Source organism: Anopheles coustani, chromosome 2, assembly GCF_943734705.1.
Source record: "Anopheles coustani chromosome 2, idAnoCousDA_361_x.2, whole genome shotgun sequence".
Lineage (NCBI taxonomy): Eukaryota > Metazoa > Arthropoda > Insecta > Diptera > Culicidae > Anopheles > Anopheles coustani.
The window spans coordinates 439289-683427 of NC_071289.1; the positions used below are offsets into that span (position 1 = coordinate 439289).

Below are 244139 nucleotides of genomic sequence, written 5' to 3' on the forward strand. Positions count from 1 at the left end.
GGCACCCGCATATGTAACTTTGTCATTGTTTCCGACTCTAGGCAGAAAACATACTTGTTCGCATACGTCGTGGTGCACGAAAACAATTATGGTGCTATGAAAGAAGCATCGAATTAGTTCCGCCACATGCTAAATGCTGAAAATTACTCGACAGCACAACGAAACTCCACGGTCGTAAACTTTCAACACATCAATGCCTGGCACGGTCTGGTTACCCATCGATAAATCTTGCCCAGCGAGATCTTCGATCATTGTGTCGTATCGGATTTACCGAATCTGAGTGCGCGCCGTATTTTGCGATCAATTTATGGTACGACTTACGATAATTCGCATTCCGTTCCGGCGCACTTTATGTTCCGAAGGTTAAGTAAATACATCTCACGAGCTCGCAGCGGCACCTGCAGATGCACTCGCACCGGTCAATTTCGGTTCCATTCGCCATTTCGCCAATCAATCGGCCTGACATTCGCCGCCGCCACTGAAGACAAATGCGACATCATTCTCGAGACAATCGGTTCGGTTTATCTTCTTCAACCAGGAGCTTCCAGAACGAGCGGAAAAGTGTGGAAAGCCGCAGCACTGACGCAAATAAATTGCTTCTTGCATTGCAATTTACCGATACCGATCAGAGCAACCCAAGCATTTCGCTCGTGGCTCGGCAAAAACAGTCACCATATAAGATCCAACGGCCTACTGTAAACGACTTCGTTTCGTAAGTCCTGTTTCGGTGGAAAAAGACGGTTCACCCGAAATTTGCATTCATTCAATAATGCACAACGATACGATAGTGTTCTCCCGACGAGTTGGACACGAAATCTGTCCCGGTGCTGAAAGTTATCCTACCCCACACCAATCACACCAATCACACACTGATAAGAAAGCGGCCAAGGATTGGAACAAGTGTACTGCAGCCCTTTTCGGAGCAGCGTCTGTTTTGATGACGGGCTCTTCAGGCCGGACAAGTGACAAATGATTACTATGAGGAAAATTTCTGCTGAATGCATAATCCGTTCAACATGACTGAGCTGCTCCACTTACACGACTGTTTTGCCTCGTCGTAGTACAATTTAATACATGTCATGCATACACAATAAAAAGCCGACGACGACGAAGACCCCTAAAAATGGCTGCACTGCAGCAACGCAATCGGTACCCGTGATTTCCATTCTCGAAATTCCTGACCGCCCAGAGGAACCGCCGGGGCGGACTCGGACCGGAGTGAGATCACGACGTGGAGTGACGTTATTTTCGGGGAAATATACGGCGTTGTCCGCAGTGGAGCAGTCGAGAGCGTTTATTAAATCTTCCCTCTAAGCTCTTGTCGCCGTTTTTACACTATCGCATGTCGCATATTTCACTTCACACCATGCGGAAGCCCTAAGTGATGACTTCCGAGCGCTCCCGTCCCGCTGCTCCTCGTCGCCTTGCCGCGGCAAGTGTCAAGCGGGCAAAGCGGCAGGGCATCGGGGTCGCTTTACAATGCACTCGAGCTCGAGCTGGACGAGAACGCGACGAGACTTGGATGCAACTTAACACGACTCGACTCGCCCAGACAAACAATGTTGCCGCACATGCTAATGCGATGAGTGGATGAAAATGTATAGCCGACGGCCAACGTCCCCGGGACGGTCCGGATTGCAGCTGGAAAAACGCTTCACACATCCCGCTCTCCCCCATCTGTTTGCAACCTGTCAGTCCGCATTTACTTAGCCGTCCGAAGCTCCGTCGCCGAAATCGGGTAGTCGGTTTTAAGTCCACAGCTTCCACTGGCTGCCCCAGCTGTGGCAGGTTATCCCCGACATCTTCGGGCGTGACATTTCGATGCGTTTCCCTGGTTTCCACCACGGTTCGCACAAATCTCAGCCGACCAAGATGGTAAGGAAAACATTCTTGGGATGGAATTTTCGATATTCAGACAGGGCAGATGACGTTGTGTCTTCCTCGGTAGGAGCGGCTGCGGTCCAATAAAACGTACTTTTTCCTTACCTTCCCTCCCGGGAGGTTCGGTATATTTAATCGAATCATTCAATGTACCAAACGGGAACGGGGGTCTTGCTAAATAATGCAATAGATAATCACTTCATTTCCAAAGCCAAACTCCGGGTACTAAACTCGGCCAAGTCACCTCGGCCAACCTGTCCGAAATACCCGGTGTGCAGAAGGTTTAGCATGTGTGTATCAAGATCTGGGCCGGGCTGGGTTGGACTGGACTCGGCCCGGCTCCTAGTGATGCTGTCGTCCAGCTCGGCTCAGTGTCGCCCGGTCCACAAAAGGAGACACCGAAAGCGTCCCTGACAGATTGTTTGATCAGCATGATATTCGATTCCTCGAGGGAGTTACCGGAAGGCAAACCTACGGACCAAACCAACACCCAAACACACAAACACATAGATCGGACCAAAAGTGGAGGAATATCTACATCTGCTCGTTGCCCCACAAGCAATCATTACGCCGCCTACGGTTCCTTGCCTGGGCTCCATCCCTGCCCGTGTGCTTCCGGTCGAACGAACCCAAAACAGCAAACAGGATACTACAAACCGCACACGTACTACGGCTATTTACCGGTGTGCAGTGCAAACGTCATTGAAGTGGCAGTCTTAAGCTGCAGCGGCAGAAATCATATCTACACAGTGGACAAATAAATGGAAGCATGTGTACATATTTGCTTTATCCGAGCGAAAAACGTGCCTCCGACACTTGCATGTAGAAGTTGCCATGTTATGCTGGGGGTTTCGGGGGATGGGTGATGTGTCTTTTTTCCCTTTCTTTGCTCCGTTATTCTTCGGCTTCTTCTCATCTCTCGTCCCATGTCCTCGTGCTTTTCTTGCCGCTTTATAGGGCAAGGTCTGCCCGGGCTGCCCCGGCTTCTTGCAGAGTTCGTTTTTTGTCCTCGCCTCGCTCGCCTTTCAAACACTATTCCCAAGTGGCAAATGAAAAAAGGAAGATTATTTGCTTGAAGATAGATGACATTTTATGTTTCCTTCATTGAGCCGTACCATGGGAATATGAGCTTGAATATTTATGGGGGAAACGTGTGGGCCATGCATGACCAACAAGTAACGAGGACACACACACACACATGTCATACGGTATCCGCTTGTGTTTTTGGTGGTGGTAGTGGCGCCGGTGGTGCAGATATTCGCATTCAGCGTCAGCATTCAAACACACAACCCTCCCATTCGGAAGAAAGACACAAGCCACTCCACCCTCGGGCAACCAGCCCTTCGCTACCCTTTCCCTGCCCTCCGTTGCGTCGTGAACGGATGTGAATTTGCCAGCAGAAGAACGTGATCTCTTCAAATATTAGCCCTATGCTGCTGCTCCTGTTTCTTTTTGCTGCTATCGAGCCAACCCCCTCGGGGAGCGTGCGGCGGAAAAGCCCGGGCCGAGGCGAAAAAGTCAAGCTTCAAAAATGCAATATGTGCCGGTGTGAGGTAAACGTACCCTGAATACTCAATCTACCACAGATGCCCTCGATTCGTGCGCGCTCTCTGTCTCTCTCTCTCTCTCCCCACGGATCATTCGAAGCAACATTTTGCAGAAAATACCAAAGGAAATCGTGCATCACCATCTGCTGCCGCCGCCGTCGCCAGTGCGCTGTCTCTGCGGTAAAGATGTTTTCTTAAAATTTTACTTCCGGTCGGTGTCGGTAGGCAAGTAGGATCTCCCCTGTGAGCTTACAAAAAGACGGAAATAACCCTACGCGTTGGGAAGGCGGAGCATGCTGAGGTTGGGTAACGTTTTTCCCTCATTTTATAATTAAGCTTCCTTATTATGTCACCCGAAAAGCCCAAATGCGACAAAGCCTCCCGGCAAATACGGAAAACTCACACTAAGCGCTAGAAACGCGTGGAAATCCGAGGGCACGAGTTGTCGGTCATTGCAGGAAAAAAGCGTGCGTACTTCGCGCCCTGAAGGAAATGAAACGGCCCATTAATCAGCAAATCGCTAACGCTCCACCAGACGAGCCGTAAAGTAAAGCGCCCGTTAAGTGCCGCTCTCATATTCGTGTCACACCGCGCTGCCAGTCCAAGCCTGTCAACTACCGGGCGCCTCCATCGATACGTTACCAAAGGAAATCTTTTCTCTCAAGAAAGTAGCATCTTAGCTTCCGCCCGTTCACCCAGCTGTCTGTTCCGCTCGTCCGTCTGACTGTCTGACTGTCTGCACTGCACTGCCTGCCAATTGTGCTCGCTTCCATCTCCACCCCCCCGCACCAGCACACGCCATTTAGCTACAGCCTCTCCGTAAGGTGATTAGCTAACTAGCAACATGGTTTTCGATTCCTTCGCCACAAAACGAAAACGAGTACCGCAAGAGTGCCACAACCGGTGCCGGGGATCGGTCTCGGTATCGGTATGCCTGTCACGTCCAGGTGGTAACCTTCGTTTGTTTCGTTTCAGAAATCATTGGTTTTTCCGAAATCGCTCCCCAGATTTTTCGCCCTGTTCAACCGCTCTGATTGGTTCGAGTGCATTCTCCATGAAATACGACGAAGCATAGGTTCAACGGTACAGGAGGAGAGAAGACGGGGGAAAGAGAGAGGAGAAGGCGGAATTGACCTCAAGATGCAACTCGTTCGGACGAGGGGTGGAGGAGTGGGATCCATTTTCCCATCATGTGCCACTGGCCACCTGGATTAGGGCTCATAACCCCGTGTTGGTGGAGGATGCGAATGGAAGATTCGTTCGTTATCGATTTCGCTGTACTGATTGCATCGACTGCGCTCATTGCATGTCACTGCTTCGGTGCGGAATGTCCCAGCGCTCGCTAAAAGCGTCTGGAACCCACATTCGAGCTATTCGCGTGTGACTGTAAACAGCTGAACGGCGGAAATAAAAACCCTCCTTCCGGGATGGAGTTGAATTCTTTTAGATCATTCAAATTATCGTTAGCAGAACATTTTCGCAAACGCTCCCCAACAACCGCAGCACTCTACGTAACTCTGGTGGAGCACACAATATTAAATTTGTAATGCAATAACTCAACTGCGCCGTAGCTTCCCAGTACGACCGTGCATGTGTGCACGCTGTATTAAATTCAATGGCATGGTACAATTTTTACTCGCTTTTGCCGAAGTCATAACGGAAAAATTAAACCACACTCCTGAATGCAGCAGCAAAGGCCGAGGGAATGCTTTTGATTTCCTGCGCTGCATTCGGGGCCAGCAGAAGCGCGCTCGAGAAAACGAGATTATGTGCTCCCGAGTGCCGTAACCATACCGAAAGCGTTGTAATGGGTTTCTTCTTACACCAAATGCAGCGCACGCTACGCTGGAGAACGAAACCGAACCCGGCGAGACGTCCGGGATCGTCCGAGCATCCCAATATCGCCCCGACCGTCGGTGGAAGGCACCGGCTAGAACCCGTGGATTGCATTTCGGGAGTCGAGATTTTCGGGGCTAACTTTGGCCAACCCCGAACGGCGAACCGGGACCATTTCCCGTGGCGTGCGTGTCTTCCCGTGTTACACCCGCCTCGGCTTCCACTATTTAGGGTTTTCATAATTCAGGGGCAACGGGCTGGCGTTGGGCGGGGGGAAATACCTTTACAGATTGCGCAATAAGCGTGTATAAATTATAGCGCAAAAAGTCTGCATTTGAATTTCGTGCACGGAACAAGTTTCCTGATTTATGCACCCAGAAGTGGCACTGACAATATATTAAATTCATAAATAAGTTTCGCCCGGGAATCAAAACGCCACCGCCACCACCACATGGGCAAGGGAGGGAGCAAAGCGGGCTGGGTGGGACCGTGATTTCTGACATTGCAATTTAAAACTCCCGGCTCCGAACGACGAGCGGCCCGAAGGAAGGATTAAGTTGGCACACAAGTCGCAAACGCCGTACGAGTGCAGTCAACCGGAGAAGACTTTCCCGAAGGGAGTTTCTTTCGGGGCCGCCTTTTTGACCAGAGTTTTACCTACGCCGCTCCTACTTTCCCCACCACCCATCGGTATCGGGCGCGGGGGAATGTGTATTATAAATTCACCACGACCTGCATAAACAATACCACCAATACACCGTCGGTTGCGCGGGCTCGAGATGCGGTGGCCGGTTTTGTCTAGCGGGATTCTGCTTTGATTCAAATATTCATTCCTCACCCACCTCCTCGTTTTGCTATTTTCCCACTTTCCCTGCGCCAGGCTCCAGCGAGGCTCGTGGTCCTTTCGAATCGTCGGAATTGAATCATCCGGATCCTGTGGAGTATGACTGTCTTACTTGCATTCCAAAAACAATTCGGAGCAGAGGCACCACACGCGATGCTTTTCCCACTTTCCCGGCTCGTTGTTGTTGGTGTTTGTCTGCAGCAGCTGCAAACTGCAAACGTCGGAAAACGTCCGCATCCGTTTTGTTCAACACGCCGTGACACGAATTTCGGCGTTTGCATTTCGTGCCGGATCCGAACACGAATCGGCGATAAACGATCGATTAATGAATTTTAAATATTCAATAATAACGACATGGAGTTCCACAAGTGCATCGCCTCGCCTTCTTCGCGTGCAAACCGAGGATCATTATTAAAAATGTCGATTCATCGGTCGCCGGCCATAGTCGGTGTCTATGGATACGCTGGACCTTCTCCCCCTCGGAAAATACCTCCCCTCGACAAGACACGTCGGAAGCGCGAGCGAACGAAAAAGAAGAAGCGATAAAACAATGCTTTGACACACATTTTACACATGTCGCGCAGCGCAATTTCCGCCCCCAAGACCCAACCTCCCTTTCCGGTTAGCCCAACTTTCCTTCGAAGTGCGTGCGGGTGTGTGCGCCATAATATGCGGTTCAATGTGTTATTCATCATAAATTAATTTGCTCCAGAGCCTGTTATGTCGTTGCACGTCGGAGCATGCGGACCATATTGAAATGAGATAAATGAACATTCCACATCCATTTTCGGCATCCCTTGCCACCCCGGGATAAGCGGAAAGAGATGAATAAAAGCTCGTCGCTTTTCCTTTCCTCGAAAACACCGAACAAGCCCCCGCTGTCCGACCTTCCCATTCGAGCGATGTCAATATGATGCACTGATATTTTATGTTTGATCGTATTTTTATCTCACTTTCACTCCCCGTCCATGATTCACACACGGTTTTGTTCTCTTTTTGCCGGGAGTTTTTGTTCTTATCCTCCTCGATCGCCGTACTTGTTTTATTGCTTGGTGAAGTGGCGGTTTTTCGGCCAAATTATTTACTGCTCGACCGCCAGATGGTGAGGCAAGGGCCCTGAAAAATTGTCACGACATGCCGGCTGCCCTCACGAACAACGGACGGTTCCGTGGCCTTTTTCATAAGCCCAAGAATGATGCCAAATGTCAGAAGTAAAAACCATTCAAACCATATCGTCGTCATTGGCTTCTGGTTGATTTATTGCTAATCCACCCTGCGTACAATGCGCCGAAGGGCCAGCGACGGTGGCGACCACTTCCGCGCCGCACTCGATGTTTGTTGTTTCTACTGATAATGATGATGCTGCGTGTGACGCTCTTTACCGGCTCTCTGTTGGCTCATGTTGTTATTTTGGCCCCGTCCGCGCTCGAGACGCCGGACGTTCGGGAGGTGCCCGTGGTGTCAGCGTTTTAAAACAAAATACCACTTCCCCACTCCGGCCGGCGGGGAAGAGGCACTGAGGGGGGACGTTTCGGCCGTGGGTGTGAGCGCGTGCACGTACATATATCAAGGTAGGTTTAACGCAAAACCAAACAACCGGGCGAACCGATACGACCGAGGTCCATAAATTCAGCGTGCAACTCTGTGTTCGCCGAGCGATTGCGACGGAAACGCACGGAAAATGCCGCAGACGATGACGACGATGGCGAGTCGACGACACCCGCTTGTGGAAGCCCCACCGGAATGGGTGCGATGTTTCCTGGCTTAGTGCCGGATCATTGGAACCGTTCGCTCGAATCAGAGGGTGCAACCGAGCTCCTTTCAGCCGGAGGAAAACCGGGGTATTTGCGGGGATGCCGGAGCAGGCGACAATGCGCCACTGATTTTTGTGTAATACCACGCCGAACGAAGCATGAACCAAAATATGCCCTCGCTGCTGGCATTTCCATCGACCCAAGAGAGGTGGTACTTCAGCAGGTTCAGTCGGATTGTTGTTTAGAATGTTTATCCGATTTCACGCGTACGCTACAACGGGGCTAACGGCATGTAAGGGATCCACAATATGAGTGCGATTTTTCCAGCCCCACGCCATGGTTTCCGATGGGATTGGACAATCAATTGGAATCCTGGTGCAACTAATTCCACACCTAGAGGACAGAAGGAGCGAACTAATCCTTTGAAACCAGAGCCTGTGAGAAATACAGTTGTTCCAGTCGCAACAAACATCTGCATTCTTCGCAATTCGGTACGCGCAGGTTTGGTATTTCAAGGTGGATGAACTAATTGTTTCTAGGACACTTGCTAAACGTGCGCTATTCTCATTGGTAAATTCATTTAAAGCCATGATTTAAACAGAACAGTTTTTCCCCAAACAGGCTTAAATTGTCCAACAAACAAGGGTTTATGTAATGAACTTTTACAAATTGAAACATCACCTTCTACATTAACGAACCTCGCAAACGAGTTAACAAAACTAATACACATATCAACAGCAACCCCCAGTTGCTGTCAAACAACGTTTTCGATAAAAATATGGTTCGAACCCGTGGGCTCTCTTTTCCCGTGCACGGAGTTTTCCGACTGCCGTGATAACGATCAACTCCCACGGAGGCGCGTTTCCAATAAAACCGCTCAATTCATTCTCGCGAGAAAACCCCTTTCCTAAATGATGATGATCACGAGAGCGATGATGATGATGATGATAAGACCTCTAAGACACGAGGCATCATTTATCATTTTGAATCATCTCTTTACCGCATTCTCATCCTACTGCTCCCACACACACGAGTTTCTCTTTATCCCCGGCACAATACTTTTCCTCTAAGCTACTCATTTTCCGCTCGAAGAACGAAACAAACACCGTATATGATTCCGTGACTGTACGCCAAATTTTCAAGCGAAAAGCATGATCCCTCTCATGACAACTACGATGATGATGATGATGATGATGATGATGAAATTTACCCGTCGCGTTTACAGCATCTAACCTGCGAGTAACTTTAGTCGCTATGTGGGTTGCCTATTCGCTGCTCACTCGAACAAGTTGTCTGGTTCTATTAAAGTTTATAAGCTTGCCTCCGCGTGGCCTTTCGGGAAAAAGATGTAAAATTTTTCGCTCTGTGCCGCCAGGGGGTAGCCAACGAACGTGGACTCATAGGAACTCCTCGGATGTAATATTCCACCCTAAATTGAAAATCAATCGTTTCATTCATCGTGTTCTTGTTTTTATTCTTTTTTTCAACACACACACATATTATTTTTTCTTTGCACGTACCACAACGTTATGCTGTTCAAATAAAAACCCTTCCGTTTTTCATTCGTTGCAATAACCACAAAATCGAAATATTTATACCTTACACATTATTAAACCTTGCCTGCGATGCCGTCGTTTTTTTCCCAAACGAAGTGTTTGCGATCAAAATTGCCTTTAGAAACCTGTAGCCTTTTCCCTCGTCAACGGATGCATAAAAATGCTGTAAAAATAAAAAACGCAACCCGCGGCGAATGTGGCTGGATGGTTCGGTTTCTTTTTTCCTCGTGCGGAAGAGTGCGTAAACTATCGATTTCCGATTTAGCAACGCGGCCAGTAATCACACTGCCTTTGAGTAAGCTCTCTCATGTTGTTTGGCCCGAAGGAAATGGGCATAAACACCGACATGAAACATTTACACATTCCATCCCGTGCGCGGCCGGGATTTAAAAGACAGGAAATGTCAAAAATGTCTGTGTTGCTCACCCTCTAAATCAACTCACGAGACATTTATAACTGTTTCAAGTATTTTACAAACTGACATGTCGAAAACAACACACATCAAATAGAAACCATGACGTACCGATTGTACCAGAGAAAACTGTTTTCTTTGAGAAAGTAGCAAAACAGCACCAATAGACGAATTCTGCACTTTTCTTACTACTTTTTTATTTTTGGGGACACATGAATTGCGAAACTTATTCAAAATTTTGTATTAATAATTGATGAATCATACACTTCAAAAATCTTTCAAGAGTTAGATTTGAAATCTCGAATGAAAGATTGATAAACTACTTGACACAAGTACCACTCTACTACAAAACACTATTTCCGTCCGGCCTGAAGTGAAGCTTCTTACGTTCGTTTTTTCAACATTTTGAATAGATCCATCAATCACGCAACGGAGTAAACTCTACAGAACATTCCTATCCGACGTGGCCCTGAAATGTGTTCGTTCCACCCGACACTGGATTGTATCGCGAAAGATGACTCTGACGCTATGTGTGTGCGTATCTAATACATTCGTCATGCTCGTTTAAAATGGAAATAATATTTACTCTTTTTATGCTTCGAATATCCACTTTGATCATTCCCTTTTCGTTGCCACCATTTTGTGGTGGTTTCTTCGAACGCCATCGCACAACGACGGTGCTGTTTGCTGCTTTCTGCACTTGTCGTCGTTGCCAGTCAATACTCGACCGGATTGAGAAAGTGAGGCGAGTCCAAGGCTATCGCAGCACAACATTAAGAAACATTTCACAAGAAATGCTGCAGCTTGCTCTTTCTAATTATGTTCCCCTTTCGCTATGTATCCGTTTCACTTGTTCATTTCTCGCTCGAGACGACAGTCCGCAGCATCTTCATCCTCATACATGACGGTTCGATCAGCGTCTGCTGAAGCATAAACTGCTCAAGCACTGAACACCCTACCCAAACACCCCCCCCCCCTTTGCCGTCGTGGATGTAATCGAAAAAAGTAGCGAAGAAAGAGCGAGTTTTATTTAACCACCTAAACGATAGCCAAACATGAGCCACGACAGCGATATGTACATAATCAGCGAGTTGATTGAAGGAAATCAAAGCACAAAACCAACCCATCAGCTTCCCTGGAGCCTCCGGAGTTTGCCGGTTACCCGAGACTAAGAATGTACCAAATCAATTCCAACGCGATTGCAACGAAAACGAACGAGCGACGGATTGAAAGCAGCGAACTACTTTGCAAAGAGAAGGAAAATAGTTTCGAAGGAATCCACCTCAGAAAATTGCCGCGAATAAATGATTCCATTGAGCCGTGGTGCTCTTTAAGCCGTTTGTGTCGAAGTCGAAAAGAAATGATGAAAGAATCAAGCATGCAAAGATTACTTCCGATTCCCAAAACTCTTTGACGTTAAACAGTATTTAAACAAGTTTTTGGAATATTGTTCGAACAATGTTATGAATCGGCTTGTGGAGAATCTTCCGTTGAATTTCCAAATGCTTAGAGTGAGATGCTTTCCTTGGCTGTGGAAAAATTTATCTTTTTCTTACAACACGGTGGGGTAGGAAGGGTGAGAAGAAAAATGCCCAATTCTTTACGATGAAGGCAGCACGATTAAATTTATGCTCAACCCAGTCGATGGCGTGTCTTCATCAGCGATGAACCTTCATCAACTCGCCCAGCAAAGCGGGCTCCCATTTGCTTGTATGTCTTTCGGTTGGGGTGGTTTTCCCATGCTTTATTCTTCTCCTCCCCAGCCGGCTTGTCCTTCACTCCCGCAAAGTGTTTGAACATGGGAGAAAAAATTAATATACTATGCAAAACCATCCGCAACCACCGGCCGGGTGGCCACAAGCCAGCAGCGGAAACCGACCGAACCGCGCGTCCTTTTTATTCCAACAAAAGTCTACCTATTAATTTTTAATTTTACTTCATCTGCCAATGCACGCAGGGCCGGGTAGCCGGTACAACGTACCCGAGTACGAAAACAAGGTGGGTAATTCTATCTTTGGCTTGTTAATAAATTAACCATTTTGTCGACTCGCACCCATCCCTCGACCCAGTCCCGGCCAAGCGACCACAGTAAGCAAGAAAAACGGCGACCAAACATAATAAGAAACCCCAAAGGCCGTCGTCTCAAGAGTTGGAGCCCCGCAGCTGTTTTAGGACCTTTGCGAATTACTTGGAAAGTGGAAAGACAAATATTTAAACAGGAGAAAGCTTGCGACCGAGGGTCGGCTGGCTTTTTCCCGAGCTTATACACTTTTTTTCCGCTTGCCACTCCTGGCACTCCTGCCACTCCGGTATCCTTCAGTAAAGTGAGTGTAAAACATTGTTTTTGCTAATCCCTCCCAGTTCCACCGGGCGAACACTCCGAAGAAACTTTTTTCATAATGATGCCTTCTTCGCCGTGGGAAAGCACAACCACGCTCGGATAATTCACCTCGACCGGTTTGTGGCCAACCTACCGTGAATCAATCAAAGCCTCGCCGGAGCAAAACTTTGACCCGAATGTGCTCCAAATTCATCTGCATTACCGCCTAATCCTTTCTAATGGCCCTTTCTTCGCCCAGCGCCCGGCGGCCAAAGTCAGCCCTCGGCGAAGGTCATACGTGAGTGGGAAAAATCCGGCAGCATTAATTAAAGAACCCCGGGGCGAAGCGAGAACGCCTCGAAGGACGGGCAAGGCCCAGTACGAATTTCATTTTTGTACCACGCCAACCTATGCCCCGGTTGCCATTGCTAAGCCCATTACTGCTAATCGACTTACAGCAAACTGTTTTATTTCCATAACTATACCCCATACACTTACCAAACTAATTCGGTTTCGCCTGGACCAAGCCACCTTCTTGCCCTAATCCAAGCAGCCATTGCCACCAGTCTTCATTTAGCGCAACGAGAAGAAATTGGACTGTATTGACATTATTAACCAAATGAACAGTGAACAACTCGCAACCCGTCCATGCAGCTCGTTGCGAACCGAACCGTGTACAAATTTATACGCATCTCGTGACCACCAGCGTCCACCTCACGTGGAAAGCCAGTGGAAATGCCACTGGAAACACACAAAAGAGCACGAGTTTACGTGAACATTTTTCCCACCCAAAGCAAACTACTATAATCACTCAGCTTTCTGCCGTTCTACCGTTGCACACTGTTTTCGTCGATCTTTATCATCGTCACCGCGAAAAACAGCAACATTCCTTCCAAACGAAAAGTTCGTCGTTTTAACCTCAAGCACCTTTTTTTCGTATTTGTTTCACTCAAGAAAAACGACGCAGCAGCAGCAGCAGCAGCAAAATGGCGAGCGCTATTCACTTAACTTTAGATTAAGCAATTACGAGGTAAAATTTTACCGCAAATGTGCTGCTTTTTGCGAATTAAAATACAACTTCGGTGAACTTCTTGTGCTCGAAATCGGTTCGAATCGGTACGGAGCCGCACAGCACCACATACACACACACACACCCAAACGCTCCTTTTGTCCAAGCGTGGTTCCCTCGTCCTCGTTCTCGGCGTCGTCGTCCTCGTCGTCGTTGTCGTCTGCGTAATAAACCACCGGAGATCGGTGAAGCCTTTCTGTGTCATTAGCAGCGCCGAGGCACGCGGGCACGGGTGGGAAAACTAGTTGCAGTAAACTAAAGTTAAATTTATGCTCGTTTCATCGCCACTCGGGGGCGCCACCGTACACCCAACACTGCACCGCTCGGTGCAGCAAACCGCGTTTCTTCAGACCTTCCGATCCCCCGCCCTCTTCCCCTCACACGGTGGCCACCGAAAGCCACTGTCATTCGTGACTGCTGCAGAAAGTATGAAAATTAAATTATGCTTGCCCTTTGCCGGGCTTTTTGTACAATTTTTCTCTCACCCACGCCCCCCCACCTTTCCACACCGACGACCGGTCCAGTGCGCCATTTTCCTCCCGCAGGCTCCTGAGCCCCTTGTCGATGTGTTGGGCCGGTGTGGAGCTGCCACCTCGTTTTTATGACCGAAACTTTTTCTCCGGAATTTTTCCTGGATGTCGTGGCCTCGCGCGGGCCGGAGCCGAGGAAATGGAGGTTATTTTTCTGTGCAAGACCGTCATCATTTTTCCGACCCCGCGAGAGGAAGAACTAGGGCGCTGTGCTGTGCACTCGTGGTGTGCACTCATCTGGACGTATTCTTTCGCTGTGTTTCAACCATCATCTCCTCTCCTCCTTCACTCGCCGGCCGATAGATGTCACGACTTGGGTTGGGTTTAGTAGCGCGCACAAAATACTTATAAATATATATATTTTGACAACAGCTTTCGTCTGGTTTGCAGCACGGTTTTCAAAAAGGCACCCACAAAATATCGTTTCATTTTAATCGAGGGCCATCTGTTCCATTTCCTGTGTGTCGGTGTCATTGTTGTGTGCGCGCCAAGAAGGAAAGGCACACCATAAGAAAAGGCCATCGCTGGCCATGTTTTAGAAGGACGCTTTTCTCGAGCCAAGAAAATTCTCATTCACACTCTGCACCCGTATTTCTGGCGCTTATGGGCAACATGGGAGGTGGAAACGGGCAGGTTTAAAAAAATCGAAACCGATAAACCCGGGGTAAACACATACACACCCACATTCAGTGGGCTATCGCAGCACAACAAGCCAAATAGAAAGAAGGCACGGCCAACCGGAATCTCTTTCAATGAAACGCAAACTGCACCTAATAGTGCAACCCGCGCGGCTCCGGAACCGTTCCATCCAAAGCCCTCTCTCCTATCCCACCTATTGCCCTCGAGGATGGTTCCGCTCAAGCTGACGCGTAAAAACTTGGGTCAGACTTGGTGAAGGTTGAAAAATTATATCTTTCCACTTTGCGTGAGACCTAGACCTCTCTTTCTCACTCGTGATGCAAGTCCTAAAGTCGCTAGCATGCATTTCGCGAGTATGTGCGTCGGCACTCATCTACATCTGCGCTCGGGGAAGCTAGACGACACCTATCGAATAGTGCGCAGGGTAAATTAGATCTTGGCTCGCAACATCCGGACCCACTCGGAGCTATCCAAACACTTTTTTGCACACACCAACTGCACGGACCAGCATGCAAGGAATGCACTCTGAAGAGTTGCAAAGTCGGTGAAACCAACCAAATTGCATTCAACAGAGCATCTCGCAACATTTTCTCAGCGGCTAATGGATGCCATTAGGAAAATTAACTTTCACAATTGTAAGCAACTTCTGGCATAAGTGGTCACAAGTTTATGTGAAAACTTCACAACCACTTCATTTATCTAATTCGATGACTAGCTGTATAGTTGCACGAGTTCTTCCAGATCTCACAATGTGGCGCAAGAGTCAGACGAACGATGAGCGCACAATATTTTGCATGGTCAGCCAACAGGTTATTGATCGGCTTTCTGATAGGCCAGAGGAACGAATTCCCAATTCAATGGTCGCCGGAAGTAATTGATCGCATCGTGCCATCTCTTCACTGCTCGTTGATTTAATGAGTGATAACCCTTTTTCGAAGGACCATTTCCAATAGCGCATCATGAAGCAATAGTCCTTAGACTCGACAAAAACACATTTTCCGACGCGTCTCATGCTACCCCCATCGGTACATTGCCACCCGAAATTCGGCATAATAATGCCGGAAAAAGATCACCAACACCACAGCCACATCCACAAAGGAAACCCAATCCCATTTCCCAACGAGGAAGCTGCCAAGGGAGGCTGCCACAAACAACAACATGACATTTATGGTGCCAAACAATATTGTTATCTCCGCTCTAGTGTCTCCCCCCTTTGGCTGCACTAAAATTTATCCTTTTTGTTTTGACCGAAGTTTTCCAACGATGGCCATCAACCTTCACCCCGCACCGCCCCGCTATGCGGTTCTCTGCCGTCGTGTGTGGCGTCCGTTGTAACTCAGATTTTGCTCCCTCCGCACGATGCCGGCACGCTCCGTTGCGTTCCCATCCTTTGCTAAACTGTTGGCTCCACTCTTCGTTCCGGGGTATCCATTGGTGAGCAAAATACATAAATGATTAATTCCAAACGCTGTTCGCAGGTATGCCAACGTCCACTGAATAATAGATGTGTAAATTGACTTTGAATCACTTCAGGGACAAAAAGGATTTTGTTTACCTGAAAGCAAGCTCCTCGCCGGTCGCCGGTGCCGAGGAATGATAAACCCGGGCGAGTGGCCCCCGGAGTACAGCCGGGAAACAATACTCCTGCCGGTGCACCCCGGAGCTCCAGCTCGGGTGAGTCCTTCGGTGCCCTGAGCGGGTCCCATCTTCGACCGACCGGCTTCCGTTCAATAGCATTAGAGCGGCACGACGTCCCTCCCCGCACGAGAAGCTGTGGGATATGTATACGGCAATTTATCCTGCCCTGTGGCTATAATCTTCAAAGGCTACAGGGATGCCGAGACCTCAATCGAAAATCGAGCCGTTCTCCGGCGGAGGACGAGAAGGAGAAGTATAGCCGGAATTGGACGGCTCTTCCTGCTTCGTGGCTGATGAGTAAAAGACGCCCCGAGGCAAATGGCGGCCAGGATGCGCTCGGCGATCGTCGTAGTGGTCGTTTCTCGGCTGCATACAGGTGGGACCCGACCCCGAACACACATAGGAGCATCGAGCCATTGGCTATTGTTTTCCCAGCGTCCGGTTGTTGATTCATGCAGAAAACACAGTTTAAAACGTATCCGAGTCAAACAACAGCAACAAACAACAGAGAGCATATCAAATAATTGGATGCAATTAGATATTTATGAGAATTCAACGGCTAATCTACTTTTGCTCACGATTGTACCGAATGTGAACTATACCAACGCTTGAACACCCATTCTCTTTTCCGACGCTGACTTCACCTTTGAAAGCTGCGTTGAAACCAAGAAGGAAGTTAACTCTTCTGTCGACTCTCCATTGCAAAGGGAATTGTGAATTCAGTTGCATATTAAAGACATTGCAGCTGTGCGATATTCTAAAGGGTTAGTGTGAGAGCATATTTAAAATCTCCTTCCCTATTTTCTACAAAGAAATCCCCAAGACAATCTTCTTCACACATTTCCCTGAGGTGAAAATCAATCCCATAGATTGTGGTTTCCACTCCGGAGTTCACTGATACCCGCACACACACACTTGCTGCCAATCAAAACAACCGCACGAATGATTAGCCAAGCGTTAAATTAATTCGTTCAACATATTACAGTCAGCAGTTTCTGCAGCATCCAAGCCCACGAAGCGGCCGTTCGATGACTGTTTGCATTCTAATCTCTCATAAGCTCCGTCTGGTAGGCGTCCAACGAGGAGCCCACGAAGGCGACGACTACGGCGTAGTTTTTAAGGAAGTTCGTTCGCCAGTTCCGTCCAGTCATCATATAAGTTGATTTTCTTGCGAAAGTTACGATTTCTTACTCCTCCCAGCCCCACCCCGACGACCCGTGTCGGCGTGACTGGACAGTTTTCCGTGGGAGGGAATTAAGACATCTTAATAACGCCCGACGACAATGGTTCTGGGCTGCCTCCTTCGGATGCATGTCGTTAGCCAGAAAGGATACTCACATAAAGAGGGAACATCCATGCGAGGAAGATGTAAGTCGCCGACAGCAAGGCAAGGCAGAATGTTTTCGGATTATAGACACGTCAAACGTCCGGCATCCGGGTGAACTCGATAATTTGCCCTGTCCGAGCATAACCACGGGGTGGGCATTGGAGTCAAGGTTGAATGGACGAACGAACGAAATAGGTGCTGAAAACGGCTGTTTATGAATATTAACGACCCTTATCCTCCATCAGCTCCAAGGAAAAGGGACAAGGTGGTGGCACAATATTAAAAATTATAACCGCAAATGCTTGCGAGAAAAATTGCGGAAACGTACCCTTCCCTCCTCTCTCTCTCCTCTCTCTCCACACTCATACACACACGCACACGTGCTTTTGGCGAGCTTCTTTTCTTGCGTGTCCTTAATGGCCGTAAGTGAGACAAACATGGAAGTCGTTAAACTGTCGCATAGTTTTCCTACAACTAAGACCAACGAGGTTTTGTCGACCATATTATCAAGGGCTGGCTGGGAATGGAAATACCTCCACACACACACACGCATATCCGAACAACACAACGAAAGCTTAAGCAATTCACGAGAGTGAAATTAGCTTAAACCTGGTTCGCAGAACTAGTTACATTATTTATAAATATATTTCGCTCGCCAGCAGTTCATGTTTTCTACATCAGCAATTATTCTCCAATCCAGCCCCGAAACAAACCAGGAATGGCCATGGCGCACCTGAAGGTACAAAACATCATATTTCATTCCGTTGAATTGCTAATTCTAAATCATGCCCTCGTGAGTGCCCCACGCGAAACCATGTCGAACGGATGTAACATGCTGCGAATCATCTACGAATGTTGGCAAAATTATTCCATCCGTTGCTTATCACAACGCAAGCCCCGGAAGTGGTTCGACCGGGTAGTGGCCACGTTACTGCGCACTCGATAAATTCCGTTAATTAGAACTTCACTAGCGCAAGGCCATGGTTTCCAGCCACAACGCAAAACTCTTGGAACCGGCAGCTGCTGGAGCTTCTCAGGTTGACGTTTTCTTTGAATCCCCAGGGGCCCGTCACGAAAACCCGGATCGATTGAGGCACGCCGTGCGTCTGTGGGGGAGAGGAGGGTATTGGTGGAAGGCCGTGATCAAACGAAAAAGCGACGTTTTTTGTTGGTGTTGTTCCTTCAACGCCTACTCCACCGGCTTGACTTGGCTTTTCTAACCAATCAACAATGTCACGTTACGTTTTTATGACATTAGCACACAAGTCCATCACAGAGGGCCTCCGAATAGGCGCGCGACCTGCCGGCAATCGATCGATCCCGGTTTCCGTCCCCGGTGAAAGGATTTGTCCATGTGCGAAGCTTTTTTTTCTCTTTTTTCTCTAGCTTGCGTTTGGAGGTTGGGTTCTTTGTGAACGGCAGAGCGGACCGCTACGGATGCCTAGAGCTACATCCGTGGGTCATGTGATTGAGAAACGTGGCATGCCACTGCGGAAAAGCTTATGAAAGGCTAGCGCAGGAGGAAGGGAGGAGGGCACGAGAACGGGTGAAAACGAAATGAAAAATCATCCGGAAGTGATGCTTTTCTTTCCAGAAGAATGATTTTCATCAAAGCTTGTCCGTGTCAACGTGATTTCTGCCTCCTTTTTTCTGTGTTTCCTCCGCATGGCTTTGCCTTCGCGTTCAGCATTGCCTGCACTGACATTCGGCTTGAGTGATTTTTTCTCCCTCCTCACATTCTTCGCTCCTTGGTTTGGCTGCATTCCCTTTGAAATTTGATGGCTGATGGCGCACGAGCAGCCAACGGGACCAAATGGTGTAAACAGCAGATCAATGCGATCCGAAGCTGACCGAAGAGCCCTAGATTTCCACCGTGGACCGGCTGAATGGTGTGGAGACCCGGTCCACTTACAAAACAGGCAAACCCTTCAGGTCCTCAGTTCACTCTCATAAACGTTCGAAATCCGTTGGACCTGTGCCTATCCGATAATCAATGGAATCGAAGGTTAACCTGATCCACATGTTGGTGATAGAAATTTAATTGGAGACAAACGCACTGCGAGCGGCCGATGGGACTTCAGGTGAAAGAACCATAGGATCCGGACGTACTTTGAAGCTGCTTGAATGCGTGGAATGCAATTTAATATCGTAAGTATCATGAGGAAAAAAATATTTTATAGCAAACGGCTCGTGAGAAGAAACACCACCTGCAGCGACTTTCCATCGCTTCACACCTTGAAACGAGGAGAGAATGAAGCAGAAGAAGCCTCCAGCAGGACAAACCACCTCAAGCGCAACCTAATGGCGTACCTATAGGGTTCCAAATTAAATGCAAATTAAATAATAATCTAAATTCCAACCAAGACACATCCGCCGACGTACCATGACCGTAAATTTCGCAACAAAACCATTCGGGCTTGTTGCGATGCCCCAAGCACTACGATCACCTTCACGATTTGCCTTCATCGACGCGCTTAGTTGAGTTTTTGAGTGAAACAAGTTAACCAAACAGGGAAAATTGGGCGACCCCGGCCACCGAACCGACTGATACAATGTCGCATCCGATATTTGCCGCAGACAACACTTTCGAAACACTGATTAATTTTAACGGACTGGAAAGTTTTCATTACGCAACACCCTGTTCCGTGGCGGACACCGTCGGTTAAACTGGGTGGCTACGTCCCGATTTGCTAGGGGCCTTCCTTCCCGCCCCCGTCCCACGTCGCAGTATTTGGCGACAAATACCGTGACACCTACAATTAGAATCAACGGCCAACAGCGCCGAACCACCTTCGACGACTCCAGTGGGGAACGACTTTGGAAATTAAATCCACCACGATATTTAAATTTGTTCAAGATATTTACCTTTGTACTTGAAAATCTCATTTCCTCAACGGATCCTCCCGGTTCTCTACTCTTTTTGCTTCACTCACACACACACATACTCTTGTTGCGAGATTTTGTGCTAATGCTAATGCTGCTGGTCCCGATCCTTCCGTGGACTTGGATCGCATTTTACTCTCCGATGCCTCCCCGGTAACCCACCCGCCCCGCAGAACGCATATTGTTCGGGTGACCCTTTTTGCCATCCCTCCCTCCACCCTTCACCATCCATGCACACCCAGCCCTACTTCCCGTTTGCTAGCCTCCATCAATTAGTCGAGGGGATTAGGAAAAGAGATTATCTTTTAGGTTCAATTTGTACTATTTCTTCGAAGGCAGAACTTGCGAACGTCGAGATTAGCCGTTGGGTTTACTCTCCAAGGTGATATTAATGGATGGTAGAGTTGAAAGGAGGACGGTGTTGTGGGGGAGACACCCGCAGCAAGTGAAAGCGAGTCGGGGGAGGTGGAGGAAAGGCGCATGGAGGGCAAAGTTCGGGATTATCGGGGTCGAGGCCAAATATTCTCCAAAGCGTAGCATAATTTTAAAGTTTCTAACCATGGGAGCCTTTTTCGCCTTTTCGTTCGCCCCCCTCCCTCCCTCCCCGTGGAATGCGCTGGACCTGGGGAGGGGATGGAAGGAAGATCGCAACGAGGCATCGGAAAACTCGCCCCAAAACAGCAGGGTTATAATTATCTCCAGCAAATACTCAGCCACGGCGTGAGACCCGAAGATTTGAAGGCATACCATGTTGTTTTTCCTCCATTTTTCCGACTGCAATTAGTTGTCCTTTTCCATTATGCAGGCAGTTTTGTCGATGCTAACTCGATTTATTCCGACATAAAGTTCTTAACACGAGTGTGAAACTTCTAAAAGCTTCCCAAAAAGTGGTATTTTAAAACGTTCGATTACTAGCGAAGGATGTGTTCTTGGAGCAAACCCTCTCGGAAGCGACTAGGCATAGCCTAGTGTCTTGATATTTTTTCACGAATTCAACACCCAAGTTCACAAAATATGCTCACAATCTGTTAGTCATATGAAAAGTCCAGAGGTTAAAACATAATAATTTTCTCATTGAGGGTTATTATAACCTGTATTTTAAACGGTGTTGATAAAGAGTGATCACATGCGGTCATTGTTGGGTCATGAGTTCGAATCCAGACCGGATCAGAGGTTCTCTGAACATTTTCATTGGAACTGGTTTTATCGGATTGCACGTTTGTCAACTTTAAAATAGGAAAGTTTTCTAAAACATTTCCTCTCCTTCCCTCCCCTACGCAAACGGAACGAGTCGCCTTGATCTCAAACCGTCTCTGGGAGAGCTTTTTAATTTTGGATTTTATCGTCGCTGACAGTCGCCAAGAAAATGTTAGCACTGATAACAGCATATCCATTGTCGGAGAAAACGGGACAAATTAAAAAAAAACACAGTTGGAATGTGCAGCACAATGGTATGTGTTGACGCCAGATATGTTGGATGGGAGGAAAAGTTTGAATTACATTACAACTGCCATCCCGGCGTGATTTAATCTTATTCGTTCGTTCCCTCCACCATTTCCGCCGAATGCATACCATTCGCATTCCGTCACGCGCGCGGTACAGTGTTGACATGGGTTATCCTCGGCTTCCCCACCGCCGCCCGGGTTCGATTGTCGGAATTTTACTGATAAATATCTTTACTCTGCCGACCAACACACACACACACACACGCTCACATGTCGGAAAGAAAATTCCCGGCGTGAAACCAGGGGACCAACGTTGGTAACTGCACAATGCAATGGTGGTGAGGAGGAGTGGGGAGCGAGCTTCCTGATGACTTAATCGCATGAACCCGATACCGAAGCGCCGATGCGGTCGACGAGGATGTGAGTAATAACCCCCCGCTCTGATGAAACAGCATAAATTATGATGATTTTTCTCTTCCGACCGGCTCTCCAGGCTTGGGCTTGGGCTTCGGCTTGGTTGGAAGTTCGAGCCTTGGCCTTAGAAGGGGATAGTGTACAGGCTCAAACACACACACACATTAGCACACATACGCAATTACATACACACTCACCGGAGACGAGCGGTGGCCGCTTGATGAACGTAAATAACACGTTTGAAGGATGAGCCGCACACTAAACCGTCGGAAGCCGTAGGTTGCACACCCTTTAGCTGGGGTGGTTCCGGCAAGACACCTCCTTCGCCAGGGCCAGAGAGTCGGAGAGCGTGTGGTAATCTAAGCGCACATCGGGATCGTATATTATGCAAATCAAATTTTTATATTAGAGACTGCCTGCTGGCTGAAGTGCGGAGCGGCTGGCGGCTCTTCTCTGGTGGAAAATTCCGCCGCTGCGGTTTACCGCAACTCCAACGGCCGGCGTCCATTGACGTGCGTCGTGAAGCGGCCACCAGCAAATTTCCCGGCTCACCTCAGCGCGAACCCGCACGGTTCCGTTAGTCCCGCTCCGATGAGAAATGGAATGCGGTACAATTTGAATATTTTGCCCACTTCAGTTCAGGGCGTGCGGCCATCGAGGCGCACCGGAGAAGACCCCATATGGCGGTGGTGCATTAGCGTGGCCAGAGCCCAGAGGCCACACACCAGAAGACAGACTGAGGCTCGGGCGTCGAGATAAAAACCGGTGCTCATGGTGGAGCTCTCGGTGTCGAGAGTATGGGAGGTATTAACAATTTATGAACGATGGCTCGGCATAAACCCCTTTCCCCCGGGCGTCCTCTGAGGGTGGGAAGGCACCCTACGAATGGCGGAAAAGCGAAATCCATGTAGCGGAAGCGAGTTCGCTCGTCATTCATTCATTCGTCCGTTTGTTCGTTCGTTTGCCTTCCGTCAGGCTGCTCCCGTCGTTGTTGGCCAGCCGTCGGAAGCCGGATTGCGCTGAATGAAGCGAAGCTTTGCACCAAAGGCATCCTCTCGTATCACCTCGAAAGTGCAAAGTTTTTCCTTTGAAAGGGAGGCGAAAAAAGTGGCCCAACGACCGCCCGGCGAGACGACTCGCAGCCACTGGCGTGAACTTTGTTCCGGAAAATTTCAAGATGAGTGCTGCATCTTAATAGCACCGGAGCAAAGCAGGACTCACATTTCAGTCGAGCTGGCTGCTATTTTTCACGCTTCCTGCCGACCGTCGCCTCCTCATCGCCCGTCTGCCCTTCGCTTCCCATGCACCATTCGGCCAGTGCGAAAAGACCTGCACCTTCCAACACACAACCGGATTGGGTTCGCGAAGTCGCAATCGTCGAGTGTACACTTGTGTGCTCGGGTGCATCGTAGCGCACTTCATGGTCCCTTTTCGGACTCCCGCACACACTCTCCACCGGACCGCTATCCCTTCCTACACCGGACCGCTGTCGGGAGTTTTTATTTCACTTCGTGTATTATTTACGAACCATAAATCCGGATTTTGTAGCAATTAAAAAGTTTCATCAAGCGAAAGTTGATGCATCCGATGGGTCGATTTTTCTTCGCCCCGAGCTTCTACCTTCCGGCTGGCTCTCGTTTCCTCCCCCTTTCACGGCCTTATCCACGGACGATCCAAGATATAAGCTGCTCTTCTTCTCCTTTCCTGAGCCCGTGTCGCCGCACGGGTAATTTCGTATTCGACCGCCCCCTGCTACCCACCTCAGGGGACTCGTTGGATGGGAATTGAAAATTAACCTCCACCACTAATGCAGTTGCACTTTTCTTCTCCCGGGGCTGCAAATTTATGTGAGCCACCCCCTCACATTTTACCACCATCTCAACAAGCGAACGCCACATAATGCGTACTCAGATGCGGGGGAATTTATGATTTGAAAGTTTCATTTTCAAAAGCTTTGTATGGTTTCTTCACATAAAGATACGTTAGTTTTGCTTAATATCCTTTTTGTTTGAAGCGCGAAGTACAACCTCGTTTCGCGCGATATTTTATTGCTGCGCTACTTTGGCGATGAATTGAAAACTTTTGACAACGATTTGTCAATCATGTCAATAAAAACCCCTGGGATTCAAAATGAACTACATTTCTGTTATAATGGCATGAACATCGGTTAGAATGAGAGAACAAAGTCATGCTTCAAATCAAACTGATCACATGATACATTTATTTAACCAGATTGCAAGTGAAATACAACTGATGAACGAACATAAAACGTTCGTAACTGATGTCCGCTGGTTCGTGTTCTAAAACGATCAGTGTAATAAGATTTCCTTAATAAGTCCCACAAATCCTTCCGAGGGCTATCGCATGCCAGTCTGATAAAAAAAATAGCTGGAAGCCGGAAAAACAACCTCCATCCCTCTGAGGCCCACGTTCAAAAGGTATGGTACCTTCACCCGCAAGTGCGATCGATATACCAGAGAGAAAAAAGGAAACGAAAACCTAAACAACGGTTCTTTATATGCAAATAAAATCGATAAAAATTCCAGCTGCGCGTTACGATGAGCACCTGAAAGCCACCCCGGGATTACGGAAATAAAATGTAAGAAGATAATATACCGCAAAATTGAAAGTTATAGGTGTAAAGGTGTGCAAGGGTGGCCTCGGACTCGGAGGCTGGCCACCAGCACACGATCGCAATACTAAATAACCACCTACTTTACGCGCCACAGGTTACGGGGGCACGTAATCCCCTAACAAGTGAGTTGTGTCGTGGCGAAATTGGAAGGAAATCCCTTCCGAAAACTTTCCATGTCGTTTCAATACGTACAATCACAATGTTCCCCTCGATCGACCCCGGGTCCGTCCCACCCTGCCCTGTCATTATTTCCAGTTTTTTTTTTACTTTCGCTCTCTCCCACGAATTCCATGGGCTCTTCAAGCCCGACAAACACGGAGGCCTCCGGATCCGGCCCGATAACTACCTCCGGTGAGGCAGTTCCGTTTGCGATCTCTCGGCTCAGGTCCTCGGGTCGTGTGGCAGCTTCCGAGCACCTGCTGAAAGATACCCTGTTACCCGAAATCAATTGACTTTAACACACACACGCTCTGCCTACTCTGCCAATCTGTCCCTCACGTCGCGCTCGTTCTTGGAGCTCAGCCCCGGATTGCTTGGCTCTTCAGGCTGTTTCATGTTTTTCGACGCAAAACCGTTAACAGTTTCGCCCCATTTTTCACCCTCGGTTGTCGATGTGTCGGTGTATTTTTCACGGCAGCAAAAAAGCGTAGGCCATGATTGGAGATGCTCGCAAACGACCAAAGGACACCGAGAAGAGAAGACTCATCAATCGTACCAAAACCACTCTTCACCGAGAAGAGAAGTACCTGGACCGGTGGAAGTGGGATGGTGGCGGTGGGCAAAGCTATCCTGGTAACTAAATGATGACTCAGACAAGGTCTCGTTCAATAAGATCTGTCAGATTTCCATACCCTCGGCTCAGCGTGCGCTCTTGCTTGGCCTCTGCCTTGGCCGAGAAACAAAATCTATAATCAATTGAACCAACACACAAACTGAAAACTTTATCCGGGTCGGGCCCGAAAAGGACTCAACCGCCACGTTGTCGTTGTCCTGCTGCGACATTCTTGCCGGCTCCATCACCCCACTGAAGTTTGCGCTTGCACTCATCCATGCCAATGTTGTCGAAATTCTTTCTACGAACTTCTCTACCATCTGGCCGTCGGTCGGTGGCATGGCGTTGGGCGTTGGGGAAGGGAGAGAGAGATGGGGAAACGGTGGCGGCAGGCAAACAGTTTTGGCAAGCATTAATGGGAGTAGGATGCCCGAACAATCCGGGGCAGCAATTCACTCTGGGGCAGGGTAAAAGCTAGGAGCACACCAGCGACACGGAAGTGGACCGGACGGGGGAGGCATGGGAGGGAGAAAAAACAAAAACTCCTCGATGCCACAAGAGTTTTGACGTCGCCGGGGTCGGACGGGATGTAGATGGCTGTACCCACAAACCCATGAATAAATTGATACCGTCTCCGGTTGTTGTTGCCATGGCGAAGGCATGGAATGCTGTTTAATTGATTTTCTCCCACACTTCTGTTTTGCAAATCGAAAAGTTGCCATCGCCGCTGCCTTCCTCGTGTGGTGATGTTTGTGTGCGTGTTTTCCGAATTGCGTTTGTGAAGGCAAGGAGGGAGGGATGGAGCGGGAACTTCCGGCCGTTGGTACCAAACCGAACTCCAACGTTCCAGCGACAGGCAGCGCTGCGGGCTGGAAGGGAGGGTAGAGTTCGATAGTCAAATGGAGAGAATTAATCAGAGAGATACAAACTGAATTAATCACGACTTTTGTAGAGTTCCAGTGCCCGGCCGAGCATTCTGGTTTCGGTTTGGCCTGGCGCCGTGAAAGTTCTCCAGCGTTACGGGGGGTTGAGTTTTCGAAGTATTTTAAACGACGAACGAGAAGGAAGCGGACACATGGGAAGCGGAGCACCATGATGGGCACACAGCAAAGATTGCTCGGTGGACATGGGCGGTAATCTTAATTGGGTGCTGTTTGAAGTAGAAGCAGAAATTTTAATTACATAATCCTTGGTGCGCTTCCATTAGCTGGATTTCATCACAATCCTCCATGGAGTAGGAAGGTGACCTGGGGAGCAGGGACGTGAAGCCCATTTACCGCTCAGGCTTTCGATTGCGGTTCAACGGTGAGCTGAAAAAATAAAAAACAAGCCATGTGTGATCACAATACCCTCTGGCGAAGGCCTCAGTATTAATGTGTTGATGTAAAATCTGTTTGATAGAAGCATGAGTTAAAAACCAAAGTATGAATCGTGTTATTTTGGCATTATTTTTTCTCTAATTTGATTTTCTAAATCATTCATTTCACCTTGACTTCTCGTGTTCCGGTTTACCAAAGTGTTTTTTTTATTTTCCCAGTTACTCCAGTATTATGCAGATAAATAATAACAAACCTTCTTTGTCGCTTTGTAGACGGGTACACAATTCCAATTCAATTCTCGAAATAAATATTTCGGTCTGATTCAATTGAATATTTCCTATAAAAAGAGCACAATTTGAGAGGTTCGGGTTGTAAAATTCAAATTACCCCAATCTCGGCACAACCGACTACGTACGAACGAATGGCGAAAATAACGTTCATCATCATCATCATCATCACCGGTCCCCACCCACCTTCCGGGAGCAAACGCCATTCCTTCGCAATTGTCACCATTAAGCTTCTTTGTTAATGGACCACCCATCATCCCCTCCAAAGCCCACTCACAAAGCCAGCCCCCGGCACTGACGGACTGCGAAGTGCGTTCTCGCATGGGGGCGCCTGGTTAAAACTCCATCAGTAAATTAAATTGCTTGCCAACTTACGGTTGACCTCCTGCAGGAAAACCGCACAGAATTACACGAGCTTTAGGCACCCTCGGTCCACACTCTTCCACACCTGGGTGGAAACCTAAAACCATTTTTAACACTCACAAAATCACACGGACAAACAGTGTGTAAGTGTGTGTATGTGTGCATGTGGTGAAGGTGTTTGTATGTGAAATGCTCTCCGGTGAAGGCCGGTTCGGTTTTCAGCATTTCATATACTTTATTCTTCGTCGAGTGCTGTGTCGCACATGTGCGCTAGCACATGAGTCGTCGTTCCCGACAGTGGCTACCATTTTGTGGTTTTCGTTTCAATTAATTATTTCGCAACCACCTCGCCCAAACTCCCTGAACTCCCTCACCAAATCCTTCGGCATTCGGATCGCATTACCGATGCACAATAGTGAACATGTTTGCGCAGTTGGCATTGGCTAAAGGTTTTCTTTTACACAGTGCAGCTCCACGTAAGGATGAAAAGATGGAGCTGTGAAGAAAGTAACAGCTCCGTTTCCGAGAAAAACAGTCGTCTGTTTCATAAACTCATCAAGGAATCGGCTGGTTCGATGGTACCCGACTGTGCAGCATCACGTTAAGAGGGATGCAGAATCAGACGTTTTGTTTGCCTTATTAATTACTATAACGATTCCGCAGAATCCTCACCGGAACGTATGCTGCTGCAGTACATGCAGTATTTTGTGCTGTTTTCGGAAACACCTACGAACCACCCCGAGGGAGAAAAAAAGGAAGGATGGTGCGGGAAAGTATCTCCCGTCCTTCTGTGCAATGATAACTTTTACCCCACCTGGGTGGTGAATTTCCCGGCACTCTTTCACACATTCGGATTTGTACGCCCACTCCCATGGTCCGCCTCGTGGAAGCCTCGAGCACGACGTGACACACTGTGAAGGTACGGTTCCCATTTTGCCCTACCTTTCTGGTGGAGGAGTTTGGCTGTTATCTTATCTGGGGAAACATTACAATTCGAACTTTCCCATCCGGTGGCGCAGGGCAGGCCCATTCCGCCCCTATTCCACGTCTCCGAAGGGAATACAGGCGAAAAGCGACCGACGGAAAGATGTCTATCGCGGCTGCCTCTGCTAGGAGTCATTTATATTTGAATCTGTTTTCACTTCACCTCCTCCTTTGCCGATTCTTTTTCGCATACAACGGTTTCCTCCCCGTTTCAACAGAGCCACGTGGTTATTCAATCAATCTACTGAATTTCTACGATACACACAGACACACACACACCGTTCCCTAAAGGGCCCTTTCCCGCGATGGACCTGATCGGTTGATGCTGAACAAACAATGCTCTAGTGAATAATTGGAGAGTCGTGAACACGTTGAATTTTTGGTCACCATTATGCCACCAGCTGCATCGATGCATCGGAAAATCGGCATAAAATCACCGGAACCGGCACCAACGAGCAGGTACCTTTTCATTTCGCCAATTTTCCGTAATCGTCCTGTGTAAACAATTCGCGTTCGTTCGTTTCCCCCGAACCCCGCTGAAAGTGGCACCATTATTTATGCGCCTAATTCCAATTGTAAGTGTCAATAAACACGTGCGGAATCGGATCGAAATAAGGCGCATCCATTAGCGCGCCACGCTCGCCATCTGGCCATCGCCGGGTGCGCCGTGAAGCGTGAATCGTGATCATGAATTTTGATCAAAATCCCACGTCATTCAAATCAAACCTCATGCTACGGTATGCGAGTCCGACGCCGGGCTGAGAATCGCGCCATGTGCAATCCATCCCATCCCGAAGATGGGTGGCGAAAGGAATTTCTTTCTGTGCGTGTGTTCGCGCTGAGTTGATCGGCGGTTAAAAGGATCCAATTTTCCCCCCGGCTTTGTATCGCCACACCGTGATGGATGGGCCATTTTTCTCATTTCAATGGCTGCTTTCGAAAACCTCTTTCACAGAGTGGGAGTGAGGGAAACAGGTTGACCAATGTCTCCAGGGCATGTCACTGCATAAAATTCATCAAATGAGCTAGAATCACTTCCGGTCCCGTACCTGTGAAAAACAAGTGTGATTTGTAACATTTCTGAAGTGGGCAATTCCGCTTCGCCAGCTTCAAATGTTTAGTCGATTATGCCTCCTTATTGGCATTTTATTTTCTAAAAGTATCACATAGCAAACATATTTACAGAAACTGTTAGTCAGCAGAAAAAAAGCAATTCAAACATTTTGTAACTAGTTTTATCTCTTCCTTTCATTACACTACTCTTTCCGCCAGGAAATAAGACCAACAAAATCCTGGCGAAGAACTGAAAATGTCCTTTCCCAAGACACGAACCACCCTTCGTGCTATAAACAACGATGGTTCTAATTAAGCTCTACGAAAAGCTGTTGTGTTGTCATACCGTTCTAATAATTTAAACAAATATAAATTAGACTGTTTTTAAGTTAAACTATTTCGGAATGATAATAAATGGAGCAAGAAAGTACTTTTTGCAAATTATCGTGCTTTGAAATACAGTAACTGCCTATCGAATTTATTTTTCTCGGAAGATTCCAATAACAAATCGAATCCCTTCTCTTTGATGTAGTTTTTGATAAATCCCTCGAGTTTACCTTCACCACCTTTCCATTCCAGTCCATCAAACAGAGGGTAACTTTCATCTCCATCCCTTTTCAAACGCCTTGCCTGGTCACGATACTTCTTCCATGACTGTAGTTCCAAAATAAGCAGCTTCCCCTTTGAACAAAGGTAATCCAGCACCGCTCGTAGTCCCTCGTCGCCTCCGTTTAAATGAATGTACATTAGCACGGAAAAGCAACAGACTACATCAAATTTTATGATGTCTAATTTTTGCATGTGTTCTTCGATCACATCCTTTGTACCTCTGCTCTTAGCGATTTCCAGAACATCGCCAGTGATGAACTCTATTGCGGCATAGTTAATCCTAGCTCTGTCGCAAAGTACATCGTCTATATCAATGCCTATCGTTCGACATGTCCGTCTGGTAACTTTCTGCAGTATGCGGTGCACTTCATTAGTGAAATATCCTTCGTTGCAGCCGATATCTAGCATGTGCATCGTCACACTCTCGTCATCTGTGAATTCCTTCTGCACTTTAGTCCACAACGAGAGTAATCCGTTTTCTAGACTTTGCGATCGAACTTCGTCTTCCCGAAACTTATAATAACTATGGTAATTTCCATTTTTTACTTGATTATTCACTTTCTTTGCCATGTGAATGGAATGGCTAAAATACTTTTCTGCGAATCTTGTGTTTTGTTATTGTTTGGCAAAGGCATGTTTACCATGTCAAGGGCTCTTTATTCGGAAGACCCAAAGATTCGAGCCCTACACAGATTCCAAAGATTCGAATCTCAACTTGACAGATTCTATTGGGATTCGAATTCTATTTATTCTATTGGGACTTAATTTGATTCGATTGTGACTTCATCCAAAACTATTTGAATTTGATATGAGTTTTTTGCACGATTTGTAACTTGCATCATAACACGGATTGGGATTCGGGTTCGGAGATCCGGATCTCTAGTGGGTTTGAATCGAATTTCCCACCACTTGCCATGCTTCAAAAGCTTGTAGTTCCAAAACTTGTCATGCTTCAAAAGCTTGTAGTTCCGGAAGCATGTTCTGTGATTTGAATATACGGTACAAGGATTGTACTTTCGAGACAAAATGAAAATAATCTTAAACCAACATTCAACGAAGAATGCCTATCATTCTGCCAGAATGCTCATCTAGTAACTTGGACACACATGCCTGCACTCGAAAAATATTCGGATTACAAAATGGTTTGAATACTTACGTAACGTCTACGAGCAGCGTGGAGAAATGAAAACCGATCGATTTAGTTTTAGATTTATTTATTTTTCGTTAGAAATCATACAATCTATTGTGTTCGAGTAAGTAGGATTACACTTACTTTCAATTTATAAATAAATAAGTGCATCGCGATCATAAATAAACTCTATCGAACCTGGAATCGTTCTTTTACGAAGGGATAAAATAAGATTTAAAAATATTTAAGACAACCTATTTGAACTGATTTGCACTGTCTCTGTTGCTGCTGCTTAATTAGCGTCCGTTAAAAACTAGTAAAAATAATCTCATTCGGCGCCCGGAGCCAAGAGTAGAGCGTTCGAAAGGCAAAAGGATACCAATTTGAAAGTATTCCGCATCACAGGAAATACAAAATTAAAGCTGCTTTAGGTGAAACATTCTGCTTTTTTTTGGTTTCATATTTTTTTAAATTTCGTTATATATTCAATAGCTTCCATTTTCTAATCCGATAATTGTTATTACTTCAAGTGTTTGTTTTTTTTTCTAATCCTTATTCGATATAAACTAGAAGCTAATGGAATGTATGTATGTCGGTTCTGTTTCTCTATACTTGTTATAGAAATCATACGAGAACAAGGAATATGTACAAGTTACGGGTCGATAAGTCGATCTGTGTGCTATGTGTGTTGTGTGTTGCTGTGTTTCTTGTGTACTTCCCGTCGGCCAAGGCCTTAACTTTTCTTATGCTCATTGATCGATTCATCGTTTTGGTTCATCGTAAGCCAACCTGAAATTTGTTTGCATCAATTGCTCTTCATCGCTTGAAAGGGGCCATATCAATAAACTGGATTACCGTGTGTTATACTAACTCTGTCATTGTATTTTTTGTTAGTTTTTTTCCTTCATTTAAAAACGACCTTCATGTGTGACCACTGAAACCAGTTCAACACGTCCTCGTACTGTTCACAATAGTTCAAAAGTTATTTTTCGTTTACTTTTTCAATCAAACTTGTGAGGGGGTGATGATGATAATCTAGTCCCATGGCACGCAATCGAGTAGTATGGTCAATCACTGTCTTGCCGACGCTTAGCCACAAGATGGAACAGATAAAAAATCCAAAACGTACCGGCATACAAAAAAGTGCCTATTATTCTCTGGGATACGCTCTGCGCATCGTTGTGCTCTGTTACAATCCGTAACTTCTGTTGTCCGGTATGCACTAGAACATTGCATACCCAATCTCGCTTTCCCACATTCGTTTTGTACCATTCATAGGCAACTTGAAAATAAAGAAACCGACATATTAATAACTTATGCGTTAAGAAAAGACTATAAATGTAAATGTATAAATGTATGTCTAATGAAACAAAGCCATTTCAACAGTGAAAACAACATGGATTAGTCCGTTATAATCTTCAACTCATGTAATAACTTAAATGCAACTGTTTCTACGACGGATATCGATCATATAAAAACAGGGAGAAAGGGAGGGAGGGAGGGAGGGAGGGTGGGGGGGGGGGTGGCCGGGTTGTGCCTGATGGAAGTCGTAAATCAAAGTTATATTCCATTTGTGTGGCTAACCCGTTTTCAGCAAGCGTGTGAGACTCATGGATCCGCGTTACTTCGTAATTACATTGACGTCGCCCAACACGACGAATGGGTCATGTATTGCCTAGTGCTATTCTTGTGTATGCTATATATCGCACAATGCATTCAAACATAAATATATCACTATGTATCGCATTCAAACTATAATTAATCTCAACTCATATGTGCTATCCTATGGCAAACCAGCATAGAGTTAGTTTACTCTGCCAGTACGTTGTTTTTTCCTCATTCGTGCTGAAGTAACACAACTTGTTTGCAATCGGCTACACTAACTCCACTACCAAAACGTGCAATAGGTAGTGGAGTCTTGGTTGAGTGGATCATTCGATTCGTTTATACCATTGACTCTATTAATCTCAATTTTGAATTTGTTATTTCTTGTTTCGCTAGTTTAGAATGAATGGTTTCGCTTGCCGTACTCACTGGTCTGACTGACTGACTGATGCTAGATTTTAACGCCACCAGTAAGCCATGAATAATTATATTCTGTGAGCTGTTTGTGTTTTTATTTTTCCTGCTTGAGTATTCCCCATGTTAATGTAACGCGATCCGATACTCGCCTCGTGTTACCTGCTCAACGACGACATCGATACGCCTGTTGCTGCTGTGACTACCAAACTACTAGATTATCTTATTATGTAATCTCTTACGAACTACTACTTGTTGCTTTGTTACCTCGATTCGTTTACTATTTCATTTCATATGTTTTGAGAGTTTCCTTTTTGCTTTGTTTCTTGCGTCAGAGATTCAGAATATTGTTCGGTTGTAAGAACATTAAATATTAGTTATGTGGATACCTATTTGTCATGTTCTCATTTTCATCTTTTTTTTTCCTTTAATTCTCTTCTGAAACTGAAAATGTCCTTTCCCAAGACACGAACCACCCTTCGTGCTATAAACAACGATGGTTCTAATTAAGCTCTACGAAAAGCTGTTGTGTTGTCATACCGTTCTAATAATTTAAACAAATATAAATTAGACTGTTTTTAAGTTAAACTATTTCGGAATGATAATAAATGGAGCAAGAAAGTACTTTTTGCAAATTATCGTGCTTTGAAATACAGTAACTGCCTATCGAATTTATTTTTCTCGGAAGATTCCAATAACAAATCGAATCCCTTCTCTTTGATGTAGTTTTTGATAAATCCCTCGAGTTTACCTTCACCACCTTTCCATTCCAGTCCATCAAACAGAGGGTAACTTTCATCTCCATCCCTTTTCAAACGCCTTGCCTGGTCACGATACTTCTTCCATGACTGTAGTTCCAAAATAAGCAGCTTCCCCTTTGAACAAAGGTAATCCAGCACCGCTCGTAGTCCCTCGTCGCCTCCGTTTAAATGAATGTACATTAGCACGGAAAAGCAACAGACTACATCAAATTTTATGATGTCTAATTTTTGCATGTGTTCTTCGATCACATCCTTTGTACCTCTGCTCTTAGCGATTTCCAGAACATCGCCAGTGATGAACTCTATTGCGGCATAGTTAATCCTAGCTCTGTCGCAAAGTACATCGTCTATATCAATGCCTATCGTTCGACATGTCCGTCTGGTAACTTTCTGCAGTATGCGGTGCACTTCATTAGTGAAATATCCTTCGTTGCAGCCGATATCTAGCATGTGCATCGTCACACTCTCGTCATCTGTGAATTCCTTCTGCACTTTAGTCCACAACGAGAGTAATCCGTTTTCTAGACTTTGCGATCGAACTTCGTCTTCCCGAAACTTATAATAACTATGGTAATTTCCATTTTTTACTTGATTATTCACTTTCTTTGCCATGTGAATGGAATGGCTAAAATACTTTTCTGCGAATCTTGTGTTTTGTTATTGTTTGGCAAAGGCATGTTTACCATGTCAAGGGCTCTTTATTCGGAAGACCCAAAGATTCGAGCCCTACACAGATTCCAAAGATTCGAATCTCAACTTGACAGATTCTATTGGGATTCGAATTCTATTTATTCTATTGGGACTTAATTTGATTCGATTGTGACTTCATCCAAAACTATTTGAATTTGATATGAGTTTTTTGCACGATTTGTAACTTGCATCATAACACGGATTGGGATTCGGGTTCGGAGATCCGGATCTCTAGTGGGTTTGAATCGAATTTCCCACCACTTGCCATGCTTCAAAAGCTTGTAGTTCCAAAACTTGTCATGCTTCAAAAGCTTGTAGTTCCGGAAGCATGTTCTGTGATTTGAATATACGGTACAAGGATTGTACTTTCGAGACAAAATGAAAATAATCTTAAACCAACATTCAACGAAGAATGCCTATCATTCTGCCAGAATGCTCATCTAGTAACTTGGACACACATGCCTGCACTCGAAAAATATTCGGATTACAAAATGGTTTGAATACTTACGTAACGTCTACGAGCAGCGTGGAGAAATGAAAACCGATCGATTTAGTTTTAGATTTATTTATTTTTCGTTAGAAATCATACAATCTATTGTGTTCGAGTAAGTAGGATTACACTTACTTTCAATTTATAAATAAATAAGTGCATCGCGATCATAAATAAACTCTATCGAACCTGGAATCGTTCTTTTACGAAGGGATAAAATAAGATTTAAAAATATTTAAGACAACCTATTTGAACTGATTTGCACTGTCTCTGTTGCTGCTGCTTAATTAGCGTCCGTTAAAAACTAGTAAAAATAATCTCATTCGGCGCCCGGAGCCAAGAGTAGAGCGTTCGAAAGGCAAAAGGATACCAATTTGAAAGTATTCCGCATCACAGGAAATACAAAATTAAAGCTGCTTTAGGTGAAACATTCTGCTTTTTTTTGGTTTCATATTTTTTTAAATTTCGTTATATATTCAATAGCTTCCATTTTCTAATCCGATAATTGTTATTACTTCAAGTGTTTGTTTTTTTTTCTAATCCTTATTCGATATAAACTAGAAGCTAATGGAATGTATGTATGTCGGTTCTGTTTCTCTATACTTGTTATAGAAATCATACGAGAACAAGGAATATGTACAAGTTACGGGTCGATAAGTCGATCTGTGTGCTATGTGTGTTGTGTGTTGCTGTGTTTCTTGTGTACTTCCCGTCGGCCAAGGCCTTAACTTTTCTTATGCTCATTGATCGATTCATCGTTTTGGTTCATCGTAAGCCAACCTGAAATTTGTTTGCATCAATTGCTCTTCATCGCTTGAAAGGGGCCATATCAATAAACTGGATTACCGTGTGTTATACTAACTCTGTCATTGTATTTTTTGTTAGTTTTTTTCCTTCATTTAAAAACGACCTTCATGTGTGACCACTGAAACCAGTTCAACACGTCCTCGTACTGTTCACAATAGTTCAAAAGTTATTTTTCGTTTACTTTTTCAATCAAACTTGTGAGGGGGTGATGATGATAATCTAGTCCCATGGCACGCAATCGAGTAGTATGGTCAATCACTGTCTTGCCGACGCTTAGCCACAAGATGGAACAGATAAAAAATCCAAAACGTACCGGCATACAAAAAAGTGCCTATTATTCTCTGGGATACGCTCTGCGCATCGTTGTGCTCTGTTACAATCCGTAACTTCTGTTGTCCGGTATGCACTAGAACATTGCATACCCAATCTCGCTTTCCCACATTCGTTTTGTACCATTCATAGGCAACTTGAAAATAAAGAAACCGACATATTAATAACTTATGCGTTAAGAAAAGACTATAAATGTAAATGTATAAATGTATGTCTAATGAAACAAAGCCATTTCAACAGTGAAAACAACATGGATTAGTCCGTTATAATCTTCAACTCATGTAATAACTTAAATGCAACTGTTTCTACGACGGATATCGATCATATAAAAACAGGGAGAAAGGGAGGGAGGGAGGGAGGGAGGGTGGGGGGGGGGGTGGCCGGGTTGTGCCTGATGGAAGTCGTAAATCAAAGTTATATTCCATTTGTGTGGCTAACCCGTTTTCAGCAAGCGTGTGAGACTCATGGATCCGCGTTACTTCGTAATTACATTGACGTCGCCCAACACGACGAATGGGTCATGTATTGCCTAGTGCTATTCTTGTGTATGCTATATATCGCACAATGCATTCAAACATAAATATATCACTATGTATCGCATTCAAACTATAATTAATCTCAACTCATATGTGCTATCCTATGGCAAACCAGCATAGAGTTAGTTTACTCTGCCAGTACGTTGTTTTTTCCTCATTCGTGCTGAAGTAACACAACTTGTTTGCAATCGGCTACACTAACTCCACTACCAAAACGTGCAATAGGTAGTGGAGTCTTGGTTGAGTGGATCATTCGATTCGTTTATACCATTGACTCTATTAATCTCAATTTTGAATTTGTTATTTCTTGTTTCGCTAGTTTAGAATGAATGGTTTCGCTTGCCGTACTCACTGGTCTGACTGACTGACTGATGCTAGATTTTAACGCCACCAGTAAGCCATGAATAATTATATTCTGTGAGCTGTTTGTGTTTTTATTTTTCCTGCTTGAGTATTCCCCATGTTAATGTAACGCGATCCGATACTCGCCTCGTGTTACCTGCTCAACGACGACATCGATACGCCTGTTGCTGCTGTGACTACCAAACTACTAGATTATCTTATTATGTAATCTCTTACGAACTACTACTTGTTGCTTTGTTACCTCGATTCGTTTACTATTTCATTTCATATGTTTTGAGAGTTTCCTTTTTGCTTTGTTTCTTGCGTCAGAGATTCAGAATATTGTTCGGTTGTAAGAACATTAAATATTAGTTATGTGGATACCTATTTGTCATGTTCTCATTTTCATCTTTTTTTTTCCTTTAATTCTCTTCACTATGTGCAGAAAAATGTTTCATTTTTATCATTTATAAGTGGTATTATTCTTTCTTGTTTTTCGACTTGGTGAAATGGGTGACTTTAGTATCAGTAATAAAGGTGAGCGTGCTTTCTATACGTGTTCTGAAATTATGTTAATGCATTTACTTTGCATTCTCCTTCCGTTGATTCCTTAGTTTCCTTGTCTCTTCGTTTCATTTCATATGCTAATGTGATTTTTTTTGTTTTCGTTTAACTTGCAACTCTTTCTAGAACGGGTGTTATGTTTGTGTGGCTGTGTGTCGAGGTGCATGAATATTTTTCGGTAATATGATTTCGCCGTGTCCACACTAGTGGATGAGTCCAGTGAGTGAGTATATTAAATCGTAACGGACCAATACGGTTCACAGATGATTCAAAGGCTTCACAAGACATAGAACTCCAGAGACATCTGCTTCCAGCCCTCCCATGCCATCGTAAAACAGTAGCAACAAAACTAGGTAATGTGTTGAGAAACGGACATATTTCGATCGCTGTTGTATTGCTCTAGAGAGTTAGTCTGTTTGTGTCGTTTGCATCGTTACCCTCTTTTGATCATCTTTTCCATCGTCGATTGCAGCCTTCGACCACCTCATTCGCCCCTGATCTAACGCTTTCGATCAGATAATTCGACTGTGATCGTAGAAATTAGCAGGCGCTCTCAAGCTCAGCCACGTTCTGTCCACCACTAACGGCTTGCAGCTGCTGTCGCTTACGGTATTCGTAGAATTCCTCCTTCATGGCTTGCACCCGCGCATCGATGTTATCGTATCGCGATTGACCCCGCTTTCGGCTACCGTTCAACGACGAAACAACGCCCGCAAGCCCAGTCGCGCTCCACAGCAGATCACTCGAGGTCGACGGAAGTGTCATCAGATGATGGAAATCGTCCCGGATCATGCCTGTTGGGGTGGACGCGGTCGGAGTCGGCGTAGAAGGATCGAACTCGTAGTGACCATCAACGCTACCCACATCGGCCGTGTTGTTAATGTTGGCCTTTTCCGACGCTATGTTTAGTCGCGTGATCAGTTCCAACCAATGCGACATAGAGTAGGGCGGATTCTCGAAGCGTCCTCCACCGATGGAGAGCGGGGCAGCATGGTGCAGGCTGGGTGGAGGTGGTGGTGGCCGGTATGGTGGTAAATAGCGCCACTCACGCAGCAGATTGTGATTTGCACTGGCAGCCATCCCAGCAGCACTGGGTTGGGTGTTGTTACTCGAAGTATTTTTGCTTCCAAAGCCGCTAGAGCTGGAATAGCTCTGAGGCGAGTTTTCCAACCCACCGGCACTGAGCGGGGTCGTGCTGAGGTTGAGATTCAGCATCGGAGATCGTAGCTCACGAATGGTGCGGTTCAAACTTCGCGGCATACTTCGCGGGTAGTAGCGTGAGAAAAGCTTTGGACGATTGCTGTAAGGGAAGGTGCCTCCGGTCGCCCCACCCCCATAGTATCCCCATGGGGGTACGTTTTGATACACATTTTGATGCTGAGTTTGCTCCTGGGCTGATTGACCACCGCCCGGTTGGCCATGGTAGTAGGACAAGTTGGTTGGCACGTCCACCGGGATGAAGCCGTGTGCCAGATGGAGGTGATTGTGATTATGATGTAGATGATGCTGATGCTGCTGCTGTTGCTGCTGCTGCAGCTGGCTGGTGGACAGATGCTGCAAACTTTGGAGAACAGGTAGCTCGTGGTTATAGTAGCGTTGCACAGAGTGCATGCTCTGTGGCGTTGGAAAGGAACGTTCGGCCGAGCTGAGATGGTGGACCGAACTGAGATCGCTGAAGTAAAGTGGTGACCAAGGAGAATTGACCACCTGCGGACTGGAAGTAGCTGGCGAGCTGGCCACCACCTTCGAAACGCGCGACGGCGTGGTGTAGAGTGTTTGCGCCGCCATCATCATGGGGACGTTGGAACTCACCGAGGATATCATCACGTTTCCCGGCATGGTGTTGGTGTATAGCGACTGTTGGGGTTGTGCTTGCTGTGGCATTCCTCCTCCACCATTACCACCAACACCACCACCACCACCACCGCTGCCTTCTTCAAACTGCAAACTGAGCTGGCTCGGAAAGGAAACGAGCGGGCGCCGCCACGATGCCTTCGTCATCGTTGGAAGCCTCTTCGGCAGGAAGCCTCCATCATCACTGCTGCTGTACTGCGAAACGATGCTGTTGCGGAGCGAAACAATACCGTCCACCAGATCCTGCGACAGCACAAACCGACCGTCAGCGGCGCGATGAATTTGCCCAACGTTCATAGCTTGGTCGCCGGTATATTTATTCGAATATATAGAATCACAGTTTTGACAACGTCCTGGTGGCCAAATCCAGTGTAATATAGCTATCAGTATGTTTAGGCCGGGTAATCGGCTTGCTTTGCTTTCTCCTTGCATAAATCTGTACGAAAGACGGGAAAGATTTAAAACGCAATACATTAGCATCAATCACTGTAAAGATCTTTCATCGGGAACCTATCCACAGCGTAGTTTGTTCAATCTACTCCCATTACCTTTGTATCTATCTTAAAAGGATATGCATGTATATGGAAGAGAAATAGTGGAATGAAACCAATCACAAATCGGTCGGAAAAAGGATGCATTTAAAAAAAATGTACAGATTTGCTTTCACTCACCTCCTCAATGGTATTGGTTGACTAAGTGCATTCCTATCCGTTAGTCTCGCTGTTACCATGTTGAGTTCTGCAATCGGATAATTTCTTCCATTTAAAAAGGTGGTAATACCGAGCCATTCTTATAGCCTTCCTTACATCGATCGCATCAACGGTTAAGGAAGGCTCTAAGAAGAGGGTTGCTCGCGTCACAGTTAGAGAAAATGATTCTGGCACTCATCAAGGCGTATACCCATCCATTCGTTTGCGTTGTTCACGCGGTCTCGACGAAAAGATGATGTTACTCTACTTACCTCCATATGCACGATCAAACAAAACAAATGGACAATGGGACATGTACTAGCAACTAACCAATGATGAGAGATTCATTTTCAACATAAAAATATCGAGTATCTTTCTCGGCGTTCAAATCTAATCGATTATTAGTGGGTTAAACAATATATCCAAGGAAAATGTTAGCGGTCATATTAATCTTTCGTTTGCGTTACGGCCAGTTAAGCCAATACAATAGGATAGTATACACCCTGACTACGGCACTCAATGCTACTCGTGGGGCCCAGCAAGACTTACCTTTTTCCTGTTTTCTACGCTTACGCTTATTGCATATTTTGACGGCACAGATTGACAGAATGATAGCTACAATGAAGAACAAGATTCCACCGACTACGCCGGCCGTGATGGCTTTGTGCTTCACCCGTGCCGGAACAGGAAATTTGATCTCCTCGCTCGTCTCGTAGCTCTTCAGCGAGTTGGCCAACACGCGGAAATAGTACGTTCGGCCTCCGACCAGATTCTTAACGAGGTAAGAAGTTTCCTCTGGTCGAATCTGTCCCCGGTTGAGCGTCTTCCACTGAGCGTCCGTTCGGTACTTGATCGTGTAAAACTGTACCAAGTGGGCCCGTTCGAGCGGGACCTGCCACGAGATGAGGAAACCGTTCGGAATTTCAACCACCGTCACGTTCCGCGGTTGACCCGGTTTGGGACCTACGATGAAAGCCAAACATAATAACTTAGTCAGCCAGTGCGGTCCAGAAAATGATAACGAAATGATCTTAACTGCAACTACCCAGCATAAGCTACACATAAAATAACATGACGGGGAGAACTATCAACTAAGCATAACTTTTTCTACTGAAGGAAGAGGGTGAGGTGATATGTATGTAGTGTTTATGCTGTAATGTGTGTGTTTTTAAAAGCATGTACCTGTGGGTCGGAAGACCGGCGGAAAAAAAGTTGAACCAGTTGAGTCGATGGGGAATAAAATGGACTTATAGCTATCGATGTCTGTAAAACGAAAAGCAGAATGAAACAAAAAAGTGGTGATGCGAAAGTGTAGAGTGCAATGCTAGGTTAGTGTTCGACTGATGTCATCGTGTAATGTTGGAAACGTGCACAAAGTGCATTTCGACTGATGCTTTTTATTGCATGAATGCATTAGGGTATGGTGATGATATGGATGGCGAATGTCAAATGAAACATGCGAATGCGTCAGGCATGACATAATTTAGGCAGGTTTTTTGGGCTATTGTAGGCACGCGAATTCCTTTTGCAGAATGGGACCGCTTACCCAACTCGTCTGACGCATGTTTGAATTCTTTTTCGTTTGGTGCCGCCGTTGTCGTCGAAGGTTTCTTTGCCTTTTGAGCATCTGTGGTACGCATTAGAAGAGGTTGGCATTCGGATAATCATAAACAAATGGTACACGTATTATGACTTGTGCCGTTTTAAACGCGCGAGAGTTTTCTCTTGCCACTTTGGAATTTGGCTTTGCTGCTAGGAAAACTTACCGAGTGTTCGTATAGTTATCACCTTGCTCATCATGCCATCGCCCAGAGCGTTTTTACCGATCACCTGGAATTCATACGTCGTACCGGGCGACAGACGGTTGATCGTCACTTGCGTGCTGCCGGATGGCGTCACGGGAATGGTAGACCACTCGGATACGCCTGCCTCCCGGTACCAGATGGTGTAGTCCTGCTTGTAGTCCGGTCCGCCGCTGTAGCCCGGCATCCAGGACAGCGTAACGGAAAACTCGGTTGCTGAGCCACTCAAATTGTACGGGGCATGGGGCTGCGTCCCCTCTATCACCAACTGGGTGGCGGACACGATGGTAGCGACTTCGTTTGATGCCACACACTGATAGTATCCGAAGTCGGATCGCCGCAGGTTTTCGATCGTAATATTGCCGTTGTTTATCTTGACACGGTTCTTCTGCAGCGGCTGGCCGTCGCGCCGTTGCCACTGGATGGTCGGCTTAGAGGTGCCTTCTGCCTCCTGCGCATCACAGTGCATTTCGACCGATTCACCCACCTTACGCTGGTACAGCGGATCCGGCTCGACAGTGAATGCCGGCGGTTTGCGCACCAACACCTCCATGTGACCAGACGACCCTTGCGTACCCTGCGCGTTGTAGGGTGTGCACGTGTACCGACCCTGGTGGTTTTGGTTCACACGCGTGAACAGCAGCGAACCGTTATTCATTATAACTATGTCTTTCGTTTGATAAGGTTCCAGCAATCGTTTATCTTTGGTCCATGTTACATATTGTAGAGGAGGATTCGCTTTTATATAGCATTGTACAACACCAGCTAAACGAAACGGTAAGTATTGTATTGTTGGGGTGAAGGTCACTTTGGCAGGATCTGTTGGGAGAGGTATAGATAAAACACATAAACATAATTATGTATCATTGTACATTTTTATGCTCCTACACCACGAAACCAAACATCGGTCGGTCACTCACATTCTATATTTAAATAAGCCGAAGCACTTTGTGGTTCTCCGATGCCATTCGATACCTCACACGTGTATTGACCAGAGTCGTCCGCGCTGACCGGATTGATGATCAGTGACCCATCCTTGCGGATGGTGACGCGCGTCTCGAGAGCGGCCACTTCCCTTACCGGTGACCCTTCACGGAACCATCTTACTGTTACATTTCCCGGCATTGCCTTTGCCTCGCAGGTGAACTGCACTTTCTCACCCTCCAGCTTTGTCTGGTTAGTGGGCGGCACCTGTTCGCGTCAAATGTCAATTTGAAGCAGGGGAACAGTAAGAAAATGTGATTCGGTTTTTGAGAAACATGTGAAATAGCAAGCCGTAGACTGACTGCTTAATATTAACAACCACAAAAGATACAAGTTTACTTTCTATTTAACGAAAAAACACGATTAAGGGTGATAAACTATGATGATCGTTGCAATTCGCGAGCGACACATCGTGGTACAGTAGAGAGGGCTTGCATTACGTTGCAGTCAACGCAGACTCTAATGGAAAATCAACTAACAGGACGGCGATCATGCTTTCTACTGGAAACTGTTTACCGCACACAGTTTATAGTAACGTGAGCCGTAACATGATCATCGAACAGCCCATTACAAAAGGTGCACTTTCTAACCATGTCATAATGGCAAGAGGATGCTCATAGACGAGCCAACGAATGCCAGTCAATAGGTGAGCTAGGATTAAATTTGTGCAATTGTGCTCTATAAACACAGAAACATTAGCTTACAAAATCATATAACATTACGTACGAGGTGGAAAAGTGGAGGGCACTTTAAGGTATTATAAAGATGCAAAGATACTGGGACTCGGAAGGGAAGAACATGATCAGAAAGAGAGACATAGAAAGGGCGAGCTACATAGTACGACACACTGCCAAACAAGTTATAGAATCACGTGGTGAAATAGGGTTTTGTTGCGAGACTTAACAGGGATTCTGAGAGTATTGAGATTTGTAGATTCGTTCTTAGTCAAAATTTTTACCATGATTACAGCGCCGCCCGCTATTATAACACGGGCGGTATGGGAGACTTGTCCCTCACCATTGCGCGCGATACACGTGTAATCGCCGATGTCTTCGTGCCGGATGGTGCTAATCCGCAACTCGGTGCCGTCATTAAAGATACCAACAGTAGAGGACGGATCCACCGGGTTTGCATCTTTGTACCATAAAATTTCTGGTGTTGGTGTGCCATCTGCCTGGCAATTCAATATTATAGAGTCACCTGAGAATAGAAATCAAATACAGTTAGACGACGCAATACATACCAGCAATTATCGAAGTCATTGATTGTTACCTAAGTTAACGTAAATTATATCCTCTGGCGTTACACTAAATCTCGGCGGTGCATGGACGTCCAGGTGAAACCATGTGCCGTTCTTATGCTGCTTCGGAGGTCGGTTGAGAAAGACTACTTTGCACTCGTACCAACCCTGGTCGGACTCGCGTATGTCCGTAAGATTCAGTGATGCCGCGCCAAACGTGGAGTTTGGTGGAACCCTAGAAACACGTCCCTCGTATCCTTCTCCGCTGTGTGTCGGGTAGCTTTCGTACCATATAAAAATCGGTATCTCCTGTCCCTAGACGACGCCAACCAAACAACCGGAAGTTAGTTCACAATTCCACTGACGATTTAAGAACATTTCGATGTCAGTGTTTGTCATATTCCACAACACTACCAATGATATCTTATTATTCTTCAATTGCAATTAGAAATGTAAAAAAACTAACATGCAAAAAGACAAAAAATCACATTATATTATCCTCATTTTTAGCTTATTTTGTTGACTGTCTATTAGCCGTTCCGAATATTTTTTTTCCATTCCATACAAACACATGCGCGATATAAAAATAAATGTGAAGATACGTTATGACATATAAAGCGTAGGTAATGGTAAAATAAATCATTTTCTTTTTCCATAGAATAAAAATCAACCATATACAAGATAAAGGTGAACCCATCCTTAGTTTCTTTAAGTAGACCAATATAAGCATGTCAATAAAAGCGCTTACAAGAAGATAAATTAATTATCGCATGCATTAGAAACGTGTTTGATGACATAAATATATTGGAGAAAATTCATGCATGATATAAACATAAAAATAAAATTAAAAATCTCGTTAAAACTAAGCTAATACAACTTAAGCTGGCTTTTCAATTTAAGCAAGTTATTTTTCATCATGCATGCTTTCTCGTTATTCATATCTGTTAAAGCACCATTGTAAGACTTTGATGTAGCATAAAGCTGTTAAAATTGTGACCAACAAACAAACGAAACAGCAAAAGTAAATGCGATAAAGTTAATACATAAGAATTCGATCGTGGAATACTTAGGTCATTTTCGCACTCGAAGGAACTAGGCACAGTTGCCTTCGGCGTCAATTATAAACTTGCTTGTGCGCTTTACACCCTGTTTTGTTTGCTCTTAATGCAACTTAAAAACTTGATTAGATTTTCCGGGATCGCTTGATAACGTACTTTTTCGCTCACCTTCTTTTCCCATTGCAAGACATAGGGAACTGGATGATCGCCCGGGAAGTCAACATGACAGTTGAACACAACGCTTTCGCCGAGGATCGCAGTAATGTGCACCGCATCTTGCGCTGCAAAAAACATACAACAAGGTCACGGAAGCATTATGTAATGGCAAACGGACAATCGCGGACAACCGCGCGAGATCAATACTTACGAGGATTAATTGTACAGCAGCCCAACGTGAAACATAATACCAGCAAAAACGACGAAATCAAACGATGCAACGATCTATCACTATTTCGAACGCTGGCGTCAAACACGTTCCGCCTTACTTTACTATCGATGTCCAGGCCGACCAACAACGTTGACGATGATTGCTGGCAATGGAGCGTATCCTCGAGGATATCGCCGGCAATGGTATTACTCCTAGTATAATTGCTAACTGTTTTCGCTTTAGAATCTGTTCCGTTTATTGTTGCGTTTTGCCGCCGTCGGCAGCAACTGCGACACCGTTCCCCTTCCTGGTCGCTACTGCTACCCTTGCGTCCTCCGGTGGTTTGGCCAACGTACAGAGAGGTTTCCCTCGAATCGGTCGATTTGGGTGTGGTTATTGTGGCACACGATCGCGACCGGCTTAATGCCTGACACCACCGGAAAACCCCAGGGTCCACGCACATGCCCATGCCTCTGATCCCATAGTCACTGCTAACGTACCGTCTTCATGGTGCTGTTCTCACCTGCGGGAAAATCAAAAGAAAAATTTCGATATAAAATACACATAAACACGTTATGCAAACTGGGATGAAGCTATTGCGGCCAGGGTGGCTTTCTCGAGCGAAAAAAATGTCAAGCAAAATCACGATGGACTGTTAGAGGGACTGGATCATGGATCGCTAAATTCTTAAAATCAATTTGATAGTTGATACATCATTTCAAACTAATTATTCTACTGCTTAGTCGTCTACACGTTTTGCAGCGACGAAATAGCTGCAAAATTAGCCTCATCAGAGCGATGATGGAAAACCTTTTTTTGCCTCCGCCAAGGTTAGAGCTCCACCACACGGATCAATACAGATTTTGCACCGCTACACTTTATCAACACACACGCGGGCGGGTGTGGTCCGCGTAATCAAATTCGAATCATATAACATACTCCACACCACGTACACACTCCTGTGCACTGCAGATTATCCTTGCGGTATGCCTTTTACCTTGGTGTCCATATTGCTCCGAACAGTGGCGCTTGTGGCCTGGCATGCCACGAATAATTATTATTTGCTCGACGGAACACGTTCGCGATAAATCCTGCACCAGGCTAGGAGGTAGCTTTCCCTGTGAGGGATGCTTTATTCGGCGTACAGAGCACTCGTTTTTTTGTTTTGCTCTATGCGGATAGAAGACCACACTAAAGCCCTACAAACCGAACCGAATCAAAGCAACACACGAAAAACTGCATTCCATTTTTGACCCCTGCTACTACGTTTACTCACGTCCCATTTGCATCCGCATTCGAACGACGACGTGGTTTACGGTAGTGTGTATCCTTAAAGTATCTCTAGGCTCGATTTTCGCCAGTACTGGTTTTTACCTGGTTCATAAAGCGTACCTTAAAATGGAATTTCACCTTTTTTTGGGAGACACACATGAGCCAGTGAATTTGCAACTATTGGTTTCAACTGCAAACACACACACGCGTTCACACAAACTCACTTTTTGGTGTGACAGCAGCCACACACCTTTTACTTTATAATATGCAGAAGGATTTAGCCAGTATTCCCGTAACACGAACATTTAAACCGCCCAAAAATCAAAGGAAACGAATCGTCAGGAAAACAATTTCCTTTTCACTGCTAGAACTTCTTCATTACCTAGCGAAAATTGTGGTCCTGCAGCATGGAATTCAATGTTTCAAGAAATTCCAGCACCACCACCGGAGTCACACTTTACGAGAAAAATTCGTCCTGGAACTGCGTGTGGTGTTTGAAGCCTGGGTGGAAATCTGGAAAAACTTTAGCTCAAACTTTTCCCACAATTCCTCTCTGCTCAGTGTACTCTCTTTCTCTCTCACTCTCTCTCTCTGGAATCCTTTTAACTGGAGCACTTGGCATAGGAAGGATACTTTTCCCTTTTTACGTACTACGTACTCTTTACAACATGTTCACTCTCCCGTGCTGAACCGATACACTACCCAGATTTTCTCCACGAATACTGGGACACTCGACAAACTGAGCTACATATTTTTTATAAGCGTCACTGGTGCTGTGCCAAACAAAAAAAACATATTTCAAACTTTAATCAACAACTTGCGCAAGTCGAAACCGTCGCGTTTTGCTTCCTTACGTTGAAGCCAGAAAATTATGAACAATATTTATAATATCCAGCGTTTTCCTCTGTTTTCCACAAGCACCAACCAACGGTGCATCGTTCTGACACGGGAACAGCTTCTTCGAGGGTTTCAATCATGCGCCTTGTCGTCGTTTCTCTCCTTGTAATTTCGTTTATCTGTTCTTTGGCCTCTGGGCCTCTCTAATTCTCGCTCTCACCATTCTAAATGGCACGGGATTTCTTAAACGCCTCTCGTGTCTCGCGTTTTGGGAAAAATGCGGTTCCCTGGGGGAGTATGCTTTCTCCCTCGGTTTATGCTGGGAAAATATCAAGGGTTTGGGTCTACCGTCTTGACAGAAGCGTTCCGTTGCGAGCTGCTGCTAAATATCATTCAGCACAACCCACGCCTCCAGCACCCCGCGCCGCCCTTCAACCCAACGAAACATAACATCGAAACTGCCCCTTGACTAAACGCAGCTTTTATTAACCTTCACCGAATGGGTGCTTCTGAACGCGATAGAAACAAACAAAAAGTAGACACTTTGATCTCGTTCTGGTAATAAGCATAGAATTTGACTCCCACGGTGGGCGGTTTTCCACTAAAAAAGGTACACAAACCGGTTCGGAGAGCAAATCGCACCAAACTTGATCGTAGGCGCCTCGTTGACCTTAGGGCACCTTATACAATCCTGTATCAATGCTTCACTAGAATGCTACTAGATGGCGAATTAATTTTAAGAACATACAGCGAACCTGCCAATGGTTCACTAACTGTGGATATTTCGGGCAAAATCCGACTGCTTCGATAAATACATAATGTGATCTTTGACCCTTACCAACTCTTCCAGAAAGCTGGATGGAACACTTTGATGATCGGAAATGGTCAATTGGGGTCGATGTTCGGTCAATTATACCAAAGCATAAAACATATCATATTACCTCACCATTGAAATGATTACTCTCTTAATGATTGTTTGCCTTTTCATTTTGCGCAACAAACTGAAAGGAAAATTTTCAGCATGCTGTCGATTGCGCTTATGCTTCTCCGATTCCTGTGTTTTGCGTGCTGCATTATTTCGTGTGGTTTTGTTTTCTACGTACTACATCAGTCCACTTCCTGCCCACATCAAATTGGAGTAGCCAGCGGAAGCCGAAACCACACCGCCACCGCACCATCGTCTCGTTTTGAAGTTCATAACCGGATAGGACTGTCCAGCATCGTGCCTTCCCATTGGCATCCTTTTCTTCTTTCCATATTCCCGGCTGCACCATCCGGTACCTCCGACGCATTAGCTTCCCAATCGATACATACATATACACACACGCCCGCAGGGGTCACTATTTAGGTTACATCCCAGTGAGCGTTACGTTAAAGTTCCCACACATTCCGAAAGGCCGGAGGAAGCAGCCAAAATTCATTCAAAACATATTCGGTTCCTCTGATACCCAATACCCATCATCGCATCGACACCAGCAGAAGAAAGCCTATAAAAAAATTCCATCTTAAAACACTCAACACCCGTCGGCGTCTTCCACACCCTGCCCGCACATTCTTGGTCCTCTTGCGCCACACAAGACGGCACGAAACAGTAGGGCGCAAAGAAAAGCCGCACGAAGCAGGTGGAGGGCAGAGGAAAACCCACTAGGAAAGTGGCCATGGTGTGTGTACGAAACGACGACACAGCGACGAAAGAAAAGAAACGAAACGAAAACCGATCATTTCCCATCCGTCTTGGGCCTTTTTCTTCTCGAGCATTTCTCGAGCGTTCTCTCCCTTTAGCGTCTTTCACGTTCGTTTCTCCCTTTGCGCTCGTCGTTCTTCCAGCGTCTGACCGATCCGCCATTTCTTCCTTTCCTTTGTTACCTGCTGTCCGCCGCACGCTATGCGTGCAGTTACGGTGCTTCGCTCCTCCGTTCTTCCCTTAGGACCCTCCTGCAGGAAACTCTTCTTCCCCTGGGCTATGAACAAGTGACTTCGGAGCGTCAACATTCTTGCTGCGTGGTATTATGAATCTCCCCGTGATCGGTACGATTTTCAAGACGTTTTATAGTTTCCGTAAAAACATCGTTACGACACGGGGAGAAAGAGGTTGCTCGTGTAGTTTGTCATAAATTATTGACCAGAAATTAAAACTTATTCGCTTTGAGAGAATGTGACGGTTAGAACTGTTCTTCTAGGGTGGTCAAATATGTATGGTTCACTAACTTGACCTCGCACATTTAATGACTGTAAAACCTACACTAAAAGGATGCGAGCAAGAATACCATTGCGACCGTTTCTCCCTCATTTGGCCCGTTTTTGCAGCAACGTCAACCACACTGTAACAATAAACCGTAGCGCAATTTTGGTTGGTCAAGCGAGCCCCTTACTCCCGTAATGCTGGCCTGTACCATTTCCATACTAGCATACTCACCACAAAAGGAATCATTCCAAAATCCAGGTCCGCAATCAGTAATCCATTCTGTTATATACTGCCAAATCGAATAGATTTGCTGCATCCAGGATGTTCACTACGATCAAATCTCTTCTGACACTCCCTTGATTTCAGGAACGATAAATGACACAAAGTAGCCTTTTTAAACTTTACAGGAAACACGTGACGATTTTGATTTCGGGCACACTATCCCTGTCAGTTAAGCCAGTCAAGCGCACTTTTCCAATTTTCTCGAGCACACTAATCACTGGTAGGAATTACTTTTTGCATAACAGAGCCTCCAAACGAACTTTAATGTATGCACACACGCGACACACATAACTCAAACTTAACGTGCGACAAATTCAGATGATCCTAGAGCCTGTTGGGGAATTTCAATTTAATACCGAATTTCACTTACTACGAGCCGAGAGTAGCTCAATTTATAAGAAAAAACACAGTATCTACATTTCCAGTTAACAAGATGCAACAATGAACCTCTGTGTACGGAGCAGTAGTCACACCTTGTTTCTCGTGGTTCACTGTATTCCAAAATATAGGTGGATTCAAATGGGGTGGTTGATTTTCCACAATTTTCACAGCCACCACGAACGTCACAATATTGAGAACTGCAGGTTTATGCTAGGAGAGAGAAGAAAAGTTCGGAGAGCCGTCTCTTCTGAAAATTCCTGGAGATTCACAGTCGCTAGCACAGACCACGCACTGAATGATGTAGAAACATACGAAAATACTATGCTAAATACGTTCGTTTAACATTCAACTACAATTTCGGAAATTATAAATTGTACCAACCCACAAGCTACGGTATTTGAATGGCCGTAGGCGCGTTAGGTGTCCTTCTGGATGCCTGAAAACCAAGCCTCGACGGAACTTATTACGCCCCTACATACACCACAGCTAAAGAAGAACTGAGGGAAGATTTGTTTGTAGAACCAGTCCTCTCAAGACATAATGTTGCTATGTACTACATACACATCTATGCATCTGTCAGATTGTATCTGAAGCTATGTATTTGTGTCTCGATTCCTTCGATACTTTTTTTAACTTCCCCGGATAACATCCTTTATCAGTTAGAACAATGTTTATAAAAGGATAACTAATCATAAGTTGACCCATGAAACCAGGTTATTCTATATAATATACGTCCTTTCAATAATCCCTAAGCTACTGGTAATGCTCAAAGGTTGTATGCTGTTTCCGTAGGCTTGACCCAATGTTTTTGAAAAGATTTAATTTTCTCAATTATTTGAACTGAAAACATCATTGTCGTGGTCCTTGCACGTATCATAATATCAATGAAGTATTGGTTATTGCTCTTCCTAGAAAATAAATATTTTTCTGCTTCTTCTAGGAAGACTTTTCCAGCTTGACCCACAACGACGGCGATTCTCAATATTATTTCCTGAATAACCACGAATGATTATGATTCATATCAATATATCTCTCCAATAACAGGTAATAGTTACGTAAGTTATATTATTTCACTTGGGAGGCCCTTATATTATATTACAGGAGAAACATTTGAAAAACATTTCTATCCTGCCGTAGAAAAACCACCCATAAACCCACATATGGTGAGAATGCTAATACCCATGTCACCCTTGCATGTAACTCATGAATAAAGTAAACCTTTTTCCTTCTATGTTGTTAACATCAGATATTTATTATTCCACTGATGGACAGAACATACACATTCCAAATCTCGGTCGAAACGAAGATGCGGAGTAGTAGCATATTTGTCTACTTCAGCTTCTTCTTCGGGCGCAGGTTGTTGGTGTGGCCACACTTCTTCTTGCGGCAGTTGGTCGCTCTCGGATGCAGACGAGCGTAGCACTTGCGGCAAATCATTTTGTCGCAGTTGTATTTCTGGGCCAGGATACGCAGAGATGGCTCAATGATACCTGAAACCCAAGACAGAAAGATGTGAAGCGCAACCTTACTTTTGTTCACCACAGATTGAAAATCATGTTGATTAACGAAACTTACCACCACGAAGTCGCAGAACCAGGTGAAGGGTCGACTCCTTCTGAATATTGTAGTCCGAAAGGGTACGGCCATCCTCCAGCTGCTTACCGGCAAAGATCAGACGCTGTTGATCTGGCGGAATTCCTTCCTTATCCTGAATTTTCGCCTTCACATTCTCGATAGTGTCCGACGGCTCGACCTCAAGGGTGATGGTCTTGCCAGTGAGGGTTTTCACGAAAATCTGCATCTTTCTGCGGAAATGACAACAACATGTTTTAGTGTCACGACTATTGGTCCACCCATATTGCGAGGTTAGGTCTGGCAGCAGAAGGCATTTGCAATCGAGTTTTGATTAGGCATTTATCAAGCTTGATTGAATTCGAGATTACTATATCTATAATACTTCACTAACAAATGGACTAAGTTGTGAACAAAGACAACGCTCCAAAATAAGTATTTTTTCCAATAAAATTGTAAAACTCACCAAACGTGTCTCTTCGATCGCACGTCTCGACAAGAAAAGGCAGTAGTGGCGGGTGATAGCTTTTGCACCCAACACAGGTTCGAACCGTTCTTTTTATGGGAACTGTTCACCAATCCTAGACAATGTGTAATAGGTATGCTATTAATCGATTTAAATGAACTATGAGTAAGATTTCAACACAAAACCAATAAATTAAATGTGTTTGTCAACTTTTCATTGATGCAAAATAATATTTAGTTTAGTTTTCGGAACTGTACGAGCATGTTACACACCACTATTTTGAATTCTAGTTCAGTGACGCGTTATGTCAAATGGCTGAAGCGTTTTTAAGCCCGGCCGCATGCGTTACATTGCAATCAGTTTCAAAATTAATTTGGTTTTACCCAATTTTCTGGTATATCTGGCATGAAGGAGCTTATAAATTAATACATGTTATTTTTATGGTTCTTTTATAATCCAAATCACACAGTTTCATTGATAAATGTTTCACAGAAAACTACAGCTAACTTTTTCAAGGAAAGACACGTCAGTCCACTGTCATCGTGACAGGTAAGTTATCTTTTCTCAAGCGGCTCGGAATATCGGAAGATTGTCTGCTCTTGTATTTTTATAACTTAATCTGGCTCAATAGTTGCCTCGCCTGTTTGTTCAAGATCCGTGTCCAAAGATAAATTGCCGGGCACGTGCTTGATTTCAGTGATGCAAAGGCTGCTGCGCTAGTGCACCATATCTGAAGTTAACTGAAGTGAACAAATCGGGCATCTTGTTGGTAGAATGTCGGAAGAAGAGAACAATTCCACCGTGTCGCCTACCGAAGGCGAGCCTCTAGTCGAGCAAAGTGATGCGGACGTAAGTGGCTGTGACTTATTTTTCAAAACCTAAACGTATATTTATTAATTGAAAATCAACTGATTCAATCTAGGGCACCGTACAAGAAGGTCAGGCTGGACAACCGCAGCAACAACCATCGCGTGCCGAATCATTTTTTGCCATCACCAAATCGCTTATCCTCCGTGCATTGATTATTTATTTCATCTCATCGTTCTTCCGACGTCCCGCTCCCGAAGCAAATGTAAATCAATCAGCTGCCAAGTCGAAAATCAACGCTTGGAATTTGTTTGAAAACGGTACCGTTTTCGATTTGCACGTCTACATCTCGGAAGATCTGTACCATGTAGATTTTAACGACGCAAACAGTTTAATATGGCTACAAGAAGGATTAGTTTACGGCGATTGGTACGGTGGTCGCGATGGAGATGGAATTTTCACCCTCAATACCCAAATCCAGGCTTCCGAGCGGTTGATGAATAACGGATCCCTCTATCTACATACGTACGTCACAAAAACCGGTCTCAGTCCCAATCCGGCTGCGGGTGAGGATTTTGCCGGAAGAAACATGGGTCACGCGCAGGGCATGATCAGTAAATTCAAGAGGATAAAACGGACCAAAACCCATAACTTGCTCGCGGGGGATAAGGAGAAGTTCGAGAAAGAATTGGAAGATGCGCTGGTGGATGACAAAATTCTAGCCCACTGGCATCCAAACCTTACCATTAATCTTGTTACGGATCAAACGAACTGGGTCAAAGGAACAGTTCCGCCGCCACTGGATGAATACATCAAATTTCTTCCCGGTGGGCAGACTTACCTTCCTATCGTTTTCTATAACGACTACTGGAACATGATGCGAGATTATCAGCCCATTAATCATACCACTCCAGTGTTGGATCTAAACCTATCCTATCAGCCGCTATCTCTCTTCAAATGGCAGCTATACGCAGCACAGACAATGCGCAACAAATGGGCGAACAACATGTTCACGGAGGCACTGTCCGGGGGATCTGAAACGGATGAAGACCAGGATTCATTGAAGGAAGCCCTGCTCGATACGAACCCATATTTGCTGGGTATAACAATCGTAGTGACGATCCTACATAGCGTATTCGAATTGCTGGCATTTAAGAATGATATACAGTTTTGGAATAATCGCAAATCCCTGGAGGGACTCTCTGTGCGTTCCGTATTCTTCGGTGTCTTCCAATCGCTGATCGTGTTGCTGTACGTTTTGGACAATGAGACAAACTTCATGATAAAGGTCAGCTGCTTCATCGGACTGGGTATCGAGGTGTGGAAGATACAGAAAGTAGTAAACATCAACGTGAGCAAGGAAAATCTCGTGTTTGGCTTTTTGCCTCGCGTCAGCTTCACAGACAAGGGCTCGTACGTCGAGTCCAGTACTAAGCAGTACGACAATCTTGCATTTAAGTACCTAGGCTGGGTTTGTTTCCCCCTTCTGGTGGCCTACAGCATTTACAGCGTGCTTTATCAGGAACACAAGGGATGGTACTCGTTTGTGCTTAACATGCTGTACGGATATTTGCTCACGTTCGGCTTCATCATGATGACCCCGCAACTGTTTATCAACTACAAGCTAAAGTCGGTGGCACACTTGCCATGGCGTATGCTGACCTACAAGTTCCTGAACACTTTCATCGATGATATCTTTGCATTTGTCATCAAAATGCCTATGATGTATCGGATTGGATGCTTCCGGGACGGTATGAATCAGCTGTACAAGAACACATTGGGTCGTGCATGGTTATTGACATTTTCATTCCGTTGCTTTTCCCGCAGATATCGTCTTCTTCATCTTCCTGTACCAGCGCTGGATGTACAAAGTTGATTCGAAGCGTGTTAACGAATTCGGTTTCTCGGCAGAGATGTTGGAGAAGAAGAATGATGCAGCCCCATTAGCATCTTTGCCGGAAGCGGCGGCCGTCAGCAGTGGAGACGAACAAACCGAACCGGGAAGCCAACCTTCCTCACCGAATGGGAAGAAAAAGAAAAACAAAAAATCATCGCCCAAACGGAAAGGGGCTGCCAGCAAATCCAATGCGGAGAAGAAAGATGACTAGGAGCATTCGAACTAACAGTACCAGTTGCTAAATAAGTAGTGCGCTTTTTGCTCCTTTCTCTGTTCGAACAAGTTTTTAGACAATTGTTGACTTGTAATTGTGTTTCTAGGTGCGTGCGTTGCGCTAGCAAATTAGATTATTTTCTGTCACATCAATCTTAATTTTATTGGCCGTAGTCAGATGGTGACAATGCTCATATCGATATGGACATTATTTAAGCAGCATATCCCACTAATCGTAGTACAGGTATCGGACCCAAATCCAACCAATAATCTAAGCTTCACAGGGCTCATTAATTTCTCTGAGACTCCCTCGAAAAGGAGTGCAAAGGCGAAAAAATGTGTATTGCGCAAGGAGTACGTGTTGATGTGATGTGGTATGATAACACGCAGTGTGAAACTCAAAAACGATGATAAAAGACAAGCTAAGCATGAGTGTTAATCGTGATGTACGTTTTGCATTTAAATTGTACCATGATGACCTAAGAAGCATGAATGGCATGTAACCCAACACCAGCGACGATGTAACGGAACGTAACAGTGACGTCATCAAAACAAAAGTAGATCTGTCAAATATATGTTTTGTTAGTGAAAGCTGCTGTGCACGCAACGTATCCCAGGGTTTTTGCTCGATGTCTCTTTGTTTTTAGAATTTTCGTAACCTAGATGGGAAAATAGCACATGAAAATGTATTCCGAGTGGGCCTCGCTGTTTCCAATCATCTCTGAAAACATTAATAACGCCCAAACACAGAGTGTGCTTGGTAAATTTAGTACCGTCGGAGGTCGTGATGTGGCTGCGGTGGTCATAAAGCAGCTGGCAAACACTCTAGGAATCACCAACAATGCAGAACCGAGCAATCTCTACACTGACCAGGAGGTAAGAAAAACGGGTTTATCGGTTCATTTATCAATCTTACTTTGGTGACGAAACGTTTGCTTTATTTTGTCTACCAAACCTTAGGTCCAGTGGTGTATGGATGTTATATGTCACGGGTTGTCTTTGCCTCTCTCGGAACACGACATCATAAAGGACGGTGTGAACATATATTGTGAATGGATCAGTGCTGTATTGCCTCAAACGAAAGTCAGTGTCCCGAAGCCAATCAAAGACGATCCCAATACTTACGTGCGAAGAATTATCAAACATCTGTACAACCTATTCGTTCCCCGCCCAGGAGAAGGTACGGTTGATTGATGTTGGTCCCAACATAACGGGTCCAGACGAGCCACTTTTTGCGCCCCGTCTGCACAAATTAACAATTGCACCCTTTAGCTCGAACCGCGTTTGTGTGTGTGTGTGTATGCTCGTTCCTGTAGCCCTTCCTGCACCAAATTGGCACTAACTGTCTCCATGCACTGATTTTCACTCTTTCTTCGTTTCAAGTCTGGCCTTTCATTTACCAAGAGGATCTAGGTGAACGCTTTTCTACTTTGTTATTATTCAACCTCCTACCTATCACGCGGTACAGAGTTGTAACAATGTGCTTTGGTGTGACTATTTTAGGTACGGATACCATCAACCGGCAGGCAGTTTTGTGTCATCGTGTGCTCCGTACGCTGCAGGATACTGCCCAGAATTCCCAGATACTGACAGTTGAAACATGGGAAACGCTTCTCCTCTTCCTGTTGGCCATCAATGAAATACTCCTGGCTCCCCCGATCGTGAAGGACGACGTAGGCGACCAACTGTGCGAACGAGTACTGAGTGTATTGTTCGAAGTGTGGCTTCTGGCTTGCAGCCGTTGTTTTCCTTCGCCTTCGCTCTGGAAAACGTTTCAGGAATCGTGTGCCGCCTGGCGGCACCGGATGGCATTGGTCGAGCAGTGGAATAGAGTAAACCTTGTGCTTACGGCCAAGTTGCTGGAGTTCACTTATGGTCCAGCCTTTCCCGAGATGAAAATAGGTATGCTAATCCCCAGTGAATTTTACCTGGGATATTTATTCTAAAGCTCTTTCTACTATTTCTTGTTTTAGCTGAAGAAGATGCACACCTCGTGCCAGCTGGGATGACAAACGATGGCATTGCACAAGCTTGGATACGCTTCCTGAAGATTCTGGGGGCTCCGACAGACCTTTGCAGTCCCCAAGTCATAAGCTGCACCCCTCAATTCATCCAAGCCGTGCTGGTCAACGTTGACGGGATAGATCCACAACATCACCCTTGTCTTTTGAATCTCCCACAAATCTTTCTCAAAACTATGAAGGGAATAGCCGGGCTTGTGGATGCTTTCCTCGGTTAGTATGTCGTTTTTACGTCCTACATAAGATTATATTTGTAATCTCTGCGGTTCCTTTCATAAGGCATAGCGCAATATCGCTCAGGCGACTGTGGGCACTTAGAAAGCGCCAATCAACTCAACTCGCCCAGCACTGGTGGTGGTGCTGGAATACTTAGTGGCCCAAATGGTGGGTCGCTAATAAGCTTTAGGCACTCTGGTGGTGAAATAAAAACAAGCGCTTTCCGGGCCAGTGGCGGACTGGGTGGTCTGGGACTCGGAGCCGCACTCGGTGTGGTGGGTTCTAGTAGCAACTCCAACATTGGCCTGACAGGAAGCGCAATTGGAAATAACGGAGGTGGTGGTGGTGGTGGTGGTGGTGGCAGTAGTTGTAGCACTGGTTCATGTAGTATCGGTACTGGTGGCGGTTCCATTGGCACTGGGATGAACACAACTGGTGGAGGAGGTAGCAACAATAGCATTGGGTTCTCTTACGACACTGGCTCTGCAGCTACACAGGGTAATGTTTGCGTTTCAAACTCATAAACACACACACATGTTACGGCAACCTGCTAATGGCCCCAATAACCTAAATTTCTGTAACAAACATATATCTGCGCTTCATTTTGCAACAAAACGAAACCAACAGCCGACATTTCTGGATTTGGTAATGGCAAGGCAAAGGAGCTGCTCTTAGCTGACGCCTGTGCGGCAACCAACTCCGCGACACCTCCATTGCAGCGTCGTTTGGCGAAGAGTTTCAGTGTAGCGCCTTCGCTGTCGTCAGCGCATGCCGTAATGTCTATGGCTCAAGCTAAGGGTGCGTCTATGTTTGGCAACTTTTCGCTTCTGAATGTGTATACCTGTATTACCTAGATGTGTCTTTGCTGCTTGCTATTATTTCGATGTCCTTTTTAAGTTTTCCAAAGTTGTTTCCATCGTTATGCTTTGCCGAATAGCAACATTTAACAGCTACGAATGACGTCCCTCATTTCACACCAACAACCATCCGTAGCATAGAAATGATGATCGCGCGAATAAACTCATCCGCTGATACAGCAACGCATAAAATCACATTATAACTATATAATAATTTCACTGTTCCAACGACTAGTACTGAATCAGAAATTAATTGGACGAGATGGGACTATAGAATCGCCGATTTATGTGCATTGTGTTGTTGTTCTAGGGTTCACTAAAGGCTCATTTAGCGGTCTTACCAGCAGTCGTAGCTCCACGGGAAATCCATCTGCTGCAGCTCCTTCATCATCTTTACAATCGACTGGATTTTCATGTATGTATGACGATTATTGGAGAAAAGTGAGCACAACAGTTACTATATTTTTTAAAATTGGTCCGTTGCTAGCTATGTTATCACTGTGCCAGGAAAATCGTTATCCTTTGGCAACAAATCGACCTCGGTGCAATAGCATTTTACATCTGTTTGGTGAATGGCTCTTCGATGCAGCACACATTGGTGGAGAAACATGGATGCAAAATACAAAAAGTATGTTGAACATGACTAAGTTATGTTGTTAAGGTAGTACATGTTTGCGGGTTTGACTTATTTCATTGTAGAGCGTGCAGCCGAAGCTAAAAGACGCCCCTCATCTATGATCATGGACAATCGCAAGGGTAGTTTATCCCAGCCCCCTTCCCTTTCGGAGGTAAACGATGTGGCCCCCGGCCTCACGATCGACAAGTACGAATCTGGCAAAGCGGAGGCACTCGGTGCGCTGTGTCGTATATTCTGCGCGAAGAAAACGGGTGAAGAAATTTTGCCCGTTTATTTGGCACGCTTTTACATGGCGCTGCATCAAGGTCTGAAGACGAATGATAACCGAGAATGCATGGAAACGCTGGCTAGTATACTTTACAACTCGTCCGATCTGTTTCGCATTGACCTGGAGGGCATACAGGTGTTGCTGCCTTCGTTCATCGGCGCGCTGGAGCTAATTTTGCCCGAGAAAGAACTGAAGATGCGATCCCACAATGTGCTCATAAACAAAATTGAACTGCGTAGAGCAGCTATCAATATTCTGCTTTCGTTGCTCGCTCTTCCGCTCCACTTTCAGGCTCTTCCCATTCGTGACCTTATGGGTGGCCCTAACGACAGGTATTCTAGCTCTACGGATAAGGACGTAAAACGGAGATATACAGCTCTTGTTTTCTCTTTACAGAAGCATTACATTTATACACCTCAAGCCACGACTCATTAATGTACTTATGAACGCGTTGCAAGTTGAAACAGACCCTCAAAATACACATATGCTGCTTGGTGGTCTTCATTTGTGCGTACAGGATTCAGTGACTTTCGAGGAGATGGAAAATGGTCCCGAAGCACTTCACGTCATGCATCCAACCGCAGATACGTCCAATTTGCTAAGTTCAGGTATGTTTGTTGGGTTTCGCGGCCAGACTGCAACATGTCTCATGTTATCACCGCTGTTTTCTCTACGTCTACTTAATGCTAATATATTGATGCTAAATACTATATTCTTATATTTTCTTTTCTTTTTTATTTTCATTTGTCTTCTTTTTCAACGATATATGTTTCCGCATCCTTGCAAATCGTGTTTTTTATCGCTTGTGGACTCGACAACTTCATTCGGTCGAACGAATGACTACCATTTGCCATCGCACCATTATCTCGCATCATTCATGCACCTATACACACCACTCCGCTAGCCTGCTCCGAGAAGAGTGCATACTCGATGAACAGCGCCAATTCCAGTATCGGTGGACTCAGTACCGCAACACTTAGCAATGAGCCTTCTAGTTTGCCGGCTTTTGATGATTTCACATCCGACATTATTCATGAATTAGAATTGAGTTCATCTGCAATTTATGGTAAATTCTTAGTTCGTAATTCTACAGTTTTTTTTGTTGTTGACTGTCTCCCACGTTAGTATCCATGCTTGTTCAAACTCCATCGTTTTTTTCTGTATTTTGCATACAAAATACGTTGTAAGGTATCTTATATGTTGACACTTTGTGATTTTTGTAAGCACTAGTCCTTAAGAAGCGACTTCAAAGTCAAGTAAAGAAGTAGTCTTATATTTGGAAGCAAAGGATGATAGACATTGCATAGTAAAAAAGCTGATGATGTTTCTCTTCCATTCTGCAGATAGTGCCCACGCGCTATTTGTTAGAGCGACTTACCTCGTGTGCCACCGTTTGATATCGTCATGGAAAACTGATTTAAATGTGTCCCTAGCGGCACTTGAGTTACTCTCCGGACTGGCGGCAATGCGCGTTAAGGACTCTGGTAGGTGCATTACACGTTCAAAGAGTAAAACACTTATAACGTACCCGGTGGTATATTGTTTTGCAGATGCTCTAGAATGCAAACGTGCCGTCAAGTGGATTTGTGACTATATTTGCTACCAGTGCTCTAGGCCACCTCCTGCTCATGTCAAGGACTTACACAGCACGATCGTGGCAGCCTTTCAGTGCACTTCCGCGTGGTTGATGAATCACCCGTATCTGCTGCAAGACAAGGAGTGCTTAACGATCGTGCTGGAAGTCGTTGAGCTGGGTATATCGGGCTCGAAGAGCATTGGTAAACCGGGGGAGCCGGTCAAGTACAAGGGCGAGAAGGAGCTAAAACCGGCGAGCATGCGCGTTCGGGATGCGGCTGAAAATATGCTAACCATGATCCTGGAGCAGATCGATTACTTCCCGAATGAGTGCGGCAAGCAGTCACTTTCGTCGCTTTTAGATGAAGTGGTTCTGGCGAAGCATTCCAATACTTCCGGCGAGAATGTGGGCGAACTACCGCAGGAGCAAGCGATCAAGAAGTTCAAATACTTTGTCACCGAAAATTCAACGGTACTAGCATTATTCGAGGAACCTCTAGGCAACGATCAAGATCCACAACCGACAGTGACAAGTAAGTTAAAACTATGGTATAAGACGTTTGTACATGGAAACTACCTATTGCTTCCGTTGGTCTCACGGACATGTCAGTTACGATGACGACACGTATATGTTGATGAATGAAATAACGAAGAAAATGTTGCATTTGTTTCCGTTTCAGTATTGATTCGAGGTCCTTTTGGTCGACACGCTTGGACGATGCAGCTACGGCACTTGTCGAGAAGTAAGTCTGGCACCAAGTATCATGCACCGAACCCAGGAAGGCCTGTGCCCATGAACGATATTATGATGCGTCAGGAGGTAGAATACAAATATTTTCCCGATTCCGTCGAACGTATTCCGCCCTGTATCGTGGATTACTCGATACCGACGCTCGATTCGGCAGAGCAGAAAATGGGTAATCAGTCCACCAAGGAGTTAGGCCGGTTGCTCGAGGATCAGCTGGTGTACGAAAAACTTTCTTGGGCCGAAACCGAGTGCTCGGTAGATGGGCTGGGGCATGCACAAGAAGCTTCTCCACCCAGCGTTTGTCACGAATTCCAGGCGGCACGACTGTTCCTGTCGCATTTCGGTTTTCTCACCATTGGCCAGAACAACGTCGGGGGTCCGAAGATGGACGGCAGCGCTCCACTGTTAACTACGCTCGATACATCGAAAGCAGAATTTTGCCAGGATTTAAAAATGCTCGATAAAATGAGCCCACGATCGTGTGACACGATACATGTGTTTTACGTCAGGGCTGGCCAAACCACGGAGGCTGAAATCATTGGCAATATGGATCCGGAAAATTTGGCTTCGATCGACAGACACTTCTGGAAGATTCTGTACACCATCGGTAGCCCTGTGACGGTGCAAGAGCACGCCGGATGGACCGGCTTCATTGGAAGTAGCTGGAAGATTCCTCGAGACGCATCAGCATCTAGAAGCAACGAACCAAGCAACGCATCGAGAAGCAATGTTGCTCCAGAAGAGTGGCAGCTGAATGGTGAAAAGAAGGTTCTGTACTGGGCAGACATTTCCTCCGAAATGGCAATAGTAGTTCCAAGTCGAAACAACAAAATTGACGTTTGTCTCGAGGAAACAGTAGACGGCGCAAACGGTGGCCCATCTACGACGTACGAGCGTAGTGTAAGCGAAATTCAACCACGCTCGTCTTCGGTCTCAAGTAATCAGTCACGGCAGTATTCGCTGGACAGTGAATCGACCCGCTTTGGGTCGATGAGTAAATCAGCCGATCCCATTCCACCGGTTCGGCGACGAACCGGTGCATCGAAACCGAACACCCTGTACACGGCACCGACGGCCAAAATTTTGCTAGTGTGGCTCGAGAGCTACGAGGACCATCTCACGTTCCCGATCGATGATTTGCTGCACTACACGCGGGCCGGCTACTCGGCACAGCACGGACCCATTGCATCGATAAATGGTGGTGAGTGTTTCATCATCTATTTGCATGCTCTATCATCCAGTTTGCTGCGGGTGAAACTGCAAGGACCGGTAGGACGGATGAATTTTGCCATCCCACTCATCGATGGAATGGTCGTCAGCAAGCGGGTGATCGGTTCGCTGATTCGTCAAACGGCATGTAACATGGCAAAGAGAAAGCGGCTCGATAATGATTCGTAAGTTACCATTACCTCGGCCTAGACCTGGGCTGATTGCGACTAACCCGTTTGGATTTGTCCCTTGGAATTTCAGTTATCAACCACCACACGTTCGTCGCAGGATTAAAATTCAGGAAATGATGCAAAAGTACAAGAAAGATCTAACCGAACCTGAGATGCTGGCCGACTTGTTTAAACCCACGATCTAAAACAGCAATTTATTTTTATAATATTCAAGTATTACACCTTACAGATAAACATCTATTCCGTTCCAAAAGTAACATTAATATTGATAATTTAAATATATAATTTATGCACTAATAAAGCGACGCTAGAAAGCACAGAAAAACTACGGATGTCCTTTTTGATGTTTTCTGCGAAAAAACGTTTCTTTTTTCGAAAAGTTTAAGTTTTGTTCCGTCTCTACCAAGGTTACTAGATGCCCTCTTGAACTTTCCAGCGAAGCTTTCGCCGTACCGGTATAAGCGATCATAATGTAAATTTCCGATGTGAGGTTCACCGTTGTAACTAGTTTTGTTGAACTTGAATATCAACTAACGTATGGAAATGAAGTTCTTCGCAGGCATTGAAAATCGGGTACAGTGATTTTTTTATGTAACACTGTCCAAGAAAGATTCTCGACGGAGAATGATATTTTTAATAAAAATACGGGAAAAACATAAATCAGGTCCTGATCTGAATCATTCCATACATAATACCCATGTTCATGCGCATCCACACATACAAACACTCGCAGGCACATTGACTATCGGATCGAGAGAAATGCTCCCCTTTGCTTGCACTTGTGTGTGCGTGTGGCCGTTCTTAGCAGCCATCATTATTTTGGCCGTCGTCCGGGGGGAAACATGAGCAACATGTTTCAGTATTGATTCGTTCGCGCAGTGCTGCGGTTGTCCACGAAGGGCCACGACGATCGCCGACGACACGTACGTTGGCAGTGCCGCATTGAGCTTCGAAATTCAGGCAGAGTGAAAAGGAGTAGGAGGATAGATTGTGTTTGCGTCGCACCGATGTGCTCGTCCCGTGCTGTGATGCTGCGTGGAACGGATAAAGAGTGCACGAAAGCTGCTGCTGAGAATTTCGACACGGCAGCATCACCAACAGCCAGTGCTGTATGAGGTCAAGTTTGCAGACGCTTCCGCAACCGTTGTGCCAATTTACCAGAAATCGGAAGATTCAGAATCACCACATTACAGTGCTATTGTACGGTGTTGATAGCATAAGCATAGAATCATAAGCGGCCGGACTGCGATGGTCCGTGCAAGAGTGAAATAAATCGTTCCCAATTTCTCACACCGCGCAGCAAAGTCCGTGGATGAGACTCAGATGTGTTTGAAGCAGCAGCAGGGAGCTGCAGCATCCTTAAGCCAGGAATAACCTGTTGCTACTTTCTCTTCTTCCCTTCTACAAATTCCATTCACTCGCGGTTCGTCCAGGGAGGTTGTAAATAAATTCCTACCAATGTGTAAACTGGTGTGCACGCCGCATTTGCATGTGTATTTGTGTGAGTATGTGTGTGTCTGTAAGTGTATGTGAAGCAGTGGTTTATGTGCCATGGTCACAAATGGCACGGTGGTGAAGAAGGTGGCGAAGAGAAAATTACAATACGGAGGAATTTGGTAAAATATCCTCACAATTTTTGCTCGACGACGCAAAGGCCCCGGGAAAAGGCTTCCGAAAGTAGCGGCAAAGGGCAGCAAGTACAGGCAATAGGACCATACCGTCCAACCACGTGCATTGGAGCCGTTGTTGCTAGATTTTGAACCCCCCAGTGACAGGTAACACATTCCTCTCTTACAAGTGTCTTTTTCCACCTAGTTTCAGCTGATAATACACCGTACCTTTGTGCAAATATGTTTCCGATGATCACGTTTCACAAGATCATGATCATCGTTGGAACTACTACTATGGTTTATTTTAAACATCACAAAAGTTTGAAAGTAGACAATTTAAATGAATGAAGCAGATACCATTTATAATAAGAACCCCCAAACGAGACAAGGCATAAAAAAGCAAATATTTTTTCCACGAAATTCTGCGGCAAGATTTCGACCCGTCCGTTCGACCAAAGAAGGAAGGCTTGCAGCGGGCCCGTTTGCCGAGGAATGTGCCGACCGGAGCATCCTTTTTGTGTGTCCAGCTTGTCCGCGAACGTGTTGTTTGAACGCACAACACGTTCGCGGACAGTTGTCGTACGTCGCGAGCGCTTCCCGAGAGAAGAGAGATGTAAAGCGTGTGGTGATGATGATCGAAATTCGTCTCCCGAGACTTGCAAGCATTAGTCCTCGTATCCTCAGCGTCTTGCAAGCGGTCCCTTCCCTGGCCGCATGTGAGGTTGTCGCAAAATTTTCAAAAATCAACAACAGATACTGCCTTCCTTTGGCCCTTGGGGTCTTTTAAGGCATTTCGGAAAGTGGTTATGACAAACTCGGTACACGGCCGAACGGACGACGGATCGCACGGATGCTTTTCCGATAGGTATGCTGGTAACGTGTGCCCCTGACGGTCTGTATGTGTGTGTGTGCTTTTATATGTCCCGATTTGCAACAATTATAGCCAAAGGCAGACCGGGAAGCAGCGGACACGGAGCAAGCAGCGGCTAAATACCGATAACCGGTAGCGACAAACCGGCAAGAGGAAGCGTTTTGCCCTTCGCCTTCCCCGGCCCCGGTGTGGGGATTTTGTTTTTCATTTAATTGTTGCTTTCAATTAAAATTCGTATACGGGACTGGCCAGGACGGTTCGATAGATTTTTTTTCTCGTGCTTCCTTCTTCCTTCGGAGGTTTATTTCTGCTGAGTTATCTCATCCTTTCCGTGGCTGCGAAGTGGATGCATCGGCATTCGGGCCCGGGAGAGGATGCATTCACAGGAATCACGTCCCATGGTGCCAGGTAACAACAGGTAGAAACGGCCCGCAGGAGACTTTAGCTGTGGCCTTTTTTCATTCACTTTCTGGTAAACCGCTTTTGAAACGCTACTTCTAAAGTCCCTGCGTCCCTGTATGTTGTGTCGTGGTGGTCACATTTTAGAGAATTAAGAATAAAATGCTTTTCCAGAAGAACCTTATCTCACGCTAAAATTCCCACACAATTGTGTCCTACGATGGTCAATCAGGTTCTGTCTTCTCCAAAATTTCCTACACTCCTTTTTTAATCCACATGTGATATTTATCTTTTGTACGAATCCACCAAAACTTTCCCAGTGGCCCTTACCCCTTCGGAAAATATTTCATCATTAATTCACCTAAGTTTGGTTGCCCGGAAATCGCATCGGAAAACAAAACGAATATTCATCGCCATCGACAACTTCGGCCGATTCTAATAAATCAATCAATTGACTAGGATGTAGTGTTGTCTTCCCAAATTGCGCCCTGTCCGACAGTAGCTGCCGCCCGCCCTTGTAACTAACTTCTTTTCTGCTCGTTGTGGGATGTTGATGATGAAGAAGATTTGAAACATAATCCCAATTAACATCTTTGAACAGCCAGAAGTACTTATTTATGGAAAATTACATATAATTGTATAATTGAATTCCGGGGCACAAGACCGGCGAAGCACTGCCTACAAACAACCCACAGACTCACACATACACGCATGCCCGCAAACACACACATCGTCACTGTCTCAATTCACGGTGAAGATGCGTACATCGGTTCGTTACCTTTTTGTCTCCTCTTCAGCAAACTCTAGGCACTTGAGAACGAAAGGATTCTGATTGGAATTACCGTGGGTTTTTGTTCCACCGCTCGTTCCCTACCCTCATTGCCTCCCAGTTGTTGGTTTTGAATCAGCAGTTTTTGATTGCTACCGAATTTTCGGTTTCGTTCTAAGCAAATCCGCCTCTTTTCTTTCGTTCCTTCGATATGCTTTTTTCCGCCTGGCAAAGGGGGAAAGAAGCGCGCGAGGGCAAAGGAAAAACGTGCCCCGGCTTCATAATGGCTAAAATGAGGAATTTTGCTTTGTGTCCCTCGGATGAGGACTGTTGCTGCGAGAGCGTTGGTCAAAACAAAATTACCAAACGCTAGAAAAACGGGGATACCGCCGAAGGAAAGGCAGGAGGAAAACAAAAAATACGACCTAACTGGCATTCGAAACAACGACCGAAAAGCCCAATAACGCTCCATCAGATGCCACGGCGATGGGCCGGGAATTTTGTTCTTCCTACATACAATCGATTAAGTGGGCAACGCTGGAACCAGGGAGAGGTTTAGGGCATCCAAGCTGAAATTAGACATGTTCGTCAGGGGTAGCATCTCGACGCAAATTAGGCACGGTGGCACTTCCGTACTTTCGTGTAACAAGTGTACCGAATTCTTTCCACTCGGGCATGTGCGTGTCATCCGTGAGTCGATCGACGATCGAATATCAATCGAAAGGGTAGAGAGAAAAAACAGCTCCATCCATGACAGTCGTATTAGCAACGGAACACTTGCCAGCAACTTTTCGTTTAACTTCCTGGCGCGCATCTAAAACGGAACGGCGAGAGCAACCGGTTGGCTAGAAAACGTAGAGACAAAATAGAATGCAAAAGCAGATGTTAAGCGACGTGAGAATCCCCGATGGAACAATTGGACAATAATGAAAAAAAGTGCTATTTTCGATCGATTGACTCAATTCATTGAATTATTTTAAAATTGTAATTTCACGATAAACCTTCGCTTCGTTCGCTTATTTTGGTGCTGTGTTTTTTTTACGATATGCAAAAGTGCCTCCGTCATGCTACGCTGGCGTACTAATGAACGCCGTTTCTGGGCTCCTGAAGCTATCGCAATCGTCCACGTCGACGAATTAGGACACGGTCCGACAATTGGATTGGTTCAGCATGTGTGGTGTCAGCGGGCCTGAGGATTGCTAGAAGATGGTCCAAAACCTTTAGTGTGTGTTAAAAATGCTTCGGATGGCAAATTCATTCGGTATATTTTGTGGGCAACGCAAAACCGTATTTCGGTGGGGTTCGTCGCTTGCTCGTCTATTGCACTGCCATGCAGAACAGGCATTGAAATCTTTCGTGTTATTCATCTTATCGTGGACGTTCCATTCGCTCACGTGCGTGGCTTGAACATTGCTATAAAAAGTTGTTGTATTTTAGTTAGAGTACGACAATCTAGAGTTTTTAAATAAATTTTCTCCTTGCGCTGGCTTTTTTCTACCTAGAAACACAAACACATTTTTCTCTTCCCAGATCTATTCTGGTGACTTGCAGCGACATTTTAACTGCACTGCACTGGTTTCTTACCTACACATTCTCAGTTTTTTATCTATCATCTCTCCTTATTCCACCTTCGCGCACACGTAAGTGGTACCGACAAACGCACTCATGTTTTTACCATTCCAAGCGTCACCGGCTTAACAAACAAAAGTAGCGCTCGAGCAGGAAGATGCGAAATATGCTGCAAAACTGCATCGCGCGTACGAAGAAGATTGTGCTGCGAACAATGACGAGGAAAAAACAACACAATTCCAAAGCCGATCTAGAGTACACGATGCTGCAGAGTACATGGTTTGGCCTCCGCCATCCGGGATGCTAGATCGCTTGGATACGTGTTAGAGTTTAGTTGTTGTTTTTCTCGGTAAAGAAGGAAAATAATAACACCGCGCTCCAGTGACAACAAGGAAAAGGCTTCAGGCCCAATCGAAATAAACGAATCGTCGAAAATTGACCATGCCTCAACGAGCCCTAGACTAGACTCTGGACTCTCAGCGTCCATAGCGTGGAAATAATTGAAGCAAACAGAAGAGCAAACAGAACCACGAACAAACACAAACGGAAAGCAAGCGACCGAAGCCACGGTAAACAATAGACTATACACACATACACACGGCAGCGATGCGGGGTTCCTTCCTTGCCTGCGATCCTGGGACGAAGTAGGGTAATGATGATAAAGGGAAACGAGAAAACCTTTACGTAATTGAATCGACAAATATGGTAATGCTAGAAATTCCGCTTCGTTACCGAATAGATGCATAATCATCGGATGTGTGGTGATGCTCTTTTATGGGTGACATCGTGGACGACCGCAAGGGGTTCTTCGGCCCAACTCTTGGGCAGATCGCCCCTTTTCCTCATCCGGTGATATGTAGATGCTGATAGTGCGCGAAGAAAAGTGTTGCTTTGCACCGGAATGTTCTCTCGCAGTGACTCATCCGCTCAGCTGCTGTTGCGCGATACGAAAGACTTCAACGCCAGTGGCGATGCTCGCAAGCGACGAACCCGGAAAGCTCAGTTCATATAAATTTTCAATACAGAGATATTTCTTGTGAACCTTTTTTTACTTAACAGCTATCACCAATATCCGCTATTAGAGTCTCTAAAATGTTTGGGATAGAGAAAGCTGAATAAACTGGGCATAATTTCCTCTCTGTGGGTGAGGTTTCGAACAGGGCTACCATCCTGAAGCCTCATTGAGGTTAAGAAGCGTGATTTTTAAACTCCGAGGGCTAAGTCGGGCCCTTAGTCATGCATACAGACGGACTCTAGAAAGGGAAGCGAAAGAATTGTGTATACGCGGTCATATTACATACCCAAGATTAGTGTCAGTTATTGGAAGAAAAAATACGAAATATCGAAAACCACATGACAACGAAGATCAAGAAGAATACGACTAGGACAACGGTGACGGGAGACCAAGCTCCAAGCTGAGTACTGATCGCTTAGAAGGTGTTCTGGTGCACCATAATCAGTGTCCGTGTGTGTATGTATGTGTTTTATTTTTGTATGTGTGACTCGGTGCGTGTGAAACCTGAAGAAAAGCCACGTTCAAGCATGACCAAAGGAATGAGTGCTGATCGGATCCGGCCTGGAAGGAGGGGAGGAAGTAAAAAATGTGCTTTTCTAATGTTTGTGTTACGTACTCGTTTATAGTATGCCTCTTCATGCTGCGGCCTGCTTGGAAGGATGAACGAGATGGGAAACAAAGCGATAGCCAGACGGTTGTGGCCGAGCATAAAAGGGGAACGAACGATAGAGTGGCATGGAGATGGAAAGTGAGAGAAAGATGTTTCTTATGGTCTATCCAAGCGAAGGCTCAGGCACACAGTATCATCAACACCATGCTGAATCACGTTTTATGGTGGCGCAACAGATCTTTTTTCGCGTCGAGAGTGTAAGAGAAGAGAAAAACCGCTAGAGAGAACATGGGAGAGCCCAAATGAAGCCGGAATGTGTTGGTGCGACAAAAAGGCGAAGGGTTCTTTCCTTTCCCCGGGGGCGGGGTGTAGCGTGGTGGTCCGCGAAGTAAGGCTTCCTACCCCCCGATCCTTCCACGCGCTCCTACCGAGGGGTATGAATAATTAAGCATGCGGTGAAAAACGGCCCAAAAAACCCGACCACTGCGTCGGCCTCCTTCACTAACACCAAACCCAAAGTCGGGATACAGCGCCACAGGCCGCCACGGCTACGCAAGGAAAGTGCGTGCGCGGAAAAGCGAGACGGAGCGCGAAGGCAGGCTGATGGCCAGAGATGATGGCAAACGTTTCTATGAAGCCCGCAAGAACGAGCCTGACCGACCCGGGCCTGTGTGCGCAAGAATGTGTAGGTTATGTGGTGGGCCAAGAGTTTCCTTACCGCTTACGTCCGCTGCTCGTGCTACCTTCGCTGCTGTTGTGCAAGTCTTAACCATCCACCGTCGAAGTAAAGAATGCCCCCCTAGGGGGTGCAAGCGAGATGTACACCGAGAGCGCGTCGAAGGAAGGAGGAAACGAAGATAATGTGCATCATAAAATCGAGTTTTGTCCGAGTCCAGCCCTCGGGGTTCCTGGGTCGGGAGCAGCCTGGTCGAACTGCAATACCCTCGCTCGCTCGCACACGCGTTGTACCTTCCCCTTTCTCCCGTGGTCCTTCTTTCTTCCTCTTTGCTCCTGCAGGGCTGCGTGTGTGCGCGCTCGCGCGCGGGGTTCCGTACGGCGTTAAAAAGTATTTATATATTAAAAATATGATGATGAAGTAAATACCTGTATCTCTTAATATAGAAATGATCGGGATGTGTGTCCGCGGCAGGACGACGTAAAAGGCAAGATCAAGTTTGCGGACCGCGAGAAATGATTGCTCGCGGGCTCCAAACACTAACCACTGGTGGCGCGCGCGATCTGCCTGTGTGTCGGTGACAACCGATGCTGCCGATGTGTTGGTTTGCCCACCGATGCTGACTACATACTAGCACTAAACACAGCAGGAGCTCCCCCGGGAAGGAGGAACAGGGGAATGTTCCAAGCAGCATCAGCTCGAGCACCAGCAGCTCCTCAAGAGGTCCCCGAAGGAGAGAAAGAAACACAACAAAACCAAGTGGCAAGACACTCGCCCCGCTCGAGCTCTGCACGGTTTCGCGGCCCTTCGGCCCCAGGCCGAGGCTCGAAAGAATGCGAGGGATAAAAAAATCTGAAGATCGAGTTCGATCGCGCTCGGAGTTCGTTGGTTCGCTGGTTGGTTGCTTTGCCGCAGCTTGTCTAGCCGCGAGCGAAACGGGTTTCGTGCTATTTTGAAATTATTATGCGCCATTTCATAGTTGCATATCTGCTTCGTTTTAGCACCGCTTGTGGAGCTTTGTGTTCTTTTCGATGGTTATGTCTTTTTCCCTTCGCCAATTCCGAGAGGGTTGTTGTCGCATTCAGCGAGAAAAATAGTATGGCTTCACACAGGATGCATGGTAACAGATTTGCCATACATATTGGCTCAAAATGTCCGTCATCATTTTTCAGTGAAATTTAATCCTTTTAACAGAAGAAAGGATTTTCATGTGCAATACGCCATGTGAGAAAAAGAGAAACCGCTGGGTATTTTTCTCAACTAATAACCGATAACTCCAACCTAACTCGCGACAAACACAGCCACCCTTTTTTTGCCAGCGAGAAAATGCCAACGAGCTCTGATTCGTAGTCGCGGCATTTTCGTAGACATCCAACGCCGAACGAGGGGGAAAAGAAAGAAAAGTAGAAGAACCCAACGTGAATAGAAAGGGCACAACTCAGCTCCCAACGGGGGAGCCGCGTGGTGACTGATGCTGACTAGGCGCCTTTCGATCCCCATACCTCCCCCCCCTCCCTCCCACACACACACATACACACGACCATATGTATATATCCAGAACATGTACATGAACATATATTTATGTATATTCACTCGCGGGATGTTCCGCGGGTTTGGGATGAATTGGTTGTTTCGAAAATGAGCCGGACGATCGGTCGTACGGGTGGGGTGTGTATGAGTCGTTTGTGGGGTGAGGAAGTGGGCAGGAATGCTCGTATTGTTTATTATAATTATAAAATTATGCTGCGTTGTGTGGCGCGAGCCAGCGAGGCGTGGGCAGAACTCGAAGGAGGGAGTAACTGCTGTAACTAATTCAATTTGCCTTTTTTTCCCATCGCAAACAAAAATATGGTAATGAAATCTCACGAAACGCGCTCGACGAATAAATCTACTTAACCGCACATCCGCTCCAGCGGTCGCGGTTTGGATGCAGTGGTTGACTTAAGCTGAGTTTTTAATTATTCGGAAAAACAAATCGCATCTCGGAATCACAAATTGTGCTAATGTGATGTTCTTCTTCTCTTTACAGACCTTTGGCAGGGCGATCTAGGACCGAACCAAACAAGTTCATTCAATCAACACCCCCCCCCTTCCAACGGTTCAAAGTGTGGTTCCGGTAGTTGTGCGTTCCGAAATTAGTTGATCGCGAGTGAGGTGATGTGAGCCACCGGATTGATTCGATCGCGAGCATGGTGTGGGTGGTGTAAGTGTGCGTCCGTCCATTCCTGTGTGTGCGCGCGCGCGCGCGTGTGTGTATAAGTGTGTGTGTGTGTGTGCAGTGACCTCCCCCACCGATGGCGTACCTCGGCCGGTTGCTGGAAGGCGAGGACGCAGGAAGTCGGGTGGACAAAGGTAGTGACGGTTTCGATATTGGGGCTCGATGCGGGATGCCAGCATTATGACGCACCGGAGGAGCTGCCGTCCAGTAGAACAACACCTTTTCTGTCGCGAGGAAAAATTCCGAAAAAAGGTGCCGTGAATCCATTTCGATAGTGCGAAAGTGTGAATAGATAGATAATTACGCGGAAGCGAAGGTGGAAGTGATTGAGAGTGTATGCGCAGAAGAAGTAGAAGAATGTATAGTGCAAGTGAGGGGAAAATGCGGTGCTGGCTGGTGGTAGTGACGCTGGGTTTGCTGGCGGCGGCCGCCATTGAGCAGGTGGGAGCCCACAGTCCCGGGCCAGGACCGGGGCCAGGGCTAGGGATGCGGGTGGGGCTGGGGCAGCAGGGCGTGCAGATTGTGCCCCGGCGGCGCTCGTCCAGCGACGGCGCGATGCAGTCGAGGGCCGTCGAGACGCGCGTGCAGTTCAACCTGTACGAGAACGAACCGAAGGGCACGGTGGTGGGCTACATCCCGACCAAGCCCGGCTTCACATACCGCTTCAACGAGCCGCCGCGGGAGTTCCTGCTCGACTCCAGCACCGGCGAGATCAAGACGAACGCCGTGCTGGACCGGGAGGGACTGCGGAACGACCGCTACGACCTGGTGATCCTCTCCAGCCAACCGACGTACCCGATCGAGGTGCGCATCACCGTGCTGGACGTGAACGACAATGCGCCCGAGTTTCCCGAGCCCACGATCGCCGTCTCCTTCTCGGAGAGCGCCATCACGGGCACGCGGCTGCTGCTGGACGCGGCCACCGACCGGGACGTGGGCGAGAACGGCGTCACCGACGACTACCGGATCGTGGACGGGAACCACGAGGACAAGTTCCGGCTGGCGGTGACGACCAGCCCGAACGGGGACGTCTTCTACCTGCACCTGGAGACGACGGGCAAGCTGGACCGCGAGAGTCGCGGCTTCTACGCACTCAACGTGTCGGCCCGGGACGGGGGAGAACCGCCCCGCCACGGCTACCTCTGCGTCAACGTGACCATCCTGGACGTGAACGACAATCCGCCCATCTTCGACCACAGCGACTACATCGTGTCGCTGAACGAGAGCGTCCTGCCCGGGACGCCGGTGCTGCAGGTGATGGCGTCCGACAGCGACCTGGGCGACAACAGCAAGATCACGTACTACCTCGCGGACACCGAGACGCAGTTCACCGTCGATCCGGAGACGGGCGTGATCGCCACGACGGAGCGGCTCGCCTGCCCGCATCAGAACTGTCCGGGGGACGGCAAGAGCTGCCCCAAGAGCTGCGTGTTTACGGTGTTTGCGCGAGACCACGGGACCCCGCGGCAAGACGGCCGCACGTACGTCACGGTCAACCTGGTCGACACGAACGACCACGATCCGGTGATCCGGTTCCAGTACTTCCCGCCGACCGGCCGGTTCGCGACGGTGGACGAGAACGCGGCCAACAGCTCGGTGGTGGCGGCCGTCTCGGTGGTGGACGCGGACGAGGGCGCCAACGGCGACACAAGCCTGCGCATCATCGCGGGCAACGACCTGCAGCACTTCCGGCTGGAGAAGTCGCCCAGCTTCTACATCGTGCGCGTGAACGGCGTGCTGGACCGGGAGGAGATCGGCAAGTACAACCTCACGGTGGTGGCGATGGACCGCGGGGCGCCGCCCCGCACCGCCACCGCCCACCTCATCATCCACGTGAACGACGTCAACGACCACGAGCCGGTGTTCGAGAAGTCCGAGTACTCGGCGGTGCTGAGCGAGCTGGCGCCGGCCGGAACGTACGTGGTGAGCATCACGGCGACGGACGAGGACACGGGCGTGAACGCGCAGATCTTCTACGAGTTCGTGGCCGGCAACCACGAGCAGTGGTTCCGCATCGATCCGACGTCGGGGCTCATCACGACGCGCGCGCCCCTCGACCGCGAGGTCCACGGCCACCTCGAGCTGAGCATTTCGGCGCGCGACGGAGGTCCCAACCCGAAGTGGGCGCATACGCAGCTCAAGGTGACGGTGCTGGATGAGAACGACGAGGCGCCGGCGTTCGCGCAACCCCAGCTCAACGTGACCGTCAGCGAGAGTGTCGCCCCGCGCACCGTCATCGTCTCCCTGACGGCCGTCGACCACGACCAGGGAACGAATGGGAGTATCACGTACGCGTTTCACCCCGCCGTCGACCGCACGTACCCGGGAACGTTCGAGCTGGATCCGGTGTCGGGGCAGATTGCGACCCGCCGAGCGCTGGACCGGGAGCAAGTGGCCGCCTACACGATTGTGGTGATCGCAAGGGATCACGGTTCGCCTCCGCAGTCATCGAGCGCCACCGTGCGCCTCACGGTGTCCGACGCCAACGACAACAACCCGGAGCTGTACCCGCGGAGCTACTTTGTGCCGGTGGCCGAGAACGCCCCGCCGGGGACGGTTGTGGTGCGCGTGACGGCCACTGACCGGGACGAGGGCGAGAACGCCCTGGTGCAGTACGAGCTGCGGAGCGCCGTGCCCGAGGGTCTCTTCGCCATCGACGCCGCGTCCGGCGCGGTGACGCTCCGCGGGAACCTGCAGAAGTCTCCGACGGCCATCCACAAGCTCGTGGTGGGCTGCAAGGACCGGGGCGGGCGGCGCGCCGAGCGGGACGCGACGGTCGAGATCATCAAGGCGGCGCTGCTGGAGGAGATCGGCTTCGAGGGCCCGCCGGCCGGCTACACGTTCCAGCTGCGCGAGGACAACGGCTTCGAGCGGCGCGCGACGAACCGCGAGGTCGGCCAGGTGCGCACGAAGTGGGCGTCGGCGTCTTCCGGCGCGGAGTTTGCGATCGTGCGCGGCGATCCGCTGGCCTCGTTCCGCATCGACGAGCGCACGGGCGTGATCAGCACGGCCCGGCACGTCGACCGCGAGCAGAAGGCCTCCTACAGCCTCACGGTTTCCGCCCGCAACGGTCCGGCGTACGGCGAGACGCTGGTGAACGTGACGATCGTCGACCTGAACGACAACGCGCCCGCCTTCCTCGACCACGACCACGACGACGTCCGGCTGCCGGAGAACGCGGCCGTGGGGCAGGAGGTGTACGTGGCGCGGGCGCGAGACGCCGACACGGGCCCGAACAGCCGGCTCACCTTCGGCCTGCCGGGCAATCCGGCCGGCCTGTTCCGGATCGCCGAATCGACCGGCGTCCTGTACCTCAACCGCTCGCTCGCCGTCGAACCGGGCACGGTGCTGACGGTGGAGATCAGCGCGACGGACGCCGGCACCCCGCCGCTCACCACCCGCAGCCAGGTGCAGGTGACGGTGGACGACGTGAACGACCACACGCCCGTCTTCGACCACACCTCGTACGAGACGTCGCTGCTGGAGTCGATGCCGGTGAACTCGCGCTTCTTCGCGCTGGCCGCGTCCGACGCCGACGCGGGCGCCAACGGCCGCATCTCGTACGCCATCGTCGAGGGCAACGTGGACGGCAAGTTCGGCATCTTCCCCGACGGCTACCTGTTCGTGCGCAGCGCGCTGGACCGCGAGCAGCGCGACTACTACGCGCTCACCGTGGTCTGCATGGACGACGGTCGGCCGGTCTCGCGCTCCTCCTCCGTGCCGCTCATCGTGCACGTGATCGACGAGAACGACAACGCGCCGCAGTTCACCAACGGCACGTTCGTGTTCAGCGTGGCCGAGAACGAGCCGGCCGACACGTTCGTGGGCAAGCTGACGGCCGTCGATCGCGACATTGGCCGGAACGCCGAGCTCATCTACATGCTCTCGTCCTCCTCGACGTCGTCGTCGTCGTCCTCGGCGGCGGCGGTTGGGGTTGGCGCGAGGGATCACGAGGAGGACTTTAGCATCGATTCGCGCAACGGATTCATCCGCACGAGGCGGCCTTTCGACCGGGAGGCACTCGGTGGCCAAAGCTTCCTCACCCTCGAAGCGACCGTTTCGGATAACGGGTTGGTTCGGTTGCGGGATCGCGTTAAGATCAAGGTGTTCATCACGGACGTGAACGACAACGCGCCCGTGTTCATCCGTGCGCCGTACCGCGTGCAGATCTCGGAGGGCGCCTCCATCGGCACGCAGCTGGTGCGCGTCTACACGCACGACGCCGACGAGGGCCTCAACGGGGACGTCTTCTACTACATCGCCGACGGCAACCGGGCCGAGCGGTTCGCGATCGACGACTCCACGGGGCAGATCTCGCTGGTTCGGCCGCTGGACCGCGAGACCACCGCCTCCTACCGGCTGACGGTGGTGGCGCACGACGCCTCCAAGCAGAACCGGCTGAGCGCGTCCACCACCGTCACCATCGACGTGCTGGACGAGAACGACGACGCGCCCGAGTTCACGCAAACCCTCAGCCAGATCTCGATCGTCGAGACGACGCCGACCGGCACCGAGCTGATGCGATTCCGCGCCACCGACCTCGACCTCGGCGCCAACGCGCAGATCGGCTTCTCCATCGCGGCCGGCAACCGCCGGGACACCTTCCACATCGACCCGCTCTCCGGCGCGCTCTTCCTGCACAAGCCGCTCGACTTCGAGGACACGCCCGCCTACGCGCTCAACATCTCCGCCGCCGACGGCGGCAACCCGCGGCTGGCCACCACCGTCCTCTTCACGGTGCACGTCATCGACGCGAACGACAACCCGCCCGCCTTCCCCAACACCGCCATCGTGCGCCAGATCCGCGAGGGCATCCCGCTCCACACGCCCATCGTCACGGTGACGGCCGAGGATCCGGACTCGGGCGCCAACGGCCAGGTTCGCTACGAGATCTCGCACCAGCACCCGCCGCCCGACGGCAAGCGCCACTTCGGCATCAACCCGACCACCGGCGTCATCCACACGCTGCACGCCATCGACCGCGAGGCCATCGACACCTACCGCCTCACGGTGCTCGCCACCGACCAGGCGCCCGTCGCGGCCGAGCGCCTCTCCGCCGAAAAGCTCGTCACCGTCATCGTGGAGGACGTGAACGACAACGCGCCCGTCTTCGTCTCCATGAACGCGGCCATTCTGCCCGGGAGCGGGCGAGGTTCCGACCCGGCCGCGACCGAGATCATGCGCATCCACGCCGAGGACGCCGACTCGAGCTCGAACGGGCTCGTCACCTACGAGATGATCGGCGGCAACACGGACCTCTTCCAGCTCCACCGCACCACCGGCGCCATCACGCTACGAAAGCCCATCCTCAAGCCCGACATCCGCTACCAACTGTCGGTGCGGGCCACGGACGAGGCCGTCCAGGCGGAGCGCAAGAGCAGTGACGCCTACCTCACGATCCTCGCATCGGGCGGCGCCGCAGCCGCCGGTGGACCCGTGTTCGCCAAGAAGGACCTCTCCGGGAGCGTGTCGGAGAACGAACCGGTCGGTACGAGCATCCTCACTGTCTCCGCGTACCTCAACTCCGTCAGCGACATCGAGTACTACGTGACGAACGTCACTTCCGGCGTCGACGGGCGGCAGGTGAATCGGCTGTTCGACATCGACACCAAGCTCGGCATCCTCTCGACGGCGGCCGAGCTTGATCGCGAAACCGGAATCGAGCACTACGACGTCGAGGTGTATGCGATCGCGGTCGGCGCCGTTCCCCGAACTACCAGCACGAGGGTGAGTCTCCGTGGGCATTTCCTCGCGCTTTTATCGAGAATTCTTTAAAGATCACGCATGACTCTTAGGATGATAAGTCGCAGAACGCTTTCACGAGGCAAATTTCAACAAGAATATGTTACACACATCGAGTCTTCGAATTGTACGACTTCAAGAGATGATTTTAAGAGTGTAGTAGTTTTCCCTCAAAATGAATCCAAAAGACTTTCAGAGCAGCTAATCTTACCTAAGTTTGTTTCATTCTGGGATATGGTCCTACATCTCAGAAGAAGCTGAGTTTTAACGAGTTTGTAATGGTTCAGGCGATGTCGTCATACTTTTTTGAAGCCAAGTAACAAGTCTTCCACCGGATCCGTTTGCTGGGAATTCTTTCCGATTAGATAATCGCACCAGTGTATCTTCAATGTGCGAACGTGTGGCTAAGTGACCTTCCCTCCTTCAAATAGTTGTCCGTTCCCGAGGGTGATGGAGACATTACGCGCTCTAATTAAATCAACTCGTCCGAAGGCGTAGAATGCTCATAAAACCGGCAAATAAAACTCGCTAGCCTAATCCTAATGCTGCGGTGCTTCCTTATCTATGCATCTTTCGTTGTAGGAGAGCGGATTTTATGGACCATCTCGTTGTGGGGGTGGTGGTGATGGAAAATTTGCTTTCGACGACCCAGCGCAATGGAATGACTATTTACGGGCTGGTTTAAGCCATTTCCCAGAGCCATTGTTTCAGCTACGGTTGAGCTGCCAAAAAATGGCTACGCCGATGGTTGATTCGCGATAAGGACGAACGAAACGCACCTTTCGGACCGGCTTGCAGTGAGCAAGCATGAAGTGTTCGTTTTACTGTGCTACAAACGGTCCCTAATTTTGGGACCCCAGTCCGTTCGCAAGCTCGTTAAACGGCGGCCTTTGGCGCCCACAGCAACACTGACATTCCGCGCCATAAAGATGCCCCCCCCCCTCCGAAAACCCTTCCGTGATAAGTGTTTGAAATTAAAAGTCATGAGCTTATTGAAACGGGTTGAGATCTCCCTTCAAATCGTGGGACCGTCGATAGACTCGGCTGCGTCGATAAGCGACGAACCCCGCCGTACCTTTTTCTTGCTTCGGAGCAAATTATCTGAAACATACACCCAAGCGAACCCGAGCGCGTTTCCTCGGGCGCTTTTGGTGGAAACCGCATAGGTGGAAATGAAAATGTGTCTTCCTTCCTCTCCAACAACCCCGGAGATGATGGGCGAGGAGGTCTCGACGAGCGTTCGTCCGGAGGTCCGATAAATAATGAGAACCAAACGACTAGCTGCATAACTTGCTTCGATCGCTTCTAGGCAAGTATTATGAGACCAGATTATAGGTGTTTCGATGGTAAAAGAATGCACTTTCTGTCGGCTTTGTGGTTTCCATCCCTGGACATCCCCTTCCTTCTCCCCATCACCGTCCCCTGGCAGGGTTTACGGTTACAATCTCTTGGTTTCTCCTTTGTCTTCCCCTTTTTTCGCTATCGGTCGCACATACGCATACGCTACCACCGGAGCATCGGAGAGACCTTTTTGCATGCGGTTCGGCGCTTCCCTTCGTGTCTCTGGTGGCCGGGGCATCGGGACAGCACCGATTGGTTATCTGCAGAACGCGCCTCAAGTCCCATTGCATCGTTCATGTTCCTGTTTGTTGCGTTGGGAGCCTTTCGTGGTGTTGGTGTTTGGATTGTGCACGTTGCTTTGCATGAAAACCACTCGCTTGTGATGCGCTCGAGCAAATGTTGTACACATGACGCACACCAACACCCTGCCAGATACAACGAGATCACCCTTCGCTGGAGGAAACCTTCCACATGGAACAAATAATAATCGAAAATAGGCTTGCTCAAGAACCATTCAACAAAACTTAACGTCTATAAAAGTGTACAACAAAACGAGCAGCAAGACGATTATGAAAATGAACACAAAATTCCAGCGCAACTTCCAGCGAGCTCGCAGTCCAATCACACATCTTTAACCATTCGAAGCTGTGTAATTGTTGTTCCGTCTTCCTTTCCCATCCCACTGGGGAGGGAGGAAAAACAAATCATGCAAACGAATTCAGGTCCCAAATGCCGTTACCAATCCACTCATAATGCCGCTGAGCGCTCGATCATTACTCCTGAACTAATTTCGAATACTCCATCAAACTTCCAAATCCTCCTTCCTTCCTTTGGCGCAGCCAAAACCACTGTGCCCAATTTTACATTCCGGCACAGCATTCGTATACATTAGCATCGCAGCATCGGCCGTTCCAGCGGGAGCACCAACAGCAACAGCAGTAGACCAGCTCGAACCGTTTGCAAACATGCCACAATTGCTTGGAACACTTTCGAGGAGCGCGAGCGGCGCAGAAATATATTTCACCCCGAGCAGCCAAGGGCTCGCCCGATCGATAGTAATTATCGTTTATTTTTGTAAACGATGTTCAATTTGAATAATTTAACAAAGTTTTAAGCCAGAGTCGAGCGCGAACGAGCCACAACCGGGGGCATGAAATTGCGAAAAGATCAGCATCCAGCATCATACCCCGGTGTTGAACCGGCCGGGATTGGAGCAGATGGCCAATCACGTGGCCAGCCGTAGTTTCGGAGACGGTTCCGGTCGCTCGTTTAGGCAGCTCTCCTTTCTACACCTTTCGCTCGCCACACAGTTAGCATCTTCGCATAGATGATTGATGGATAGGTTCACTTCAAATACACACAGTTCTATTCCGAAACCGATGCAGCGCTGCTTCAGCGTCAGCGTTTGGCATTATCGCAGGTCGAAGATCCTTCACGACGGAGCATAACCGGCATTTGTCGTAGTTCACGATCGATAGTCTGCTTCATGTCCAATAATTTACCGCGAGATTCTGTTACATAAGCCGATGAAATAGACAATCGCTAACTGCGGGTTGCTTTTACGGCAAGCCATCGTTGCATCACCACTTGGCCTCTGCAGGGTTTGGCCCGTCATCATTTTGATGCATTTTCTAACCAGAGCCTTAGACCATCGAAACATGACTCAAAAAGACTTTTAGCCTTCTTTCATGTGCCTTTCACTATCAAAATGTAAGAGAGTATTTTACTACAACCCTACAACATGCAAAACTTTGAAAGAAAAACAGTTTGTTATTCGTATAAAAGCCCACTAACACAGGCAGGCCCGATTCAAATTCCTCAGATCAATCATCAGCCTCATCAAATCGCCCTGCATCAACATATTTAAGAATATTTTTATGATAAAACAGTCCGACTAAATGTTTTATGAGATCTGAATGCTAAGTAGGCATCGGATCCTGTTCCCTTTTCCCATCCCGGTCATCGCAGCTCCGATGCTGGCGGCTTCTGATTGTGTCCCGATTGGGCTCCACTTGCGAGCCTCCTGCGCCACGGTGGACGCTGCGGCTCGGCAATTACTGCATCAGCCGGGCACATTTTTCCATGTCTTTCCGTCCATCCATCCATCCATCCATCCGTCGTCCGGTCCGGGGTTCGGGCGAATTTCGCTGCCGGCGGAATGAAGACCAAAGTCCTTTTTTCTCTTACGGCCAGAACGTGTTCCATGGTGCGTAGCGAAGCATTTCGCTCGGCCATTCCGCCACAGTATCCGCGGCAAACGCAGGAGGGAAAAACGAGAGTGGGAAAGAGAGAGAGAGACAAACCCACCCAGTGGCTGGAAACCGTTCCGAGATGCGGTTCACACGATGACTTACACGAAAGGAGCAGTGACTAATTTTGACCGAATACATTTTGAGCGAGCGCCAAAACGTGAAACAATCGATTCGGTTTTAGTTTTCGAAGAGCACGTCGGGACCTTAACTAACGAACCTCAGCCACAGTAATGCAGGTAAGAGTAATCTTTGGCCGACCGTAAAGGACTTAGACGAGCCAGTTTTTATTCGTGATTTAATTAACCGAGGATAGCCCACGTCGGGAGCGTACAATCCATGTTCTACACGGAAGAAGGCACGGGGAAAAGGCACGCCGGAGGAAAAAGGCCCGTTGGAGAAGACAAATCGTGGGATGAAAGTATCAATAGGACGAATTAGCATAAGAGGACAGTGGGACGGGGCATTAGTCTTGCGCGGTGTCGAATCAAAGCGACCTTTTCTTCCGCACAAACACAAACCAGCAATTTCCACAGCGAGCGAATTCAAGTTCGCCTCCCACATCGAGGCAGCGCGTGATGAGATGTCTTGTCTGGTTGTCTGCTTGCGCGGAAAACGCTCGCCAGCTTTCTTTGGCGAAGCTCAAGTTGGCTGCCGTTCGGACAGGTAGACCTCGCGACAGAAGCCGGTGAGCCACGATTGCCACGATTTCGGACGTAACGTTAAAATTGAAAGTATGTACCTTTAATTGAAATGTATGTACGTTTTCTGCAGTCGTCGGGCTGAGCAAGTGAAAGTTGCCGTTGCTCCCCGCCTCTCTAACGATCCAGTAGCGCGAGTTCGAGTCCGATACGGTTTTTCATTGCGCATAACGTCGGGGACAATCCTTTCCTTTTTCCAATTTTTTATCTCTCTTTCCGTTGACGCCCCGGTTTTCTTGCTTTGCCTACAATTTCCCTCGCGGCTAACGACTTGCGGCTTCCTGCCCCGACCAGCTATAACTTCATATCTACGGCTCGAAGTACCTTACGGGCGCATTTTGACTGTTGCGAGAAATCCGTGCAGAAGTCCGGCAGCGATCATCATCTTCGTGCCGCTTTGAGGAAGAAGCGCGAATTTGCCTTTCGTGTCCGTCAAACGAACGTCAACGTCGAATCGCGCTCCAGCACGAGGCAACGTGGGGCGCGGTACGTGATTATTTAATTTATTTAAATTTGCCTCCATTTTCACGCGCCGGCAACCTCCGCGTGGCCGGTTTAACTGCGTCTCGTTGCGGCAATTTGTTGGTGTCGGTGCGCCTTCCAATTGTGGCGCATTCCGCTCCGTCTTAGATTAGCCCTGGTGGTGGTTTCTTTTCCCCTTCTTGCGACCGAAAAAATGTGCACAACCTCGTCGAAGAGTTTGATGCGAGCTCCCTCTCATATTTCCCAATGCCCTTCTTAGACGATGATCTCCCTCTGACCTCCCATGCGTCTTTTCTTCCTTCGCTTCGGCCTAGTGTGACGAGACTTATGTAAGGCTAAGGTATAAAATAACTGAACAGAGAGGAAAAAATCTACACCGGCTAACCAACACACTCCGGCCAACTTGCAAAGTACTTCGAACGTCCGACATCCCTTCACCCTCCCCCCACATACCCCCATCAGTAACTGCGGGCAACGATTGTCTGTTTAATGCTTTTATGTTTTCTCCTTCCTATCTCGGTCCAGTATCTTTCAAAATTCTCTCAACATCAACTTGGCGCATTCTCCTAACCGCGACAGTATTAACGACGATGAGTGATGGCGTGTCGCCCCATCGGACATGTCCACCCTTACCCCCTTACCCCTTTCTTTCTTCCTTCCTTCCTTCCTTCCTTCATTGCTTTTTTTCTTCCTACCATTCGATCCTTGGAGCTTCCTCTTGTGTGTTATATTTCTTTCTGCCGCATTCCACGCCATAAACCGTGGCCACAAACCGGTGGCCATTTCTGTCGCTCCGACGGTGGTCAAACGCATTCGCTGCCATCATCGCTCATCGTTTTAATTCCTGGAATAATTAACCCGGGCATCGCGAGACCCGGGCCCGAATCCCATGCGAACGTAAATTTGCACTCACTCCGCGGGTAAAACGATTGAAGCCGCCCCACGGTAAAGGCGACCGAAAAGGACACATTGTCACACAGACACACACAAGTACTCCGAGACAACATTTAGCGCCGGAGTGCGATACCAGAACCATTTGCTCTCGGGGCGAATCGGCAAGGACGGTGTGGACGGTTCCTTACTTTTTGGAAATTTATCGCAAAGATGTCGTTTATTGCATTTCCTACGTGGTGTATGCTCATTTTCAAACGCTGTTCCAACCCTGCACGATTCGGGATTCATAGAATGCAAAGAAAAGGAAGTGAATCGGCAGCATATGCTACCTTAAAACATTGATCTACATTAGTGACTCAATTTACCCCATTATCGCATTCGTTCTCAGGAAAGCAGTAATTTTCTAAAAGATCCTTTCACACCACACCTTTTCGCATCCTGTTTGTAAGGTTTTCGTAAGCTAAATCAACGCTTCCTTTCCGTCGTACTCTTTTGTGGCGTGAGCATGATCCTCCCGACATCCTAATGTGTTGTGCTGTGTAGCTTCGCTTCTCGAAGTCGACCGAATCCTCACCGAGAACAGAAAGCCCGTCATAAATGCGTCCACTTTCTCACTACACGGTCTCAAGGTTTCGCGTCATTCTTTACAACATTTCTGCCCCTCTCGCCCGCTTTCCGCCCAAGCCTACCCGCGGCAGTAGGGGGTTCTAAAACAATGGCTACTCGATCCAGACCAAACTTTGGTCGCTTTTCATTCTGCTGCCGAAATAAAAAAGAAATGCAAACACAAGAGAAAAGGAATTCTGCATGGACAACAACAAGCGCTGGCCAACAACATGGAGCGACGGTTATGAGCGACATGAAAATAACATTTCGCCCAAAGGATGCCTTCGATGCTGCGATCGCGCGTTCACGTTGCATCCTTTGGCTGGTCGGTCATTTTTAATCGTCGTGCACCGTCGGTTCGTCACCATGAACGCGAAAGATAGTGCAAATTTCATCGTCCATCGCACGCTTCCTTGCCGGTTAAAATGTCGGGGTCTTCGGGAGCCTGTTGCGCGAATGGCGACCAAAACCGGCGGACCACGAGGCTGCGCTCTTCAACCTTCCTCTTTTCTCACACCCGTACCTGTCTTGCTTTCCGTCACAATTACTACCTCTTTTGTTCTCTCTCTCTCTCTCTCTTTCTTGGGCAGCAATGGGAGGAAGAGAAATCCTTTAGCGATGGGTTTCCGTCGAGCTTGGTTGGGAACCTCTTTAGACCCGGTCGCCCCGGTTTCGTGCGCAACCACTACGCACACGCACGCGTTTATTGGACACACCGCCCTCTTAAGTGTTTCCGTAATACCAGAAGTTCTGATAATTTATTTTTAATTTTCCTTTTTTTGCTTTGAGATTATCTGCACCGCACGCACCACTCGCACGACGGTTGCTGCGATTCGGGTGGAACTTAAAGCGTATTTTTGAACCGGTTACCGCAATATTATCCATGAATAAACTTAATATATCTATTACTTAAGATGAAGATTTTGGTTTTTAATTATCATTTAAACTTAACTCGTTTCTTATTATATTTCAATTCAGTTTTTTTTTTCGAGAATATAACAGTTGATAGGTTTAATCGACTACTTTTCCTTGTGTAGAACTAACTTGTAAAAGTTTTAGACACTTTTGCCACTCATCAACCGAGACCGGATGGATATTTCTGGATAAGTCATTAAATCAATTGCAAGTAGATTTTCTATGCAAAAGAAAATACGATGCGCTCGTAGAAGCCGTTAGGCTTGAAATTTTATATCACCTCCACACCAGCAAAAGGTAGGGACTGTGGCAGAACCTGAGGTGAACACTCGTCCATTTACCCTGCCTTCCTTGGGCACCTTCTTCCTTAGCATAAGAGAGCACGTCAAAACCGCCGCCAGTCGTCAGAAACTACTACCTCCGCCTCCCAGACGAGGTTAATTGTCTTTAAAAATGTGTAATTGTTTCGATATTTTACCAGTTTTAGAGAGAAAACATAAAAGCAAAATTTCCTCGGGCCCATTGCTTCGACTTGGTTGGCGAGTGTTTGCCTTTTTCCGGCTCATTACATCGCGCTGCTGCTGCAGCGAGGCTCGGAAAGAAGTGCACAACTCGCGCCGGTGCACCACTCTATGCAGATGAAGTGCACCCGAACCTGCTAGTTTCTGTCGCTTCCATCCGGCGCACAGTGTTCCCAATGCGTGAAAATGAGTGGTCATTTGAACCATTTTATCCGTTTGCCCAAACTTAATTTCGGTTTGCACCGTGCAAACGGTTTATTTTTGAAGTTTGAAACGCTTTAAAAATTATTTGATAATTTATAATAATGTAAGCAAATGCAGACATCGGAAGCCGGTTAAGGCCATGCGTTTTCCTGAAAGATCCCACTGTGCGCCCGCTCGGGTCGGTTGGTAAACATAAAACCGCACGAGATGACGGTACACAAACATTAAATTTCAGTCTCATTCATCACCGGTGCATTTATCCTTCGCCCGTTTCATGACCCGGAGGGAAACACCGACTCCGTTTCGTGCGGTGCAAGCTAATGTCCGAGCCGGGGCCAACCAACTGGCCGGTTCTGGCCGGCCCATTCCGTCTGTCTTGTGCCCCGAACTGTCCACCTTTTATGTTTTTTAAAGATTTTTATTTCCATCCATGTCGTTTGGCCAGTCCCTTCGCACTTATTCTTGGCCCGCTTTTCGCTTTCGCCATCTTTCATGCTTCTCTTGCACTTCCCGAGCGTTCCTTGAAAGGATGGATATTTTCACCTTTTTTTGTTTTCTCGCACAAATCGTATCAGGTGCACGTAGTTGTAGATCACTCACGGTCATAACTTTTTTTTAGAAGAAGCTTCAAATTCTAGTCATAATTAAGTGGATGAACTGTTTGTGTCGGTTTGAGTCAGTTCCTAGGTAGGCACATTTCGAAAGTTTAGCGTGGAATTAAAGCGTGTGGAATGCCAGAATGACCCTCCAGAACGAGTGAAATCTATTCCCGATCGATAACACCTTCCACCGAACCGGGGCGTATCGGGATGGGGCAATCTTCCAGTTTGGCTGATTTGTCTTTCGACTCGCGGCCGGGAATGAATGAAGTGATGTTTTTATTACCTCCCTTTTACAGCGTCCAAACACATCAACATGACGCAAGGAAAGCGAATAATTTTAATAGACGTTCCTCGCCGTCCGGCTCGTTGACAGTCGTATAATAAACGTCAGCCGTAATGCCGGCCGGGCGGAAAGCCGTCAAGACGTGAAGGGCAACGCATGCATTAAAGGCTGACTGGGCAGCGTCAACTCCGTAGACGAAGGCGAAGACAAAGGCAAAGGGTGGAGGGGGGGGGGGGGGGGGGGATGTTTTTTGCGATGCATCCCCGTGAGAGAAGCTGAGTGCTTCCCACTTTGCGAATTGTCGCCGCCGTTAAGACCCCTGCGCGAGTTATTATTTCGTCGTTCGGACCCCAGGGTCGGGATATTACCGCGTGGTCCTTCTTCACGTCCTTCCGGGTGAGGTCTTCACGTGGAGGGATTTGCATTGAAATCCCTTCAACCGGCTCCCTAAAATTATCTCCAGTTTGCTCTGCGCGGAAAAGGAAATCGAACTTGGGCGCTAGTAAATTTTTTAAGATCCCTTTCGTACACCAGATTCTACCTTCTGAGGCAACTTGCGCGTTTTAATGTGCGTTGCTGCGCTGGGAAACAACAACTTACACTGACGCTGTTTTATTTGTGACGAAATAAACAAATCCGTTTACGAATGCAGGGAGACTTGTTGGTGTTCGCACCAATCAAAATACCAAATCGTTACAATGTTAACGCCACATTCACGCAGGAATGCCATGAAATCATTTGTGAAGCCTTGAGCTACTCCCCATATCGTGTTGCAAGTTAGGTGCAATCAGCAATCCGATCAGAACTTTACAACCAACACACTGTTTCTTCAAGAGCGATCCCAAAAGATCGTTTCAGCGTTAAAGTAACGGATCACTACTTGTCTTGTACCTTGGTTAGCATAAGTTAGGATGTCGTCAGATGAAGACAAGATCATCGGCTGATGGCTCAAGTAGTGGCGTATTTGGGCTACGTTAAGAATATTAAACTCAATTTACCCCCAATTCGTTCGCTGTAATTAAACATCCCCCTTTATACCCATCTTACCTTTGCAGATCCGAGTGAACGTGCTGGACAAGAATGACAGTCCGCCAAAGTTCCAGAACCTCCCGACGGTGTTCAGCGTGTCGGAGGACCTGGCCGTCGGCCAGACGGTGGCGCGCATCACCGCCACCGATCCGGATACGCTGGGAAAACTGGAGTACACGCTGCTGAAGGGGGACACGGCCAAGTTCACGCTGGAGCGGGAAACCGGTTTGCTCAAGCTGGGCGACACGCTCGACCGCGAGACGGAGGACTCGTACCGGCTGACCGTCAGTGTGACGGACGGCATCCAGAGCACCGAAATGACGATCACCGTCCAGGTAAGTTCCCCCCAGCGTCGCCCTTCCGCAACGCCCAGGACATCCCTTATGCTAACTTCTTCGTCCCCTCTCTGTGCCTCCTTTTTCTGTTTTATTTTTTCTCCCTTAATTTCGGCCATGCCAAACCAAATCTTGACTCACGCGCTTGAGTTTGATTGATTACCGAAAATCATAAAAGCTTTTCCAGCCAATCGAGACACACACGCACACGCGAGGCGTCGCGCTGCGTTTTGCTTTGATTCGAAACACATTTAAAAAGATGCCCTCTCCCTTTTCGTATGCATCGGCACCGCCCGATCTCCTCCCTTTGCATTCGTTCCACTGCAGCAAGGTGCATCCTTGTTCCATCTTAATCGCCACAAAGCCATCGCCTTTCCGTGGAAGCGAACCGAACGCAAACGCATGTCCAATGGGATGGTACGCACCATCCCCACACTCTCACACACATTTACAGGAGGGGTGCGGATCGCAGATCGTAGTTTGCAGATAGTTGCTTAATGGCAACCAGCACACCTTTTCCCCCCGGTTCTTTTCTTCCTTTTCTTCCGGACCGCGATGTCCCTCCCGCGCACAGCATGAGATCCGCGGGTGCGGTCAAAGGTTATGACAAGCAACATTCCACGAGCTTGGTACGGGAATGTCCGACCCCCCGCTCTCTCTCTGCCACTCCTTTTCGATGCTTTGGACTATGCACCCAATACCGCCAGCAATTCCCGAAATGCCGATCCGCGCACAGATGAGCGGATCATCTGTGTGAAGGCATGAAAGAAAATCCTGCGCCCAAGCCACAAACACGCGCACATAATAATTTTCGACAGTCATTTTTCTTCATCAAACGTTCACCAGCTTGTCAATGTCAGGCCGTGTCTGTCCGAGTTTGCCCAAAAACGCTGCCGTCGCCGGTGCTGTTGCTGGTATGGAGCCTGCGGGAAAATTCTTCGGCAAACTATCGGGCAGCGGAGTCATTTGACTGTCATTTTTATTTTTCTCGTTTCTCGAGCTCGACCCGCTCCCTCTTCTGCACTTTCGACAGCCTGAAGCGCCGATGCAGATAAGGAAATTATGCGATGGCCACATGATGGGCGCGACGGACGATTTTTGTTTTCGTTGCGAAGGAAAATTAAACTCAACTGCGCGTCATTTAATCCGCGCTCGGTGAGATTGGATGACGGTGTTCAGGAAAACACATCGCCAGACCAACTTGGATCATCTATCGTGTTAGTCCAACTGCAACTTACGACCGGTAATAAAGTACTCACGATTTGCGAGAAACATCCCTTCCCTCCCCCTACTCTTCCCCCTCCCTTCATCACAACCGAAAATATAAATCACGCCAGAATGACGGAACAAAAATTTAGAAACATCCGATGCTGCATCAGTATCCTTTCAAACAGGGCGCATCAATCTGCATGTGTGTGGCAGGGGATGGCGAGGGCGGGGGGAATGCCGGTTTTGCGGTTGTGTTTGAAAGCGTAATACAAATTACCTTAAATTGTGCATATGGCGAACAAAATAAAAAAAGGAGTAACAACCTCGGCCGTAAAACGGACGAAGCGGAATTTAAGGTTTATCTTTTTGATCGATTTCAGACACTACACATTTAATGCTTCTCGCTTTCATGTGTGCGTGTGTGTGTGTGTGTGTGTTTGTATGCGTTACAGGTTTTATGCCAGTTTTCGTTCACTTCCCGGCCTGGTAGCCAACCCCTTACATGCTCGTATGTATGTTATCTTTCATTATTAAAGTTTGATTGACATCGCGGAGCAGCCGGAGTTCTGTTGCCGTTCTGTATGTGAAGTGTATTCATTTGTCGGTCCTCGGGCAACCCCGCCCGACCCGTCAAGACCCCTGTCCCGTACCTCTTTTATATATGCCACACTCATAATCCCCCTTTCGCGGGTTCTGCACGCGTGTTGGTGCTTCCACGCCGGACCACGCTCGAAGCCGGGAGACCGACATTTTACAAATTCAAAGATCTCCTTTATGGACCATCACCGCCCTGAGGGACTTCAATGTCTCCACCGGTGGAATTGTGCTCCACGCGGATCTCTACGAACCTTCACCACCCTTCCATCCCCTCGTCGGAGCCTGGTTGATTTTATCTTGTAGCGCTCGTTTTGTTCAATACGATCAAGATCGAGAATGGCTCGAATCCGTCAGATGATTACATGACTCTATTTGGTGGTGGAGGAGGAATAAGGAATTGGTCATGGAAATAAATAAAAAAACACTCCAGAGTAATGGGTGTAGAGAGAAGAAGTATGTTTGAGCCACGAGTTGGCAAGGTGAGCAATGGGAAAATAGTGAGTTGCCCACGCAGAAACTTGCTCGCTGCTCAAAAGTCCTCCCAACCGCGTGTAAACACGTTTACCATTAATTAATGCAGACGCCTACTAGGTAAGCGAACAAATGTATGTTACTGTAAGCAGTCAAGCACGGTTTCGGACGGCGAATCGGAGCCCGAAATATGGCCCCAAACGGGGAACAGTTCGGCCATCTACAAAACTTTAGGTGCGTAGCCAATGGAATGATGGAGGAAAACTAATGGACAGACGCGCTGAGAATGGCCCTCCCGTGGTTTGACAAACGTGTTTACCAGTGGATAGACAAAATGGGAATCTGGCCAAATATTCCGATGTAAAACGTACCGACGATCCCCGGGCATGCTCCGGCTGGTGGCGGCTTTTGGCATGGGAGTGGCTGGTCCCGGGTGGAGCGGGGGGGAAGTGTGAGATGTTGCTTTCCCCCCCGTGCCCGTTGATTCGATCAACTCGAGTCAACAATGCATGCGTGTTGTTATTTCGGCTAAACGAATTTGTTCGAATGTTTTGGATATCTTTCGAGTTTTGCTTCCCTTGCCGCTTCCCTTTCCCAGGGGTCACTATAAAACTTTCTGCCTCATCTATCAGATTCCCGATTCCGCTATCGCAATCACCTCACCCCGCGGCGCCTTACCTTACGCCGCTTCAAGCACCGCCAAGCTGTGGTATACATAATTTTCAAAATCCCTCCATCGCCGTCCCGGCGGCCCGGCCTGGGACTGTAGCCATGAAATGAATATTCAAATAAAGATTTTTTCGTCGCCGCCACAACCCGTCTATTCCGGCTTCTACCCACCACCGAGCCTGGCGACCTGCGGGATCCGATAAAAGAGAAATTGACAGTTAGCTCCGAGGCGGAACCGGAGTGATAGAAGGGACACGGACTTACAAACGTCAAAGGCTATGAAGTCTATCAATCGAATTCGGACCCCAGCGGGTCGATTACGGCTCCAGAGGCAATGCCAACACGGCCGACCATCTTTTTCTTGGGCCTTTTTTTATGAAGCCTTCTCTCTCCCCGCTTCGCCGAGCTTCGCCTCTATCCAATTTAAACAAAGAAACTCAAATGAATCATTTATCCTTCACGGGTTTCTTTAACGTTCTCTGCGCATTCCTTCCTCGCGTTCTTCCCTCCGCTATTAGCCTGTGTTATTTTTTCCTCCCATGCCTTTTCCTATTCCCTTCTAACGTTCCGTTCAACAATGACATACTTATATTTAATCACGAATGGGAATGATTTAATAAAAATAATCATAATCATAAATAAGCAGATGGAGATCAAAAGTGTTTTTCTTTCGTGGTTGTAGCGGCTCGCGTTCCACGGGTTCGTTCGGTGTCATCCCCATCCGTGTGGCTTCGTGGCGTGCTTGGAGTTGGAGTTGGGTTTTTTTTTTATGTGCCCATGAAACAACATGTCGCTCCCCCCGTAGGGTAAGGGCACACGGGCCAGTCGTTGGAGCCCGCATGGAGTGGGCACCGTGTAGTGAATCCCGTCGAGAGCGGCGTCCCCTCGGCCCCCGGTTCGAGCTCGAAATCCACTTCTCTTTTAGGCAATGACATACCCACAACTCTTCCCGGCCCCAAAAGAAAGCTTGATTTGACAGGCTAGATAGGGCTATCTAGCCATTCGAGGACGCTGGGCCGATCGTTCCCATGAGCTTGTTATGCGGAATCATCCGAACGGCTGATGCTTGAGCAACGCAACGCGTCTCTGCACGCAGTGAAAGCCTTTCGGGACGTTAGCGACTTGCGCGGCGGTACCGTAAGCGACGAACCCTGCGAAAGCAACTCGCTCGTTTCGGTGCATGAACGAGACCATGCCCATGTATTGTCATCTAACACGGGTGGGCTATATGCGTTCGTGGGACCATGGTGATGGTGATTTGCTATGAGCCGAAAAGTTGGAACCCGCCTCGACCATTTTGGATTTATTCCTCGAAACGATATTCGCTCGTTATTCGTCGCCTGATTGGATATCAATGGCGGGTCGCTAGCGTAACCAGCGTTTCCTGCATAGAGCGTTATAGCAAAAAGCGGCACAATTCGACACCAACGGCACTCCAATGGCGATGGGTGATATTAACAGTACTTCATTTGATTTCCTTTCACTCACTATCGTATCGTATTCATTACACAAAGCGTAAATGTTCGCGGAGGCATAAAATGGCAGAAAATTATCTCTTTCCCCCTTGCTCATTTTTTCGGAACTCTTTCTCTTACTTACACTTTAATTGCCAACAATTTGGTAGCGGGGAGGGGAAGGAAGTGTCCGTGCAGTGACAGTGACCCCGATGGTTGATGTAACTTTTTCACTTTCACAGTAATTCAGCGCAGAGGTGCGATACTGATTGATTTAACGTAAGTTTTTCTTGTCTTTTCTCCCCCCTCCTTCTGCAGGTCACCGACACCAACGACAATCCGCCCGTCTTCACGGAGCCGGCGTACTCGTTCGATATTCCGGAAAATGCGCAGCGTGGTTTCCACTTCGGAGTGATCGCGGCGACCGATCCAGATGTCGGCACCAACGCCGCCGTCACCTACACCGTCATCTCCGACTGGGCGAACGACGTGTTTTCGCTCAACCCCCAGACGGGCATATTCACCCTGACAGCGCGACTTGACTACGAGGAGGTAGGAAGCTATAGCAAGTCCTTCGAAATCGTCCCCGTGCTAAACGAGACGCATACTTTTCCTTCTTTCCTCTTCCGTTTCTGCAGGTGCAGCACTATATACTGGTCGTGCAGGCTCAGGACAACGGTTTTCCCAGCCTATCCAGCACGGTCACCGTCTACTGCAACGTGGTCGACCTGAACGACAATGCGCCGATCTTCGATCCGATGAGCTACTCCAACGAAATATTCGAGAACGCGCCGATCAACTCCGACGTGGTTACGGTCAGCGCCACCGATATAGACTCCGGTAAGTGGAATTGGGTCATGTTTTATTACCCTGCACAAGAGTCGCAATTTTTATCATCGAACGCCAAATCATCATAAACATTTACCTTAACCGAACCTACGAGGGAAATTAAATTGCCACACCGTACGGGATCGCCCTGAAAGCCGAATGTCGGCCCGTCTCAGCTCGTTTAGCCATTTGTCTGAACAATAAACCAAAAATTAACTGTAAATCCCGATTTAAATAATCGATTTTTATATTAAAATAGCACATAGCAGCCTGGCGGTCCCTAGTGTGTTTGTGTGTGTGTGGCGTATATCTTATGCTTGTTCTCCTTCCACACCGGCTAGTATGTTTTTTTTTTAAATTTCAGTTCTCTTCGTTCTCTTCTTCTCTTCACTCTCGATCCGATTCATCTAGCGTCGATATTCCTATTTTGACTTCACAAATTCGTTCATCTAACGTTTCTCCATTTTCCACATTTACATTTCCCTGCACACATTACTTCTTACGACTTTCTCTGCTGCTCTCGGCTGCTGCTGCTGCTGCTTCGGCTGCCATTTCCAGTTCCATTTCTGTTGGTTGTGCTGCCCCTCGGGTTTCTTAGACTTCTTTTTCACCCCTCCCGTAAACAGCGATGCCTTTCTCACCTGATCGGCAGCGGTAGATTTTTCTTCCATTAGCCTCCGCCTCGTCTGTCGTTAGACGGAGATGCTTTGGGGAGGGTATAGGGATGGTTACGGTTAGTCCGTTTAGGGACGACGAGAATCTCGTTTCTTTTTTGGCTTTTTTTTTTGTTCCTTCGTTCCGGCCAACGGACCGCGCTGACCGCCAAGATCGAAACAACAACCAAACAAAAAACATGTTGTATATATTGCACAGCACGACGACGACGACGACGACGACAACGATGGCGATGGTGACAGGCGGAATCGGGCCGGACGGGATCCCGGAACGAAACGATGTGCCGCGCCGAATGGGGCTGGACGAGTGCGATAAGTTATAAAATTGTTTATAATCTCGCTTAAAAATGTCCCCGCACTGCGACCGACGATGGCGACGAAGCGAAAGGGAAGATACAGTGATTCCATTAAATTGTATTTTAATCCCATGCCAAACAAATTTCTTCCATCAGTTTGGGCTTAACCTTTCTGTATTCACCTTTTTTGCCCATTGGTTTTTTTATTCTCACGCGATGCCACTCGCATGAGTGTCTCGGGCCATCGATGATGAGTTCGTGTGATTGGGCTATCGTGTGTGTATGCATGGCAGGCTGATCCGTTCTAACAATGGCAGCCTCTCAAACCGCCAAGCCTCAAAAAGAAGGGAGAACGAACAAATAAAAAAGAAAAAAAGCCTTCAAACGATTATGTGTAGGCCGCCTGGTTTAGGTTTATATTTTATTGACTTCAAAATTTATAGATATCGATAGAATATACATTTTTATTCTGGCGTTCCTCGGTCCATCACCCAGTTCGAGGCTCAGTTGATGGCCTGTATATTCTTCACCGCGGGAAAGTTCTGTTCTTCTTTGCCTTCCAAATCTCGACGAAACAATCATAGACACCCCAAACGAGCCCATTCCAGCCAGATGGGAGGAATGCAAACGGCTTTATTTCGCTGTTTTACATACACCCACACAGTTCAAAGTCTCGCATCTTCGCATCTTGTTAGATTGACGCACCCCAGATGGTTGATATTTTGGAGGAGAGAGAAAACGTAAGACATCCTACAATCAAACATTGCGCAACCATATTCCCAAACGGTTCCCGCACGTTCAGTTTCTTAAGCACTCGAAGACTGATGAGCGTTATTAATCAAACTACGCTTAAGCATGAAGGTGTCGTCCTCGGATCTGCTTCGGTGGTGCGTTGGGATTCCTTCAACTATCTGTTTCCTTTTCTCTTTTTTCGGTCCAAGATAACATCACGTTTTGACATACATGCAAACCCACCAGCGAGACAAATCAAGTTGCGCGAAAGGGGGAAACAAAAATGGTTTCCGTGCGTAGGACGACTTCGGGACGTTCGACGACCACCTTCAGGCTTTAGTCGTCGCGGCCATGGTCTTTCTTGCCAATGGGGTGATGGACAGGCCCGTGTGGGGTTGGAGCAGCAAATGATTTTGTCGAACATCAGTCGAAACAATTGTATCTTGTCACCTCTTGCTTGTTTGCACGGGCCTTCTTGGCATCTCTCGACTTTCTGTGGAGTGTAACACGTCTTGCAGTCAGCGTAACTACCTGGACAATATTGAACTGCCAATACATTTTCCCGGGGATTACCATTCTTAACGCCTTTTGAAGAGAAATTGCAACGTAAGTTTATGCAACACACATGCACATACATACTTGAACTCACATACTCCCAACCACACCATTCGATGAGATTAGGCAAATGTTTTACGCTGCTCGTTTCGCCCGTGGATTTTTGTTTTGCCGTTCGGTCGCTGTTTTATTTCGTCCGTTCTGATGCTAATTTAACGATCTCACCTTAGCCACTTTCCAAGAGCGTGGGGAACACGATCGCGCGAAATAATCTATCGTTGCGATGAATTCGGCGGCGGTTTGTGGCGTTTTTATTTTGTTTTGGTGATGGCCAGAGGAAGGGGGGGGCGACATCACTGGTGTTCAAGTTCAATGACATTCCGTTGCCAAGGAGCATTCCTGAATCAACCCTCCCGGGCTTTGGGCGACGCGCGTTCGTGCAATCAATGGTCGAACCGTTGCCTGGCTACCGATGCTGCTGCTGCCCGCTGCTTTATGCAAATTAATAAACACCGCATTCTTTCTGCATTCAATTCGCCACCACGAAACCCACTCGGCAGCCAACCCCACCCTCCCACCAGTGGGGCATTTCCCGAGGGCGCGAGGGAAGGAGCACAACGAAAATATAGCCGTTCTTTGATTGTCCTCTGGTGTTGGGGAAGGGGGTATTTTGGGCTTCGCCGGTGGAGGCTTTCGGTGCAACAGGAACTCCTCGGGATTGCGCCGCTCCCATTGTCGGATCAAAGCAGTATCGGTGTGTCGTCATGCCGTCGTGTGTAAGTGCAACGCCAATTCGTCGGTCGAGGCATGGCAGGAGATATCTCAATGATCTTTCGGATTCGTACTCGGAATCATATTGGCAATTTGGCAGCTCTTTTCGTGCTTGGTCTGAGCGAAATAAGAGACACGGCGAAGGACACCGGGGGAAAACATGAGATGACGAGAGACTTATTTTGGATCCTTAATGAGCACGGGCCGTAAGTATAGGTTTCGCGATGGCAGTAATGAAATGTTTTCATCATTCAAATCCACCGCTCCCACCGATCGAATCGAATCGAACGGCGACGATCGTCGTCGGATTCCAGCACAGCTTTACGACTATCGGGTTTAATAATGCTGCTGGCATGGGTTGGGATGGAATGGTGATGGTGATTCCAGAACCATTATTCACACAGTCTGCAGTGGTTTTTCGTAAACAAATTTGAATCTCCGCTAAATGGAGATCGTGACAGCTCGTTGAATTATTTTTCATCGCATTTAGATGACGCTTCCCAGCGCCTCCTTCAAACGACGTTAACGAACGGCATCATTTTTTCTAATCTCAGGAGTCAATGGACGCATCGAATACTCAATTACGGCAGGCGACGACAACGAGGACTTCCAGGTCATGAGCAATGGAACGATCCGGACGCACCGAGCGCTCGACAGGGAAACGAAAGCCACCTACAACCTGGTAGTGACGGCTCGAGACTGCGCCACGGAGCCTGAGAAGCGACTCTCGTCCACCGTCCAGGTACAAAACTCGCCGGGAAAACGTTGACCATCGATCTGGCGCAATGACTTCTTAAACTTAAATTTCGTTCACAGGTGACGATCCTCCTGAAGGACATCAACGACCTGGCGCCGGAGTTTGTGACGCCGAATGAGACGAGCGTCACGGAGAACATTCCGGTCAACACGGTGATCATGGCGATCAAGGCGATCGACCGGGACGAGGGTCGCAACGGGTACGTCGAGTATCAGCTGGCCGAGGACGCGACGTCCCCGGTCTCCTCATTCACCGTCGGCCAAGCGGACGGACTGCTGCGCGTTTCGGGGCCCTTGGACCGTGAAGCCCGCTCCAGCTACGAGCTGAACGTCATCGCCAAGGATCGAGGCGATCCGCCGAAATCCACGACCTCGCGCATCCACATTTCGGTGCTGGACGAAAACGACAACAGTCCCATCTTCGACCCGAAGCAGTACAGTGCGGCCATCGCCGAGAATGCCAGCATCGGAGCGAGCGTTCTGCAGGTGAGTAGCTTTTCTCGAATGCACCTTTCGAGTTTTGATCTCAAATCATCTTTTACCGCATTCAAATATTTGCTCAATACCATGGGGATGGGTGTGTGTCTGTGTGTCTCCCCTTACCTGCTCCCACCGACCGGAGGAAGACGGCGCGTTGGCATTTCGTGCCAGGTCCCATCCTTCCTCCACCTCACGCTCGCCCTTTCTCTCGCAGTCGGTTGACTTAAAACGTTTTCGCTGTTTATTTGAAAGCGTCACGAAATGCTTTATTCATCATTTTTCTTTCGTATAAGCCGCGGCTCACCTTAGTCCTCCCGAATGCTTCGAAAGCACGCGGTTCCTTATCCTGCGCCGTCGTCGGCGGCATCCCCATTTTAGCCGAGATGTGGATGCACAAGCGACCGGCTCAGCCGAGAAGTCGATTGCATCCCCGCGGCGAGCTGCACACGAGAGACACATCTTGAGCGAGCGCGCGCCCGCTCGGAAACTCTTCCGCCCACTTCCCACGGCAGTGTCGGCGTCGACGATCCCACTTCACTTCTTCTCATTTTCGTCTTCGTTCCGCCGAACCAAACGATTGCACACTCCCAACACACGCATGCACACGCTAATGGGTTCGCGATACGCTTGCCGGGATGTACGAAAATCTATGCGAAACTAAATTATCACAAATTGCAACGAATTAATAATCGGTTCCTTTCCATGTGCCGTTCGCGGTGGTTAAAGTGGGCTTAATATTTTGACACCGGTATCGAGCGAAGCGAAGAGCGAACCGCATCGTTGGCCAGGTTGGTCGGACGCTAGGAACACGAGACGGGAAGATGCCGACAAGCCGACGGATCAATGCTGACCACTTTCTCTGAACCGATGCGTACCAAAAGACTGTCGGTTAACCCTCAGATTCATATAAAAATCATTCCATGGGTCATGATGACTCCATTGAAACGTTTTAATTATTTAATAATTTTAATTGTTACCTTCGCTTGAACGTTTCTTTTCCGTTTCCTTCTGAAAACAGATCAAACTACAGCATCCAACTTTGAAAATATCATATTCTTATCAAACGAATCTTGCGATCATGAAAAGACTCAACCCTAGCTCATCGATTTACACACAAAATGTAGGTACGAACTGTTGCTCTTCGCCGCTGATGAGACACAGAACGATAACATGTGTCCAGAAGAAGCGTCCCTAGTTCACCCTTCCCCCTTCAAGGGTTAAACATACGAAGAGTTCGGTCCACATGTTGACAACGTACGCACTGCCCTGGCGACGTGGCGGTTATCTGCGGTGAATAAATTATTAATGCTTTACGCCTCTTGTGTTGTGTCTCACCACCACGGGGACGGGCGCGGAGGCGCCCCATTCGCGAAGAAGTCAACTAATGAACTTCCTTAATATGTTTACGCTAGAACCCTTTGCCGCCGCTATAATCGCCTTTCTTCAGCGGGCCACGATTTCCATTTTGCTTCTATTTACTCGTCTCACTCGTGCTTGTTTCGCCTTCTCTATTTCTCTCTCTCGCTTTATATCTTCAGGTTTCCGCGACCGACGTGGACGAAGGCGCTAATGGACGAGTGCGCTTCTCGATAGCGGCCGGCGACGACAACCGCGACTTCACGATCAGTGAGGACAGCGGGGTGGTGCGGGTGGCAAAGAACCTCAACTACGAGCGCAAATCGCTGTACGCCATCACGGTGCGGGCGGAAGACTGCGCCGGCGACACCGAGCACGGCGAGGTGCGCTTCGACACCGCCCGCCTCTCGATCACCATCACCGACATCAACGACAATCCGCCGACCTTCCTCGATTCGCCGTACCTCGCCTACGTCATGGAGAACGTCATCCCGCCGAACGACGGCTACGTCATTACGGTGCGGGCGTACGACGCGGACACGCCACCCTTCAACTCGCAGGTGCGATACTTCCTCAAGGAGGGCGACACAGACTTCTTCAAGATCAACGCGTCGACGGGTGAGATTTCGCTACTCCGGGCGCTCGATCGCGAGCTGCAGGAGGAGTACATCCTGACGCTCGTCGCCATGGATACCGGTAAGTAGGCATTGCCTTTCCCACACCACTGGAGAACGCGCCTGACGCGACCTCTCTACGGTTCTTTACCCTCCCGAGAATCTTCCCAACGGCGCAAGAGACCGAAACCCTTTCATAAGAGCCGCTGTCCAGAGGCAATAAGATTCAGTTTTCTTTCGGTGAATATGGCAAAACATGCCGCCAAGACAAACAACAGCATCAACAACAACGGCTATGTTCTATGTAGCTGTTGTTGGTGTCTCGTGCACGCAAAGGAACTATGATAGATCGCCGGTTCGGATACCGGTGCGCCAGTCGCCTTTCTCCAGCGGTCCCAACAAGGTCTGCCTTGTTGCGAGATTGTTTGATTTACAACAGCCGGATGCTGGATCCTTTCGACGGGGTCATAGTTGAAATTTGAACACCTTAAAACAAAGCTTCGCTGCGGTATCGGACCGTGGCAAGCAGCGGGCAACCTGCGCGATTTCCCTCACGAATTGCGTGCCGGAAGAGCTGGCGGAGGAGGTTGTTCCATGCCGTCGTGGCAAATACGTGTGGACTCCCCGGCGATTATCACCGGGTCGATCGCGGAAAAAGTAGATGTTTGATAAGCGAATCCATTATTTGTCCGCATGGTCGCCGCCATCCCCCGAAAGCGGCGGATGCAATAAGCCAATTCGTGAGTTCACTATTCTTATTCCGCCCTCTCCCTTCACTTGGTTTTCGCCGCTTCGGAGCCAGCAGGACTCCTGCGAAAAGGGAAGGTATGACAGTTTTGAAGGTCTATTGCATGCTTCTATTGATCGACGGTACCAGATATTAGTTCCTCGTCTTCTCGCTTCATTTCCCCAACTGCAAGAGGAAGCATATGGTTGGGGTATCGGTTTTTCGAGAAACGATCGATTATTTCCGACATTCCAAAGTCAATGGTCGGTTAAAAACGTTTTCAGCTTCCTCCACGACTTCCCCGCGGGGCGTGCTGCAAGTCTCTTCGATGGTTTTTAATTTTCCGTGCCAGGTCGTAATAAAAGGCCAGTTACCGTGGTGTTCCAGAATTCGTTGATTCACCAGGAACGTCCCTCGAGGAAAATGCTCGCTAATTTTCTGGATGCTACGATAAATAAATATTAGTGTTCAAAACGTGCGCTTGAACTGGCGGCCATTGCCGATTGCTTTTTTTTACACAAAAGCAAACACAAGTATTCGTTTGGTGGCATCATTGGGCTTTCCTTCGTCGTTTATGTAACGAAATCGAAAGGTTGAAACACATATTTGGCCACAATAGTGGAAAATCGGATCACTCACAGACTTGCTTTTACTACCTTCACCGACTAATATTGAAATTCCCGAGCGATAGGTTGTTCGAAATATACAGACTCTCGGTCCGTTTTTCGTACAGATGATATCCTCTCAAGACTCATATTAGAGGGAACCGAAAGGTAAGAGATGGACGAACATCGAGGAGTTGGGAACATCGGGACCGAAGAGGTACCGTATTGATTCTTCGTGAGATCGTGACGTCAAGGGACACCCCGGGGCTGATAAACTGCCTTAATAAATATTCACTCAATTTCCCATAATTCGTTTTTTGTTTCTTCAATTGTTGCCACAGTCTGTTTGTGTGTGTGTATGAGAGAGGGAGAAAAAGAAAAGTATTATCCAGTGATGCTGTGATGTAGCGAGCGGGGCGGAGTGGATAGGGGAGCTGGTAGGAGGCTGAAGAAATATTTTCTTTTGTTTATTTAGCCTGCAACTGGTACAAGGCAGCGATCGATAATGTCGGTGAATCCGACCCGGAAAGGTCCTACGGCCCTTTGGTTGTGGCGTGCTGCAATTGAAACAATCGTGCGCCACCGGTTGGCAGCATAATTACCACTGTGCGATTTATGTTTTCTACCTGCTTACCGTGCAATGGCCGAGCGGCCGAGTGGCGTTACGAGTGTTCCGAATTTTGACAGCCAATATCGAAGAGGATCATTCGTAGGACATTCTTTCAGCGGCAACTGGCGAGTTCTCGTTGGCAACTGACGGGAATTCTGGTTCCTGCTCTCGATGGTGCCCTCGGGTCTTGAAGCATTCGCTCCACCGTAGGTTCTTCACCGACCGCCCCATGCACTTCCCCTGTTCCCCTTCCACTTTTCTTTTACAGCCTCTGGAGATGACTGCAACGAGAGCCACGCAGGGAATCCCAGAAAAAGCACCCCTATTGGCCAATTTGGTGTGTGTGCTGAAGCACTTGTTTCCCCTTCTCTCGTACCCTCCCTTTTGCGTTTCTTCGAGAAACAGATTGAGTGAGAGAGAGAGGGAGCAAGAAACATGCCGAAAGGGTAGAACAGGAGTTCTTGGAAAACGGCGCGAACGCACACCAGTGCAGGTACCCGGCCAGATATTACGCATGCACACGCAACAGAAAACCGCCAGGGAATCGAGCCGGGAAAGCGCGATGAACCACACACCACCCCTTTGCGAGCCATGACCCATGTCACAGCAGTTATATGTATATAACTGGAAACATTTTATTACCTCGGGCTATAAATACTTCATCTGCATAAAGCTTAAAATTTGTTCCAAACGCTTCTCGTTCTGCCACAGACACGAATGCTGGCCCGAGTGCTTTAGGGTGGCTTTTGACTATCGTCGTCGTCCGTTTTCTCCTTCTCCGGCTTGCTCGTTATTCCACGTTCTTCCCCACGCCTTGCCGACGCCATCTTTCACCTTAATCAAAAGCCATGTGTGTGCCTTTCCGTGGCCGCTTCGTCTTCGGAGATTTTTCTTCTTGCTTGTCCCTTGGTCTCTCCCCCCCCCCCCAATCCCGAACCAACTAATGACGGCGGCGCTCAGGACGAGCAGCGTGTTGCAACACGAAACGGGGATTACACATGACATTAAATTCGCTCGATCCGGCCAGTTCTCACCTACTCCTCGAATCCCGGAGCCATTGACGGGTGAGAATGAAGCGAAAGATTAAGATAATCGGAACCACCGTACGATGGCATAGCACACTTCATCCTCTCCTTTCTCCCTCTCCCGCTCGCCATCCCTGCTGTGTGTGCTTTCGGAAGTACTGATTTGATCAGCCCCGCAAATGAAAGTTCCTCTTGTTCACTTTGCATACTACTTTGTGCTTTGATCGTCCGGGTGTTGAACAATCAGCTAAACACAAACTCTCGTCCATTAAGTTTCGCTGCCCAAACTGGGATCATCTCAAAGAAGAGATTTCAAACGTTAACAATTTCCACGACACTTACACTATGAATTTCCTTCGCTGAGAAGGAAAAGAATTACTTACTACAAATTCCCCAATTCAGTAACGTTCGACATCACACGAAAGGTGGCAAAAGTAACAAAGATCGTTTCTGCACCGTTACGAACCGCGGATTCGATGGAGAATGTAGAATTTAACAACCAACAACAGCAACAAAAACGCCTACAAACACACGGAGAAACAATTTGAAACGGCGCTTTTCAGATGTTCACTAACGAGCGTGGCGTCGCAATGCCGCAATTATGGTACCATAAATGCGAACACATACACAACACAACAGATGTGCCGGGCATCGGATCAATAAATAAATCTGATCCGGAGTTCAACCAACCAGCCAGCCAGCCAACCTTGCGTCTTCTTACGACCGCAAGGAAAAAAATATCTTCAGCAGCTCGAGATCGAGTTCGAGTGCCTAGCACTAGAAAATCCTTCCGTTATCCACGGCGTCGTATTCGTCGTCGAGCGGTCACTACCGTATGAATGCTGGCCGCAGCCGAGGAATCTCGATCATTTCTCGCCCTCAACCTGGCGCGGAATGGCAATAACGATGCGCGCAGAGCCAGGGCCACTTGATGGCGACAAGATGAGGTGGAGAAAGAGGTCACCGTTTGCCCGCCTCTGCTTTGATTCGGTTCTTCCGTTTACGCTTCTTCCTATTCCGCACCTTCGCGCGGTTTTTTTTTTCCTGCAGCATTAGCTGAGTTCGCGGGGGATACCATGTTTGGATACCGCCTATCATATGCTGCCATTTGCCATAGAACGAGGATCTAGATGGATAAATGGCCGGGGGTTAGCCAGTTGGCGTGCTCGCATGGTTTGTGCGAAGTATTTTCGTAACCCAACCCTTGCGTGAGTAGGTAAAGGCAATGGCAGTGCTTGTGTAAACTTTCGAATTCTACACAATATAGTTTTTCTAAATGACCAAGCCATTTTCCATGTTCAATAAGAATGCAAAAGTCTCATAAAAGAAGAGGATACAATTTAATTTCTTCAAAATATTGCAATACCTTGTTTGTGCAATGCCCAATTGGGCAGTTAAGGGTTTACGTCTCGTGATCGGGGAGCTACATTGGTAGGGTATAAGAAGGGGGAAAACTGGAAACTCTGCACCCTGCAGGGAATGCAGAAGAAAAGCTGCACGGTTCTGCTTCATTTGATTGGGCCGCCATGATCGTACGCGTGTGATCTTCCGTGCACACCAATTACCTCTTCTTTTTTCGACAGTTTGCCCGCTCGTACGAAAGCATTACGCTCTAGCTTGTGGCATGTCGTGTATGCGCTGCATATCTATCGTCCTCGCATATCTGCTATAAACGCATAGGTCATCTTCAGTTAGTTGGTATAGTTTTTGTTTCGTATATCAGAGCAAATCTTTGATGGGCTTTTTTTATTGTGTTTTTCGCTTACTAGGGTCGCCGCCGTTAACGGGAACCGGAACGGTGCGTGTAATGGTGCAGGACATCAACGACCACAGCCCAGAGTTCGAGCGGCAATCGTACGCGACGACGATCGCGGAGAATCTCCCGATCGGAACGAGCGTCCTGTGGCCGCGGGCCTCCGACAAGGACGCGGGTTTGAACGCGAAGCTCCGCTACACGCTGGTCGGTGAGCATTCCGAGCGCTTCCGGCTGGATTCCACGACGGGAGAGATCCGCACCGGGACCGTGCTCGATCGTGAGGACGTGCCGGTGTACCAATTCACGCTGATGGCGCAGGACAGCTCGACGACGGAACCGCGGGCGACGGCCGTCAACGTGACGATCGGGGTGCAGGACGCGAACGACAACAGTCCAGCCTTCAGTGCGCCCTCGTTCCACGTTAACGTGCCCGACCGGATCAAGCCGGGCCAGTTCGTGTTCGGCGCGAAGGCGGTCGACCGGGACGAGGGACAGAACGCGCGCATCCTCTACTCGATCGTCGGCACAGACGCGGCCAAGTTTCGCATTAACGAGCACACGGGAGTGATCGAGGCGACCACCGAGCTGTCATCGCCCTCGGCCACCACTTCCGGCGCCCACGCTGAGCGCATCTTTCGGCTGACGATCGTGGCCCGCGACCATGGCTACGAGCCTCGCACGGCCAGCTGCGAGTTGGCGGTGTCGCTCAAGTCAGCCCACCTCTTCCCCGTGTTCTCCTACACTGCCGAGACGCAGTTCGTGTTGTCCGAGGACCTGGCGGATGGGAAAGTGGTCACCAAGCTGGCGGCCACCTCGCCCAAGAAGGGTTCGGTCGGTGCGATTCGATATGCGATCGCCGGCGGCAACATCGGCGATGCACTACGCATCGATCCGAGCACGGGCGAGGTTGCGGTGAACCGGGGAGGCCTGGACTACGAGCGCCAGCAGCAGTACGAGGTGTGGATCGAAGCTGCCGACTCCGACCGGCCGAGCCTGCGCAGCGTCGTGCAGCTGGTTGTGAACGTGACGGACGCGAACGACAATCCACCCATCATGGAGCGACCGGTGTACGTGGCGGAGGTGCTGGAGGAGGAATCACCGTCGCAGCTCGTCACCAAAGTGTCCGCGAGCGACGCCGACTCGGAGGAGAACGGACAGATCACCTACCGGCTGCGGGACGACTTCGAGGCTTTCGAGATCAACGCCGATACGGGCGAAATTTACACGACCACGCGCCTCGACCGGGAGGACATCGCACAGTACACGCTGCTGGTGGAGGCGGTCGATCAGGGCATGCCACAGCTGACCGGAAGCGCGACCGTGCTGGTGAACGTGGCGGACAAGAACGACAACCCGCCCAAGTTCACGCGCCTCTTCTCGGTGAACGTGACGGAGAACGCCGAGATCGGGCAGTTTGTGATCAAGATCACCTCGTCCGACTCGGACGTCGGTGTGAACGCGAACGCAACCTACATCTTCACCGAGAACGTCGGCAGCAAGTTCTCGATCGACTCCACCACCGGCAACGTGACCGTGGCGGGCCATCTCGATCGCGAGCAGCAGGACGAGTACATCCTCAAGGTGGCCGCGGTGGACGGGGCGTGGCGTGCGGAGACACCACTCACCATCACCATCCAGGACCAGAACGACAATGCGCCCGAGTTCGAGCACAGCTACTACAGCTTCAACTTTCGCGAGCTCCAGAAGCCGGTCACGTTCGTGGGGCAGGTGATCGCGACCGACCGGGACAAGCAGGGCCCGAACTCGGTCATCTCGTACGCGCTGCAGCAGCCGAGCGACCTCTTCACGATCGATCCGGCAACGGGCGAGATCTTCAGCAAGCGCAAGATCAACTACAAGCACACGCAGCTCGAGGCGTCGCCGGAGAACAGCTTCACGCTGACGGTGCTGGCCACCGACAACGGCAAGCCACCCATGTACACCGAATGCGTGGTCAATATCAACGTGGTGGACGCCAACAACAACCCGCCGGTGTTTGCGCAGCGCACCTACATGGCGCCCGCGCCCGAGGGAGCCGACGTGGGCCAGCGGATCGTGCAGCTGGTCGCGAAGGACGAGCTGGACTTTGGTGTGAACGCGGAGATCGAGTACCTGGTCACGGGAGGCAACGGATCGGCTCAGTTCGCCGTGAGCAAGCTCGACGGATGGGTCGTGGTGAGTCACGTCCTGACCGATGTGGCCGTTCCCGGCACGGTTTACGCGCTCAAGGTTCGCGCTGTCGATCGAGGTGTTCCACCGCAGCAAGACGAGGTTGAGGTGACGATCATCGTGACAGGGGCTAACAAGTTTGCTCCCGTCTTCCAAAGTCCCTCGTACCAGGTGATTGTGCCGGAGAACGAACCCATCGGCTCGACGATCCTCACCGTGAGCGCACCGGACAACGACGACGGCCCGAACGGGATGGTGCGCTATTCACTGCTTGCCGGCAACGATCGGAACGATTTCTCGGTGGACGCCATCAGTGGCGCAGTCATCATCCGGCAGCCGCTGGACTTCGATCTGGTGCAGATGTATCAGCTCAACATCACGGCCGAGGATCTGGGCTACAAGCCGAAGCGCTCCGTCGCCATGATCACGATCACGCTGACCGACATCAATGACAACGCGCCGTACTTCAACCAGTCGACGTACGATGCGTACGTGGCGGAAAACTCCCCGCCCAACTCGTTCGTCTACCGCGCCCAAGCGCACGATCGCGACTCACCCAAGAACGCCATCATTCAGTACGCGATCGTGGGCGGGACGGGTCGCGAGCTGTTCGCCATCGAGTCCGCCACGGGCATCATCACGTCGCATGCCACCTTCGACTACGAGGAGCAGGATCAGTACACGCTCACGATCTCCGCCTCCAACCCCGACTCGCCGATGCGCAACGAAACGAAGGTGATCGTGCACGTAACCGGCGTCAACGAGTACTACCCGAAGTTCGTCCAGCCGGTGTTCCACTTCGACGTGTCCGAGTCGGCGGAGGTGGGTGCGACGGTCGGCATAATCGAGGCGACGGACAAGGACTCCGGTGAGGATGGCAAGGTGTACTACCTGCTGGTCGGTTCGAGCAACGACAAGGGCTTCAGCATTCACCCGGGGACGGGCGTGTTAGTTGTGTCGCGCAACCTCGACCGAGAGACACAGTCACGAGTGGTGCTGACGGTGTTGGCGAAGAACTATGGAGGCATCCGAGGTAACGACACGGACGAGGCGCAGATCATCATCTCCATCCAGGACGGAAACGATCCACCAGAGTTCCAGCGCGACCTGTATGAAGCCACCATCTCCGAGGGCGACCCGGTCGGTACGAAGGTGCTCGCGGTAAAGGCTGTGGACAAGGACGTGCGTCCGCAGAACAACCAATTCACGTACTCCATCATCGGTGGGAATAACGACCATTCGTTCAAGATAGACCCACAGTCGGGTCAGATCGAAACAGCCCGTCCGCTCGACCGGGAGAAGGCCCCTTTGCACAAACTGCTGTTGGGAGCCATAGACACCGGAACACCTCCACAGACCGGCACAACTACGGTGAAGATAACTCTCTCCGATATCAACGACAATGGGCCCACGTTCGATCCGAAAGATACGGTCGGTTCGGTGCTAGAGAACGAACCGCCGAACACGGTCGTTATGACACTCGCTGCCAGCGATCCGGATCTACCTCCGAACGGTGCACCCTTCACGTACTACCTCGTCGGAGGGCGACACAAGTCGTTGTTCACCCTGGAGCGCCACTCGGGCGTACTGAAGACGGTACGCAGCCTTGACCGCGAACAAACGGCTCAGCTAACGCTACTCGTCGAGGTGGAAGACAACGGGAAGCCACGGATGCGCACCCAGCACACCATCACCGTGAACGTGCTGGACCAGAACGACAGCCCATCGACGCCCCGTACGGTTCATGTGCTGTCGTACGTGTTCAACGGTGGACCCCTGCATGGACCCATCGCCAGCGTTCACCCGAACGATCCGGACACTACCGGCGACTATCGCTGCAAAATCTTATCCGACGTCAACAAGCACCCAGTGACGGCGTTTACGATTGCAAATGGCTGCCAGCTGCGACCCACCTTCGGCCGCAAGATTCCTCCCAACGGGCAGACGTTCATGGTGTCGGGTAACGATGGCAAACACCCCGACGTCACGTCAACGGTGTCGGTCGAGTTTCTGCACTTTGACAACGCCACGGTGGAGAACTCGATCACGATTCGCATCACGAACGTCAGCAGCGCCACGTTCCTGGCGAACTACTACCGCAACTTTGTCGACATTGTGAAGTCGTCGCTCGAGCCAGCGGACGAGCTGATCCTGTACGGTCTGCTGAACGTTGGCAAGGCTCTGCACGCGACCGTCGCCGTGCGGAATGCGCCGGCCAAAGGCTTCCGCCCGAAGCAGGACGTCGAGAAGCGCATCGGACAGAAGCAGGAAGCGATCAACCAGCTGCTACCGAACGTACAAACCATCGTCGGCTATGACCCGTGCCGAGCACCGGATGCTTGCGCCAACGGAGGCGTGTGCACTGCGTCGATCAAGGTGTACAAGGATGACGACAACCACATCATCGACAGTCAATCGCTCATCTTCAGCGCACCTCCCGTACGGCACGACTTCCTGTGCGCCTGCCCAGATGGCTACACAGGAACCCGTTGTGACAAGCGGCAGGATCCGTGCTCACCAAATCCTTGCCACGCCGGAGCGCAGTGTCGCCGCCAGGGGTACGACTTCCAGTGCAGCTGCCCGGCGAATCGCGAGGGCAAGTACTGCCAGCTGGAACGCGGCGACATCTGCTCGAGCGGACCGTGCAAGAATGGCGGCTCGTGCCGCGAGAGCTCCGACGGGTCGTCCTTCTTCTGCCTCTGTCGACCGGGGTATCGTGGGAACCAGTGTGAGGCCGTGACGGACTCGTGCCGCCCGAACCCATGCCTGTACGGGGGACTCTGTGTGAGTCTGAAGCCGGGCTACAAGTGCGCCTGTGTCGACGGTCGATACGGACGGCACTGCGAGAAGACCACGTTTGGGTTCCGCGAACTGTCCTACATGGCGTTTCCGGCGCTTGACGCGGCCACCAACGACATCTCGGTGATCTTCGCCACGACCAAACCGGACGCGCTGCTCATCTACAACTACGGCATACAGAGCGGGGGCCGGTCGGACTTTGTCGCCATGGAGATCGTCAACGGACGGGCCGTGTTCTCGTACGGAGGTGCCCGCACCGCCATCACGTCGCTCGTCGTTGGCCAGGGCGGATCAGTTGCTACCGGCGGGCGGACGGGTTCGATCTCGAACGGTGAATGGCACAAAATCACGGCGACTCGCAACGGGCGCGTCATGTCCCTCAGCGTGTCCAAGTGCACCGACAATGGTGACTACTGCGACGACTGCCGTCCTGGCGATTCCAGCTGCTACGCGGACGATACCGGTCCTACTGGGTAAGTGTGGAAACGGGGCTGCACATGCACCGAAGAATTTAAATGTAACCTCTATCGCTTTTCCGCTTTCGCTTCAGAACGCTCAACTTCAACAAACACTACCTTCTGGTAGGTGGGTTGATGGCCGCCGATCCGGTGCTGGAACGTCCGGGCCAGGTGCATTCGGACGATTTGGTCGGGTGTGTGCACAGTGTGTCAATCAATGGCCGCGCCCTCAACCTCAGCAATCCGATCAAATCGTTCGGCATCGAGCCGACGTGCCAGCGAAGCACGGGCGGTTCCGGCGGTCCTTGCAGCGTGGGGCTGCCGGAAGACCCGGCCCAGCCACTCTGCGGCCCGTACGGTCAGTGTATGGACCGGTGGCACACGGCCCTGTGCCGTTGCGGAGGCTCGATCCTATCGCCGGACTGCTACGGCTCGCTGGACGCGTACTCCCTCCAGGACGGTGCGTTTATCGAGTACGAGATTACGGAGAAGCACAAGCGCATGCAGCTGCTGGAGAACATCTACACCGGTCGCAACTGGATCTGGAGCTACGACGTGACACGCCAGAAGCGCCAGCACGAGCCGGCACCCACCCTCACGATCGCTGAGGATCCGCCCAAATACATGAGCATCCTGTTCAAGACGACCAAAGCAAGCGGCCTGCTGATCTACGCCGCCACCAGCCACAAGCACTACACGGCGGTCGAGCTGCGGCACGGGAAGCTCTCCTACACCTCGCACCAGACGTCCTACGTGAACGTGTCGGCCGGCGGGCAGGACGGAGGGCCCGGAACCGACGGGTCGCTGGCCGACGGACGCTGGCACAACGTCACACTTCACTCGCACAACCGCGTGCTGCAGGTGCTGGTGGATGGGCGAGCGGTGGTGCCGGACCTGGACGCGACCGGTGTTCACGACTTCCTCGACCCATACCTCACCGTGCTGGCCATCGGGAACGTCCGGCGCGAGTATTTCGTGGGCGAATCCGAGGCTCACGCGATGCCAGCGCACTTCCAGGGCTGCCTGGCGAACTTCACTATCAACGGCGAAGTGCAGCCGTTCAACGGCTCCGGCAGCATCTTCCGGACGGTGGTGCAGCGCGGCAACGTGCTGCAAGGGTGCGCCTGGGATGTGCTCGGCACGGCGCAGGTCACCAACCCGCTCAACATCGGCATCACGCTCGTGATCGTGTTCTTCGTGATGCTGCTGGTCGGCATTTTCATCTCGTTCCTGGTGGTTCGCTGTCGGCGCCAGCACAAGGAGAAAAGCGGTGCGCTCGGAACCCACTCCTCCACCGCGCTGCACTCCAAACAAAATGGCGGCGGCGGAGGAGCTGGCGGCGGTTCGACGCTGCTGAGCGGTTCAGGGCTGGTTTCATCCGGCGGACTGCACACCGACGGCAATGGGCGTACGCTGCACGTCAACGACCTCTCCGTCGTGGGCTACCACGCGGGGGAGGGAGGTGCGGACATGCTGAGGGCTGTGAGTGGCCACCACCTCGTAGGGCCGGAACTCATCTCGAAAAAGTACAAAGAGCGGGACCTCGGATCCACGGAACCTCAGCGACCGCAGCGTCCGGACATCATCGAGCGTGAGGTGGTCAGCAAGAGTCCCCCGCTGCCCCCGCCCAGCCAGTCGCACCATACCTCGTCGGCCCCGCACGACCACCCCAACTCGACGGCCATGGACCTCGGCTCCGAGTATCCGGAGCACTACGATCTCGAGAACGCCAGCTCGATCGCTCCTTCGGACATCGACATCGTGTACCATTACAAGGGCTATCGGGAGGCGGGCGGGGTGCGCAAGTACAAGGCCACCCCGCCACCCGTCGCCAGCGCCTACACCCACCACAAGCACCAGACGTCGGCGGCGGCGGCGGCAGTGGCGGCGGCCCAGCAGCAGCAGCAACAACAGCACCGCCACTCGCCGCACCACGCCGTCGCCGCCGGGGGCAACCCGTACGCGCCGCGCGTCCTCCCGCCGCCCCAAGCTAGTCAGCCGCCGCCGCCCTCGAACGCGTCGGCGCACGCCCGCCAGCACCAGTCCACGCCGCTGGCCCGCCTGTCGCCCAGCTCGGAGCTCAGTTCGCAGCAGCCCCGCATCCTCACGCTGCACGACATCTCTGGCAAGCCGCTGCAGTCCGCGCTCCTGGCCACCACCTCCAGCTCGGGCGGCGTCGGCAAGGACGCACTCCACAGCAACAGCGAGCGCAGCCTCAACAGCCCCGTCATGAGCCAGCTGTCCGGCCAGAGCTCCAGCGCGCGCTCGCGCAGCAAGAATCCGGGCGGGGGTCCCTCGCAGCCCCCGAACGTCGTGTCCGTCAGCTCGGTCGTCACCATGCCGGTCGGACACGGCGGCATGGGCCTGACGGCGGAGGAGATCGAGCGGCTGAACGCCCGACCGCGCACCTCCAGTCTCGTCTCCACGCTCGACGCCGTCTCGAGCAGCAGCGAGGCCCCGGCCCGCGTTCCCGCCCCACACCTCTCGCACATGCACCACTCGCCGGCCGACATCGACACGCACAGCTCGACCTCCACCGACGAGAGCGGCAACGACAGCTTCACCTGTTCCGAGATCGAGTACGACAACAACAGTCTCAACGGCGGCGACACCGGTCCGGCCAACCCGGGACCCCGCGACTCCGGCAAGTACGGGAAGGGGCGAGGCGACGACCCGGGCAGCCGACGCACCGACACCTCGAGCGCCGGGACCGGGGCCGGCGACACTTCCGGCCCGCCCGGATCAGGCGGCAAAGGAAGTGGGCACCTACCACCGTCCGCCTCTTCGTACGACGGATTCGACTCGTCGTTCCGCGGTTCGCTCAGCACGCTCGTCGCCTCCGACGACGACCTGTCCAGCCACATGGTGGGAATGTACGGCCGGCAGCCGAACGGAGGTGGAGCGGCCTCCCCATCCGCCACCGGCTGGGACTACCTGCTCAACTGGGGCCCGAACTTCGAGAGCCTCATGGGCGTGTTCAAGGATATCGCCGAGCTGCCGAGCGACGTGCCGACGGTGAACGGGCGAGTGCCGAACTCGCTGCGCATTCCCACCGGCGTTCAGCCGAAACCCTCGGAGGAGTACGTCTAGTGTCGACGGGGAGCCAGATTGTAATTAGCTTTGTACAAAACAAGTGATAGACAAACGCGATCGCCGGACAAACGAATCGGGGAACCACTGTAAATAAACCAACCACACCACCCCAAGCTGTGCCCAAGGCCGATGGAACGGCGCTGAGATTAGGAGCTTTTTAGTTTATTCGTAACCGACACCTGTGTGTGTGTGTGTTTGCCGCGCATTTATCCTTAGAGCAAACGGTTTGTTTCTGAGGCAGTGCCTTGTATCAAGGTTCCAAACCAAGAGGGCAGGGGTCACGAGGCTGTACACGCAAGAAAACCCGCACTAACCACGTTTTAACAATATTACGCAAAACGTCGCGCTGTCCGCGTGGGCGCATTTTAGAGAAAGATTACTAAGGGAGAACTAGCTTTTAGCGTTGTGTAAATATAATTAGCATGGAAAACATGACAAAAAAGACATTGCACTCCGGTTCGCCTCCCGGACGCAACTGCATGTAAACTATTCTTGCCATATGCTTTTTAAAACGATAAGAAGGGATAAAACAGGCCGATAGACAAACACGATGAGGCACACATGTGTGTGTGTGTGCGTGTGTGTCCAACTTTTTAATAACCCGTTATGAGACTGTTTTATGTTTAACACATTTTAAATCAAACTAGATAGGTCTAGGAGAGGTAGCTAGGAGGATTCGTATTGTAAGAAATTTCTCGCTCGTCTTTTCTTTTTAATTTTTATCGGAAGGAAGGAGCAAAATTTACCATTTTTAACATCACACAAAATTCACTGATCCTGATTTCGTGCGTAGGATAAGTAGGCGGTTTTTATTAATGACCCAAACTGGGGGGTCTTTTTATTCTCCTCCGAACGAGTGAGTGCGCGAGGTCACTAAGGCAGTATAACTATTTCGACCGCTCGTGAGACGCGGTACGTCGCAGTGAATAATGATAAAAATAAAATTCACACCATCATAAAAACATTATAAAAACGGCGAGTTGTGTTGTTGATTGCACCATATCTAATTTCATCTGAATTATCTTCCTCTTTCTCTCACTCTCGCTTCCTTTCCCACTCTCTCTCTATAAACAGGCGCCGTTCATGGTGCGGCGTGAAAATTGCCGCGCTTTGCGTGCGATTGTTGCAACTGCACTAAAAAGGAGGCCCCACGCTTGCACTTTGCACCGAAAGCAGTCCGGTTTGACCCTATGTAGGTCGTTGTGGTTTCCATGGCAGTTCCGTACCTGGCCACAACATTTACGCACGCCGAACCGAACACTATGGGCTAGACAAAGTTGACTATATTTTTGAATCATGGAACACAAATGGAGAAATAGTCGTGTCGATATCAAATCAGGAGAATTAATCCAATTTTAATTTACAAACAAGCCATATCTTGGTTCAAGTGTTTTTTTTAAAATGGGATTGCATTTAAATTAAAATCTCTAGGAGCTCATAGTGTTTCGAGCTTCGTCGGACGCATGCTCACCGACACCACGCCGTCATCCGAAAATTCCTTTGGCCCGTACGAACCGTGTAATCTCTTTCCCTAATGGCGAACCGTCTGACTCAACCGGAGTCCGGCATAAATCGCGCGTTCAGTTTCGAGCGACAGTTAACGCCGTGCGGACCGAAATTGTGTCGATAAACATGTGCTAAAATCGGCCAAGTTCTTCCCTTTCCATCTCCGGCATATGCTTGTGTGTGTATGTGTGTCTGTGCGGGTGTGGGAGGGAATTTCTAATATGTGAAGTGAATTGTGCCCACTTTATACGCATGTTTCTATAGACCGTAGAGATCATGTTTTTCCGTCGAGTGTTTTCGAAGAACGGGACGAGTTCGTCGAGTAGTGGCGAAAGTGCGCCCTCTCCGGCGATAAGGAATAACAACGTGCCGCCAATGATGATGTCCTCGTCGACCGGTGGGGTCCCCGTGGAGTCCCCCGCCCGGTACCGGCGAGCGCTGAACGTGGAAAACAATCACCGGGTGCTGTCGGTGCTGCAGTTGACGCCCCTGTGGGAGTACATCATTCGCAACAATGAGCTGCCGGTCGGGTTGAACATGAACGAGCTTTTCCGCGAGTTTCTTGAGCGCCTGCACGATCCGGAATTTCAGGTTCGCCAGCACGCCCTGCGTGTCCTGATCGACGTGATCATTGTTCTGCGCGACGAAACCGACATATACTTTGCTCCGCTACTGCCTCCGATCATCGACAATCTCGGGCATCCATCGCCCGCCGTCCGAAAGGGCGCCCTGGACGTGCTGAAGGTGTACATCGCGCAAACAAAGCTCCCCGAGACCGTCATGCTAGAGATCATGAACTACGGTATGGATCGTAACCCGAAGGATCCACTCAGCAGTCGGTACATCGTCGGGGTCATGCTGGCACTTCCATCGCTGATCCAACCGGCCATTCTCACCGCAAAGCGCACCTTTATCCTGCGAGCTGTCATCAATGCTCTTGGCGGAAAGATGGTGCAGATCACGTATCAGGAGATCGCACTGAAGATCCTGCTGAAGATCAAAAACACGATCGGATCGCGCGAGTTCTACGAGTGCATTTCCGTCGCCTATAGGCGCGACTTTGATCTCCTCTGCAACGTGTATGGGTTGCCCAATCCACCGAAGAGCCCTCGCCGGGATCCGGTGGTGCCACCGGGGGAAGTGGCACCGGTTGGTAGTGGCGAGCTGCGGAAGTCGTGGAAGCCAGCCGTTGGTCCACCGGTGCAACCACTCTCGCCAAAGGCGCATCGATGGAAATCTGGCAGCTACGGCGACATTTCTCGTGCAGGAAGCCAAGAACGAGGCCTGCGGAGTCGGACCGCGTCAGCGGAGCGAGTCCAGCGCCAGCACGACTACGTGCTTAGCAAGGGACCGACGGGTGCACCGCTGTTGCGCCGAGTCAGCCTCGAGCAGATAGACGACTCGAAGGTGATCATGGAGACGGAGATCAAAATCAACAAGGAGTCGGTTACGATGCGCATCCTGGAGGCGGATCAATCGAACTCCAACTCCAACTCCATCAGCGAAGAAAGTGATGAAGACAACGCCAACAAGCGATTTGGGGTAGTGCGTGTCCTTACCGACAGCGAGCTCGAAGAGAGCGTGACGGTGAAGTCAATCGCGGGCAGTCAAAGCCTCTCGAGGCAGGATACAATGCTGCAGTCATCCGACACGGACTACATCCGAAGGACGCCCCGTCGCGTGCGGTTTGGTGGTGAGATCGTTAAAATGCGAACCCCCGACAGTGACACCTTCGACCTAAGTGATCATGACGGTCTTTCACAGTCGCAGTCATCCAACCAGATGCTATCCTCTACGACGACCACATCCGAACGGACATCTTCTGCGGGACCTCAGCGATCCTCACTAAAATCGACTCTCTCGTCATCGGAACGGAGCAGTGCGACGCCTATGATGCGACGCCAGTACTCTCAGTCAGCGGACACCGAACGATCCTCACCTCCGGACACATCGTCGATGATTGCATCCTCCGATTTTAGTAACCACTCCAAACCGCGACCATCGTCGGCAAAATCGGCTACCATAGATACATCTTTCGTAAGCGAACTGAACTCGGGATCGGATCCGGAGGATAACATTTACCCATCTCAGAGTATCAGTGAGATGCCGGAGAAAATTGACACTAGCACAAGGAGCTCCACACGTCCCAAGTCATCTCTTTCTAGGCCAAAAACGGCAAAAACTCCTCCAGAACCAGAGCCGGCTGAAAGCGTTCCGCCGGCGGCCATCAACACGCCCGAAACACCCGATACTCAAAGTCATCCAATGCCTCCAGCACCGAATCCCGTTCCAGCGCTGGACGCTAGCGCCATTCTGGCGGACAAAATCGAAGAGGTGCGACAAGCCATCCAGGGCATCGAAAGTAAAATTCAAAACGTGGTACTGCAGAAGGCCGACTCCGTCGATGCGGCCAAGGAGAAGGCGGCCACGAGAGACGTAGGAGCTGCTGCTGCTGCTCCGAAACTCGAATCGAATCTGTCTCTCGAGGTACTGATGAAGACCAACGGCACTGAAAATGCAGAAAACCTCGAGCGGGATCCCTCGCAAGCCGAACACAACGACAAGGACTACACTAAGGAGCTCAACATCGAAATACCGGGCGAGGAAAAGCTTCAGAATGCTCCACCAGGACGATCACCAATGGGCAAAGATGATCCGAAGGAGCCGAAACCAACCGTTCCGAGAATCGTTCGATCCGGAATTCCCCGCCTACACACAATGCCCTCACCCAAGACGATGCGAAAAGCGCACGCTGAAGCGAGCGGCAGACAATCGACAAAAATGGGACCAACCAAGGGACAACTCACACCTCAACTTCCGGCGGATGGTAGGGGTAGGGCACGGGTTCGCAGTCGATCGGCAACGTCCGCTTCTCTTAGGCGCAGCGTGTACATCAGCCCATCGTCCCTTAGCCCCAAACCGCATAGCGGCATCGAGATGATTCACAATCTCCTGCGCAGCCCATCCACATCTCCGCACAGGAGTCGACGGAAAAGTTCGGCCGCCAGTGAGTTCATCGATTCCATCGCATCGAACGACAACAACAACAATAATCAACTCATCTCCAACAACCTTGGCGGAGAGAGCGGTCGAACGGACAAGTGTGTCAACGTGAACGAGGAGGACATCTTTGACGTATTCGGGAAAACGATTGCTACGCAAACTTCCGTGGACGAGCTGGCGGAACCGGTATTCGTTCCATTCAGCCGAGCTCCTTCTTCTAAAGTTGGCATAAGAGTCGATGTGAACGGGAACCAAGCGGAACCTCCTTCTAGTAGTACGAGCGTCCCGAAGGATGAGAAATCTAGCGAACACGAACTTCCTTCCAGACTGTTGCCATCACCGAAGCCTTCGCAAGAACAACGGATTGTCAACTCCTGGGAGGATCTTGGGATCGTCAGCCAGCTCACACTGTTTCAGCTTAAGAGCGGAGTAAGATCTACTTTTCCATTTCCCCGCTTTTAGTCGCAGTTAGGGTCTTCATACATTTTTTAAATTATGTGCAAGGAAAGGGAAGTGCTTTAAAATACGAAACCATCCAACCGAAAAGGGGGTCAAATCATAGTAAGCCAAACGAACCGAACCGTGAACTAGATTTAACGTTCTTCGGAAAAGCGCTCATAACGGCAAAGTGGGGAAGCAATCTAGATCAGGCACGTAAATAAAACTCCAAACCTCTCGCCGGCCACTCATTAGAATGTCCAATTTTCGTGTGACCTCCTTTTTTGCAAATTACACAAAGGACTGCGAGACGACGGTGTCGGGAAATGTATGTACATACAAGCGGCCAAGAGGGAGAGAGAGAGAGAGGGAAAGGAAGAGGGGGGAAAACACACAACGAGAGAAAGAGAAAGTCGGAAGACAAAAACAGTAATGCTTTGAATCAAAGCGGCACCTGTTATGTGGCGAAAGTAAGAACGTGCTTGACGCTGCTAGATTTTCCGAACGGCGGCGATTTCTATCAACAGTCGCCCGCACCGAGCCCCGCGGACACATCGCGCTTGGCGCGTCTGTCAAGCTGGCCACCTGTGGGTGTGCTGTAGCGAATGGACGAAGTCCCCACTGACCAAGAAAGAGAAAACTATGCCAACCAAGTAGGTGCTCCGGATTTTTAAAAGGGAAACGGAAAATCAAGTGCAGCACGCAATCGAGGTGACCGCGTGTTCTCTTTACACGAACTACGCAGAGGAGACAAAAGGATATTCGAACTGACGCGGCTAGAAGCCAACCTGATATTGCTTTCATTTATTTTCATTTAAAGTTTTGGATCTTTGGCCCGTGTGACCGATTTTCGATGGCTAATGACCTAACCTGGTACAGCCTTTCCTACAAGAACGTGAACAAAATTGAAGCGTGTTTATTGCTGTTTAATTTTAAAATTGGAAAAATGGCAACAACCCACAATTTATGGATTAACTGAAAATATTATTCAAATTAAACAATGTTTGCTCTTGGTAAAAACATTCAATTGCATAAGATGGAATGTGAAATCTAAGTATCCGCCTTTTGCACTTGCTTGCATTATAAACCACAAGGGATCAACAAAATACTTTGGACACGTGTCCTAGTTACTGTAAACGAACTAAAACACCGACCGACCTCAATCATGGCCGAAAAAGGGGCAGCTCTTCATATCAGAAGCCGGACACGCGAGAACGAGGGTCGACATCAAGCTAAAAGCCCTCCCCATAGCCGTTTCTGGTTGAAAACTGTTTCAAATAACCCCATTGCGTGCTTCCGTGCCACCTTACAGCATTCGCTCCCACTACTACGCAGTACAGTCACCTACATCCATGTCATTTTCCTACATTTCTCTTGAATCTAGCGTGAGCAAAACGAAAAAAAAATAGCCCCACGGCGACACCGAATCCATAAGACGACGGTGACGACGATTTCTAATAATGCCTTATCAACGTCCGGTTTAGTTATTACCGAGTCGATCTACTTCTGCTTCTGGCTATTGGCCGCCGCTGGCTGGGTTTTTCTTGCCGGTTTCCTTCGTGGCACGGACCTGCGCATGTCGCATCGAATCAACGTCCGCTGTCGTCGCTGTGGCCGCCACATTTCTCAAAAAGCCCCGCCTTATTCCTTCTTCTTTCAACGGAAAACAGTGTCAACGCACTAAATCAATTCCCCACCGCAGGAAAAATGGAGAGCACCGAAAAGGAGGACTTTCGTTTTCGTTCTCCTTTTTCTCGAACGGCATTCCTAATCACAGTCTTTCGTGCCGATAAACGCCAGTGCAGCGCGGTCTTGCAGACACCTCGAAAGACCCTTTCCAGCCTTTTGTATATGGAAAAATCCGAGCACGATTTCTTGGGGGGTTTTCCTTCTCCTTTACAGATGTTAATGGTACCTTACTCCAATCCCCCCTCCCTCGGATTAGCCACAAGCCGCCCAATTTGAATGTTCTCGAAGCATTGGTCGTCGGGAGGTCTACGTCCTCCGAAGGACTTTTTCTAGGTTGGAGAAAGAGGCAAACCCATGCGTCATACGCGTCCGACCGGAGGCCACGTTTGGCCGAAACGTTCGCAAATCGGAGTGTCAGTAGCTCGCCTTGAACCGGCCGGATAAGGTTGCCGGCTGTGAATTCCGATCCTGGTGTCGTGTTGTTATCGACGGTGATAGTTGTTTGTACCGGATGCGAAAAGAGGTTCGTGCTTGCTGTTATCTGGACAACCTTCTAGCTTATCTGAGCACGGAAAGGCGCTTGCAAGGCAAGGAGAAAGCACCGATGAGAAATGTAAACTTCATTGAATCGTGGGAAAAATATTGGAAAAAATTCACACAGTTGAGAAATAGTGTTGAGCCACGCTCTGCCTCCGGTGACTACAACCTCTCGCTGTCCATTCCACTTGCAGGACTGGCGATTGCGATCCCAAGGATTCTGCAGCATCGAAGAGGCGCTCAAGTCTACCGACAATCTAGCGAAGGTGCAACCGTACCTGGAATCGCTACTGCGCACACTGCTGTCTTCCGAGCGGAACATCGATGTCATCGACGACAAGGTACGGATGTTGGTCAACCTGGTGTCACGGCTTCCGCTGGAGAACCTGGAAGATCGGGTGGCCCAAATCATGACCGGTCTGTGCCGACAAGGTGGACCCGGCAGCAACACGGTGGCGAAGGCGCTAATGCAACGTCTACCAACTGCGGCCATTGTTCAGCGACTTCTTTCCGACGACTTCCTGCATGCCAAAAGCTCCAAGGTTCGTAGTCGCAAATAGGCTCTTCCTGTTCCTATTTTCAACGTTTCTTTTTACACTTTCTCTTTTTAAAGTTTCGCGAGAATGCACTGCAGATGGTGTTGTTTGCATTGATGACATTTCCGAGTACCTACTTCGACATCAAAACGCTCATTTCCCGAGCTACTGAGGCGGCATTGGATCGCAAAAAACGAGTCCGGCATGTGAGTAGTAGCAAGGGTTCTCTAGTTGCCAGCCATACTTATGTTATGTCCATTCCGTAGGCGGCGCTGGATGTGCTGGCAGTGCTGGGTCAAATAAGCTCCCCGAAGTTGGTCCTAGACGTCGTGTGTACTGCCGTGGGAACGCGACCGGAAGGGAATCATCTGATCACAGCCGTCAAGGCACGGCTCGCACGGAAGCAGCTGCCCTTCATCGGCCCGGATGGGAGTGTCGAGTACGCGGTCAAAGTTCCTTCCAGCCGATCCAGCTCGGTCATCATGTTTGGAGCCGACGTGGACTGGATCGAGGCTGGTAGTGGTTCCGCTTCGCCTACATTCAACCGACCGGGGCGCCACAAGTACCCGAGCTTCCAGGTGGAAAACAGTTCGCTCGACGAAATAAGACAGTGCGTATGGAATAACTTCTTCCACAACTACTCGAGTATGTTCATGAGTTTGTTCAACTGTTCCGTTTCAGGAAACCTAGCTTTAAAATATTTGATGATATCAAACAACCCATTGAATCACCTCGTGTTATTACTTCAGGTTGGACTTCAAAAATCCCCGTTTCACATTATGTAAGTATCCTTCGCAGCGCTGTATCAATTCTATGCATTCATTTTAACCCAACTTGTTTGTATTCCATCACAGGACAACAACGGTCAGTCAATGGCCACAAATGGTGAGTAAATAAAAAGCTGAGTAAACTTTTAAATGTAACACTTTGAAAGCTCAAAAAAGGATTGATAATAAACATTGTACTTGAGTTGTTTCTTGAATTGAACTGATTTTAAGGCAATAATTTCAATTCAAAAAGAATTATTTACAATTTACAATTTACAATTTACAATTTTATTTAGACATTTGTTTGCCGCTTGGGCTTTACAAAAAACATGGCTTAAACACTAACTTAGGAGGATTGAGGGACATGGGAGAGGATACGGGAACGGAATTGGGAGATGGAGATGTTGAAATCAAACAGGCCACTCACTGCATTGAAGGCCGACAGCGAGCGAAGCAATGGGTCGTTCTGGCCATACGTAGTCCGGCGAGTGGGAAGTAGAAAAGGAGGTCTATCGCGAAGGTGACGCGAAGGGATGTAGAAGGGTAAGGACGATAGGAGGAGAGGGGCATCAATGTTATGGAGAAGGAGGTTTGCAATAAACAAGGATTGGGAGGTCGCGTGTCGTTGCTGAATGGTTTGGAGACCAAGCAAATGACAGCGCGAAGGGTAGGGGGGAATAGGAGCTGTGGGGTCGTTTAAGAAACGTCGCACAGCAAGGCGTGTAAACTTACGCTGCACACCTTCCAGCCTGTTCATTGCTGTAACTCCCGCAGGGGTCCACACAACACAGGAGTATTCCAATATTGGGCGGACCCAGCAGCAGTACAGCGCCCTCAGACAAGAGGGGTCCCGTATTTCTACCGACATGCGCGTTATTAGGCCAAGTGCCCTGCTCGCTCTGTCCACAACGGAGTTAATGTGGTCAGAGAAAGTGAGTCGGTCATCCAGCCACACCCCGAGATCCTTCACCACAGATACCCTCGGAAGTGGAGTGCCACAAAGAGCGTAATCAAAGCAGATCGGATCCCGGATGCGGCCAAACGACACAACGTTACACTTGGACGGGCAGAGCACCAGGCCGTTCACGAGGCACCAAGCTGAGAAATCGTCAAGGGATCTTTGGAGGGAATGGCAATCCGGGAGGGAGGAAATCGGGAGGAAAATCTTAACATCATCGGCATATAGTAAGTGCCCCTCACCAGGAAGGACACCCACGCAGTCATTGATGAAGATGGAAAACAGGAGAGGACTTAGGACGCTCCCCTGAGGGACCCCAGAAGGACCCGCAAAGGGAAGAGAGAGGTGATTCGCCACTCTAACCCTATAGGAGCGGCATGTGAGGAAGGATTTGAACCACGAAAGCAATGGATCGCCCACACCGTGTCGCTCGAGTTTTGCCAACAGAAGGTTATGCGGTAGGCAGTCAAATGCAGACTTGAAATCTGTATAGACCACATCTACCTGGCGTCCAGATGTGATGGCCGGGAACAACCGAACCATGAGCGACATAAGATTTGCGGTGGTAGAACGGCGGGGCATAAAACCATGCTGGTGGGAGGATAAAAAGGAATGGATGCAAGGGAGCAGGAAGGAATGAACAACAGACTCGAGGACTTTGGAGACGGAAGATAGGAGGGAGATTCCTCGATAGTTGGAAGGAGTTGATCGACATCCTTTCTTATGGGTCGGAACTAACCAAGCTGCCTTCCACATCACCGGAAACACCCCCTCTCGCAAAGATCGCGAGAAAAGGCGAACCAAAATCGGGGCGAAAGCAGTCTTGCAGCTCTTTAACACATACGAAGGGATGCCATCAGGACCAGGAGCAAAAGATGTCTTCAACTTAGTTAGGGCAGTCAGCACGGACTCCTCAGAAATTGTAATGTGATTTAGGGACATGTCGGAGTAAGGTATCCGAGCAAGTCCCAATGAGAGGGACGCCGTAGAGCAAGCGGGATCGACAAACACCTGCGAGAAGTGTGTTGCGAACAGCTCACAAATGCTGGAAGGGGTGGAGGCAGTAGATGAGCCAGAGGATAAGGAAGGGGGGATTTGGGAGTTACCACGACGGGAGTTTACGTGGCGCCAGAACGACCGGGGGTTAGCCGTGAAGCGAGCCTGCAACCGACAAGGTGCAACCCGTAACGGATGCGGTTGTATGACCGGTAAGCAGAGGCGGCGTACTTAAACACTTCACGACGGAAAGGGGTATGATAAGCGTGATAAACGCGTTGAGCGCGCTTCATGTCGGCCTTCAACACACGAAGATGTCTATCTGACCACAAAGGACTAGGAGGGGATTTCAGAGGCGGGCAACATAGAGGAAACAGCGATGTTAATACGGAGTTAAAGGTGGAATTATGATTAGGAATCAATAGTTCACTTAGTTAACATATTGAATATGGTTAATATTAAGCAACGATTTTGTTTATTAGTTTAAAAATTCGAAAATTTTGTGCTTCTCTATTGTTGAACACATAATTTCTTCTGGTAACACATAAAATATTATTTACTACCATTACATAATTTTACAGCGTCTCGCACCCTGTACGGCAATGGGCAATCGTCCCGGTCGTATCCCGAGCTGCTGGATAGCAAACTAGCCGGTGGGAAACCCAGTGGACACAAGATGGATGGACAGTTACAGTCTGGCATACCGCAAATCTCCAATGGCAAATTACCACGCCATACGAGTATGGCATCGAGGTACGAACCGAATCAGAATAAAGCTGACCTCCATTCATGATGTTTGATTTATTTTTTTCCTTTTTCCTCCCTTCTCAATGCAGGTTTCCCGAAATGGATCCGAAAGCGAACGGAAAAGTGAACGGTCAGAAGAGCACGAACCCTTATGAAATGAGAACTCCCCGAACGCGCGGCAAGTTGTATTCCCGCAATAGCGACGGGTTTATGAGCGATACTATCGGTATGATGGTCTTCATAATTTTATCGACTGTACTTTACCAAGTGCTGATCCTTGTTTGTGATCCCCTCCCCCTTTCTCTTCTCCCTGCAGCCAGTGCCAACAAACAGGTTCACAATAATGACACTCGACCTGCTACTGATCCCGTAGTGGAAAACGAGGGTTTCCGCCAATCGAAAAGCGGTATGCGGTTCTACAATCCAAATCACTTGGAAAGGTAAGACGAAAACATAGTTTTTACAACAAGTAAATTTAATTTTAATTTAATAGATCATTTAAAATATTATTTGGATTCAAAAGATTCCATTACATTAATATTTTTTCTCGAGATCAGTGATTAAATGGCTACCGCTCAATACATCATATTATGAAATAGTTTCAAGTCCATCATAACATTAGTGGGATTTGAAAAAGGGTGGAGGCATGCGATTTTCAAATTATCCAGTAGGAGGAAATGTGTGAAGAAAATTAGAAAAAGAGAGAGTATATGTAATTTTCATGAAAGGTATAGAGACTGAGAGAGAGAGAGAGAGGGAGAGAAGAATAAAAGTAAAAATATAAAAAAGAGATAGGGAATTGTAATGAATATTATTTGAAGGTGTATTGCTAGACACTTCAAACGTGGAATGTCCCAATTCACCCAGCTAAGAGTCACCTCTGTGAAAAAGAGGTCAATGTATCGAAGGTCCTTGGTGGGCAAAACAAGGAAAACGTAGAGTACGATTAAGGGTTTGGAAACAAGAATGTTCAGTGCTATTCAATTGAGTCGAGTAGTTGAACCTGTAACCAACACCTTCTGCCATCGTTGAAGATGTGCTGATTAATGGAAACCATCATAAATCATAATCGTTCCATAGGCACTTCGTACTCCCAAAACCCATTTTCCCACCCGATGGTGAGATGGTGCATTAGGCGCCTCCATCGGCACCCCGCATTGTCTACTGTTGTCTGCGTGGCGTTGGCGCTATCGGGTGATATGGTTACTAGCGATGACAACAGTAACAAACAACTATCCATTCCACCGCGCTTCCGGTACCGCGAATCAATTCCCAACGGTATTATGATTTCGCCGCACATGCCGTTCAGTCGGTGGAGCATGCCAACAAACCACGTTGTGCTCAACGTGAACATAAACAAACCACCCCGTCCAAACAAATACACAGCGAAACGAAGGGCTCACCACCCACACAGTGGACCAGGGCTCGGCCCGGTGCCTGGTGAACGGTTTTCCATTTTCCAATACATTTACAGAACCTTCACTTAAAGCTAGTTGCAGTGCGAGTTGGTGACGCCGTGAGAACGTCCGTGGCGGACGCTTAGTTGTGTTTTTATTTTTCCTCTACGGGAAAATGCTGTGTCCAGAGTGACCTGTGTACGGTGTGTGACGTGTCGTGAGAAAGACTAATCACTGGACGACCTCCATCGCCGGAAAAGCGAAGGCAGTAGACGGCAAAGAATCGATGTTATGGGTGGGCTTGATTTTTTAATATCCCGCTCATACCGTGGCTTACTTGTGGCGCAAAATCACGAACGATGGCTCAAAAGTAGGCCAGCGTCCGGTGGCAATGGATCGCCTGTGTCCAGCCTGTGTGTGCTCGGAGTGACCAACACCGATGCTTCTTGAACATTCGCGAGTGCTCGTGCTCGTCGGTTTCTGCTTTTCGGTTAATTCCCGTACGCTCCACGCCTGCCAATCCATGGAACCTCCTGCAAAGAACGGACGGACAACACTTGGAACACGCTAGCGTTCGCTGGCAGTTAACTGCTTCGAGGTTCGATCGAGTGAGAGTATGTTTTGGAAGCTCGTTCCCACATATCATAGCTTTTGTGGGAGCTGCTTGGGTTGCCTGCAGGATTTTCGCAACCCTACCGGCCCTACCGAGGACGCTGGTAACTTTGGTCCAACTGGAAGCCCGCCCCAACGCATCGAAGGGAGTGGTGGTGGTGGTTCAACGACGTGCAATAACAATTACAGTGTTGAGGGCGTGAAAAACGTCTCCGGGCTTGGCGAGATCATGACTAACGGTTTCCATTCCGGACATGATCCGATCGGGCCGCCAGAGAGCGAAAGTGTGTACAGAAGACTGGTCCGGACGCATCCGGATTTGGTGCGAATGTGTCAGTGGTGTTTTTTCAAACGGCGGAAACAAACGCCAGCGACTCCAGGGTGTCCAGAGTTAACGGAAATCACCAACGTAGTGCCGTTCGACAGTGCGTCCGTTTTTAAAACGCCGCAGAAGAAAATCATTGGTCGGGATGGAGGGAAGCACGTTTGCGAAGGACTTGTGATATTTGAGTCCACTCCAACCAACGGTCCTTCCTCCACATCATCGTCATCGAACGACGCCTTCATTTCGCCTAACGGCTACAATGAAACGTAAATATATCTTTATAGTGTATTTTGGTTTCCCTTTGCGCGCTCCAGTTTCCGTTCGTACTACTCATTTGAATATACATCAATGTAAGCCATTATCCTTGGCTTTGGTATGTCCTCGGGGTGAGACGGGGACCCTTTTACGTTCCTTTCCCTATCGCAACCTTATCGATCGATAAGACGATGAATGATAGTGGCGGGTAATAGGGAGGGAGGAACGCTGCGGCTGAAGGTGAACTTCAGGTGGAATTGCGTTGCTTTTTTGATAGCCCCTTCCATTTCCGGTGTTGACCTTTGTTTGCTGCTATTTTAAATTTCATACCACTTGGTTTTTATTTTCATGTAAGACTTGTCCGATGTCATTTGCATCTATTTGTACCGTAATAATTTTCCCCAACTTCTTTGCTTCGGTCTTTTCAGCAACGGCAAACAGCTAGTGACGACGCATGCGCATATAGACCAGCAATCTCATGCAACGCCAAGCAAGTGCTATAACAACCAGACAGGCACCGGTGAGCCAAACAATCGGAGCAACAGTGCAACCCACGGCGAGCGGTACTTTGGAGATTTCGTCACCGGCAGGAGAGGTAGTGCTGGGGGTGGCGGTGGTGCCGGAACTGCGCCCAGTACCCCGAGTCGGGCAAGGTTTCTTGGCGACGACCTATCGAATGAAGTTCCGGTGATCAACCAGGAGAGCTACATCATTCAGCGGGATGAGCACTACGACAGTGACCAGGACGAGCGGTCAAGCAACGATTCCACCTCCACCAGGATTATCTCTAACAGTATCTTCAACCTAAGGGATCGAGATCGGGACCGGGTGACGGTCTTGGACGATCGAGGCAGCTTTGCACCGTCCGTAGCATCCGCTTCTCGGCCGCAATCGGTTAGTTCGCACAAATCCATCGGTTCTGGTGCTCTCAAGCAGCAGCAGCAACTTACGGATGGAAGACTTTCACGAACAAGCAATGTGTCGTACGCCAGAAACCATTCCGCCAGTGACAATGTCTCCCTCAAGTCGAACCGGTCGGCAACGGGAAAGAGTCCATTAGCCAACGAGGAAGGGGAATGGTATGGCGAACGAGCAGCAACACCGATACCGAGTGAAATCGACGGAATCAGCTCCAATCAGATTCAGTATGAGTCCGACTACGACGTTGAGGACGATGATGCGCGCAAGGAAGACAGCAATGGCCAAGGTGCGAGGCCGATGGGTACACCAAAACGTTATCCTACGCCAAGTCCACTGCCACTGCAAGGGTCTTATTCCACGGAAAACTTATCGGTGCGCAATGCTTTCCATCATGAGGCGCACAACGATGAGGCCGAGGAGATAGAGGAGGAAATAGACATTCATCCGAGAAGTCGAGGACAGTCGGCTAGCTTAGGCAACCTTCGGCACCTACCGGACGACGAGGACCGTACTGGAAATGATGAACCGCCGATTGGTTTGCGAGCACCACCGAAAAAGAAGAAACCATTTTTGGTACGACGCAGCAGTAGGGTGGCTCCGGCCAAGGAAGCTGCCTCGGGGGTGAAGACCAAGAACAAACTCAACGAGGTCATATTCCAGAAAACACTTCGCAAATTCGACAAACCCAAGGACGCCCTCAGTAACTGCCTATCTCACCTGGAAAGCCCAAACTGGGAGCAAAACATCAGTGGTCTACAATTCTTCGTGCGACTAATACGGCATCATCCGGAGGTGATTGATACACAGATCCACCTCCTCTCCGTCGCCTTGGCCAAGCAAGTGCGCAACCTACGCTCACAAGTAGCACGAGCCGCGTGTCAAGCATCGGGTGAATTTTTCTCGACCCATCGCCGCTGCATCGAGGGTGAGGCTGAGGACATCGCCACCCACCTTCTGCATCGCACGGCGGACACCAACAAGTTCCTGCGGGCCGACGCTACACAAGCCCTGGAGTCGATGTGCGACAACATATCCATCCCGAAGGTGGTGCACATCATCGCCTTCAAAGGAGCCACACATCAGAATGCGGTCGTACGAACGACGGCCGCAAAGTTGCTCGACAAGATTGTGCAAAAGATCGGTAGCGAAAAGGTGTTTGCTCTGCCGAAAGAGACACGCGATAAATTGATATTGACAGGCGCACATCTACTGCTGGAAGGATCGCTGGAAACGCGCAACTTCACAAAGAGTGTGTTTCGCCAACTTTCCGACCATCCCAGCTACAGCAAAGTATTATTAGAAGTGATACCGTCGCGAACGTATCGAAACATAGAGAAATCGCTTAACAGCATTCGGCAAATGTCCTGATTTTAGTCCTTTAAATCTTCTAGAAAGCTGTGTAGGTAGCAAAAATATATCGTTTCATACCTACGGCCCAATCAGACGTTCGATTGTTCTTTGTTCAAACAGACACTAACCAAACTGTGTACGTAATAAATCGTAACTCCTTTCACAATTGTAACAACTACTGCGAATGAGCTATGTTTATTGCTTTGTTTTGATTTGAAATTAAATTTAAATTTCACTTTCATTAGAAATATATCAGCATTTTATCGCCTTTTCTTACTTTTTCCAAATACTGTCAAAGTAAATAACGAACATATGGGATATTTTATCGCATTTGTTTGAATGGGTCAAAGCTGTCAAATTGACGTTTTCGGAAATGGTGGACGAATGTAAATAAACAAACAGTTCCAGACAGATTTTACAATTCCTGCGATTCTTCACATCCAACGAATCGAGTTGTATCTGCTGTAACAAAATATGGCCCATTCGTTTACCAACGAACAGTCAGCCTCGGCGATTCCTCTTGGTTCCAACAAAGGTGGACCACACGGGCTTGGTAGGTTATTTTCTGGTTAAATTTTGAGATGATGCGTACATACTTACATAAGTGTTTGCAATCCCGCAGGCGATCCGGACGATCGGCGGCTACGAAAAGTTGAAGTGGAAGTTCTAATCCCTAAGATAATGCGTGAACGTGCGAAAACAGAAAAATGTGTTCCTCAGGTTCAAGCTTTTGAAACGTGCTGCAAAGATGCGGGACTGTTCATGATAGCAAAGTGCCAGCCGCAGAACGATGCCCTCAAAGCATGCAGCCTGGAATGGTACAAGGACGAACAGTTTAAAAAAGAGTGCACGGAAATCTACTTAGCCGAACGTAGTGAATTCCGAAGAACAGGATTACCTAAAAAGTTTAGGAACAAGGCTAATGCCGAGGGATAGTTTTGTTTAGCTTTATTTATAAACAAGATGTTGGTATTGTAATTGGTGGATTATGTCGTTAATTTTAACCATTCGAAAACATTTTATGTATTTTCCTCGAGAAACTTTAGAGACAACTTAATAGATCTAAGACCAATACTAACGTTTTTTGCTTTTGGGCCTACGTTTTTGGGTTTTACGAACGTTTATCTTTTTTGGAATGTTATAAAAACCGTACTTTAGCGAATACCACAGGGAAAGTATAATTACAGACGTTGTGGAGGCCAATAGTAATATCACATCCAACGAATAGTAAACAAACCATGATAATGCCGCGCCATAAGACCTTTGTAGTTTCTCTGTGCCATTTTCAATTACATTTAATATTGCCCAGATTGCCAAATCCAGCGGTTCCTCTGGTCGCGAACGATAGGCCCTCGATAGTTTTCGAGCCATTGTGTATACTCTAGAATGGAAAATAGAAATTATTACACAGTTTATTTTGTTCCTAAACATACTAACCTTTCACTCAATCCTTCAGCGATGCGTTGTTTGATGTAGGTAACATTTTCTATATTTTCGTAGGCCATCTGAACCCCAGCGCCTCGGTTTACTAATGCAGCTGCATTTAGGAACTGATCTCCATAAATCGGCATGACTACAACCGGGACACCACAGTGTACAGCTTCCGATATGCCTAGCAATCCTCCATGAGAAACAAACAATCGAACGTTTTCGTGGCATAATACATCCCTTTGAGGAAGCCACCGACGCAGGAACAGATTCTTTGGTGGGTTATCCATTGTGGTCTCCCATTTCCACACTACTTTATAATTGAAGTTCTTGAAGGCTTCGATGAAGGCATTTCGTTTGTTCTTGGGTAGTGAAGACGCTCTCAGGACGGAACCAAACGACACGACAATCACTCCTTCATGCGCATCATCCAGCAGACTTTGAAGGTCTTGTGGTAAGGGTTTGGCACTTCCGATGTGGACCCCGCCTATTTCCACTACTGCTGGTACTAACGGCCTCGCACCACTTAGCGTGTAATGTTGGTTGACGAGAATGAGAGATGTATTTTTAACAATTTCGCGAACGTCTGGTACAGCAGCGTTAGGAAACCTTTCTCGCAGTAATTGGTTGTCGCTGTTTTCTACGATTCGATACAACAGCTTTACTGCTTTCGTAACGATCCAATTCTCAGCTCTTTCCAACAATGACATCTCTTCAGCAAATGTGCTAAACTCGGATGGGATGTATGAGGGGGTATCAGGAAGACCAACACGATCATAATGCCAAGGCATCAGCGCACAACTGCTCAACCCCACGAAGGGTACCTCCAATAGCCAACTCACTCCCGCCATACAATCGGTAGCGAAATATTCCATCACTACTAAGTCATAAGGATGAGATTGGTGTATTTTAAAGACTTCTTCAATTGCCGCCGACGTCACCGCCGCTTTGCAGCTACTTATTCCCCATGATGCCAGTTCGAAGAACTCCTTAAAGTTATCTGTAAAACTCCTTCCAGTAAATTCCTTGTGAAGAGAAAGCAATTGGTAAGTTACACTTTTCAAAAAGCTACTTCAAGTTACTTGTATCTCCAATTACCTCTAAGTTGAAAGCGTTGGTAAGAATCTCCTGTCCATCAAAGCGCAGATCGTAGTAGTTTACAACCGGATTTGGGTCTGGAAAATAGCTTACCACTGTGACGTAATGGCCCGCCTCTGCTAGACCTCTCATAATGGGATGAAATACCTTGAAGTGGCTCAGCCCGGGATGAGGGAATAAACCCAAAATCCGATATGCATTGCCGGAGCAAGCCAGGGTTACCAATAATATTGCAACTCTTGTGCAATGCGTCATGCTGCGAATACAAAATAAATATGTTCATACTCAATCATTACTGCAACGCACGCAGTGGAATTTCAATTCGTTCTATTCGTTATCAGTAAGATAGTACCATGTGCATCGCTATCATCATATGTAACGTTGGTATTTGATTCGGTCAAATTACGAACGCTTATCAGTCACATAGTTCAAAGTGCATTATTGTCGTGCAATCACACCTACTAAATTAGTGCATTTGGAATTGTCTAAATAGAATTAGTCTGAATAATCTGCAAGGAATTAATAATACGACCTCGTTAGTATAATTTATGATACATTTTGTCGCATTACTTATTTTTACTATCTTTAACCGCCCAAATCGTACAAAACATTCGAATCTGAAATTAGTGAATCATTTGACAGCTTGGCTCACTAGGCACCTTTCATGTTGGTCCTCCTATGACATCGTCACTCACTAGGCACACGGTCATCGCTTTGGGTCGCCATTTTTGTAGTGACTTACAGTCGCGATTTCAAAGAATGCGAAAAGTCAAACATCCCGTGGAGTGCGTTTTCCGAGCGGAAATGTGCATCTAAAAGCTAACAATCAGCAGCACAAATACGGCGTCCCGGCAAGAACAAGCATGAAGCCGTGCTGCGAAAGCAAAAAGGTGATGGAGGACACTGCAGTGAACGTGCAGAGAACGAGTGATAAATATTGTACGCATCAGCAGAAGCAAGCCAGTGCAGCAGCCGCCAGTGGTAACATAGGCAGTGTTGGGGGTGGCGGCGGCAGTGGCAGTGGCGGAACCGTGAGTGCAAGTGCAGGGTGTTCAGGCAGTAACAATAATAATACAAATAACAGCAGCAGGAGCAATAGCTGTAAATCGTTTCCCATAACGCAGCAGGCTCCTTCCCATTTGGTGACGCCAACGAACCATCAATCTCGAGCGAGATCTATCGATACAGATTCTAATACACCTTCGGCCACCGACGCTACCGTCAATTCTGTCCCAGCACCAACAGCAGTAGCAACAGCAGCAACAGCATCTTCTCTGCCGCTAGCTTCGTCAACATCGTCAACATCGATGAACGCCGCGGCTACGTCGGAGTTGAAGATGGTTGTGGAAAACGAGCAGCGACAGCAGTCATCAAAAAATCACGTAGACCAGTCGGCAGTGAAAATGATTGCTAAAAATAAGGATCAATGTTCAACGCCGGCGAAGGACAACCATGCTAGTGTCTGCAGTTCAGATAATGGTAAATAGTCGTAGTGTGTACTTATTTCATCAGCAATTCATATGTTGCCTTAGAAAGAAGGAAACAAGTAGAAGGAGTATTCCGCTTCAGAAATCCTGTGTGTTTTACCCCCTCCCCGCGATCCTTGTATTGTAAAGAAGTTGATTCGCAACAGAGGTAATCTTAAAATCTATATTTGTACGTTGTTCAGTTTGTGTTTTATCCAAACGGTTCTTTAACAAAGCGCATTTGTAATTTTACATCAATCCATGTGAGTAATCATAACATCCACCATGACGGCACTCGTACAATGCACGTACGTCGTACGTCGCCCTTTCGTCCACGCGGTCAATATGCATCAGCATGAGCTACAGAACAGTCCCTTTTCTCGGCCTCTTACAATCACCATTGTTTCTTTACGTCAGCCCCCACCCGTTCCCCCGCGTGTCGTATTTCTCTATTTAATGATGCGCATTAGAGTGACTGTGAGCGATTGTTGATATGTGTGTTTTTGCAAGCCAAAGATGCTTTAAGTATCGAAAACCATTCGTCCTTCATGTTACTTCATTTTTCTCAGTATCCCAAAAAGTGGATATTCGGTTGCTAAAGAACATAAAGGGCCAGTCTTAAGACACATGATGTCTTGATGATCCAACGCATAGACAGTTGACTTTGAATAAGTCATAGGTTGGCTAGATGTACAATTTAATTTGTGTTTCGTCGCTATTTTTTACCCATCTCAATAACCTTAAAACCAAAACTCCAGAGTGGTTGAATTACATATGTTAACATGTTTTGGTTTTGGTGCATATATATCATTCCTTATAGTGGTATTTAAGCAGTAAGCATTCACCGCAATGTTGACCTTCAACGTATACCGTACCTTGTATTTTTTGCACCGAGTATTCCTTTTTTTCTACTGTGTCAAAAGTAAACAAACTACTCAACGCATTGTTTCGTTTGCTCAGTCACAATCAATGTTTAATCAATATTTCTATTTTAGTTGGTTTTTGTTTTCTTTATCTTGTCAACATTGTAAAATTGCGTGTGGGAAACCTTATGAGATGTTTTTCATATGATCATCCCAATTGATGCATATTATATTCACTAAATGACGATTCATCTATTGTGTTGGAGAAATTATTGATCATCTTATTCAACAACATGTTCTGCTCAATGTTAATGATTGCTAATGACCGTTTTTTCACGAATAGGTTTATCAAAGAGCCACAAAAAGAAAAGGAGCAAAGAAAAAGATCGAGAGCGAGATAAGGTAAGTTACATCACGTAAAAAATGTACAGGACGTCAAATTCTCAAGTTCCCGCATTTCTTTTCTAGGCCCGAAAACGACGTCGTTCCGAGGACGACATATCCAACACGGAAGGGAACAAAAATGAATCTGCTAAGGAAGTGAAAAATGGCATTCCTAATCCTAGCACGAGCGCCCCACCGTCCGGTCATACACCCAGCAAGAATGTATCATCAGCTGTGGCCAATGTAGCATCGCATCCTTCTTCTACGTCCCCGCTTCCTGTTGCATTTATGGGCCCGGTGTCAATACAAAACAAGGAAAATCATCATCAACAACAGTTGGCCGAGTTTGCGGCGGCACACCAAGCTATCAAACTGGAACTCTCTATCGAAACGACACCATCGATCCCAGCGTCAGCAGGTGCTGCCGCCGCACTGCTCATCAATCACGGTGCTCCGGTTATGGTTGGTACCTCGGCCACCGCTGCAGCTGTGGCAGCAGTGGCTGCCAGTTCCAGCACCCCGATATCTCCCGTCAATTTGCTGCTCAATCTGGAACGTAGCAAAAATGATCTAGCGAACGCCAACGTCAAGAAGCAGGATGTGTTTATCAAGAAGGAGTACCTCCCGGCCAAGACCAAGTTGCTGACAAAACAGGAAAAAACACGAGATGATGTTACGAGGGCGTTGAATTTTGGCGATGGAAACGAAAAAACAAGTGGAACCACTACACCAACACCAATTAGCACTACAGCAACGACTGGCACCGGAACAGGGTGTTCGAGCATCGGTGGAAATAGTGTAACGCCAAATGCCACCAGCAACAGCAACTCCAATACCCTCATGTGCGTCGCAAACAACGTAACGGTGCCGGGTGGCAACATCAGTACAAGTACAAGTACACCCAGCTTCGCGCTAGCAAGTAGCAATAAAGCGAATTCCAACATTTTAATCAAGATCGACTCTCCCAAGAACGCCGAAGAGAAGGTCATCGTGAAGAAGGAGCCCGGAATAACACAGCCCCTGTCTGGAGGAGCTTGTCCAAATGCAGCGTCTGATGAGGGAGGCAAATTATCGGTGGTGTTGGAGGATTTAAAAGAAAAACCCATTAACGGTACGCCATCCAACGATGGGACGATGGGAAAAAGCTTACTAATGTCGGTAAAAAAAGATGTCCAGCGGATCTCCGAATCGCCCGTTAAGCAGGAATTGCCCCTATCCGACAACACCACAGCATTAAACAATTCCTCTATTGGTGCGTACAAAGTTGGCTCCAATTCATCCACCTCAACATCGGCGCATAAAAGCGGAAACGGTGGCACGACACAAAGCAGCAGCAGCAGTAGCAGTCGGGAATGCTCGCGTTGTTACAAACGGTCGAAAATCAAGCGTGCCAATATTGGTATTCAATGCAGACGGGGAGGAGGAGGAGGCGGAGCTAGCTCGTCGAGCACATCAACATCGGTTGCGTTGCAAGAAGCACACGAATCGAGCGCTCGCATCGGCTCCATCAATCGAAGCTCCAATTGCCATTTGCGTTCCAAGCTACTCGAAGGGCTTAAGTATGGAAGATTTATGCGCATCGAAGTTCATCCGAACGGTGGTGCGTCTGTGGTGCATATGTATCAGGACGAAATTGGCGTCCTTTCGGAGGTGGAGATGGAGGAGCTGGTGCAGGAATTTTTCCAAGTAGTATTCGCCGAAGATGAAGACGGCTTTGCGCACCATGTGATGGGGATCGTACACGATGCGGCCGCGTATCTACCCGATTTGCTGGAGCATATGGCGGAAAACTATGCGAACCTCACGGTTAAGGCCGGTGTTTTGGGTCGCAACTCAGATATAGAAACGTGCACAATGAATCAGTACAATGAACAGGTAAGTTGAGCTCGGGAACTATAGTTCATTCTCCTCTTTTATTAACTTTAAACTACCGCTTTTTACGATTCATCCGCGAAGGTGGTGAAAAACTATTCGCAAGGAACTGTACGCTATGGACCACTGCATCAGATCAGCCTGGTAGGAAAAGTTCACGAAGAAGTTGGTGGCTACTTTCCCGATCTCTTGAAGCGTTTGGAGGATAACCCATTTCTGAACAAGGTAAACTTAGCGAATGAAAAGACGATTGCGATCCCATTGTACAAACATGTTGTATCATCTTTTCTTTTTGTTAAAACTCAGGCCATGCCTTGGGGAGAGCTTTCAATAGTTCAAATGGATCCTCGACTCTCAAACGATGGCCCGATCTTGTGGATTCGACCCGGCGAGCAGCTTGTGCCTACGGCTGAAATCAATAAAACTCCTTTAAAGCGTCAGCGGTAAGACTGATACGGAGACAACACCTTTTGATAACTGCTCACACATCGATATTTTTCTTCACAGTACCAGGATAAATGAGTTGCGGAATTTACAATATCTTCCACGATTGTCCGAAGCTCGCGAAACTATGATCGAAGATCGCACAAAAGCACACGCCGACCATGTCGGACACGGGCACGATCGCATGACCACGGCAGCAGTGGGTAAGTTGGAAGACAGTCAAGTGGATATCAGTTTGAGAAGCTAACTGTTTTTTTTCTGTTGTTTGTATTTGTGTAGGCGTTTTGAAAGCAGTCCGTTGCGGTATACCGGACGAGTTGAATCGCATAACGAAGGATGTTGTCGCGTTTGACGCACATTGCTTCCCGCATCTGGTGGAGAAACTGCAGCTTGATCTGCACGAGCCTCCGATCTCGCAGTGCGTGCAATGGGTAGAAGATGCAAAGCTTAATCAACTGCGCCGCGAAGGCATTCGCTACTCGCGCATCTCGCTGTATGACAACGACATCTACTTTCTGCCACGCAACATAATTCATCAATTCCGCACGGTAACGGCGGTGACGAGTATCGCGTGGCATCTGCGGCTGAAGCAGTACTATCCGGATCAGCATGTCGTACAGGAGATTGCTAACGGGTATGAGGTCGATCCGCCGCACTACAAGGAAAAACAAACCATCCTGCCCCACCCGGTGTCGGCGGAAGGTGAACGAAAACACACTCCGATCAAACGTTCGCACGACGGTAAACCAAAGAAGCTTGAGCCGAAGAAGGAGCCTCCGCCGCTTGCGGCCCAAACGTCACCGAAGCCTGTTAAGGTGACGGAGACGATTGAAAAACTGGCCGCGAAGGAGGCAAAAATTGACATGCGCAAACTGATACGGGATGATAAACGGTTGTCCGTAGACGGATCTCTACGCACGCCCCGAAAATCTTCTACAACCCCCGAGAGAGGTTCGGAAAAGAAATCCAACTCTGGCTGCGGGCAGTCCGGTCTCAAGACTGCATCTTCTTCGTCGACGCCGACCAAGCACGGGGCACGGAGCACGGAAGAGGCTGGGAGTAGTAGCTCGAAGAAGGACAAGAGCCAATCGTGCAGCGAACGAGACAGGGATCGTGATCGGAAGCGAAACCGTGACCGGGAGCGCGAGCGAGACGGAGACCGGGATCGCGATCGAAGGGATCGCGACAAAAAGGAAAGTCGTGATCGTGACCGGGAGAAGGATCGTGAACGGAATAAGGATCGTGACCGAGAGAAGGATCGCAATCGCGATCGGGAACGAGAACGTGATCGCGATCGAGACCGGGAGCGCGGTCGTGATAAAGAACGTCGACATCATAAACATCAATCGAGTTCCTCTTCGTCAACGCCCAGCCGAAAGTCGTCCTCGTCGTCCTCCAAGCGCAGTCACGGAAAGCCGGATCAGGAAACCGAACAGGAAAATCGAAAGCTTTCGTTCCACTCTGTACCATCTTCGCAGAGTGGCAGTGCAAGTAGTAGCCGCCGAGAGTCTACCTCGAGTGTGTCGCGGGACAAAGAACAGCCCGTCGTTGGTCCGCTTCCTATGATGCCACCTAGCAGTTCGTCGGAGGTTGATTCTATCCCCCTCACATCGACGGAAGCTGTCAGTCGCGCAACCACTACCAATTCGCCCATTGAACCATCGCAACCAAATGATTCGTTAGAAGCGACAAATATGAATGGCCTTCCCGAACAACGAGTCTCCGACGCTTCTAAAACCGACTCTGAGCCTGTGATAACTGCAACCGAAGTAAAAGTGGTGACGGCATCCCAGCCGGAAGCATCGTCTGTCGCACAAACAGCCGATGCTACTGTACCACAAAAACCGCCCCCCTCCGAACCAACATCACAACAAGACAACGGAGAACGCAGTAAATCACTTTGTGGAGACAACAGTATGTATGCCGGTCTGAAGACAAACCGAATAGTTCATCCGCCGGTAGCACCATTGGCGGCTCCACCACTTCCTATTTCTTCACCACCGCTAGCTCCTCCACCCCCACCACCTCCGCCTCCGCCACAGCAAGACATGGAGGAGGCTCCAACGAGAGATAAATGGGAAATTACTGTTGACTCTACACAAAGTTCCGCGACGAATGCCGATGACACCTCCGTGACACCAAAAGTGAAAAAAAGTATTCAACATACCGCTTTCAGCAATATAAGCAACAGCAACAGCAGCAGCAAAACCGGTAGCAGCAATTCTACTACCAGCAGTAGTAGTAGTAACCGTAGTAATACTATATCCAACAGTAGCGGTAAGATTTACAGTAGTAGCGACAGTGTTAAGAAAAGCAATAGTTGTATCACTGCAGCTGCAGACCCCGATGAGACCGCTACTGCTGGCCACAGTCATAAGCAATCCAGTGATCTGCTGAGCACGATAATAGCCAGCATGGAAAGTACCGCCGCGAATCAAAGTGCTTCGAATTTTTAAGGCCGGAGTTATGTAAGCTATTGTGCTTGTTTGGTGAGCATGGAAAACCCAGCTGTTGTTATTTATCCCCCGATTCGGTCATAGTTTTGATACTTAAATTCAATTCTCCCATCAACAACAGGCTCGTTGAGGTCTGCCACTCCTCTGACTTTCATTACAACAGCCCCGTTTTTAACTAAGGTTTATTGGTTTGTGATCTCCCCATCACGCAGTATAAAAATGTAGTGCACACTACGCCTTAGCAATAGTTATAGTTAGAGGAAAGTCTAGAAAATACTTCTGCTCGAAAACGTATGCCGAACCGCGTGGAGGGGAGAAGAGAGGTGACGCTGACGATTTTATTAATGACTTTTCTTCACCAAAAGGAAATACCCCTTTTGCGTACTTTATTCAACTTAGGTTAATGTTTATTGCAGTGTACAGTTGAAGCAAATAGAAGCACAGAGTAATCCATTGTTTGGTTAGAGCGCTACGAAAGATATGATAAATACTCCACAAATTCAAATGCAAAGGAACCGAACCCGTCAAGAAGAAGATAAGATTTTCGCAAAACGTGTCTGACACGTTATCCTTAAGTGCAAAAAGAGAATGGCGCAACCAACGAAATACACATTGAATCACAAACGAAAGTAGCACCAAACAGTTAAATTCTGTTTTTATATATTGTATGTATGTTTTAGAGCTTCCACAACTTTCGCCGAGTCAGTTAATGTGTTTTTTTTTGTAATATTTATATGATATTTTGTATATTGTAATCAAAAACGATCCTTTACTTGCGTGTAAAAAGGGTTTTCTATTTAAAAACCACTTGGAAATTTAACAAAGATGAACCATACACGGTTCGATGATTTTTATGCAAAAACCCCTTTATATTTAGGACAGCGGCCGAAATAACATTTACAACAACAAAAACCCTAACTAAGTTTTAGTAAACTAAGAGCCCTTTAAATGATGAATAGTATTGTTTAAAAACACAACAAGGATAGAATATAAACAGTGATGATTTCTCTGATGATTTAGTTTTTATTTTATGATTTATGGTTATCTTTTTGATTCTTCTCCTCCAATTCGTAAGCCCATACTTACAAACATACCAATTTGTGCATTTTATTTTTTCTACTTTTCCTGAAGTCATACAAGCATGACAGAAAAGTTTTTGAATGACCATATTTTAGAGAACACACAGTAACAATAATCAGAAGAAGAATCTAACAACACAATTTCACCGAACTACCTCCGCTTAAGAACAGCAATTAACCTGATTGTCAGGCGGTGCAAGTTTTCGTCACTTTGCATGTCGATCGCGGACTAAGTGGAACTGCATTTGCAATAAACCTAATATATTCAAGCAGATCAGGTGGGTTGAATACTCAAAAAGTCCTAACAAACCACAGTGTCGAATGCGACCACATAAGCATGGAGGATATACCAGATGTGTGTGTGCATGAACGAAAATAAGAGAATTGTTATGGATAAAATGTACCTGGTAGTTTGTAATGTAAGTTAAACTAATAATATCGAACCGTACATCAATTACTACAAACAACGTTTACATTCTAGGATGTTCAAAAACTGAGGACTTTGTCCACTACTCTTTCCCCCAGAGCGTTTTAATTTAATAATTCAAATGCATGAAACCATTAATCCAACCGCCAATGCAATATCATGTTGAAACAAGAGGTATTCGTGATTACCGAATACAACAACCTAGGCATAATCATATGAAGCATTTGGTTAAAACACGACTCTTTAACAGCCAACATGTACACATTCATGAATGGTAGCACAAAATATATAGTTGGCGCTACTATCCGAATAGAGGTGGATTTTAACTTCACACTATTTTGAATCAACCAGACAAATTATGACAATGTTCAAATAGTTGGGTAAATCAAATCGTTCATAAAGTCAAAAGGGCATATTCAAAACCTTGAAATCAAATCAAAACAACTAACACAATATGTATTATAGAAAACCATCGGGTGCAGACGGAATGAAGCACTTGAAAATGGAGAATATTATACACGGTTCCATGTACATTCAACAGGTACCAACAATATTACCAATTGTTCTCCACAATGAAGGCATTTTTTATCACAGTTAATACTTCAGAAGGCAATTGTGATAAAGCATCATACTATCGGGGCAAACTTAGCAATACACCCATGCATTCAAGTGCATTCAGTAGACAAATGCTCTGCATGCGAAAAGAAACGGATAAAATGTGTGTAATACAATATTTGATAAGCAGCAAAAAGCAGTCACAACAAAACCACAACTGTATAGCGCTATGTGTAGGGAAAATAGAAGTAACAAGTATTTGCAAATAAAATCTGCTAATAGAAAAGTAACCGTCGTTTCGTTTTCAACTTCCCTGCGGTTATCGAATCGGTTCTCCATAACCGAACCGGGACAAACACTAGAGTATATATAGCTTGGTAAGAATCGTCTGAAATGTGAGTTTGATTTAATTAACTATACTACTGATTTAGCAATTCTTTGGTAAATGTTAAACACTTGAACAGAAGTTGCATTACAACTCACTAACTGTTAAAATTGGCTTCATTAATTTACTTTTTATACCGATACCCTAAATCGCCAATGAATAGACCTTAGTCTAAGGACCTTGGTTATTCTGATGCGATTGCCAATGCCAAACCGTCAAATTTTGAATGTTTTTATTTGCAATAATGATGGGGAATACGATGTTCTTCGCAAAAAAACTCAATGTATATCCAATCCATTCTACTCTGCGTTCGATTTGACTCAAATAACTCTGAACTGACTCGCCTAATTCGCCTCACAACAAATTCAAATAGTTTCGGATCAAATCAAGTCGCGAAGAAATCAAATCTGATTCGAATCTTTGGAATCCGTCTAGGGATTGAGTCTTCGAATCTTCCGAATCCTGATTCTCTGCCGACACCAAATCACAACAACAGTTCGTTGTTGCAACACAAATACTCCGTGCACGATCGTACGCTGAACAAGATTCGCCACTGGCGGAGATAGTGAATTTATTCCCTTCAGTACACTTTCGTCTGTGCGCTGGATTACGCAGCTGGGAACAGAGGTTTCCTGTGTTACAAGGGCTACAGTTTAGGGTAAACGTTTTAGCTGCTGTCCCAGTACGTTCGCTTTCGTTGATCGAGTTAAAAGTAGTGAACAAATTTCCCTCGTTCGTGAAAACATGGGTGTTCCAAAAGTGTACGTTGTCGGTGTTGGCATGACGAAGGTGAGTAGTTCGGGGCATAGTCCACTTCCACAACGAAATTAAAACTTGCCCCCCAGTCGGGGGGCTCACATCATGTACACCCTCATTATCCTACTAATTGCACCGTATTCAAAAGAATATGCTAATTTTGAACATCCGATTTGAAACTATCAAACATATGAGGGCGAAACTGGAACTAGATATTTTTTATATCTATAAACAAACCTGCCACTTGCTCGAAAGCTCCAAAACTAGAAACTACTAAAAAATGAATGTAAAATATAGCTAAATTATGTGACACAATTCACTAGGCTCGTCCTCACTCAATACTCAACAGTGATGTGAACTGGAAGGCCGGTCTTAAAGCGACTGACCTATGGAGTGGACACCCCTTCGTTCGTCGAACAGGTTTCATCTTCAACAGGCTTTTATTCAATTCCCTTTTTTCTACCATGCGACTACCCGACGAGGCACGCAACAGCGTTCGGAGTCAATTATTATGCAATGAAGCAGTATTTGGCAAGCCATACAGACGCTGCAGACAACATGAATTATGCTTTGTTCCGATGCATACGACGGGGTTGCACGTACAACAGCAGAAAGCATTCGACGAAGATGTGGACCACCAAGAGGGTGAAGTCTTTATCTTCCAAATTTGTTTTTGCACCCCCGTGGACTTAGTACTTTGGCTTGACAAGAATGTTAACTGATAAAGAAATTTCAAGTCATCGAAAGCGATATTGTGATATTGTTCGCATGACTTTATGATCCCCAAAACTCATTTCCTCTGAATGTCTATTCGGAAGTTTATATTGAAAGATTTCAAAAATATGTGTGCGAAATATGAAGCGTTTGTATCGACCAGTAATATCTTAAAGCTAGGCTTATAAAAGAAGTTTTAAATTTGTTATTCGCTTACGGCGAGCAATGTAAACTGTTATCTTATCTGAAACGAAGCATTCGTTGGCTCCATTGCAATGTTTACGATCCGACGTTTATAAAAGAACCCCAAGGCTTATCACACGTACGTACAGATAATTCAAATGACACAGCACATTTATGTAGTAGCATGTAAACTCTCATTTTCAGCGCCGAGCAATCGTTCTTTGTATGTCAGACATGGGGAACATCAATAACAAATCCTTACGATGCTTTTCTAGTTCGAAAAACCGGGTCGCCGGGAGGACTTTGACTATCCCCAGATGGCCAAGGAAGCGGTCACCAAAGCCCTGAAAGATGCTCGCATTCAGTACAGCGACGTGCAGCAGGCGACGGTCGGCTACGTGTACGGCGACTCAACCTGTGGGCAGCGTGCATTGTACGAAATCGGCTTTACCGGAATTCCGGTTTACAATGTCAATAACAACTGCTCGACCGGTTCGACGGCGCTATTTCTCGCGAAGCAGCTGATCGAAACCGGCAACAACGATTGTGTGCTGGCACTCGGTTTCGAGAAGATGGAACGAGGTTCCCTGACGTCGAAATATCTGGACCGTACGAACCCGGTCGAGTTGCTTGTTACGGCCATGGCTGAGAACCATGAAATTACCGGCGCTCCCATCTCTGCCCAGCTGTTTGGCAATGCCGGCCTGGAGCATATGAAAAAGTACGGCACGAAGCCGGAACACTTTGCCAAGATTGCTTACAAAAATCACAAACATTCCACCAACAACCCGTAAGTGTTTGGAGGCACGTGTCGGGTCGCGATGGTAATAGTTAACACCCTGTTCTGCACGTTTTAGGTATTCCCAGTTCCAGGACGAGTACAGCCTCGAACAGATTCAAAAGTCGCCAGTGGTACACGAAATCCTGACCAAATTGCAGTGCTGCCCAACTAGCGATGGAAGCGCTTGCTGCATTCTGGCCTCGGAAAGCTTCGTGAAGCGACACGGTCTAGAAGGGCAGGCTGTGGAAATTGTTGCCATGGAAATGTCGACCGATGTTCCCAGCTCGTTTAGCGTAAGTGTGAACGAAACTAACAAGGAATACGATTGATCAGTAGTCCAATGGTATTGAACTTTTGTCTTTCTTCGTTTTGTTGTAGGAGGGCAGCGCGATGAAAATCGTCGGTTACGACATGACGCGCAACGCGGTACAAAAGGTGTTCGGCAAGACGAACTTCAAACCTAAAGACGTCGATGTGGTTGAACTGCACGATTGCTTCTCCGCTAATGAACTGATCACGTATGAAGCGCTCGGTCTGTGCGAACCTGGCAAGGCCGGCGAGTTCATCGACCGTGGCGACAACACGTATGGAGGACGCGTAGTCGTGAATCCCAGTGGAGGATTAATCTCCAAGGGACATCCCCTGGGTGCCACGGGATTGGCGCAGTGCTCGGAGCTCTGCTGGCAACTGCGCGGCGAAGCGGACAAGCGCCAGGTGAAGAACGCTAAGCTGGCCTTGCAACACAACATCGGGCTCGGTGGCGCCGTAGTAGTTGGCCTGTATCGGCTCGGTTTCCCCTATGCCAAGCGGCCAATCAACCCCAGCCTAACGGCAGCCGGCAAGCTGAAGGACACGCCCGACGGTTTCCTGGTTACTCCGTACATGAAGGTGCTGGAAGAAGCGATGCAGGACGATAAGGACAACTTGATCGAGGGCGTGCGCGGTATTTACGGCTTCAAAGTCACCAACGGACCGGACGGTGCCGAGGGATACTGGGTAATCAACGCGAAAGTCGGCAAAGGATCAGTACGCTATCGTGGTACCGACAAACCGGACGTCACATTCATCATGAACGACGTCGACGTCGTTGACCTGATTTCAGGCAAGCTGAACCCACAGAAGGCTTTCTTCCAAGGCAAAGTGAAAGTACAGGGCAACATGGGTCTAGCGATGAAGCTGATGGACTTGCAGAAGCGTGCAAATTCGCGAATTGAAGAACTGCGAGCAAAGTTGTAAGAAATTAAACAATAGTACGGGAATCAGGGTACCACACTTCGGGTAGTTAGTAATCGATGTTATAAACGACTGGCAAGCGCAATATTTTACTTTTCCTGTTTTTTATTTTGTCCGGGCACAGCGTAATGTTTATTTTTTCGTAATAAAAACAAATAATCTTGGTGATTGTAAAACAACAATTTGTCAACAATTTGTGATCCTTGCTTTTTTTAGTAGTAAAGTAAGTGATGATAGTGATGATGGAGATGATGTTGATGGCTAGTAACCTTAAAGCCTACTCCACGGGCTACTTAGTTGGTTTTCACCTTTTCGTCTTTAAATCCCGACACTCCCCGGCAGCATACGCGTTTGAACAGCCAGATCCAGCAGGCATGGTAGAGCACCAAGAAGCTGAACGTTACGATGTACACATCGAACTGATGGTACGAATACCACGGCAGCTCGCTCGAGTAAGATTGCGCCAGCGGCAGGCCACCGGTGGCAGCCACATGCTCACACCACCAGACGGCAGATTCGAGTGCACTGATCGGTCGGTTGCGATAGGAAAACGAAACGCGCTTGGCGCTTTCCATCGCCACCGGTTCCAGCGCTTTACGCAGTGCTTCCTGCACCGTGTCGGTGGTGATATCTTCGTAGTGCAACACTACGCCCATTCCACGGTTTGTCAGTGCAGCGGCGTTGTTGTACTGCAGGAAAGGAAACCAATTATTTCGGATCCATCGGAAGTGTGTTGCATCCACATACCTGATCGCCGTACATCGGCGTTGCTACAACCGGTACACCACAGTATGCAGCTTCAGACGATCCGAGCAGTCCACCGTGGCTCATGAATACGCGAACCTTGGGATGACCTGAAATGGAACGATACAAAAACGGAATCGGATGTGGATGTCTGCAATATTTTTTAAATTATTTTTTCAACAATTCACTCTACAATCGAACTCCCAAACCATATGCTAACTGTTTCCAGATCATGACTGGCGTACTTAAATGTCTTAATCCCTACCAAATCCATTTGTTATTAAAGTCAAGCAATGACTGTTTTTTTTCGTGAGTGAGATTCGACCTTGATTGATTAGTATGCAAAGTGATGACGAGACGAAACGATGTTTGTGTAACCCGTTTTATGATCGAGATCAGAAACACATTCGATATGCTCTAGGTATCAGATTTCTTACATGAATTACACACTTCCTGTAAAAAAAAAAACAACCAACTTTGTCCTATCAAAAATATACGCTTGACATGGAAGAAACTAATCAAATATGATCAGAACCCGTCCCAAATACCACTCTGGTTAGCCCTGTCTCGGTACTGATCAGGAAGGCCAACAAGGTTCAACCTATTTAATGTATCACTTTCAAGCCGAGGCCAACCTGGAGGAAATACTGAGGCACCCAAAGAGAAACTGAAAAATAAGATTACTGCCAATTTCACACACCATTCGATCCACTCGTTGTCAAATGATTGATGGTTGTCTGCAGGAGCTGTAAAAAAGTGGCCAGCAAAAGATATTGCAAAAACCGTAAGGCCTCGCTGTACAATGGTCGGTAGTTATAAATGTCGTTCGCTTTTTACGCGGTAGCGCTTTCAATGTTTTACGATATCACACGCGATCGATTTACCGCCAAATGAAAACCCCTGCCCACCGGAAATGGCAAAAACATTTCAAAGGTTCCGTTAACAGTTCGAGCAAATAAAGCACCTGAGATGAGAAATAAAGTAAACTAAGCAAGCTTATGGAAATCAGGAAGGAAGCTTAAAAGAAAAAAGTAATTAACAAAAAATGATGCTAGAATCGATTATTGCTGCTAGTTACGCATGTGGAGGGGGCGCACTGTTGAGTGGCTTAATTTGCCATGCGCCAGTCGCGTGGCATTATATTTTTTTAGTTTTGTTCTTTCTTATCTTTTTCGTTCTCGTTTCGTTTAAACTGACATTCATTCCATCATTCCCGCAAGGAGCGAACAAGCGCGCGCGCGCGAGATCGAAAAATACAAATTCAAGGCCAAAAGTTCGCCACAAAGTTAACACAAAACCAACCTTTTACCCCGCCGCATATCTCTCCCGCTAAACTAAAAGGTTCAAAACGGTACGGTAAAATACAAAAAAAAGGAAAACCCGTGATCCCCTGTCTATATAACGACCAACTAATTACTTGAACGACTGGTTCCACCTGATGCTGAGAAACAGTTTGTTTGTTTTCTGACCACTAGTCACGATACGCGGGCAGCTATGGAAAATGTTTCCGCTTGGTTGCTGCGTCATCGTTTGCGTAAAGCCGCTAAATCATCAGCGTGACCGTTTGTCTTTGCTTCATGTGTTTTAAAATTATAAAACACATGAAGTTAAGCAGTTAAGAGTTAAAATTAAAATAAAATAATGTAGAAATAATACTTACACAGAATCTCTCGCTGAGGGAGCCATTTCCGAATGTACACGTTTGCTGGCTGATTGGGGAGTGTTTCGTTTTCCCACTTCCAGATGACACGTTGCTTGAGTCGTCCCAGTGCCTTCAGGATGGCATCACGCTTTTCGGCCGGCAGTGTCTCCGCACGGATCATGGAACCCCAGCTGATGTAGATCACGCCGTGATCGGCCGAGTCGAGGAGCTGCTGGAGCTCCCCGTCCAGCGACTGGAAGTTCTGAATGTGAACGCCACCGACCTCGAGCACGGCCGGACTGAGGGGCTTGGCGCCGCTCAGCGAATAGTGCTGGTTGACGAACATCATGGCGGTGCGCTGTTGTAATTCCCGCACGTCCGGTATTGCGCCCTCCCCGAACCGCGCGCGCAGCAGTTTGTTGGCCGCGGCATCGTTGAACCAACTGTACAGTGCCTTGAAGGACTGCACCGTGATCCAGTTGGCTAGCCGTTGCGAGAAGTCCATCCGCTCGGTGTAGCCCATGAACAGTGCCGGGACGTAAGCTGGCAGCGTCGGATTCCCAACGCGCTCGTAATGCCAGGGCATCAGTGGGCAACTGCTCAGGCCGATAAAGGGCGCCTTCAGCTGATGGGCAATGCCGAGCATGCAGTCACTGTTGAACTGCTCCACCAGAATCAGATCGTACTGAACCTTGGAGTCTAGCACCGTCTGGATGGCGCTCGAGTTGAGGGCATTGGCGCACGCTTCCTTTCCCCAGTTGTACAGCATGAAGAACTCCATAAAGTGTCCGAATCCGGGCCGATATTCAAACAGCTGCGCAAACAGAGAGGAAGTAGTTCAGTCGGAATGAAATTATTTAGCAAGTAGGCCTGTCTGAAGAAAATCTGGTTGCCATCCCCTCAACAGAAGAAGAAATAACGAAAACTCAATTCCAAGGTTATAGTTGCAACACTAAAACGATTCTTCAACATTTCCTTTCGCGCTGCAAGGAAGTGATGTTACACATAAAATTCCATACCGTTCATGGCTTCATATCCGTTATAATCGAACTTGATGTAGAAGAGAAAGAAACGGAAACATCGGCAATGGCAAAATCACACCAAGGCAGGCAGTATAAAAAATGTGTATGCCGATTTTCGGGGCAGTCATCTGAAGGTTTACAGAATGCACTTTGCCGGTTGATAAGTCCACAATATTTGATAGTGAGTCAAGAGCTTATCTATAACCAAATAGAATATTTATTTAGTTGTTTAAGATATGGCGATGCACAACATTAGTTATACCACAGGAGAAAGATAAGAAATATAAGATGACGAGTACTTATCTATGTTTGTTAAAAGTGTTGAAATGGAGTGCCAATATTTTGCTGGAAAAGCTCAACACATCACGTTGGTTCTACAAGCACCAAGCGTAGGTTCTGGTCTAACCAAACAACTTTTACCAAACTTTGCCCATTCGCAGAAGGCACAAAGCGATTGGCAACAACGTGCACGATTTCACCAAAGTTGTTTTCTAATCCTGTCCAAAGATTGATGGACGTTCCCCACAACAAGTAGTATTTTTTTCTCCCTCCGACAAATGCGCTGCGCCATCGTGGTAATGCTCGTGTACCTTTACCATACTATTATTTTTTACACGTGACCTACCTCAAAGCTGACCGAATCCGACAGTGACATCATACCTTCGAGAGGGATGTCCAAGTAGTTCGGCGGTGGATTTTTCTCTGGAAAATGGCTAATGACCGAGACTTCGTGACCGGCTTCAGCCAAGCCCTTCAGTATGGGTTGGAAAAAGTGAAAATGACTCTGACCGGGATGCGGAAACAATCCGAGCACTTTGTACGCCTGGGTCAACGGTGACACGGCGATTGCCACCAGGATCACCGTTTGTAGCATGGCCATTTTGTTCCGTGGGTTCTGGACTAGCGAGCTATGAACTGCAAATTAAAGAAAGAAAGAATATTATAACGCAATGAAACCGAAAAGAGATTAACGATGCTCAGTTAAAGATTAATCAGTCGTATAACTACCCTCTACCGCCGCTTTTCTCTCCTTCTGGATTGGCAGACAGGACAATCTTTCCACAAAAGAACCTTCTCGTTAATTCGTTGATAAGTCATCGGTTAATTTTTTCTTCCATCCTTTGTGCCTCCCAAAATTCTGCCGAGCGGGTATAATTTAAAATTTAAATAAGCCTTAGGAAGTCGGATGATCGAAAAGGCAGATAGAGCGATAAGACCGTTGGTATTTGTTCGTTTTCTGCGTAACCGGTTTAACAAAAGATTAAAACGACTCATGACATCTAAAGACAGCTAGAAAAGGATTGGCCAAAATGTATGCCTGCCGTGGCAGACAAAATTTAGAATGCGTTGGGAAAGATCAGGTTTGAAGTTGTTATTTAATTGAATAAGATTAATAGTTCATGTCGGCTTTGTTCTTCTTTTTCACTTCAATTTAATTCTCCCAAGCAAAAGGGGTGAATTCAAAAAATATTAGGTAAGATCATGGTCGTGTTCAAAAGGTGTTATTCAAACTTTTTTTTTCAAGTTGATCAACATTTTACATTTATTTGTTTTCCTACTCTAAAAAAACACAAATCATTTCACCTAAAGTATTCAAATTCCATTTACTAGAAAATGTACCAACTGATCATAACATCATAAAATAACATCATCAATGGTTTATGACGAATCTATCCAAGTATCTCTAAACATGCGCCAACTTCCACTGCTCAATCTAATTACTACTTCCGACTCAATCGATCGTCTAATTTGAAAGTGCACGGAACCAACGATTGTCTAATAAGCATGAGACGGAAAAGGAACACTTGTGCACCGGCGGCGATGCATACACGACGCAGGCAGCATGCTGCTGGAGCTTGACCGTGATCGTGCAGCCGAGGCATTAGCAACGTGTGTCGATCAGTATTGGATCACGATTCACGCAATTTAGTTCCCACCGCGCGTTAACTGCCGCTGAGCCTCTCTTAATCGCTTGAAGGACTATTTGACCTTTTAGCAGCCAGTTCTTTCCTTTTGGGGGTACATAATGGGATGTTCTATGGCGTTAAATGGTTCAATTTGACCATATCATTTCTTCAAGTTAAGACACTCCAAAAGCGACAGCTTCTTGGATATTGCAGTTACATCGGCCTACTTTCCTCACAATTGCAATGCTTATTGTTCGTGCCAAAATGCACTCTATGTAACGTTAGTGTCATAATACACCGCACAGCTGTTCCGAGGCAGAAGCACTTGTCTTGCAAAACGATGTAAACAACGCACGCGGCTTCAGGGTCCAAAGAACTTGCGCAAACGCAAGCGAACAGGAAAAAGGTGCACCATTCCCTAATGAAGCAGCATAACTTCATTCATCGCAAAGGGTTTTCTGTCCAGTTGTATTTTCTATTTTATCTACGAGTCGCCCATCGATTTATTTTACAATCAAACGAAAAATGGTTCACTCCATATCACGTCCCATATTGACAAAATGATATTGATACCCTCGAGTGTGATAAAGCAGTTTTAAAACATGACTCAATGAAACTCATTTGTCTTTTGAAGGTACTCTTGTCTATCGTATTGTCGTTCGTAAATCAAATACTATTTTTATGTCGGATCCTCTATCCGATGCCAAAAATAACAACTCGTGAAAAAAATAAATTAACAACAACACTGCCTAAAGAAGCCATTGTTATGCTGGTTTACATAATCTAAGCCACGAAATATGTAGTGATTTTGCTAGTGCCAGAAACACAGCTGTAACACAATCTGAACACGATTATATCGACCACCACCCGTTGCATGTGATAAGAAAACGGCCAATTTGTCTTCATTGACATCACTTTGCGGCGGAATACAAACTTACATTCACTGTTTGGCGACACTGTGGATCATTGGAAGTATGGAGAGTCTCACAAGAAAAAACGGAAATGATATTCCGAAGACGAAGTCAGCGCTTGAAAATGCGACCACACCACGACACGACCGCTGCGAACGGCACCTTCTGTGAAACTGATTCGCGGTTTCTTCGTCTCCTGACCAACGGTCGCTCGCCCACCGCGCATTGATTCGATCAGCTGCACAACAGCGAAAGGTCCATACTTAGCACGGCTATGCTGTAGGATCACATAATGATCCCATGCGCAACGGATGCTTAGATGAATAGAAGGACTGTAGCCGAAGCCACAGTATACATAAAAAGGTCCATTAACTTAAAACAAAATCTCCCAAATTTTGGGAATTATATTTACATCTTGAATATTTACGTGCGTGTGGACTCGGCATAGTACTTTGACTGCAACGATAAAATACGTGGACTGGAATTATGCATGGTTAAGTACTGCAATAGAGTTGAAATCAGCATTTTTCTAACATTCTACATTCGAGTTTTTGAATTCATACATCATGTTTTTTAAATTATCAATAAATTCCGTCTACAAATCGGCGTAGATGAAACAGCATGAGGCAAATTTCAGGGTTGCCAGTCGATATTTGATTCTTACAAAAATAAGTTTTATAGTCAACCTATAAACATGATAGGAAAAAACAAAATATAGGTTTTGTATAAATAAAAAAAAACATTATGAGCGATTGAGCACGTTTCAATCGATGGATTACTTTCCCAAAATTGTACTTAGCGCAGACAACCTGCTTGCATTTGCCGATCCCTTTGCATCGTTGCTGTACGCTCCACGTAATAACTGTCAAAACCCAGACCAGATGACAGCAGCGGCTACAAAAGGAGGAAAAAAGAAACAGTTCAGAAGTGATGTGGCTTTGGAAGTACCGAGGAAAATCATGAAAGGATCGTCGGTTTCTTGTTTTGTACATATTTCGTGTTTAGTTTTAGTGTTCCTTGTTCTTGGAGCTTCCAGCAAAGATTGTGGAGATCCAGAATGCAAAAGTATGTCCCTAAAGTTGAGGGTAAAGGCTACATTCACGGTGGTTCCAAAGGTTGCCCGCACAGTCCGCTATATCGTACCTTTGGCGACATTTCTTGCACGATATTTCATTTTAATGGTTGCACTGAATCCGAGAGAACTTTATGCTTTGTAGATCACTAAAATTACTTTCAAAAGTAACATATGTTAAGAATGTATACCATACAAATTACAGCAAATAATTATTAACATGCCTTAATGTCTAGTAGAAATGTCTTGCAAGATTCTGATGAGGTTTTTATTGCGAAACTAAACTAAAAACCCTATTTGAATCTCTTTCACAGGTGTTATAGCGATGGGCAGGGTTGCCTTGAACTACAAAGGTGGCGGTGGCCAGAAAGTGAACCTGGTTCAAGCGGAAACCGTAGAAATTTTAGCGAGAAACATCGGAAAAGAAAGAATGTATTGGGTACGAAAGGCCAACGGCCAGGAAGGTCTCGCAGCTAAGCACTTCATTCATGAAAGTAGTATCTTAATCAAATCCATTGACCTCCTAAAGTTGCCCGAAGATGCTCCAAAAGAGAAAGCAAATGATATCAAACCAACGGTAGTAGTGGATACGGTTCCAGTTGACCAAACAGTTGTGGAAGGAACAGTCCTTGCAAACAATGTTGCTTCGGAAAACTTAACACCACTATCTGTCACGGCCACAGAAGCTCCGACTATTGTTCAACCAACGCCAACCTTGGAAGTTATCCCAACCGGTCAGGCTACAGATACCGTACCGTTGGATTCGAACACCCAAACTAAAGAAGCTTCCGAAGAAGATGGCGAGGACGATGAGGACGAAGATGAAGCTGACGAAGAGGACGACGAAGAGGAAGAAAACGAAGAAATTGATGATCATGGAGAAGAGAATCCGGAAAGCAAAACCAATAACCATCAAAATCAATCATCAAGTGAACCTGTAGACGTGGAAGATAAAGGTACTGATAACGTTTTAGATGAAAACAACGATAAACAGACTGAAGACACTGGTTCTCCAGAGCCTCCGGTTCAAGATGAAGCAACAGACTCACCTGACAATGTGTCGGCTGGCGAAAAAATAACAATGAATACAAAAAATACCGAACCTGAAAAGAAAATGGAAACGTTCAATACAAATGATGGTCAGCAACAAGAACCCGCTGATATCCGCAACAGTGGTATTTTTGATATTCTCGAGAACACTGATACGAGTACGGAATGGAATACCAGCAATGTTTCTGATCACGAACAAATAGTGGAAGAAAATCCTTTTATTCAAACTAATGACAGCTATGATGCTGTAAACTCAACGAATGATGCGGGAACCGAAGATAATTTGGTAGAAACAAACGAAATCACAACCACCAGCACTTCCACAGTGGTTACAGATCCCGCAAATCTCTCTACTGATCAACCCCAATATGCCACAGATGCATCGGAACCAATCACAACTGAATCTTCGCTAATAGTTGAAAACACTTCGGAACCAGTCCAGGAAACTGAAACGGAAGTTCCCTTCGACTCATCATCACACCTATTTCAAGAAGTGCCAGCAGCGGTTTCTGTATCCGAACCTACTGCAGTAGTTGATCAAACTAATGCGACCCCTTTGAAGTCGGATGATCAACCGACACATCCCAATCGCATACTAGCTGGTGGGTTGGGTAATTTGCTTGCACACAGCCATCACCACCATCACCACCATAATCATCATCATAATCATGCTCATCATCCTCATCTTCATAATCATCACGGTCATGACGAACCAAAAGCATTGCCAGCTGAAGAAAGAGTGCAGGAAGACATACAAACGGTTGGGGATACGCATTTACATTTTTCAAAACAAGACGATTCGAGAGAATCAGAAAACATAGCACACACTACAGAACCCCATCACAACGAGCCGTCTCCTGAACCAACCAAGGAGGCAGCACATACACACAGTCCACCTCAAGAAACGATAGTTCAGGCCCATACTGACAACGTTGGCCTAGGTAAGGATAATCACAAGAATCTCATCGGTCAGAGAACTTTTTTTTTATTTTCCTTGCACTCTTAGTTGCTACATTAACATGACCGCAACATGCAAAACAGTCTTATGCGTATTAGTGTTGCCCGGACTGTGTATATTTTTAGATTTGTCATTTTCATGCCAAATTTTCATAGCTTATTGCTAGGAATGAAAAAGTCATCGGGAATGTTTTTTTATGTAAGCACAAATTTAACACATTACTTGTCCATTTCTAGATGGGACCGAAAACGGATACTGTAACAGTCTGGTTTCCGATTGCCCGCCTGCATCTGCTTCAAACGTACTGCCAACGACCCAGCAAACGAACGGTGTAGATATTTCTCATCATTCTCTTGCAAGCCAACTTCCACCACCAATGAGTGAGAGCACAGGATGGAGAAACGGAGGCGAAATCGAGCAACCAAAGGATGTTTCGCAGGAATCGGCTGGAGCCGATTATCTGACAGCGGAGAATCCTCCGATCGGGGAATACGTAGATGCATTCGTTCGCGAGGCCATTAAATTGAGCGATCTTATTCTGATGCTGGCAATAACGTCCTTTACATTGTTGGTCTTTTCGCTGGGACACTATCTGATCAATAAGAATCGACGCGAAAAACCTCTGATTTATAAGCTGAATATGGTCGAGCGTGACCTGATGACGTCGTACAAAGAAAATGGATTGCTCAAGAACGAACTGCAGGATACCAAGCATAAGCTGACGAGCATCGAGAACAATTCATTCGGTTCGAACGATATGGTAATAGCCCTGAAGGCGGAGCTGGAAGCAGCCGAGGAGGTGAAGCTGGAGCTGCAGGATCAAATAGCGGGGTTGGAAAAAGAGCTCGAGAACGCCGCTGAAGCTGGGCTGGAGTTAAACAAAATGGTAGCGGAGCTGTTGAACCAAAATGGCAGTGATTCGATTGCTCTCAGCGTTGAAGAACTTCAGCGTCAACTCAACGAGCAGCAGCAAACAATTCTCACGATGAACGCGTCGCTGGCGGAAAAAAGTCGTGAAAATAGCGATCTACAGATAACCATCACGAGTCAGACGAGCAAGTTCAACGAGCGCTTAAGCGAACTGGAACGGGCACGGACCGAACTTTCGGAGCGGCGAACAGCGCTGGAAGCGGAAGTGGTGCGATTACAATCCGAGCAGCACGAGAAGGTTGAGGGTTTGCGAAAGGAATCGACGCTGGAAATCGATCGACTGAGTAGAGAGTTGAAGGCGGCTCAAGCCAAAGCCGACGAGGGTCGACGAGCGATCGCTGCTGCCGAAGCCAAGTGCGAGGCCCTAGAGGAGTGCCTGAAGGAGATCAAATCCGCGGGACCTGGTGGTCAGACAACTAAAGGTCTGATCGATTCGGTTGAGCTTAAAGCGCAAATCGCATTAGTGGCAAAGGAGAAGGCCAACTTGCAAGACAAACTGCAGGGCGAAATTGTATGTTACTTGTTTGACTATGCTATTTTATGCCTTTTTATCTAAACTCCCTCCTGATCCAACAGATTGCCCGCCAGCTTGTAGAAGATCATATGAAAATGGTAAATGAGGAAATTTCGGTCTTGAAGCGCGACTTTAGTAAATCGGAAAAGGATAAACTGGAAGCAGAAACGAGACTCGAGGTGCTATCTACCTATTTTAAGGAAAAGGAATCCCAACTGCAAAAGTAAGTTTGCCAATCGATGTATGAGCACTAAACCCGGCTTGCGTCTTACGCATTTATATCCATTATTGTAGGGAATTAAGCGTGAAGGAAGCGATGTGGATGCAACAGCAAGGGGAAACGACGACGACTGTGGAAAAGATTCGCCACATGCAGGATGAAATACAACAACTAAAGTATGAAACTTTGTTGACCCTATTTGGGATATCGATATAATAATACTACTCCTGTTTTTTGTGTAGATCGCAAAATGACAAATTACGAGCGGAAATTGAGGCCCAAACTGCGGCACACAAAGCACAGTATACAACACTCGAAACACGTTCACATGACGCGTGGCTCACCGCCCGCCAAGCAGAGCGACGCCTCGAGGAAGCGCGGAATGAATCTGCGGCCCTTCGTCGCAAGCTTACGGCACTCGGTGATGTTTCGGCTTCAAGTGGTAAGCACAAGGGAAACGATAGTTTATTTTACTGTTATACGAACCGACTGATACTGAAATCATTTTCGCAGATGGAATGATGCATTTACAAAATGCAGCCATAACACAACCCGATCTCGGTCTGACGGCTCCATCGCCCATTCGAGTGGAGTCTCCGAACGCTCCTCCACCTCCTCCGTTAATGGGTGTGCTTCCACCGCCACCCTTTATGCCACCGTTTTTGCCCGGTCCACCACCTCCATTCATGTCACCGTTCATGCCACCTCCTCACGGTCCCGGAGAAATGAGGCCACCACCGTTGGGACGTCTAATGTCACCACCACCACCGGCCGGTAATCGGTACTCCCCCAATAGTGTCATTGATGCCCGGGACCGCTACAGCCCCGACCGAGGTCGTTACTCTCCCGACAGTCGATACGACTACTCGGTCATGTCCACGTACGAAACGGAGAACGATTTCAGCCCACCACCTTCTCCACCCCATCATTCACGGCACTCAAATTACGATCGAGAACGTGATCGGGATCGTGTACGTGACCGAGACCGTGACCGAGAGCGTGACCGGGATAGGGATCGAGATCGCGATCGTGATGGTGATCGTGATCGTGAGCGTGATCATCGAGATGGTCGAGCCAGTGGAAACGGAGGATACCCGAGAGGATTTACACCGACCGACATGCGCACGTCGCCTCCGTTGCAGGATCCAAGGAACAAAAAATTTGCAGGTATTAATAGTAACCGCTACTCGGATGACGAATTAGATGGGTGGTAGAAAAAGATCGTTTGTCGGTATACAACCCATATCATCATCCAGCTATCGCTAGGAACCGTTTGTATCATGTGTCTATGCAAGAAAGAGCATTTAACTCGAACAAGACAGCTATAGTGCAACATCCAAAACCATAACTGTTGATGTGTTGTGTCATCGTGTGTTTAACGGTGGTAGCATTACTTCTCATAAATACTAACGAGCATGTCCCATAGTCGCATCACGAAGTGGCAATTGTGAGTCCCGATAATATTGGTTTCTTGATTTATTCAGCTACATTCCATTCAAAAAGCTAACTACACTACTATGGCTTCTTTCGATAAAACATTAATTTAATCAAACCCTTATTTTACCCTACTAAACATACATTGCTTATACCCAATCGGCTTGGTCAAAGGATATTTTCTCAGTCATTGAATTTGTGAAACATGATTATTGATTTCTTGTATTGTATTCTTTCATTCTCTTTGCATATTTGCCGAATACTTCGTTTACATGGCGTACATCTCTCTGCGTCAACGAAATAACGCACGGTACGAACATAATGAATTTGCCATCGTATCGCCGCGTCGTTTACTCTATAATCTGGTTTAACTGTTGGGATTTTATTTTCGTACATCTTCGCACCTTAATCAAAACACTCACTGCAGGAGGTTTCAGCTCCGGTTCGCAGGATTCTCTAGGGACCCGCAAAAGTTCAGGAAAATATAGATCAAACGTCAACCGCTAGCACATTAGACACAGGATCGTGGACACCTATAGTGTTCACATGTTGCCCGCTGTCGACCTTCCCAAAAACTTCCATCTTGGTCCGAACATGTGCAATGATATGAGTGCTTTCGGACGTTATGCAAACAACGTGTCCTTCTAACGAACGCAAACCACACAGCTCAACAAACAAACCCGTTAGTGAAATGAGCGTGAACGGAATGAATGCTGAAAATATATGTTACAAATCTTATTTATTTACGAGTGCGGTTATCTAGTTCTTCATCTTTCGGATGGTATTACAGATGACAAGACTGAAAGGAATAAAAAGTTCAGTGTGTTCCAGTAGGCTCCGGGAGGATTCCATCGGTGTTGATCAAAGTAAACATATCTAGTTATTATTTAGCAATATCGACTTAGTATCGAAACGTGTGGCTTTCTGGTAGTACGTGTAACGACAAGTCCCACACAGGTAATATTGATAAAAAAGCAGCTTTGGCCACTAAGCAGTACAAGAGTATGAATCTGCATGTGAGATACCAACGAGAACATTTGAACAAGATTTTATTTGATTCCGTACCAGAAATGCCAGTCCAAGGAAAGCCTGTGACCATTGAGCAGGAGAAGGAACAGCCAGAAGCAATGTCAGTTGATAGCACAACCAAATCCACTGCAATTGAAAATCAAAGCAACGATGATACAATAAGTCACGTGGTGGAAATAAGAGGCCCTGATCGTTATTGTAGTATGATTCCAATCCTCGGTTGTTCATCCGAGCGATCGAGGAAGCCATTCCGAGGAACAAAAATCAAAAGGGACTCTCGGAGAAACTCAACATCTGTTGGATTCATGGAGGAAATCCTGGACAAACAATCAGAATGTTCAACTATTGAGCAACAGGAGCATCAAGTTACAATTGATCGTTTAAAGATGGCAATAGAGGAAGTGGAACAATCTATAAATTCTTCAAATGTTCGAATCAATTACCTTGAACAGAGCTTCCAAGACAAATTAAAAACGTTTAATGAATCGATCGAAAGGCTGGAAGAAGAAGTGGGTATTTTGAGGTAAGTTAAACGTGTCCTTTTACTCTTCGACAACTATCTCAAACTTGTTACCTTTTCACCTAATCTGTTTTTCCAATAGGATCACGACCAATAGTCGGGCACACACTTTAGAAAACAACTTACAAACCATGATGATTCAACATACTGATCCTGAACGTTGTTCACGGCATAGTCACTGTTCTGGGCGTATATGTGGAAAAAAATCCGAGCCAAAAAAATTAGATTCAGTTGCTGAAGGTCCCGAAGGAGCGGCAGATAACTCAACGATGGTAATACAAAATTTGTGTCACGAGAAAAAGAGTCAGCACAACTTGAACGAAGAAGCACTTAATGATGATGCATATTACAACCTAAGCAAGGCTGACACCATTCCTGTAACGTCGAAAGACCTGATGGAATACCGAAAAGAATTCCAGTCAGACTCTAAGGGTAAGTGTTTTCTCTTGCTTTTTATGCGTTATTAAGATTTTCTTCTACCATAATTCCTTTCACCATCTATCGCAGAAGAAGCTCAAACAAAACGCGAATCAAGACTGCGCACGTTCTGTCGTTGGTTTAAGTTGTATCATAATTGAATGTTGTGAACGGAGGCTCTGGTCTGGCATACATCATGATTTATTAGTTGCAAAATTATGTGTTCTATGTGTATCGGTATAATGAATGGAATAAATGCGTACAATTTTTCATTACATGCTTCTTCAGGGCATAACGTTCCAGGGAATAATATTATTAAGATTGTCGGCATGCTTTCTGAAACGTTCGACAAATTTATCCTGGCATGCGGTCCTAATGCGGGCAGCTGTTGCCGGTGATACCAGGCTAAACTCGGCATCCAGACCTTCTTCGCTCCTTGCGGCGGAAATTGCATCACGGATAGCTAAAAATATAGACGACGCTAGGAAAAGCGGTGGTTCCCCGACGGCCTTCGACGAGTATACTGCGCGAGGATTCGGTGCTCCAGTCAGCAGTGACACATTAAATTCCCCTGGAATGTCGGCAAACCCGGGTAATTTGTACATGCCTGGTCCACGTGAATAGACTTGTCCCTGAGGAGAGTAGACCATCTCTTCCAGTGTGAACAAGCCATAGCCTTGCATGAACCCTCCCTCGATTTGGCCAATGTCGATTGCCGGGTTGATACTCGAACCGAGGTCCATCACGATATCCGTTCGAAGTACCTGATGATCGCCAGTTAGACAATCAATTTCGACTTCGGAACATGCAGCCCCGTAGGTGTAATAATTGAAGGCTTTGCCCGAGTTGGTGCCAAAGTCGTATCCGAGGTCGGGTGTAGCGTAGAACCCTGCAGCCGAAAGAGAGACCCGGTTGAAGTATGCTTTGCTAACCCAGAAGTTCCAATCCTCGTTGGGGTACTGTTTGCGGAATGGTTCCAGTCGCTCACGAATTGTGTTACACGCATTTAGCACAGCGGCTCCATTCAGATCTGACCCGGCACTAGCAGCCGTAGCCGAAGTGTTTGGAACCTTGTCGGTGGCCGTTTCGGAGATGTGTATCTTCTCAAACGGTATTTCTAAGGCGGTTGCCGCAACCTGAATCATTTTGGTGTGCAGTCCCTGTCCCATCTCCGTCCCTCCGTGGGTGAGCAAGACAGTTCCATCCTGATACACATGTATTAAAGCACCACTTTGGTTCAAATGGAGCACCGTAAAGGCGATCCCAAACATTGTTGGCACAACGTGAATGCCTCTTTTGCGCCAGCGATGCTCCTGATTAAACTGATCCACTAGTTCTCGACGCCGGGCGAAATCAGAAGATTGCAGTACCTCTTGCCAGCATTTTCTCACATTGCAACCCTCGATCACCTGATTGTAATGCGTTGTGTCTCCTTCGTGGTACATGTTCAACTCAACCAGCTCGACGTAGTCTCTTTTCAACGTGCGTGCCACGTGCCGCATCATAGTTTCCGCCGCCATCATACCTTGAGGGCCACCAAAACCGCGGAAAGCGGTGTTCGACGGCAAATTGGTACGACAAACCCATCCGCGAACACGCAAGTTGGGAATCTTGTAGGCATTCTGGATATGGAACATGGATCGTTCGAGGACAGCAAACGATAGATCCATCGAGTGGCCTGCGTTGTTGTAGGCCCAGAAATCACCGGCGACAAGTTTTCCTTCCGTGCTAACTCCGACTTTGTAACGAAAGTAAAAGGGATGCCGCGTTCCCGAAATAGCCATGTCTTCGTCTCGATCTAGCATGCAGCGAACCGGTCTGCCCAGCCGATATGCCGCAAGGGCTACCGGTATAGCAACCAGCGCCGCTCGGGACTCTTTCCCACCAAACCCTCCGCCCAAACGTTTCACTCGCGACACCACCTTTGCGGCGGGAATTCCTAGCGATTTCGCAACGTGCAGTTGAATCTCGGTCGGATGCTGGGTGCTGCTGATGACCTCTATTTCGTCCGTATCTTTGGGAAAAGCGAGACAGGCCTGCGTTTCCAGGTAGAAATGCTCCTGTCCGCCCATACGGCAATCTCCTTCGACAATGACGTCCGAGTCAGCTAACGCTTTCTCTACGTCCCCCTTGACGATTGACCGGGGAAACCCAGGATAAAACGATTCCTTAGCGATCGCATCTTCCAGCGTAACGATTACCGGGCTAAGATCGTCGTAAGTGACTTTGACCTTCCTCGCAGCTCGTTGCGCAGTACTTTGGGTGTCTGCCACAACCGCGCCTATTATCTGGCCCTGCGTAGTGACGATGTCTTTCACGAAAACGAATTCATCGTGAAAGACTGGGCCGGCTTCATTTTGTTCTTCCGTCAAATCGTCAGCACTGAAGAACCGATGGACTCCCTCTTCTTGCAACGCGGCCGAAGGATCAATGGAAACGATCTTGGCATGCGCCTTCGTGCTGTACACGAATGCCAGATACAACTCGTTGGAAAATCTTGGAATATCGTCACAATAGATGGCCTCTCCAGTGACCTGCTTGTATGCCGATGCGTGGACCTGGGGACGTCGAATGGGATCAGTAACAGCTTGCCCGGATGCAACCTTTTCAAACAGTTGCGCACTCTTTGGCACCAGTGTGTGGAATGTTTCGGAACCACTCTTTTCACGGCTCTCGATAGGTTTCCTACCCTTAATATCTGGTTGTGCATCAAGTACTTGGGCGATGGCAAGGTAGGCCTTGAAGAAGAGGCTAAGCGTTAACGATCGTCGATACAATATCATACCACCTGGCGCAGACGGACTGAGAGGAAGCTCTTCGACGAGTAGATCATTGCAAAGTTCCACCAGCTTAGTATCCCAACGTCTTCCGACCAGCGCTTGAGCGGTTTTCTTCGCCAGCACCGTCGTTGGTGCCATGCCTCCAAACGCGAGATGCAATTCCTCCACCACATCCGTGCCTGCTCGGAATCGGACGTTGAAAGCACCGTTCACGATGGCAATATCATCATCCCGGCGTTTGGCCTGCTTGTGGGCAATAAAATGCTGGTCCGTGGTAGTACGCGGAATGAACAGTGACACGAGCACCTCTTCCGACTTGATCACATTCGTTCGATACCCAGTAAAGAATCCATCTCCCATTCGTACTGTGCGAAAGCCTCCATCCAAACTTGCCACCTCTAGCTCGACGGCAGCCGCAGTGAAAATAGGATTTAGGTCCGAAATGGGGCTTCCGGTCATGATGTTGCCCCCGACGGACGCAACGTTACGAATCTGCTTTCCAGCGAACCAATGCAGCATATCCACAATCGCCTTAAATAGACGTGTTTCGTGTTCCGGACTGGTTTCAATTTCCTGTTGCAGCGCATTTTCCATTTCCATCAGCGTCACAGCAGATCCTATCTTCAAACCACGTTCATTTCGCTCGATCGACGTGAGCTCTGTTATTTGAATTGGATTAGCCAAGACGGGGTACTGGAAATGCTTAAACTTCACCTCCACGCCAACCTCCGTGTTACCAACGACAATTTTTGTGTCCGAATAACGCTTCTTCAGCGCCAGCAAGTCATTAAGCTTTGTTGGCCGATACCAGGCCGTGTTGGATGATCGAAAAACTATCGAATCGGTGTCCAGTCTGTTGGAGATTTTGAGTTCCGGTGGGAAAATCGGTTCCTGCGATGGATCGTAAGGCATGAACTCGCTTGCTTGAAATAGTTCGTGGTCCACCTCTCCGGCCGGTGCGCCACATCCACTGGTGCTATTGCCATTTCGGCAGCACTTCTCGCCCATAGCGCAGTTACCGAACTCCTTCGTAAAAGTTTTGTATCCTTCCAAAATTGGTCGATAACCGGTGCACCGGCACAGGTTGCCTTGGAAAGCCACCTCCAGCTCCTTCATCGACGGAACTGGCGAGCTGCGGAGCAAAGCGTACATGGACATTACAATGCCGGGAGTGCAGAAGCCACACTGCGATCCGTGCGCCTTTGCGATTCGCTCCTGCACGGGATGAAGTCGAGTGCGTGTACTTCCAATACCTTCCACCGTCGTGACGGCCATACCGTGCATGGCACAGACTGGCGTGAGACACGCATTGACGGCCAGATGCTGCAGTTGACCCGTTTTGCGATCAACTTTCGACACCATCACGGTACACGCTCCGCATCCTCCCTCGGCACAACCGAGCTTCGTTCCACAGAGCCGCAGCTTTTCGCGCAAATAAACCAACAGCGTGCATTCCGGATCCGGACTATCTTCGACGACCTAAAGCCAAGAAGAAAAAAAATAAGAAAAGATCAGTGAAGCGAAAACATCGTCACTGCGCGGCAATCAACGCAAAAGACTACGGAGACGACGGCATGGAAACATTCAATCAAAAATAACAATCCTCCTCGATGGCCCCCCATCTCGCCGCATCGGTTCAACCGTGCTAAAGCGGTGTGGCGAGAGTGATTCGAGTTAAATAAGATAGATAAGAAATGCGAAGAAGCAGAGATTTTGATGACCGCGATGTAGCTCGTGTAACCGAGATGTTTACGGTCCATCGCAAGAAAGTCTGTAAAAGCTACTGACATGTGAACACGATGTATAATCATTACAAATAACCGTTATCAGCGATGGGCTACTTGTTTGTTGCTGAGCTACAAGAGTAGATTTTTTTTTCACTTGTCCCAGGTATGTGGCATGCGTTTTAAGGATAATTTCTAGAACCTACCTTTTTTCCATTTACGAAAAATTCAAGGGGTTGATTCACGTTGAACTCCTTCGCCAGGGCATGCTCGCCGGTGTTCGTTGCAGCCATCGCCACGACTCAAATGCAGAATGACCACTTCTGACAACAGATCACACAAACGTGTGATTTAAGAATAATATTACTACAATTTTTTATTGTCCTTATAAACAATGCCGGTGCACGATTATAGTGATCAGGCACGTATGAACTAAACAGTTATTTAAACTGTTTTTATTCAGTCTATTTTTAAATTGCTTTTATTATGTTTACAAGTATCACTATGCGTAACGCGAAGAGCAGTTACACGACAAGCCGGTGGTAAATTATCTTGTTCCGATTCCCGTGAACGACAAACTACGACTGAAGTCGCAGAGAAACCCGCGATGGGTATTAGCGCTATTTGCTCGTCTTTGGAGACGATCCTTCTTGGGGATTCCACGCTATCAGCTGTGTAGCAAGCGATTCCTCAAGTTGCTTGGCAAGATAGGGAGATTGCGAGAGCTCAACTAAGAAGCCAACAAGGTACGTCTCGGAGCATACGTTCGGAAGCGTGAAGTAAAAAGGAAACACAAACCCTCCGCTCTTTGAACGATGCGTTCATGGTAGGAGAGTAATCCGATACATGGGGTTTCAAATAAAATACACTCTCCTAAAATTAATCTACAAAAATAAAGGCCACTTTTTGTTCAGATTGATAGATCATGCTCTTAGAGATATATTTATTATATTTATAGATGTTTTCCAACGTAAATATGCTTCTGGTATGAGGTAGTAAGGAAGTAATAAAATAGGAAATATGTATGCGGGATTTTCATTCCGTTTAATTCTCGGGAAACTTTTAGATAAACGCTGTTACGCCATCACGTTCCATGACCCGTTCTCGTCAGCATCTTCGTTTTGAACCTACATATATTAACGAAACGAAATAAGCAGGTTGAAGAATGTTTAGTCATGGTTGATGCAAGCAAAACAGATGAGTAAAAAACAAAAAACATTGGAGTCTTTACCTTTTGCGAAATGCTGTCGGTGCAAAGCATTCTGATACGAGCGGCACTGGCTGGGGCAATGAGGTTAAAATTGCCCTGCACGCCCTCCTCCGACCGGGCAGCTGCGATAGCGGCCTTAGTTGCGAAGTATACCGACGAGGCGAGGAAAAGAGGAGGCTCTCCGATGGCCTTGGAGGAATAAACAGCACGTGGGTTTGGTGCTCCGGTCAACAGCGACACATTTAGCTCTCCGGCGATATTTCCAAAACCGGGTAGTTTATAGGTACCGGGGCCACGAGAGAGAACCTCCCCTTTCGACGAGTAAATCATTTCTTCAAGCATAAACATGCCATACCCTTGCATGAAACCGCCCTCGATTTGGCCAATGTCAATTGCTGGATTTATGCTAGAGCCAACATCCATCACAATGTCCGTTCGCAACACCTGGTGATCACCGGTGAGACAATCGATCTCAACCTCAGAACAAGCCGCCCCGAAAGTGTAGTAATGGAATGGGTTTCCCGTGTTGGTTGTAAGGTCATAGTTAATGTCCGGAGTTGCGTAGAATCCGGTCGCAGATAAAGCCACTCTATCGAGGTAGGCACGTTGAATCCAAACAGTCCATCCCGCATCAGGATTTGCCTTTTTATACGGTTCTATACGTGTTAGAAGCTTTCTGCAAGCGTCCAAAACGGCAGCTCCGTTAAGATCCGATCCTACACTTGCGGCAGTGGCAGAAGTATTTGGCACCTTATCCGTGCCGGTCTCGGAACAATGAATCCAGTCGAAAGGAATTTGTAACGCTGTGGCAGCTACTTGAATCATTTTCGTGTGTAAACCTTGTCCCATTTCAACCCCACCATGAGCTAACAAGACAGTGCCATCTTGATACACGTGTACTAAAGCACCCGACTGATCCAGGGCGGGTACGTTAAACGCTATACCATACATTGTTGGCACAACATCAATACCACGCTTACGCCAGCGATTCATTTTGTTAAAACTCTCCACTCTCGTACGTCGATCAGCGAAATCCGATGAACTAAAAAGCTGGTCCCAGCACCTTCTCACTGTACAGCTTTCAATCGCCTTGTTGTAATGCGTCACATCGCCATTATCTTGATATAGATTCAATGCCATCAGCGAAACGGGATCGCAATGCATCTCTGCTGCCACGTGACGAATTACGTTTTCAGCAACAAACATTGCCTGCGGTGAACCGAACCCGCGGAAAGCCGTGCAAGAGGGCAGATTTGTGCGGCAGACCCATCCTTCTATGCGAACATTCGGTATTTTGTAAGCATTTTGAATGTGTAAAATGGCACGTTGCATAACCTAGAATAGGTAAATGTAAAATATGTTTAGTCAGTTGCGTATTCGATCAAAATACAACAGACTGTTGCGCACTTACGGAGAAGGATAGATCACGTGAATATCCTGCATTGGAGTAGGCTTTGTATTCACCTGCCAACAGCAATCCGTCCTTGTTCACGGCGACGCGGTAACGCACTTGGAAAGGATGTCTTGTTCCTGTGCTAGCCATGTCATCGGTGCGATCCAAGACACACCGGACAGGACGCTGCAGGCGGTAGGCAGCTAAGGCGACTGGTGTTACGACACCATCGACTTTTGTTTCTTTGCCCCCAAAGCCGCCACCGAGTCGTTTTACCTTTGAGAAAACTTTATTACACGACAGACCCAACGCATTGGCCACCTTCCGCTGTGCTTCGGCCGGATGTTGACTGCAGCTGATAATTTCTATTTCGTCTGAATCGCGGGGAAACGCGATACAAGCAATTGGTTCGAGGTAGAAGTGTTCCTGGGCACCAGTACGGCATTCTCCTTCCACAATTTTATATGCAGATTGGAATGCGCCGTCAACATTACCGAATTCGAGTCGAAGAGGACTTTCAGGGAAAAAAGATTTACGAGCTATCGCATCCTCTAGGGTCACGATAACTGGGGTTAATTCTTCATAAACGACTTTCACTTTCCTGCTTGCTTTTTTAGCTGCTGTTGCGTCATTTGCTACGATCGCGCCTATTATCTGACCATGGCAAAAAACAAAATCTTTTGCAAAAACTCGTTCATCTTCAATGATTGGCCCCAACCGATTTTGTTCTTCCGTCAAATCGTCAGCACTGAAGAACCGATGGACTCCCTCTTCTTGCAACGCGGCCGAAGGATCAATGGAAACGATCTTGGCATGCGCCTTCGTGCTGTACACGAATGCCAGATACAACTCGTTGGAAAATCTTGGAATATCGTCACAATAGATGGCCTCTCCAGTGACCTGCTTGTATGCCGATGCGTGGACCTGGGGACGTCGAATGGGATCAGTAACAGCTTGCCCGGATGCAACCTTTTCAAACAGTTGCGCACTCTTTGGCACCAGTGTGTGGAATGTTTCGGAACCACTCTTTTCACGGCTCTCGATAGGTTTCCTACCCTTAATATCTGGTTGTGCATCAAGTACTTGGGCGATGGCAAGGTAGGCCTTGAAGAAGAGGCTAAGCGTTAACGATCGTCGATACAATATCATACCACCTGGCGCAGACGGACTGAGAGGAAGCTCTTCGACGAGTAGATCATTGCAAAGTTCCACCAGCTTAGTATCCCAACGTCTTCCGACCAGCGCTTGAGCGGTTTTCTTCGCCAGTACCGTCGTTGGAGCCATGCCTCCAAACGCCAGATGCAATTCCTCCACCACATCCGTGCCTGCTCGGAATCGGACGTTGAAAGCACCGTTCACGATGGCAATATCATCATCCCGGCGTTTGGCCTGCTTGTGGGCAATAAAATGCTGGTCCGTGGTAGTACGCGGAATGAACAGTGACACGAGCACCTCTTCCGACTTGATCACATTCGTTCGATACCCAGTAAAGAATCCATCTCCCATTCGTACTGTGCGAAAGCCTCCATCAAAACTTGCCACCTCTAGCTCGACGGCAGCCGCAGTGAAAATAGGATTTAGGTCCGAAATGGGGCTTCCGGTCATGATGTTGCCCCCGACGGACGCAACGTTACGAATCTGCTTTCCAGCGAACCAATGCAGCATATCCACAATCGCCTTAAATAGCCGTGTTTCGTGTTCCGGACTGGTTTCAATTTCCTGTTGCAGAGTATTTTCCATTTCCATCAGCGTCACAGCAGATCCTATCTTCAAACCACGTTCATTTCGCTCGATCGATGAGAGCTCCGTTATTTGAATTGGATTAGCCAAGACGGGGTATTGGAAATGCTTAAACTTCACCTCTACGCCAACCTCCGTGTTACCAACGACAATTTTTGTGTCCGGATAACGCTTCTTCAGCGCCAGCAAGTCATTAAGCTTTGTTGGCCGATACCAGGCCGTATTGGATGATCGAAAAACTATCGAATCGGTGTCCAGTCTGTTGGAGATTTTGAGTTCCGGTGGGAAAATCGGTTCCTGCGATGGATCGTAAGGCATGAACTCGCTTGCTTGAAATAGTTCGTGGTCCACCTCTCCGGCCGGTGCGCCACATCCACTGGTGCTATTGCCATTTCGGCAGCACTTCTCGCCCATAGCGCAGTTACCGAACTCCTTCGTAAAAGTTTTGTATCCTTCCAAAATTGGTCGATAACCGGTGCACCGACACAGGTTGCCTTGGAAAGCCACCTCCAGCTCCTTCATCGACGGAACTGGCGAGCTGCGGAGCAAAGCGTACATGGACATTACAATACCAGGAGTGCAGAAGCCACACTGCGATCCGTGCGCCTTTGCGATTCGCTCCTGCACGGGATGAAGCCGAGTGCGTGTACTTCCAATACCTTCCACCGTCGTGACGGCCATACCGTGCATGGCACAGACTGGCGTGAGACACGCATTGACCGCCAGATGCTGCAGTTGACCCGTTTTGCGATCAACTTTCGACACCATCACGGTACACGCTCCGCATCCTCCCTCGGCACAACCGAGCTTCGTTCCACAGAGCCGCAGTTTTTCGCGCAAATAAACCAACAGTGTGCATTCCGGGTTTGGATTGGTATCTTCAACCCTTTTCCCATTCACAAACAACACTAAGGGTTGGTCGACTTTGAATAAGCTCAAATCTTCCATTTCTGCTTTATATCTGTAAAGTTGAATAAAACTGTACAATCAACAGTAGAATTAGATTGTGAAACGTATAATCTCGAAACCGAACCTACTGGTAGAAAACTGCTGCCTGCGAATTTCCTATCGCGTGTATTTTTAGCAAATTTTGTCTTATCAACATACAGTGAATACCGCTTATCATCTATAAAAGAAGTTATCTGTGAGGCAGATACCAGCAAGCGTGGGACTTTTCCATCGCATACGATTTGAAAAACAAGATTCAAATATTATACCGTGCCGGTCCAGATCACTGTTGGTACATCTTGAAAAAAAGGTAAACACTCATCTGAACCTCTGTCAGTTTTCGTGGAGCGCAATTTAAAAAGCGCAATATTCTTGCAATTCGTGGAGCGCAATATTCTTAAAGAACAAAACAATACAAAATGTAATTTAAAATTACGCATCACTAAAAAAGATCAGAACGAACATGTTTAATTCTTCAAACGATCATATGTTTTCATTGATTCTATGATAACGAGTAATGCATTTTTCACCGGGCGGTATGTCACATTTGATTATGAGTAAACAACAGTTTCCCGTGATCGCCCGTAAAGTACGTCGGTATTATCAAAATGTTGTGCAACCGGTTTCGTTCAATAGTTCAATTCCGGGCGAATCGACGAGTAAGATATCCAAAAATTCTACCATGCAATAGAAAAGTCCATAATTCGGATGGGAGTATCAGCGAGAAACGGATTCGGAACATCGGCATACTGGCACACATTGATGCTGGCAAGACAACAACCACAGAACGCATGCTTTACTATTCGGGGCGTACGAACATGCTGGGAGAAGTACATCAAGGCAACACGGTTACCGATTTTTTACAGCAAGAACGGGAACGTGGGATAACAATATGTAGTGCGGCCGTTAGCTTTGACTGGAAGGACCATCGTATCAACCTGCTTGACACACCTGGTCACATCGATTTTACGATGGAGGTAGAACAATCCCTCAGTGCAGTGGACGGTGCGGTGATCATCCTGGATGGATCGGCCGGTGTGGAAGCTCAAACTGTAACCGTATGGGGCCAAGCCGATCGGCATCACTTACCACGGCTTGTGTTCGTAAATAAAATGGATAAGGAAAATGCTAACTTCGAAGCGTGTCTCGAAGAGATTACAAAAACGCTTGGTGCTGTTCCTATCCCTCTTCAAATGCCACTAAAGGAAGGAAACAAATTGGTAGGTAAGATCCAGTTCAAGAGAGAGTTTAGAAACGCTTGAGGAACTAGATGATTTTTCCTTGCAGGCATAATCGATGTACTCTCAACGACTAAGATAATCTGGGACATGAAAAGCAAAGGGCGATCGTACCAGGCTGTTCACATAAATCAGGAAGAGCAACAGGACCAGCTACATGAACAACTGTATGAAATAATAGATACATTGTCAGGATTGGACGATAATCTAGCACAGGCGATAATAGAATCAAACAGTCTGGAAAGCGTTAAACTAAACCTAGTTCTGGATGCCATTCGCAATTGTACTTTGAAACAGGTTCGTAGTTCTATCAATTAGTTTAAAATGTGCTGCTCACAAATCATTTACTTCCTACCCTAGCAAATTGTTCCGGTGTTGCTTGGTTCGTCGTATAAAAACGTTGGCGTACAACTTTTAATGGACAGTGTGCTGAATTTTCTCCCAGCGCCGAATGAACGAAACCAATGTTACGATTGCTTTGGGTAAAAATATTGTAAAAATATGTTTTAAAACATCAGTACAAAACATTTAACTCTTTTTTACAGAAACAATTTCGTCGGAAAAGTATTCAAAGTAACACATGATAAACAACGAGGACCAATCACAATGATCAGAGCATTTCGGGGGACAGTAAAAAAAGGCTCCAAGTTCGTCACAGCTAACGGTACCACTGAAACAATCCAACGTATCTATGAACCACTGGCCGATGAGTTCCGAGAGATTGACTCTTTTGCAGCAGGAAATATTGGTCTTTGCGCTGGCCCAAAGTCAACTGTTACGGGAGATTTATTGGTTGCCAATGCAGCGACATTGAAAAAGGCTCTTAAAAGGCTGGTTTCTGCCGTAGGTTCTACGGATGACGAAAGTGAAATTGACACGGAACAAATACTCACATCGAAGCTTGGTATCCAGACGACCGTGCCGGATGCGGTATTTTTCTGTTCGATCGAACCACCTTCCGCCGCACAACAAACTGCACTAGACAATGCATTGCGTGAAATTCAAAGAGAAGATCCAAGCTTACGAGTGCGTTACGATGAAGACACAGGACAAACCGTTCTCGGTGGGATGGGTCAACTCCATCTAGAGATAGTAAAATCACGCATTTTAACTGAGTACCGCATCGAGGCCGACCTTGGCCCATTGCAGATTGCCTATAAGGAAACGCTGCTCGAATCACAGCGGGGACAGTGGACGGCAGAAAAAGAGATTGCCGGTAGTAGACAACTTGTACAGATCGATGCAACTATATTCCCTAGTGCCAAGGGTAACGAAGAAAGGATAGTTCTCGATAATTCAGCTGAGGCGCAAGAAAATCTGAAGCTTATACGCCCGAGGCAAATGGCATTTTTTCGTAAGGGCGCCCTTGGTGCATTGCAGCGTGGCCCAAAACTGGGAGGGCAATTGGCGAACTGTGCAGTAAAACTGCACGCACTGACAGTCGGAAAGGGTACGACTGATACCTTTATTATGGCTGCAGCAGCACAGTGCATCTCAAAAATTCTATCTAATGCGGAGTGTCGTCTGCTGGAACCGGATATGTTTCTTGAGATAGTAACAATCAATGAATACGTTGCTCCTATCGTGGCGGATCTAAGCCGAAGGAGAGCTCGGATCGAAGACATTTCACCACGTGGATCATGTAACAAGGTTATAAAGGTGAATGCACCACTTGCAGAGCTTGGTGACTACTCGACGGTGCTACGCACGATTAGCAGTGGTACCGCAAGTGTATCCATGGAACCTAATGGTCATTCAATGTTAAACGATTCGAACGAAGCGCTAGTCATGAGGCGTGTCTTCGGATTGGAATAAAATGAGCTACTACAACACGATTATTGTATCTATACTGCAAGACTTTTATATTCATGTGATTATCGAGATGTGCATGATAAGCCCCTCGATCGATCGTCTCAAATACCCGTTTGCACGTTAAGCCTCCTCGGTTTTGGCCTCCAATTCACGCTCCTTATCCGTACCTTCGAATATAGCCTGCTGCTGTAGGGCTCGTTGCATCTGTGCCATGTCAAATTTTTGCTTGGACCAGTTGTACCGGCATGGAATCCAGTATCCCACCGTCGTAGCCATAAACGTACCGAACCCTATGTGCGTGGAGAGCTGTGGTCGCGAGGTTTTCAAAAAAGCTAAAAATCCAACAGCCATGCCAATGCTGATACCATAGAGAAAGCTGTTGCGAAAGCACGGTATAGTGCTAACATCTCTGCCAAAGAGCATTAATGACTATAGAAAAATAAATTAGTTTACACTTTTCCCGGCAACTATTGGATTTACTTTTCCTACCCGTTCTGATGGGGGATCGACGTCCAAATCCTTCAAATCTAGACGATTATCAGTCATATTGCTTCGTTTCAGTTGAGCTGCTGTTTTATAATGTTCCAAAAACTCCTATTTATTCGCAATATAACATTATGATCAGACACAAATCCGTACTAAACTCCAACATGTTCAAAAAAACATGCCAGTGTTATGAAATCGTAAACTAGACAGACCTGCTCTGTGTAACCCTGGTGAAAAAAAAGAGAGCAGAAGAGCCTGCCGTCATGAGTATCTCTCATAGCATTTTCACTGGGCTAGAGATTACTCTCGCGCCCGCAGTGGCGTTTTCTGCGATTCGCTTTTTACAATCTTCTTCAAACAGTCGTCGGTTGTCAACGCGATGGTGAAGAAGCGTACGCTGGGTAGTACGATGTGGAATCCTAAAAACTATTTAAAAGTGGACATTTAACCAACCATCATAACGTTAGAGAAGTGCGGATACACATTTTGCGATAGAAGCTGAACATTGAATGAAGTTTTGGTTTGCGCTGTGCTCGAGACATCCTTTTCTGAGTTAGTGATTCTTTTTCTTCCTGTTGGAGTGGAATAACCGCTGAGAGTGTTTTTTTCTTCTTTCGTGGCTGCTGGATCGCGGTCAGAAGCGTGCTCTTGTGATACGGAAGGTAGTGTACGTGTGCCTGTGCATATGATTTTGTGTGCTCGTCATTATCTTCGCGATATCTGCAATTAAACGTGCGAGAAAGCACCAAAAAATTTGGCCATGCTTGACAGCGTTAGATGGGGAGGTCTGTAGAAGGCCGAAAACGATCCTAACGATAAAAAAGACCTGATAGTACGGAAAATGGTACATACAATCATATAATCGAAGGAAATATCGCCAAGAAGCCCAAACTACCGAACACCCAGGCCAGGCTGGCGAAACCACGGCAAAAAGCAAGCAAATGATATATTTTGTCATATAACACACACATACACGCATACATATGTTTAACCAGGTAAGTTTCACATTGTATAGGCTATTATAAAGTCATACGCGAGAATAATATTCATGGTGACGATTCTAGTTTAAAGGCGTTGTTTCGATTTTTCATTGAGGTGAATTTTACGCCTGCTTCCGCATACACTTTGGTAACTGAAAGTCATCTTTCAGCGCATTCCAATAACAGTGATTTGTTCTGCCGCCGTGCATTTTGTTAGTGGTATCGCCTTATTCGTCGTAGACGACGTAGCGTGCAGTAATACGATAATCGCAGGTTAAGGTAGCGTAGAGCAAAAAGAGTAACTGCGAACAGGCCACAGACTCTCTACAATCGGCTGCACAAACACAGTCCACACTTAGCCTCCCGGTGCACACACACAGCGTGAGCGAAATAGAAGCATACGTATACGACATTACCATCTGATGCAAGCAAAATAGAAGAACAAGAAAAATAACTTTCACGCGCCATTTTGTTTTTTCCCGGTTCTGCGGCGGGCAAGCCAACAGCTTTTATTTGGTGTTGAATCCGATGGCCAGAGCCCAACGGGATGCATGCGTAATAGACGGGAAGATAATAATAGTCATATTGGGTAAAAGTGAACTAATCGGGCTAGGTGCAGTGTTCAAAAAAGAGATGTCTCCCTTAACCTTGCCTCTATTTAATCGAGTCTGCGATCGGAGGATCCACACGTTTTTTACACTTTTGCGCACTGTGGAAGTAACCTGAATTCTTTACCCACCGATAGTTTGATCATAGTTTAACCATCTGCTATAGGTGATTGGTTATGTAAATTGGGTACCTTAGTGTAAGGACATTTCTCCTGGTGTTTATCTAGTACTTTCGGGCAGCGTCACTCTGCAAACAATCAGACATTTTTCTCATTCATCGGTCAAACCAACATCGGAAGTAATGCACCGTCGCCACATTTGCTTATCTATCAATTACCTTCTTTCACCCAACAACGGCCCAACTAGTTCACCTGTATCTGAATACGCCATCGTGGCATTTCGATAACATTGGTCGGTCGGTCGGTTTTTCCGACTTTGTATCCTCGCCTTATGCGAGTATGGTGAATCAATTGGACACAGATGATGCAAAGAAAATGTTAAAATAAATATTACCGTTTAGCACTGTTTGGGTGGTATCAGTACGGTGATTTGATGAGCATTGCATGCGTTTAAAGTTTTGTATTGTGCGAATTGATATTTTTATAACACCGGTACGAGTTACACAGGGAAATGAAATGAGGAGAGAGAGAGACAGAGAGAGCCTGTCATGCTCAAAAGCAGGTCACACGTCCAATGTTTCGAGGTCCACAACTGGAAAACGAGTATGCGCAAATCTTATCATTTTGTCGAGCATGAAATAAGTAACACAAGACTAACGAAAGTTAATCCACAAGATTGTTTCAAGAAATATATTTGTTCGGGCAAATTGTTATTAGATTTCTCTCGCAACAAATGCTGTGTGAAAACGAAGACTACATAAATTGATCTTCCCTCCTTCGTGACGTCAGTGTAACGGCGTTACTGACAGGTCATACCGAAACGCACGAACACCGCGTTACCGTCGCGTTTCTTTAACAAGGTCGTAACGCATACTACTGCAAACGTGTCAGCGAGGGCGAGTATGGATGTTGGTAGTAGTGATAGTCTCGACAAAACAGACATTTTTCTCCTTCTCTTTCTCTCAACTCCCTCGGATTCGATCTCCGCAAGAGACTTCGTTGGCCTTCGTTGTCATCTTTTCTGCAGCTCGTCGTTGTTAGGAGAAATAGCGAGCGGTAGCAAACTCCATCCGGTTGTTCATGTAACCGGACGCGCGTCGCGTCTTACTCTTTGAAAGTCTATTCATACCGCGTGTGATTTTGGTTTACTAAACGTTTGTGCATAGTTTATCTTTCGTTACTCTGGTGCATAAATCTCGTGCTACATTATGTATGGTCATTAGAACGGGTGTGAAGGTGTATGATTTGTTGCGAGTTTTTTAAGGATTAACGTGATTAGTTCACATGAGGAATGTGTGTAAAATTTGCGGCAATCAATTCGATGATTGGCAACAATTTAAGAAAGGCAAGTCTGAACAAATGGATTGATTTGCTTTTCTTCAATTCAGCGCTTGTGATTTCAATTTAGCGCGGCTTGGAGGGGGAGTGCGTATGTGGTTAAAAGTCGATTTTGATGGGTATATGAACAAAAGTGCAGTACTGAAATAATTTGTTTTGCGTGTTGAACACACATATTTTTGATAACTTTACCTTTTTACAGTTTTGTACCGTAGAACGACTTGTGTTGTCGCGTTGGTTCACTTACTGCGTTTCCTCATCTCTGGGATGCTTTATTTCGGCTTAAGGTAGTTGTGCGGCAGTGGAATAATCGCGCGGGAACGCTGTTATCCTGCGCTCACGAATACTAAGAGAGAGATCCATTTCATTTTTGCTCAAAAAGGCTTATAACAAATCGTCAAAGTGTTTGTGTGGTGTTATACCGCGAGCGTAACACACGCAACCCACCTTCCAGTTATGAATCCGTAGCAGCACGTCGGAATGAGCAACAGAACAAGGACAGGAGAAAGTAATGCTATCAAAATAAAAATAGCACAAATTTGTTTTGATGATGTGGAAAATGAATGCATAATAGTAAATTTTAAAGCAGTGTCAACGTTAGTCATCATAAAGTTTTTCGTTTTCGTTGTCAGTGAAAACCGAATGTAAAGAGTGTTTGTGTAGAGTCGTTTACTTTGATGTAATTTAAGTTAAACTGAATAGTTATAGGCTGATTGCTAGTGAAAAGTCTGAAAGTTTACTCCTTCATGATTGTTTTTGGAGCCGTCCTATCCGCGCGTTTTTCTAATTGCAGCGTAAAGCATGAAAAGTGAATGTATATGGGAGATCTGCAAAACGTTCCGAACGAGTATTTTTATGCAAAGAATAGAACGGCGGCAAGAAACGGTCAGTCAGGTATAAATGGTCAATGTTGTCCCATTATAAGATAGCTCCTCGATATAAAAATACTTTCCATGTTATCTCCGTGCCGTATAGACACTGTTTTACACTGAAAAAGAGGGAAAACTTCATCCCGATTTTCATCGAAAACATGTTTCAAGGTGCATGTGTGTCACATTCTTTCTCCCGGTGCGGATCCTTCTCGCGAAGAAGTAATTGCTCTCTTGTGCATAAAGGTATTCACTCTCCGGTGCTGGACACGATGCTTTTGATGCCCAACTCTGCAAGGATATTATGCTCTTGCCTTGTTGCATGCAAAAGATGCGCGGGACGCCGATTTGGCTTCGCGTCATGTCGAATCGTAGGACTATTAAACCCATTTCTTCACCTGTACCGAAAACTGTGCATAAAATCTATGAAATCACTTACTTACCCGATGGTGGTTAAAATCAAAATAGTGTTATTTAAACTAAAGCTTTGCACGACTGCTTTGATTGAGATGAGAAATCGTTGAGTAGGAGGCAGTACATAATATGCATGCTTTATGCACCCACATACTAATGCAAGAACGCATCGCTTGGTTCCCGGGAATGTGAGAAAAACAACCACCGATACTTGTGCAGATTTGGTCAGAAGATTTTCCAACAGCGCACAACAACGCGCAGGTCCATCTCGCACGGATTTACTTGTGTTTCCTCTTGTATGTTAGACAAGAATCATCTGCGGCTGGAAGGAATGAAGCACGGAGGGCGTCAATCGATAAAGTATCGTTCCTAGCAGATGTTTTGCTCTCCCTATGCGATGTGGCGCTCGTTGTATTTCAGTACAAAACGTCCCAAAGTAAGAGAAGTTGTTTCTCTTATGCTCCATGGTAGTTCGGTGATTGGGAGCTTTATGATGTGCTTCTGGTCTCCGAAGTTTTGCAACATAGAATGCGGTCGAAAGAGCAAGACACACCGGAAAACAAAGAAAAAGACAGGAGTAACGGTATGATAGTAAGGAAGGAACAAAGAAACATGTTAGGTGTTAGAATCACCAGTTCAGGTTTGATTGTTTTGAGACAAATTCAATTCAAGAAACATTCAACCCGCATCTGTTAATTGCTTTCTTCTTTTCTTTTGCAGACATCTTACGGGTGAATATTTGGAAGAAAGTGATTGAAACAAGGCGACAGAGAGTGAAGTTTAAAGTGAACAGAAAGTAAATTTGACACGGGACACAGTCATTTGTGCAGCGGTAACAGTGAAGTTTTAAGGTCCCAGCCAAGCGAAAAACTGTTGTGCATCTTTAATCGACATAAAAACATCTTTACAGTGCATTTTGAAACATAAAGGCAAGTGGCAATTGGTTGTTTGTGGCGATTACAAAATTGGGGGTAAAATGCACCCACGATGAAGCGTGCTAGAACGGAAGAAATACAGTTCGGACAACCGCGGGCTCAGCCGCCGCCGCCGGGACAGCAGCGCATTATCACTACAACGCAACCACCGCACAATGTTGCCAGCACCGCTGGCTCCACGATACAGTACCAGATCCCACCGAACGTCATAAAAACGACTACTCCGCCCGATTCGGTCAGCACGACGGCCACCAACCTGACACAACAGACGACACAAATAGCACCACCGCAACAGACGACGGTCCAGTACACGACGACAAGTAAGTACCAAAGACAGACGACTTGTTTGTGGTATGTATGCGGAGGGTCTAGATGCTAACTGTCTACCCTCTTTTTAAAACTGTTTGTAGCTTACAATTCGGCAATCGGTAGTAATCTGGTCAAAGGCCAACCGCAACAGCAGCAGCAGACAACGCAACAGCAGCAAATACAGTTGGTGAACGCCGCGACACAGGTGCGTGGTGCATCGGGAGGAGGCCATAAGGGTGCGGCGGTTGTGAATGCCGGCTCCATCGCTACTGTTACCGGAGCACCGACAGTCGGCGGAACCACCGGCGGTATTGTGGGGGTCTCGGGTGGGCAATTGATAACGAATATGTCGCCAGGGGTGCAATCTCAAGGCCCGCCACAGTCGGTGCAGGGCCAAGCGCAGCTGCAGCGCCTTAAGGTGGAGGATGCGCTCAGCTACCTGGACCAAGTCAAGTTCCGCTTCGGCAATCAGCCCCAGGTGTACAATGATTTCCTCGACATCATGAAGGAGTTCAAATCGCAAAGCATCGACACGCCCGGTGTCATCCAGCGGGTGTCGAGCCTGTTCAAGGGCCATCCGGAGCTGATCGTGGGCTTCAACACGTTCCTTCCGCCCGGGTACAAGATCGAGCTGCAGGCGAACGACCAAGGGTACGCCTTTCAGGTGTCCGTCTCGATGCCATCGTCCTCGTCAACCGGGACATCCATTGCTCAGCAGCCATCTCCTCACAAGTACAACACGATCTTTCAAGGCGGCGGCCAAATTGTGCAGTCGGGCGGCGGGACGAACGTGGTTAACGCCGGTAGCACCACCGCCGTGAATCTAATGGCATACGGTGGTGGACATGCGGCAGCTACAACGGTGAGCGCTGCAACCAGTGCTAATGCACCCTCGCACGCTGGTGCGCTACAGCAGGCGACGGGTGGTTCGGTAGGCAATGCCAGTCCAGCAACGGCGCAGAATGCGCAACCAATGACACAACAGACGACATCGGCGTCATCGGTAGCAGGAACGGTGGTACCGCAAGTGCCGCAAAACTTTGTATCCCGCGCTGAGCATCATCAGCAGCAGCAGCAGCATCATCGAGAGCGTACTATTTCGACCGGATCGGTCACGAGCAATGCAAGTCTTCCCTCGACGACATCGTCCACAGTCGTAACGGCGATAGACGCTTCGCAGCAACAGCAGCAGAATCCAATCCATCGAATGATCTCGCAGCAAATAATTTCTCATCAACAAACAGTGGGGACAGGAGCAGCATCTGCAACCGGTGGAGGAGGCCTGGTTTCGGTAACCGTAGCGAGTCAAGCACCGCAACAGCATCATCAGCAATCGACTTCGACTCATCAGCAACAGCAACAGATACCACAGCAGCATCAGCAAGTGTCGTCCGAGGGCGGTCCAGCAGTACCGGCGGCGGCTTCTACTACGACGACAGTGGTGGCGGCCGTAGCGACCACCAACCAGCCAGTGGAGTTCAACCATGCCATTTCGTACGTGAACAAAATCAAGAATCGCTTTCACTCCGAGCCGGAAAAGTACAAACGTTTCCTCGAGATTTTGCACACGTACCAGAAGGAGCAAAAAACGTATAAGGAAGGTGCCCAGTCCGGCGGCTGCATGACGAATTCGAAGCAGTTGACCGAGGCGGAGGTCTACACACAAGTGGCCCAACTGTTCGACAATCAGGAGGATCTGTTGCGGGAGTTCGGCCAGTTCCTACCGGACGCCACGAGCCATCAAAATCAGGTCTCGCAGTCGCAGTCGCAGACGCAGCAGCAACAACATCAGCAGCAGCAACAACAACAACAGCAGCATCAGCAGCAGCAGCAACAACAACAGCAGCAACAACATCAACAACAACAACAACAACAACATCATGTATCGTCGAGCAATAAGAACAATCACATCTTCGTAAACGCCGTCTTGCACGATTCCCATCAGCAGCAGCAAATTCAACTTCAACAGCAGTCGCAGCAGCTGGGGCAGCCCGGCGGAACGGGGACGGTTGTGGCTGGAGGCGCGATGGCAACAGTTGTGCATGGAAGCGCCACTGCTGGTGGTGGTGGTGGAAGCAAGAAACTAACTAATTCCGGTGCCATGAGTGGAGGTTTGCCGAACGCCAGTTTGAAGATGTACAACAACCTACAGCAGGCAAACATGGCGAGAATTGCACATGAGAGAGACTACTCGCCCATTGGTAATTCCCAAACCGAGGGAAAGGAGTATTCGATAGTTTCTTCCGTCCCCGCCGGAAGTATGTCCGGGCCCAGGGGAGGTAGTGGCATAGTTGGAGGTGTCGGTGGAGCAGGCGGAGTTGTGTTTATGGATAAAGATCGCAACCATATTGCGGCTGGCGGTGGGGGACCCGGTACAGTCTCAGTTGGCGCAGGAGGACTGAACTCGAAGTACATACATGGCGCCTCGCTAGGCACGATATCGTCGGCTGGGGGAACTGGTATGGTTGTGCACGGTGCTAGTGGTGCTGTCCTGGCGCAAAGCGCTCCACCGGGCATGGTCGGAACCGGTGTAGTGCCCGTGATGGCAAACCTCTCGTCCAGCGGAGGATCCAATGCCGTGAAACGTTCGCCGTCCTACTCTTCGCAGATAGTGCTAGGAGGGGCGGGTGGTGGTGGTGGTGGTGCGATGTCTACGGGACGCGGTGATCGTGGAGACGGAAGCGGACCTCCTCCAATCAAACGGCACAAACCCATCTGCCGAGACGTGTCTTTGGCGGAAGCGGCCAAATATGGCGCGCTGAACGATTACGCGTTCTTCGACAAGGTCCGGAATGCGCTACGCAGTCCGGATTCGTACGAAAACTTCCTGCGATGTCTAACGCTGTACAATCAAGAAATCGTCTCAAAGTCGGAGCTGGTGACTCTCGTCTCTCCATTTCTCAGCCGCTTTCCGGATCTACTGAAATGGTTCCAGGACTTTCTTGGCCCTGCCTCGTCGGGCCCCGGATCGGGGGCGAACGAGTGTATCCCTTTGACTGCGGCAGCCGCCGCCGCCGCCGCCCGCCAAGATCGGTCGCAGGGAGGAGAGCTGGCGGCCGATATCGATCTTTCCACTTGCAAGCGGCTTGGCGCAAGCTATTGCGCCCTGCCGAAGTCGCTCGAAGGCGTCAAATGTTCCGGCCGGACGAGCCTCTGCCGGGACGTGCTCAACGACACATGGGTATCGTTTCCGACGTGGGCCGAAGACTCGACGTTCGTGACGTCTCGCAAAACGCAATACGAGGAGTTCATCTACCGGTGTGAGGACGAACGCTTCGAGCTGGACGTGGTGATTGAGACGAACAATGCGACCATCCGTGTGCTGGAGGGCATCCAGAAGAAGCTGACACGTATGTCCCAGGACGAATTAAGCCGGTTTCGGTTGGACGACTGCCTCGGGGGCACCTCGCCGACGATACACCAGCGCGCTCTAAAGCGAATCTACGGCGACAAGGCCGCCGACATGATACAAGGGCTAAAGAAGAACCCGGCTGTTGCCGTTCCGGTCGTGCTGCGACGCATGAAAGCGAAGGAAGAAGAGTGGCGCGAAGCGCAAAAGGTACGAAAGGTTACTCAATCAAGGCCTACTTACAGCGCAATTGATAAATCTATCCTTCATTTTGTTGCTTCACAGAGCTTCAACAAGCAATGGCGTGACCAAAACGAAAAGTACTACCTTAAGTCGCTGGACCATCAGGGTATCAACTTTAAGCAGGCGGACATCAAAGCCCTCCGATCGAAAAGTTTGTTCAATGAAATTGAGATACTTTTTGATGAGGTGAGTTACATGAAGGTAAACACGATCGTGCCCAATTTCGATTATCCTCGATCCCCTTGTCTTTTCCCGGTTCAAACCGGCCTCCCGTGAAGTGTGGAAATTTGTGCGCATGTTGTGTAGTGTCGTGTAAAACGAATTGTCATTGTAGCTAGCAACTGTTGGGCTGTTTCTATCATTCATTTGATTTATCTATTCGTTCTCTCACGCCAGCGTCACGAGCAAAACGACGATTCTTCAACGGCGGCCACAGGACATAGTACCGGTGGACCACACATGACGTTCCCGTACAAAGATAAATCCGTCCTGGAGGACGCAGCCAATTTGTTAATACACCACGTGAAGCGTCAGACGGGAATACAGAAGCAAGAGAAGGCGCGCATCAAACACATCCTTCGGCAGTTCGTGCCGGATCTTTTCTTTGCGCCTCGGCAGCTGATGAGCGAGGATGAACGGGAAGAAGGTACGTTGTTTGAAAACACCAATATTTCAGACTAAACCATCTGTCATTAACTGGCGTTCCATTTGCCTCCATAGATGATAAAGATGCTGACGGGGAACAGGTGGAGGACGATGGTAGCGGTGCAAAGTCTAGTGGGAAGAAATCAACGTCTACCAATAATTGGACATACAAAAGTTGTAATGCAGCAAACTCTAGCAGTAATTTTGGAGAAACGGTTGGAACTACGGTTCCGGCTGGTGCGTCGTCATCGTCGAGAACGGAAGGAGGTGCCAATACGACCAAGGACGAGGGCAGTGAAAGTGGGACTAATGCCGATGGTAGCTCTCACAAGATCACTTCAACGTCTGAGGTGCCGTCGTCCGCGGGAACGGCGGAACCACATCCTAACGCAGACAGCAACGGTGGTGGCAGCGGCAACGAAATCACCGTCGACGGGTCGACGGCAACGGACAAACAGTTGGCAATCAAAAAGGAAGTCAAAGATGAGAATGAATCATCAATGGGGACGGGTGCCAGTGAAGGGGCTCCTTCCGCTGCTGCCGTTCAGGATCAGCAAACCGGTTCCAGTGGTTCAACAGGAGGTGTAGGAGGAGGAGGTGGAGGATCGCAAGCACCACAGCCAATGAGTCCCCCACTTCCGCCGCATGCTGTTAGTAAACATATCGTAAGTGTAGTGAAAGGTGGTTTTATTTTCAAATTAAAATAAAATTCGTTCGTGGTACCGGGCTAACTTATACGGAACAAGAATTCGTTGAATACTCAACTTCAATTATGTGTTGTGCATTGCAGGAAGAAGCATACACGTTGTTCTTCACCAACAACTCCTGGTACCTGTTTCTGCGACTACACGCGATCCTGTGTGACCGACTACGAATCATCTACGAGCGGGCGCAAATCATTGCCGCCGAAGAGCGAGCTTACGAGAGTACACGCAACAGTAGCACGGCGATGGCGCTTCGCTTGAAGCCGAAAAATGAGCATCGCATCGAGCAGTACTACAACATTTTTCTGGATATGCTGAAAAATCTCCTCGACGGTAACATGGAGGCAAGCAACTACGAGGACCTGCTGCGAGAGATGTTTGGTATCCATGCATACAGTGCATTTACGATGGATAAGGTATGTATCAACGACATAAGCAAAAGCTTTGATCTAACAGGAATAAAAATGATGCTTTTTTTGTCGAATTTTAGGTTGTGCAAAATGCGGTTCGCCAGCTACAGCACTGCGTTACCGAACGTGGAGCGACGGAAGTGGTCGAGCTGTACCAAGCCGAACAGCGACGCGGTGGTGCTGGAGGTCTTTGCCGCACCGCTAACCGCCGCATCGCTGCCGAGCTTGCCTACCAGCGAAAGGCGGAGTCAATACTACAGGATGAAAATTGTTTCAAAGTCTACATTGTAAGTGAACCAAAGGAATAGGAACCGCGCAAAGTTTAAATGAGCAAACTAAGTACTAATCCTACCCTTCTCTTCTAATGTGTTTACAGTACAAAATCGACTGTCGCTTAACGATAGAGCTGCTGGATACCGAGTCTGACGATACGGCGAACAACTTTGCCAACTCGCAGGCTTACAGCTCGTACGTCGATCGGCTCTCCAATCCCGCCGCCACCGGTACGGGAAGTGACAGTGGTGGGGGCGGTGGCGGTGGCGGTGGCGGTGGTGGTGGTAGTGGTGGTGGTGGTGGTGATGGTGGTGGTGGAAATGGTGGCGTACACGGAACAACGGAAGGAAATGGTGGATCATCGAGTGTTGCCTGCGGCAAAAGTAGTGGAACATTAGCAGCGGCAACAGCAGCAGCAACAGCGACGACGGTGCCATGCAATAATAATCCTAATACCGCAATGGGCACATGCACTAATGCCAACAGTAGCAGCACCAGCATAGGTATTGGGTCCGGAGTATCGGGTGGCGGAGGAGCAGGAAATACAGGAAACCCAGAGATAAAAACCGAAAAGCCCGACGACGAGATGGTAAGTGGTCAATTGATGAAAAAGGGATAGAGCGTGAGCAAGAGCAAGGTTAAGGAAAAAAGGTTGAAGATTTTCTTTGGAAAATCGAAACGGGTGTATGGTTTGTTGAGCAAAATTAAATTAAACGGGAGTTTTCACCCGTAAACACAAATTTTCGAGAAAGAACAGTGTACGCCTATTAAATGTACATAAAATAATTTAATAGTACAATACGCGCCATGCTCATTTCATGTCCTGTTTAGTAAGAATTCATATTTATTTTTGCTTTTATTTATCGTTTGGTGTTTGTGTTATGATTTTAATTATCCTGTCGTCTGTGTTCATGGGCCATAGAACGATTGAAACCCAAACCGTGATACGTCCGTGCAATAGGAGGCCACAATCGAATATTTCATTTGCTTCATCTCGACTCTATAATGTTCGATCCATTCGAGTTAATGAAGTCAATTTTTATTTGTTTCAAACACCTATATGTTTTTATTTTTATTACTCCTTTTTGTTTCTAACCGAATGCATCATTTGCTTTTGAGTAAGCAGCAGCTCCTGAATAAAGAATGCACGTTTTTGTTCGCCCAACGACAAAATACGCGTCACACAAGCAACGTTTCACTAATTTAGCCTTTTTTCTTCATACTTCTTCTCTTTTAATGTTCTTTTTTCCGTGCCAGGTCAAACAAAATGTTCAATGCGTAAACAATAATAAATCATAATATATCAGCCACCGAGAAAATGCTCCATGTCCCAATAAAAAGGGGGTGTAGTAAAGTCACGTGAACAAGAAGTGTGCACTGCAGGACGAAGGTGGCGCACGCCAACTAGGAAGTGATTGAAAAATCGTATTTGTCATACCGATCTATTTTTAAAAATTTGTTTTATGGTCAAACCACACACGAATCTGTAAGAAGAGTCCAAACAAACGGATCCATAAACATAAAGTTCTTTATTGTTGGCTTGAGAAAATCCACTTCGGGGAACAGCAAGGACAGACAACCAAGAACGAACTATATTTACCATACATAGTCCGTCGATGTAGAGCGTTAACATATTCGGTTATTTATTTTGTATTTGCAATGGTTTTCTTAGTTTTTTTTGTCGTAAGTTAAATTCAACAAGTTTAGTTTGAAATGAATCCAACAAGAATGAGACAAACCGTAGAAAAAATGAGACAATGAGACACACCGTGGAGAATTTAATGACTAATATGCAAAAATGAGTTCCTTACAATCTACCTTTGCAAACAGATTGCTTTTGCTGGTATAGTAATAATATTCGCAAAGGAGACAAGGCATTGTAGAACGCACAAAGACAAATGTGAATAGTTCAGCGTACAGTTTTATGAGTCGATGAGTCGCGAAGACGTCATACGTTCGGTTCCACGTTATCCTCTCCAAAGATAGAAGATGATCGAATCGGACTGGAAATTTATTCTGCTCCAGAGTTTGGTTTTGGAAATGCAATCAACTTTGCGTATCGTGGAGCAGAACATTCGGATTTTCAACGCTATCAGGTTGTGAGGCGGTTAATTACCAATTAACCAAGTACTATACCGTTTCCTCTAAATAGGAGGATGGTGGTACACCTTCCCTTATCTTGCTTATTTTTCTATTGCAATATTGGCAAAGAAAAGCAAGGCGAACTGTTTTATCAATCACCTAAGGTGTCCACATGTGTGGTGTAAATAAAAATAATTTAATGAAAAAAAACAGCAAGCAACTAAATCTTACTGAGGATGTAACAAGTCAAGGCTGTTTCGGTTAATTTGCTTGCCATACGCTCAGCATTGGCTGGTTGGTCTAAGAATTGGTCATAATAACTTAGGTAGAGTGTGTTTTAAGTTTTATCTTACTAGGGTTAGATTTACAAAGTTGTAAAATAGTAACGTACATGCAAAGCTCTAAATTTCCCCGCAAACAGAAACCCATTTAGAATTGGATATTGAAGAACCTAGATTGGAAATACATTCTGCAATCTTGTGTGATTGACATATAATATTATTAACATAAATTGGCTCCGCCCCGATAACGACTTAAACTAGAAGAAGAGGTCTTCAAGAGCCATGAAGAACGCGGTTAGGGAGAGGTGCGATATTAAACAGTATTTGTCACACGATTTTCAATCGTGTTTAAACGATGCAAAACATAAATCTTGATTAAGTTAGCCGATATGTTATGGCGGTGCAAGTGAAAGGCGCGGTGTGTATCATAAAGGAAAAACATATTTTATACATTTAACGTAGAAAGTGGAAGTCTGCTGAATTAAATTTACGACGGACCGAAGGAGATGTTCACATTCAGAGTGCATTTCTTCCGTAATTTTATTCTCGATCTAAGGATAAAAGAACTGTAAGAAAACGAGTAAATAAAACATTAGGAATGCAGAATAAGACAGTTACAATTGAACGACTCTTGGCAGGACATATTTTATAAGGAGCGAAAATGTGTTCTCCGACTGTGTTGAGCCTGTCGTTGAAATATGAACAAAACAATAAGAAAAAAAAAACAAAACTAAACCATGTATAAAGGAAGTTGTTTTTCTTTCCTTTACGTGCCGAACAATAACTTATGCAATAACAGTACTGAAATTTCACCGCCAAGTATTTCTCTAGTATTTGTCTTCAAGGCTGACTACAACATCTGTTCGTCGTGAATTTGTTCTTCCTCCGAAGTAAAATAGTTCGTTACAATGATCAACGGCTGTTACGAGAGGCGCTTAAGATTTTGCCCCAAATATGTAGAAAAGTGTGCACCATCCTGTTTTATGACTCTGAAAAGGATGTTGGGGATCTAACGGAGGTTTTAGAGGGAAAAGTAAATGACCTGTCCGGATGTTCCGAGTCCTTCTGACTCAATACAACGTGCAGCATCGCGTGCGCCATAGTTACATACAAACCAAATAGGTATGTTAAAAACAAATCACATAGAACACTCTATGCAAGTTTATTCCGTCCAATTCTAGCTCCCTTTATATCTTCTTACTTTTCTCACTACTACTGCTTTTACTATCGTAACGTTTGATCGCTGTTTATCGCATTTTGTTATCCTCAGTCTTGGGCACAACTGTAGTAGAGCTTGCCCTCTGCAATTTTGTTACCTTTTAGTTTCGTTATTAGTTCTTTTGATCAAAACATATATGCATATATTTGTATCGTTGGTATTCGTTATCATCCTTCGCTCGTTGCGCATCAAGTATTTTAGAAAACAATATTTGTGTTTTTTTTTGTATCTCCTAGATATCTTTTAGAACCCAGAACCAGTAGTGTGTATCAGCGATTACGTTTGATTTTCTCTTCTGACTATATACACAGTTATTTCGGCCAATTTACGTGACTCACACGTAATCTAAATTAAGCTATGAATATTGCCGTATACAGTTTTGGTTATATTTTTGCAGTGACATTATTATCGGTTATGATAGAAATATATTTATAAATGTTATAAAGTAAGGTTACAACACCAAAAAGGTAGAATACTTTTCGAACGGCGTATAGTATTATTATGTTTTATCTTAATGTTTGACCTGGTACAAAAACGAAAAATTATTAGTTTCTAAACTACTTCAAAGTCTCTTCGTTAACCCTTACCGCGTCGAATGGTTCGATTCATCAATCGCTCCTGTCGTAACTTATTTACTAAACTGTACTAGTGAAGCCTCAATCATTTGCTTGGAATTACTGTTTTATTTATTTTGGGTGGTGGGTGGTTAACATGTAACGCGCATATTAGTATATGGAGGTAGCTGTATGTAATAATGCGTGCATGAGGGTGTTTTCTTCTTTTCGATCATTTTGTCAGCGCCATGGCCAACCATGAGATCGTTTGATAATTTGGCATGTATTTCTTATATCTTGCATCGCTTTCCGTTTTTTTTCAATTTTGTAATCTTTCAATACTCGTATGGCTCGTCTATAGACATAGATTTGTTTTCTTTCCTCAGTTTTATGATTGAAATTATGGTCCCTAGTGTTGGCAACTGAATGTTTTGATGTTCGCTGAACCCTGGTTAAAATATGTTTGATATGAAAGCAATATTGTTTGGTATTTTTAATTTGTCTTTTCTCTTTCTCCCAATTCCTTTTCTGCACGTGTACTTTCGCCAATCTACCCCAAAAACACAACACAAAATAGAGGTCTCAGCAGTATGCCGGATCATCGTTACGTCGTCGTCGTCGTCCTGTGTTCCTGCCTAGAAACATCAAACAAACTAAGACACAAATTACTTTAGAGAGGCCCACGGATAACAGCAATCCTTCCGATGAAAGAAATCTACTGTTAGCGACGAGCTCAGCGAGCAATTCGAAACAGTTGCCAAACAGTAGTACCGGTGATTCTGGTAACGCATTACCTGGTAACGAAACACCAGCTACGAATGCACCGCAACCGAATAAAGATGGTCAATCCAAGGAGTCTAGCAATGACAAACAGCTGGAAGAAAAACCTGTACCGAAAAACGCGGTAACAAGCAGTAATAACAACAATAAAAGTATCAGCATCAATAACAACAGCATTAGCAACGCGAATAGTCCATTTTGGGACAGCGCTGTAAGTAGCAAACTGTCCTCCCCGGAGCGGCTGCCAAGCATGAATGGAGCCGATCGTGATGTGATCATAGAGGACACGGAACAAGTGAAGGTGAATAGCAGCTTCAAGACATCACAAGTAGAAGGCAAAAATTTCACGTTTTTCAGAAGAGGTTCACTCAGACGCTCGAAAAAGGTGAGCTGCGGTGTGGCGGACATACGTTGAGTGTGTTTGTAGTACGATATAATGCTAATAAGCGATCATTTCTCTTTTTTCCATAGAGCCATCCAGCCGTTACGATGCGTATGAACCGCAAATTCCAGGCTTTCGTCGATCGATGGCTTGAACAGCATGTATCCACTACCCAGCAGTCGTCTTGCGAGGATTGGTTACTCGGTAAGCATCCAGATCTGGCCAAGAATCTTACCACGGTGGTTGTGAGGGACAAAAACATAACACGTACACCCTACAGACCGTACAATCGATATAAGGTGAATTCCATGGAAGTATCGGACGGTGAAGATAGTGAGCTATGTAGAATTGAGATGAACTGAATTGAACATCCTTCAACCTGTTTGTCTCTTGTGCCTTTACGCGCCCTGCGGTTGAGATAGTTTTATCCATTGGAACCTGACATGGCAGCGATAAAAATATCGATCCCTTCGTTTAGTTCTTTCGTTCCGAGATCGATTGTGTACAGCCTGTTTAAAAGGGATTTTTATAAAATCTCCATATGTTTAGCATTGACTTCCCAGTGGAATTGGTAATTATTTCAATGTAATTAAATATTCAACAAATTAAGCTAGATGGTAACACTATTTTTAAATGTGCGTTTATTTGAGGGCAGCAGCATTGAGAGAAAAGGATGCAATCACTTTTATAGTTATTTACAGTAGATGTAAATTTGTCTGGTTTCCGTTTAGATTTGTTTTCATCGTAATAAATTGTTTCATCATATTAAATTGCCTACAGATGCCAATAAGGCAAAATAAGAATAATAGTGTATCATATTATGAATCAAAATTAACGTCAAGCACAATAACAAGGATTGTGCGAAAATCACGCTAAGGATGGCAAAATTGATTAGGCCCTAAAATGCTTGTAAAATAGCGTTTCTTAATCGTTTGGAGTGCATTGTAGGATGTCATTGAACCACTCTTCCAAACGCTAGCTATATATTCGCCAGCTTCCGAAGCAGGTATTAAGTTAAACGTTTTCTGTAAGGCTAAACAACGAGTGAGAAACTTTAATGATCATAGCACAACTGCAAGTGGGTGCTGTAAAATAAGTGTTCCGGAATGTGGGAATTGCATCCGCAAATGGTGCAAATCTTGAATAGAAAAAATACTACTAAAGTAATATCGAGTGCTAAAATTCATCTATATAGCTGATGATAAAAGTTTGGTACATCCGAAAAGTACAAACATTTCTCGCTTCGTCGTTTGTTGTCGTCAGTGTACCGAGGTGAGTAGTGTTTGTTTTTAAATTTTCCTGAAGTATATTTCTTTTTTTTTATTTCTAGTTTCACGGTACGTGGCGTATTGTAAAAGTATATTTCTTTCAGGGGACAGATAAGGCATGATGACTAAGACCAGGTTGAAGTATTGAGCTAAAGGCAGTAAATATTTTTTATTTCTTATACGTACTTTTTCATGTCATTTTAACCGTGGGCAAGGAAAGACGAGAATGAGGACATATAGAATAAAGAAAAAAAACAATAACTCATAACTTGACTAACAATCTCGATAGAATTGTAGATAACGAGCCTATACAACTTTGCAGTCTAACAAGCATAATAAGTAATCAATATAAAACAAACATATCTTCGATTCGATTTGAAAAGGAAAACTGGTTAAAAAAAATAAAATAAACGGATAAAATTCTCTCGTTTGTAAGTAGATATTGCAGATGGGTTAAAACATTGCTGGTCCTATACAGAATTTTACTAAAAGCTTACAATGTGATGTTTTCCGAGGACCCCAGCTCAAGTCTCTTAGAGTTTTGTCTTTGAGTAAAGAGTTTTCAAAAGGATATCGGAATGTGTCGACAAGGGGATATTTTAACATATAGTTTTTTGCAAAAAAGCCATAGTAACAAATAATAACGAATACATACAAAATAAACAAAATAATCGAGTTTTTTGAGATACACGCGCCATTCTTTTTCCACGTGAATTCGGGCGATCTAATGATGCTTTCTAACAATATTAATAAAAAAGCGTTAAAAACAAAGATTCATAATTTTAACAGATCAATAGGTAGCTATAAGTTTTGTATCGAAAGACTAATGGAACACACGTCCATTTCAAAGAACTCCAATTGGTTGTTGAATGCTATCGTGTTACCATTCTTCAGGGTGTGGGATTAAGCTTGTAAAAAGATAATAACAACCTTTAAAAAGCGAAATGGTGTCTGGGTCCGATAAGTCGACAAGTAATGTCCGTTTAGAGGAACGTACATCTTTTCTATGTAATGGACCCCGCCCGACTATGCTGAATCACATTGAGGCGGAAGTAACTAATAATGTGATCCTCCCGTTATCTGTATCACCGTCTTTTCCGCTTTTCTGATAACCTTGATTATTTTTAGCTCAGTTGTTGCTCATCAGCACCGATCAGATGGACGGGACAGCGGAAGCTTTGACCAGCAGCCACCGGCTCCAAGCCTTCCCCGGCGTACGATAGGAGAGGAGAAATTTCACAATCGATCACCACATTTCCCTCATCGGTCGTCGTCTCGGCCACTTCAGTTGCGCCCGCGTTGATAAGCCACTGTCGGTGCAGCCTTGCAATATCTCCTCGGACGCTGGATGGGCAGTCGATACCTGCCGAGTCGGCGTTCTTGAGTGCACTGAACTCCTCCTCGCGCCGACCCTCGAGTGCCACGAACCGCTCCGCCAGCGGAAACACATCGAAGATGAATTTTTCCATCTTGATCCCGTTCGAGTTGGACGGTTTGCAGCGCTCGCCGGTGGCCGTGTCGACGAATGGGATCTTCTTCTTAGCCACGTGCAGTGGCATCATTGTATCGGCGATGCGACGAAGAAACGCGGAAGTGAAAAAGTGGTTGCAAATGTTGCCCGCGTTGAACGTGAGCTTGCCGTCGGCTGGATTGCGGCGGTTCGCCGTCTCACTCGACAGCTCGCTGTACTCGACTACCTGATACTTGCCTTTCACCTCGCACACAACGCCGACGGCCTCGTCCGGCTGCACCTTTTCAATGACTTTCACTCCGCAGTCGGCGCGCTTTCGAACGCAGTAGCCGATGAAAACCGGATCCGCCACCTTGATGAGAATGTTATCGACACTGTGGGCGTGCAGATAGAGCACACCCTTATGATCCAGCTCGTCCAGTATACCCTCGTCCTTGAGCGCCCGATAGATACCGCCATTGCCGTCTGGTGCCGTTGCCACTTTCCACTTCTCATCCAGCAAAATGCGCCCCTCGAAGTCGACACACGGAACGCTGCGCTGGCGGAACAGGCGTACCTGCTCGGCGGGTAGGCCAAAGTATCGGTTCGCCTTGAAGTACTCGAGGGTCTCGGTGTGCGTATGCTCGCTGGTCATAATGTACCATCGGATACGCCCATCGCCGCCAGCCAGTTGCTGCAGTTTCCGGATGCGCTCTGCTTGTAGCTGGAAGAGGGATTTACCCGACGGAAGGCCAACATTGTACGTTCCCTTGGGAGCAGTCGAACCGAGCCGCGTGCCCTGTCCGCCAGCTAACAGTATCACGCCCACCCTGCCTTCACGGATCTGCTCGAGACCGGTTTGTCGGAGATCGTTCAGTTCGGTTTCGCTGGAATTGGCCACGGAGAGTAGCAGTTCCTTGGCGATCGGTTGCAGCAGCTCGTTCAGGTCCTCTTTCGCCGACGTGGCGGTTGCCATGGCTCGCCGGAATGCTTCGTCAAGCGCAGCACAATCGACGCTGGCGGACAGGCTGTCCAACAGTTTGTTCCGGTCGCTATCCGATAGCTCATCCCAGAACTTTAACAAGTGATCTTGATTCCACTTGTTCAGCTCCTTGGCGAGCGCCTCATATTTTTCACCCATTTTTAACTACGCGCGTTTTCTTCCGATCCCAGCCGTTCGTAATTCAACAAAAGCAACCACTGTTTCGAACAAAAAATCACCGAAAACTGTGGTGGGCCACTGCGACGCAACTCTAGCTGCTATGGACCTCCAGAAGGTTGCACATGAACCGGTTGCTTACCGCACGCGATTAACACTACGACCAACGGTGGTACGATTCAAAACGAAAGTCGGTCGACGGCGGCGAGAAAACTCTCCAACAAGCGATTGTTATCTGAACATGAGAACACTTTCTGATTTACGCTCGCCACATTCGTAACTGCACGAATCACACTTACAATCGACGGCGACGGCGGCGATGGTTATGTATGAGGTGGCTGGTAAGTAAAATTGAACAAGTTCCATTCGAAAACACGGTACACGGTACTGCTCACTGTTAGGATGAGGCCCGACAGAACCAATTATTTAAAGGTCAAAACAATGTTTGCCAAATCGGACAAACCGTGCACTCGATTTCGGGCTATCTTTTGATATTTGTTGTCATAATAGGCTAGACACGCACGCACTGACACGTATACAAACACGGATTTGACAGCAATTTAGTGCAGTAGTTCCCAAAGCAGTACATACTGCCCACCAGCGGGCGCTGTCAAATTTTTAAATTTTCGATGCCTTTGAAATTCATAGAACACTACATGAAATGCAGATACGTATCTTACTTATACGGCAATTTTAATTGTTTAAAAAAATTTGGAGAACCCTTTTCAATTCGACTCCTGCGATTTATCTGGCACATCGACCGCCTGCAGTCATTGCTGCAATTAGTTACAAGATTTTTACTTCATCCACGTGGATGCATCCAGTGGCCATAGCCAGTCACACTTGGCGCACCATAGATTCTACTATATTCGTGATATTATCATTTACGATATTTACACTTTTCATATTTTTTAACCTCAAACAATAATTAACGATTTTTCTTTCCTTTCAATTTCAGCGTAGGACATACATATTTCTTGCAACTACTTTTTATAGTTCATTGTGAAACGAAATAATCAAAGCAAATGCCATTCTTTATTCTGTCACTTACAAAGAATTGATAAAGGAAACGAGATTAGGAATTTTTAAATAGGTTCAAAAATTAAGCGCAATCCAAATGTTTTTGAGCAGATGGTAAAGATCAGGAGTGTTTACTTCTTACCCTTCTTTTTACCACTGCTTGCCGGAGGGGCCGGTGCGATTCCAGTTAGACTGGTAAGCTTTTGTTTGAGCGAAAGCAACAACGCCACCTCCGGTTGCCAGAAGGATTTATCCGAACTGGACGCTTTCAGCTTGCGAACCTTTTCACCTTGTTGGGCGATTTCTTCCTCCAATGCTTTCACAGCATTCGAGTCCAAGCCCGAAACGACGTTGCCCGCCGTTTGGTTAGTAACCACCGCGGGTTGAGGCTTTGCTTGCTCCTTGGAAAGGGTAGGAGCACCTTTAGCAGGTTTCCCTTCCAACGGCGATGGCGGCGCACTTTCGGATGTCCGTGGTTGACTAAGCGACTGTAATTGTTTCTTCAGCTCGAGCAGAAGGTTAACCTCCGGCTGCCAAACTGTGCGATCTGCGCCGCTAGATTTGATCTTGCGCACCTTCGCTGCCTGTTCATCGACTGCCTTTTGAGCCTCCTTTAGCGATGGAAGCTTCTTTTCTTCTGCCTCCGCATTAATCCTCGCTCCAGGGGCTGGACTCTTGTCCTTTTCTTGCTGCTGTCCAGCGTAACGCTTTTTGAGTTCTTCAATACGCGAGTCTTCTATTTTAGCAAACAACACTGCTGGTTTCCCGATCCGATGGCCACTTGGGAGAAGCGTCCTCAGAAGCGGCTTCCTATAATGTGTGTAAGAAAACAATTTAATCTTCAGTAACCATACTACTCTTCTTTTTTAGTAAAAACTTACTCAGCATTTATAAACCCACCACGAACATTTAGCTGACCGTATAGGTTACGGGCAGTGGTAGGCATGAATGGGAATATCAGTGTGGCCAACAAACCTACGGAAGTAAAGAGTGTGCTTGTGAGCGTCGCATACAATAGTTGCTTCTGCTTTTCTTGCTTTTACTTACAGGCAAAGTTACAGCACAATCCAACAACTGTTCCAGCGCGTGCCTTCTGGTCGTCGGTTCCTTTAACCTTCACCCAAGGTTCCTCCGATTGCATGAACTGATTGCCGTATCGAGAAATTTGCAGCAAGTGCCGGATACCGTCGCGCATGCGAGCCTTTTCCATTTGGTTCACGTAACCCTTCAGCTCGCGATTGATCAGTGCCAGCAACGTTAAGTCCTCCTCGCTCAGCTTCATGACAGGGATCGTGGAATCGAAGAATTTTTCACAGAACACGAGAGCACGATTAACGAAATTGCCCAGATTCTTCAGCAGCTCATTGTTGTTTCGCGCCTGCAGATCGGCCCAGCTGAAGGACGAATCCTGACCTTCGGGGCGAGACGCCCCAAGGTAGAAACGCCACACGTCCGCCGGAATGCCCGTCTCCTGTGCATCGTTACCGAACACACCGATTCCGCGGCTCTTGCTGAATTTGCCATCCTCGTAGTTCAGATACTCTGTGGCCATAATATGCGATACGAGCGTGTAGCCCTTGTCGACAGCCAACAGCGAGGCAGGAAACATGACGGAATGGAACGGAACGTTATCCTTCGCCATGAACTGGTACAGATCAACTTTGACACCAGTATTAGCCGTGTCCGGGCGCCACCATTGTTGCCACTCTTTGCAGTAGCGACTAGTGATGGAAATGTAGCCGATCGGAGCGTCAAACCAAACGTAGAAAACTTTGCTCTCGTAACCCTCGACTGGAACTGGGATGCCCCACTTCAGATCGCGTGTGATGCAGCGCGATTTCAGACCCTCCTTCAACCATGCCCTCGTGATGACGCGCGCATTGTGGGTCCATCCGTGGTCCACGCGTTCCACCCATTCCCGCAAGGTCGGTTCGATTCTCGGCAAATCCAAAAAGAATTGGTTCGAATCGCGAATCACTGGCGAAGTGTTACACACTTTACAGCGCGGACGAACCAGTTCGATGGCATTTACCAACTTGCCACAGCCGTCGCACTGATCGCCTCGTGCGTCCTCGAACCCACATCCTGGATGAGGGCATGTTCCTTCGACGAAACGATCCGCCAAGAAGCGGTCACATTTTTGACACAACAGTTGCTCGACCGAGCGTGTCTCGATGTAACCAGTTGCATACAGCTCCTTGAAAAGCTCCTGCACAATGCGCGTCTGCTCGTTGGTCGTCGTGCGTCCGAAGTAATCGAATCCAATTCCAAACCAACGGTAGATGGAGTTGTGAATATCGAAGTACTTGTCGCAGATCTGCTTCGGAGTAAGATTTTCCGCCAACGCTTTTGTCTCTGTAGCCGTACCGTATTCGTCCGTACCGCCAATGTAGAGCGTGTTGTATCCACAGAGGCGCGAGTAACGTGCAAACATGTCGCCCGACAAGACACACCCAACGATATTTCCCAGGTGCGGTACGTTGTTCACGTACGGAAGAGCCGACGTGATAAGATTGTTCTTCTGGCCTGCCTTCGGTAGCACGATCCTTGGCTCGTCGCGAACGGCACGCTCATCTACTTTGTTGAACGCGAGTCTTGCTGCCTCGATCTCCTCCTTCTGCACCGTTTCAGCGATATTGGCCGAAGTGTCCGCTAGCAGCTCACCCTCGAAGTCGGCAATTTCTGGGTTCAGGACGATATGATGCAAACCACCAAAGCGATTGCTATGCTGTAGCGACGCAAAACTGAGCTCCTTCAAGGGCATCTTATCCAATGCAGTTTGTACTTCCGGGAGGTTTGATATCTGGCGGTACCAACGTAGCACATTGTCGATGTTTACTGCACCTTTCAGCGTGCCGTCCGGAGCGAGCAGACTCCAAACAGCAGCATCGGCACTGCTTATCTTATCACCGGTGAGAAAAGTTCTGCTGCTAAGGCAATCATCCAGCATCTTTACCAACGTGTTTAAGATCGGTTTCGTGTTCGGATCGGCACGCGATCCCACGGCCATATTATGCGTGAGTGCCGGAGCAAGACGCTTCGACGACCATTCCAACCATTCGTCCCGTAAAACCACGGTATCCTCATTTTCACCGTTAAGCAGGTACTTGGCTGCTACATCCGTGGAAAAAAGTTGTACACCGCTATCCAGTTGAAGGGTGGGAAGGTGTTTCATGTCACCCAGTTCCGGATCTGGAAATGATGAAACAATGACGAAAACGTAAGCTTCATTTCATCATGCATGTTTCTCTCAGATTGTTCGCATACGTACCGTTGAGCGTAACATTTTTAACCTCTACGTCCTTTTTGGCCAAATTAGCACATATCAGTAGCTTCAATCCAAAGGGATTACCGGTGTTGGTGTAGATGATCATTTCGATCTTCAATTGGCTGTGTTGCGGTACGCTAGAACAGATAGACTAATGGCTAATCGTGAACTTGGGAAACGATTGGTTTATTGTTAAGCAAACAGAAAAACCTGTACCTTACTCACCTGGAAACTTGCTCGATTTTATACGACGAAACCCAACTCGTGGAGTGTGTCCTACTCCTACCCTTACCCCTATGTGGTAAATGTCAAGAACGTCTTGCGCCGGCGCTTGATATGTCAAAACTGTATGTATCACAAAAGCTAAGCTACTTTTCACCAGGTCGCTCAACTAAAATGACAACAATGGAAGGAGCAGTGTGGTCAAAACAAACAGTAATACTAGGGGCTGGTAGCTAGTTTATTGGTGGAAAAAAGGAGAATCATAGATTGTTGATATCCTTACATCCTTCCTTTTGAGTCAGGCGATCGGACCATTATCACCCTTGGAAGAAGGCCACCGTAAGAAACAAACCCATCGCACAGTGTAGCCTGTTTGAGCAGCCAGCAACATAATAGTGCACAATGGGAGAACGAAAAGGGCAGAATTTGTACTACCCACCGGATTACGATCCCAAGGTGGGAGGCTTAAACAAATGGCAAGGAACGCACGCCTTGCGGGAGCGCGCCCGCAAAATACATCTGGGCATTCTCATCATTCGGTTCGAAATGCCCTACAACATCTGGTGCGATGGATGTAAAAACCACATCGGAATGGGCGTTCGTTATAATGCGGAGAAAAAGAAGGTGGGAATGTACTACTCGACCCCGGTTTATCAGTTTCGTATGAAGTGTCATCTGTGCGACAATCATTTCGAGATCAAAACCGATCCCCAAAATCTTGACTATGAGATTGTGTCTGGCGCGAGGAGACAGGAGAACCGGTGGGATCCAATACAGAATGAACAGATTGTCCCGGAAACGAAAGAAGTCCAGAGGAAACTTTTTGATGATGCTATGTACAAGTTGGAGCATGGAGCCAAGGATACACAGGCGGCCGAGGAGGCCAAACCCGTGCTGGGGCGTTTGTTTCAGCGAAACGATTCTGTTTGGCGGGATGATTTTGAAGCAAACAGCAAGTTAAGAGCCCAGTTTAGGGTAAGAAGCGATACTCCTTTTATGTTTTTCTCGAAGCGAAAGTCTAACTGAAGTTTTCCATTTACAGAAACGTAAAAAGGAGCTAAAATTACAAGAGGAAAAGGATAGTGCATTGCTGGCAAAATCAAGTCTTTCGGTTGCATTGCTTCCAGAAAGCGATAGCGACCGAAGAATGGCGCAACTGATGCGACTACATTCGTCCAAAACCGTCCAAGAAAAGGACCTGGAAAGACGACGTGCGATCCTTAATCGGCCATTGTTGCCTTCCACCTCCTCCAGTACAGGAGCATTTGTTGCTGCGAAAGATGTCGGTGTTAAATTGGACACAAAAAGCTTGGGAATAGTGAAAAAACCGACGGCTACCAATGAAAAAGTAGGTCGATCTTCAACAGCTGGTTCATCGGAGATACTGTTGTTGGAGGTAACACAATCAAGTAAACACAATGCAGATCAGAATGTTTCGAAATCTTGTTCTCAAAAACATCAAGAATCGTTAGATAAACCAATTCCTGAACAGCGACCTCAGTTGCTGCTGTGTAACTACGGTTCGGAGTCCAGCGAAAGCGATTAAAAGAACTTTGCTAATTCAGTAGAAATATATTACTTTTATACGGAAATAATTAACATAGTTAGTTTTGTGGTGTTACTTTACTTGTAAAGCTTTACGCTTACGAAATTTGATTCGACAAGTTGAATAAGTTGTTAACCGTCACCCGTTCAACCGCCTACCCGGGTAGTTTTTGGAGTTTTGTTTTGTTCTAACTTTTGATTGGATTGACGTATCGGGATGAAATTTTTAGAATTCCTAGAAAAATTCATTTTCTATAGTTTTGCTAAAGAAAAAAAAATTTCCAAGGAATTTAATTAATTTTTATTTGCGTTTTTCGGTTGATACCCCTCAAACGTTCAACCGGACTACCCGGGTAGTCCATACATTTTGTATGGGAGATTCCGTTTTCCTGTACTTAAGACTTAATAACTTTTTATCTAGACGTCGGATCGATTTGAAATTTTCAGTGAAGATACTTGAGGGTGTTTCCCAAAATATTGTATAACTTTTATAATTTTAAAAATTCATTCAGTATGTTTATTTGAGGTTCCAAAAAATTTCATCAATCACATCTATAACCATTTATCTGTGTAGTTCATATATTTTACATAGAACTTTGCTTTTTCTGTATTTTAGTACTGATATATTTGCTCGTAGATACTTAACTACTTGAAATGTTTTGGAAAATTGCATAAAATATTGTAAAAATTAATAAACTCTCAGTCGCTTCATGCTATCTTCATGCTTCAACCGGGAACAGAGTTTTGCCCGTTATTTAATTCTTTTTTCGTCAGAAATGCTGTTTCTAGTAATTCTTCTATTAGTCTGTTCGGTTTTGTCTATTGTAAGGATTGAGTTTTTCCATAACGTTCACTTTTACTTAGCTTTTGTAGTACTTTGAATCACACGCATAGTCGACTAGAAACGGATTAACAAACGTGTTTGTGGCGCAAATTTTCTGAACAAAAGGATGTGTAGCATACTTGTATTTAATATTAGGTTAATATTTAAATACCTAAACGTAAGGCATAAATGTTTAAATTATCGAATTCGTGTTTTCGAATGAAAGAATCCTATTTGAACATTGAACATTTCTAAAACACTTTTGGAAAAAAAAATGAATAAATTTCTGAAAATTTCAAGTAATTAAGATTCAATGATCAAACATACGTATACTGAAATACAAAAACTGCAAAGTCCTATCTAAAATGTTCAAGCTGCACAGGTTTGGGTCATAGATGTGAAGGGTGAAATTTTTTGGAACCTCAAATTAACATAATTATTGAATTATTAAAGTTATAAAAATTACACGATATTGTGGGAAACACCCTCAAGTATCTTCACTGAAAATTTCAAATCGATCCGACGTCTAGATAAAAAGTTATTAAGTCTTAAATACAGGAAAACGGAGTCTCCCATACAAAATGTATGGACTACCCGGGTAGTCCGGTTGAACGTCTACGTATGTAGGTTTGGTTGAACGGGTGACGGTTAATGTTAACGAACCAGTCAAACAGCCACTTGAACAAGGTATATCCAATTCAGACTGCGATGTAACTACTTTGGTTTTAATGTCAAATCCAATTGACATTTGTTCCTTCTTTTACCCACCACCTCATAACAAAAAGACATCAAAGTGCATCGCTACACTGCATAAATTTCACAAGAAATGAAGCAGTTTGCTCGTGGAAACTAAATTAAAGTGAATAATGACTGACTGTGCACTTCTGAACATTGATGCATCGAGCAGCAAGTGTTAAGCAGTTACTGTGGTTTGTTTGGTGCGTTGTTGTTCGTTTTCGCGTTGTTTTACATAATGGTGTACAGTGCTTGTGATGTGCTAATCAAATGCTTCTCTCAAGTTATTGATATTGCTAAAACGTAGCAATTATCACTATCGTACAGATGAAACACAAAATGAAAAGATAGTAAACTGTAAACGACGAGGTAACACTCACACCAGCGCGTTCGGGAGTGAAAAAATTGATTTCCCTTCGGTGGGATGACGTTCAGTGCGCTGCGGGTACGACAGAAGTCAGATAGCTCGGGTATCTGGTTTAACTGTTACGGGAGGTTCTGGATGGTTCGTTGTCGAAAATTGTGTATAGTGCAGATATCCGCCGTGTAAACATTGTTTCTTTGAGTGTTGCAACTGAATCGTGAATCCATATCAATAAATTGTGTATTATGGTAGCCTGCGGAAGCTCCTGTTTCCCGTACACCGCAGGCGCTGGTTCCTATAGGTCGTAAGTGCCCGTGCTTTGGTACACTTTCATGGCGCGGACTCATAACTTGCGGCACATCATACGCTGTTGCAAGTCAATCTTTTGCGTACTGTTAACAATATCGTGTTAGTATTATAGCGTCAATTTGAGAGCATTATTTTGTCGCGTGAAGGATTTGTCCCTATTTGTGGCTGTTATTTCCAAACGGCACCGTTTACAACAAAAAGAGGGCAGCCATTGTCGATCATCCGAGACATCACGTTAAAAGGGAATCCAAGTTGCTTCGTTAGTCAAAGGCCGCGCTGTACGGTGCATTGTGGACGAGAAATATAATAATCATCACCAGCCGCATCAGCAGTAGCTCCTCCATATTGGCGCACAACCCCCTTTCGGGCTACCCGGTCCGAAGGTGCGTCCCAGATTCTGTTTCGACGAAGAAATACGGTAGAAAAAAAGGAAAAGCAAAATGGCTCTCTCGTCGAATATTTACGAGCAGAAGCTATATCACATGTTCCAATCCCACGGTAACGGCGATGGATCCAACAGTCTTGATCGCGAAGCCCTAGTGAAGCTTTGTCGCACACTTGAGCTGAAGGAACGGGGCCATCTGCTGGTGAAGTGCCTTCTGACCGACGCAAAGACGCGAGTCAGCTTCCGCGAGTTTCGCGAAGGTCTTTTACACATTCTCGGAGGCAACGAAGATTCGTTGGGCGGAGAGAACCTCCAAAAATCAACATCAGTTTCTACAAACGCTACCGAGGGATATGGAGAACCTTATAATGGTAAGATTACCCCCATTTTCTTAACAGCTTTCTTGCATGTCACAAGGTTAATTCCGTTAAGCAAAGATATTGAATGCCAAGTAAAAATAAGCCCAGAAATGTAGTTACGAGAGCTCTTATAATGCACGCCATAATTATCTCACCTAGCATCTTCACCCATCGATCATTATATGGAACGAGAACAAGGAGGCGGTCAACGAACCTGCGGTTTTTGTACTGTTGCATTTGTTGCATTTGTTGGTTCTTTGCTGGAACCTTTTGGTGTCCATCTATTCGGATAAAACAGTTCATAACTGCAGTATCGCATTATACAACTTTAAAGTAAATCCCTTCCCTTTGAAAGTCACGTTGTCATCAAAAGTTTTACGTATCAATATTTGTAATCGAAAGTGTCCGTCTTTGTGCATTCATTTGTCTGGTGACGTTTGATAAATCAGCGCTAGATAAGATAAATGACACCCGCAGAGTAACAGTTGATGTCATTAGCTAAAGTTAGGAAGATTATTCTTTTGAATTGACTGAACAAAAGATACTTCGTCATGATAAGGTAAGGTTCTTATCACGCAGAAGAAAATATGGTTGCTATTGAAGGACCTCAACATGAAGTGTTGGGAAAATATAATGTTGTTGGGAACTCTAAACGGTAGAAGGTGACTCACATTCACAATTAGGATAACAGATGAAAGGGCATGCATAACACCCTTTTATGTATGAACTTTTCTGTTTGGCTTGTTGTACTACTCATTTAGATACACTTCAAAGCAACAGGGTGCGTCCGCTCCAACGAACGGTGCGCAAACGAGGATATCGCTAAAATAGTAGATTCTTATCACGTTTTATCGTTTGCAGGCCAAGGCAGGAAGTTTCATACGCGGCCAAGCCTTCCTTCGTTTTTCCAGTCCGCGAAAATAGAAATGGGACGCAAGAAACCTGGACGAACTGGACTGTGAGCCATTGAGTGTGAAAAGGGCATGACTACATCACCTCGTACCTCAGGGAGCTAATTTAACCAAAACCGCCAGTGGAACGAAATAATAATTTTCCTTACACTGTTTGGCTATGGCAACATAATTTTAATTTTTTTTAATAAGCTCAGTCATGTTCCATAATATTGGATAGGTTTTTAAAGCAAACAGCTCAGCGTTGTTTGTTATGTTATTTCAAAACATTTTTTGTATCTTGTTTATAATTTATTCAAATTATATCGTCTTGCAGGACGTTATAATGATGGGATGTGTGGGATTCGGATTTAAAACAAAACTTACTGTCTTTGTTGATGACCTTTGCTATTCCTGCAAAGGCGTTCTCAAAGAAATTTATAATTTTTTTTATTACTTTTGAAGATTTGGCTCTCTCAGCTCTCTGCTTCAGCTCTCTTCGTTCATTCCAATATCTTATCGCACAGTATCTTATGCTCCGACTTTTGTATGTGACGTTATCTAATTTTATTGTTTAAAACAGTACGTTAAGAAGAAAATTGAAATAACTCAACCATGCCTTCGAGCTCCGTGGAAGAAAGTGTCGAAAACAAATTCACCAGCAACAGAACGGATTCACAAACTCAGTCAGCAGTGGCTATGATTCTTTACGGCGCATTTTGCATGACCGAATGCCATGTTTACCAATCAGCTACCTTCGTTGGCTGTTAATTTTTGCTTTCATATTTCTTCGTCTTCGTCCACCCTGCTGCAAACATGAGTTATTTGTGCTGGCAGTGAAACTACATGTAACGCTAGCTTCTACTGAACCACTACTACTAATCGTTTACTACGTTGTAGCGGCTGCCGTTGGCAGGCGCCAATGCACCACGGGGATGTTGTGGGCCGTGTTTATTATTAGTGTTACGCGGATCCGCGTTCAAATGCGCGTTGTCCAATATGACACAGCCGGGGAACGAAGGCACTACCACTACACGGCCCACTACACCACCGATCGTTCCGAGGCGAAACGAAGCGAACCGATTGTTCACACAACGAGAACCGCGACTATGGCCAGTTAGGGCGATAGACAACCAGGCCCTGGCCAGTCTGCAGCCGCTTCTGCATTAGTAAGTTTATCGCGAGGCGTGTTCGCGTTTCATTCGACCTTCCGGGGACGGTTATGTGGAGGGAGTGAAACCCAAGAGAGAAAAACACATGAAGAGAGATGTGTTTGGTGCTGCTTTGTTCGTGTTTTGTCGTGGGTTCATAAATAATATTTGTTCGTCGTTATAATACGTCATCCACGATTTCATCACCGTTTTCACCTTGCGTGCATTGGATAAGTGATTCTAACCATTTCAATTGGGAAGTGGAAGCAGGTGTAGTCCAAATCGTCGCGTGCTCTCCTAGTGGCCGTTCACGAGCGCCATGATAATCATCCTGTGTAATTTTATCATATCCTCTCGATGGAACGGTTGTAACAGTATCAATGTTTTGGCTTTTTGTAGATACGGACCATCAGCTTCAGCAGCAGCAGCAGCACCAGCAAGAACAGCAGTCTGCAATAAGTTGTCCGTCTGTTGGTTCTACTTGTTCCTCGGACCAAACTTCCCACACTGTAACAAGCGGCAGCAGCAGCAGTAAGGTGCTAAGTAGTACATCCGGACATCTTTCCACTTCAACTGCATTCCTACCGGATGATGAAAGTTCTGGTGATGCAGAGGAAAAGCTACATCACCATAGAGATAGCAATGCTCCTTTGATCACTCAAAAGTCCAGGCAAAAGTATCCCTCCAAGCAGCAGCAACTACTCACAGCAGGCGACAAAGAAGGAGACAATGGTGTATCGGTGGATGAGAACAAATTCGCGAATGGACAACAAAACACTAGCGTCCTGTACACGACAGTACAATCGAAAACACTGCTACCGAGCGGTGCTGACGATGGTGATGAATCATCGGACCGTGAAGTTTCGCCAAAGTTTGTCGTCGGCACGAAGAAATACGGCCGTAGGTCAAGGCCTCGAGAGGATGTGAATGGATTCGACAGGTTGTCGCAGTCGTCTAATTCGGACAACGAATCAGTTGCTGCGCTAAACACTAGCACCAACACCGATGCCGCATCAGTCAATATCCTTTCGAGCGCGGACGGGGGCGGTGGAACGAAAGTGCAACGATCGGCCTCTCAGAGTGATATCCATGGCTCGAAACGGCGGCGCCCGCATGTGGGACCGGGTGCAATTCGTCTTAAGCGATGTGCGTCCCTCCCGACACATCGTCAACGACCAGGAACGACGACGACTGCGGCGAGCAAGGTACACCCGGCTCAGCTGCAAATGGATGACGAACGGATCGATCAGAAGATCTATTTTATGAATCTTTCGGAGAACTTGCGCGACATCTGGGACTCACTGCTGGTCGACTGCGATCCTGGTCGGCGCCACGGGGATCTTCTGAACCAGTCTCAACTGCAACAGGTGTGCGAGCGAGTAGGATTGCAGAAAACTCCTGCCCGTCTGGCGGCGCAAGAAGTTTTCTCCAAGTTGTCGCTCCAACCTATCGAAGGAATCAGCTTCACGGAATTTATCGCGTTGCTTGAAAGCAATACGGATCTTCTACCGATGGGACATGAAAACCGCGAGCTGCAGCTCGGTGATTGCGACGACAGTGGAACGCTCCTTTCATCCGCATCCGTTGGACCGGCACACGATAAAAGTTTCACGCTCGCCATGCCAGGTAAGTCACACCGCTCCGCCGTTTGGATTTATTGCGTAACGAGTCTGATTGGGATTTTTTTTCGTCACCACCCCAGATTGGACGTCAGACATTGGGTCTCTGGCGGCATCGATCATCATCGACATGTGGGAAGCGGCAGGTATTGTTGCTCCGGCAATTTTGTTAAACGAACTAGGCTTCGATGGGGACGTAATTCAAGTGTCGGACCTAGTGCTGGCTCTAGAAGAGGAACATCAGCGAATGATCGGTGGGCATCTCAACACTAGTAGCCTCAGCAGTACCAGCAGCAATGTTAACGATGCCTCCCTCATAGTTCGGGTAAGTTTATCAGCTACGCGTCGAAATATGGCCCTTGCATTGGTATTTGTATTTACTCTACTCGGGCAAGGTCAGGCATGCATGTAATTAAATAGCTGCTGCATATTTTTAAGATTTGTCCCACGCAAACGATCAGTGCTTTACAACCAGTCAGTAGATATGAATATTTATGCCTCGCATGGGTCGCTACCAACGGAAGTGAATTTTTGTCGAGGGTGTATGTAAAGATTTTTTGAGTTTGCGAAACATCACTCGTTTGAGCTTATTGAATGATAGCAATATTGAAGTAGGTTTTGGTTTTTTTTCGTTATGGCGTGGGTTCAAATCCCAACCGGGACCGGACTCTCTCCTGTACGAAAGAATTACTTTGATAGTCACACAAAGGGAAAAAGTCTAATAAACCCTTAATGGGCAGGCATGACCAAGACCAAGATCATGTTTGCTTGCGTTTAATTGACAGCAGTATCATTATGAGCTTAATCGTTCGTTTTTTTGCTTATCAGTTATCAGCTTTTATCACTTTTTTTGCCATTTTTTTGACTATTTTTGTTGTTACCTCGGATTTTGAGTATTGATGTGTAATCCTGTTGAGATTATATGAGTTGAATTGAGCTGTCATAAAAGCCATAGCACGCACATTTGTCGTGCGACACAACTTGGCTGTATCGCCTTCGACATCGTGAGATAACGATTTCTCCTGTATTTTGCTTTCCCTTAGGCTTCGCTGGCACTTCATAAAGCTGAAGTGAATGCACTGCGCCAGGCGTTCCATCAGCTGGTCGAAGAGAACAAGAAACTGTACGCCGACAACAAGGAGGTCAACAATCGGGCCGTGCTGCTTGCACAGGAAATAGACGAGCGACACAATTCACTAGAAAACTCTACCCGCACCAAAATTCGGCATCTGGAACAGCGTCACCACGAGACCATCAAGGAATTGTCCACGCAATTAGCCTTCGAGCGAGAACAATTGTCGCATGCGAATGCAATGCTGGAAAAACGCATCGCGCTGCTGGAGGGCGAGGAAGGCAAACTAAAAGCGGAGTTGTCTCGAGTGTCGGATGAAAACGAGGAACTGCGACAGGAGCAGGAGAATCTTACAAAGGAGATCACCGATCTGTTGGAAAAGAACATCAAACTCAACCGGGACATTGCCGAGCTTGAGGAGAACAATCGCAACGATTATCCCGAGGACGATGACTGTGGTTTCGCACGCAAGGACAGCGAGGAGGTGTTGGACTTGATCGATCGAATTTCCTTGCTACAGGGCGAAAACACGGGACTACGCGATAAAAACGATGAGTTGAATGTGGAGATCGAAATGTTGAACGCAGAGCTGAGCAAGATCAAACTCAAGCGAAATTCTACCTCGGATGAGACAGACCGAGTGGTCGGTGGAGATACAGCTGCTGGTCAAACGGCTATTAAGAGGAGGGGTGATTCTCCGAGCAAAACACGATTGTCGGACGAGAGTCCCCGGTTGGGCAAGTTCCGTAAGTGCAGCATTGACAACGACACCGAGGTTGATCCGTGCTCCGGTGACTGGATGGCACTTCATTCCGAGCTAGGACAGAGCGGTAGGCCTTCAGAAGAAGTGTCTACAGTTCTTTCCGGTTGTCCCGAAACGAGTGCATCGTCGGGAATTTCGAGCATCAATGATTCATCGCTGACTCGGGATGAAGAAATAAAAGCCTTACGCTGTAGAGTTGAAGAACTCCAGCAGCAGTTGCGAAGTGGCAAAAAAGAGGCGGATAGTGTTGATCAAGCGTCAGCCGATAAGCCCGGTGAATCGGTCTCCGCAAAGGAGCAAGAATGTGTAAAGCTAAAAGCACGCTGCGAAGAGCTCGAAGCCAGCCTGGAACAAATGCGCAAGGAGTACGAGGACTGCGAGGACTACTGGCAAGCGAAGGTGAACGACGAGCGACTTTTGTACGAAGAGGAGCAACGCGTAAGCGACGAAAAGTTTACCGAGCTGCTAAAGAAGGTGTCTGAGTATGAGGAGCAGTTTGCGGGCAATGCCAAACCGGAGAAAGACGGTCGATTGTCGCCAATCGACGAGAAGGACGGTTTGGAGCAGCAGTACCTGGAGTTGGAGGCCGATTTCGAACAAGCTCAGCTTGCTCTTGAAGAAAAAACGCACGAGGTAGAAAAGCTTCTAAGAAGAATTCAGGAGCTGGAACAGATGACCAAATATCCGTCGGAAATGCTGCTGTAAGTATTGTTACAGTTTTGTAGCGGTGCTCTTTTTGAGACTAAGTCGTCGTTTGACATATTAGAGGATAATTATGGACATCTTTTTTAAGGTCTCCATCACCCCATATGGAAACGCCGGAAGTAGAGGATCGACCTGCCAGTTCTCCTATCAGTTATTTGTGGAACCAGAGCACGATTCAGCGCCCGGTTCGTGACTATCAAAATCCGAACTGGCGACCACCGCCAACAAAGGCATCTGAAATTAACACAGTTGAAGAGTGTGGCAAGTTCCCAAAGTCATCGGCAGCATCCGAGGCGGCAAGGGATACCGATGGTGGCGAATCGGATGTCAGCGTGTCCAGTGAAGGTGGAGAGGCAAACTTTGCGCGGATCATTTCACCTATTCAGAAACCGATCACCGCAAACAATGGTGGTGGCGAAAGTGGTATCGGCACTAGAGATGAATATTCAGCGGATGGTGAGAAACCATCGGTAGGGATGGTGGCGGGACTGGAACAACTCGAAGTGTCCGATACATGCTCGGTGAAATCGGTGCGCAGTACGCACAGTCTTGCCTCAACGCACAGCATGTAAGGAACAATTACACAAACAGATGTGGTTGCAAAAGGGGCAGCATAGAGAAGGTTGGTTTTGTTTAATGTTTAATCTTTCTTGTCCGTCTGTAGCCAAAATTCAGAGTGTGCGGGAATGACGCTCCCGGTCAGTGCGGAACACATGAAACACCTACGACTCGTGCAACAGCAGCTGCAAGGGGAAATTACGGACCTTACGCACGAGCGAGACTGTTTGTTGATGGAGCTTCAGCAGCTGAAGGAAGCGAAGCCGATCATAGCCCGGGCATATACGAAAACGGCAACGCATCCCAACCAAATGCAGAAGATTCAAAATCTTGAACAGAAGAATCGTCATCTGCAGTCAATGATAAAGCAGCAGCAACAGTACACCGAATCTGTCCTGCACCGTATGTATCAAGCCGTTCAAGGAGTTGAAAATTTTGAACGCCCCAAAGATTGGTTCTATTAATCTAATGGTAATTGTGTTATTTTTTTCCAGAAATCTGGCAACAACAGCGCGGAGAAATAAACGAACTGCGCAATCGGTTAGAAGCGCAGTGTATCGTGATATCGGATCAAGCAACGCGGCTGGCCAGCAACGATATACTAGTCAAGGACATGTACGAGGAGAACTCGCGGCTAATGCTGCAGGTGAAGAGACTTGAGCATCAGTGTCTTCGCGCTACTTGGTTGAATCAGATGAACCAAGCACCGAGCAGCTCTCCCGCGCCCTCCACCAACCACCACTCGCAAGGATTGAGCGGTATTATGCCCGGCCTACCGTAGCGTTGCTTCCCGCAAGGAACAATGCTGGCCTCAGCGTGTAGCGCGCGTCAGTGAAGCATGAAAGTGCACGTATGTGTGCCGATTGTCTGTAAGTAGTTTTGGTTTTTAACACGGCGGTACACACTGCCAAAGGAGGTGTTTTTTCCGTGTCACGTTGAACCACGCGCACGGGCATACCGGGTTGGTTGTTTTGTGGCTCTTCTTTTACATTCGTTATTTGAGCGTCAGTCCCCCTTTTGTGGCCGAACTAGAGGCAGTCTCATCACATTTATACGTCCGATTCTATAAATATGATTGAAGCATATACAGATCCGCTGAAGATATGCTCTGTCGTGTCTCTGCTATCCATTCAGATTTTCTTCTATTCATGTAACTTTCCTTTTTCGTGATTTATTTCGTTTGTTATTATTTAATTTTAATGTCGTTAAAGTAAAAATGTAAAATGTGGCAGCATTTTTCTCGTTTTAATGTATACAAATTGTGTAGGAAAGTCATCTGCCATTTTCGTCGAGGTTTATCCGTTTTAATTATGTTTAAGCGAATGAATTAAATATGCTCCTCAAATAATACGGTCAACAAATATGATAGTTGTCAGGGTGTATTATTGATTCTATGGTATTTTTTTTTGTAAGAAATGCACATGACTTACTTATAGGCCGTAGAATTAATGAACTATTTTGAGTGCACTTTCCAACACTCATATGGGTGTTTGCCTGATGATCGTTCTCAAGAGAGAATCGTTGGCCCAATATTGTCATAATCAGGTATTTATCAAAAAACCGGTAATTCTTATTAAACATCTGTGATTTGTAGCATGATGAGCAAAATCTGATCTAGCAACGGGACAAACAGTGGACGACGTGCTAGACTCTTACACTAACAACTTTGGAGGCAACGGGTTTCTACATAACCATAATTTTGGTTTGTGTTTATATGGCCTTATGTTGGTTTTTATCTTACACTTTGCCTGGATATCTATCATGTCAAACAGATAAGAGTTTTTATTTTAACTAAACATATAAATGGCAAAAGTTCTACGTCATACATGATCTGCTATCGATCTTATAGCAGGGAAATGGAAATTATGTTATATGTTTACGAATGCATTATTTATGTAACTTTTTTTTGTATTTCCTTAAGCTTTTCAAAGCAATTGATTTTGATTTGCATTACTGATACATTAACTGAATAGAGTCCTAAACCTAGATGTAGCGATGATATGCATTATGCATAATGTCTAGAATTGTAACGAAAGGACGAGTAAATACTAGTAAGATCAATCTTCTTATGTCGTAATGTCAGCCTAACCATCACAGACATGTGCTATATGATTTTATTTTATTGATTTAAAATGGACTCAGCACCTAATGTTAACAAATGCAGCTAAACTATCACCAACGAGTTGTACGAAGTAGCAGCAGCAGTTTGATCTTGCTATGAAAAATTCTGAAGAAATACTAAGATTAATGACAATGCATAAAAAAGTGTGTGCACCGCAAATTCTACAAAATGTGTACGCATGTGTACGCAAAATTATATACGTTTAAACTCAATAGGGAGTAACAGAGCGAGGGGCGTGCACTAATAGAGACTAGACTGTTGTAATTGATGTAGAACTAATGAAGCCTAGGACCGTTAACACTATTTTACACAACAGGATGTGTATAATTGTACCAGAGAAAGACGATATACGTTCCGGCACAGAAAGACAGATGAGAGTTTATGAAGAGTCCTAAAAATATAGGAGAGACAAGCAACTACTCTTGAACTAAAGAATTTATCAATTCGAAATAATTATTGGTGGTCGGCTGTACTTGTTCTGAAAGAAAAAACAAACGCAACATATTCGTTCGCCACTTTGATATCGGGTGTTTATTACGGCAATTTTGTAATATTTGTATTCCTGTCTGTTGGTCGCTCATTTCACTAAGTACATCTAATAACGGTTTAATGATGGTATGGTTTAAAGGAAAATTATATTGCAGCAAGGACTTCTAATAACAAAACAGCACAACGGAACGTTGCTAAAAAAGAATAAGTTTAACAACCTTTTCGTTAATAACACACACTCGATGATCGTTCAAAATATGGATGGAAAATGGCTCCGCCAAGTCGGCTCTACAGATACATTCCGTTTACGAGAAAGTCGGCATCATGTGCGTATGAAGATTTTCCCGGTCTTCGAATTCTTCGTCGAGCCACACGCATCCGGCAGCTGAGCAAAATACCCATGGCTGCGGTCAAGAGTACCCCCAGAGTCAGCGACAGCATCGCTCCACCCGGACGGTCCGCATAACCGTCGTGATCGGGAAATTCGATTTCCACATCGTTGTGCAAAACCGCCTTCAGGTGCTCGTGCACGATCGTATCGTCCGACGGTGATCCGTGGTGATGGTCCGGCGCCTTATCCTTTTTGGTGGTTTTTGTTTTCTTCCTTTTCTTCTGCTTATCTTCCGCTTGTTCGTTGGTGGTCGACGGATTGAAGATCTTACTGTCGCCATGATCGTGCTTGTGATGTTTGCGTAGCTTTTTCTTCGGCGGTTCCGTTTGGGTCGGTTCTTCAGCTTCAGCGCCACCATCGCTAGCAGCGTTCGTGGACTCCGGATATGTATCTTCGTAAGCGTCTTCTTCGTACTCCGTGTCACCATCGTGTGTTCCACCTTGCACCGCAGTGGCTTTATGTTTCACTCCGTTAGAACTTTCGCCAGCACCAGCAACGACCGGCGGTTGACCTAAAGGTCCACTGTTAGGTGCATCTTTTGCAAGGGTTTCGGATCCGGAAGCGCCTTCACCCGAGAAACTGCTACTAGCTGAGGCAGTCGGAGCTACCGGCAGTGGAACATCTTGCTGTTTTTGTCCTTCAGCCGGCCACTGCTGACCACTGGATGGTAGTGTTTGTGGCTGCGATGTTTTCTGCTGCGATGCTCCGAGAGGATCCATGTTGGAGGCTGGTTGCATTTCTGGCCGTCGCTGCTGGACCGGTGGTTGCATGTACTGTTCGCGCGGTGACACCATGGCACCATCACCTCCAACTCCTATATGATCCGATGCCGCTTTCATGGACCAATTTGGACGCACAGGATCGCCTCCCATCCATTGTTGCGGAGAAATGGCGGGCTTATATTGCGGCTGCTGCTGATCGTGGGTCATTTGTGGTGGTAGTTGCTGGGAGTATGAACTGCCACCGGGGAGCGACAGGTAGCTGGACTGTCCACCACGGACGACGGATGCCGAAGGCATGTAGTTGGACTCGGGCATAGACTCCTGGTACTGTTGAGAGGCAAGCGAGCCCATGTTGTTGGCCACCGAGAGCTGTAGCCCTCCCTTGTGATTGAAAAAGTGACTGTCGGAAGAATCTAAAGTGAAAAGGTTAAAGTTAGAAAAACTTGTTCAAATCCCAGACATACTCAGCACCTACCAACATAGTTAAGCTCGTTGATGGCGGGACGTGGCCAGGGTTTTGGGGCCGTCATTGGGTCTTCTCGGTTGCGATGCATAAGGGTGGGCTTACCGAGCTGCTGCTGTTGCTGTTGCTGCTGAAGTTGCTGCTGTTCGGGATCGATACCTCCGAATCGGTTCGGTGGTTGCTGATAATCTAATGGCTGGTACATGGGAAGCATCGCCTTGGGGGCCCCTCTCATTTCCATTGGTTGATTGTTTCCCCCGAGCCCGGAGCGATCCATCGCATTCGGTGGTATTATAGCCATGGGTTGGTTAAGAGCAACACCTGGAACACCCGATGGTCCCGTGTTTTTCTGTGGGCATTCGGGACCTTCGTCACTCCCATCGTCGCACTGCGGGATGCCATCGCAAACGTTGTACACCGCAATACACTCCCCAGAGTGGCAGGGAAATTCAAAGTGACCACACTGGGACGACGAGGGTGGCGGTGGCGGCTGGTGCTTTGGCGTGCTTGCACTCGGTGTTGAAAGCGTCTCCCCAAGTCGTACACCCAATGGAGGGAGCGAGGTTGTTGAACTTGTACCGAAACTGGCCACCACCGCTACCTGCTGTTTGCTACCACCGTTAGTACCAGTGTCCTTCAGACTGACCAGTTCCATTTCATGTTGCGAGAGATGCTTCTTGCCACCGGCAGACTGTTGCTGAGCCGTTAACGACTGAATCTGGGCGGCCAAGGGAGGTGTCAGCGGGACTGCTAGTTGCTGTTCCATCGGAGGCATCGATAGAACGGCGCTTGTATAGTTGGAATGATGCGTGAATTTACAACGGAAGTTTTCCGGAGGACCACACTGGAAGAGGAAGCAAGTCCCGGGACTCTGTGGAGAGGGACAGAAGCACTATTAACATAACTACGTGGTACGAAGGTGTCCAAAACTCCGACCCTAATGATGAAAGCACCAGTCAATGACACCTCGAATCGGAGGTGATAAACATGTACCCACCAGAGAGGAAGTGTTATATTTACACATAATAAAATCTTGGTTGGTTTGGTCACAACCTCACAAGAGGGGTTAATTTTGGACCCAAAGATGGTCCCACTAAGCTTTAACCCTTCCGACTCTAACTGGTTTATTATCTATTGTATAAAATTCCCAGGACCGAACGGACCGAATATTTTTGGATGTTGTTCCGACCTAGCGTACCAAATCGGACGCGCTGAGCCTAATGAGAGGAAGCAACGGAGCTTTAATATACAATTAACCGTTATTCTTTCCGAGATGGCAAATAAGATGGCTGGGAACCGAAGGTGTTATTTTTGGCCAAGTTTTAGACTCTCCGGAACTGTGAGATAAAACGACGTACCTTTTCCTCGAACACGAAAACATCACAGTTTTCCGTTTCGCAGCACAGCCGGAGACACTGTTCGCGCGTGTTTAGATCGGCATCGTCCAGGAAGCAGGCACCCATCGATCTGGATTCCTCCGTTCGAATGATGGTATTGAGATGGACATCGAATCGCACTGCACGGAACGGTGGGGGAAATGCACGGATTGTAGGTAATTCGTTCTGGAAGCAACAATGGTGGCACGTCCTTACCTAGGCACGTTTCTATGTTCATGCGCTTTGCTATCGGGAACACTCCCTCCGGGAGCGCAATCGTTACATGTTGTGGAACGATGGTTGCCATGAGTAATGATACCAGAATCGCTATGGTCGATGGCCAAGTGGAAGTCCAATAGCTCGACTGCATTCGTCTTCCCTCCATGGTGTAGAGTCGGATGTGTATCTTGCACTGGTGGAGCCCTGAAATGCACAATAACAGTGCGCACTTGCTGAATGTCCCCACGAAAATGTTTTGCATAACAACTCGTACCTGACGTATGGAGTGTTTAATATGTTGCTTTTCCTCTTGCAATTGCACACAGTGTTTATGCTAGAACAACTACCTACTGGACACTGCCATAGGGAGTACGCTGGCTTTGGAGGGTTTCACACAATCGTACACTGAACACAGAAAGTTACGTTAAGCTCCGAAGTCTGTGCTATTCCAATTAACGGTGGGTCAGACGTATAAGGAGAGAAGGCAACGCAATAGACGAACCGTACCTTTAAGTGACAGCCACTGCTCTGCTGGAAAAATCGATCGAATGTTCATTGGTTTATTTTTTCCCTCCTACCCCCCCCTTGCCCGATACCCATTTCCCCATCCAAAGTTTTCCATACGCATGAGCTTCCTTGGATAACTCAAAACACAAAACATTCGTTGGGCGAAATGTATGTGACAAGTTTTAACGAAACGACTCCAAAAGTTCGAACTGGTTGGTAAAAAGCTCTGTTCTGTGAAAAGCATCTGTTTAGCGTCGTTGGAAACCTGAATGTTGGGTCCACAGGACGCATGCCCAGGATTTGACGTATGTGTGGAAAAATTCATCTCTGCTGCTTGTTGCCGCCTAAGCGAGAGAGCAAAACGAACTCTGCTATGAGCTGGAAAACTCTGGCCATTGTAGGCATTGTATCGTCGCTAGTTCGTTCGTTTCAGTTTCCAGTTGCCCCGTAGCGTTGGTTGAGAAGCTGCGACTTAGTGCGGGACACAATCTGAATCGTGTAATCCCAAAATCATCTGTGCTTTTCGCTACACTCTCTTCTTCTGCCTCTATGTGTAACGAGTCTGTCTGGTGTGGTTTTTATTTTAAGCATATCTTATCAGTCGAATCAACTTCACGTGTAAATTGCTCAGCTCCGTTAGCTTCTGATTTTCATTGATACGGTTTTGTGACAATTGTGTGGTGAAGAAACAGCTACCAGTCTTCTTTTCCCAAGAAACTTCCCACAGAGGGGGTGAGTAAGAAAATAACTATCACGTTTAAGTAAACTGTAGCTGGGAACATATCTTATTCGATGCAAAAGGATAGATGATGTCTTCATACGCTAGCAGTTCTAGACACGTGTTGAAGAGCGCAGGTACACGATGGAGAATGTTCTTTATATCACGCGTAGGTGTGACCACCCAAGGTGCCATGGCCATTTTTAACCTTTGGTAGAATATCTTCCAAATTGACAATGAACCGAAGAATCATCAAATGAGTTATCGTTTTGTTCGTTGTTTACTCCAGTTACATCACTACTAGTCAAACTATGGCAGAATTTGAGCAATAAATAGTGCTGAGAACAAGTTTACTCCCTGGAATCTCAACGTGCCATTTCTTTCCTTGGCCATCCATCCTTCTATGCTGCTAAATGGATGCTGGACGAGTACAAGAAGTGTACAATAAATACGTTTCTCTAGCAAGATGCTTGAAAATTTACTTAAACTTTGGGTAGTATCTTTTCTTTTCCCAAACATAAAATTTATTCATGAAGTGGAAAAACACATATAGTTTTTGTTATTATTGATGGGTCTTGCTAACAATAAGAATCTGTTGACAGAGATTGATGGAATGGAGGCTTTTGATTGTTTAAAATATGGACATTCAAATGATGTCATAAACAATCAACTGTAATCTTTAGTCTGAGATTCGCGAGTAATTTATCTGAGAATTTTTGCAATTTTCCTCAGTACAATCTACTTGTACTTCTATTAATTACCATTAGTTGTCGTGAAAGGCATGGTATGGAAATGAAATGTCTTCAATAGTAAATATTTAATACGTGTCGAAATATTTTATCTTGCTTCGAAAGCACACCGAGTCACGCGGAAGGAAAAGTGTTCTTGCTCCACTAGCTGTAGTCGGGATCAGGAAGTCCACAGAAAACCATTCCCAATTGGGACAGTTGTTTCCCGTCTGTGACACCCCTGGGCCTGTTTCGGGTGGGTCGGGTCTCAGCGTAACGGGGCTGTACGAGAGAGCTCGCAATCGCGAATACATTGCACTAATTTACAGACGGCTGTAGGCCGGGGAGGCCACAAGGCGGACACAACACGTTTAGTACCGGCGGAGATGGAGACCCGGAATTGGTGCAAAGTGGCTTGTGCTATGCCGGCATTTCCCTCGGTGTCTGTGTGAAGTTGAGAATGGTCGTTGGTCCCGCCGCACTTGGTCTTGGCGATGAATCAGCATATGAGCGTAACACTACGATAGAACGATACGGTCGGGAGATGGATCCAACCGACTGCATGCATTCAGTGAGAAAGTAAAAATACAATTTACCGTGGGCGTTTGTGAAGAAGTTGCTTGGATAAGCTACACAGTCCTACGTTTAATTTGTGGTGCACTAATCTTCTTACATTGTTTATCAAATCCTAGTGGGGTTGGCTTCTATTTTCAGTAAGCAAGCGAGAGAGAATAGTCGTGAAAAGGAATATCTTTTTGATCTTTGTACCTTAACCTTAACGCCCCTTTTGATAACTACTGTATTAGGAAAAACTTTGTAAGGAAAGCTAACACACTTCTACGGCCCGATTGGCAAGGCGAGGATAGAAGGCACTCAAGCCGCCTCACAATCACCTCGCAACAATGATGAACTTTTCGAAATTTATTTGGCATTTGGATTTTCTTCTGGGATTTCCACACAAGCCGGTCGGACACGCCGCAATTCAGCCTCAAAAGCAGCACGAGGCCATCCGAGCACTTATATTTTCTCGAGCTCTAAATTTCCCTCCCCTCCTTTCTCTCACAGACAGCAACCCTTACCAACCTCGTTCCGCAGGCTTCACACATTTATCGATCGACTTTACCTGACATTTGCGTCTGATGCGGAGAGTTTTATAACTGGTTACCTTGTTTCTAACCATCACGACCTTCAGGGTAGTGTTTTTAACGGGCTTTTGCCTTTTTTTATTCGTTAGTTTCTTTCAAATACTCCAAAAGCTTCATGATAGGTTACTTTGTAGCGGTTTTCAAAGCCAAATGCTTTAAATGCATCTAAGTGCTTTAAATGCATGCACCACAGACGATCGCTACACTCAAACGAAAAGTAATTTTCATGGCTTTACGACCCTGAAACCGGATGCTTGAGGCGCCTCATGATTTGTCAAAACATTTCGGCACAAATCAGTGACATGAGCCGCTTGTTGCACCGACACGACGTCATGAGCTCTAAAACTTTAAACCGCTTTGTCCACCGAGAGTTCAGACCTTTTAGAGATTTACTGCGACGTCTTCAATTTAGCTCAGCATTATCAGTCCATTTTGTGCCTCACGAATTATGTCGACGGAGGAGATGAAAACCTTGACTAAACAGAAACATCAGATTTCGGCAATACTTAGCACTATTTTATAATGTCATACTACATTTAACGTGTCAATCGATGAGTCTTCTTCTTAACCTCCAGACATAACAACAGCTTAAATATTGATGAGATAAAACTAGACCACGTGAACTGCGTTTCTTGTCGTTCAATATAAACGTATATTGTGCTTCTTAAATAAGAATGCTTCTTCAGCGTGTATGTATGTTCAAGCTTATCCACTTTTTCTGCTGGTTTAGTATTAAATATTAATCATTGCTTGGTCGAGAACGTGGCGATGAGGGCTTGAGGATGCTTCTCCGCAGACGCTGCTTTTGTTATCTTGCTTGCGAATAAATAGGTCGTCCATAATCTGGTCTGGAATTGGGGTTGGGAAGGCATCTTGCTGGCGCCTTTCCAGAGCCGGGACGCATATGCCCGTTTGTTGTCCCACACACCGATGCTTACCGACGTGTGCTGCCTTTAAAAAAGTCAGTGGCATCTGGTGCTTTTGTGCATAGAAAATTCTTTTCTCAACATTAAACTTCAACGATTCTGGTACGATTCATCGACGTCATGAATCGTGCCGGCTTCGAAACCTTGATATCGAAGGTGTTTGGGGTTTGGAAACCGATTCGTCGTGTTTATAAAGCGACTGCACTCTGTCGCAAGTAGCAAAACAAAGTGAAGAAGGTTCAGAGTCCGAGTTGGTACGCAAGACGCTTTGGGGCGGAAAGCAAGAAAGAATCGCTGTTGCACGTATCCACGCGAAGTGCAGCTGTCAGGTTTGAAGGTTTTCGGCTTTCGATTTATGAAAAGTACTGACGCTCAATCATTCGACGATTTCGATGCCGACAGCCGACGGACTAATTGACCTACCTTCAGCCTACGGTTGCGGTCCACCGCCGAATTACAGCATACGTTCGCTGTGCCAGTGGTCTTTGCGTCATCGTCATCCGTTTTGCTGGTGGCTTCACTTGGTTTGACGATCACTGCTGTGGTCTGGTCTCCCCAACAATGGTGTCTTGTGGGGGGGGGGGGGGGGGGGGGGGGGGGTATTGTAACTGTGTCAACCCAAAGGTCTCGTTGTCGCTTGAGCAAACTTTGCAAGAATCTAGAGTCTTAAGTCCCGGATGCGCGATTAGTGATCTTTCGTGCAGGGGAGCGAGCGGAATGGAAGGGGGAAGCAACTATGCTTACGGGTAATGGAAGATGGAGCGAAGATTTTTCCTACCATGTCGGGAACCTCCTCCCACAATAATTCACACGATAGCGGCAAGGTTCAGGTTCTTCCTCGACATCGCGTTGTGTATAACAGGTTGGCTAGGAAAAGGCGCGATTATTAGCCGCTTAAGCCATCAATCATGTGCAAGATCAGGCCTTTTTGGTCCCGATTTCGGTGGCCGAGAGCGAAAGAGAAAGACCTCACGACATTGGAGACGATCGGAAATCGTGACAACCGATTGCCAGCAGTTACTGTAACTGTTACCGTGTTACCGTGAGGTGACGCAATGGTGTTTCTAGTCGTTTTGGATTTCGTTCGCATCATCCTATTGTAGGGGATGTGTCCTAAAAGACTCCATGGGAAGCCAACTCCAGTGTCAAATGTGGGGTATCTTAGTAAGTTTAACTGAACCTCTAGGCAACTATTCGCTTCTCGAACCTAGTTTAGTGGAATTCCCTTGGCTGTCCAGCCAAGCCAAATAGATACTGCAGACAAGAAAACAAACAGAGAGTTGCGCGTGCAAATGGTTTTATCGCCCTTCACACGAAGCGGCCACAGGACAGGAGGATAGCTTTCGATCGGAGCAGGATGCGTAATGGCATAATTGAAGCCATTATCATATCAGCAAAGTGGCCAGGCAGGCAGTGGGTCGAAGCGATCCGGTTTTTCACGACGCAGAAAAGGGAGCCCGCGCGCGCGCGAGTTCAGCACTAATGCGTTGCGTCCGTTGAGAAGAGGACCCGTTCCTTCGTGTCCCACATACACACACACACACACACACACACGCATGCGTTAAAGAACTCAATGGGTGCAGGTTTCCGTACACACTCTTTTCCTGCACACCGGAAGATCAAGTTAAGGTTAATAAACGTTGCCGGTCGTTGTTTCTCTCCTTCATTGCGTGTGTTTTCCGCGAGGGACGCTAACTGGGGCTGGGACTTGGGGATTACTTTACGGTGCGTGAATGCCTTAAAAGGCTCCCCAAGCACCAGCCATGTTCTTCCTGTACGCCCCCCACCCCCATCGATTGGATGGAATTTGTTTGTGCAAATCTAGAATCTGTTTTCATCCGGCGGCCGCCCGCTTGCTTGCCCGACCTGATTTTTCCTCCAACAAACTGGAAATGGTGGGAAACACACCAACCCCCCTCGCCACTGTTGTCGGTGGGATTGAACTCCAACTTCCAGTGGAAGCTTGTCTGAAATGTTTTATTTTGCTCAAGGCGGGCGGCAAGGGCAGGTGCGGGGGGAGTTGAGGAACAGTGGCGTTGCATGCTGTTGTTACTGTGCTCCACTTGCATAAAGAGATGTAATTAACGATGGACAACCTCGCCTCGACCGACTCGCCCGAAGAATAGACCGAGGAAAGTCAATCTAAGGTAGCTTGCACGCAAGAAAAAAGCAACACAATGGCGCTGGGAGAAGAACTACCATCCAACAATGTCGCGGAATATATATGACTCATCGGTCATCGTGGAATTAATTGTCTCTTTCACCGGTCCTCGGTGGCGCTTTTCGCTATCATAAACTGTGAAAGAAGATATTTTGATTCTTTATATTCGGTGAGGGAGAACTCGTGTAACTGTGAACTGTTTTAGACATGATTTATTGCGCATACAAACGTGCTAGTAAAGCCACATTCTCCCATCCTATTTCGGTGACAAAGAGTCCAGCATAGGTTGAACATGTTCGGCAGAAAGAAAATCGCACCGACAAGTGTTCAAAACGCGGCGGAAAAACTTCGGTCAAAATCAGCGAAACGGAAAGTAGCCTTCATATTCTCGCGCCTACCGCGTTCCTCATCTCCCTTGGCTCACACCAAACATGACCGTAGTGTTATGTTATGACCATGGGGGGAATGCCATCCAACCACAATGAGTGTGTGTGTGTCTGAATGTGTGTGCGCTTTCGTCTTCCTTACGAAAAGATGCCGCCCCGCGATCATTCCTCGTGGCCACGAAACCGTGACAGCAGCAAACCCAACGCCCCCGCCATGTTGGAGGTTCTGCTACCGAAGCTAAGCTGTTGTGATCAACCCGATTCCGGTAACGACGTGCTGACGAATTTTCCTGTGGACTTAATGATGAGGGATTGCGCCCACCAAAACGTGGAAGCAAGAAGCCATAAGTTCTGGCCAACGAAGAGGTGTTGGGATGATTTGTTCGGTGTGAAATGTAAAGGATATATATCGACTTGAGTGCAACTAAATTTGCAATATGTTTGACCGGAAATTTATTCCATTCCTACTGTACTGAGATGCTGTAGCTGCAGCCTGCATTCAGTTGCATCATAACTGCACAAACAGGCTCAGTGGTCCAACGATATTTTCTCCGGAGGTTGGACGGAAAGAAGGAGGCTTATCAAATGAACAGGTCTCGGTATGTTACGTCGATTCGGACCGTTTCCTGGCGGCGATGTTCCCTCAACATTAGTAGTTGGTGGGAGGGGACAGATGAGGGACATTCTTTCATCACTGAATGGTTTCCATGATAATGCGTAAAAGAAAAGCAAACCGCATTTCGCGTTTACGAAAACCATTTTATCTTTTTTTTCTTAATGCAACTTACCTCTGCAGGCTTCTGTGTCTATGCTTTTTGTGTTTGTGTGACGGTCGAAGAACATTATCGGCCGACTTTGCTATCATCGGTGGCCAACGCGACGCATTGTGCCCCCGGGGCCTCGTTCCGAACGCATCCAAGCGGAACGGAACCGCGTCGTTATCGTCATCGTAAAAGGCGCCCCTTGTACTCTCCCTCACATATCTTCATTCCGCGGGTTGAATGGGCAGGGAAACACGAAGGAGGAGGTGGGCGAGTGTTGGCATTTTTCAACCCCACCATCCCCATCCCCTTATTCCACAAACACACACACATATGCATTTTTTATCAACGCTTACAACGCGGGCTCGCACGTGTGCGCCTTTTGAAAATGGGAAATGAAACGTTGCGTTGAAATTTCGTATCTTCGTTTAGTTTCACTTTGTGTAGTGGTTGTTGTTGTAGTTTTTTTCTTCTTTATTTGTGTAATTGGATTACTTCACCGGCGGTTTTGTGGTTTGCGTGGTTGTTGTTGTTGTGGCGGTTTTCTTTTTCCTTTCTCAGTTTTATGTGCCTCGGATGTGCTTATGGGCGATTGTGTCATGGCAAAAAGAAACAAAGCAAAGAAAAATGCATCCATTTTTCATAGCCATCGCGTGCAATTTTTGTAAAATGTTTTTCCGGCATCTTAGACTGACGCTTTCTGTGTGCTAACACATGGCCTGCATGACGTCTGCGTGTACGTCTGGACAAATGGAGGCAGACGAGGCCAAGGGAGGCCAAATCAGAGCATGGGACATTTAGATTCCACCACTTTTCTTCTCGAAGCTTTTAGCTTCAACCGAATGTCCAATGCTTTTCTTTGCTGCTTTTCAGAACCCGGCAAGGTTACGTATGTGTGCGCTTGTTTTTCTTTTCCCAGCCCAGCATTAAAACGTCCCCCCCCAACCCACCGCTCACCTCCTGCGCATCAGCTTTTATACAACTCACAATTTTCGCTTTTTTTGGTAGTTTGAAGAGCGAGAAGAGAAAGATCGCGAGCGGTGATGTCCAAGGGAACTTCCAAGCATCCACAGATGATGCTTCTCTCATTCGCTCATTTTTCGCGGTTTTCTCGTTGCTTTCTCCGGCTTTCCAGTTGCTCGCGAAGGCAGCGTCGGATGCACTCTTGTGCTTGGCCACGCCGCGTGAGCAAACTTCTGCTGCAACGAAATACGCGAACCGACGCGCGAGCTTTTGTTGTCGCGTACTTTCTCGCGTTTCACGATCTTGTTCTCGCGCTCGCACGCTCGGGTTACTCTGGTTGATTTCTCTCTCTTTCTCTGCGTTTTCCGCGAACCACCGTGCGGAATCGCGGGATGGACGCGTGGAGCATTGTTCAGCTTCAGTCGGTTTTTGGAGCTCGCAAGAGTCTGTGCCGTTTGTCCGCTGCTCCGTTTGTCCAGTCGTCGTCGTGGTCGCGATTTTCTGGTCCCCCGGTCTCCCGGTTGATCAGATTGATTCTTTTATTCAGCGTGTGGAGGAGGAAGTGTGCGGTTTGACGACGCGGGGTGTTGGAGCTCTTGGTTTCTTCTCCTCTCAGTTTCGTGCCGTTTCGCTCTTTTTTTTGTTTTATCGTGCATCGCGGACGCGGGAAGGTAAAAGTCTGCAATCTGCCTGCGTGTCGGCGGCGGCGGTGCGTTCCGCTATCTCTTCAACACCCGAAGTGGACGTCGGTTTCAGGCCCACGACCACGACCACCAGCATCAACGCGAAAAAAGCGCTAGGCAAGGGAGATCGAAAGAAAAAAGTAAGCAATCTAAAGTAAGCCACAGCCAAAAAGTGCGTTTAGTGTTTTTGTTGTTTGGTGTGTGCGTTTACGATGCGCTTAAAGTGAGAGATATTGCCCACGCCCACCCCGAAGGAAGAAGGCTATATAAGGCCGGCTGTTAAGAAGGGGGGGTCTCGATATTTGATAATAATCTTCAATGGCGTCAAAGGGAAAAATAGGCATCCGTTTTAGTAACAGGCGAGCCAAAGTGTGACGAGTGTGTTTTTTCCACGACGAAACGAGTGAACTTCAGACGGTGTTTTATGTGCAGTGAAAAGTGCACCCTACATACATACCATCCTACCAATACTACCTACTCACCTGCCCACTTTGGCGATACAACGATGTGGTTGGGTTCTGTGTGCAGCACCAAAGTCAATGGCCACGGAGAGAATTCGTTAAAACCAGAATATCTGCTACGCGGCCCGAGGGGGGGTTGTTTCGTGGGGGTCACACATCTGAGGAAGCGCAAGGAATAAAATAAGAAACCGCCCCATCTACGTACGTGGAAAGAAAGCGCGCGGCAGTGTGAGAATGCGCCAGAACGGCAGAGAAATATGCTGCGTGTGCGAGAGTGCAGAAACCTGACCCCAAGCACACGAACCAGTGCTGACACTTTTCTCCCCTGGAGTTGCGGACCAAAAAGGACAAGCATTTGCTCCATCCCCTTTGGATACCCCATTTTTTTGCGTGTAGAAAGATATTTGCATGGGTGCATGTGCGTTTGTGTGTACGTGTGTTCACGTTTCCCTTTTGCCAAACACGTTTCCAAAGTTCCATCTCCTTACGCGTTGAACACCAGCTGAAGGGTTGTTTCGGGAAAAAGGCGTAGGCTAATGGCTTGAGCTTGCAGCATCAGCTGTCGCTGTCGAGACAGAGGAAGAGAAGGGGAGGGGAGATGGGACGGGGGTCAGAAAAGCTCACTCTTTCATCGACTCAAAAGTAACCCCCCAATTCCCCCTCTTCGCAGACTCTCGCGGAATCGTTTTAATCTTTCTTCGCAACCCTCTTCGTAGGCCTCCTTTCTTCCATCATCATCTTCTTCAATCGCGCCCCTCGTAGCACACTCCCCTTCCCCATACTCCACCCCTTTGGAGTGAACTGAAAGGAGAAAGCAGCGAAGCATGTCTGGGTCTGTAGGTTTCTTGCTTCGATAGCGGGAATCCTGATTCGCCGTCGCTCGTGGCTGTCTGTGTCTCTATGTGTGTGTGTGTGTGTTTTTTTTGTTATGTTGTGGCCATGTCCGTTTGTATGCTTCACTCCTCCTTGATTCGTTGCGTTGGCGACGACGAAGCCCTCCACGAGGCGACGACGATCATGATGATGATGATGATGATGGTGATGGGCCTGTTCGCACACATTGTTGTCCGATGTTTGCTGTCCCGGTGAGTGTGTGTGTGTCGATCGTGAAATCCGCGAAAGCACAAGATCACCGCGATGGGGCGGGCTGTCGAAGCTTTTGCCTTGCATCCCTTGCGAAGGAAAAAAGCTGAAGACATGTTTTCGACAATTGATTGTATTTTTTATGCTTCAGGGAATGGATGGAAATGGAATTTGGTTTCTTTCTTTGTCCCTCGATCAACACTTTAAGCAGATCTTCCTTTGGTTTGTCACTTTTATGTGTGAAGTTATGATGGTTGTTCGTATTAAATTAGGAAAAAGGCTATTTATTTATTTATTTATATTATTCTTATAAAGTGTGTGGCCAACATCACGGCCTGGACACTGAGCTTAATACTAAGGACTAACTCTAGCATAAAGAAGCAGCAATTCATTTTTAAAGCGTAACATAGAGGAGTTAAAGTCAAAGTACTCATAGTAATTATTAAAGTTTCGCATCATCACTAACAGAGGTTCGTTATGGCTGTATAATCGCCTACGTAGTTGAGGTGCTAAAAATTGTCTATTTCTTATAATTCTAGCAGGAGCATATATGTTAATTCTAGCCAGCAAATCAGGGGCGTCAATCTCTCCTGTCAAAAGTTTACCAATGAATACGCATTGCGCAACTTTACGCCTGTGGTCAAGGGATTGTAAACCTAATAACAAGCAACGTGTACGATAGTCAAGTCGAAACGATACAGATCGAGAGAAAAGTCGTAACGCGACACAAGTAAGCCGACGCTGAACTGCCTCTATTCTATGTGTCCAATAATCGGTAGACGGAGACCAAATGACGCTATTGAACTCTAAAATTGAGCGGACCAGACTGACATATAACGCTTTTACACATGTAGGATCTGTGAATTCCTGACACTGCTTGCAAACAAATCCTAGCAACCTCGTAGCTTTATCTATTATTTTCTTGTAGTGCACATTGAACGTTAACTTACTGTCTAGGTAAACTCCGAGATCGCGGACCTCGGTTACGCGAGCAATATCGGTACCCATGATTTTGTAATTATGAACGACAGGTTTGTCTATTCTATGATAAGTTAACACACAACACTTTTCAGTTGAAATACTTAGGTCGTTTAGATGGCACCAATCACTAAAGTTATCACAGAATGTTTGCAAAGTATCGCAGTCCATTTCAGTCTCAATTGGCAGATAGATCCTTAGGTCATCCGCATACATTAAGCAAGCCTTTTCGGGAATCACAGTAGTCACGTCATTAAAAAATATTGAAAACAGCAGAGGACAAGGCTATTGTAAGCTGCAAGCTGAGAATTAGCATAAATAATAATTGTACGTGAATTGAAACCAGCAATTATGCAAGTGAAGCAAACGAAATTCAACTATTAATTATGATGAGTAATCGAAATTCCACGACTGTAAGAAGATTCAAAACGTCAACGTACTTTTAAGGTTAAAGGCATTACATGGTGACGTCAAAGGTTTGTTTGAGGTATTGTTTAATCTTATGCCCTTTCAGAACCTCCTCGTGTTTCGTCGATTAAGGCGTTTCAATTGGAGACGACCACCACCCGTCTTGTGAAGAAAAATCAATGTACTGCAAAACCGATGTTTGCCTTTCTCCCTTCTCTTCTGGTGAAAATGATTTATGGTGATTTTAGGCCCGTCTATGTTTCTTTTTTCTTTATCACCGGTAAAGGGAAAGGTAACTTTTTGTCTGACCCCAAATGTTTCTCCCCATTCGATGGCGGGGGTTTCATAAACCTTTCGAAGACATTCGTGTCGCCTGTCCTAAAAAAAACCCGTGGTCTGTATCGATATTCCGTGCATGGGTCACAAGGCTGTCGGGTACGATCCGATACCAGGGAGCCCGGGAGGAGGATGTGGAAATGTAGGTCAACCCGGCACTCCGTTTGTCTTCGGTGGTTGCGCGTTTGGGTCGGTTCTGCTGGGATTTCATTTGTTTGTTTGCTTGTGCTTGTTTCGGACATACATACGTTTGCTTTATCGCCGAATAATGCTAATGGGCGAGCATAAAACTGGACGCCGTGTTTGTGCGGGGCACAATAGAGGTTAGCCTATGTTGCATTATGACGACTATCGTATGGCGGCCCGAAATGGCGCTCTCTTTATAATGCCCTCTCTTTATAATGCGCATAGCTCCACACCCCTGGTGGAAACTGGCGGAGAAAACTGCCCTGGTGGTGCTAAAAAATAATTAAATCCAATCGCAAAGGGCGCCAAATTGCAACCGAAAGCAATGGGAACTTTTTGGTCACACAATCAACAGCGATCGATCGTAGATGAATGATGACGATGGTGTGGTGACGACGACGGCGACGACGATGACGACGAGGAAAGTCGGTTGGAAAAGCGTCGCCGAAAATTGGTGAAATTGTTATGCTTTCATGCATATTGTAATTGGTTTTAATCTTGGTTTGGGTAGCCACGTTTTTCTCGCGACCGTTATAAGTTTCTCCGATTTAGCCATTGGCTATGCTTTTCCTGCAAAAGGCGTTCCGAAAACATTGAATCGATTTCTTAAGGTTGGTTTTACTAAAATCAATTGTCTCTCATACATAACGAATCGGAGGAGTATTGAAACTATTAATCCGCTTCTATGACGATTTTACAAAACGGGTAATGAATTTTCTAATCCAACCAAATGCCTTACCGACAGAGGAGAGAAGTTCCAACAGCGCCGGTCAGGTAAAATAAAAGAAAGGGGAGGCGTAGAAAAACCCCCCATTGAGGAGAGGAAATGTCCGTGAAGTGGAAAGGAAAACACATGGAAAACACGTCTTTTGAAGCGAGTTGCAATCTGGACGTTGAGTTGGGAAATAAAAAGATGGGATGTCTGTAGTCTGTCCGATCAACATGAGAGACGATCGATTTGTGGAGAACACCAAAGCAAAAGATGTATTCACGCCCAGATTAGGTTTGTTTCGATCTTTGAGAAATCTTTCGGTAATAAAACACAATTTTTCTGAAAGCTTTATCCATGTGTCACTCGGGAAAGCACGAGGGTATACCTTTTCCAGACGAATGTAAATTTGATGAAAATGCTATCCTCTTTATTTAATAAAAAACATGCACACACGTTGTGTTACTTATTTAGCCCATAGTGTGCTAGTTAGATGGGAAAAGATAGGTATTATATAACACACATTCAATCGAGCGTCACTTAGAGTATTAACGCTGTCCAAAATAGCTTGTGCTGAGGAAGGAATAGAAACATTGGTCATGACGCGATTCGCACTGCTAATCGCGTGAAGTGATGCCAAACACGTGCCACACGTCACTCGGTAAAGGGTGAATTTTTGGATTTTAAAATGAGATCAACCGGAGATGTGGCTTCTTTTCGACATGGTTTACTCTTTCCTACACTTGTTCTAGACACGATTGCCGAGTTGAAAAGGGAAGTAATTTCCCAACCAGTCATTTGTGTGTAACGCACTGATGAAACATCGCCAAACTACGTAGTTGCGAAATGTTGTTGGCAGATGTATGCTCTGTCGGTGGAAAGCCAAACCGAAGAGACCCAATGTTTCCTGCGAGCAGATGGGTGGAATATATTTTTAGAACCAAATATTAAACCCCTACGTTTGCTTCACGACCTGGTATTTATTCGCCTTTTTTTTTTTGGTTTATCTTCTCTTGGCCGCAAGTGCATCTCACGCAAACAACGTCCAACATGCTTCAACCATACTGTTTACATCCGCTGCAACTTCTTTAGCCAAACCTCAAAACCACTACCACAATGCTTTGTTGACGGTAAAAACATGCACTCCAATTTTAAACACCACCTGTCGCTTCAGTTAATGCATCTTGCATTTTTGACCAGAAAATCTTCTCCTTACTTGGCCTTTCATTTTTTCTGTTGTAGAAAAATTGTGCAACTTCACAACAGTCGTGTGCGCCACCGAGGGCTCGTTTTCTTCGCCTGGGCTCAGGCCCCCTGCCCGTCGCCCCCCTTTTCCTATCTCATTGTGAGTGGGTTTCTTTCGATGGAAAACGAAGTGGCACCGAAGTGAGACGACACTCGTAGTTGCGGTAAGGCAAATAGCATGAAGGCCCAATGAGACACGAGTATGGGTGGCTGTGAAGGACGCTCCTTTGGACCGTTTAAACTTTGGCATCCTCCAGCGGTGGTGACGGAGGGTGGGCCCTGCACCCTTCCCCCTCGTCTTCGCCATTGCGCTTTTTTGCGCCGATGTCGTAACGATAATCTGTTTGAAACGATCTGGCAATTGCCGGTGCGTAGCGACTTTTCCGGCCTTTTATTGCTTGTTCCTGAAAGCGCTGGATGCCTAATTAAAACGACTTTGGGTGGATTTGTTTCTCTTTCAAAACGACGTCAACGCGCCGTCCTAATAATATAAGTTGCTACGGCTTTGCGGATGCCAGTATTGTCGAACAAGCTCTTCGAAAAAGGACAAAGTGTTGTCTTCTTTAGGAAAACGGGACATCCATTCGGTTATGTAATCACTTTATTTTCACAATTTTTATAGGAGAGCTTCGAATGAATCCCAGTCAATGCGCTTTTTATATTTTTATTTGTCATTATCGTGCTCGATAAGTGGATGAATAATATTTTCCTTTTAGGGGCAGGGACAAATGGTCAGGGTAGCCAGCCGAAAAGGAGTATTACAATCCGTATGGTTCGTTTCTTACGTGCCAAGTTCGGAACATGGTTGTTGCTCGGTGCATTCCACACTGGTGAGCTAAGACGTAAGATGGCACGGAAGGTCATTCCGGGGCAGGAAATGGAGAAATCAAAACCCTGAACATTTACGCTATTTCATTCGACTCGATTGAATGACTGGTGGTAAATGACTTTCCACTTCGTTCAAAATGTTCTCTCATGTGTTTGATTCTCCAGTTCCGCCAGTGGTTAACGAGTATTTCAAGCTCGAAGCCTAAAAAAATACAATTTAAATCATCCGTTTATAATTTTCTCGTCATTCGACCGACTCACTACGTTCCAGCCTCTGCTCCAGCTGCCGTGCTAGCCTTACTGCCGAATCGCACAGAATTCTTGGGATTTGAGAGTAGCTTAGTTCAGTTTTTGATAGGAAAACGAATCGAATTCGCTGCGCTGGAATCTTGGCCTTGGGAGATGGGATTATCGCGAGGTAGAGCGGAGGCTTCATATGAAACCGCACTCCGTACTCGTTGAAACCGGAAGAATTGTATGTATTGCTTCCAGCACAGCTCAACATGTTGTGCTTTTTTGTTTAATTATATAACTTTTTAAGTATTATGGTTATTGATTTTCTAAGGAAGTACCCTGAACCTTGCTTCAGAGGTGTCAGTTTTTGTGTTTGAGACACGTCTTATCAATTTATTGAACAATGTGTCCCGTGTTCGTAGGCTTCGCATATTGCCAATATCTGATACTGTAGCACACCTGCTTGTAAATCCGTCTCACGAAATATATGACCAACATTCGCTAGTTGTGGGCGGTGGAATTGGAATTCTGGAATTCGATAAGATTACCCATTTTCCCGCGTCATTCTCTCCAATCAAACGGAGCGAAACACAGGAAACAGTATGACGTGAAGTGAATGTGAAATGATTCTGCACGATGGTGGAGGTGGTGTCCACTGTGCTTCTTCTTTTTATGGCTAGGCACGCATAAAACGTTAATTGAATTTACAAGACAAAACAGAGAGCGGCATAATGGAACTTATGCTCTCTTTCCCCAAAGGCCAAATCCAACGGCTAGTTGCTAGTAGGAATGCCTTAGGGGCACTAGAATAATTGTTATTCAAACATTATTAATGAATCAAATTCCAAAAACTTGCTAAAAGATTATTCGTTTATGAGTTTCCTAATTTGGTTAAAACTATAAGAATGCCTTGCAAATAACCAACCAAACGCGGTAAGTCCCATTGGAGTTTTCCAGTTGATGACCCGGAGAAGAAGATTGATTATGAGTCACCGACCTGGTACACCCACGACTCCACGCTCCCAACCAAGCGGGAAAAGAGTTCACATCTCATTGTTTACAATAAATGCAACCGTGGGCCCGTTTTTGCTCGATTGTTTACATCTTCGGACGCTCCGCCGCGCCACGGGAACGAGTTGAGACTATTTATGCTTTCTATTTGTATTGTTGCCAGAGCAACGCGGCCGTATGTTGGCGGACAGGGTGGGATTGTGTGTATTATGCTTGTTTTGTCTTTGTGTCGGGGCGGCATTGTTACCACGATAAGCGAGACGTGCTCTGACCCTATCTTGCCAAGAATTCATTGTGATTAAGTTTTAAACTCGCGCTGCTGGCAAAAGCCCTCGGCCTGACTCACAACCCACCGATTACCGTGTGTTCACACACTTTACAACGTTGACTCAACTCTCAATATCAAGGGTCAATGCTTCTACTAATTTCTCATCTTGTGTGAGTCCTTTTTGAAGCCTACATCATTAAGATATATCGTTTTACCACTTTCCATCAGGCTCTCTAGACCCTGACCACGATGGAAGCTTCGACTTAGCATAATAAAGTTGCCAGTCTGCTTTGAGGTTACAGTTATTTATTACGTTGAACACAAACATGAAGCCAAATAGTGTCAAGATTTATAACATAATTGTCCTTTTTCACTTGACATACTGGGCAGGCTTTGTATTGCGTAAAGTATGGATTTTTTTAAAGTAAGAAAATGATGCTCATGAAATGAAATGAAAAACAAAAATTATTCTGAAAACCATTAAACAAATGTAGTAAACACTATTTCTAGATTTTTCTCTAAAGTGTTTCCATGATAAATTAAACCGTTCAAGAGAAAAGAAACATGATCGACCGACGTACTCTGTAAGATGCTATATGGAAGAACAGTACATTCGTGCCAGGAAAAGTAAATATTGATCCAAGTGTACCCCAGCACTTATCACCTACATGTTCGACCTATGTGAGTATTATGGACGTAGTTCCTCGGATGATGTAAATATTTCATTTGCACCGTCTGGTCGCTACGTATTGCGCAATACGCGATTCGCTTCGATTTCTTAAATAGTTATTCTTAACTGGTTTATCTCTTTTTGCGGAGAGATTAGCAAAGCCATTGTGTCGTTAGCTTGGCCTTAAAACAGTCTTTACCTGCAGTTCACGTAAAATTGTTTGTGAAAACAGAAAAAGGTGAGACAACTTCGCCCTTACGTTTTAAGACCTTTCGGTCTATGTTAGTGAGGTGGTCCGTGTCAATTGAGGGTTCTACTTTCTTGAATTCCGGCTCTGGTGGGACATTTTCCCATCCGTTTGTAACTGAGGGCTGGGTTATAACTGATCGCAAAACGTGATCTGTTCGCAGAAGTGACCGAAGTAACCGGTTTCTCGAGTATCCCGCTCGCAGCGAAAAGGTGAGAATCGAATGAAATGAGGCCCCTTGGCGTGTCCAAGTTTGTGTGTTTTTTTCTCTTTTTTTCAAACACTTCCATCCACATATCGTTTGTAGACGCGAAGGCTCCTCACAAAATCAGCACCATCTTGGCGAACGTGTCTTACTCGAGTGGAAAGGGCTGCTGACATCATTCCAGCTCCTGGAAGGTGCAACCTTTTTCACCTTCGTTTCACTTGCTGGGTTGGGGTTGCTTAACTGAAAGGTTATATTCAAATGGTCGCCTATTTTAGCTACGATTCAATATTACTACCACGTGTGAAGTTCCTCTCGGCTTCTAGGGTTCTCTCAAATTAGCAAATGAGGTTGCATGCTTATTTATACAAAACGTTCAGCACCTGCAAACGACGGTAGTTAAACCTAAGGATGTTCTTCGATCGAAAAATAACTTACTACTGTGGGGATGCGGAAAGTATCCTTCTACGCTTGCATTGCGGAATGGAAGGTTCTTTAAGCCTTACGTTCCTCGAGCCAATCCATAAATAATAACGATGCATTGCAGGTATTTGTAGAACTAAGCGGCAACTAGCCGTGTTTAAATAAATTAATTCTTTGTAGCCAATGGACGTTAGCGAAAGCTCCGGAAGCGTTAGTGGGACTTATTGTTGCAAAAATTATACTCATTTTAATTGGATTAAAAACGTTGTCTGTGTCTCCAATACGAACATAAGCCTAGGCCAAGCATACATAAGTTAATAATTTGTGTCGAAACGAAGCCTCGCAAGTTGGTTTACTTCGTATGGCGTTTTTGGTGCACTCCGGTGAAACCGGACTCCTAGCATTTTCCTCCTTAACACAGCCACGACCCCATCCAAAGGGCCATTGCGTCAAGTTGAGCGTTGGTACGGGGTATGCATCTGGTTATGTTTATATTCGTATGAAACAGATCGAGTGTGTTCTGCAAGAAACAAAAAAAAACCCGTGCTGTGTCTCTCATGGTTGGTTTAGCGCCAAATGGGTGCTCATTTCACATTCAATTAACTCGACGGTCGTTACGCACGATCCCCCCTCGGTCAAGTAGAAGAGGCAAACCGATCATCCCGGCCTGTAAGATCGGTTATACGATGCACAACTGGTGAAGGGCGATACTTGTGCATAATATAACCTGAGGGGTTTGAGGGCGCTTTGCAAGGCCAGTGTAGATTGCACCAATGGAAATGCTGTGCTCACTTAGAGTTATGGTTACAAATGCATGAACATAAATGATTTGCCTCACGAGCCAAGCTCTGAGGGAAAATTAAGGAAACGTGAGTTCCGTGTCTCGCAAACAAATCAATCGATTTCAAATGCTGTTGATTCGACGAGACAGTTCCATCAGTTCCGATTCTGATGTCATTGCACACTGCCGCACGTGTTCAGTATGTCGGAACGTCGCGATCGCGTTGATCTTCGCTAACAAATTGACGCAGATGAAAACCAAATGTTTCGCCAGTACTTGTTGCAATTCGCGGGATAAATACACAATCTTATTTTTACTCGCAAACGATTTGCGTCAGCGGCATCATGTGCCACACGATATCATTTGATTTACAGGTTGTACGGCAAATAAGAAAAATCATTTGTAAATGTATTTCGTTCCACATAAGATAAGGATGGGACAATGTGCTGATATATTTTTTAGATGGTTTCATACTGTATATATATTGCATCGCACGAGACAATACATTCTCTGAATGACGAGTTCATTACCCTTGTTGTACCACCACTAAATGATAGGCGGGTGAACAAATGTGCATTCAAAGGTACATGGATTGATCAACATCAAAGCATCAATGCATTCGTGAGTGACGGACGTTTGTCAGTTATCTCTCGACTCGAGTCTCGTGCAGCAAATGTAAAGTGCTGATGGATGATGAGTTTCCAGGGCTGCAAGGAGAACGTTGGCCCAGCATCGCAACATATCAAAGCGGGATGCCGGTTCGTGTTACAATGAACCACCTCATGTTTTCCCAAGTACAACGCGAGTGTCTTCGATGCGCCATCATAAACAAGAATGCCAATAAGGCCACACATCATGGGACGACATGATGATGGGTTGGGTTGAGTCGTTTTTCTAGGACACAGACAAACAAAGGGCAGGTCTGCAGTTTCAGTTAGCCTGAATACCTTAGCATACGCAAAGATTATGTTTTTATTTCATATGACAAGAGGTCACAATGCAAATCGCCTGTTTTGGTCAGCTGCATCGAAAGCCTTTTAATCAATAATAATTAATACTGGCACATGTAGGCCACATGATGTACTGGTACACGGATGGAATAAGGAAGCAATCCAATGATGGCGCGACGTTTCTTGCCGTCCGTAGTCCTCGCTGCACCATGAACTATGCATGTGCATACATCACGGCCAGACAATAGAGAATAGGGTTGTCTGGGAATGATTGCGCATAAGTTGACGCCTGAAACCCCGGGGAATGGAAAACAGCCGGCCCAGGGCAACATTGTGTTGTCGCAGATCGTCGTCAGGTTTATGTGTCCGGAAAGTGTACCACTTTTGCAAAAGTCTCGGGTCTTGCACCTGCTTGCATTGTTCTACACAAAGGCCAGTGGCTGTGTGGGGGCAGGAAAGTGTAACACCAAGCATGATTACTTGTAGGTTGAGGTAACAAAAAAACCCCCGAGCTCCAACTCTTCGGAGCGCACTTCCGGGACACATCATAACGGTAGACGGGGTGGTAAATACGGGCCTCGTCGGAGTGAGTTTTCCCCCCTTTTGTTCGATCTGACGTTGGTGGGACGTCAGAATATATGTGTATTCCGGTTCCGGGGACATGCATTTTCATCCATTTGACCGATTAGCAGATGGCGGGGCGTTCCGGAAGGCAGTTATTCTAACGCTGTGCCGGTTTGTTGTGCCCCCTACGGGTTATCCCCCGTTGGTGCATCATTCAAAGTGATGGTAATTTCATTTTAATTAGAGCACAACACATCCGCTGAACGCCGAAGCAAACTCTTGTCCGCTTTTGTTGTTAGCTAAAATTATCTTCACAATGTATGAGATTTAGTTTTGTTACGACTTGCGATAAATGCATGTTAGTGTAACCATTTTTTAACAACAATTTGTATACAACTCATTACAGAAACTACAAAAGGAAATCATACAGACCGTAAATCCAATACAAATCCTCGAATACTTCTTATGGTGCGTCTACCTTACATTACAGGGTCATTAAAATTCAATGAGAACTTTTAACAATATTCTGCACAATCGTGTTTCCCTGGCGTAAGGCTTCCTTCCGATACGGCGCTGTCGTGATAATGTGATAACGCATTATCGTATCAACTTCTACTTCAGCGGTATTAATCGAGCGCTAATCAGGATGCAATTAAACGTACACGGCTCGTCCCCAAACCGGATACAGCAGAAGACATCCGTGTTACATCGTTACCTGAAACGTAGCAATTGTGTTGGGTTGATAAACGAAAATGGAAGAAGATAGTTGAATAAATCATTTTTCTAAAAATAATTAATCTTACCGTTCGCTTCCTGCCGTCAAATTGAACAACAGGAGAGACGCTTTGATACCGAGGCTCTATTGCTGCCTCCTCACCATTTGACGTCGTGGTAGATACGACGTACAAATATGTGATTATTGATAGGTAGTTTTGCTGACGGGCAAAGTTTCGTGCAAGATGATGAGAAGCTACTTTCCAGCCCCAGCCCAAGCAATCTCTACGTGGTACGAGGGCGCGATAAAGAATGAGTTCGGTTTCGGATGCGTAATGGAAGTTCCCACTCTCCAAACTGAGCGCCCTCGACCTTCCCGTGGTCCACTTACGTGATTCATCGTCGTTTTGGGACGCACTCCAGGCCTAATGGACAATAAATGTTATCGTGTAATGGGGATGTTCACTCCGCGGGAAATTCAGGAAATGTCTCCATGCGGACTCCCATCAAGGGTATTCGTGCCATTCGAATTTCCATCCCCAACGAGGTGTGGAATCGATGCTTCTTCACACCTTGTCCAGGGTGTGAGAGAGTGTGGGGTCTGCATTTGCATTATTCTATTGATGAACGAAGTTCGGACAGAAAGTCTTTAGGAGCTTAACTGGGGTTGGCCACGCCTGGTGGTGGTGGTAGTCGGTCGATGAAGTGAGCCGAAAAACCTACCTACGCCGCCTTAAGCAGAAACAAGATAAATTAGTTCTGATTATAAAGAAAGAAAAGTCGTGCCGCCCGTCGGTCGGCCTCATTGAACTATCAGTTTAACTTAAAGTGTTATTAATTTATGAAATCCCACCTTTTCTCTCTCTCTCTCGTTCCACGCATTTCCTCTACGCAGGGACAAAGAGTTTCGGGCAGTAGTAAATTGTCGGTGAAGCACACACACAGTTCGAACGGCAGGAATTCGGAGGTGGATCCACCACCTCGCAGCCTCTGAGCCGATTAACCGCCAGCAGCATTGTAAAGAGGAGTCGAACCAACAGACCATGCAGTGTGGCGTCGAAACCATGAACGACTGCGAGCGTTCACCAGGGCGTACCGGTCTGCGCGTCAACTTCACCGAGAAGGGTGAAGTCAAGGAACGGCGTGAAAAGTTCCTCACGGCCAAGTACGGCTCCCACCAGATGAGTCTGATCCGGAAGCGGCTAGCGGTCGAGATGTGGCTGTACGACGAGCTGCAGAAACTGTTCGACCCACCCGTAAGTCGTCCGCCTATCGGTGGCGATCTATCGACGAGCTCATTGGGTGGTTAATTAATATGTCTCCTCGTGTGTTGTTCTACACACTTTTCTTTTTCGATCCCAAACCAAACCGGCGGCCTGCAGACAGAAGCAATCGATGTGGATATTGACGAGATTCTCGATATGGACACCGATGACATAAGACGATCGCATCTATTTGTAAGTATATTCTACTCCACACGGATCGGTCAAATCGGATCAGATAACGGGCAGGCCGAAGAAAAACCTTCCTTTGATTGGGAATCCATTAAATTCGGCCTTCGAAGATCGACAAAACGCGCGGGGCGAGCGGACATACAAAAATGTGCGAACGTGATCGCGGTCCCAGATTATATTTTTAACTGCCGTATCATAACAATCGGATTTTGTGCTCCCGGTGTTCTGTTCTTTTTAAATCCGTGACAAACATTCGGCAGATGGTAACCGGTAAAGACGTGTACCGTACCGTCGCAGGAACGTAGGAAAAATCCCGTAGCTATAAATGAGCATTCTGAAGGATGAAAATAAATTCACGCGATCACGCGGAATATAGACTGGTGGGAATGTGTACATGGTATTCTCGTGCGAGGAATATTTCCCCATCCAGAAACTAACGTTGATTGAACGTAGGTAACCTTGTACGCAACTCCAATTCGAGCGAATGCCGTTGGAATATAGGATCGGGAACATTCATCCCACAACGGAAGCTCACGGCCTCCACAAAACCCAAGGCGAGTGTAGGTTGGTCCGAAGGCCAGCTCGTAAAATGTATCTCCAACGCAGCGCAGGCATAAATTCACCAATTCAGTGAACTAATTAATTGCACAATCCAGCCTACCAAAGCCAGACAAGCCGTGCTGCAACCGTGGCCCATCGGCTTCGTACTGATTTCACCATATAATTCGTTTTCGTTCCTTTCTGTGTTTTTCAGAGCCTTCTTTCCGCATGCAAACGACCACCGCAAGACATATCGGTAAGCATCCGCTGTTCATTTACGTGTCTATACTCCAAACTGTTTCGGTTACATCATGCTCCAGTGCATTGTGCCTTCATTAGTGGCTTCTTTACTGTGGCATCTTTTTTTTTCTTATGCTGGATGCTTCAGTTGTGATTTCGGTTCGGAGTTTCCTTAACCTAATCTGCTGAACACGTTCTTCCAATTAATTTAATTAAATCAAACGGCATAGTTACGGTATGTCTGCTCACTTTGGAGCTCGTAACACAAAATACAAGAGTTAAAAGTTACATTACGTTCATTGAAAAACTGGGGATATACCTGTTCACTACAAACCATCTTCACTTTTCTTTCACATCTATTTTCAGAAATTCATCAGCGATCTGCTGGACAGAGCCAAAACACTCTGAGCTGGACTGGTCATTTCAGTTTAAAGCGTAGCGTTTAAATTAATTTAATGTATTATGATTTAACGATGCCACTCTTCCGCCGCTACCACCACCCTGGCACAAACACAAGGACCGTTCTAGCGAGTCTTTCGGCAAGGACATTCGGGTTCGTTCTACGTCAGCGCATTGACTTCAATCATACAACGGAAAAGAACACTCCGAATGTACCGTGCGTGGATGGAAGCTGCTCATTGGTAGTGTAATAGTAAAAGCGTTAAACACGGTCGACGAAGCTGCATTCGCCAGCTTCAACCAAACTTTTTTTTTGTCTGACCACAAGGGTAACGGAGGGAGCGGGGTGGCTTTTGGCATATTAAGAAAATAATGGAAAAAAAAATCCTTGCCTTTTTCCGATCGGAAAACCTCACAGCAGCATGTGGGTGGGTAACAGTGACGAAAGAACTAGCCAGTGCAGCCAGTGAGGGTTTGATGAGGAATGCAGGAAAGAAATAGTATGTGGGCGAAGAGAAAGATTTAATTTTTCTCCAAAGAATACTTTAAACGAATATAAGATAGACTTAAAGCAAGGAAACGATGGAAGAAGCATTAAGGTGCATGACCACGTTTAATGAAACATAACTTGATAATAGAACTTGATAGATGGAAAAGCGAACGAAATGTGAGGGAGCTGAAGCTACGTAAATTACACTTAACTAATAAGTGTCGCATGAGATGAACGCAGGAACAGAATACAAATTATGAAATAAGTTATAAATAATTAATCATATGATTTTTTGTCTCATTTAAGGAATTTTTTTTTCTTAGGCATTCTTAAGGTTTTTTTAACAGTATCAAATACTCATTCGAGTTTTAATCCTTCAGACGAAATCGAAAACGCTCCGAAACTTTTTGAATGATACACTGCCAAGAATCAGTCCTGGACACCACCACAGCCACTAACACACAAACACACACGCACGTGATCAGACAAATCATCAGACTTCAGGAAAATTTGATATGTTTATGTCGTTTAATTCACCGAAACCGAAATGAAAATGCACTTCTTCAGCCCATGTTGGGCAAACATCGAAAAAAAAGTGCTGAATTCACTTAGGAAATGCAGCTTCAAACCAACCTACACATGAATGCTCAAGAAAGTATTATTGTAAGGATGACGCAAAGATAAGAAAGATCACATGTCAGGTCACAATCTCAAGACTCAACCATTGATCAACGTGATCCGGTGGAGACATTTTTAATTAAAACAAAAAAAGAGAGCAAGCAATAAATATTTAAAATGTACTTGTAAACCAAAAATGCTGGAAGTTTTCCGAAAGCTCCACGCACGTGGTGTTGGAGAAAACTCTCTATTGCATGGTGTTACTGGAGAAAAATCCGTGTGCTAAACGTGTAAAGTATTAGAATACAGTTATTGCTCTAGTACTGTTTTATGTAGAATGGATTATTTACTTTTCTTGCCGTCCTGCTAGGGGTTGATTATGTTGCGCAATTTGGGCCCTAGAAAGGGCTGCGTGCAAGCTGCTAGTGTTTGATTTGCCAGTTTATTCTTACTATGAAATCTACACTCGATATATCGCGCGCATATTCTCATCATCATATCACGTCATATCTTAGTAAGCTGTTACTAGTACTACACTTTATCTCATCCCTTCGCATAAGTTAGTTAGTCGTTGCGTGCAGCTTATCGCACCTTGTCCTATTAATCGAACTTAAATGAGCATAGGCATAGCTTCCAATTACTCAAGTGTGTTGTTTCATAGATTTGTTTCCTCGCGATGTACCATGCTCTGCCTATCCTTCTCTCCTTGAGCTCCCCTGAACACCCCGGTCCATGATCAGTGTAGAACCATGCATTCCTTGCGAACGTCGTGTGTCCAACCACATTAGAACATCCAATAGATGTTAAAATGAAATGTTAGAACAAACTCTGAATTGATTTAAAAGCATCTGGAAAAGTGTGCGTGTGTGTATTGATTAAGAAAGTCACCAACAGTCGATTAACCTTTACCGTTCCTCAGAACGTGGATCTGAACTGCTGGGAAATATACAATAACACAGAGAGCGCTTTTTGTATCGATGAGCCGTGTAAAACAGGATTTTGTGAATATGCTTGAATCAACCAAAACGTAACACACTACCTGTAGTGGCAAATTTCTCATTTGGTGTAGGGAAAATGTATTATGCAGAGAAAAGTTATCGAAATTCGTTGCAGCAGGACGTTTCTAGCTCTAAATATACACATTTTCCTTCGATGCTTGGTCCCACCATCGAAGGATGGCCAATGAGGTACAATGAAATGGATGTGGAGCCAACGATTTGGACGTTGAAAAGCCAATTTAATTGAATAGTTAAGGAGCGTTTGTAACACCAGCATGGAAAAAAGAGAAAAAAAAACATCATTATCTACATATGGAAGGACTAATTGCAACGGACGACGCGACATAAAATGTAATAAACATTTACAAAAACGGGAGCGAATTACATTTTCCATTGAATCCGAAAGATATGTCATCAGCAAAAGGCAATGAAGCAATCAATAGTTTTATGGTTGATCAAATTATTTAATTTATTTAGTCCATTCCACTTTGCGTACGTGGAGTTGTACGACATACGATGACTTCAATATTTTATTTAACTAGCAAATTGAAATTATTGTAGCTCATACTACAAGTTTCCCTTTCAAAAGAGACCCTATGCAGATGGAGGTGTGGCCAATAAACGGAACCCGTTTTCCGGACAGAGGATGGTGGATAATTTAAACAATTTCTAGTTCTCTAAAACGCCTCTAAGTTTTAGCCTAGTTGATTTTGCTACAAGCCTTTCTTACGAATTAATTCCATCGTCGGAGCGCGCTGCTAGATGGGAAAGGGACGATTGTTCGTTGGCTCCAGAGCTGACGGCTAGCAGCTCGTTTTCCACATTGGCAAGCGCATTTTGGTACTCGGTAATCTGTAGTGCTTCCCATTCCGCTTTGAATGCAGCTTTTGGATCTTGCGGCATTGCGACGGCTGCACCAGACATCTGATCTTGCATGGACTGCGTTTGATCCGCGGCTACGGAAAAAAGGAAAATTAGATAGTGTACGTTGCAAATATTGCTGTGCGTTTTGTTCGTACCATTGTTTTCTCCGAGCACCAACGTGTAGATGCTTCGCAGGCCAAACACGTTCAAGAAGTACCACGAAGCAGACGATACCCAGGCGGCGTCAAGGGAGGCCAATTCGATGCCTCTTTGCAACATCGGCTTAAAACGAAGTGTCAGTGGAAATGGGACTTTCGTCGTGACGAATCCGGAGAACATCCAGTTAATCCATCCTCCGATGACGATCATTGGTAGAACGTTGATAAAATTGCCCTTCACTAGGTCCGACAGCATCGCCGTCGAGTTAGGGCTCGGTGGTGCTCGCTTTTGGGTCTTGAAGTAGCCCGTTTCTTCGTTGTTGAAGTAATGCCTACGCATGGCGAACGACTGTTGGGTGAGATATTTTCCGTTTTCCCTTAGTAATCGTGCCCGAATCATGGCCTGACTGTCCTGGATCTGCGTCAGTTCCACCTTCTTCTGCGAGCTAATCAGGATGGAGAAGTAGTGCCGAACGATTCCAACAAGGAACGTTATTACAACGATTGGCAAAAAGACCCAACCACGAATATTGGGGTCTATCAACAATTCAGCCATCGTGTTGCGAGGGAAATGTTATCACAATTGATAAAACGTTCAAAATACGGCAAAGAACACCTAGCGAGCGCACTAATTTTCTTATTTTCCAAAAACAGAACCTAATGACAATTACGTTGCTGACAGTTTGCCAATTGACAGTCAAGGTGTATACACCGACATATATTTTTAACAAAACTTAATTTTCTTTATTTTCATGAAAATTTCGATTCACGGAAATTGTTTTATAAATCCAATTGTAATCCACATCGTGTTTTATCAACGTTTCTTTCACGTTCTTACATTCTTTTCACCAACATGTAAACAAACTACCGGCTACTCTTTGAATGTTATTTATTGTTGTCCTTCTTCCGTGGTGTTGCCATTAGTCTCTTCAATGCGATTTTTGTTTTTCAAAAGAAAGTTGGCCAAATACTGCACGGGATCCTGGGGACGTTCTTTAGCTAGCGCCTTCAAGCCTTGGAGTAGTATCGGGTTCACTGTTTGGTCCAAATATTGTCGCGTCGGAAGGGATTGAAGATCGCCTCGGCCACCCTGTTTCCTTCCATTATCCGCGACAGTGGTTTTGTTTTCCTTCTCCATCACGACTCAACTAATTTGAGATCTACCTATCGTCCCGAACAAGGCAAAAAGTTTTCGTGTGACTACGAATTGTGATCTTCTCAGAACTTCGAGGAAACCAAACCAAAGGCCAGCAGAACTTACGCTTTTTGATTCGCGGATAGTTATGACAACTAAACAGGTCGGATTCAATGTTTACTCCCCGGTTGACGACAAATGTCAGTTCACCCTGATTTTGGGTCCCCGCATCCAAAAATCTGTACTTCTCCCCCCCTTAACTCTATGATTAGAAATTAGAATGTGTGCGTTGGTCGTTTTCTTAGGGAGAGAAAAGGTGCGAATGCGTCCTATGTATATTCTATCCTTTGCAACCATGCAACACCAAACTATCGCCAAATGCTTACTGTGTCGTTATACGCG

General features: G+C 47.0%; 25 protein-coding genes across 34 annotated transcripts; 14 read left to right on the top strand and 11 right to left on the bottom strand.

The window, feature by feature from the left end:
• Nucleotides 1-29946: 29946 nt before the first annotated feature.
• LOC131263950 (probable RNA methyltransferase CG11342) lies at nt 29947-30732 on the bottom strand. Its single transcript, XM_058266236.1, has one exon. It carries the CDS (start codon nt 30685-30687, stop codon nt 29950-29952), a length of 738 nt encoding a protein of 245 aa, XP_058122219.1. The 5' UTR covers nt 30688-30732; the 3' UTR covers nt 29947-29949.
• A 4540-nt stretch (nt 30733-35272) lies between these two features.
• Nucleotides 35273-46248, bottom strand: LOC131267283 (protein turtle). Its single transcript, XM_058270124.1, has 10 exons — nt 45780-46248; nt 45569-45693; nt 44387-44669; nt 44073-44314; nt 43051-43321; nt 42095-42949; nt 41511-41591; nt 40878-41291; nt 40311-40377; nt 35273-40075 (listed from the first exon to the last, which is right to left on the bottom strand). The coding sequence occupies exons 1-10, from the start codon at nt 46246-46248 to the stop codon at nt 38326-38328; spliced, it is 4557 nt and encodes a 1518-aa protein (XP_058126107.1). The 3' UTR covers nt 35273-38325.
• Nucleotides 46249-51963: 5715 nt separating this feature from the next.
• Nucleotides 51964-52838, bottom strand: LOC131267747 (ubiquitin-ribosomal protein eL40 fusion protein). 2 transcript variants are annotated; one of them, XM_058270698.1, is made up of 3 exons: nt 52775-52838; nt 52312-52541; nt 51964-52226 (listed from the first exon to the last, which is right to left on the bottom strand). In XM_058270698.1, the coding sequence occupies exons 2-3, from the start codon at nt 52535-52537 to the stop codon at nt 52066-52068; spliced, it is 387 nt and encodes a 128-aa protein (XP_058126681.1). In that variant the 5' UTR covers nt 52538-52541; nt 52775-52838; the 3' UTR covers nt 51964-52065. The 2 variants fall into 2 exon arrangements, with proteins under 2 accessions (XP_058126681.1, XP_058126682.1); XM_058270699.1 differs by lacking the exon at nt 52775-52838 and adding an exon at nt 52703-52763.
• A 520-nt stretch (nt 52839-53358) lies between these two features.
• On the top strand, nt 53359-56302 carry LOC131266595 (putative lipid scramblase CLPTM1). Its single transcript, XM_058269177.1, has 3 exons — nt 53359-53623; nt 53697-55332; nt 55409-56302. Exons 1-3 carry the CDS (start codon nt 53549-53551, stop codon nt 55687-55689), a joined length of 1992 nt encoding a protein of 663 aa, XP_058125160.1. The 5' UTR covers nt 53359-53548; the 3' UTR covers nt 55690-56302.
• Nucleotides 56303-56369: 67 nt separating this feature from the next.
• LOC131266593 (ral GTPase-activating protein subunit beta) lies at nt 56370-63732 on the top strand. Of its 6 annotated transcripts, XM_058269171.1 has the most exons (16): nt 56370-56567; nt 56652-56871; nt 57075-57104; nt 57195-57593; nt 57665-57925; nt 57992-58426; nt 58556-58726; nt 59096-59200; nt 59273-59413; nt 59485-60022; nt 60087-60298; nt 60595-60756; nt 61034-61174; nt 61241-61798; nt 61946-63407; nt 63484-63732. In XM_058269171.1, exons 1-16 carry the CDS (start codon nt 56370-56372, stop codon nt 63596-63598), a joined length of 5148 nt encoding a protein of 1715 aa, XP_058125154.1. In that variant the 3' UTR covers nt 63599-63732. The 6 variants fall into 6 exon arrangements, with proteins under 6 accessions (XP_058125154.1, XP_058125155.1, XP_058125158.1 ...); XM_058269172.1 differs by lacking the exons at nt 57992-58426; nt 58556-58726 and having other exon boundaries at nt 61034-61798; XM_058269175.1 differs by lacking the exons at nt 57992-58426; nt 58556-58726; nt 60595-60756.
• A 9775-nt stretch (nt 63733-73507) lies between these two features.
• On the top strand, nt 73508-113756 carry LOC131267255 (cadherin-related tumor suppressor). Its single transcript, XM_058270081.1, has 9 exons — nt 73508-78877; nt 88747-89055; nt 93774-94007; nt 94094-94295; nt 97866-98053; nt 98128-98553; nt 100086-100599; nt 105254-110681; nt 110759-113756. The coding sequence occupies exons 1-9, from the start codon at nt 73508-73510 to the stop codon at nt 113754-113756; spliced, it is 15669 nt and encodes a 5222-aa protein (XP_058126064.1).
• A 1785-nt stretch (nt 113757-115541) lies between these two features.
• On the top strand, nt 115542-129814 carry LOC131267286 (uncharacterized). The gene is made up of 10 exons (XM_058270127.1): nt 115542-118697; nt 121127-121474; nt 121546-121674; nt 121735-122078; nt 122150-122249; nt 122323-122353; nt 124771-124942; nt 125026-125162; nt 125253-125376; nt 127954-129814. Exons 1-10 carry the CDS (start codon nt 115542-115544, stop codon nt 129812-129814), a joined length of 6402 nt encoding a protein of 2133 aa, XP_058126110.1.
• Nucleotides 129815-130199: 385 nt separating this feature from the next.
• Nucleotides 130200-131218, top strand: LOC131266109 (COX assembly mitochondrial protein homolog). Its single transcript, XM_058268469.1, has 2 exons — nt 130200-130349; nt 130419-131218. The coding sequence occupies exons 1-2, from the start codon at nt 130271-130273 to the stop codon at nt 130730-130732; spliced, it is 393 nt and encodes a 130-aa protein (XP_058124452.1). The 5' UTR covers nt 130200-130270; the 3' UTR covers nt 130733-131218.
• A 1909-nt stretch (nt 131219-133127) lies between these two features.
• LOC131266106 (uncharacterized) lies at nt 133128-140805 on the top strand. The gene is made up of 7 exons (XM_058268466.1): nt 133128-133801; nt 134995-135053; nt 135120-136910; nt 136992-137132; nt 137214-137350; nt 137415-137554; nt 137631-140805. The coding sequence occupies exons 1-7, from the start codon at nt 133186-133188 to the stop codon at nt 139805-139807; spliced, it is 5061 nt and encodes a 1686-aa protein (XP_058124449.1). The 5' UTR covers nt 133128-133185; the 3' UTR covers nt 139808-140805.
• A 1978-nt stretch (nt 140806-142783) lies between these two features.
• Nucleotides 142784-146103, top strand: LOC131266107 (sterol carrier protein 2). The gene is made up of 4 exons (XM_058268467.1): nt 142784-143042; nt 144182-144696; nt 144764-144980; nt 145066-146103. The coding sequence occupies exons 1-4, from the start codon at nt 142998-143000 to the stop codon at nt 145921-145923; spliced, it is 1635 nt and encodes a 544-aa protein (XP_058124450.1). The 5' UTR covers nt 142784-142997; the 3' UTR covers nt 145924-146103.
• LOC131266108 (UDP-glycosyltransferase UGT5-like) lies at nt 146036-152308 on the bottom strand. Its single transcript, XM_058268468.1, has 5 exons — nt 152174-152308; nt 149954-150243; nt 148325-149120; nt 146668-146774; nt 146036-146609 (listed from the first exon to the last, which is right to left on the bottom strand). Exons 2-5 carry the CDS (start codon nt 150206-150208, stop codon nt 146214-146216), a joined length of 1554 nt encoding a protein of 517 aa, XP_058124451.1. The 5' UTR covers nt 150209-150243; nt 152174-152308; the 3' UTR covers nt 146036-146213.
• Nucleotides 152309-153063: 755 nt separating this feature from the next.
• LOC131267215 (transport and Golgi organization protein 1) lies at nt 153064-159161 on the top strand. The gene is made up of 8 exons (XM_058270024.1): nt 153064-153211; nt 153533-155209; nt 155463-156667; nt 156733-156893; nt 156965-157066; nt 157133-157332; nt 157404-158057; nt 158752-159161. The coding sequence occupies exons 1-8, from the start codon at nt 153106-153108 to the stop codon at nt 158829-158831; spliced, it is 4185 nt and encodes a 1394-aa protein (XP_058126007.1). The 5' UTR covers nt 153064-153105; the 3' UTR covers nt 158832-159161.
• Nucleotides 159162-159661: 500 nt separating this feature from the next.
• Nucleotides 159662-168141, top strand: LOC131262393 (uncharacterized). Its single transcript, XM_058264386.1, has 3 exons — nt 159662-159876; nt 159956-160305; nt 168015-168141. Exons 1-3 carry the CDS (start codon nt 159740-159742, stop codon nt 168053-168055), a joined length of 528 nt encoding a protein of 175 aa, XP_058120369.1. The 5' UTR covers nt 159662-159739; the 3' UTR covers nt 168056-168141.
• LOC131262392 (xanthine dehydrogenase) lies at nt 160469-164447 on the bottom strand. Its single transcript, XM_058264385.1, has one exon. The coding sequence runs from the start codon at nt 164430-164432 to the stop codon at nt 160575-160577; it is 3858 nt and encodes a 1285-aa protein (XP_058120368.1). The 5' UTR covers nt 164433-164447; the 3' UTR covers nt 160469-160574.
• Nucleotides 165766-170245, bottom strand: LOC131262390 (xanthine dehydrogenase-like). Its single transcript, XM_058264384.1, has 4 exons — nt 170175-170245; nt 167416-170098; nt 166026-167339; nt 165766-165921 (listed from the first exon to the last, which is right to left on the bottom strand). The coding sequence occupies exons 1-4, from the start codon at nt 170240-170242 to the stop codon at nt 165871-165873; spliced, it is 4116 nt and encodes a 1371-aa protein (XP_058120367.1). The 5' UTR covers nt 170243-170245; the 3' UTR covers nt 165766-165870.
• A 428-nt stretch (nt 170246-170673) lies between these two features.
• On the top strand, nt 170674-173417 carry LOC131267691 (ribosome-releasing factor 2, mitochondrial). Its single transcript, XM_058270624.1, has 4 exons — nt 170674-171309; nt 171373-171620; nt 171684-171805; nt 171869-173417. The coding sequence occupies exons 1-4, from the start codon at nt 170694-170696 to the stop codon at nt 173136-173138; spliced, it is 2256 nt and encodes a 751-aa protein (XP_058126607.1). The 5' UTR covers nt 170674-170693; the 3' UTR covers nt 173139-173417.
• Nucleotides 173169-173811, bottom strand: LOC131267692 (cytochrome c oxidase assembly protein COX20, mitochondrial). The gene is made up of 2 exons (XM_058270625.1): nt 173625-173811; nt 173169-173564 (listed from the first exon to the last, which is right to left on the bottom strand). Exons 1-2 carry the CDS (start codon nt 173679-173681, stop codon nt 173256-173258), a joined length of 366 nt encoding a protein of 121 aa, XP_058126608.1. The 5' UTR covers nt 173682-173811; the 3' UTR covers nt 173169-173255.
• A 150-nt stretch (nt 173812-173961) lies between these two features.
• On the top strand, nt 173962-191286 carry LOC131266254 (paired amphipathic helix protein Sin3a). 3 transcript variants are annotated; one of them, XM_058268682.1, is made up of 11 exons: nt 173962-174616; nt 178670-179204; nt 179295-182752; nt 182828-182971; nt 183182-183431; nt 183506-184095; nt 184221-184550; nt 184625-184831; nt 184921-185406; nt 189531-190118; nt 190205-191286. In XM_058268682.1, the coding sequence occupies exons 2-11, from the start codon at nt 178937-178939 to the stop codon at nt 190475-190477; spliced, it is 6594 nt and encodes a 2197-aa protein (XP_058124665.1). In that variant the 5' UTR covers nt 173962-174616; nt 178670-178936; the 3' UTR covers nt 190478-191286. The 3 variants fall into 3 exon arrangements, with proteins under 3 accessions (XP_058124665.1, XP_058124666.1, XP_058124664.1); XM_058268681.1 differs by having other exon boundaries at nt 173963-174616; nt 182828-182986; XM_058268683.1 differs by lacking the exons at nt 189531-190118; nt 190205-191286 and adding an exon at nt 186075-187910 and having other exon boundaries at nt 182828-182986.
• Nucleotides 191287-191527: 241 nt separating this feature from the next.
• LOC131267771 (UDP-N-acetylhexosamine pyrophosphorylase-like protein 1) lies at nt 191528-194268 on the bottom strand. The gene has a single exon (XM_058270728.1). It carries the CDS (start codon nt 193972-193974, stop codon nt 192508-192510), a length of 1467 nt encoding a protein of 488 aa, XP_058126711.1. The 5' UTR covers nt 193975-194268; the 3' UTR covers nt 191528-192507.
• A 708-nt stretch (nt 194269-194976) lies between these two features.
• Nucleotides 194977-198568, bottom strand: LOC131261820 (methionine--tRNA ligase, cytoplasmic). 2 transcript variants are annotated; one of them, XM_058263654.1, is made up of 5 exons: nt 198506-198568; nt 198284-198438; nt 196060-198204; nt 195894-195987; nt 194977-195822 (listed from the first exon to the last, which is right to left on the bottom strand). In XM_058263654.1, exons 2-5 carry the CDS (start codon nt 198384-198386, stop codon nt 195144-195146), a joined length of 3021 nt encoding a protein of 1006 aa, XP_058119637.1. In that variant the 5' UTR covers nt 198387-198438; nt 198506-198568; the 3' UTR covers nt 194977-195143. The 2 variants fall into 2 exon arrangements, with proteins under 2 accessions (XP_058119637.1, XP_058119638.1); XM_058263655.1 differs by having other exon boundaries at nt 198284-198417; nt 198506-198548.
• A 128-nt stretch (nt 198569-198696) lies between these two features.
• Nucleotides 198697-200089, top strand: LOC131263552 (coiled-coil domain-containing protein 130 homolog). Its single transcript, XM_058265765.1, has 2 exons — nt 198697-199477; nt 199545-200089. The coding sequence occupies exons 1-2, from the start codon at nt 198905-198907 to the stop codon at nt 200046-200048; spliced, it is 1077 nt and encodes a 358-aa protein (XP_058121748.1). The 5' UTR covers nt 198697-198904; the 3' UTR covers nt 200049-200089.
• Nucleotides 200090-201665: 1576 nt separating this feature from the next.
• On the top strand, nt 201666-211643 carry LOC131267719 (blastoderm-specific protein 25D). Its single transcript, XM_058270660.1, has 7 exons — nt 201666-203034; nt 205463-206689; nt 206766-207007; nt 207726-209218; nt 209311-209790; nt 209887-210182; nt 210275-211643. Exons 1-7 carry the CDS (start codon nt 202719-202721, stop codon nt 210559-210561), a joined length of 4341 nt encoding a protein of 1446 aa, XP_058126643.1. The 5' UTR covers nt 201666-202718; the 3' UTR covers nt 210562-211643.
• A 776-nt stretch (nt 211644-212419) lies between these two features.
• On the bottom strand, nt 212420-215728 carry LOC131267335 (trithorax group protein osa). The gene is made up of 4 exons (XM_058270184.1): nt 215560-215728; nt 215326-215483; nt 213980-214838; nt 212420-213917 (listed from the first exon to the last, which is right to left on the bottom strand). Exons 1-4 carry the CDS (start codon nt 215726-215728, stop codon nt 212680-212682), a joined length of 2424 nt encoding a protein of 807 aa, XP_058126167.1. The 3' UTR covers nt 212420-212679.
• Nucleotides 215729-237809: 22081 nt separating this feature from the next.
• On the top strand, nt 237810-239483 carry LOC131262713 (protein phosphatase 1 regulatory subunit 14B). The gene is made up of 4 exons (XM_058264774.1): nt 237810-238097; nt 238224-238298; nt 239050-239091; nt 239442-239483. The coding sequence occupies exons 1-4, from the start codon at nt 237885-237887 to the stop codon at nt 239481-239483; spliced, it is 372 nt and encodes a 123-aa protein (XP_058120757.1). The 5' UTR covers nt 237810-237884.
• A 2578-nt stretch (nt 239484-242061) lies between these two features.
• On the bottom strand, nt 242062-243242 carry LOC131263180 (ER membrane protein complex subunit 3). Its single transcript, XM_058265342.1, has 2 exons — nt 242600-243242; nt 242062-242536 (listed from the first exon to the last, which is right to left on the bottom strand). Exons 1-2 carry the CDS (start codon nt 243156-243158, stop codon nt 242307-242309), a joined length of 789 nt encoding a protein of 262 aa, XP_058121325.1. The 5' UTR covers nt 243159-243242; the 3' UTR covers nt 242062-242306.
• Nucleotides 243243-244139: the final 897 nt, after the last annotated feature.

Bases quoted from the DNA above. Each gene is read 5' to 3' on its own strand.
- LOC131263950 (XM_058266236.1), bottom strand. From the start codon at position 30,687: ATGGCAAAGAAAGTGAATAATCAAGTAAAAAATGGAAATTACCATAGT.
- LOC131267283 (XM_058270124.1), bottom strand. From the start codon at position 46,248: ATGGGCATGTGCGTGGACCCTGGGGTTTTCCGGTGGTGTCAGGCATTA. The intron at 44,670-45,568 runs GTACGTTATCAA...GGCGTCGTCTAG, and splicing joins AAAAGAAGGTGAGCGAAAAA to GGACAGGAGATACCGATTTT. The intron at 40,378-40,877 runs GTAAGTCTTGCT...ATCCGATTGCAG, and splicing joins GCGTAGAAAACAGGAAAAAG to AACTCAACATGGTAACAGCG.
- LOC131267747 (XM_058270698.1), bottom strand. From the start codon at position 52,537: ATGCAGATTTTCGTGAAAACCCTCACTGGCAAGACCATCACCCTTGAG. The intron at 52,227-52,311 runs GTAAGTTTCGTT...CTTGGGTTTCAG, and splicing joins GGTTCTGCGACTTCGTGGTG to GTATCATTGAGCCATCTCTG.
- LOC131266595 (XM_058269177.1), top strand. From the start codon at position 53,549: ATGTCGGAAGAAGAGAACAATTCCACCGTGTCGCCTACCGAAGGCGAG. The intron at 53,624-53,696 runs GTAAGTGGCTGT...GATTCAATCTAG, and splicing joins TCGAGCAAAGTGATGCGGAC to GGCACCGTACAAGAAGGTCA. The intron at 55,333-55,408 runs GTATGAATCAGC...CTTTTCCCGCAG, and splicing joins GATTGGATGCTTCCGGGACG to ATATCGTCTTCTTCATCTTC.
- LOC131266593 (XM_058269171.1), top strand. From the start codon at position 56,370: ATGAAAATGTATTCCGAGTGGGCCTCGCTGTTTCCAATCATCTCTGAA. The intron at 58,427-58,555 runs GTAATGTTTGCG...CGAAACCAACAG, and splicing joins TGGCTCTGCAGCTACACAGG to CCGACATTTCTGGATTTGGT. The intron at 61,175-61,240 runs GTAGGTGCATTA...ATTGTTTTGCAG, and splicing joins AATGCGCGTTAAGGACTCTG to ATGCTCTAGAATGCAAACGT.
- LOC131267255 (XM_058270081.1), top strand. From the start codon at position 73,508: ATGTATAGTGCAAGTGAGGGGAAAATGCGGTGCTGGCTGGTGGTAGTG. The intron at 94,008-94,093 runs GTAGGAAGCTAT...CCGTTTCTGCAG, and splicing joins CGCGACTTGACTACGAGGAG to GTGCAGCACTATATACTGGT. The intron at 98,054-98,127 runs GTACAAAACTCG...TTTCGTTCACAG, and splicing joins GACTCTCGTCCACCGTCCAG to GTGACGATCCTCCTGAAGGA.
- LOC131267286 (XM_058270127.1), top strand. From the start codon at position 115,542: ATGTTTTTCCGTCGAGTGTTTTCGAAGAACGGGACGAGTTCGTCGAGT. The intron at 122,354-124,770 runs GTGAGTAAATAA...ATAATTTTACAG, and splicing joins TCAGTCAATGGCCACAAATG to CGTCTCGCACCCTGTACGGC. The intron at 125,377-127,953 runs GTAAGACGAAAA...CGGTCTTTTCAG, and splicing joins AATCCAAATCACTTGGAAAG to CAACGGCAAACAGCTAGTGA.
- LOC131266109 (XM_058268469.1), top strand. From the start codon at position 130,271: ATGGCCCATTCGTTTACCAACGAACAGTCAGCCTCGGCGATTCCTCTT. The intron at 130,350-130,418 runs GTAGGTTATTTT...GCAATCCCGCAG, and splicing joins AGGTGGACCACACGGGCTTG to GCGATCCGGACGATCGGCGG.
- LOC131266106 (XM_058268466.1), top strand. From the start codon at position 133,186: ATGAAGCCGTGCTGCGAAAGCAAAAAGGTGATGGAGGACACTGCAGTG. The intron at 135,054-135,119 runs GTAAGTTACATC...TTTCTTTTCTAG, and splicing joins AAGATCGAGAGCGAGATAAG to GCCCGAAAACGACGTCGTTC. The intron at 136,911-136,991 runs GTAAGTTGAGCT...TCATCCGCGAAG, and splicing joins TGAATCAGTACAATGAACAG to GTGGTGAAAAACTATTCGCA.
- LOC131266107 (XM_058268467.1), top strand. From the start codon at position 142,998: ATGGGTGTTCCAAAAGTGTACGTTGTCGGTGTTGGCATGACGAAG. The intron at 143,043-144,181 runs GTGAGTAGTTCG...ATGCTTTTCTAG, and splicing joins TCGGTGTTGGCATGACGAAG to TTCGAAAAACCGGGTCGCCG. The intron at 144,981-145,065 runs GTAAGTGTGAAC...GTTTTGTTGTAG, and splicing joins ATGTTCCCAGCTCGTTTAGC to GAGGGCAGCGCGATGAAAAT.
- LOC131266108 (XM_058268468.1), bottom strand. From the start codon at position 150,208: ATGGCCATGCTACAAACGGTGATCCTGGTGGCAATCGCCGTGTCACCG. The intron at 146,775-148,324 runs GTAAGTATTATT...GTTCCATTTCAG, and splicing joins CCCTCAGCGAGAGATTCTGT to GTCATCCCAAGGTTCGCGTA. The intron at 146,610-146,667 runs GTATGTGGATGC...CCTTTCCTGCAG, and splicing joins CGCCGATGTACGGCGATCAG to TACAACAACGCCGCTGCACT.
- LOC131267215 (XM_058270024.1), top strand. From the start codon at position 153,106: ATGAAAGGATCGTCGGTTTCTTGTTTTGTACATATTTCGTGTTTAGTT. The intron at 153,212-153,532 runs GTATGTCCCTAA...TCTCTTTCACAG, and splicing joins TGGAGATCCAGAATGCAAAA to GTGTTATAGCGATGGGCAGG. The intron at 157,333-157,403 runs GTAAGCACAAGG...TCATTTTCGCAG, and splicing joins TGATGTTTCGGCTTCAAGTG to ATGGAATGATGCATTTACAA.
- LOC131262393 (XM_058264386.1), top strand. From the start codon at position 159,740: ATGGCAATAGAGGAAGTGGAACAATCTATAAATTCTTCAAATGTTCGA. The intron at 159,877-159,955 runs GTAAGTTAAACG...TTTTTCCAATAG, and splicing joins GAAGAAGTGGGTATTTTGAG to GATCACGACCAATAGTCGGG. The intron at 160,306-168,014 runs GTAAGTGTTTTC...TTGCTTTTTTAG, and splicing joins ATTCCAGTCAGACTCTAAGG to CTGCTGTTGCGTCATTTGCT.
- LOC131262392 (XM_058264385.1), bottom strand. From the start codon at position 164,432: ATGGTGTCGAAAGTTGATCGCAAAACGGGTCAACTGCAGCATCTGGCC.
- LOC131262390 (XM_058264384.1), bottom strand. From the start codon at position 170,242: ATGTTGATAAGACAAAATTTGCTAAAAATACACGCGATAGGAAATTCG. The intron at 170,099-170,174 runs GTAGGTTCGGTT...TCAACTTTACAG, and splicing joins CAGGCAGCAGTTTTCTACCA to ATATAAAGCAGAAATGGAAG. The intron at 165,922-166,025 runs GTAAAGACTCCA...TAATATATGTAG, and splicing joins CCGACAGCATTTCGCAAAAG to GTTCAAAACGAAGATGCTGA.
- LOC131267691 (XM_058270624.1), top strand. From the start codon at position 170,694: ATGTTGTGCAACCGGTTTCGTTCAATAGTTCAATTCCGGGCGAATCGA. The intron at 171,621-171,683 runs GTTCGTAGTTCT...TTCCTACCCTAG, and splicing joins GCAATTGTACTTTGAAACAG to CAAATTGTTCCGGTGTTGCT. The intron at 171,806-171,868 runs GTAAAAATATTG...TCTTTTTTACAG, and splicing joins CAATGTTACGATTGCTTTGG to AAACAATTTCGTCGGAAAAG.
- LOC131267692 (XM_058270625.1), bottom strand. From the start codon at position 173,681: ATGACTGATAATCGTCTAGATTTGAAGGATTTGGACGTCGATCCCCCA. The intron at 173,565-173,624 runs GTAGGAAAAGTA...ATTTTTCTATAG, and splicing joins TCGATCCCCCATCAGAACGG to TCATTAATGCTCTTTGGCAG.
- LOC131266254 (XM_058268681.1), top strand. From the start codon at position 178,937: ATGAAGCGTGCTAGAACGGAAGAAATACAGTTCGGACAACCGCGGGCT. The intron at 182,987-183,181 runs GTAAACACGATC...CTCTCACGCCAG, and splicing joins ATGAGGTGAGTTACATGAAG to CGTCACGAGCAAAACGACGA. The intron at 184,551-184,624 runs GTATGTATCAAC...GTCGAATTTTAG, and splicing joins GTGCATTTACGATGGATAAG to GTTGTGCAAAATGCGGTTCG.
- LOC131267771 (XM_058270728.1), bottom strand. From the start codon at position 193,974: ATGGGTGAAAAATATGAGGCGCTCGCCAAGGAGCTGAACAAGTGGAAT.
- LOC131261820 (XM_058263654.1), bottom strand. From the start codon at position 198,386: ATGATCATCTACACCAACACCGGTAATCCCTTTGGATTGAAGCTACTG. The intron at 198,205-198,283 runs GTACGTATGCGA...CATCATTTCCAG, and splicing joins TAAAAATGTTACGCTCAACG to ATCCGGAACTGGGTGACATG. The intron at 195,823-195,893 runs GTAAGTTTTTAC...CACACATTATAG, and splicing joins GGTGGGTTTATAAATGCTGA to GAAGCCGCTTCTGAGGACGC.
- LOC131263552 (XM_058265765.1), top strand. From the start codon at position 198,905: ATGGGAGAACGAAAAGGGCAGAATTTGTACTACCCACCGGATTACGAT. The intron at 199,478-199,544 runs GTAAGAAGCGAT...TTCCATTTACAG, and splicing joins AGTTAAGAGCCCAGTTTAGG to AAACGTAAAAAGGAGCTAAA.
- LOC131267719 (XM_058270660.1), top strand. From the start codon at position 202,719: ATGGCTCTCTCGTCGAATATTTACGAGCAGAAGCTATATCACATGTTC. The intron at 203,035-205,462 runs GTAAGATTACCC...GGCTTTTTGTAG, and splicing joins ATATGGAGAACCTTATAATG to ATACGGACCATCAGCTTCAG. The intron at 210,183-210,274 runs GTATGTATCAAG...ATTTTTTTCCAG, and splicing joins CACCGAATCTGTCCTGCACC to AAATCTGGCAACAACAGCGC.
- LOC131267335 (XM_058270184.1), bottom strand. From the start codon at position 215,728: ATGGAGGGAAGACGAATGCAGTCGAGCTATTGGACTTCCACTTGGCCA. The intron at 215,484-215,559 runs GTAAGGACGTGC...CGTTCCGTGCAG, and splicing joins GAACATAGAAACGTGCCTAG to TGCGATTCGATGTCCATCTC. The intron at 213,918-213,979 runs GTAGGTGCTGAG...TTTTCACTTTAG, and splicing joins CAACGAGCTTAACTATGTTG to ATTCTTCCGACAGTCACTTT.
- LOC131262713 (XM_058264774.1), top strand. From the start codon at position 237,885: ATGCAGTGTGGCGTCGAAACCATGAACGACTGCGAGCGTTCACCAGGG. The intron at 238,299-239,049 runs GTAAGTATATTC...TGTGTTTTTCAG, and splicing joins TAAGACGATCGCATCTATTT to AGCCTTCTTTCCGCATGCAA. The intron at 239,092-239,441 runs GTAAGCATCCGC...ATCTATTTTCAG, and splicing joins GACCACCGCAAGACATATCG to AAATTCATCAGCGATCTGCT.
- LOC131263180 (XM_058265342.1), bottom strand. From the start codon at position 243,158: ATGGCTGAATTGTTGATAGACCCCAATATTCGTGGTTGGGTCTTTTTG. The intron at 242,537-242,599 runs GTACGAACAAAA...TTTTTTCCGTAG, and splicing joins GGTGCTCGGAGAAAACAATG to CCGCGGATCAAACGCAGTCC.